The 282,243-nt window shown below is 53.0% G+C and overlaps 8 protein-coding genes, 1 long non-coding RNA gene and 1 pseudogene across 9 annotated transcripts; 6 read left to right on the top strand and 4 right to left on the bottom strand.

The window, feature by feature from the left end:
• The first annotated feature begins 5,198 nt into the window (after nt 1-5,198).
• On the top strand, nt 5,199-160,950 carry LOC129131840 (serine/threonine-protein kinase pim-1-like; annotated as a pseudogene).
• LOC129131852 (olfactory receptor 14A16-like) lies at nt 24,016-25,450 on the bottom strand. The gene is made up of 2 exons (XM_054650842.2): nt 25,374-25,450; nt 24,016-24,814 (listed from the first exon to the last, which is right to left on the bottom strand). The coding sequence occupies exons 1-2, from the start codon at nt 25,448-25,450 to the stop codon at nt 24,016-24,018; spliced, it is 876 nt and encodes a 291-aa protein (XP_054506817.2).
• LOC129131898 (olfactory receptor 14A16-like) lies at nt 52,642-53,607 on the top strand. The gene has a single exon (XM_054650884.2). It carries the CDS (start codon nt 52,642-52,644, stop codon nt 53,605-53,607), a length of 966 nt encoding a protein of 321 aa, XP_054506859.2.
• Nucleotides 108,338-109,255, top strand: LOC129131981 (olfactory receptor 14J1-like). The gene has a single exon (XM_054650962.2). It carries the CDS (start codon nt 108,338-108,340, stop codon nt 109,253-109,255), a length of 918 nt encoding a protein of 305 aa, XP_054506937.2.
• On the bottom strand, nt 120,572-121,504 carry LOC129131963 (olfactory receptor 14J1-like). Its single transcript, XM_054650945.2, has one exon. The coding sequence runs from the start codon at nt 121,502-121,504 to the stop codon at nt 120,572-120,574; it is 933 nt and encodes a 310-aa protein (XP_054506920.2).
• LOC129131900 (serine/threonine-protein kinase pim-1-like) lies at nt 138,130-140,283 on the bottom strand. The gene is made up of 5 exons (XM_054650886.2): nt 139,744-140,283; nt 139,607-139,657; nt 139,007-139,376; nt 138,585-138,761; nt 138,130-138,318 (listed from the first exon to the last, which is right to left on the bottom strand). The coding sequence occupies exons 1-5, from the start codon at nt 140,281-140,283 to the stop codon at nt 138,188-138,190; spliced, it is 1,269 nt and encodes a 422-aa protein (XP_054506861.2). The 3' UTR covers nt 138,130-138,187.
• A 21,583-nt stretch (nt 160,951-182,533) lies between the features above and the next one.
• LOC143696320 (serine/threonine-protein kinase pim-1-like) lies at nt 182,534-184,685 on the top strand. The gene is made up of 6 exons (XM_077192442.1): nt 182,534-182,760; nt 182,857-183,073; nt 183,160-183,210; nt 183,454-183,823; nt 184,051-184,227; nt 184,494-184,685. The coding sequence occupies exons 1-6, from the start codon at nt 182,534-182,536 to the stop codon at nt 184,622-184,624; spliced, it is 1,173 nt and encodes a 390-aa protein (XP_077048557.1). The 3' UTR covers nt 184,625-184,685.
• Nucleotides 184,686-185,308: 623 nt separating this feature from the next.
• Nucleotides 185,309-186,133, top strand: LOC143696304 (uncharacterized). Its single transcript, XR_013185739.1, has 2 exons — nt 185,309-185,733; nt 186,019-186,133. It is a non-coding gene; the product is annotated as an uncharacterized LOC143696304 (long non-coding RNA).
• A 23,105-nt stretch (nt 186,134-209,238) lies between these two features.
• Nucleotides 209,239-217,702, bottom strand: LOC129131920 (olfactory receptor 14J1-like). The gene is made up of 3 exons (XM_054650903.2): nt 217,694-217,702; nt 217,482-217,591; nt 209,239-210,037 (listed from the first exon to the last, which is right to left on the bottom strand). The coding sequence occupies exons 1-3, from the start codon at nt 217,700-217,702 to the stop codon at nt 209,239-209,241; spliced, it is 918 nt and encodes a 305-aa protein (XP_054506878.2).
• Nucleotides 217,703-242,893: 25,191 nt separating this feature from the next.
• On the top strand, nt 242,894-268,571 carry LOC129131973 (serine/threonine-protein kinase pim-1-like). Its single transcript, XM_077192443.1, has 6 exons — nt 242,894-242,959; nt 265,580-266,143; nt 266,261-266,311; nt 266,516-266,882; nt 268,029-268,208; nt 268,465-268,571. The coding sequence occupies exons 1-6, from the start codon at nt 242,894-242,896 to the stop codon at nt 268,569-268,571; spliced, it is 1,335 nt and encodes a 444-aa protein (XP_077048558.1).
• The last annotated feature ends 13,672 nt before the right edge of the window (nt 268,572-282,243 follow it).

A 282,243-nucleotide genomic window follows, 5' to 3' on the forward strand; every position in this document is an offset into this window, starting at 1 on the left:
TCTCCTTGTGTCTAGTCTGGGCCTCACCAGCTGCCCTTGGCATCGATTTTTTGGTTCTCTCTGGCTGTTCTCTACTACATTAAACGCATCCACCATCTCTGAAACCACCCTTCAGTCCCTCCCAGGGCTCTCCTCTGCTGTCCTCAGTCTCCACCCCACTGAGCACAGAGCTCCTCTGTCCCTGTAGAGTGCTGATGTGCTTGAGGCCATGGCTGCCTGGACAGGAAGGACGGTTCTTTTCTGTAGGGACGAATACACAGAGCCCCAGGGTTTTGAAGGCAGATCAGAGGCAGTCACCAGAGGCCAAGGCAAGCCAGACCTGTCTGTCCTTGCAGCTTTTGTCTGAAAGCAACCCTTGGATTATTGTGGAGTTTCGGAAGTGGACTTCCATTTCAGCCATGAGTGCTTGGACCAGAATGACAGTTCTTCTCCACAGGAAGGAAAGGGCAGAGCCCCGGTGTTGCAAAGGCTGATTAGAGGCAGCCCCAAGGAGGCCAAGGCCAGCCAGACCTGTTGGTCTTGGCAGTGTTTGTCTGGGAGCTGTCCTTGGATATAAGGAATTTTGGAGGCAGATTCCCAATTTTGGTTATGGACACCTGCATTGAAAGATGTTCTTTTCCATGAAAAGAAAATCAGACCCACCCTCCCCCCCCTCAGTGTTTTGAAGACAGATGAGAGGTGGCCCCCAACATGCCAAGGCCATCCAGAGCTTTCTGTTCTGGCAGGTATCATATGGGATAATCTGTGGATTTAATCAAATATGGAGGTAGAATCCCAGTTTCAGCCATGAACCCCCGGAGGAAAAAAGAGAGTTCTTACCCACAGGAAGAAAAGCACACAACTCCAGGGCTAGATGAGAAGCAACCCTCAACATGCCAAGGTCAGTTGGACCAGCCAGGCCAAGCCAACCAGAACTGTTCGATGTTTTTGGATCCCTGGAGCCCTGCAGCATCACAATGTTCTCTTGGTGTCATGAGGCTCCGTAGTATCACAAGAGATCTTTGTTTCCATAAGGCCCAGCAATACCACAATGGTCTCCTTGGCTCTGCAGTGGCACAATGGCCCCTTGCTTCCATGAGGTCTTGCAGTGTCAAAATGGTTCCCTTGGTTCCATGGAAATGCACAATGGCACAATGGAGCCTTGGTTCTATTGGGCTCCCCAGGATCACAATGGAGCCTTGGTTCCACAAAGCCTGGCTGTGTCACACTGGCCCCTTGCTTTCATGAGGACCTATAGTGTCACACTGGCCCCTTGGTACCATGGGGACTCAGGGTGCCAGAATGTTCTCATTGCTTTCACAAGTCCCTGCAGTGTCACAAAGAGCTCCTTGGTTCCACAAGGCCCTGCAGAGCCCCTTGATTCAACAAGGCTCAAAGTGCCATAATGGTCTCCAGGATTCCATGAGACCCCGCAGTGTCACAAGGGCTCCTTGGTTCCATGAGGCCCTCAAGTACGGAAGGCCTCATGATTCCATTGGGCCCCTCACTGTCACATCAGTTCACAGTTCCATGCAGCCCTGTAGTGTCACAATGGTCTCCTTGGTTCCACAGAGTTAAAATGTCCCTGTGGTCTCATGGAGTCCCACTACGATCCCCTTAATTCCATGAGGCCCTGCCGTGCTACAATGAGCCCTTGGTTAAACGAGGCCTTGCAGTGTCACAATGGCCCCTTGGTTCCAGTGGGTCCAGAAGTGTCCTAATGGTCTCCATGGTTCCATGAGGCCCCAGAATGTCACAATGGACTTTTGGTTCCGTAGAGTTCCATATGCAAACAACAGTCTCCTTGTCTCCAGAGTGTCATAATGAATCCTTTTTTCCATAAGGTGCCTGGCCTTCCACAGCCTCTCAGAGACCGTTTACCCCTCAGGGTCCCCAACAGCCCCTCACTGCCCCTCACAGCCCCTCTCAGCCTCTCATGGCCCCTCTCAGCCCTTCACAGCCCCTCATGGCCACTCACAGCCCCAGGCCTGGGGCTCCTCCAAAAGGAGTAGGGGTCAGGCCCTGCTTGTTCTCCTTTTATTTCGGTCCCTTCACAGCCACGAGTGCAGAAAGGCTGAAATGGAGCCTTTCCCCAGCGTTTCCCTCGGGGTTAACTGCGGGCTGAAGCTCTGTGCTGGCGCTGGCTCCAGCGCCACCATCCCTGCAGCCGCCAGGCCTTTGCTGTCCCCCCGTGTCCGTTCCCTGTCCCCGAGTCCCGCCCGGCTCTGGCAGCAGCAGCAGCCACAGCGCAGGGGGCGCCGGCCCGGCCCAGCCGGGGCTCCCGGCCAGGAGCAGCAGCAGCGCCGGCCCCTTCCCACCTGCTCCTGCCTCGGCTCCCAAGGGCTTTTTCCAGCTCAATTCTGGACTAGAGCAGCAATCACCCACACACAGCCCTGACTCCTCAGGGCCCGCCTGTGCTGCCCTGAGCCAGCCCTCAGAGAAAGAAAGGATCGGGTTCCAGCGCTGTTTTCAGCACTGTTTTACTCACCCTGAGGTGACAGCAGGTGGCTGCTGCTGCCTTTGCCTTGGGAATTGGAGAACCTGGCTGCTCTTGCCTCTCTTCTGCTTGCCACTTGAAATTTATCTGTAAAACTGCAATTGCCTTTTTTGATCAGCGCTACCCAGAGTGCTTTTGTGACAGTGAATTTAGGAATCCTTAAAATCAGAGGGGTTTGAGAAAGCTGCAAAAGGCAGACTTTAGAGACAGCAGAACTGTGATTAGAGCTAAGTGGTAGCCATACGATTTGTCAGCAGAAAAGTTATAATAGAAGTAGAAAGTAAGGACAAATAGAACAATGTTTTTTGTATTAATGCTTGGTAGACTAACTCCCTAAGCTACAGAGAAGTATATCTAGTGAGATATTAGGAAGTTGTAAGCTTGAGCTCTGTGCATTGTGTTTTAAGGCTTGCAAGCATGTATTGTACTCAAAATAAGCAAGCATTGTTTTAACCAAAGGTACCTGTGCTTATAGTGGTTGGATGGAACTACCATCAATATGCTTTTGCTTTGTGGGATTGGTCAAAAAACTTAAAGTAAGTTGTAACATTGAGTTCTTTGTCTGCTGCTGAGGACACGAGCTGCAGGCATCTTCCCATTGTCATAACCATGTAATGAGACTGATGCTGGAAAATAAACAGCTCGAGACACATTCCTCAGCAGTCCTGTCCTGTTGGTGATTTGTACATAGCCCCTGACAGGGAATTGGTGAACTCAGGCTTTTGGTCACAGGCATCATGATTAGCAGATCTTGAAATGCTCTCAAGTCCCTGAGCACAAAGTCAAAGAGAATTAAAGCAGCCACACAGGCCACATTTGCAGTGCTCAAACACAGCCCTGATGCTGCTGCTGCTGAAATAGAATCAACCGACAGAGGCCATCACAGAAATTGCCTCAGGAATGTCAAATCAAATGAAAGAATCCACCAGGAGAAAGAGAAACCAGAACTTCTTGACTCCCTCCATTGTTTCTTTTGAGCAGCAGCAGCAAATGGAGATGCCCAGAGGTATTTCCAGCTGCTGCTGGTCCCAGCTGGAGCCCAGCCTGCTGCCCAGGCCCAGCGGGAAGCTGAGCCCAGCCCGGGGAGCTCCCGCAGTGTCGGGAGCTCAGCGCACGCGGGGCCAGGCCCAGAGCCCCGGGCACGGCCGCCCATTGCGGGGCAGCGGCGCAGACGGAATGTCCTGCGGCCCAAACCTCCTGCTCCTGCCACACAGCGCCAGCGCTCTCCCCCTCCTCCTCCTCTCCCAGCACGGCACAAATTCCAGCTCCGAGGAGGCTGCCCCAGAGAGGGCTCAGGCTCCTGCTTCAGCCTCAGTGTCCCTGCAGAGGAACAGGGCATCTTTCAGACACTTCCATAAGCTCAGGTCTCTCATTTCATGGGGAATCTGGGATGAAAATGGCCTTGTTAGGAAGGACAAAAGCGGAGGGAATGGATTGGAAAGTATTTAGGAAAAATGATCCTTTGTACAGCCAAAGCTCACTAAGTCATTCCCTGCATTTTTCTTTTTCACATTCTTTCATCATGTCCTGAGAGGTCCAGCTTGTTCTGGTGCCTTTCATGAACGGATTGTGCTCTTGATTTATATCAATGCATGAGATGTAGAAGCATCTCAACTGAACACTGAAACAAACTCTCTCTGTTAGCCCATTTTCATCTTCTACATCACTTTCAAGATGTCCCAGGGGATGTTGGAATGATTATCACACAGCTCTCCCTTTCTGGCTGCAGGCTCTGGAGATTCTTTTTCTGCATTCAGTCAGGCTTACATTCCCTAACAATTCCTGATAGCCCATTATGTTTTCTTAGGGTAGAACAGTAATAATGAAAACCTCACCAATGGCACAAGTGCCCAGCCCACAAGGAAAAGAAAGAACAAGCTGTAAAGTTCTTCAAACATTTGCCCTGCTTTGATGCAAGAGTCGTGCTGCACGCACGGTGTGGAAAGCCAAGAGAAGCCGCAGCTGGTGGCACATCTTGTGACAGAAGCTGCACCTGGTTCTCCAGGAAAGGTTCTTGGAAAGAGCAAACAGGACTGTGGACAAGATTCTGGAAGAACTGAAAGAACTTTTAAGAAATGAAATGAAAACAGAAAGAAACAAACCAAGATGTTTTACTGTATTTATTTTTATGCTCCCAATTTCCATGTTGCACTGTTTCTCCATCCCATTCATTCCAAATGCATCTCACCTTGAAGATCCATGACTTGGCATGTTTAAGACACTGTCAAATGCCATGAGCTGCATCCAGTTTGCCTTCCCATTTGTTTTTTTTTTTTTTGAAAGCAATGCTGGAGAGGTGAGTTCAGTGCTTGGGTCAGGTACAAATTCTGCATTCAGGGAACACTCTCTGATAGTGTTTGACCCTCAGCAGGGACAATGCACAGCAGTGACTGAGGGGATTCCTGTGCCACTGTGCAGGAGTCCAGACTCTGGGTCTTGGCTGAACAGGGCAAAGTTCCCGTGTTTGGACAGGCTCAGGGGCTGCCCCAGGGGAGCGTGGGGCTCGGTGCGGGGGCGAGCGGGCAGCGGACAAACGGATACGGGGACAAACGGCCCCAGAGCTTCAGTTGCAGTGGCAGCAGCGGCAGCAGCAGCAGCGAAAGCAGCGAAAGAAGCGACTTTGTTGACTCCCTCTCGCTGCTCCTCTCCCTCTCCCGCAGTCCCGTACCCTGTCCCGCTCTCCCTTTCCCAGTGACCCTCCTCTCCCAGTCTCTCTCTCCCCATGCCCCCGGCCCACCCCCAGCCCCGGGCGGGGCTGCCCCGTGCCCGGCCCCGGGCATCCCGCCGCGGTCTCGCCTCCGGCCGGCTCTGGCCGTGCTGGCGCTGGCGCTCCTGGGCGGGCATCAGGGGCTGGGGCGGCATCACCTCCCTTTGCCTCCACCTGGCCCGAGCCCGGCCCCGGCCCCGGCTCCTCCCGGGCCCCACAGAGGGCACAGGCGGCCACTGCAGCTTGCCCAGCCTGAGCTCTGCTGCTCGGCAGCGTGGCCGCCGGCCCCGAGCCGCCGCTGTCCCGTTCCCGGGAGCGAACGCCTGGGCATGGCTGGCCCGGGGCGCTTGAGGGGTGCTCGGGGGCCCTTGCTGGCCCCGGGCCGAGCGCTGACAGCTGCGTCCCGCCGACAGGGAAGGCGCAGCAGGGCCTGAAAGAGCAGGACAGGCTGGGCTCGCTGCTGGGGCGCGGCGGCTTCGGCAGCATCTTCGCGGCCACGCGGCTCTAGGACAGCGCCCCGGTGAGCGGCGGGGCCGGCGGCGGCCGCAGGAGGAGGGGGCGGACGAGGAGGAGGAGGAGGCCAGAGGATGGGTCTGGGCAGGGCGGGCGGTGAGCTGAGCCCGCTGCTGCCCTTGGCTTGCAGGTGGCCATCAAAAGGGTGCCACGGAAGCGCGTCCGGCACTGGGGCGAGCTGGTGAGTGAGCGGGGCCAGCGGCAGCAGCTGGGCCATGCCGGGCGGGGATGAGCCGAGCCCCGGCAGGGTGGAAGCCGCCAAGACGCCCCAAGGGAGAGCGGGCGTGGGGCCAGCGCAGGGCGCAGAGCATCCCGGGCTGGCTGAGGGCTCCCCGAGCCCCGGCACGGCATCGGCCCCACTGAGGGCATCGTGCTCCTCCCGCAGCCCGACGGCACCAGCGCACCCCTGGAGATCGTGCTGCTGGCCAAGGTGTCCACTGGCTTCCCTGGTGTGGTCCAGCTGCTGGAGTACCTTGAGCTCGCCAACGACATCTTGATGGTGCTGGAGCACCCGGAGCGGTGTCAGGACCTGCAGCGTTTCATTGGGGCACGGGGGTTCCTGCCCGAGGAGGTGGCGCCGGAGCTGTTCTGCCAGGTGCTGGAGGCCGTGCGGCACTGCACCAGCTGCGGGGTCCTGCACAGGGACATCAAACCAGAGAACATCCTGCTTGACCTGCACACTGGGCAGGCCAAATTGATCGACTTTGGCTGTGGCACCTGCCTGCAAGACACAGCCTACACTCACTTTGCAGGTGAGCCCATGCAGGGGTGTGCTCCTGGTCCCGGTGTCTCAAGGCCCAACATTTCACAGCCCAAGCTGGGTGTGGCAGCAGGGATTCTCTCTTTTGCTGCCCTTCATGGTACTGAGATTTCAGCGGAGTTGCTTTTGAGCAGGGCTGAGTGGGGAGCCAGCTTCCAGCCCTGCTGGCAGCTTTTGCCCACCACTCTGCCCACGACTGGGGCTGGGGCAGCCAGCCCAACAAAAACACCCATGGGTGGGGGTAGCAGAGAGGGGGAACAGGAGCCTGAGCCCCAGCCGGTTTGGTGTGCAGGTGAGAAAGGCCTTGGACTGCTCCACTCACCTGGTCTGTTTTGGGTTGATAATGTTTTTTGGGGCAATTCAGGTGGGGATAATGATGGCATGGTTTTTCGCAGCACTGAGTGGGTTCTTCCTTATTATGGTCAGGCCTTGCCAGGGCTTTCGCTGCCCTCTTCCAACCCCAGTGGCTTCTTTCCTAACCCCAAGTCTGTACACAAGTCCCAGGTGCTGGTGAGAGGGCAGTGGTCACCCCATGTGCCACTGGGGCAGCCCCCGCATGCCCAGGGATGCTGGGGCCAGGCTCTGGGAGCAGCAGCATCCCCCTGCTGAACTCCATCTGTATTCCATACGAACACGGTCATACAGCCCCCCGGAATGGAGCCACTTTGGCTGGTACTATGGCAAGCCAGCTACCATCTGGTCCCTGGGCATCCTGCTGCACCAGATGGTCTGCGGGGAGCACCCTTTCAGGAGGGGCCAGAACATCAGCTGGGACCATCAGCTCTCGCTGCCACAAGGGCTCTCTCAAGGTGGATTCTCATCTCTGGCCACGGGGGGAATCCCAGTGCTGGGAGACAGCAGCGGGCTCGTGGGCATCCCGCTCTGGCAGCTGCTGAGGAGGTGGCACATGTCCTGCTCTCCTGCTCTCCTCCAAAACAGGGAATTGATGGGAAATTAGGCCCAGTTCTGACCACATACAGCAGGGCCTGGCCTGAAGCTGAAGCTCTTCTGTCTCATGTGGCACACCAGCCCAGTGCCCTGTGCGGGGAGCCCCAGCCCCAGAGCACAGCACACAACAGTGCAGCCCGGGCTGCAGCAGCTGCCCTGCAGCCCTGGCTTGGCTGTTTGTGGCAAGGGAATGCTCCCTGTTTCCAGCTGTCCCTGCAGGATGGCCCCAGGGCAGAGCCCAGCCGGGCTCCCACTGCAGCCCCTGGAGCCTGGGGCAGACAGTGCTCCCAGAGCTGAGGTTCCTGGGGAGCACCCGGAGCTGTGCCTTGCACTCTGTTGCCGTGTGTCACAGTGCAGGCTGGCTCGTGCTGGATGAATGTACCAGCCCTGGTTTGACTGCCAGGGGCCTCACCCAGTCACATCTCTCCCAAGGCTGCAGCATTTCACTGGCCAGAATCTGACAAGGCATAGAGATCAGAGCAATGAAAATATCCAGACAAGGTTTCTCAAAGGCCCTTTAGAAGGAAGGGCTTGACAATAAACGCTCTCTGTTTGCCACATGAACATCGGGGTGAGTGCTCTCTCTGTCTCCAACCCACTCCCCCTCCAGCCAACGTGACAGCCACCCACTCCCTCACACATCCCCTTCGTCCCTTCCCACTGCCGTGTCCTGTCAGGGCTTCCCAGCCCCTCATCCCTTCATGGCCCCGTCCCCTCAGGGGCTGCCCCAGCCCGGCCAAGCTGCCCGGCAGCAGCGCCGCAGCCCCACAGCAGCTCCAGAGGAGACCCATCCAGAGGCAGCCGGGAGCCCTCAGCAATCCAGCCAGCAGCACACGGGCAGGAGGACACAGAGGGCGCTTCCTGCCTGGCACAGGGCTTGTGGCCATCTCCAGGCACCGCTCTCACAGGGATCCCCACAGCTCCGGGCCCTGCCCAGCCGCTCTGTCACCAGCACAAAGGCTTCCACAGAACCATCAAAGGCCAAGGGGCTTCTGGCCATTTTCCCTGCAACACTGCACGCCTGGGCAGCTGGCCGAGCCCAGGCACCCTTGTCCCCCTCTTCCCCTAAGCCCTGCATAGCCTGGGTAGCAAAAGAAAGCTCCTGGGAGTCTGTGTATTCTAACAAACACTATATTCATATACTAAAGAAAAACCAAAAAGAAGAAAAGAACAATCTGAAAGCAATGGAAAATTCCCGCTGCCTCAGGTGGTCCCAGCAGACAGAGCCTCTGGCATCAGCTCTCTGCAGAGCTGCAGCAGCGCAGCCAGCCGAGCGCCAAGAGACGAGGCCGAGTCCTCCATGCCCGGCGGAGCTGATCTTGCAGCCTCTGGAAGACGAAATATGGCTCACTCTGCAGTGCCTGGAGGACATCCAATGTTGCAAGTGCCATGTCTGACACGGCACTGCTGGTGTCCTCTGTCAGGTGTTGAAGGGCTGAAAGAGAGAGGGACAGAGCCATGGTCAGATGCCGCATCTGCGGGGAGCCGAGGAGAGCGCCCTGGCAGAGCCATGGCAGCCGGCTCTAGCCATGGCCAGGAGGGAGCAGGGACCAAGGGGACCAGCCCGAAGCTGCTGGCCACGAATGCCCCGGGTGGCCCTGAAATCTCTGTGTGTGCTCTGCCCACGCCGGCCCTGGTGCACACAGGGAGCAGAGCCCTCGGCAGCCGGGGCAGGGCTTGCAGCTCCCCCGGCAGCCCCCGCTGGCCTCACTCACCGTTGCAGATGAGCTGGAGCTCTTCCTTCTTCCGCCTCAGGTGCTGCGCGGCCATCCCTGTGAACACAGAGCCTGTGAGGGCGCCAGCGGCACAGCTCCCTGCCAGCGGCGCTGCCGGCGCTGTGGCCACACGGGCTGCTGGCCCGGCAGGGCTCAGCCTGGCCCTTGGCGCACGCTGCCGCCCCAGGGCACGGCTGCCTGAGGGCGGCAGCAGCAATGCCCAGGCCAGCCGGGGCTCCACGGCGCCGGGCCCGGCTGACGCTGCCGGGGCAGCAGGCGGGGCTGGGGCCGAGCTGCGGCGGGCCGGGCCGGGGAGGGAGCCCGGGCTCGTGGCTCACCCATGAACCTGATGGCCGCCGCTCTCAAGGACTCCTGTGGGCTCTGCAGGTAGGGCAGGGCCCGGTGCAGGTGCTCGGCCGCTCTGCTGCTGTCCTCTGCCAGCTGGAGAGAGCGGCAGGAGGGAAGGCTTGGCGCGGGCTCAGCCCCTGGGCCGGGCGCTGCCTGCACCGCCCTCAGGGGGCTTCTCTGGGCTGAGCCTGGGCCTTCCAGGCCCTCCTTACCAGGCACTCGCTGAACTTCCACAGATTCTGGCTCTTCACCAGTCTTTCAAGATCCTTCCTCTTCAGGAACTTGGCCACACAAAGCAGCGTTTTCCCAGAAGCCTGGAGAGCAGCAGAGACGCGGAGTTGGCCCCACAGCCCAGGGCGCAGGACACGCGTCCCTGTGCCAAGGCCTGCAGGAGGCTGCAGCCCGGCAGGCGCCAGGCCAGGAGGCAGCCGAGCCCCCTGCCAGGGGGACAGCAGCAGCCCACGAGTCCTCACCTGTGCCACAAGCCGATTGCCGTCATGGCAGTGGAAGAAGAGGGGCAGCAGGCTCTGGCGCAGGGGTGTCTTCAGGGCCTTTTTTTCCCTTTCCTGTGGAAGAGTCACCAACGTTCGGAAGAGCAGGATGGAGATCAGCTGAACCTGCCAATTGTTCTGTATGGAAGCAAGAAGACAAGACCTCAGCATTGCGGCTGCACGGGGCTCAGCTTGGCGCAGGCCTGCAAATGCACAGGACACAGTGTGCGGGCAGCAGCCAGTGGCTGTGCCTGGGGGCAGTGAGCCTTACGTGGTCAAAGAGTGGCAGGAGCGCCTCAAGCAGCTGCAGTGTGATGGGGCCGGGCATCAGCGTGTCGTTGTCCAAGATGATAAAGCTGAGTAGCATGACTGTCATGAAAACTATCTCTCCATCCGCATCCCACAGGAACTGCACAAGACTTTCAGTCAGGCTCCACATTTTTTTGGTCTGTGCGGAACACAAGTTTGTGAAATGCCATCCTGCTGCCGCAGGGCCCAGAGGCCAAAGGCCTGTCCCCAAGCACTGGGGCAGCTGAACTGGGAGGCGGGAGAGCTGGGAACAGCTGCCCCGAGCGCCCAAAGCCCTGCCAAGCCCAAGCGACTGCATTCCCCAGCTCAGCCTCAGCCGCTGCCCCTTTCTCACCATGAAGGGCTCCTCAATGAGCTTGAGAAGGGCCCTGAGCGCCAGGCGACGCCTCTCTCTGCACTCGCTCTGCAGCTGCCTCGACAAGATTGGCAGGACTCTGTTAGCACCACGTTGATTCAAGTCCAGGAACTGGAGGACCTGAAAGGCACAGGCCAGTGACCGGGAAGCCGGCCAGCAGCAGCCCGGAGCCGCACAGGCCTGGGCCCGGGCAGCAGCACAGGGCACGGGCACCGTCCCAGGCAGCTGTGGCTCCCAGAGGGCAGAGAGCTGGGAGGCAGCTGAGCCAGGCAGCGCTGGCCATCAGGCTCACCTCCACAAGGAAGGCCAGGCCGGGCAGCTCCCAGCGTGGCTCCTGTGTGCTGAGCAGCCGCAGCAGGTAGCGAGCGATGCGGGAGCACAAGGGGATGGAGACACAGCACATCTCCCTGGCAGGAGAAAAAGGAGCCAAGCCTGTGGGCCAGGGGGACAAAGCTCTGCCAGGACTGACACCCAGAGCTCTGCTATTTCTCCAGCATCCTGCAAGGGGCCCTGGGTTATTTGGGAGGCAGCTGCTGCTGGGCACCCTCCTCTGCCAGCCTTTTCCAGTCTGCTTGGCCATCCCTCAATGACAAGGCCCTCTGACCCACAACCACAGGGACTGTGTGGAGCTCCCTGGGCCCGGAGCACAAATGTGAGAGGCTGTGGGGAGAAGGGGCTCTCACCTGGCCAGCAGAGCCACGGCATAGTGGTGGGTGTCAGCACACAGCAGCGTGTCCCAGCCACAGTTGCCTTCCATTGCCACCACCACATCCTGGTGCTGCATGCGGCAGAGCAGGGACTTCAGGGTCTGCACTGCAAACCTGTGTGCACAGCAAAGGCCAGGTCACGCTGGGAGCACTGGCTCCGGGCCAGGGACATGGCAGGGACAGGAGGAGTGGGATGGAGCACCTGTTGGGGCTGGTGGCAAGGCCGTATTCCTCCTGGCATCCCTTCCAGAAGGCATGGACCTCCGCTGGCATATCCAGAGTGCTGAAGAACACTTGGGAGAGCAGATGCACAAAGAGGCGGGGGAAATAGGCCGTCACCATATGTGGGACACAGGGCACCTGGAGGATCTTCCACATCACCACGGTTGCCTGCAAAGGACAAAGCCCCCCGAGAGAGCGCTCAGTGCCCAGGTGTCCGTGTGGCAGGGCCCGAGCTTGGCAGGGAGAGGCCCGGAGAGACCTTGGCAAGGGGAGCACGGGGCCTGCTGGGCCTGGAGCTGCCCCTGGGCCAGGTTTCAGCCCAGCGCCTGCGGCAGGGAGATGCAGTGGGGGAAGGAGGATGGAGAGCTGCTGGAGAGGCGGCCTTGGGGCCAGCAAAGACCAGTTAGAGAAACTCACAGCCAGGACAAAGACACCCGTTTTGTCCCCGTCGGAGGTGCACGTGCTGTGCTTGGGCCAGCTGCCCAGCACATGCAGGAGGATCAGCAGCGCCGGCTCTGCAGTCCTGGGCGAGCACATGATGCTCTTCCACATGGTGAAAGCAGCTCTGTGGGGTTAGAGCTCTCTCTCAGGGGGGTCTCAGACACAGAACGGGGGCCTGGGCAGCAGCGGGGACCTGAGCTGGCTGCCAGCTCTGCCTCTGCCCACTGCCACTGGCCAGCAGCAGCCAGGCAGCCCAGGCCTGTGGGGACAGGCCCCTGAGGGGCAGCGAGGGAGCATGGCAGCAGGCTCGAGGCCTGACGTGCCAGGGCTGGCAAAGGGAGCAGCCAGAGGGCCCTGGAACTCTCTGTTGCTCGGACACCTGGGCCAGGCTGTACAGGCTGATGGGCTGGGGAGCCCTGAGCCCTCTGGGCAGGTGGGCCCCATACCTGTCACAGGACGGGGCCACACGCAGGAGCGTCACGACTACGTCAGCGGGCTGTGCTTCCGTCAGATCCAGCAGGCTCCTGTTCAGCCTGTGCTCGGCAAACTGATTGGCCAGGAGCCACTGGTGGATGTACCTGACCAGGGCAGGCACCTGGAGAAGGCACGGGGACACTTGGAAAGTGGCCAGAGGGAGGAATGTGCCCAGCTTCTCCAGACAAATGCTTCCCTTGCCACCACGCTGCCATGGCCTCCAAGAGTTCCAGTGACCAGCAGGCATGGCTTGGGAGAGCAAGCAATTCCTGGCAGGATCAAAGCCTGGCCACAGGCTGCTTACTTGCTTTGGGTTGGAAAAGCCCTCCTCTACCAGCATATCCAGCAGAGCAGCACTGGTCTTGGTTTTGAAGATGTGCGAATAAGCTCTGAGCCCAGTGGCCATGGTGCGGGTCTCTTCTGCCCGGATTTTCTTGATGAATTTGCAAACCAGCTGTAGGAGAAGGGCAAGAAGCCAGGGATGTTGCAGGGAATGCTGCAAGCGCGGTGCCAGCAGGCCCAGCCCAGGTGGGGATGGCTGCAGGTACCTGCGCTGTTCTGCGGAAGAGGCCGCGGGCGGGCTCCTGCTCTTGTGTGCGCTCCAGGGCTGCACCTGGCAAAGAGCGAGCGCAGCCAGAGCTGAGGGGCTGCGGGAGAGGCCGGAGAACACGGCCCAGCCCTGTGCTCCCCAGGCAGGGAGAGCCCCGGGATGCCCCAGTGGATGGAGCACGGCCCCTGCGGGGTGTCTGCCCAGCCCCTCTTCCGTCCTGTCCATGGGCATGGCCCAGGGGATGGGATGGGATGGGATGGGATGGGATGGGATGGGATGGGATGGGATGGGATGGGATGGGATGGGATGCAAAGGTGCCAAGCTGGCTGCAGGCACCAAGCCTGTGGCCCAGCTCTGCCACTCACCCTCCTGTGGCAGCTCAAATGGCACCACCTCTTTGGTTTCCTGTGCTGGGGCAGCTGCAGGGCCTTCTTCCTCCTGTTCCCCCCAGGCCACCTTGGGCGCTCTCAGGGGTCTCTGCTCCATGTTAGTGACTGGATTTGTGGCTACTTGCAGGAGAGATGCCTTGGAAAAGCTCCGAGTCAGCAAGTCCTGCAGTTGTGCCTGGAAGGCACCTTCAAGACAGAAGCCTGGGGAAGGCTACAGGACAGCAAGTCCTGCACTCTGGTCTCCAGGGCTCCTGCCACAAGGACAGGAGACTCCTGTCAAGGATTGTGGTGGGGCCTCGAGGGCACTGGTGGCAGGGATGGGAGATGCCTCTGGGGCACCAAGTGCCACGCTCTGCCCTCGAGAGCACCTGCAGAAGAGAAGCCTCGGCAAGGCCACGGGTCACCAAGTCCTGTGGCCTGGCCTCGAGCTCAGCTGCAGGAATAACGCCTGGGAAAGGCTGCGGGTCAGACAGGAACGAGTGTGCTGTGTGGGGGCTCCTGACGGCACCGCTCTGTCCCGTTCTGCCCCGTGGCCTGTTCCCAGCAGCCGGGCAAGCTTCTATTTCCCACGTGTCACAGAGGTGCCTTGGTCACCGGGTTCCATTCCATGGCACGGTGACCGTGCTGCAGCGTGCCAGCCAGGGCCCTTGCACACACTGCCTTCTGCCCTGGGGCCGCCCCCAGCCCAGCCAAAGTAGCCCAGCTTGGAAGGAATCTCTTGCCCCAGGTGTCTAAGACAGCCCGCACAGGATCTTTAGCAAGGGCTCAGAGCATCAGCAAACGCTGCCCGGCTCTCCAGGCTCAGGGCAGCAGAAGGAGCCCCAGGTCTGCCGATGCAGCCGCGCTGGGAGGGGCACAGGACCTTCCACAGAAGCTGGCACGGCCTCCTTGGGACACGTCCCAGCTGGTGGCCATCCTAAACCCACGGCTGTGACATGGACTGGGAACGTGTGAACCAGGGCACGAATGCTGCTCTGACCCCTGGGGCCCGGGCAGCGCTGACATCAGCAGCTGTGGCAGAGTCCCTGCCCAAGCAGAGCTGCCACCCCCCGAGCCCTGGCAGTGCTGGTGCCCATCTCCTGCCCCAGAGACCTGTGCCCCCGGGGGGCTTCTGTGCCACAGGGAGCCAAAGCCCACGTGCATTGGGGGCTGTGCTCCTTCCTGCAGGGGCTGTTGGCAGCAGCACCTGGAGCAACTGCTGGCAACACTTGGTCTCTTACTCCATGCTGAAATTATTTTCTCATTGAAGTCATTTCCTTCAGCACAAAAACACCTTAGTGGCGAAGACACAGAAGAACCTGGCATTTAAGACTCCTCAGTTCAGGAAATCTTTACTTCCCATTGCTCAACTCAAGTAGTTCCAAAAAGTTGCAAACTTCCCAAATGCATTGGGATGGCCTGAGAAGGTGAAGAGTTGGAATTTTGCTTCCCATCTCAAAGCAGCAACTCATTTGCCTTAACATCATCCACTGAGAGTCACTTGACAGAACATAACACTACACAGAGGCAAACAAAAGGCCATTCTTTGGTTTGCAAACAGTTTCCTATGAAGGGATGATAATATCCTAGTTCTCTTAAGGAATAAAAGCTCTCAAGAAATTCAAGTCCACTCAGTGTTACAAAAGTAGCCCAAGCAAATGAGTAGATGGCAAAGGGGCTAATCCTCCCCCTGGTACAGATATCTAAGTGGCCAGTAAAGTACAGCTCTCCCCTCTTGTTCCCTGCAGGAGAATCAGGACCATGAACAGGAAGAGTCACAGATATTCTTTCTGCCCTCTGGAATCAAAGCTGTTCCAAAGCACAGATGCTGCCTTCAAACTGACTCAAATTCCAGTCTAGACTTCTCACCCTCCAGACAACGCCTTCCCCAACACCCAGCAACACCAACCCCCCAAACTCCCACACAGAAGCCCTCAACACCCCACCAGGACCCCCAGCTGTCCCTGTCCCTCCGCAGAGCTTTCCCAGCCTCCAGCAGACGCCCTGGCTCCCTGCACGTGCCGTGGGCTGGCACTCAGGAGGATCTGCTCCAAGGCCTTCCCCAGTGGCAGCTCAGGCTGCCAGGCCTGTGGTTCCTGGATCACCCTTCCTACCGAGCCTTCCTGGGCACGGCTGTTCCATGGGCACCTCTGCGCTCAGCTCGGGCTGCTCCACTCAGCCAGGGCTGCTGGGAAAGGATCCAGAGCAGCCTGGCCAGCTCTTTCTCCAGCTCCCTCTTTACTCTCCGGGGAGGCAGAACATCCCACAGCAAAGCAACTGGTGCCACAAGGAGCAGGGGGCCTCAGGCACCTTTGGCAATGGAACAAGGCCTTGGTTTGACATAAGGAAACACAAGCAATTCACATTAGTAAACAAGTGCTTAGCACAGACAGACATAATTCCTTAGCACCAGCTAGCATAAGAAAAACCTGGCTGGCCTAACTTGACAAGAGAGTGACTTGACAAAAGCTTTAGACATAGTTGCCAGAAGAACTAAAGGCAAGTAGGGAATCAGCCCAGTGCAGGGAAGAGGAAGGCTGTGCTGCTTTAGGGCATTGAGAGCGCTCCTGGCCAGCACCCAGACATCATCTTCAAATCTTGGAATCTGACACAATGTATTTCTAATCCCCTGCCTTTTGAATCACCTCAGCAGTGTAAAAATGGATGGTATTTTTGATACAATTCCTACATCAACCCACTGAAATTTATCTATATGGTGGAGAAAGATTTTAGTGGGGTGCAGACACCTGTCCTCCTGCCAAGTCAAGAAAAGGGCTTTTGGTAGACAATGTATTTGTCTGACAATTTCTTTGAATGAGGGAGAGCCCTCAGGACTGCTATATCCTGGGGGAACACCCTTGGCCTTGACCTGTAGGCACCTGCATAAGCTTAAAATCAGCTGCCTCAGCTACCAGGACCTCTTGGCCAGCATCCTGACGTGGGTGCAGGGCTGCTGTGAGGCACTGCTGGGACCCAGTGGGACAGGACCGGCTGTCTCATGTCCACGTAGCACCCCTGTCTTGGTTCGGAAAGACTGGAGTCTGCTAAGGAAGGCAGGAGCCTCCCCTGAAATGGAGAATGTAAACCCTCCCCACCCCTCTGAACTGCTATAAATTTTAAATTAAGGAGATCTAAGCAGAAAAATATGGGAGCAGGAAATAACAGTTCTTTAATTGGGAAGAAAAAATAAAAGGATAAAATAAACAATGCAGTGCACTAAAACAACACTGACAGAGTCAGAACTCAACCTGACACCCTGTGGGTCAGGATGTATGTAGCAGTCCAATTGGAATTGTGGCTGCAGCCCTCCTGGAGTGTCAGGCGTGGTTCTGTTGGAGCAGGGGGTCCTGTAGAAAAGAGTGAATTCTTCCTCTGTAGATCCAATGGAAGAGGCAGCTGTTCCTCTGGGAAATCCAGTGGAGAAGCTGTGCTGGTGTTTCCGAATCTCCGGATTATATCCGGGTAGGAATGCTTGGCTCCTCCCTCTGGGCGGAGCATCTCACAATGGGATGTTATAGTTCTTATCAGTCATGCAGTGACATTCAATAGCCCAGTATCAACAGATGTCCCCTCTCAAGGGAGGAGTGACTGTGGTCACTCAGAGAGAGGAATAAGGAAAACTGCCCACTTGACAAAGGTAATCTGCCCTACAGATGGTAATGGAATACATCTCGCCTTGCAATCTGGAACAGACACTTCAGGACCCACTGGAACCAAGGGGCCATTGTGACACTGCAGGGCCTCGTTTAACCAAGGGCTCATTGTAGCACGGCAGGGCCTCATGGAATCAAGGGGATCATAGTGGGGCTCCATGAGACCACGGGGACATTCTGACTCTGTGGAACCAAGGAGACCATTGTGACACTACAGGGCTTGGTGGAACTAAGAACTGATGTGACAGTGAGGAGCCCAGTGGGATCAAGAGCCAACTCCGTACTTCAGGGCTTCATGAAGCCAAGGTGCCCTTGTGACACTGCAGGGCCTCATGGAATCCTGGAGACCATTATGGCACTTTGAGCCTTGTTGAGTCAAGGGGCTCTGCAGGGCCGTGTGGAACCAAGGAGCTCTTTGTGACACTACAGGGACTTGAGAAAGCAATGAGAACATTCTGGCACCCTGAGTCCCCATGGCACCAAGGGGCCAGTGTGACACTATAGGTCCTCATGAAAGCAAGGGGCCAGTGTGACACAGCCAGGCTTTGTGGAACCAAGGCTCCATCGTGATCCTGGGGAGCCCAATAGAACCAAGGGGCCATTGTGCCATTGTGCATTTCCATGGAACCAAGGAAACCACTTTGACACTGCAAGACCTCATGGAAGCAAGGCGCCATTGTGCCGCTGCAGAGCCAAGGAGACCATTGTGGTATTGCTGGGCCTTATGGAAACAAAGATCTCTTGTGATACTAAGGAGCCTCATGACACCAAGAGAACATTGTGATGCTGCAGGGCTCCAGGGATCCAAGAACATGGAACAGTTCTGGTTGGCTTGGCCTGACTGGTCCAGCTGACCTGGGCATGTTGAGGGTTGCTTCTCATCTAGCCCTGCAGTTGTGTGCTTTTCTTCCTGTGGGTAAGAACTCTCTTTTTTCCTCCAGGGGTTCATGGCTGAAACTGGGATTCTACCTCCATATTTGATTAAATCTACAGATTATCCCATATGATACCTGCCAGAACAGAAAGCTCTGGATGGCCTTGGCATGTTGGGGGCCACCTCTCATCTGTCTTCAAAACAATGGGGGGGAGGGTGGGTGTGCTTTTCTTTTCATGGAAAAGAACATCTTTCAATGCAGGTGTCAATAACCAAAACTGGGAATCCGCCTCCAAAATTCCGTATATCCAAGGACAGCTCCCAGACAAACGCTGCCAAGACAAACAGGTCTGGCTGGCCTTGGCCTCCTTGGGGCTGCCTCTAATCAGCCTTTGAAACACTGGGGCTCTGCCCTTTCCTTCCTGTGGAGAAGAACTGTCATTCTGGTCCAAGCACTCATGGCTGAAATGGAATTCCACTTCCGAAACTCACCAAATATCCAAGGGTTGCTTTCAGACAAAAGCAGCAAGGACAGACAGGTCTGGCTTGCCTTGGCCTCGGATGACTGCCTCTGATCTGCCTTCAAAACCCTGTGGCTCTGTGGTTTCCTCCCTACAGAAAAGAACCATCCTTCTTGTCCAGGCAGCCATGGCCTCAAGCACATGAGCACTGTACAGGGACAGAGGAGATCTGTGCTCAGTGGGGTGGAGACTGAGGACAGCAGAGGAGAGGCCTGGGAAGTCTGAAGGGTGCTTTCAGAGATGGAGGATCCTTTTGACATAATAGTAATCAGGGAGAAAAAAAAGAAAAAAATTAATGTAAATTGCCGCTGGGGAGATCCGGACTGGACACAAGGAGAAAGGAATTTCCCTTCCAGGGCAGAGCTGTAATGCCCCACATTCCCCAGAAGGAGTCTGGGTCAGTCCAAGGCTTTGTGTGGGCAGGCAGAGGCAGGCAGGAGGCAGAGCTGTCAGCAAAGGAAGGGCCCAGCCAGGTGGGGCAGCCGGGGGATGCCCACAGCCTGCAGGGACAGAGGCGCAGGGCAGGGACACCTGTAGGACAGCCTGGGCTGCACAGGGCACAGGCATGGGCAGCAGCTGCAAGACAGCCCTGCCAGAGCCAACTTGGGCAGCACTTTGGCCATGGCTGCTGGGCCTGGGCCTGAGGCAGGAGCAGGAGACAAGTGACCCTTGCAGGCCTGGGGCCTCATGGCCTCCTTGTCCCTGCTCAGCAGCCTGGCAGGGGCCGCCCCATGCTCCTGCCCTTGGCATTGCACATCCCCACATGCCAGTGCCCATCCCGGCAAGAGCCCTGAGCAAGGAGAGAGGGACAGCATCTGCCTGGCCAGGCCCTGGGGCTCAGGCCTTGGCCCTTGGCATTCCTCAAACACATCCAGCTTTGCTCAGCACCAGAGACACCTTGGCCTTGTTTGTGCCCAGCTGTCATCACTGACTCCAGTGTTCTGCTCTACCTGGAACCTGGGGACTCTTTCTCAGTCGTGTTCCTCAGTGGGACCCATTAAAACTTCAAGGAACTTTGGAGTCTAAATTTATCTTTGAGTTCTTGAGATGTTTCTTAAACAGTATCTCAGGGACTGAGTCTGATGTAAACAACACCTAAGCCCTGAGAGGGTCATTAAAGTTTTCCTAGTCCAGTGATGGAGAAAGATTTCAAAGAACTTGTCAGAAATAGACATTCCTATTTTAAATGATGTATTTTTATTTTATTTCTCTTTAGACCAGAGGTAGTTTCAGCATTCTGTGATTGATATTGACCCAGGGTCTCTCCTCAGCAGCTCTGGCCTGCTCACAGAAGCTGTGCCTGGAGCTCTGACCCAGTGTGGACAACCTTGCTCCACATTGCCCAGCCCCATCCTGTCTGTCCTCACTCCCCTGGGACCTGCTGTGCTTGGAGAGCTGGCTGCACCCAGCCTAAGAGGGGTTTTCACTTTTTGTATTTTTTGAAGCAATCTGAAACTCTTGAGTTTCCCCACTGAAAACAGACACACTGCTCAGGTGTGTGCCAGCCCCAGGTGCCACCAAAGCCACTGCAGAGCTGCCCTGGGCCAGCTGTGAGGGTGGATCATCAGCCCAAGCTGCACTGGGCCACTGCAAGGGGCTGTGGCCATGGGCACTGCACTGACCCCACTGCTGGGTTTGGCTGCCACGGCCACGGTGAGAAATTAAACTGTCCTTGGAAACACTGGGGAGGACTGGGACATACTGGGGAATACTGGGAACGCTGTGGGAGACACTGGGACATACTGGGAGTGACACTGGGGAGGACTGGGACAACCTGGGGACATGAGGAATGCTAAAGGGAGAATCTGGGTGGGCTGGGAAGGACTGTGGGGGTGCACTGAGACAGACTGGGACATACTGGGAGTGATACTGGGACAAACAGGGGACACTGGTGCATCCTGTGGATGACATTGGGGGGAACTGGAAGGGACCGGGAATGAACTCAGTTGTATTGGCAGGGACTGGGCTGTACTGGGAGGGACTGGAGGGGCACTGGGGTTGTACTGATTTCAACTTGGGATGAAGTGGGCTTTACTGGGGTTATACTGGTCTGTACTGGGAGGGACTGAAGGAGGGTGAATGGGCTTTTCCCACCTCCACCGCATCCCATTTGCTGAGGCTCCTGCCCATCACCAGCAGCAGTCAATCAGCGCCAGGGATCCGGGCCTGAGGGCGGTGCCCAGGTGGACGCCATCTTTTCTTTTTGCCTACAACTCCCGTCATGCCCCGCGGTCGAAAACAGCCCATATGCAGCCGGGACTACAACTCCCGTCATGCCCCGCGCTGCACTGAACCCCGGGATCTCCCCCCATCTGTCCCATAAGTGTCCCCCAGACCCTCCAGGATCCCTCAGTGCCCCCTCAGCGCCCTTTCGGGCCCCTCAGAAGCGTCCCCGGACCCCCTGAGTGCTCCCAAGCCCACAGATGCCCGGTACAGCCACTTCTGGGAATTCATCTCCTCTCATCCCCCGCGGCACCAGAGCCCTTCAGAACACAGTCCCGCGTCTAAAACTCCTACCGTACCCCGCGCCCTAAAGAGCCTGGTTAGAGCTCCCCGAGCTCCCCCCAGGGGCTCCTGAACCGTTTACGTTCCCGCCGAGGACCTCAAGTCCCGGGTCGGACGCAAAAGTGTCCCCCAAGAGCCTTCCCGGACCCCCAAACATCGCGTTTCTACCACTTCCGGGACTACAGCTCCCATCATGCTCCGCGGCGCACGTCCGGCACTATCTCAGCCAGGACTTCATCTCCCGTCATGCCCCGCGCCCCTCCGAGAGCCATTGCAGCTGCGCTTCGAACTCCCGTGATGCTCTGCGGCCCCGTTAAAGCGTATGAGACCCGCGCCTACAACTCCCATCAACCCCCGCGCCCCAGAGAGCCCCGTTCAAGCCCCCCAGGGACCCGCCCGGACCCCCAAGTGCTGCCCCAAATTCCCTCCCTGACGTCCAAGGGCCCCCCTGGACCCCCAAGTTCTGCCCCGGACCCCGAACTGTCCCTCCGAATCCCTGAGTGCCCCTCCAAGTTCCCACCCGGCTCTCCCAAGTGTCCTCTAGACCCTCAAGTTCTCTCTGAATTCCCTCCCCAGACCCAAAACTGCCCCAAATATGCCCCAGAAATGTCTCCAGGGACCCCAAAGTGCCTCCTCTTGACCATATGCGAAAAAAAAGATGATAAAAATGATGGCAAAAGGTCTACAAAGAATATTAGTTACCATAAAGAGGAAGAAATAAATACCCAATAGAGCTTAATGAATTAATGAAGGGAATGTGTTACTTAGAAGAATGACCAATAATTTTCTTGGTTGCTAAAAGTGTATCGATTTTTTAATATAAATATACAAATTAGGTAATTAAAATTGAATAATATTATCAGAATAATATAATTATCATTTTATTAATAATTACATTTTATTTATAAGGAAAAATGAATAATTTTTTTTTATGTTTAGGGATGTCCGTCCCAGGTGGGCGATGTCAGACATGGTGAGGCTGGGGGTGCGGAGCAGCTTGTCCAAACAGGCTCAGCCGGCAAGGGGCTCATTCTTTTCTGAGTGCCCAGACCTCCTAAGGAGACATTCACCACCAAGATCACCTGGGGAATGCTTTCATCCCCTCTTCTCTGAAATTAAAAGTAAAAAAATATTCCCTTGACTAAAACCAAAAATCATGATGTGCACTTTGAAATCTCCCTCCTGAACAGAACTCCAAACTGACTCCAATCACTGCTCAATCCCTGGAGACTCAAAGGCAATGGAAGGGAGACAAAGAACTCCTGAGGGCTTTCTGTATTTTAATCAGCCCTACGGTGGATTTGGGTCTGGGTCCAGGAGCCTCAGGCACAGAGAGAAGGATGAAGAAGCTGCTCAAGGAATCAGCAGCAAAACTCCAAGTGCCTTGGAGCATGGCTGGGCCCCAGTGAGGGCAGGGAGGGCCAAAGGCTGCCCAGGGCCTGGTGAGAGCAGATCCTTGAGGCCAGGATTGCAGGGAGCCCAAGGCTCTGAGCAGGGAACTGCAATGCTGAGCAAGGCCTGGCTTGGCTGCAGGAAGCAGAAAGGCCAAGGCCTGAGCCCAGCCTGGGCCAGCAGGGCCTGTCCCTCACGGCTGCCTCGGGGCTCTTGGTGGGCCAGGGGGATGTGAGGGGCAGCAAGGACAAATGGCATCAACCTGCAGCCCCTGCCAGCCTCCCCAGGGAGGCCGAGGGAGAAGCAAAGTGCAGCCCCTGCCAGGAAAGTTCCTCCTGTGGGGCCTCCAGAGGCGCTGCCCGAGCCCAGGGCACAAAGGCCTGGCTGCCTGTGGCCCTGCCAGCCCTGCCCAGCCCTTGGCCATCTGTCCTGCAGGCTGTGGTCCCTGGGCGTGCTGCTCCTCTGCCCTGGCCGGCTGCACTCGCCCATCTCGCTGTCCCCCAGCATTTCTCACCCAGCGTTTCTGTGCCCTCCCTGGGCTCCCTGCACCCAGCGCTGCCGGCTCCTGGCACACAGAGCCCGGCCATGGCCCAGCCTCACGCTGCCACACCTCCAGCACCAACATTCTGCCCTGCGAGGGACTTTGCTTTCTCCTCGGCTCCAGCCTGAACCTTCCAAGCTGCACCTTGGGGAGGTTTCCTGCAATTCCCACTGCCAAGGAAAGCTCTGTCTCCTGCTGGTCACAGAGAAGGGCTGGAGGGAGATGTGGTGGTCAGAGGCTGCCTGGGGCAGGGGGACCATTAAATTATTGAGTGTTTAAATATTCCATGAAAGAAGGAGAGGTATTAACAAAACACCTACAAGTAGCTGGATGGCTGAGCCCAGAGAGTGGTGGTGAATACTGCTGTATCAAGCTTGCAGCCAGTCACCAGTGGTGTCCCTATGTGCTCTGTGCTGGGGCCAGTCCTGTTCAGTATTTTTATTGACAACATGGATGAAGGTGTAGTGTCTTTCAATAGTAAATCTACAGATGACATTAAGCTGAGAGTGTGTGTCCATCTGATGGAAGGTAGGATGGCTCTGCAGATAGACCTGGAACAGTTGGATGGATGGGCAGAGTCCAGTAAGATGAAGTTTAACAAGACCAAGTGCTGAGTCCTGCACTTTGGCCACAACAACCCCTGCAGTGCTACAGGCTGGGGACAGAGTGGCTGGAGAGCAGCCAGGCAGAAAGGGACCTGGGGCACTGATGGACAGCAGGCTGGACATGAGGCAGCAGTGTGCCCAGGTGGGCAAGAAGGCCAATGGCTCCTGGCCTGGATCAGGAATGGTGTGGCCAGCAGGAGCAGGGCTTCTGTGCCACCCTAACCTGCCCCCAGCTCTGCACACAGACATTGCTGCTGCAGCTCCAGAGAAGGGAACAAAAGGGGCATCTATGGTGAGAACTTTGCTGGAAGATACTTTAGTTTGTTTAAAGCCAACAAGGGCACAGGTCCTCATTGACACAGTCTGTGGGTCACAGTGAAGGTGTGGAGAAACAAAACGAGGTATGGCAGAATCAATGGGTTTTGTTTTGGGACAATATTATAAAAGTAAAACAATGACAAAAAACCTCCAAAATGAAACCAACAAGAAGTATCAAATATGAGTTTTATTATAAGTGACTTGCAAAAACTGGCCATCAGTTTAATGTTTCTGAAACCATCCAGCCATCAGTCTCCACACTGCAGCCTTGAGCTCCTGGTTCCTCAGGCTGTAGATGAGGGGGTTCAGGGCTGGAGGCACCACTGAGTACAGAACTGACAGGGCCAGATCCAGGGATGGGGAGGAGATGGAGGGGGGCTTCAGGTAGGCAAAAAACCCAGTGCTTAGGAAGAGGGAGACCACGGCCAGGTGAGGGAGGCAGGTGGAAAAGGCTTTGTGCCGTCCCTGCTGAGAGGGGATCCTCAGCACAGCCCTGAAGATCTGCACATAGGACAAAACAATGAACACAAAACAACCAAAACCTAAACAGACACCAAGCAATGAAATCCAAATTTTTCTGAAGGTGGAGTGTGAGCAGGAGAGCTTGAGGATCTGGGGCTCCTCACAGAAGAACTGGCCCAGGGCATTGCCATGGCACAGAGGGAGGGAAAATGTATTGGCTGTGTGCAGCAGAGCATAGAGAAAGGCACTGGCCCAGGCAGCTGCTGCCATGTGGGCACAAGCTCTGCTGCCCAGGAGGGTCCCGTAGTGCAGGGGGTTGCAGATGGACACGTAGCGGTCGTAGCACATGATGGTCAGGAGGGAAAACTCTGCTGAAATGAAAAAGGCAAACAGAAACACCTGTGCAGCACATCCTGAGTAGGAGATGGTGCTGGTGTCCCAGAGGGAATTGTGCATGGCTTTGGGGACAGTGGTGCAGATGGAGCCCAGGTCGCTGAGGGCCAGGTTGAGCAGGAAGAAGAACATGGGCGTGTGCAGGTGGTGGCCGCAGGCTACGGCGCTGATGATGAGGCCGTTGCCCAGGAGGGCAGCCAGGGAGATGCCCAGCAAGAGGCAGAAGTGCAGGAGCTGCAGCTGCCGCGTGTCTGCCAATGCCAGCAGGAGGAAGTGCCTGATGGAGCTGCTGTTGGACATTTGTTCATTCTGGACATTGTGGACTGCTGAAAGAGGACATTGACAAAGTTCAATCAAATTCATTGAATTAATTCTATGTATTTTTTTTGGAATCTCTGCAAAATCATTTCTCTTCCGGGGAGGAAATTTGGCTAAACTATTTCTCATTTTGAGTTTGTGCTGCTGAGTACCTGCCTCATCTTTAGCACTGCTCTCAGGCTGAACACTGGGGAGCCCAGGGGGAAAACAGGGCTCCCTGTGCCCCAGTACAGTCAGTGCTAGTCCTCACCCAGGAGTACTTTGATCATTACAACTCGTCTGTTTCAGGGTGCCTGCACTTAAAAATTTCTTGAAAAATGAAGTGGAATTTTTGAACACTCCAGTTTAGAACTAATTTTCTCCAAACCCTTCTCTCTTTCCCTGTGCAGCTGGACAGGACGGGATACCAAGGGTTGCTCTGGCTCTCTGCTGCCTGGAGTTGTGCCTGCTGGGAGCTGTTTCTCTCTATCCAAGCCTTGTCCATGCCAGTGCTGCCAGAGCCCAGCCCAGCCCTGGGGGCTCAGCTCTGCCCTGCAGACCCCTCCCAGCACAGGGCACTGCCCAGGGGCATCTCCCTGGCAGCAGGGCCTTAAGGGCAGGCCAGACAAACAGAGATGCTGCAAGCCAAGGTGCTGCTGCTGCTGTCTGTAGGGAGAGGAGGCTGAGGAGGCACTTTCTGAGGGAGATCTGAGGCCCATCTGCTGATGCCCAGGCTGACAGTGCAGGAGGCTCAGGGACACAGCCAAAGCTGACAGCCCCTTTCCCTTCCCTTTAGGAGAAAGCTGAGAGCAGCCCTGGCCATGCAGCACCATCTCCAGAGCAGGAGGAATCTGCCCTGATGGGGGTGGCTCCTTGCACCTGGAACTTCTCCCCTGCAGCGTCCATGGGGAGCTGCCAGGCAGGCTGAGAGCTGCCCCTGGCAGGTGGCACATGCCCTGGGCTGGCCAAGAGCCCTGAGGGCTGCAGGAGCTTCTCTGCAGGACAGCCCTGGGCAGCCATGGCTGCAGCCCCAGCTTCAGCCCCTGCAGCCGTCCCTGGCAGCAGGAGCCGTCCTGCCCTGTCCCTCTGACGGTGCCCAGGGCAGCCCCGCTCTGCAGCACATCCTCCTCCTCCTCCTCCTCCTCCCCCTGCTCCTCCTGTGCCACAGAGAAACTGGGAGAGTCCTCCTGACACATCCCCCAGGCTCTGGGGTGTGCTGGCTTCAGGAGATCCCTCCAGGAGCACAGGGGACATTGCCCTGCACCCACACACTCACCATGCACAGGGCTGTGAAGATCTTTCCCCAGGTGGAGTCTCAGCTCAATGTCTTCCCAATCCTGATTGCCTTCAGCCTGTCTCTGCCTGGCTCCTGTGCCCTCAGTGCCTGCAGGCAGAGCCCTCAGCCCTGCTGGGCTGGGAGAGGAGCTGGCCCTGGAAGCTCCTTTAAAGCTCCTTTAAAGCTCAGCAGCACAGACACAGCACAAGGACTTTAATGAGCCTCTTGGGGATTTGGTGTTGTTTACATCAGACTCAGTCCCTGAGAGAGTCTTCAGAAAACTTCTCAAGAACTCAAAATTAAATTGAAACTCTGAAGTTTCTTGAAGTTTTAACAGGTCCCACTGAAGGACACAACTAAGAAAGAGTCCCCAGGTTCCAGGTAGAGCAGAACACTGGAGGCAGTGATGACAGCTGGGTACAAACAAGGCCAAGGTGTCTCTGGTGCTGAGCAAAGCTGGATGTGTTTGAGGAATGCCAAGGGCCAAGGCCTGAGCCCCAGGGCCTGGCCAGGCAGATGCTGTCCCTCCCTCCTTGCTCAGGGCTCTTGCTGGGATGGGCACTGGCATGTGGGGATGTGCAATGCCAAGGGCAGGAGCATGGGGCGGCCCCTGCCAGGCTGCTGAGCAGGGACAAGGAGGCCATGAGGCCCCAGGCCTGCAAGGGTCACTTGTCTCCTGCTCCTGCCTCAGTGCTTTCCTTTTTATGGAAAAGAACCATCCCTCCTTCCCAGGCACCCTTGGTGGGAAAACAGGACTCCCATACCACTAATCAATATGATTAAGCTGAAGCCATTGATTGTTTACATTATGCACTTATTTATGCATTCTAACTCTACTGCACACACTGATCACGCAGCTCTTCATTGGTGCCTCTCTCTTGTCCTTGTGTTCTGCACTCACTTCTCAGGGTATGTGATTGGTTACAGTCCAGGTGGTTCACAGCCCTCTGTTATCTAGTTCTTGTCGTCTTGGTATTCTGTTTCTCAGCATTTTCTTTCTTCATTTAGAACAGTTTATGTCTTAGTAACCTTGGTGAATTCCAGAGGGCTCTGATAAGAAGAACTACAAGCAATATGGCTGGTGCACAGTGTGGCCTAAGTTGTTCAGATACATTGCTACAACTCCCCCTTCTTCTTCTTGCACCAGCCAAACCCTTTTCACTGTATTTTCTACCAGGTGGGTCACCAATTTCACTATGCATGGAATAGCTCAAAGCAATATAATAATAACTACTAGTAATAACAAAGCTCCCTTTAAGGTATCCTTCAATCATCCCGTTATTCCCCATCCCTCAAACCATTCATCCAAGCCCCAATCATTCAGAGTCAATTTCTTCATGTTGTCTTGTAGTTGTTTGAGTTTCCTGTGGATGGATGTAGACTGGCCAGAGAGATTCATACAACACATTCCTTCAAAATCCTCATACCCGTGTCCATGTGCTAACAGCAAAAAATCTATAGCAGATCTATTTTGCAGTGTGCCATGTTTAGTACTATCTACATCAGTGAGCATTTGATTTAAAATAGCTGAACTTGTGTTCAGTGTGGGAATCCACAAAATCAGAGGGTTTTTGGGAAAGCTGCAAAAGGCAGGCCTCAGAGACAGTAGGACTCTGATTAGAGCTAAGCAGTAGCCATGAGATTGGTCAGCAGAAAAATTATTGAAAAAGTAGAAAAGCAAGGACAAATAGAACAATGGTCTGTGAATTAACGCTTGTCTAGAAAAACTCTCTAAGCTACAGAAAAGTTTTTCTAGCAAGATATTAGGAAGTTTGAAGCTTAATAATGGAGCTCTGTGCATTGTGTTTTAAGGCTTACAAGCAGGTATTGTATTCAAAATAAGCAACCATTGTTTTAACCAAAGCTACATGTGCTTATCGTGGTTGGATAGAACTACTGTCAATATGCTTTTGTTTTGTGGGATTGGTCAAAAAACTTATAAAGTAAGTTGTAACACTGTGTTCTTTGTCTGCTGCCAAGGACACGAGCTGCTGGCATCTTCCCATTGTCATAACCATGTAATGAGACTGATGCTGGAAAATAAAACAGCTCAAGGCACGTTCCACAGCAGCCCCGTCCCATTTGTGATTTGTACACAGCCCCCGGCTCTCTCTATACAAGACAGACTGTGCAAAGTACTTTATGCTATGAATTTCATGAATTCCTCTCAAAAAGAACCAAACCCCCCTGTTTTAAGGCACTTTCATAACAACATGTACACACACCTCAAAGAAAGACCTCCAGTACTTGACCAGAATCATGAATCTAAAATTATTGAAGGGCCACACCCTCTCATTATGTGGGGGAGAGGATATGCTTGTGTTTCTACAGGTACAGGACCCCCGTGGATTGCCAGAAGATTTATCAGTAGACCACAGATCTGAAGACGACCCCTCAAATGAACACAAAGTCAGCTCCCTCTCCCACCATGCCACAGAAGCAGCTTTCTCTTGGAGATGAAGAAAAAAGAAATTCATATATCCAAACATTGTGGCAAGGACACTCTTTGCACGTAGATACATCCCACTGATAACATCCATGTCAATCTCAAACGCAGACACACCCCTGCCTTTTCCACCATCCCTCTACCAGTGACCCTTTATCCCTACCCCCTCCCTCTTTCCCCTCTTGAAACTGCTCCTTTTTCCCTCCCTCAAACTTCCCTTAAAAAAGAGAAGGGCGTGATTGGGAGGAGTTGGTAAGAACTATAGGAGGAACTTAAAAATATTTCAGAATGTCTTAAAATAAGTCAACTAATGAGTGTTTTTACCATACATGAGTGAAAACTACCCAGTGGGAAAGAAGTATGATTCTTTCTGTGACACCCTCCAGGGCACCCCACAGCAGTACCAGTGCCATCGTTGTCATCGTCTTTATCAGCGCCCTCATCTGTATCCAAGTGACCACCGGCTGGATCGTCCCTCAGCCAAAACAAAACATCTGGGTCACTTTGGCAAAGCCATTAAAGCAAGACAATCTTTGCATGGCCATTGGAAGCGTAGACGGTCCGCTCTTAACATGCCTGGTGGGAGTCCCCCTGTCACCAAACGACCGCCCGTATGTAGGTAAGAAACCCAACCCCATGGACACCTGGGACGAATGGATGAAGATCCTCCCACACCATGTCTCCACAGGACTTGCTTTTCCAGGCCCAGGATGGTGTTCTGGGCAGTGGTGTGAGGCACAGGGTCGGTCTCCAGCCATCCCGTGGTGGCTTCCACCATGGTCAGCACGTAGCGCTTGCCCTGGCGTGTCTGGGGCAGTGGGATGGAGTCAATCTGCCAGGCCTCCCCATACTTGTACTTGGACCCCCGCCCACCGTACCACAGGGGCTTCACCTGCTGGGCCTGCTTGATGGCAGCACACGTCTCACAGTCATGGATAACCTGAGAAATACTGTCCATGGTTAGATCCACCCCTCGGGCTTGTGCCCACTTACAGGTGGCATCTCTGCCCCGATGACCTGAGGCATCATGGGCCCATTGAGCTGGGAACAACTCCCCCTTATGTTGCCAATCTAAGTCTATCTTTGGCACCTCTATCTTTGCAGCCTGACCTACCTGCTCGTTGTTTTGGTGTTCCTCACTAGCCTGACTCTTGGGGACATGGGCATCTCCGTGGCAGACTTTCACAGGTAGCTTCTCCTACCAAGGAGCAATGTCTTTCCATTCATCAGCAGCCCAGATTGATTTTCCTCTATGCTGCCAGTTGGACTTTTTCCACCTTTCCAGCCAACCTCACAGATCATTGGCTACCATCCATGAATCGATATAAAAGGTATCGTTTTGGCCCCTTCTCTCTTTCAGCAATGTCCAGGGCCATCTGAATGGCTTTGAGTTCAGTAAATTGACTTGATCCACCTTCTCCTTTGGTAGCTTGTGCAATCTGTCGTGTGGGGCTCCATACAGCTGCTTTCCATTTCCAGTTCATCCCTACAATGTGACAGGAACCGTCAGTGAAAAGAGCGTAGCGTGTTTCCTCTGCTGGTAGTTGGTTGTACGGTGGAGCTTCCTCAGCCTGTGTCACTTGTACCTGCTCCTCTTTGTCAGTGAGACCAAAGTTTTCACCTTCCAGCCAGTTTGTATTCATCTCCAAAATCCCAAGGCGATTCAGGTTTCCAATACAGGCACGCTGTGTGATCAGAGCAATCCATTTGCCCCATGTGGTGTCAGTGGTGTGGTGGGTACAGAGAACCTTTCTTTTAAACATCCGCCCCAGCACCGGTAGTCGGGGTGCCAGGAGGAGTTGTGCTTCTGTGCCAATCACCTCCGAGGTCCCTTGACCTCCTTCATAGGCAGCCAAGATTTCCTTCTCAGTGGGAGTGTAGTTGGCTTTGGATCCTCTGTAACTTGGGCTCCAGAATCCCAGTGATCGGCCTTGAGTCTCCGCAGGCACCTTCTGCCAAAGGCTCCAGGACAAGCCATGGTTCCTGGCTGCAGAGTAGAGCACGTTCTTCACCTCTGTTCCTGTCCTGACTGGGCCAAGGGCTACTGCATGAGCGATCTTCTGCTTGATCTGAGCAAAGGCTGGTTGCTGTTCAGGGCCCCAGTGGAACTCGTTCTTCTTGCAGGTGACCAGGTGGAGAGGGCTCACAATCTGGCTGTCTCTGCCCATTGTGTTAAACCTTATTTGGAGCACACAGGAAAGGACAGGATGGGTGGTTCTACAGTGGAAGCAAAATGAGTAGGCAATTGCATTGGTTATTAGGTGGATGGAAGCATAGACCCTCAAGGAATGTGTGGTAAAGATGGTAATTTGAGACAGAGTAAAGGCAGTTATAGGCTTACCCTGAAAATACAAAATTTAAGTTAGTGGGCGTTACTTTTTCTTCTTTTCCTTGAATTGTCTTACAGAGAGGTTGGTAGTACTGAGAAATGTGTCTTGTACCATTTCCTTTTGCAGGGCACCAACAATGCCAAAAATAGGGGAATTTGATGTACCTAAGGGAGAAGTGTTGCCTTTGCAGAGGGGTTGAATTAGTAGCTGAACTCCAAACTTGGAGCAACTAGGTTGGTTGCCCATTATGACAGCAGCAACCAGTTGTAAAGTTGAGTGGATGCTACTTGGTCCTAAGTGGTGACTAGGCAGATGACTTGGTCTCTGACTCTGTGTGGGTGAAAGTTATTTGACTAGAGGTGAAGGTGTCATTCTGCTACAAATGTGTCATCTGGAAATTGCGAGGTCTGTAATGGTATTTGAAGATCTCTTTTTTATGTGCCTTGTTTGTACATGAATGTTAAGACTGTGAGGGTGTGTGTTGTGGATTGGGTAGAAGTTGGTTAGTTGTAAGTGAATGAAGAATGGATCCTCTGTCTGCTTGGATTTTTGCAAGGGCCCTGCAGAAGTTCCTTAGCAGTTGTTTGTGTGGGTCAACTACTAAAAGGGTGACTTGTAGGAAAGACACTTTTGTGCTGTTGCTGTAAGCCAGGGAAGGCTTCCTGAAGATAAGGAAAGCCCCATATCTCTCTGGAGGAAGGTACCAAGGCTATCAGCATGGCAACGTGAAGAAAGAGAGAAAGTTACAAGATAAGGACTTTAGTTGGCTCACAGAGTGACGCGGCTCCTTTTCACCTATTGAGAACTTTGTTTATTTTTCATGACCAATGGGCAGTGTATGTATTTGTTAAGTAAATTTAATAATCTTGTAAAGCTATAAAGGCAACCTGTTGCTTTAATAAATCTCTCTTATACAGCCTTCTGATCTGAGTCCTGGTGCTTGTGCCATGTCGTGCTCTACAGCGACACCTCATCTCCTCTTTAGGGCCTTGATCACAGCAGAGACAGGAGCCTGCATGGGGCCATTGATCACACTCTCACAATTTCTAAGCTTGTTGGTGACAGAGCCCACCGTCTCTCGGTTGTTATCGGCATTAATCATTGCAGTGAAGGTGGTGTATTGAGATGGACCCAGATTTGCCAGACTCCACAGCATTTGCCCTGTGCACTGACCTTGTCAGGGTCATTATCATGCTGTCCATGCCTCCCAAAGAGTACCTCCAACACTGCCACTTCTCTCAGCTGTTGGATCCCTTCCTCGAGGATCCTCCAGCACATTCTATGGTGCTGCTCCTGCATTCTCTCCCTGGGGACAAACCTCTCTCTGACACTCAATAAAAGCTGCTCCCAGAGAAAAAGGGACCTTAGCTCTCTTACAAAAATTTGATTCATACCTGAGTCCTGGGTCAAGGGTCCCAAATTCCTTGCCTCACCACCATCCAGTTGCAGGCCTGTACCCATAAGGTCCCAGACCCGGAGTAACCAGGTTGTATAAGCCTCACGTCCCAGTCGTACAATGTCTTTGTGCAGATTACGGAGACTTTTGTACATCAGGGACTCAGTGATGATCTCAACCATTGGCTCCCCTGTGGGTTGTGAGGGGCCTCCATTTTTACCCTTATCTAGGGTGCTCTGATTTCATCTTAGACCTCCTTGTTTCCACAGGGGTGACTGCTGCTGGCTGTGACTGCCCTTGCAGTTCAGCTGGAACCTGGACGGTTGTAACATCTGTGGGTTCACTGCTGCACCATCAGACTCTCCCTCTTTGGGGCAGGGGGAGGGTTTCTCACCAGCTGGGGAAATGTGCTCCTTCAGCATCTGGCCCATCTCCTTCACCAGAGCCCCCACCCAGTCTGGGTGGTTCATTTCTGAGCTGGGCTGTGGGGCAGGGTCAGGCTCTGGGGCAGCAGCATCCCTTGTCTCTGGGGTTGGTGTCAGGGTGGTTATCCAGGTGAATCTTCCCTTATCTCTGAATGCTAAATAGAACAGGCCTATCAGCAACACCAACCACTGTATGATATCATTAGCATTTAGAGTGGATCTGAACCTTTGAAAACTGGTGGGGCAGACCCAAAGAGCTGGGTGAAGGGTTGGGAGAAAATTTCCTCTGGTGTAATCTCCTTACAGTGGGTACCATTATTAAAGTAACCCCAAAACCATACAGTTAGTGTGTGATAGCTCTGAATCCATGTGTCTGCCTTCCAGCAGAAGTTAAAGATCCATGAATTCCTCACCTCATTTAAGCCATAAAGCAAACTGGATAACAGCCTCAGCAGCCTTAGTTATGGTTAGCCTGTGTTCCAGGGATGGCCGGGGTGCTCCTGATGGGGCAGAAGGAAGAGCCCCAGGCCCTCTGTGAGGGTGATGAGGGCAGTGGGCTGTCAGCGGGGGCTGGCCGGGCGAGCTGCAGTGCCTGGGCAGGAGCTGCAATCCCTGCCCCGGCTGCGGTGGCTTCGCTCCTTGTGTGGACCAGGGGTGGCGTGGGCAGAGCACACAGAGATTCCAGGGACATGGGTGAGGGGATTCATGGCCAGCACCTTGCAGCTGATCCCCTTGGCCCCTCCTCTCTTGTGGCCATGGCAAGGGCTGGGTGGGATGGCCCTGGCAGAAAGGTCTCCATGGATTCCTGCACATCCAGGTTGTGACCGTGGCTCTGTTCCTCTCTCTTCCAGCCCTTCAAGCCCTGAGTGAAGACAACAGCCCCTCCCACATAAGCACATTTGTTCAGGTGATGTTCGAGGGAAGAGCTGCAGAACAACTTCCATCTGCTGGCTCAGAAGAACCTGTGTCTCTTGAGGACCTCCAGGTCCCTTGGAAGGTGAGACCACCTGGAGACCAGAGGAGACCAGCTGGAGCTGCAGGCACAGCTGATGATTGGCACAGCTGAGCCTGGGGAAGCTCCCATAGCTCCTGCCTTCTCCCTCCCTGTTGACAGCTCCCTCTCTCCAGCCCTCAGACCCTGCCTGTGGTAGTTGGTGTTTTACAGTTGTTTTAACATAAAAGTTAGACTTCCTATGTTAATCAGTTATAATGGGATGTTCTACCTCTCTGGAGAGTAAAGAGGGAGCTGGAGAAAGAGCTGGCCAGGCTGCTCTGGATCCTTTCCCAGCAGCCCTGGCTGAGTGGAGCAGCCCGAGCTGAGCGCAGAGGTGCCCATGGAACAGCCGTGCCCAGGAAAGCTTGGTAGGAAGGGTGATCCAGGAACCACAGGCCTGGCAGCCTGAGCTGCCACCGGGGAAGGCCTTGGAGCAGATCCTCCTGAGTGCCAGCCCACGGCACGTGCAGGGAGCCAGGGCGTCTGCTGGAGGCTGGGAAAGCTCTGCAGAGGGACAGGGACAGCTGGGGGTCCTGGTGGGGTGTTGAGGGCTTCTGTGTGGGAGTTTGGGGGGTTGGTGTTGGTGGGTGTTGGAGAAGGCATTGTCTGGAAGGTGAGAGGTCTAGGCTGGAATTTGAGTCAGTTTGAAGGCAGCATCTGTGCTTTGGTACAGCTTTGGTTACAGAGGGCAGAAAGAATATCTGTGACTTTTACTCTTCATGGTCCTGATTCTCCTGCAGGGAACAAGAGGGGAGAGCTGTACTTTACTGGCCACTTAGATATCTGTACCAGGGGGAGGATTAGCCCCTTTGCCATCTACTCATTTGCTTGGGCTACTTTTGTAACACTGAGTGGACTTGAATTTCTTTAGAGCTTTTATTCCTTAAGAGAATTAAGATATTATCATCCGTTCATAGGAAACTGTTTTCAAACCAAAGAATGGCCTTTTGTTTGCCTCTGTGTAGTGTTATGTTCTGTAAAGTGACTCTCAGTGGATGATGTTAAGGCAAATGGTTGCTGCTTTGAGAAGAGAAGCAAAATTCCAATTTTCACCATCTCAGGCCATCCCAATGAATTTGGGAAGTTTGCAACTTTTTAGAACTACTTGAGTTGAGCAATGGGAAGTAAAACTTTCCTGAACTGAGGATTCTTAAATGCCAGATTCTTCTGTGCCTTTGCACTAAGGTGTTTTTGTGCTGAAGGAAATGACTTCAATGAGAAAATAATTTCAGCATGGAGTAAGAGACCAAGTGTTGCCAGGAGTTGCTCCAGGTGCTGCTGCCAACAGCCCCTGCAGGAAGGAGCACAGCCCCCAATGCACGTGGGCTTTGGCTCCCTGTGGCACAGAAGCCCCCCGGGGGCACAGGTCTCTGGGGCAGGAGATGGGCACCAGCGCTGCCAGGGCTCGGGGGGTGGCAGCTCTGCTTGGGCAGGGACTCTGCCACAGCTGCTGATGTCAGCGCTGCCCAGGCCCCAGGGGTCAGAGCAGCATTCGTGCCCTGGCCCACACGTTCCCTGTCCATGTCACAGCTGTGGGTTTAGGATGGCCACCAGCTGGGACATGTCCCAAGGAGGCCGTGCCAGCTTCTGTGGAAGGTCCTGTGCCCCTCCCAGCGCGGCTGCATCGGCAGCCCTGGGGCACCTTCTGCTGCCCTGAGCCTGCAGAGCAGGGCAGAGTTTGCTGACAGTTTGAGCCGTTCTTAAAGAGCCTGCTGGGCTGTCTTAGACATTTGGGGTGAGGGATTTCTTCACACCTGAGCCACTTTGGCTGGGCTGGGGGCGGCCCCAGGGCAGGGGGCAGTGTGTGCAGGGGCCCTTTGTGACACGGTGCAGAACGTTCACCATGCCATGGAATGGGTGTCCAAGGGCCCTTTGTGATATGTGGTGACACAGGAAGTGGCGGTGACAAGACCACGCCACAGTGCTCGGAGCACGCAATGGGACAGGACCGGACAGAGCGGTGCCGTCAGGAGCCCCCACACAGCACACTCGTTCCTGTCTGACCCGCAGCCTTTCCCAGGCGTTATTCCTGCAGCTGAGCTCGAGGCCAGGCCACGGGACTTGGTGACCCGTGGCCTTGCCAAAGCTTCTCTTCTGCAGGTGCTCTCGAGGGCAGAGCGTGGCACTTGGTGCCCCAGAGGCATCTCCCATCCCTGCCACCAGTGCCCTCGAGGCCCCACCACAATCCTTGACAGGAATCTCCTGTCCTTGTGGCAGGAGCCCTGGAGACCAGAGTGCAGGACTTGCTGTCCTGTAGCCTTCCCCAGGCTTCTGTCTTGAAGGTGCCTTCCAGGCATAACTGCAGGACTTGCTGACTTGGAGCTTTTCCCAGGCATCTCTCCTGCAAGTAGCCACAAATCCAGTCACTAACATGGAGCAGAGACCCCTGAGAGCGCCCAAGGTGGCCTGGGGGGTAGAAGAGGAGGAAGAAGGCCCTTCAGCTGTCCCAGCACAGGAAACCAAAGAGGTGGTGCCGTTTGAGCTGCCGCAGGAGGGTGAGTGGCAGAGCTGGGCCACAGGCTTGGTGCCTGCAGCCAGCTTGGCACCTTTGCATCCCATCCCATCCCATCCCATCCCATCCCATCCCATCCCATCCCATCCCATCCCATCCCATCCCATCCCATCCCCTGGGCCATGCCCATGGACAGGACGGAAGAGGGGCTGGGCAGACACCCCGCAAGGGCCGTGCTCCATCCCCTGGGGCATCCCGGGGCTCTCCCTGCCTGGGGAGCGCAGGGCTGGGCCGTGTTCTCCGGCCTCTCCCGCAGCCCCTCAGCTCTGGCTGCGCTCGCTCTTTGCCAGGTGCAGCCCTGAAGCGCACACAAGAGCAGGAGCCTGCCCGTGGCCTCTTCCGCAGAACAGCGCAGGTACCTGCAGCCATCCCCACCTGGGCTGGGCCTGCTGGCACCGCGCTTGCAGCATTCCCTGCAACATCCCTGGCTTCTTGCCCTTCTCCTACAGCTGGTTTGCAAATTCATCAAGAAAATCCGGGCGGAAGAGACCTGCACCATGGGCACTGGGCTCAGAGCCTATTCGCACATCTTCAAAACCAAGACCAGTGCTTCTCTACTGGATATGCTGGTAGAGGAGGGCTTTTCCAACCCAAAGCAAGTAAGCAGCCTGTGGCCAGGGTTTGATCCTCCCAGGAATTGCTTGCTCTCCCAAGCTGTCGTGGTTTAGGGCAAATTTGGTGGAGAATTTCCAAATTAGGGCTCCTCCAGTAAGCAAACCCACACAGCCCCTCCCCCCAACTGGTTCTGGAAGGATTCCTCGGAGAGGAGTGGAAAGAACCTGTTTATTTAACAGGTACAGCACCCCCCAGCACGTAAAGTGAACAATACCGGATGACACCGCTCTGAAAAAAGATGACCAATTCAGAAAGTCTCTCTTGGGGGGTGGTCACTCTCTTCTCAGTCCCTCCGGCGCTGGGGCAGCTGCTGCAGGCCACAAGGTGCAGAATCTTGGTGTTTCCCAGGTCCCAGTCCAGAGCAGGTTCGAAATGGTCAGAAAAAGGAAAGGAGAAACAGTTCAGGAAGAAATTGGACAGTTTAGCTAAACTAGCTAATGAGCAAAGCAAGCAGAAGCGAAGCAAGCAAGAGCGAGAGAGAGCAAAGCGAAAAGCAAAAGCAGAAAAAGCAAAAGCTGCAGTCTCTGTGTCCCGCCAGGCTGATAAGAAAACCAAAACAAAACTTTCCCTCTTCAGAGCCGGTCTTAAAGGTACAGAACATAATATCCAACATTAACAGAACACATGAATGGGGATACAAGCATCATAACGTCACCCTAGGACATTCCACCCCTTATCCCCATATCATCAACATACTACCACACATCATTCATTTTTTCACACAAAATTTCCATCTGCTCCCCCAAAATTTACAAGCAATACCCATCATGCCCTCATCACATCCCCACACTGGACCACTGAATCCATGCCCTATACTACAGAGCTGCAGGATTTCACCCCTTTCACTTTACTCACTCAAAGCTCCATCTATCACTTGCTCAGACCTTCGACACTTGCCCATCTCCTTCTCCATCTCCCACATGCCCAGACCTTCAACACTTACACATTTCCTTCTATCTCATGTCTGTATGGTTTAATGTACAGACAATGGCAGTAACATCCAAGAACAGTGATATTGCATGTCATTCTCACCCCACAATCAGATCTCCCTGTGGTACACATCGTGTTGTTCCATCTCTTTGCATTATCCACCATGTGCAACCTGGTCCCTGAGCAAAAACAACCCCACGACTGGGTTTGTCTGACTCGAGGCAGAATTGACCCACACAGTCTTCCCTAACAAACCTCTGACACGTACCACTGGGACTTTATCTCCATCTATTACATTCAGGGACTCAGACTGGGCAGGACCTGCTCGGTTGGTGGAACCTCGGGTGTTAACTAACCAGGTGGCCTTTGCTAAATGCTGCTCCCAATTTTTGAAAGATCCCCCACCCAAAGCTTTTAGCTGGGTTTTTAGTAGTCCATTGTACCTCTCCACTTTGCCTGCAGCTGGTGCATGGTAGGGGATATGGTACACCCACTCAATGCCATGTTCGCTAGCCCAGGTGCTGATAAGGCTGTTCTTGAAATGAGTCCCATTGTCTGACTCAATCCTCTCAGGGGTACCATGTCTCCACAGGATTTGGTTTTCCAGGCCCAGGATGGTGTTCCGGGCAGTAGCATGAGACACAGGGTAGGTTTCCAACCATCCAGTGGTGGCTTCCACCATGGTCAGCATGTAGGGCTTGCCCTGGCGTGTCTGGGGCAGTGGGATGGAGTCAATCTGCCAGGCCTCCCCATACTTGTACTTGGACCCCCGCCCACCGTACCACAGGGGCTTCACTCGCTTGGCCTGCTTGATGGCAGCACACGTCTCACAGTCATGGACAACCTGTGAAATACTGTCCATGGTTAAATCCACCCCTTGGTCTCTTGCCCACTTATAGGTGGCATCTCTGCCCTGATGGCCTGAGGTATAATGGGCCCATCGAGCTAGGAATAACTCTCCCTTGTGTTCCCGATCTAGGTCTATCTTTGACACCCCTATCTTTGCTGCATGGTCTACCTGCTCATTGTTTTGGTGCTCCTCATTGGCTCTACTCTTGGAGACGTGGGCATCTACATGGCGGACTTTCACAGGTAGCCTCCCTACCCTGGTAGCAATATCTTTCCATTCATCAGCAGCCCAGATTGATTTTCCTCTACGCTGCCAGTTGGCCTTTTTCCACCTCTCCAGCCATCCCCACAGAGCATTGGCTACCATCCATGAATCAGTGTAGAGGTAGAGCTTTGGCCATTTCTCTCTTTCTGCAATGTCCAGGGCCAGTTGAACGGCTTTGAGTTCTGCAAGTTGACTTGATCCACCTTCTCCTTCGGTGGCTTGTGCAACCTGTCGTGTGGGGCTCCATACGGCTGCTTTCCACTTCCGGTTCATCCCTAAGATGTGACAGGAACCGTCAGTGAAAAGAGCATAGCGTATTTCCTCTGGGGGCAGTTGGTTATATAGAGGAGCCTCTTCAGCCCGTGTCACTGGTTCTTGTTCTTCATCTGTGACACCAAAATTCTCACCTTCGGGCCAATTTGTAATTACCTCCAAAATCCCAGGGCGATTCAGTTTACCTGTATGGGCGTACTCAGTGATAAGAGCAATCCACTTGCTCCATGTGGCACTGGTGGCATGGTGAGTGGAAGGAACCTTGCCTTTGAACATCCACCCCAGCACCGGTAGTCGGGGTGCCAGGAGGAGTTGCGCTTCTGTACCAATCACCTCTGAGGCGGCTTGGACTCCTTCATAGGCAGCCGAGATTTCCTTCTCTGTGGGAGTGTAGTTGGCCTCAGAGCCTCTGCAGCCTCAACTCCAAAATCCCAGTGGTCGACCCCGAGTCTCCCCAGGCACCTTCTGCCAAAGGCTCCAGGACAAGCCATGGTTCCCGGCTGCAGAATAGAGCATGTTCTTCACCTCTGGTCCTGTCCTAACTGGGCCAAGAGCTACTGCATGAGCGATCTCCTGCTTGATCTGGACAAAGGCCTGTTGCTGCTCAGGGCCCCAGTGGAAAGTGTTCTTCTTGCGGGTGACCAGGTGGAGAGGGCTCACGATCTGACTGTACTCAGGAATGTGCATCCTCCAAAAGCCTATGGCACCTAGGAAAGCCTGTGTCTCTTTCTTATTGGTGGGTGGAGACATTGCTGTGATCTTGTTGATGACGTCTGTAGGAATCTGACGCCGTCCATCTTGCCACTTCACTCCCAGGAACTGAATCTCACGAGCTGGTCCCTTTACTTTGCTCTTTTTAATGGCAAAACCAGCTCCCAGGAGGATTTGGATGATTTCCTTTCCTTTCTCAAACACTTCCGCAGCTGTGTTCCCCCACACAATGATGTCATCAATATATTGCAGATGTTCTGGAGCCTCACCCCTTTCTAGTGCAGTCTGGATCAGTCCATGGCAGATGGTAGGACTATGCTTCCACCCCTGGGGCAGTCGGTTCCAGGTATACTGCACTCCCCTCCAGGTGAAAGCAAACTGAGGCCTGCATTCTGCTGCCAGAGGAATGGAGAAAAATGCATTGGCAATGTCTATAGTGGCATACCACCTCGCTGCCTTGGACTCAAGCTCGTACTGGAGCTCTAATATGTCTGGCACGGCAGCACTCAGTGGTGGAGTCACCTCATTCAATGCACGGTAGTCCACAGTCAATCTCCATTCTCCTTCAGATTTTCGCACAGGCCAAATGGGGCTGTTGAAGGGTGAGTGGGTCTTGCTGACCACCCCTTGGCTTTCCAGCTCACGGATCATCTTATGGATGGGGATCACAGCATCTCGAGTAGTTCTATACTGTCGTCGATGCACAATGGAGGTGGCAATTGGCACTCGTTGATCTTCTCCCATCAGACATCCTACTGCAGATGGATTCTCAGACAGCCCAGGCAAGGTGTTCAATTGCTGGATGCCCTCTGTCTCTACAGCAGCTATCCCAAATGCCCACTTGAGTCCTTTTGGGTCTTTGAAATACCCACTTCGAAGGTAGTCTATGCCCAAACTACATGGGGCCTCTGGGCCAGTCACAATAGGATGTTTCTTCCACTCATTCCCAGTGAGGCTCACATCAGCTTCCACCAAAGTGAAATCCTGGGATCCCCCTGTCACACCAGCAATAGAAACAGACTCTGTCCCCACATGTCTCGACGGAATTAATGTACATTGCGCGCCAGTATCAACCAAAGCTTTATACTCTTGTGGTTCCGATGTGCCAGGCCAACAAATCCACACAGACCAGAAAACACGATTTTCCCTGGCCTCTACCTGGCTAGAGGCAGGGCCCCTCTAAGCCTGGTTATCCTTCTTTCCCTGGGCATATGTCTTGGATGTTCCTTCAAGGGGATCAGACGTGGCATCATCAGCATCATACCTGGTGGTTCGGCTACGGGCAACTGGAGCTGCTTTCTTTCTGGTGGCTTCCTTCAATTCACGCACCCGTCGTGCCAGAACAGCAGTAGGTTTTCCATCCCACCTCCTCATATTTTCTCCACAGTCACGCAGGTAGAACCACAGCTCTGTTCGTGGGGTGTACCTTCTCTGGCCATCTGGGGAACGTCTGCCTTGGATACCAGAACCTCTGATCTGTACTGCTGAGATTTGGAGAAGGTCTTCTTTAATCTCCTCTCTGAGCTTCTTATGATTCTCCTCTATCTTATCCTCTAAGTTCTGCAGACGTGTTTCTACCGCTGCAATTCTGGCATGTGTTGGGCCATGCACAGCATCTGCATATGCTCGGAGCTTCCTTGCCATATCCAGCACAGTCTCGTCCCTCTCATCCCGCTTCATTATGGCTAGGGCAGAAGCATATTCGTGTGGCCCAAGTCGCACAAGTTTCCGCCACATCACAGACGTGCATGGCACCAAGTCTGGGTTCCTAGTTGTCACATCATCTGAGAAGATAATCTCTGCCACTGCCATCTCTCTCAGGCGTTGGATCCCTTGCTCTATGGTCTTCCACTGTGTCTGTTGCATATAAAGATCATCTGCACACAGGTATCTTTGTGCAACACTTTCCAAGACCCGTGCTCTGAGGGTTTGCCCCCCTCATCATTCCTTGGTCAATGACAGGATCATGTGACAGGGATCCCAAATGCCTCGCTTCTGTGCCATCCAGAATTGTAGCCTCGCCTGCAGCATCCCAGAGACGGACTAACCAACTAATTATAGATTCATCAGGTCGTCTGGTGTAATCCTTCCGTAAGCCACGAAGGTCCTTCAGGGAAAAGGACTCAATATTTGCATCTGGTCTTGCACCTGCTGCTTTGACTCCTGATTTTATGTCAGGAGGCATTGAGGTTCCTTCTGCTGCATCATCATCCACTGGTCGATTGGTCTTGTCCATGCATTTCCCACTTCTAGTACTGGTAGCAAATCCATTGATTTAGCTGCTGGCTTAGGCTCACTATCTGGTTTGGCTGCTGGCTTCGAGCCTGGGGTGTTTGCTGCAGCCTGAATGACTGGGATAGCTGCTGATTTATCTCCCTGCCCCCCTGCCTCTGTCTGCTGTCCTACAGTCTCCAACAGAGTGCGATAAGCATATGCCAGGGCCCAGCTCACTGCAATGACCTTTCTCTCCTTAGGCTCATCCTGGTATTTCTCTTTCAGATATTTCCCCACCTCAGCTGGGTTCTGAATTTGTTTATGGGGAAAATCCCAGACTATAGGGTCGGAGAATTCCTTCAGGATGTGGCCCATTTCCTCCCATTTCCCACACCACTCAGGATGTTTCACACCTGGGTCTACTCCTGAGTCAGGGGTCTCATCAGCCCGTCTAGAAATCTCAGCCCTCATTCTGGAGAAGCAGCAGACTGTATAGAAGAATGTTACCAGATTGAATACAAGAAAGATGGTTTCTTTAACATTCAGGGGAAACTGAACATCCTTCACTACTGATGCAACGGATTCATAAGAGAAGAAGGAAAGCAAAGGCTGAAAAGCCTCATTCCCTGCTGCTCCTCCTCTAAAAAACTGGAGAAATAACCATAGCCAAGAACCATTCATACCTGGAGCAGACCCCAACATGTTTATAAACTTCTTGCACATCATTGCCATCAAGCCCAGCAGGATAGCTATTCTGGTCACTGCCCCTCTGCTGTAAAAACTACGTATTAGGGAAAATACTAGAACTATTTCAGGATAAGAAAATAAACCTTGGGACCACAGAGGTATTAAGATCTCGAAAAACCCTAGGAACCAGAAACACATGCAAGCCTTCACCCCAACACTCATCATGAATTCAAAAAGCATGGCTATTAACTGCTTCAAACAAACAGAGAGTAATGGCAACCAAAATACACTCAAAACAGGGTTTTTCTACTCTCTCTCTCTCACCCCACGTTGGGCACCAAGATTTTGTCGTGGTTTAGGGCAAATTTGGAGGAGAATTTCCAAATTAGGGCCCCTCCAGTAAGCAAACCCACACAGCCCCTCCCCCCAAGCAGTTCGGGAAGGATTCCTCGGAGAGGAGTGGAAAGAACCTGTTTATTTAACAAGCACAGCACCCCCCAGCACACAAAATGAACAATACCGGATGACACCGCTCTGAAAAAAGATGACAAATTCAGAAAGTCTCTCTTGGGGGGTGGTCACTCTGTTCTCAGTCCCTCCGGCGCTGGGGCAGCTGCTGCAGGCCACAAGGTGCAGAATCTTGGTGTTTCTCAGGTCCCAGTCCGGAGCAGGTTTGAAATGGTCAGAAAAAGGAAAGGAGAAACAGTCCAGGAAGAAATTGGACAGTTTAGCTAAACTAGCTACTGAGCAAAGCAAGCAGAAGCGAAGCAAGCAAGAGCAAGGGAGAGCAAAGCGAAAAGCAAAAGCAGAAAAAGCAAAAGCTGCAGTCTCTGTGTCCCGCCAGGCTGATAAGAAAACCAAAACAAAACTTTCCCTCTTTGGAGCCAGTCTTAAAGGTACAGAACATAATATCCAACATTAACAGAACACATGAATGGGGATACAAGCATCATAACGTCACCCTGGGACAGGCACCAAGTGCCACGCTCTGCCCTCGAGAGCACCTGCAGAAGAGAAGCCTCGGCAAGGCCACGGGTCACCAAGTCCTGTGGCCTGGCCTCGAGCTCAGCTGCAGGAATAACGCCTGGGAAAGGCTGCGGGTCAGACAGGAACGAGTGCACTGTGTGGGGGCTCCTGACGGCACCGCTCTGTCCTGTTCTGCCCCGTGGCCTGTTCCCAGCAGCCGGGCAAGCTTCTATTTCCCACGTGTCACAAAGGGCCCTTGGACACCCATTCCATGGCATGGTGGCCTTGCTTCACCGTGTCACAAAGGCCCCCTGCACACACTGCCCCCTGCCCTGGGGCTGCACCCAGCCCAGCCCAAGTGGCCCAGCTTGGAAGGAATCTCTCACCCCAAGTGTCTAAGACAGCCCAACAGGGTCTTTAGGAACAGCTCAAACCATCAGCAAACGCTGCCCGGCTCTGCAGGCTCAGGGCAGCAGAAGGAGCCCCAGGGCTGCCGATGCAGCAATGCTGGGAAGTGCACAGGACCTTCCACAGAAGCTGGCACGGCCTCCTTGGGACACGTCCCAGCTGGTGGCCATCCAAAACCCACAGCTGCGACATGGACAGGGAACGTGTGGGCCAGGGCATGAATGCGGCTCTGACCCCTGGGGCCTGGGCAGCGCTGACATCAGCAGCTGTGGCAGAGTCCCTGCTCAAGCAGAGCTGCCACCCCCCAAGCCCTGGCAGCGCTGGTGCCCATCTCCTGCCCCAGAGACCTGTGCCCCTGGGGGGCTTCTGTGCCACAGGGAGCCAAAGCCCACGTGCATTGGGGGCTGTGCTCCTTCCTGCAGGGGCTGTTGGCAGCAGCACCTGGAGCAACTGCTGGCAACACTTTGTCTCTGTCAGAACTTCTCAATCCATGCTGAAATTATTTTCTCATTGAAGTCATTTCCTTCAGCACAAAAACACCTTAGTGAAGGCACAAAAGAATCGGGGGTTTAAGACTCCTCAATTCAGAAAAGTTTTACTTCTCATTGCTCAACTCAAGTAGTTCCAAACAGTTGCAAATATCCCAAATTCATTAGGATGGCCGGAGAAGGTGAAGAGTTGGAATTTTGCTTCCCATTGTTATAAATGATCAAACTGTGGGCCAAAATTATCAAAAATTTTGCAAATATTTATTAATTTGTCTGCGAGACCGAATTCCGGTGTTTGAAACCACCACAGCCAAAGAGACAGCGTCGAGCCCAAGTTTGGCGCTGGGTGAACCTGGACCTGACCCCTCGAGTGGCAGAGTCTCCCCCATTCACACACGCTGCTTCTTGCAGCGAGGTTTTATACTTTTTTATTGTGCCCAAGGTAAAGATGACCAAATTTCCTTTGTAACTCTTCACACACATCGCTGTTCCTTTCCAGGTGCAGAGCTGGACAAAAGCTGGGTCCAGGTGTGCCATTGGTGTCAATCGGCTCCGGGGAAGCCGTGTATGCAGATGTATCAGTTTGGCCCTGCTGACTATCCTGATAGATGCAATTGGCAAGGCGATAATCGCTCTTGGGTGGCTCCCGAGGACTCGGGAAACCAGTGATCATCGCCCTGGATGCTTCTATTCTTACATTAAGGCTCGATCGTTATCTTAACTTGTGTCCGGGGACTTGTTGAATCTAAATAGACAGCTGCTCCTGGCCGGGATGGTCAGACACATAGATTTGGGATTTTACCATATTTTATACCATACATTAATAGCATGAATTATCCCTACCATATATTACAACGGTATTTACATCTTCAGCACTGCTTTCTAAAAAGAAAAAAAAGGAAGGGGAAGCAAACTGTACAGCTCATGGTATTTTACAGTGTCTAAAACCTGCCAAGGATCTTAGAGGTGAGATCCTTTTGGAATTAATGGGATGGAGAAGTAGTACAAAGGGGAGCATAAAAATAAATAGAGTAAAACATCTTGGTTTGTTTCTTTCTATTTTCATTTCATTTCCTAAAAACTGTTTCTGTTCTTCCAGAATCTTGTCCACAGTCCTGTTTGCTCTTTCCAAGAAGCTTTCCTGGAGAACCAGGTGCAGCTTCTGTCACAAGATGTGCCACCAACTGTGGCTTCTCTTGGCTTTCCACACCGTGCGTGCAGCAGGACTCTTGCTGCAAAGCAGGACAAATGTTTGAAGAACTTTACAGCTTGTTCTTTCTTTTCCTTGTGGGCTGGGCACTTGTGCCATTGGTGAGGTTTTCATTGTTACTGTTCTACACTAAGAAACCATGATGGGCTCCCAGGAATTGTTAGGGAATGCAAGCCTGACTGAATGCAGAGAAAGAATCTCCAGAGCCTGCAGCCAGAAAGGGAGAGCTGTGTGATAATCATTCCAACATCCCGTGGGACATCTTGAAAGTGATGTAGAAGCTGAAAATGGGCAGACAGAGGGAATTTGTTTCAGTGTTCAGTTCAGGTGCTTCTACATCTCCTGCATTGATATAAATCAAGAGCACAATCAGTTCATGAAAGGCACCAGAACAAGCTGGACCTCTGAGGAGATGACTGAAAGAATGTGAAAAGGAGAAATTCAGGGAATGACTTAGTGAGCTTTGGCTATACAAAGGATCATTTTTCCTAATAATTTCCAATCCGTTCCCTCTGCTTTTGTCCTTCCTAGCAAGGCCATTTTCATCCCAGCTTCCCCATGAAATGGGAACCCTGAGCTTGTGGAAGTGCCTGAAAGATGCCCTGTTCCTGTGCAGGGACACTGAGGCTGAGGCAGGAGCCTGAGCCCTCTCTGGGGCAGCCTCCTCGGAGCTGGAATTTGTGCCGTGCTGGGAGAGGAGGAGGAGGGGGAGAGCGCTGGCGCTGTGTGGCAGGAGCAGGAGTTTGGGCCGCAGGACATTCCGTCTGCGCCGCTGCCCCGCAATGGGCGGCCGTGCCCGGGGCTCTGGGCCTGGCCCCGCGTGCGCTGAGCTCCCGACACTGCGGGAGCTCCCCGGGCTGGGCTCAGCTTCCCGCTGGGCCTGGGCAGCAGGCTGGGCTCCAGCTGGGACCAGCAGCAGCTGGAAATACCTCTGGGCATCTCCATTTGCTGCTGCTGCTCGGAAGAGACAATGAAGTGAGCCGAGAAGTTCTGTTTTCTCTTTCTCCTGGTGGATTTTTTCATTTGATTTGACACTTGAGAGGCAATTTCTGTGATGGCCTCTGTCAGTTGATTCTATTTCAGCAGCAGCAGCAGCAGCAGGGCTGTGTTTGAGCACTGCAAATGTGGCCTGTGTGGCTGCTTTATTCTCCTTGACTTTGTGCTCAGGGACTTGAGAGCATTTCAAGATCTGCTAATCATGATGCCTGTGACCAAAAGCCTGAGTTCACCTATTGCCGGCCGGGGGCTATGTACAAATCACCAACAGGATGGGACTGCTGAGGAACGTGTCTCAAGCTGTTTATTTTCCAGCATCAGTCTCATTCCATGATTATGACAATGGGAAGATGCCAGCAGCTCGTGTCCTCAGCAGCAGACAAAGAACTCAATGTTACAACTTACTTTAAAAGTTTTTTTATTAATCCCACAAAGCAAAAGGATATTGACGGTAGTTCCATCCAACCACGATAAGCACATGTACCTTTGGTTAAAACAATGCTTGCTTATTTTGAGTACAATACCTGCTTGTAAGCCTTAAAACACAATGCACAGAGCTCAAGCTTAGAACTTCCTAATATCTCACTAGATATACTTCTCTGTAGCTTAGGGAGTTAGTCTACCAAGCGTTAATACAAAAACCATTTTTCTATTTGTCCTTACTTTCTACTTCTATTATAACTTTTCTGCTGACAAATCTTATGGCTACCACTTAGCTCTAATCACAGTTCTGCTGTCTCTGAGGTCTGCCTTTTGCAGCTTTCTCAAACCCCTCTGATTTTAAGGATTCCAAAATTCACTGTCACAAAAGCACTCTGGGTAGCACTGATCGAAAAAGGCAATTGCAGTTTTACAGATAAATTTCAATTGGCAAGGAGAAGAGGGGCAAGAGCAGCCATGATCTCCAATTCCCAAAGGCAAAGGCAACAGCAGCCTCCTGCTGTCACCTCAGGGTGAGTAAAACAGTGCTGAAAACAGCGCTGGAACCCGATCCTTTCTTTCTCTGAGGGGTGGCTCAGGGCAGCACAGGCGGGCCCTGAGGAATCAGGGCTGTGTGTGGGTGATTGCTGCTCTAGTCCAGAATTGAGCTGGAAAAAGCCCTTGGGAGCCGAGGCAGGAGCAGGTGGGAAGGGGCCGGCGCTGCTGCTGCTCCTGGCCGGGAGCCCCGGCTGGGCCGGGCCGGCGCCCCCTGCGCTGCGGCTGCTGCTGCTGCCAGAGCCGGGCGGGACTCGGGGACAGGGAACGGACACGGGGGGACAGCAAAGGCCTGGCGGCTGCAGGGATGGTGGCGCTGGGGCCAGCGCCAGCACAGAGCTTCAGCCCGCAGTTAACCCCGAGGGAAACACTGGGGAAAGGCTCCATTTCAGCCTTTCTGCACTCGTGGCTGTGAAGGGACCGAAATAAAAGGAGAACAAGCAGGGCCCGACCCCTTCTCCTTTGGGAGGAGCCCCAGGCCAGTGGCTATGAGGGGCCATGAGGAGCCATTAGGGGCTGTGAGGGGCCGTGAGAGGCTGGCAGGGGCTGTGAGGGGCTGTGAGGAGCCATCAAGGGCTCTTGGGGACCTTGAGGGGGAGAAGACTCTCTGAGAGGCTGTGGGAGGCCAGGCACCTCATAGAACAAAGGGTCCATTGTGACACTGTGGAGACAAGGAGGCTGTTGTTTGCACTATGGAACCTGATGGAACTAAAAGTCCATCATTACATTCTGGGGCCTCATGGAGCCATGGAGACCATTAAGACACTTTAGGACCCACTGGAACCAAGGGGCCATTGTGACACTGCAGGGCCTCGTTTAACCAAGGGCTCATTGTAGCACGGCAGGGCCTCATGGAATCAAGGGGATCGTAGTGGGGCTCCATGAGACCACAGGGACATTCTGACTCTGGGGAACCAAGGAGACCATTGTGACACTACAGGGTTTGGTGGAACCAGGAACTCATGTAACAGTGAGGGGCCCAATGGAATCAAGAGGCCATTCCATACTTCATGGCTTCATGGACCCAAGGTGCCCTTGAGACACTGCAGGTCTCATGGAATTCTGGAGACCATTATGGCACTTTGAGGCCTTGTTGAATCAAGAGGCTCTGCAGGGCCTTGTGGAACCAAGGAGCTCTTTGTGACACTGCAGGGACTTGTGGAAGCAATGAGACCATTCTAGCACTCTGAGTCCCTATGGAAGCAAGGGGCCAGTGTGATCCTGGGGAGCCCAATAGAACCAAGGGTTCATTGTGGTACTCTGCACAGTTCCATGGAACCAATGAAACCATTTTGACACTGCAAGACTGCATGGAAGCAAGGGGCCACTGTGCTAATTGGGACCCAAGGAGACCACTGTGATATCACTGGACTTAGGGAAACAAAGATCTCCTGTTAAACTATGGGGCCCCATGGAACCAAGTGGACATTGTGATGCTGCAGGGCCCCAAGGATCCAAGGACATGGAAAAGTTCTGGTTGGCTTGGCCTGACTGGTCCAGCTGACCATGGCATGTTGAGGGCTGCTTCTCATCTGCCCCTAAAACCCTGGACTTCTGTGCTTTCCTTCCTGTGGGAAAGAACTCTTCTTTTCCTCCAGGATTCATGGCTGAAACTGGAATTCTACATCCAAATTCAATTATATCGAAGGATGATTCCTGTATGAAACCTGCAAGAACAGACAGCTCTCGGTGGCCTTGGCATCTTGGAGGCCACCTCTCATCTGCCTTCAAAACACTGGGGGCCCAAGCTTTTCTTTCCATGGAAAAATCATCTTTCAAGTGCAGGTGTCCATAGCCAAAATTGGGAATCTGCCTCCAAAATTTCTTATATCCAAGGATAGCTCCCAGACAAAAGCTGCCAGGACTGTCTAGGTTCCCTTGGCTTCCGGAGGGCCAGCTCTCATCTGCCTGTGAAACACTGGGGCTCTGTACTTTCCTTCCTATGGAAAAGAACTGTCCTTCTTATCCAGACGCCCATGAACAAAACTGGGATTTGGCCTCCAAACTCCATCTATCCAAGGATTGCTCCCAGACAAACGCTGCCAAGACAAACAGGTCTGGCTGGCCTTGGCCTCCTTGGGGCTGCCTCTAATCAGCCTTTGAAACACTGGGGCTCTGCCCTTTCCTTCCTGTGGAGAAGAACTGTCATTCTGGTCCAGGCACTCATGGCTGAAATGGAATTCCACCTCCAAAACTCCCCAAATATCCAAGGGTTGCTTTCAGACAAAAGCTGCAAGGACAGACAGGTCTGGCTTGCCTTGGCCTCTGGTGACTGCCTCTGATCTGCCTTCAAATCCCTGGGGCTCTGTGGTTTCCTTCCTGTAGAAAAGAACCGTCCTTCTTGTCCAGGCAGCCATGGCCTCAAGCACATGAGCACTGTACAGGGACAGAGGAGCTCTGTGCTCAGTGGGGTGGAGACTGAGGACAGCAGAGGAGAGGCCTGGGAGGGACTGAAGGGTGGATCATTTTACCATGGTAGAGAACAGCCAGAGAAAGAAAAAAAATCAAGCTATGGAAAGCTGGGGAAGAGAAGATTAGGAAAAAAGAGAGAGGGATTTCCCTCCCAGGGCAGTGCTGTGGAGCAACACATCCCCCAGAAGGAGTCTGGGTCAGCCCCAGGCTTTGTGTGGGCAGGCAGAGGCAGGCAGGAGGCAGAGCTGTCAGCAAAGGAAGGGCCCAGCCAGGTGGGGCAGCCGGGGGATGCCGACAGCCTGCAGGGACAGAGGCGCAGGGCAGGGACACCGTAGGACAGCCTGGGCTGCACAGGGCACAGGCATGGGCAGCAGCTGCAAGACAGCCCTGCCAGAGCCAACTTGGGCAGCACTTTGGCCATGGCTGCTGGGCCTGGGCCTGAGGCAGGAGCAGGAGACAAGTGACCCTTGCAGGCCTGGGGCCTCATGGCCTCCTTGTCCCTGCTATCCCGCACGCTGCCCAGCGTCGCAATAAACATAGACTTTCTAACTTTAAACTCTTAGAGAGACTTTGTCTGTCACAGTTGGATATCGGTACTAGATCAATATCCATATATTTTTATTAAATCACATCACTGCCTCCAGTGTTCTGCTCTAACTGGAACCTGGGGACACTTTCCCAGTCGTGTCCCTCAGTGGAACCCATTAAAACTTCAAGAAACTTTTGGAGTTTCAATTTAAGTTTGAGTTGCTGAGAAGTTTTCTGAAGACTCTCTCAGGGACTGAGTCTGATGTAAACAATACCAAATCCCCAAGAGGCTCATTAAAGTCCTTGTGCTGTGTCTGTGCTGCTGAGCTTTAAAGGAACAGCTCTTCCCAGGGCCAGCTCCTCTCCCAGCCCAGCAGGGCTGAGGGCTCTGCCTGCAGGCACTGAGGGCACAGGAGCCAGGCAGGGACAGGCTGAAGGCAATCAGGATTGGGAAGACATTGAGCTGAGACTTCACGTGGGGAAAGATCTTCACAGCCCTGTGCATGGTGAGTGTGTGGGTGCAGGGCAATGTCCCCTGTGCTCCTGGAGGGATCTCCTGAAGCCAGCACACCCCAGAGCCTGGGGGATGTGTCAGGAGGACTCTCCCAGTTTCTCTGTGGCACAGGAGGAGCAGGAGGAGCAGGAGGAGGAGGAGGAGGAGGAGGGGGAGGATGTGCTGCAGAGCGGGGCTGCCCTGGGCACCGTCAGAGGGACAGGGCAGGACGGCTCCTGCTGCCAGGGACGGCTGCAGGGGCTGAAGCTGGGGCTGCAGCCAGGGCTGCCCAGGGCTGTCCTGCAGAGCAGCTCCTGCAGCCCTCAGGGCTCTTGGCCAGCCCAGGGCATGTGCCACCTGCCAGGGGCAGCTCTCAGCCTGCCTGGCAGCTCCCCATGGACGCTGCAGGGGAGAAGTTCCAGGTGCAAGGAGCCACCCCCATCAGGGCAGATTCCTCCTGCTCTGGAGATGGTGCTGCATGGCCAGGGCTGCTCTCAGCTTTCTCCTAAAGGGAAGGGAAAGGGGCTGTCAGCTTTGGCTGTGTCCCTGAGCCTCCTGCACTGTCAGCCTGGGCATCAGCAGATGGGCCTCAGATCTCCCTCAGAAAGTGCCTCCTCAGCCTCCTCTCCCTACAGACAGCAGCAGCAGCACCTTGGCTTGCAGCATCTCTGTTTGTCTGGCCTGCCCTTAAGGCCCTGCTGCCAGGGAGATGCCCCTGGGCAGTGCCCTGTGCTGGGAGGGGTCTGCAGGGCAGATCTGAGCCCCCAGGGCTGGGCTGGGCTCTGGCAGCACTGGCAGGGACAAGGCTTGGATAGACAGAAACAGTTCCCAGTAGGCACAACTCCAGGCAGCAAAGAGCAAGAGCAACACTTTGCATCCCTCCATGTTCAGCTGCACAGGGAGAGAGCAAAGAGTTTCGAAAAAATTTTTTTAAAACAGCATTTCAAAAGTCCACTTTGTTTTCAAGCACATTTTAAGTGTGATCACCCTGAACTCGAGGGAGGGGAAATGATCAAAGGGCACCTGTGTGGGGACCAGCAGGTCCGACTGCACTGGGGCTCAAGGAGCCCTGTTTTCCCTCTGGGCTCCCCAGTGTTCAGCCTGAGAGCCATGATGACGATGAATCAGTAAGTCAGCAGCAAAAACACCCAATCAAAGAATTCTAGCAAAGTCCCCCCTCCAGGAAGAGAATTAATTTTGAGTGGATTCCATGCAAAATTCATAGGACTGACTCAAAAAGTTGGACCCAGCTTGTCAATGTCTTGTTTCAACAGTCCACCATGCCCAGAGTGAAGCAATGTCCAACAGCAGCTCCATCAGGCACTTCCTCCTGCTGGCATTGGCAGACACGCGGCAGCTGCAGCTCCTGCACTTCTGCCTCTTGCTGGGCATCTCCCTGGCTGCCCTCCTGGGCAACGGCCTCATCATCAGCACCGTAGCCTGCGGCCACCACCTGCACATGCCCATGTTCTTCTTCCTGCTCAACCTGGCTCTCAGCGACCTGGGCTCCATCTGCACCACTGTCCCCAAAGCCATGCACAATTCCCTCTGGGACACCAGCACCATCTCCTACTCAGCATGTGCTGCACAGGTTTTCTTCTTTGCCTTTTTCATGACAGCAGAATTTGCACTTCTCACAGTCATGTGCTACGACCGCTACGTGTCCATCTGCAACCCCCTGCACTACGGGACCCTCCTGGGCAGCAGAGCTTGTGCCCACATGGCAGCAGCTGCCTGGGCCAGTGCCTTTCTCAATGCTCTGCTGCACACAGCCAATACATTTTCCCTGCCCCTGTGCCAGGGCAATGCCCTGGGCCAGTTCTTCTGTGAAATCCCACAGATCCTCAAGCTCTCCTGCTCACACTCCAAACTCAGGCAAGTTTGGCTCATTGTGCTAAGTGCTCTCCTATATTTTAGTTGTTTTGTGTTCATGGTTTTCTCCTATGTGCAGATTTTCAGGGCCGTGCTGAGGATCCCCTCTGAGCAGGGATGGCACAAAGCCTTTTCCACCTGCCTCCCTCACCTGGCCGTGGTCTCTCTGTTTCTCAGCACTGGCTTTTTTGCCTACCTGAAGCCCCCCTCCATCTCCTCCCCATCCCTGGATATGTCACTGTCTGCTCTGTACTCAGTGGTGCCTCCAGCCCTGAACCCCCTCATCTACAGCCTGAGGAACCAGGAGCTCAAGGATGCCTTGGGAAAACGGGTGACTGCATCTTCAGAAGCAATAAATTCTCTTTTCTGCTACAGAGCCTTCAGAATATAACTCTTTACAATCTCAGCCTTTTTCCCCCTATTTGTCTATTTTTTACTATGGTAACTTTTCCTATTGTTCTAGTGTTTCCTACATAATACTGTAGGATTTCTCTTAGCATTTCTACATGAATATCTACCTTTCTTTTGAAACACAAAGACTTGCAAGAGGCTTGTTTTCTTGGCATTTAAATAAAAAGAAGTGCCTGCCCTGACTTGTCTGTCCAAGGCGATACCTCAGCCCTTCTCTGTCCCCGCAGGGGCAGTGCCTGTGAGCAGAGGTGGAGGGAAGAGACTCCCAGCACAGCAGCACAGCCAGGGACAATGGCCCTGGCTCTTCCCCCATCTGCTCTGCCCAGCTCCACCCTGTCCTTGCCAGCCCTGCTGTGGCTGTAAGGCCGGAGTGCTCTGGCAGCTTGGTCCCTGTCCTGCTGCGTGTCCCTGCTGTGGCCACAGGCAGGGCCAGGCCATGGGCACTGCTGGGACACAGCTGGGCTCCAGCACAGCAGCTCCATCAGCAAAGGGCATCTCCTGAGGGCAGGGCAGGGAGGCTTTGCTCTCCTCCAGAGCTGCTGTCAGCAATGTGCTCCAGGAATGCCCTGGCCCAGCAAAGCCCAGGGCCTGGGGCAGGGGGGAGTGTGCAGGGGGGGCTCACAGCAGTGTCCTGGCCCAGCCAGAGCTCCTGGCATGGACCTGAGGCAGCAGCAGAGCAGGGCCTGGGCTGTGTCTTTGTTCTGGGACAGCCTGGGAAGGTGGCCCAGGGCAATTGTCCCACAGCAGCCCCTGCAGCCACCATTGCCAGCACTGGCCTCTCCCCACCTGCAGGAGGTTGTTTGTCCCTGCACGGAGGGACACCAAGGGACCAGGCCAGCAGGCCATGTTTACTCTGTGCTGAGGAGATCTCAGCAGCGCATGGTGTGTGTGTGGGGAGATGAACCCCAGTGAGCACAAACACCATCAGCAGCACCCGGGGGTGGCACAATTCCAGTGGCAGAAACAGTGCCTTGAGGCCACTTCACTCTGAGAGTAACATCCTCTGGGAAAACACCTGAATTCTTTGCTGGGTTGTGGTTAGGACGGCATGGAGAGAAATATCCCAGGCAGGGAGGCTCCAGGAAAAAATGCTCAGGGCAGCCATGGACTGCACAGAGAGACATTGGATAGAGTGAGGGTCTGTGGGGAGAAATCACAGCTGCCTCCCTTCTGAACCACCCCGAGGACCTGACAGGGCTGTGCTGTGTTCTGGGCACTGACCTGGAAGTGAGGGATGTGGAAAAGGCCTTTGGTGTCAGGGCTGTTGAGAAGGCTGGGCAGTGTCACTGTGGGACCTCTCTCAAACCCATTGGAAAGGCCAGAGCCAACCCAGAGGGTCCTGGGCACTTGGGAAGGGCAGACATGGAACCAGTCTGCAAACAGGGCAGGGAGGGAGACTGGGAGAGTCACAGCCTGGTCAAGCTCAGCAGGGAAGGGGATGTGGCAAATCCTCCTGCAGCTGTTCCAGGCACTGGCAGGACAGGGCAGGGACTGCAGAACTCACGTGGGAGGGAAAAGAAGGGGATGTTGTGTGCCCAGACTTCAGCCAGGCCTGGGACAGGGTCTGCTGGGATCTCCTCAGAGCCAGACTGGAGAGAGCTGGGCTGAAGGAGTGGAACATGGGCTGGGTGGGAATTTGGCTGAACAGTGAGGGTCAAATGTCATCCATGGTACAGAGTCCTCTTGGCAGCCACACCCTGGTGACATCCCTCAGTGACCAGCCCTTGGCCACCACTGTGGAATATTTCTATTGTGTCTACAATGGCATGAAATGAACTTTCAATTCCTTTGTGGATGCTGCCAAATTGCAGGGAGTCTGTGACTGAACTCATGTAGTTAATGATGCCTGCAAAACGTAACTGGGCAAGATGATAGAGTTGGTTAAATTTGTCTGTCCATCAGGTGCCAAAAAAGCCACAAGAAATGTCAGAAAAAAACTTATGCATCAGAAGAAAGTCAGTTCAATAGGGAAAACCCTAACATGACAAAAAAAATCCCAAACCCAATCAAAAAAAATAAAGCAAGACCCACACACAACAACACAAAAACCTCACAAACAAACCGACCACAAAAAGAAAAAGCCACAGAAGAAAAGCAAATCCACAGAAAATCTCCTATCAGCAGAAAATGTTTTACTACCCTGTGGCAGGAGAGGATTCTGTATGTGTAGGTGCTGGTTTGAAAGAAAAATGTCTTTAAAAAAATTAATCCCCTACCCTCCTTGCCGCCCGCTTCTCTCAGGTGATTGCTGATCATGGTGTGACATGGAGTGGAACATCCCTTGGGTCAGTCCAGCCCAGCTGTCCCATCCCTGTTCCCCAGGAACACTTGCCCACCCCAGGCCCATCGGTTGGGGGGGTTGCAGACGCCTCATGCGGGGCGAGCACTGAGACAAGGACAGGAGAACAGAACAACATTTACTCTTGTCAAGGACAGTAGAACAGAACAGCACAGCCTTGGAGAAACTGGCAAACAGAAACCACACAAAATGCAAGCAGGATGCCAGCTCAGCTCTGCAAGCCTGACAAAACACAAGTTATGCAGAACAATAATATTGCCCTTACTCTAAAGGGGGGATCAAGGAACAGCCACCTAAAAAGGACCCTGGATGTTGAAGACAGACCGCAAAGAAGCATAAAAGGACATGTGATAAGGGGTGCAACTATGTCAAATAAACTTAAAGGAAGTGGGGATAGCTAATGGATACATAATGAGTGTGTGTGATAAAAACTCTGTTCATTTAATGCTCAGTGCACTCGAATGGAGGAAGGATGGCCCAAATTACCACCATGCTGAAATAAAGAAGACCTGCTTTCAAATACTCCAAACTCTGTTCAGAAGTTTCTATCCAGTGGATTTCAGTATCAGGGGTGTCCTTGGCTCCATTATGCCCCACAGTTTCACAATGGCCCCTTGGTTCCATGAGGCTCTGCTGTAGAACAATGCACCCTTGGTTCCATTGGGTTCCGTACTGTCAAAATGGCCTCCTTGGTTCTGCACTGCCACAATGCTCTCCTTGGCTCCACGAGGCCTTGGTGTGTCACAACAGCCCCTTGGTTCCATCAACTACCACAGTGTCACCCAGGTCTCTTGGATCTGCAGTGTCACAATGGACAATTGGTCCCAAGCAGCCCCGCTGTGTCACCATGAATATTTGGTTCCATGGGGCCCCAGAGTGTCACATCAGTCCTTTGATTTCATGACGCCTTGCTGTATAACAATGGCCCCTCATTTCCATGAGGTTTTGTACTGTCACAATGGTGTCCTTTGTTCTTGACCGTAACAATGGACCCTTGGTTCCACGAGGTTCCATGATGTCACAATGGTCTCCTGGGTTCTGTGGTGTAAAAATGGCTGCTTGGTTCCATAAGCCTCCTCGATGTCACAAGGGTCTCCTTGGTTCCATGAGGCTCTGCAGTGTCACAATGTCCCATAGTTTCCACGAGCTTCTGTCCTATCAACCGTGTCCTTTGTTCCAATGAGGCCCCACAGTGTCACAATGGCCCCTTGGTTCCATGAGGTTCCACAGCATCACCATGGTCTCCTTGGATCTGCAGTATCTCCAAGGACCATTGGTTCCATGTGGCCCTGCCATGTCACAGTGGTTCCTTGGTTCCATGAAGCCCCAGTGCATAACAATGGAATCTTGGTCCTGTGAGGTTCTGTACTGTCACCATGGTCTCCTTGGTTCTGGACTGTAACAATGGACCCTTGGTTCCACGAGGTTCCATGATGTCACAATGGTCTCCTGGGCTCCATGAGGTTCCATGATGTCACAATGGTCTCCTTGGTTCCACGAGGCCTTGTTTTGTCACAATGGACCCATGGTTCCATGAGCTTCCATGGTGGCACCATGGTCTCCTCAGATCCTCATTGTCACAATGGACAATTGGCTCCATGGGCCCTGCTGTGTCACAATAAACCCTCAGTGCCATGAGGTTCTGTGGTGTCACAATGGTCTGCCTGGTTCAACGAGGCCCTGGAGTGTCACAATGCCTGCTTGGTTCCGTGAGCTCCCATAGCATCAACAATGGTCTCCTTCTTTCTGCAGTGCCATAATGGACCCTGGTTCCATGAGGTCCCTAAATGTCACTGGTCTCCTGGGTTCCATGTGGCCCTGCTGTGTCATCACGGCCCCTTGGTTCCATGAGTTTCTGTACTGTCAGCAATGGTTCCTTTGTTCCAATGAGGCCCTGCTGTGTCCCAATGGACCCTGGGTTCCATGAAGTTCTTCAGTGTCACAATGGCCCCTTGGATCCATGAGGTCCCACAGTGTCACCATGGTGTCCATGGATCCACACTGCCATGATGGACCATTGTTGCAGCTGGAATAGCTGCTAATAAAGCCCAGGGTAGGGAAGCACAAAGGGCCTTTGCATGGTACCCACAGATGTTTGATTCAGCCGTGCAGTGAGATGTTCAGGGTCACAAGGCAGGACTCCTGGGCAGGACTCCTTCTGTATCTCCAGAGGCAGGGGCTGGCCAGTGCCATGGGGCAGTACAAAGATGGGGCCAATGGGGGAATAGGGAGGGAGTGGCTGAGGGACATGGGACAAGGGGAAGGAGCTAATGGGGTTGAAAAGCTTTTGAGGGAAGCTTCTTGTGTCTCACTAACCCACGGAAGCCTCTCAGGATCTCCACAGCTGCAGAGTGTCACAATGGCCCCGTGGTTCTTTTGGGGTCCTCAGGATCCCAGTGGCCCCTTGGCTGCATGAGGCCCAGCTGTGTCACACTGGCCCCTTGCTTCCACTGGGCCCCACATGATCACAATTGTCCCCCCTTTGTTCTATGAGGCCCCACAATATCACAATGGACCTTTGGTTCCATGAGTTCCACACTGTTCCATAAATCCTTGGTTTCCCAGGGCCCTGTAGTGTCACAATGGTCCCTTGGTTCCGTGGTGCCACACAGGGCCACAATTGCCCTTTGGCCCAACAGGGCCTCATAGTGTCACAATGGACTCCTTGGTTCCATGGAGACACAAAGTGCCACAATGGCCCTTTGGTTTCACCAGGCCTCAAAGTGTGAAAATGGCCTCCATGGTTCCATGTGGCCATGCTGTGTCACAATGGACCTGTGGTTCCATGATGCCCCATAGTGTCACAGTGATCTCCTTGATTCTACACTTTAAGAATCCCCCCTTGGTCCCATGGAGCCCCACAGTGTCACTATTGTGCCCTTGGTTCCATGAGGCCTTGCTGTGTCACAATGGCCTCCTTGGTTCCATGATGTCCCATAGCAGAGCAATGGTCTCCTTGGTTCCACAGTGTCAGAATGGCCCCTTTGTCCCATGGAGCCCCACAGTGTCACTTTGGACCCCTTGATTCCACGAGGCCCTGCAGTGTCACAATGGCCCCTTGGTTCCAGTGGGTTCTGAAGGGCCATAATGTTCTCCATGGTTCCATGAGGCCCTGCAATCTCCCAATGGACCCTTGGTTCCAAGGGCCCCGCAGTGTCACAAGGCTGCCTTAGTTCCACAAGGCCCTGCAGTGTCATGGTGGCCCCTTGGCTCCATGAGGCAAAGCAGAATCAGAATGGCCCCTTGGTTCCATGGAGCACCACGGTGTCACCATGGACCCACTGGTTCCACAGGGCCCCTCAGTGTAACAATGGACCTTTGGTTCCATGAGGTTCCTCAGGGTCTCAGTGGCCCCTTGGCTCCATGTGGCCCTGCTGTGTCACAGTGCCAGGTGGTTCCATGAGGCCCCACAGTGTCCAAATGGTCTCCTTGGTTCTGGGAAGCCCCACAGAGCCACAAGGGACCCTTGGTTCCAGGAGGCCTTGCTGTGTCACAATGGACTTTTGGTTCCAGGAGCTTTCACACTGTCAACAATGGTCTGAGCACTGCAGTGTCACCATGGATCCTTTGTTCCTTGAGGTTCCAGAGCATAACATGATCCCCTTGATTCCAGAAGGTTCTGCAGTGTCCCAATGGACCATTGGTTCCATGCAGCCCCACACTGTCACAATGACCCCATGGCTCCAGGAGCTTCCACACTGTCAGCAATGGTCTCCTTGGTTCCCTGAGGCCTTGCTCTGATACAATGGACTTTTGGTTCCATGGGGTTCCACTGCATCACAATGGACCCTTTGTTCCATGGGGTTCCCCAGCGTCACAGCTGACTCCTTGGTTCTGTCAGCCTCTGCTGTCACCAAAATCCCAAAATATCAGAATAAGGCTCCATAACACTAATTTGCTGTTAAATAGGGCATCATTTATTGAGGCCTAATGTGTAACATGAAATAACTCCTAACCTTATGAGGACATGTAATTCTACCAGTGTGTTGCTTAGACACACTGGATAAATTCGAATTACAATTTACCCATTTCCATAAAACCCACCCCAAGTTCCCAGATTCAGACCTTGTTTTCTCTATCCCTGCACCCTTGAGCCAGATGTCTTCTTCTTCTCTTCCAACCACCCTTGCTGGGAAAGCAGCCCCTGCATGCCTTGTTCCTGTGCTGAAAGTTCCCAGGCAGGGTAAAAATGGAATGAACCCTTTTGGTATCAGCGGCAGGCTTTGTGTGGGCAGGCAGAGGCAGGCAGGAGGCAGAGCTGTCAGCAAAGGAAGGGCCCAGCCAGGTGGGGCAGCCGGGGGATGCCGACAGCCTGCAGGGACAGAGGCGCAGGGCAGGGACACCGTAGGACAGCCTGGGCTGCACAGGGCACAGGCATGGGCAGCAGCTGCAAGACAGCCCTGCCAGAGCCAACTTGGGCAGCACTTTGGCCATGGCTGCTGGGCCTGGGCCTGAGGCAGGAGCAGGAGACAAGTGACCCTTGCAGGCCTGGGGCCTCATGGCCTCCTTGTCCCTGCTCAGCAGCCTGGCAGGGGCCGCCCCATGCTCCTGCCCTTGGCATTGCACATCCCCACATGCCAGTGCCCATCCCGGCAAGAGCCCTGAGCAAGGAGGGAGGGACAGGATCTGCCTGGCCAGGCCCTGGGGCTCAAGCCTTGGCCCTTGGCATTCCTCAAACACATCCAGCTTTGCTCAGCACCAGAGACACCTTGGCCTTGTTTGTCCCCAGCTGTCATCACTGCCTCCAGTGTTCTGCTCTAACTGGAGCCTGGGGACATTTTCCCAGTCGTGTCCCTCAGTAGGATCCATTAAACCTTCAACAAACTTTGGAGTTTCAATTTAAGTTTGAGTTCTTGAGATGTTTTTTGAAGACACTCTCAGGGATTGAGTCTGATGTAAACAACATCAAAGCCCTGACAGGCTCATTAAATTATCCTAGTCCAGTGATGGAGAAAGATTTCAAAGAACTTGTCAGAAACAGACATTCCTAGTTTAAACGATGTATTTTATTTTATTTCTCTTTAGTGCAGAGAGGATTGCAGCATTCTGTGATTGATATTGACCCAGGGTCTCTCCTCAGCAGCTCTGGCCGGCTCACAGAAGCTGTGCCTGGAGCTCTGACCCAGTGTGGACAACCTTGCTCCACAGTGCCCAGCCCCATCCTGTCTGTCCTCACTCCCCTGGGACCTGCTGTGCTTGGAGAGCTGGCTGCACCCAGCCTAAGAGGAGTTTTCCCTTTTTGGGGTTTTTTGAAGCAATCTGAAACTCCTGAGTTTCCCCACTGAAAACAGACACACTGCTCAGGTGTGCGCCAGTCCAAGGTGCCACCAAAGCCACTGCAGAGCTGCCCTGGGCCAGCTGTGAGGGTGGATCATCAGCCCAAGCTGCACTGGGCCACTGCAAGGGGCTGTGGCCATGGGCACTGCACTGACCCCACTGCTGGGTTTGGCTGCCATGGCCACCGTGAGAAATTAAACTGCCCTTGGAAATACTGGGGAGGACTGGGACATACTGGGGAAAACTGGGAAGGACTGGGACAACCTGGGAACACGGAGGAATGCGGAGGGGCAATCTGGGTGGAGTGGGATGGACTGTGGGGGTGCACCGAGACATACTGGAACATACTGGGACATACTGGGAGTGATACTGGGGGATACTGTGGCAAAGTGGGGACATTGCGGGGAAGACTGGGGCCACTGGGGCATCCTGTGGATGACCCTTGGGGAGGAACTGGAAGGGACTGGGAATAAATTCAGGTGTATTGAGAGGGACTGGGCTGTTCTGGGATTGTACTGGTCTGTACTGGGGATGAACTGGGCTGTACTGGGAGGGACTGGAGGAGGGTGAATTGGCTGTTCCCCCCTCCTCCACATCCCATTTGCCGAGGCTCCCGCCCATCACCGCTCATAGCGAATCAGCGCCAGGGATCAGGGCTTTGGAGGTGGTGCCGAGGGTGCGCGCCATCTTTTCTTTTTGCCTACAACTCCCGTCATGCCCCGCGGCCCGGTTGAGCCCCACTGCATCCGGGACTGCAACGCCCGTCATGCCCCGCGCTACAGAGAACCCCGGGATCCCCCCCTATCTGTTTCATAAGTGTCCCCCAGAGTCTCCAGGATCCCTCAGTGCCCCCTCACCGCCCATTCGGGACCTCCAAAAGCGTCCCCGGACCCCCTGAGTGCTCCCAACCCCACAGATGCCCGGTACAGCCACTTCTGGGAATTTATCTCCTCTCAAACCCTGCGGCCCCAGAGCCCCTCAGAGCACAGTCCCGTGCCTAAAACTCCTGCCGTGCCCCGCGCCCTAAAGAGCCAGGTTAGAGCTCCCTTAGCTTCCCACAAGAGCTCCTGAACCTGACCTCAAGTCGCGGCTCGGACGCAAAAGTGTCCCTCAAGAGCCTTCCCAGACCCCCAAACGCCGCGTTCCAATCACTTCCGGGACTATAGCTCCCATCATTCTCCGTGGCGCCCGTAGAGCGCTATTCCAGCCGGGACTTCATCTCCCGTCATGCCCCGCGCCCCTCCGAGAGCCATTGCAGCTGCACATCGAATTCCCGTGATGCTCCGCAGCCCCGTTAAACTGTATGATACCCGCGCCTACAACTCCCATCACTCCCCGCGCCCCAGTGAGCCCCGTTCGAGCCCCCCAAGGGCCCGCCCGGACCCCCAAGTGCTGCCCCGGACCCCGAACTGTCCCTCAGAATCCCTGAGTGCCCCTCCAAGTGCCCACCGGTTCCCCAGACTCTCAAGTTCTCTCTGAATTCCCTCCCCAGACCCAAAACTGCCCCAAATGTGTCCCAGAAATGTCTCCATGGACAGAGTGGACCCTTTTAGCCTGTGTGTTAAAAATATTATTAAAAAAGATTACTAAAGGTCTGCAAATATTACTAATTACTATAAAGAGGAAGAAATAAATAGCCAATAGAGCTTAATTAATTCATGAAGGGAATTGTGGTACTTGGAAGCAATGACCAATAACTTTTTCATTGCTAAAAATGTATAGGTTTTTTAAGAACGGCATAAAAATTAGGTAATAAAACTGCAAAATAAGATTTTTATAAATAACAATAATATAATTATAATTTTACTAATTAATAAATTTTATTTTTAGAGAAAGTTGAATATTTTTTTAAAAAAAGTTTTTAGATGTCTGTCTCAGGTGGGCGATGTCAGAAATGGTGAGGCTGTGGGTGAGGAGCAGCTTGTCCAAACCCTTGCTAAACCTGCAAGGGGCTCATTTTTCTCTGTGCCCAGACCTCCTAAGGAGACATTCAGCATCAAGATCACCTGGCGAATGCTTCTGTTACCTCTTCTCTGAGCTGATAAATAAAAACACCTTTAAAATTATGTGCACTTTGGAATCTCCTTTCTGAGGAGAACTCCAAAATGACTCCAATCACTGCTCAATCCCTGGAGACTGGAAGAAATGGCAGGAGGACAAAGAGCTCCTGAGGGCTTTCTGTATTTTAATCAGCCCCACGGTGGATTTGGGGCTGGCTCCAGGAGCCTCAGGCACGGAGAGAAGGATGAAGAAGCTGCTCAAGGAGTCAGCAGCAAAACTCCAAGTGCCTTGGAGCATGGCTGGGCCCCAGTGAGGGCAGGGAGTGCCAAAGGCTGCCCAGGGCCTGGTGAGAGCAGATCCTTGAAGCCAGGATTGCAGGGAGCCCAAGGCTCTGAGCAGGGAACTGCAATGCTGAGCAAGGCCTGGCTTGGCTGTGTGATAAATGAATTCACTGGATTTAAGGATCATACAATTATAATTTTTTTATTATTATTATTATGCAAGCAAGAATAAGCAAAGTTCAGCGCTGGGCGGCCGCGAGTCTCCGCTCCTCTAGGCTCGCACCGTTCCTATCCCCAAGGTTCGCCTTTTATTGCCTTCTTCTCCCGGGTCCAGGGATGACGTGGTCTGTCTTTTGCGCTTGCTCGTTCAGTTGCTAGGGGGTCTTTTTCTGCCTTCTGGTGGTCGTGGGATGAAGGCTCCAAGTCTTCGTCTTTAACCGCTGAGTGAACTTTTCCTTATAAGGCATACCTATACAGTGGAATTTTCAGAACACTATACGATTCCTGCAAGCCTAAGCAATTCTTGTGAGTTTAGGGATTGTTGTTACAGCCTTCCTCTGTGACCTCTTAGGTGAACTTTTCTTTACCATGGAATTCCCAAAGCACTCTACGATTCCTACAAGCCAAGCAACCATATGTGAACCATATCTGGCTATACAATTAAAATCAAGCAGTTTTAGCTATTTAGTTATTGCTTTGATATTGTATAATTATTTAGCTGTGGATTAAATTAATGAACAAACGTATTGCTACTTATTACAATCCCCCATTTTTTTATTTACCAATTTTGTTCATTAAATCTTTTTAGTTCCTTCCTAGCAAGCGTTAACTGAGTTTCCTCATCAGTTAAGCTATGTGCACTAATTATAGCTGCCAATTTCCTTAGCTTTTTCATCATATTCCAATTTATAATGAACAGAACTGCTGACAAAATAAAACCAAGCACAATCAGAATCAAAAGAACAACAATGAGATGGCATATACTGTTTAGGACACCTGTAGTAGTAGGAGCCCACCCGAACAGGGCATCCCACCACCTGTGCTTGCCATCTTGCTTTACCCTCTCTATAATCCGGTGTATTTTTCCTACGTCATCATGAACAGTCACCAGGGTTTTCTGTCCACTTTCCTTGATTCTCTCGAGGATTTGGATCAAGTCTTGATGGAGCATCAGTTGTCTCACTAGAGTGAAGTTCATCCCAATCGGGGTGGGCATTAGCTTGTGAAGCAGTGTGTAGTTGGATTGTAATAGGTGGTGAGAGGTGACTTTAGCTTCATAAGCGATATCACACCCTGTAATCTTAGTGAAGTTACAAGCACAGAAGTTTGAGTGATTCTTTGTATCCACCACAATATCATCTACAAGCACAGAATCACAAATAGTTCTAAAACACGCACATCCATTGCCTATGGATGTAAGAACTGTTTTAGAAGTCTCGTTAGGACAAATCTCAAAATGACAAATGTTTTGCTCCGTGTCTAAACAGATATCTTGAGCTATAATTTCATTGCCTTCACAGATGAACCCCAGTTGTTCTCGGATAATACAAGATTCCAAATCATCAGTTTGCCCGGAGCCATCAAACTGACGGGCCCATCCCCTATGTTCTATAGGATAGAGAACAGCTCTGTCATGGTTTATTCCTAATGCAATAACAGGAAAAACCAGATGTACAGAGGCATTGTGTATGGTCAAGACAAAAGCAGTAGCTGTATTTGAAATAGCATTATAGGTAAAATTCACCAGTTTCCACCAGGATTGGAATTCTCTTTCAAAATCGTTGGCATTGTCCCAGATTATTTTCCAAATTTCTGTGAGGAAAGTGCCTTCCTCACCTTCTCTTATAATCGAGGCAGAAACTGACTGCATCCACAATTGTGCTTGGATACAGCTGAGGGCTGAGGAAACATTATTTTGTGCAGCACTGAGTGCATCAATCACCAATTTGTGATCGTTCACATTTACTCTTTCCCAATTTGGCAAAATGTTTGACAGCATCCACTGGTGTGTCCCCAAGGTTAACAGAGATGCCTTCAGTGGTTGCTGTAATTTGGACAGATCTCTAGTCGTAGCAGCCAATTTGTTCATTAGTACTTGCGAATCAATGCTATTCAGAATTCCCAATCCTGTGCCTAGAACACCGGTCACATCTCTAGGTTTCCTTGTTTTAAAAGAGCTGCGTTTCCAGAGCCAAATGGTCCAGCCTTCAAAGGATGTTTGCAAAAACGGAGAACAAGTTGGCTCTGAATGTCTGAATGTCTGAATGTCTGAATGGCTCTGGATGTCTGAAACATTGGTCTGCATCAGCAGTTCGACCTGTTTGAGACACCATGCTGGATTGAAGAATATTTGGTTTTGACCAGTTTTCCTGATTATATAAGGTCCAATTTTGAAAATTTTTGGGGTGAGTATAACTGGTGGTGCAGGTGGAGTGGTGATATTTTGAGGTTCAGCAGTGGTAGAGTGGTTTTAGTATCTATTATAAATTTAAAAGAAAGGCCCTGTGTATCTTTCGACCAGAGACAGGCTACCTCTGCAGTGTGAGTTCATGTGAAGTTTTGCCAGCAGTCTCGTGTTATTGGGTATGCACAATCTGCTATTTGTTTATCCTCCTGACCCATGGAAACACTGATTGCAATTGCATTAGTATAGTCAGACCCATTAACCATTTGACATCCAATATTAATTTGTTCTCCCACTACTCCTTGAAGCTGCCAGGTTTTCTGCTTCTTCCATTCGTGTCTAGCGTACGGCAGCCTGTCATGCAGTACTAATGTTAGTAAACTTAAACCTGTGGTATTCCCCATAGATCCAGTAGATTGCAAAAAGGCCTGAGACCAGTCAGGGATCAGGTCCATTTATTTAGGGGGATCATGTTCTCTTTGTAAGGCTGATGAGGGTTTCCCCAGGCAGCCGGGAGGCTCAGGGTTATAATAATTAAGGTAGCTCGCCAAGCAGGGCAGGGTCCTAGCAACAAATTTCTTTCTCCTTTCGTACTCATATCTCTTTTACCTGGGGCTTTCCTGTGCTCCGTTCCTGTTCCTGTGCTCTGTTGCTCTCCCCCACTACTCCTCACCTCTCTGCCTCGCCTGCCAGCCCGGGTGCGTCGCTCTGCAGGGATCATTATCTTCTCGGCAGCAGGGGTAGTCTTCAGGGGTGCATTATTTGGGCTTTCTCCTTAACTCCTGCCCCCACTCCTAAGGGCAGGCTGTCAGGCCTCCAGGAAAAGGGTCTCCTGCAAAGGATTTCTTTGATTTTACGATGGACTCTCTGCCGTCCCTAGCGAGCTTTACAGGGCCTGAGTCCCACACCTACTTAGGGTCCACCCTCTGCCTTTTATTCCCTTTCTCCTGTCTTCCTAGAGTTGCGTCGTTCTTCCCTACACTCTCTAGGTTTTTTTTGTTTATAGACTCGGGAATAGCGGCGAATCGTGCTATTCCACTCGTCAGGCCTCACTTCCCGCCCCAGAGGAACGTGGATTCCCTTCTTACACAAGGTAGTTAATATGACTGTCTGGTTTTGGCGTGTGATCCTATGCAATTGGTGTTGGAATTCCCATGCCAGGGCCCAATCTCTTCTCTGTTCTAGATTTTCAACTAGTGACGCTGCTTCTCTGTCAGGGATCTCCCGCTCTCCAGGGATCCTTATAAATTCTCTTAAGGCTCTTAATGGATTTGCTCTTCTCCAATCCCAATCACAAGGAAGACACCATGCACTCCCCACCAAATGTGACTGCAGAATCCACCATTTGTCTTTACAGCCCCTGCAAAAATTTTTACCCACGCCTGACAAGAAGATTCCCGACATTTAAGACACTCGATGTACTTGAATAATTCTCGCCTCACTTCAGCCCCTACTGAAAGAGCAAGCATCAGTTCATTCCAGGTTTTCCACGGCAGAGGGCACTTGAACTCCTGTTCCAGTTCCTGTAGGGGTTTTCTTACCAAGAGTCTCAATCGGTGTAGCTCTCTGTCCCCTAATTCAGTCATTCACGTTCCCAGCTGGCGCAGGTCCCTGTGCCTTCCGAAGGGTTGGCCGTAGATCTCCAGGGCGACTGGTCACCTCCCAGGGGTGTCTGCAGTGATGGGTCCTTTCACTCGACTGGCATGTGTCCAGCCTTTTCCAGCAGTTGGGATGGCTGTTTCTGTGGTAAACAGGACAACATAGGGACCTTCCCATTGGGGTGTTAGGGATGTCTCTTTCCAAGTCTTAATTAGGAGCCTATCTCCGGGTTTAAGCTTATGCATTATTATATCCAAAGGGGGTCTTTGTACCAATAGCCCTTTTCCTTTTAATTCCTCCCTCCATTTCATTAACTGTTGTATGTAACCCTGAATTTGACTATCTTGCATTCAAGGATGGTTCCCTGGGAGTTCTAAGTCCTAAGGCATTCCATAAAGCATTTCAAAGGGAGAGATTCCCACATCCGTCCTAGGTTGGGTTCTCATGTTTAGCAATACCATGGGTAAACATCTGACCCAAGACATTTTAGTTTCTACCATGAGCTTGGTGAGTTGCTTCTTGATTTCTCCATTTGCCCTTTCCACCCTCCCTGAGCTTTGAGGGTGCCAAGGGGTGTGATATTGCCATTTAGTGCCTAAGGCCCTGGTTACCTCTCTCAGTACTTTGTTTGCAAAATGGGGACCTCTATCAGAGTCTAATATTTCTACTAGTCCATACCTAGGGATTATTTCTTCCAGCAGGGTTTTAATCACCACATTTGCAGTAGCCCACAATGTAGGATATGCTTCTACAAAGTGGATTAGATGATCTACCAGTACCAAGAAGTACTTGTATCTCCCTACTTTCGGTAGCTCGGTGAAATCTATTTGTACATGTGAAAAAGGTCGTTGTGCTAATTCCCTTCCTCCTGGAATCCTTTCTCAAGCCTGATGTCTGTTAACTCTTTGGCATGTTATACATCCCCTAACTACTTGTTTTGCTATATCGTAAATTCCTATACACATGTACTTAATAGTAAACTGATCTACTAGGGCTTGGGTTCTCCAATGAGTCTGGTCATGCAGCTGCTGCACTATTCTTGGGCCATAGATTTTGGCAGTACCTCCCTACCATCTGGCAATTTTCAAATACCCCCATTCTCTTTTATTCCCATTTTGTCTAATTTCTCCTTTTCCTGGGCTGTGAAGTTCAGGACTCGAACTTTCTCATCCTCTCACGTTCTCCTTATCCCCTGATCCTGGAATTTTCTGAGAGCAGCTTTCTTTGCCTCTCTGTCTGCTGTGTTGTTTCCTCTGATCAAATGGGAGAGACCCTTTTGATGTCCTTTAACATGTACGATTGCTATTTTCTTTGGGCCTCTTAAACCTTATAGTACCTGAGTAATTAGTTCCTGATGCATTAATTCTCTTCCTTGGGAGTTTATTAACCCTCTTTCTTCCCAAATTTTCCCAAAAGTATGTGCCACTCCAAAGGCGTATTTTGAGTCCGTGTAGATGGTCCCAACCTCAGCTTCCAAGAATTTTAGAGCCTGCAATACTGCATACAGCTCACAGGCCTGGGCTGACCAACTAGGACTCAAAGGTCCAGATTCTATTATTTCCAAATTTTCACCTCCCACAATCGCATATCCAGAGATTCACTTTCCCTCAGCAACTCTAGAGGACCCATCCTCAAATAACCTTTCTCCCCCTTCCAGTTCTTCCTCTTTGAGGTCCGGCCTAATTTTTGTTTGTTTTTCTATGCTATGTAAGCAGTCATGAGTTAAATTCTCCTGTGGATCTCCAAACAAGAATTCAGCGGGGTTTTGCAGAGAGGTGGTTTCAAGTATCAACCGAGGGGATGACAGTAAAATGCCCTCGTATTTCAAAAGTCTTGAGTCTGTTATCCATTTTTCTGCCTTTTGTTGCAATGCTGCCCGTATGTTATGGGGGGTAAAGACTTTCAGTTCTCCTCCATAGGTAATTTTGAGAGCTTCTTCCAGTAAGAGGGCTGTTGCCACTGTAATCTGCAAACATGTTGGCCATCCTCTACTTACGGGGTCTAGTATTTTAGAAATAAATGCTACTGGTTTTCGACTGCCAGCCCAGTCCTGAGCCAGTACCCCAAGTGCTACTCCTGCCTCAGTGTTAACAAACAAATAAAAGGGTCTCCTAACATCCAGGAGGCTTAGCACCGGGGCATTAGCCAATTCCTCTTTTAATTGCTTTAATGATTCATCATCCTTCTCAGTCCATTTCATCAAACCTTCAGCAGTTAGTTTTTCATACAACAATTTTACTTTACCACTAACATTTTCAATCCATTGTCTGCAGTATCCTACAAGACCCAATAGCTGCCTGATTTGTCTCTTATTTCTTGGGGCAGGAAGGGAGAGGATTCCCTTAACACTCCCTGGGTCTGGTGTTTTAGTTCCTTTACTAAGCCGGTGCCCTAGGCACTTAACTTCTTCTACGAATTGCAATTTACTTTTGGACACCTTCAGCCCCTGGATGCTTAAAAAGTTCAGAAGCTTAATGCTTTCTTCTCTAACTGATTCCTCACTTTTTCCAGCAATTAAAAGGTCATCTACATATTGAACAATGGTTATTCCTTGGTTTGGGGTATAGGATTTCATTATTTGCTCTAGTGCCTGCCCAAACAAATTCGGGGATTCTGTGAATCCCTGTGGGAGCACTGTCCCCCTTAGTTGTTGCTTTCGGTGGGTATCGGGATCTTCCCATTCAAATGCAAAATAATCTCTACATTCTTCTTTCAAGGGGCACGCCCAAAAGGCGTTTTTCACATCTATAACACTGTACCAGTGATCATCTGGTTTCAATTGACTGAGCAATGTATGGGGGTTTGCTACTACAGGGAACCGGGCAATGGTTCTCTTCTTTATTTCCCTTAGATCATGTACTAATCGGTATTTTCCATCTGGTTTCTTTACAGGTAAGATGGGGGTGTTGAAGGGAGGCATGCAAGGTTCCAAGAGCCCTTGTTGTATTAACCGTTCTACCTCTGGTTTTAGTCCCCTTCGCCCCTCATCTGACATGGGATATTGTTTTATCCTTACTGGGATTTCTGGGTTTTGAATGTTGACTGTGAAGGGCTCTATATTCAATCTTCCTGCTGTATCAGGGGTATACCAGACTTCTGGGTTGATTTTCTCTTCGTCAGTGACCATAAGGGGCACAACCTAACTTTTAGCTGTTTTTCTTAAATATTTATATTTTTCCCTAATTCCACCATTAAATCTCTTCCTAATAACTTGTAATCAGCTTCAGGGACCAGTAGCAGTGATCCTACCGCTATTTTCTTCTCTGATTCTATTTAGACATCTTTAATTACAGGAACATTGAAGGGTTCTCCTTTTGCCCCAATAACCTGTACTGTGGAAGGTGAAATCTTACATCCCGGGGACAAACATTGAACTGTTGATCTCTCGGCCCCTGTATCCACAAGGAAGGTTATGGGGGTTTGCTGGGGACCCACCTTAAGTTTTACCAAGGGCTCTGATAACATTTGGGTCCCCAATAGATAGAGCCCTTGATCCCCTTAATCCTCTTTGAACATTTTCTCACCCTAAGCCTCTTTCGACATTCCCTCTTCACGTGTCCTTTTCCACCACAATAGTAGCACACTGTTCCTTCTCTCCCTCCAGTTGGAGGTCCTCCTAAATCCCGGGGACCTCTCCTCATGCCATTTCTTTCTCGTGGTGGAGGGTTGTTCCGCTGTCCCTCCCTGACTGCCGCCACCATCATCCGAACTTCTCTTTTGTGTGCCTCATCCTCCCGTCTAACATATACCTTCTGAGCCTCCCTGAGCAATTCATCAAGTCCTCTGTCCTGCCAATCCTCTAACTTTTCTAATTTCTTTTGAACATCCTCCCATGATTTGGCTACAAACTGTGTTTTAAGGAGCGCTTGCCCCATTGGCGTCTCTGGGTCCACCCCTGAGTATAACTGAAAACTCTTCCTTAATCTTTCCAATCATTCAGTGGGGGTCTCATCTTTTCCTTGGCACTCTTTGAACACCTTGCTTATATTTTGTCCCCGGGGCACAGCCTCTTGTATGCCCTGGATTATGATGGTTCTTAAGTCCTGCATATGACCACGATGGTTGGGGTCCTGATTGTTCCAGTTGGGATTTTGCAAGGGCCATTTCACATCAGCCGCAGGACCTTGAACATGTTGGGTGTCCCAAATCCTCATTCCTGCCCTTCTAATCATCCCTCTCTCCTCTGTTGTAAATAGGATGCCTAGAATGGATTGCATCTCTACCCAAGTATATATGTTTGGCCCTAGGAACTGATCCACTCTTTCTGCTACTCCTATAGGGTCTTCTAATAATTTTCCCATCTCTTTCTTAAACTCACGGACATCTCCCGAGTTCAAGGGGACAATGACAAACCCCATCCCAGCTTGAGGTCCTCCTAATGCTCTTTCCCTGAGAGGGAACAACCCACTGCTCTCTCCTTCCTCAATTACTGTCCTTATCTGACTCCGAGTACGCCTCCTGCAATCCGGGGAGTCCGTGACCTGCTGTCTATTAGGGGCCGATGCCGGGGGTGCGTTTGGGGGGGTTCAGGGGGAGCTGGTGGTATATACGGGGGAGGATAAATAGGAACATATTTCTCCAGTCGAGACTTTTTGTCTTTCTCCCCTTGACTTCCCTTAAGGGGGAACAACCTAGCCGTTTGCTCATTACTTCCTACCAACCATAATTTAGCATGTGCAATCTCCTCCGGGTTCATCGGCTCCTTAGAATTCACATAAATGTTCAGGGCTTGACAGACCCAATCCTCGAAGGATCCGAAAACGGGCCAGTATATACTTCCTGAATCCAGATTCTTACCTCCCCACACTACCATGCACTAATTTATCATTTTTGCCTTATCCTTCCCCTTTCTGGAAGGAAAGTCATCCCAATACTTGAGCATTAATCCTAAGGGACTGTCCTTAGGTATTGGGGGTAACTGGGGACCCTCCCCCATGGGATCAGAAGGCTTGCTCTTCTTCTGCCCCATCTTCCAAGGCACCTCCACACACACACACACACACACAAAACCCCTCGGTCGTGGCTCGCTCCCTCGTGGGCTACGAGAACCGCACTACTCAAGGGTCCCTCTCATGTTGTCTGCAGGTGGACGTCTCATTCACCGTGCCCTGGGATCCCAACCCCAACCGAGCGGTTCACCTCATATCCTCACGCGTCCTGCGTTGTCGCTCGGATCTTCGTGCACAAAGTTTACAGGGTTACCGGTGTTTTCCTTGCTTATTCCCGAATTTAGGTTCGTCAGTCCAGATGAGGGGTTGGGTGAGAAGGCCAGGGCCACCAGGTGGTGGGGCGCCCGCCCAGGATTCTTGAACCAACCCCCTTTTCTGGATCCGAGTCACGGCAACAAATTGTGATAAATGAATTCACTGGATTTAAGGATGATATAATTATTTTTATTATTATGCAAGCAACAATAAGCAAAGTTCAGTGCTGGGCAGCCGGGAGTCTCCGCTCCTCTAGGCTCGCGCCATTCCTATCCCCAAGGTTCGCCTTTTATTGCCTTCTTCTCCCAGGTCCAGGGATGACGTGGTCTGTCTTTTGTGCTTGCTCGTTCAGTTGCTAGGGGGTCTTTTTCTGCCTTCTGGTGGTCGTGGGATGAAGGCTCCAAGTCTTCCTCTTTAAGTGCTGAGTGAGCTTTCCCTTATAAGGCATACCTATACAGTGGAATTTTCAGAACACTGTACAATTCCTGCAAGCCTAAGCAATTCTTGCGAGTTTAAGGATTGTTGTTACAGCCTCCCTCTGTGACTGCTGGGTGAACTTCTCCTTATAAGGTATATCTTTGCCATGGAATTCTCAAAGCACTATACGATTCCTGCAAGCGAAGCAACCATATGTGGCTGCACATTTAAGAATCAAGCGGTTTTAGCTATTTAGTTATTGCTTTTATATTGTATAATTATTTAGCTATTGATTTCATTAATGAACAAATGTATTGCTACTTATTACATTCAACTTGTGTTGCATTGGGGCTGGGTTGGGAATTGTTGTTTTGGGGAGAGTTGATGGGTGTTTGTTGTGGGTCCTCGGGAGGGGAGGTCCAGGGTTTGGTGGGGGCGATAATCAAAGGGGGGCGGGAGGTGATTGGACAGGGGACTTGACCAATCATTCGATGCCCTGAGAATTGATTGGTCCAGAATGAATATCGATAAGGACCAATGAGGACACCAGAAAATGACCAATCAATGTGCGGATCCAAACCCCACCAATCCTGGACCCGAGAGGGGTTATAAAATGAGGGTTTGGTTGGGTTGGGGTTCTTCTCCTTCTATAGTACATCCCTACATAGAGGGATGTACTATATGGGGGGAACCCAGCGTGTTTGGGACATGTTGTTATCTTTGGGTTGTTGGGTGGGAGTTTGGGCTTATCTCAAACTCCCTGTCCTCTGTAGTTTGTTTTGATAAATGAGAGCCTATTTCCTTCTCAAAATCTGGCCTCGTTCGAATTCATAACAGCATGGTTTTTCACCAGCACTGAGTGGGTTCTTCCTTGTCATGGTTGGGCCTTGCCAGGGTTTCCACAGCCCTCTTCCAACACCACTGGCTTCTTTCCCAACCCCAAGTCTGTACACAAGTCCCAGGTGCTGGTGAGAGGGCAGTGGTCACCCCGTGTGCCACTGGGGCAGCCCCCGCACACCCAGGGATGCTGGGGCCAGGCTCTGGGAGCAGCAGCATCCCCCTGCTGAACTCCATCTGTATTCCATAGGAACACGGTCATACAGCCCCCCGGAATGGAGCCACTTTGGCTGGGACTATGGCAAGCCAGCTACCATCTGGTCCCTGGGCATCCTGCTGCACCAGATTGTCTGCAGGGAGCACCCTTTCAGGAGGGGCCAGAACATCAGCTGGGACCATCAGCTCTCGCTGCCACAAGGGCTCTCTCAAGGTGGATCCTCATCTCTGGCCACGGGGGGAATCCCAGTGCTGGGAGACAGCAGCGGGCTCGTGGGCATCCCGCTCTGGCAGCTGCTGAGGAGGTGGCACATGTCCTGCTCTCCTGCTCTCCTCCAAAACAGGGAAGTGATGGGAAAGCTTGGACCCAGCTCTGAGCACATCCAGCAAGGCCTGGGCACGGGAATAGTGGGGCAAAGCCAACAGGAGTCTTCTCCAACTGCCTGGTGGTTTCTGGTTTCTGTGCCCAGAGTGCCAAGATCTGATCAGGCGGTGTTTATCCATGCTGGACGTGGAAAGGCCCTCATTGGAAGAGCTGCTTTGTCATCCTGGGATGTAGGATATTCATCTGCCCTAGAAGAAGGGAGAGAGCCACAGTCACACTTTGATGCAGGGCCCTGGTAAGTTACAGCCCCACACATGCCTTAGCAATGAGTAGCAAAGGAACCCAGACTTTTTTGTGCTGCCCGTGTCACTGCCCAGGGCTCATCAGATGGGAACACACAGCCCTTGTGCTGGAGCTGAGCTGCTCTGCCCAGCACTAGTGGTTGCCATCTGAGCTGGTTTTGCTTGTCCTGGTTCCCTGACAGCTGGGGCCCTGGGCAGAACCCTGAGAGCCTGGTCTCAGCCCAGGGAAGGAGAAGGAGCCCCTGGAGAAGCTGTGCCAGGTGGGGCTGCTGCTGCTGGAGACAGCGAGGATGACATCAAGGATGACAACCTCTTCCTGGACCTGCCCACTGGCCAGCTGAAGATGCTGGACTTTGATTGAGGCACCTTCTTCAAAGCCAGGCTCCACAGGGAATTTGCAGATGAGTCCACACGCAGGGGGATGCTCCCAGATTTGGGCATTGCACAGCCTGGCCAGGAACCAAAGGTTCCCCCTTTGCTGGGGCGGGTGTAGCTGATCCTTCATCCGCTGCCCAGCTGCTTTTGGCAGGGCTGGGGCATGGGCTGGGGTGGGGACAAATGGGAGTGGGCTCCTGGCCCTGCCAACAGCCCCCAGCAGCCACCGTGCCCCGGGCTGGGGCTGGGGCTGGGGCAGCCAGCCCGACACAAACAAAGCCCCATGGTGGGAACAGAGGTGGGACTCCAGAAGCTGTGCAGGGGCTGCTTTGCTGTGCAGGCAAGGAAGGGCTGGGCTGCTCCACTGCCCTTGTTTGCTTTGGGGTCACCGTTATTGTGGGGGGCAGTGCAGGGGGGAAGGGAGAAAGCCTGGGCTTCCCTCACCCGTGGGTGGGTTTTTCCCAGGCATGCAGGGGTTGGGCCTTCCTCAAGCCCCTGGCAGAGATAAGATTTTTGACCTTGTTTCTTGTTTCCCCTTTTTGTCTGTAATCTATTTTCAATAATTTGTTGTATGTTTTCCTAGAGGAAGTGTTCCAGGTGGGCTCCAGTCTGGATTGGGAAGTGCTTGGGAGCAGCTGCGGCGTGGATGGGCCGTGCCCTTGGAGAAGGCTGAGGACATCCTTTGGGAGCAGCTTTTCTTCCAGCGGGGGAGGGCGTGAGGTGGGTCCCCGTCTGCTTGGCAGGGTGGGATCAGAGCTTTTGGGAGATGGCAGCGAGCACAGGAGCATCCTGCTCTGGGCAGCTGCTGAGGGCTGGATGTGCCCTGGCTGGCTGCAGGCTGGGCACATGTCCTGCCCTCCTGCTCTGTGCCAAAGGCCGCAGGGATGGGCAGCTCTGGGCACCGCTCTGAGCACGGCCAGCATGGCCTGGGCACCGCGGGCGGCTGGGACAAGGGCACAGGAGCCTTCAGCTGACGGGCGGTTTCTGCTTTCTCTCCTTGCAGCCGGGCTCTGCGGCTGCTGAGGCTGCTCTGGGCTCTGCCAGGGCTCTGCTGGAGCTCATCACCGGGCCAGAATCAGCCAAAGAAGAAATGGTGTGACCTGCAGCACAGACTTGCTTGAGCATTTTGGCAGCACAGCCCAAGTTTGCAGAGTGTACACCTCCAAGGGAAAACATGACACCCCCCAGAAAATAAACTTGTTCAGTAACTTCTGAAATGAAATCAATCTGGGATGACCCCAAATGACATTTTTCATCTTGCTCAAGTTGTAGCTCAGCCCTTCTCTGAACAGTTCTCTCCTCCACCTGCCTTTTACTTCCCAACTGCTCCCTCTTTTCCCCCAGTGAGTTCCCAGCCCATTGCAGTCTCCATCACACTGTTGCCTTCCTTGGTGCCCCTCACCATGAGGAAGGCAGAGCCCCAGGTTTAGGGACTCATCCTGTCACTGGCTGAGGAGCAGCAATGTCTCAGAGGTCCAGTGGGATTTTAGTGTCATTCAGAGCTGCTCTCCAGCCCTCAGCTCTTCTCACTGCTGAGCTCCCTCTCCCTTTTCCTCGTCCTTCCAGCAGGATGAGCTCTGTGCATCCCCTTGAGCCTCCCCACTCTTCCCAGCCCACACACCCACCTCAGTTAGGCTGAAGCTGAAGCTCCTCTGTCTCATGTGGCACACCAGCCCAGTGCCCTGTGCGGGGAGCCCCAGCCCCAGAGCACAGCACACAACAGTGCAGTCTGGGCTGCAGCAGCTGCCCTGCAGCCCTGGCTTGGCTGTTTGTGGCAAGGGAATGCTCCCTGTGTCCAGCTGTCCCTGCAGGATGGCCCCAGGGCAGAGCCCAGCCGGGCTCCCACTGCAGCCCCTGGAGCTTGGGGCAGACAGTGCTCCCAGAGCTGAGGTTCCTGGGGAGCACCTGGAGCTGTGCCTGGAACTCTGTTGCCGTGTGTCACAGTGAAGGCTGGCTCGTGCTGTGTGAATGTACCAGCCCTGGTTTGACTGCCAGGGGCCTCACCCAGTCACATCTCTCCCAGGGCTGCAGCATTTCACTGGCCAGAATCTGACAAGGCATAGAGATCAGAGCAATGAAATTACCCAGACTGGGTATTTCAAAGGCCCTTTAGAAGGAAGGGCTTGAGAATAAACGCTCTCTGTTTGCCACATGAACATCAGGGTGAGCGCTCTCTCTGTCTCCAACCCACTCCCCCTCGAGCCAACGTGACAGCCACCCACTCCCTCACACATCCCCCTCGTGCCTTCCCACTGCCGTGTCCTGTCAGGGCTTCCCAGCCCCTCATCCCTTCATGGCCCCAGCACCTCAGGGGCTGCCCCAGCCCGGCCAAGCTGCCCGGCAGCAGCGCCGCAGCCCCACAGCAGCTCCAGAGGAGCCCCATCCAGAGGCACCCGGGAGCCCTCAGCAATCCAGCCAGCAGCACGCGGGCAGGAGGACACAGAGGGCGCTTCCTGCCTGGCACAGGGCTTGTGGCCATCTCCAGGCACCGCTCTCACAGGAATCCCCGCAGCTCCGGCCCCTGCCCAGCCGCTCTGTCACCAGCACAAAAGCTTCCACAGAACCATCAAAGGCCAAGGGGCTTCTGGCCATTTTCCCTGCAACACTGCACGCCTGGGAAGCTGGCCGAGCCCAGGCACCCTTCTCCCCCTCCTCCCCTAAGCCCTGCAGAGCCTGGGTAGCAAAAGAAAGCTCCTGGGAGTCTCTGTATTATAACACACTCTATATTCATGTACTAAAGAAAAACCAAAAAGAAGAAAAGAACAATCTGAAAGAAATTGGAAAATTCCCCCTGGCTCAGGTGGTCCCAGCAGACAGAGCCTCTGGCATCAGCTCTCTGCAGAGCTGCAGCAGCGCAGCCAGCCGAGCGCTGAGAGACGAGGCCGAGTCGTCCATGCCCTGCGGAGCTGATCTTGCAGCCTCTGGAAGACAGAATATGGCTCACTCTGCAGTGCCTGGAGGACATACAATGTTTCAAATGCCACGTCTGACACAGCACTGCTGGTGTCCTCTGTCAGGTGTTGAAGGGCTGAAAGAGAGAGGGACAGAGCCATGGTCAGATGCCGCACCTGCGGGGAGCCGAGGAGAGCGCCCTGGCAGGGCCATGGCAGCCGGCTCTAGCCATGGCCAGGAGGGAGCAGGCACCAACGGGACCAGCCCGAAGCTGCTGGCCACGAATGCCCCGGGTAGCCCTGAAATCTCTGTGTGCTCTGCCCACGCCGGCCCTGGTGCGCACAGGGAGCAGAGCCCTCGGCAGCCGGGGCAGGGCTTGCAGCTCCCCCGGCAGCCCCCGATGGCCTCACTCACCGTTGCAGATCAGCCGGAGCTCTTCCTTCTTCCCCCTCAGGTGCCGCACGGCCATCCCTGTGAACACAGAGCCTGTGAGGGCGCCAGCGGCACAGCTCCCTGCCAGGGGCGCTGCCGGCGCTGTGGCCACAGGGGCTGCTGGCCCGGCAGGGCTCAGCCCGGCCCTTGGCGCACGCTGCCGCCCCAGGGCACGGCTGCCAGAGGGCGGCAGCAGCAATGCCCAGGCCAGGCGGGGCTCCAGAGCGCTGGGCCCGGCTGGCGCTGCCGGGGCAGCAGGCGGGGCTGGGGCCGAGCTGCGGCGGGCCGGGCCGGGGAGGGAGCCTGGGCTCGTGGCTCACCCATGAACCTGATGGCCGCCGCTCGCAGGGACTCCTGTGGGCTCTGCAGGTAGGGCAGGGCCCGGCGAAGGTGCTCGGCCGCTCTGCTGCTGTCCTCTGCCAGCTGGAGAGAGCGGCAGGAGGGAAGGCTTGGCGCGGGCTCAGCCCCTGGGCCGGGCGCTGCCTACGCCCAGCCCCGGCCTCCCCTGGCCGCACAGCCCTGAGGCGCGGCCAGCAGCCGCCGGCACCGGGCTCCCGAGGGGAGGGGGCTAGAAAGGGCCGGCTGCTGCCCGGGGAGCCGCGGTGCCGGCCCGCCCCGCAGCCCTGCCGGGCCGGGGCTCCATCGGCCTCGGCTCGGGCCCTTGGGAGCCTGGAGAAGAGCCTGCGAGGCCTCTGGCTGCAGCAGTGGGCAGGGGCACAGCTGACGGCCCCGCACTCTGAGCACCTCCCTCAGGGGGCTTCTCTGGGCTGAGGCTGGGGCTTGCAGGCGCTCCTTACCAGGCACTCGCTGAACTTCCACAGATTCTGGCTCTTCACCAGTCTTTCAAGATCCCTCCTCGTCAGGAACTTGGCCACACAAAGCAGCGATTCCTGAGAAGCCTGGAGAGCAGCAGAGACGCGGAGATGGCCCCACAGCCCACAGTGCAGGAGCCGCGTCCCTGTGCCAAGGCCTGCAGGAGGCTGCAGCCCGGCAGGCGCCAGGCCAGGAGGCAGCCGAGCCCCCTGCCAGGGGGACAGCAGCAGCCCACAAGTCCTCACCTGTGCCACAAGCTGATTGCCATCATGGCAGTGGAAGAAGAGGGGCAGCAGGCTCTGGTGCAGGGGTGTCTTCAGGGCCTTTTTTTCATTTTCCCTTTCTGGAAGAGTCACCAGTGTTCGGAAGAGCAGTATGGAGAGCAGCTGCACCTGGCTATTGTTCTGTATGGAAGGAAGAAAAAAAGACCTCAGCATTGCGGCTGCACGGGGCTCAGCTTGGCGCAGGCCTGCAAATGCACAGGACACAGTGTGCGGGCAGCAGCCAGTGGCCGTGGCTGGGGGCAGTGAGCCTTACGTGGTCAAAGAGGGGCAGGAGCGCCTCAAGCAGCTGCAGTGTGATGGGGCCAGGCATCAGCGTGTCCTTGTCCAAGATGATAAAGCTGAGTAGCATGACTGTCATGAAAACTATCTCTCCATCTGCGTCCCACAGGAGCTCCACAAGACTTTCAGTCAGGCTCCACATTTTTTTGGTCTGTGCGGAACACAAGTTTGTGAAATGCCATCCTGCTGCCGCAGGGCCCAGAGGCCAAAGGCCTGTCCCCAAGCACTCGGGCAGCTGAACTGGGAGGCAGGAGAGCTGGGAGCAGCTGCCCCAGCGCCCAAAGCCCTGCCAAGCCCAAGCGACTGCATTCCCCAGCTCAGCCTCAGCCGCTGCCCCTTTCTCACCATGAAGGGCTCCTCAATGAGCTCGAGAAGGGCCCTGAGCGCCAGGCGACGCCTCTCTCTGCACTCGCTCTGCAGCTGCCTCGACAAGATTTGCAGGACTCTGTTAGCACCACGTTGACTCAAGTCCAGGAACTCGAGGACCTGAAAGGCACAAGGCAGTGACAGGGGAGCTGGCCAGCAGCAGCCCAGAGCCGCACAGGCCGGGGCCTGGGCAGCAGCACAGGGCGCGGGCACCGTCCCAGGCAGCTGCGGCTCCCAGAGGGCAGAGAGCTGGGAGGCAGCTGAGCCAGGCAGCGCTGGCCATCAGGCTCACCTCCACAAGGAAGGCCAGGGCGGGCAGCTCCCAGTGTGGTTCCTGTGTGCTGAGCAGCCGCAGCAGGTAGCGAGCGATGCGGGAGCACAAGGGGATGGAGACACAGCACATCTCCCTGGCAGGAGAAAAAGGAGCCAAGCCTGAGGGCCAGGGGGACAAACCTCTGCCAGTACTGACGCACAGAGCTCTGCTCTTTCCCCAGCATCCTGCAAGGGGCCCTGGGCTATTTGGGAGGCAGCTCCTGCTGGGCACCCTCCTCTGCCAGCCTTTTCCAGTCTGCTTGGCCATCCCTCGGTGACAAGGCCCTCTGGCCCAAAACCACAGGGACTGTGTGGAGCTCCCTCGCCCGGAGCACAAATGTCAGAGGCTGTGGGGAGAAGGGGCTCTCACCTGGCCAGCAGAGCCACGGCATAGTGGTGGGTGTCAGCACAGAGCAGCGTGTCCCAGCCACAGTTGCCTTCCATTGCCACCACCACATCCTGGTGCTGCATGCGGCAGAGCAGGGACTTCAGGGTCCGCACCGCAAACCTGCGTGCACAGCAAAGCCCAGGTGACGCTGGGAGCACTGGCTCCTGCCCAGGGACATGGCAGGGACAGGAGGAGTGGGATGGAGCACCTGTTGGGGCTGGTGGCAAGGCCGTATTCCTCCTGGCATCCCTTCCAGAAGGCATCGACCTCCTCTGGCATATCCAGAGTGCTGAAGAATACTTGGGAGAGCAGATGCACAAAGAGGCGGGGGAAATAGACCGTCACCATATGTGGGACACAGGGCACCTGGAGGATCTTCCACATCACCACGGTTGCCTGCAAAGGACAAAGCCCCCCGAGAGAGCGCTCAGTGCCCAGGTGTCCGTGTGGCAGGGCCCGAGCTTGGCAGGGAGAGGCCCGGAGAGACCTTGGCAGGGGGAGCACGGGGCCTGCTGGGCCTGGAGCTGCCCCTGGGCCAGGTTTCAGCCCAGCGCCTGCGGCAGGGAGATGCAGTGGATGAAGGAGGAAGGAGAGCTGCTGTACAGGCGGCCTTGGGGCCAGCAAAGACCAGTTAGAGAAACTCACAGCCAGGACAAAGACACCCGTTTTGTCCCCGTCGGAGGTGCACGTGCTGTGCTTGGGCCAGCTGCCCAGCACATGCAGGAGGATCAGCAGCGCCGGCTCTGCAGTCCTGGGCGAGCACATGATGCTCTTCCACGTGGTGAAAGCAGCTCTGTGGGGTTAGAGCTCTGTCTCAGGGTGGTCTCAGACACAGCACCGGGGCCTGGGCAGCAGTGGGGACCTGAGCTGGCTGCCAGCTGTGCCTCTGCCCACTGCCACTGGCCAGCAGCAGCCAGGCAGCCCAGGCCTGTGGGGACAGGCCCCTGAGGGGCAGCGAGGGAGCATGGCAGCAGGCTCGAGGCCTGACATGCCAGGGCTGGCAAAGGGAGCAGCCGGAGGGCCCTGGAACTCTCTGTTGCTCAGACACCTGGGCCCAGCTGTACAGGCTGATGGGCTGGGGAGCCCTGAGCCCTCTGGGCAGGTGGGCCCCATACCTGTCACAGGACGGCGCCACACGCAGGAGCGTCACGACTACGTCAGCGGGCTGTGCTTCCGTCAGATCCAGCAGGCTCCTGTTCAGCCTGTGCTCAGCAAACTGATTGGCCAGGAGCCACTGGTGGATGTACCTGACCAGGGCAGGCACCTGGAGGAGGCACGGGGACACTTGGAAAGCGGCCGGAGGGAGGAATGTGCCCAGCTTCTCCAGACAAGTGCTTCCCTTGCCACCACGCTGCCATGGACTCCAAGAGTTCCAGGGACCAGCAGGCATGGCTTGGGAGAGCAAACAATTCCTGGCAGGATCAAAGCCTGGCCACAGGCTGCTTACTTGCTTTGGGTTGGAAAAGCCCTCCTCTACCAGCATATCCAGCAGAGCAGCACTGGTCTTGGTTTTAAGATGTGCGAATAGGCTCTGAGCCCAGTGCCCATGGTGCCGGTCTCTTCCGCCCGGATTTTCTTGATGAATTTGCAAACCAGCTGTAGGAGAAGGGCAAGAAGCCAGGGATGTGTCAGGGAATGCTGCAAGCGCGGTGCCAGCAGGCCCAGCCCAGGTGGGGATGGCTGCAGGTACCTGCGCTGTTCTGCGGAAGAGGCCACGGGCGGGCTCCTGCTCTTGTGTGCGCTCCAGGGCTGCACCTGGCAAAGAGCGAGCGCAGCCAGAGCTGAGGGGCTGCGGGAGAGGCCGGAGAACACGGCCCAGCCCTGCGCTCCCCAGGCAGGGAGAGCCCCGGGATGCCCCAGGGGATGGAGCACGGCCCTTGCGGGGTGTCTGCCCAGCCCCTCTTCCGTCCTGTCCATGGGCATGGCCCAGGGGATGGGATGGGATGGGATGGGATGGGATGGGATGGGATGGGATGGGGTGGGATGGGATGGGATGGGATGGGATGGGATAGGATGGGATGGGGTGGGATGGGATGGGATGGGATAGGATGGGATGTGATGGGATGGGATAGGATGGGATGTGATGGGATGGGGTGGGATGGGATGGGATGGGATGGGATGGGATGGGATGGGATGGGGTGGGATGGGATGGGATGGGATGGGATGGGATGGGATGGGATGGGATGGGATGGGATGGGATGGGATGGGATGGGATGCAAAGGTGCCAAGCTGGCTGCAGGCACCAAGCCTGTGGCCCAGCTCTGGCACTCACCCTCCTGCGGCAGCTCAAATGGCACCACCTCTTTGGTTTCCCATGCTGGGGCAGCTGCAGGGCCTTCTTCCTCCTCTTCTACCCCCCAGGCCACCTTGGTCGCTCTCAGGGGTCTCTGCTCCATGTTAGTGACTGGATTTGTGGCTACTTGCAGGAGAGATGCCTGGAAAAAGCTCCGAGTCAGCAAGTCCTGCAGTTGTGCCTGGAAGGCACCTTCAAGACAGAAGCCTCAGGAAGGCTACAGGACAGCAAGTCCTGCACTCTGGTCTCCAGGGCTCCTGCCACAAGGACAGGAGACTCCTGTCAAGGATTGTGGTCGGGCCTCGAGGGCACTGGTGGCAGGGATGGGAGATGCCTCTGGGGCACCAAGTGCCACGCTCTGCCCTCCAGAGCACCTGCAGAAGAGAAGCCTCGGCAAGGCCACGGGTCACCAAGTCCTGTGGCCTGGCCTCGAGCTCAGCTGCAGGAATAACGCCTGGGAAAGGCTGCAGGTCAGACAGGAACGAGTGCACTGTGCGGGGGCTCCTGACGGCACCGCTCTGTCCCATTCTGCCCCGTGGCCTGTTCCCAGCAGCCGGGCAAGCTTCTATTTCCCATGTGTCACAAAGGGGCCTTGGTCACCGGGTTCCGTTCCATGGCACGGTGACTGTGCTGCAGCGTGCCAGCCAGGGCCCTTGCACACACTGCCTTCTGCCCTGGGGCCGCCCCCAGCCCAGCCCAAGTGGCCCAGCTTGGAAGGAATCCCTGGCCCCAGGTGTCTAAGGCAGCCCGCACAGGATCTTTAGCAAGGGCTCAGAGCATCAGCAAACTCTGCGCTGCTCTGCGGGCTCAGGGCAGCAGAAGGAGCCCCAGGGCTCCCGATGCAGCCATGCTGGGAAGGGCACAGGACCTTCCACAGAAGCTGGCACGGCCTCCTTGGGACACGTCCCAGCTGGTGGCCATCCTAAACCCACGGGTGTGACACAGACAGGGAACGTGTGGGCCAGGGCACGAATGCTGCTCTGACCCCTGGGGCCCGGGCAGTGCTGACATCAGCAGCTGTGGCAGAGTCCCTGCCCAAGCAGAGCTGCCACCCCCGAGCCCTGGCAGCGCTGGTGCCCATCTCCTGCCCCAGAGACCTGTGCCCCCGGGGGGCTTCTGTGCCACAGGGAGCCAAAGCCCACGTGCATTGGGGGCTGTGCTCCTTCCTGCAGGGGCTGTTGGCAGCAGCACCTGGAGCAACTGCTGGCAACACTTGGTCTCTTACTCCATGCTGAAATTATTTTCTCATCGAAGACATTTCCTTCAGCACAAAAACACCTTAGTGGCGAAGGCACAGAAGAACCTGGCATTTAAGACTCCTCAGTTCAGGAAATCTTTACTTCCCATTGCTCAACTCAAGTAGTTCCAAAAAGTTGCAAACTTCCCAAATTCATTGGGATGGCCTGAGAAGGTGAAGAGTTGGAATTTTGCTTCCCATCTCAAAGCAGCAACTCATTTGCCTTAAAATCATCCACTGAGAGTCACTTGACAGAACATAACACTACACAGAGGCAAACAAAAGGCCATTCTTTGGTTTGCAAACAGTTTCCTATGAAGGGATGATAATATCCTAGTTCTCTTAAGGAATAAAAGCTCTCAAGAAATTCAAGTCCACTCAGTGTTACAAAAGTAGCCCAAGCAAATGAGTAGATGGCAAAGGGGCTAATCCTCCCCCTGGTACAGATATCTAAGTGGCCAGTAAAGTACAGCTCTCCCCTCTTGTTCCCTGCAGGAGAATCAGGACCATGAAGAGTAAAAGTCACAGATATTATTTCTGTCCTCTGTAACCAAAGCTGTGCCAAAGCACAGATGCTGCCTTCAAACTGACTCAAATTCCAGCCTAGACCTCTCACCTTCCAGACAACGCCTTCTCCAACACCCCACCAACACCAACCCCCCAAACTCCCACACAGAAGCCCTCAACACCCCACCAGGACCCCCAGCTGTCCCTGTCCCTCCGCAGAGCTTTCCCAGCCTCCAGCAGACGCCCTGGCTCCCTGCACGTGCCGTGGGCTGGCACTCAGGAGGATCTGCTCCAAGGCCTTCCCCGGTGGCAGCTCAGGCTGCCAGGCCTGTGGTTCCTGGATCACCCTTCCCAGCGAGCCTTCCTGGGCACGGCTGTTCCATGGGCACCTCTGCGCTCAGCTCGGGCTGCTCCACTCAGCCAGGGCTGCTGGGAAAGGATCCAGAGCAGCCTGGCCAGCTCTTTCTGCAGCTCCCTCTTTACTCTCCGGGGAGGCAGAACATCCCACAGCAAAGCAACTGGTGCCACAAGGAGCAGGGGGCCTCAGGCACCTTTGGCAATGGAACAAGGCCTTGGTTTGACATAAGTAAGCACAAGCAATTCACATTAGTAAACAAGTGCTTAGCACAGACAGACATAAGTCCTTAGCACCAGCTAGCATAAGAGAAACCTGGCTGGCCTAACTTGACGTGAGAGTGACTTGACAAAAAGCTTTAGACATAGTCTGCCAGAAGAACTAAGGGCAAGTAGGGAATCAGCCCAGTGCAGGGAAGAGGAAGGCTTTGTGCTGCTTTAGGGAATTGAGAGCGCTCCTGGGCAGTGCCTGGACATCAACTTCAAGTCTAGGAATCTGACACAATGTACTTCTAACTCCTTGCCTATCGAATCATCTCAGCAGTTTAAAAATGGATGGTATTTTTGATACAATTCCTACATCAACCCATTGAAATTTATACCTGGCAGAGACACATTTTAGTGGGGTGCAGACTCCTGCCCTCCTGCCAAGTCAATAAAAGGGCTTTTGGCAGACAATGCATTTGTCTGCTGATTTTTTTGAATGAGGGGACCCCTTGGGACTGCTATATCCCGAGGGAACACCATTGGCCTTGACAGGTAGGCACCTGCACAAGCTTAAAATCAGCTGCCTCAGCTTCCAGGACCTCTCTTGGCCAGCATCCTGACGTGGATGCAGGGCTGCTGCAAGGCACTGCTGGGACCCAGCAGGACAGGACCGGCTGTCTCGTGTCCACGTAGCACCCCTGACACAGCCAGGGCCATCCCAAAACCAGACAAACGCTCACGTGTCAGCAGAGGGGAGCAAGGAGCACTGGGCTCCTCTCAGGTATCTCAGCTGGGCTCACTCCACAACACGCCCCCATTTGAAGGCCTGCTGATGCTGCCAGAAATGCCCACCTTGCTCTCTCCAAGATGCACAGGGAGAGCCAATGAGCAGGATGCCTGGGAAGGCAAAACTTCCAAGGCTTTTGTGAGGCCAGGGACACACCAAGATCAGCCAAGGCTCTCCACGCTGCCTGGCCCACACAGCCCAGCTCTGTGCCAGTCCTGGGCCACAGTAGCTTCCACCAGGCAAGAGGCAAATGCACATTGCCAAGAGTTGAAACACAGCAGACAGGGAAGATGAGAAAAGTGTGTGCGTAAAGGCCTTTTAATTCACAGCTCTCAAAGAGAGCTTTGGGGCTCCTGGCTGGACAGAGATGCTCCTGTTCACACCTCTGTCCAAAGGGGGGAACACATCCTGCTGCAGGTGCTTGGGTTGGTCTCTGCAGGTCCAGGCAGATGCCAAACCTGCTCTTCACAGCCTTCTCCCTTGCCCTGCCCCTCTGCCAAGTGCAACGGGCCTCAAGGACTGAAAGGAGCACAGAGAGCCAAAGGGGGACACTTGCACCTACCTCACTGGGAGCTCCCTGGGAAGCACTTTCCTTGAGAAGCAAGCCCCTTTCCTCTAAAGGGATTTCCCCAAATGTGTAGCTTTCCTGGGGAACACCAACACACTCTTTAGAAAAGCTGGCAGGGCTGAATGACTCCAGGTCCTTTCAGGACAGGCACTCCAGCTCTAGCTCGTATTCCCCCAAGTGTGTGTCCAGGGGGAGGTTCAGAGGTGCAGCCCCAGGCCCTCTACAAACACAAGCTGCCCGCTGCCTCTTCCCCTGCCTCAGCTCCTGCCTGTGCTCACAGCAGCAAAACCAGGCTGTTCCCAGCCAGAGCCCAGAGCCCTGCCCCTGCAGGATGCTCTTGCCAGCACCTTCCAGGAGTCTCTGCTGTGCACACAGCGCTTTTCATGCCCGCTCCCAAAAGGCTTTGGAATGCAGAGCACAACCTGGCTGGCTCTGCCACCAGCACACCCCAAACACAGGCGGAGGAAGAAGCAGCAGGGGCTGTTTTGGGGCCATGCCCAAGAGAAACTGGAAGGGTGCCCTCCCTCTGGTCTCACTTGGTTGGCTTTCTGACTGGGTCTGAGCCTGGGGCTGCCATTCCTCAGTTGTGGGGACCAGAACCACACCTGGGATCCCGGCACTGCCTGACAGCGCTCCAGGCACTGGCACGGTCGCACGTCCGAGTCTCGGGCACCGTGCTGCTGCTTCATTTGCCCTTAGGCACACCCAAAGCTCTCTGTTAAGCCCAGATGGTCTCTGGTTCTGCCCTCTTCCTGATCCAGGGCAGGGATGGAGCACTGCTGTGGTTTCAGGAAGCTGTTCCTGAAACCTTCCAGCATTCCAAGCTCCTTTGCCCTCCATGGATGCTTGCCATGGAATCCCTCACAGCTGGGTTCAGAGCATCCTCAGGTTGGCTCTTCCAATGTCCAGGGCCTCCAGGGTGCTCAGCAACATCTCTACCTCCACAGTGTTGTGGAACTGGACCTTCAGCACAGGGACCTTTCCAGCCTCATCTGCCCTCGTTCCTCTGCGTCTGTGCACAAAACATGGCATGGAGGAGAACGGCAGGAGGGGCCTGAGTGTCCCGGGGCCCTTGATCTGCATCGCTCCAGCTCCACAGAGATGCAGGTAAAGTGAAAAGCCAAACTGTTTATTAATGCAAGGCGAAGCAAAGGGATGAGCTGGAAGGGAAGAAAGGGGACAGGCAGGTGTGGAAGGGCTCTGCAGGCACGGGATGGAGGTTCTCTGGCTGGCACACCCTTGGTGGCCGAAGGCACACTCGAGAGTGGCCGCCCCCTGATCTCTGCCGAGACCGTCCAGGGTGGCGGTAATCGCTACGGCGTGGGTGACACAGCAGGAGCACGGCACGAGAAATCAGAGGCAAAGGAAACAAGGAAGGATCACTTGTCTGAGTTTCCGAGGAAGGCTTACTCCCAAAAGGAGTCAGATGCAAGTCACAAAGAAAATGGGTCTGACTAGCATTTTTAAAGAGGGGATCATGCAAGGGGTGGATACAACTCTCACCCAATGAGGGGATCTTAGGGGAGGAACAGATCAACCAGCAACTCCAATAAGGATCATTCAGAGGAGGGAAGAAGCCTCACAAAGCAATCAACCATCGAGACATAGCTGACTGACACAGAACATTTGAGAATACAAGGGGAGTGACTACAGAGACTGACAAGAGTAAGGGGTAGTACAACTGAGATTGACAAGGGCTTCTAAGGGAATGAGGGGAGGAGCAGGGAGACTGACACACTGATGGGCAGACAAATGGCAGAAAACTTTGTGGTGAACAACTTAGGACTGAACCATTAGGGGGAACAAAATGGGGTACATGGGAGAAACCATTATAACTGACTAACATAGGAAGTCTAACTTTTATGTTAAAACAACTGTAAAACACCAACTACCACAGGCAGGGTCTGAGGGCTGGAGAGAGGGAGCTGTCAACAGGGAGGGAGAAGGCAGGAGCTATGGGAGCTTCCCCAGGCTCAGCTGTGCCAATCATCAGCTGTGCCTGCAGCTCCAGCTGGTCTCTTCTGGTCTCCAGGTGCTCTCACCTTCCAAGGGACCTGGAGGTCCTCAAGAGACACTAGTTCTTCTGAGCCAGCAGATGGAAGTTGTTCTGCAGCTCTTCCCTCGAACATCACCTGAACAAATGTGCTTATGTGGGAGGGGCTGTTGTCTTCACTCAGGGCTTGAAGGGCTGAGGAGAGGAACAGAGCCATGGTCAGAACCTGGATCTGCAGGAATCCATGGAGACCTTTCTGCCAGGGCCATCCCACCCAGCTCTTGCCATGGCCACAAGAGAGGAGGGGCCAGGGGGATCAGCTGCAAGGTGCTGGCCATGAATCCCCTCACCCATGCCCCTGGAATCTCTGTGTGCTCTGCCCACGCCACCCCTGGTCCACACAAGGAGCGAAGCCACCGCAGCCGGGGCAGGGATTGCAGCTCCTGCCCAGGCACTGCAGCTCGCCCGGCCAGCCCCCGCTGACAGCCCACTGCCCTCATCACCCTCACAGAGGGCCTGGAGCTCTTCCTTCTGCCCCATCAGGAGCACCCCGGCCATCCCTGGAACACAGGCTAACCATAACTAAGGCTGCTGAGGCTGTTATGCAGTTTGCTTTATGGCTTAAAGGAGGTGAGGAATTCATGGATCTTTAACTTCCACTGGAATGCAGGCACACGGATTCAGAGCTATCACACACTAACTGTATGGTTTTGGGGTTACTTTAATAATGGTACCCACTGTAGGGAGATTACAGCGGAGGAAATTTTCTCCCAACCCTTCACCCAGCTCTTTGGGTCTGCCCCACCAGTTTTCAAAGGGTTCAGATCCACTCTAAATGCTAATGATATCATACAGTGGTTGGTGTTGCTGATAGGCCTGTTCTGTTTAGCATTCAGAGATAAGGGAAGATTAACCTGGATAACCACCCTGGCACCTACCCCAGAGACAAGGGATGCTGCTGCCCCAGAGCCTGACCCTGCCCCACAGCCCAGCTCAGAAATGAACCACCCAGACTGGGTGGGGGCTCTGGTGAAGGAGATGGGCCAGATGCTGAAGGAGCACATTTCCCCAGCTGGTGAGAAACCCTCCCCCTGCCCCAAAGAGGGAGAGTCTGATGGTGCAGCAGTGAACCCACAGATGTTACAACTGTCCAGGTTCCAGCTGAACTGCAAGGGCAGTCACAGCCAGCAGCAGTCACCCCTGTGGAAACAAGGAGGTCTAAGATGAAATCAGATCACCCTAGATAAGGGTAAAAATGGAGGCCCCTCACAACCCGCAGGGGAGCCAACGGTTGAGATCATCACTGAGTCCCTGATGTACAAAAGTCTCTGTAATCTGAACAAAGACATTGTACGACGGGGACCTGAGGCTTATACAACCTGGTTACTCCGGGTCTGGGCCCTTATGGGTACAACTGGATGGTGGTGAGGCAAGGAATTTGGGACCCTTGACCCAGGACTCAGGTATGAATCAGAATTTTGTAAGGGAGCTAGGGTCCCTTTCCCTCTGGGAGCAGCTTTTATTGAGTGTCAGAGAGAGGTTTGTCCCCAGGGAGAGAATGCAGGAGCAGCACCATAGAATGTGCTGGAAGATCCTCGAGGAAGGGATCCAACAGCTGAGAGAAGTGGCAGTATTGGAGGTACTCTTTGGGAGGGATGGACAGCATGATAATGACCCTGACAAGGTCAGTGCACAGGGCAAATGCTGTGGAGTCTGGCAAATCTGGGGCCATCTCAATACACCACCTTCACTGCAATGATTAATGCCGATAACAACCGAGAGACGGTGGGCTCTGTCACCAACAAGCTTAGAAATTGTGAGAGTGTGATCAATGGCCCCATGCAGGCTCCTGTCTCTGCTGTGATCAAGGCCCTAAAGAGGAGATGAGGTGTCGCTATAGAGCACGACATGGCACAAGCACCAGGACTCAGATCAGAAGGCTGTATAAGAGAGATTTATTAAAGCAACAGGTTGCCTTTATAGCTTTACAAGATTATTATATTTACTTAACAAACACATACACTGCCCATTGGTCATGAAAAAGAAACAAAGTTCTCAATAGGTGAAAAGGAGCCGCGTCACTCTGTGAGCCAACTAAAGTCCATATCTTGTAACTTCTCTCTTTCTTCACGTTGCCATGCTGATAGCCTTAGTACCTTCCTCGAGAGAGATATGGGGCTTTCCTTATCTTCAGGAAGCCTTCGCTGGCTTACAGCAACAGCACAAAAATGTCTTTCCTACAAGACCTCCTTTTTGTATTTGACCCACAAAAACAACTGCTAAGGACTTCTGCAGGGCCCTTGCAAAAATCCAAGCAGACAGAGGAGCCATTCTTCATTCACTTACAACTAACCAACTTCTACCCAATCCACAACACACACCCTCACAATCTTAACACTCATATACAAACAAGGCACATAAAAAATAGATCTTCAAATACCATTACAGACCTTGCAATTTCCAGATGACACATTTGTAGCAGAATGACACCTTCACCTCTAGTCAAATAACTTTCACCCACACAGAGTCAGAGACCAAGTCATCTGCCTAGTCACCACTTAGGACCAAGTAGCATCCACTCAACTTTACAACTGGTTGCTGCTATCATAATGGGCAACCAAGCTAGTTGCTCCAAGTTTGGAGTTCAGCTACTAATTCAAGCCCTCTGCAAAGGCAACACTTCTCCCTTAGGTACATCAAATTGCGCTATTTTTGGCATTGTTGGTGCCCTGCAAAAGGAAATGGTACAAGACACATTTCTCAGTACTACCAACCTCTCTGTAAGACAATTCAAGGAAAAGAAGCAAAAGTAACACCCACTAACTTAAATTTTGGATTTTCAGGGTAAGCCTATAACTGCCTTTACTCTGTCTCGAATTACCATCTTTACCACACATTCCTTGAGGGTCCATGCTTCCATCCACCTAATAACCAATGCAATTGCCTACTCATTTTGCTTCCCCAGTAGAACCACCCATCCTGTCCTTTCCTGTGTGCTCCAAATAAGGTTTAACACAATGGGCAGAGACCCAACGAGAGCCATTTCCTGTTAAAACTCATGCATATCCTCTTCTCCATGTTACTAATTCCACTGGGTCAGTCCACTTTCCCGTGATTAAGTCTTTTACCCATACATTAATACCTTTCTGAAAGTTTGGCTGTTTTGAATTCAAAGACAAAAAATGATAGAATATAGGAGACAATTCTAAGTCAGGTAAAGGACGTGGAAAGTTTAAGACATAAACGGTTTTATCTAATCTCACTTGAGGCGACTCTCTCTGCATTCCCCCTTTTATTTTGAACCTGTCGTTTCAACACACCATGAGCACGTTTAATAATTGCTTGGCCTGTCGAATACCAGTGGAATGATCAACACCCCAGGCATGAAAAAACACTTGCAATTTCTTTGAAACATACACTGGGCCGTTATCTGTCTTTACATGTGATGGAACGCCTAAGATGGAAAAGGCGTGGCAAAAATGACGAATAACACCCCGAGCTGTTTCACCTGCCAATGCTGAAGCAACCATGGCATGAGAAACAGCGTCAATTTTAACATGAACATACTTTAGACTGCCAAATTCAGGCATTTTTGTAACATCTGTTTGCCATTCTTGCAAAGGGAGTAAGCCTCTAGGATTAGTGCCGTAATATTGTGAAACATGAGCCATATGACAATCAGGGCAAGAAGAAATAATTGACTTTGCTTCGCTGTGTGATAACTTAAATTGCTGCCGTAGTGCCTGAGCACCCTGATGAAAAAATGGGTGAGATAGAACAGCTTGCTGTAACACATTAGGCACCGTTTTTACTGCTGAGGCAGCCACAAGGGAATCCACATAGGCGCTACCTTCAACAAAGAATCCAGGTAGCAATGTATGGCTATGGATATGCATAATAAAATAAGAATGCTTTTGATTACGAATAACAGTCCACAGTTTTAACAACATAACAAATAATGGTTTCTCCTTTACATTATACAACACAGCTTGATCCAACTGTTTCACTCAATTAGCAACATAAACAGAATCAGCAACTATATTGATGGAATTAGGAAATAAGGTAAAGGCCAAAAGTACGGCACAAAGTTCAACTAATTAAAAGACCCTTGTTGAACCATTGCTTCATATTCCCAGCAGTCATTCTTCTTCCAGGCTACAGCAGTTTTTCCACTTTTCCCTGATCTATCTGTAAAAACTGTGGCACCTTCCATTGGCACAGAAGAGCAAAATTGTTTCCCCTGAAAGGGAATCTTTTTAGTGAAATCCAAAATAGGATGAGAAGGTAAATGATATGCTATTTGACCTGTAAAGGAAGATAAGGCAGATTGCAACTCATGATTGTTCTGAAAACACCACTCAAAATACCATTGTTGTGCCAGTATGACAATAGTTACAGGAGCGCGGCCTAAGATCTCATGGCAGCGTCGGAGCCCTTTGATAATGATGTCTGCAAAAAGCTCATACAGGCCTGGAGCTGTTTTTTGGGACCTGAAAGATAGAAATATCCACTCCAAAATATGCAATTACTCTTTCCATTTATCATTCCATTGAGACAACAATCTGCATGGTATTTCATCATCTCTCAAAATAAATAATTGCACACCAAGAGAAACTCTATCCTGGTAACAAATTTAGATGTCAAGGACAATTCAACACCTTCTACAGCCTTTTTTGCTGCAGCAGTCAAATGTCTCTCATCGGTAGAGGAAGTTATCCCGGATAGTAAGTCATACAAAGGTTGCAGTTGATGATTGGTTATCCCCAAGTATGGCCTAAGCCAACCTATTGCACCAACCAATTTCTGTACGCCAACAGCAGTTTTAATATCAATGTCCAATTTTACAGGTTGAGGCACAATTTGTGTATTGGTGATTATCAACCCCAAATATTTCCAAGGCATCTGCCTTTGAACTTTCTCCGGGGCGATAACCAAACCAACTGGAGTGTACACATCGCCCAGCAGTTTGAGGGCATTGTGTCTTCACATGCCCCGATTCTTCACAAGCAGAACATCTGGGTGAAGACTTCATGACTTCAGCCAAAGCAGCCATTTTATGCTCAACCGAACCAACCTTTGAGCAAGCAACTACAAGATCAGACAGTGGGGGATCTCCCGCTAAAGAATCAATAATTCACCTGCAGTCTTTGTTTGCGTTGTCCCAGGCTGTCTGCAATAACATTTGCCTCAACTTATCATCTTCTACTTGCTTCTCAAGGGCTGCAGCAACTCTCTCCACAAACTGCAGCAAAGGTTCCTTCACCCCTTGCTGGATGGTAATAAACCTTGGTTTAGGAGCTGCCATTTCCATTGTTTGGAGTAAAGCACTCATGTGTGGTGTTTGTGAGGTCCCCAGGACGAGGTGAGAGATGAGAATTTGACTCCATGTTCTCAGAGGGCTGATTTATTATTTTATGACATTATATTTTATGAAAAGAAATTATATACTAAAACTATACTAAACTATAGAGAAAGGATACATTAGAAGTCTAGAAAAGAATGATGATAAAACCCCATGACTCCTCAGAGCCTTGACACAGCTGGACCATGATTGGTCATTAAATTAAAACAATTCACATGGAACCAATCAAACATTCGCCTGTTGGTAAACAATGTTCAAGCCACATTCCAAAGCAGCAAACACAGGAGCATCAATCAGATACTTATTGTTTTCATTCCTCTCTGAGGCTTCTCAGCTTCCCAGGAGAAAATCCTGGGCAAAGAGGATTTTTCAGAAAATATCATGGGGACACTCATACCCAGCTGCTGGGCCTATGCCAGAACCAGGGGGTCCCATCTTGCCTGCAAATCCGGGTTAGAGAATGGTCCATTGCCCAGCAAGGCATCAGCTCCCACAGCGTGACGTGGATCCTGCTGAGGTAACTGCACATTGTCCAATGCTGCTCTTTCAACCATTTGTTTCCAGGTAGCTTGAAACACACCATACTGCACTGGCTGAAACAGAATCGTAGCAAGGTGAACAATATCGTAAGGTGCAAGTACATCAGCATTTAGAACACGAATCACTTGCATCACCTGCGAAGAGTTAACACCATACTGATCTACTTTTGACTGGAGATCCCTCCGTGCAAAAACCTGATGGCTATCTTCTTGTCCCGAATTAGGAACAGCTTTGAAAACAGGAAAAGCCACAGGCCCACCAGAGGCAGCAGAAGCCATCTCCATCCTTTTAGGTGGACCTATTTTCTCTAACAAATTCCAATCTCCCACTTCAGCTGCTTTCATTCTCACATGCTCCCAGAATTGCAAAGGGTGTCAAGGAGTCACGGCCACCTGGCAGGGAGGCAGAGTCCAAGAAACAGCAGGCCTGGATCTGCTCCGAGGGCTAACAGAAACAGATTCCTGCGTCTTTTTAGGTGTACTTAAAACCGGCAGTTCACCAACAGAACTATCACTAGAGAAAAAAGGACACAATGTTAAAAATTGCTTTTGTTCAACCAGTTCAGGAGGGAGGGGCAGGCCAGATGGCTCAGCTGGGGCTGGAGTGGAGGCAGAGGACTCGAAGGAGGGCAGAGGAGGGGCGGAGGGCTCAAGGGAAAGCTGGGGGTGGTGGGGAGCAACTGATCCACGGGAGGGTGAGAGGGGAGCAGGGGAGCAAACGGCCCAGGGAGAGACAGAAGGGCCAAGGACCCAGCCTGTTTTTCACTTGGCTTCTTCTGGAACTTCATTTTGGCTAATTGCTGTGCAGGCGCAAGATACTTTGGTTTGGTACTCAGTTCAACCAACTGCTGAGCAGTTTAACACAGGTTTAACATACACTCAACAGTCTGTTGGAGATGAGTACCAAGGAGCAGTCTCAGCCTGCCGTTTGATTCTCACGATAGCAAACCCTGGGGGAACCTCCCCAGCAACTGCAGCAGGCTCTTCAGGGGGAGATACATGGACAGGCTCAGCCTCAACCTCCTCCCGTTCCTCTACTTCAGTTTCTTGCTCTAATTCCTCTTCTTCCAATTCCTCCCCTCTATCTTGTTCTGCTTTCTGTTCCTTTGTTATAAATGATCAATCAAAAAGCCAAATTTATCAAAATGCGAAAAAGATTTTTTTTTTTTCCATGACCAAAATACGGTCCTCAAAAACCCCAGAGCCAAAGAGAAAGTGTCGAGCCCGGGGTCGGTGCTGGGTGAACCTGGATCTGACCTCTATCGCATCAGACCTTCCCCTTTTCACGAGCACCACTTCTTGCGGGGCTGTTTTATACAGTTTGTTATGCCTGAGGCAGAGGAGTCCCGATTTCTTTTGTAACTGCATATTCCAGACAGTTTCTTTCACTGTGCAGAGCTGGACAATCGCTGTTTCCTGGTCAATAGCCAGCGTTAATTGCGTCTGGGGAAGTCGTCTATTCAGATGTATTTTTCTGGCAACTTCTGCTATCACGATCGATTGTATCAGTTGGGCAATGATCGTCCTCGGGCGTCTTCCGATCACTCGGGATAGCAGCAATCATCGCGTTGGACACGTCTATTCATAAGTTAACTGGGTATTGTTCTCCTGCTGCCTTCAGGAACCTTGAGATTCCAAGTAGACGTCTGCCTCTGGGCTGCTGGTGGTCAGAGACTCGTTTGGATTTCACAGTCTTATAAAATACGTTCTCTCTATAAGCATGAATTATTTCATAACATATATTACACCTTCAACGCCTCATACAACAGTCTCCAGGTAGCAGCCAAATCAACAACTGTCTTATACCCCTTAGATATCTCTTCCCATAGTCTCTTCCCAACCTTTTTCCATGCCCGGACACTGAAGGCAGTGCCGGCATCAGCTTCAAAGTCCTGTGGTTTACACCATGTCAGTAAACTACCAAGAGCATAATCAGAAGCTTGAACATTTTTCCTTTTCAATGAAGCCTTCCATGTGGACAAAACAGCCTTTTCCTCATTTAATAAATTATTTCCCATTATTTTTCCCAATCACTTACCTCGAATCAGGCGTCTGAATTAGGTCCGGACCTGTGCAGCGTCCTTGCTGCCTTCACTCATTTTTAGGGTACCTTTCAACTTTTTCTCTTTTTTGTCTTTCCTTTTTTACAGTCCTGTTGCAATCATGGCAGGGCCACCAGATGTCGATATAGAGCACGACACAGCACAAAGTACCACGACTCCATCAGAAGGGTGCAAGAGAGATTTATTATAGCAACATGTTGCTGTTATACTCTCTCAAGATATTTACATTTACTTAACAGACACATTCACTGCCCATTGGTCATAAGAAAGAAACAAAGTTCTCAGTAGGTGACCAAGGAGCCATGTCACTCTGAGAGCCAACTAAAGTCCCTATCTTCTAACTCTCTCTCTTTCTCCATGGTGTCATGGTGATAGCCTTGGTACCTTCCTCCAGAGAGATACGGGGCTTTCCTGATCTTCAGGAAGCCTTCGCTGGCTCACAAGAACAGCACAAACATATGTTTCCTACAATGAGAAAGATGAAGGAGGAGGTGAGTGTGGAGAGCTTTTTGGATAATTGGCTAGCTGAGAAAGGCGACTTCGATGTGATACCGTTGGATAAGGATAGGGGAAACAAGCTGGGGATTAAGTAACCAGTGTCCAATCACTGACAGAGGTCATGGTGACCTTTGCTGCAACATGAAGATGGGGGAGAAAATCTTTTGCCAGAAAATGATGATAGCCTAGGTAGAATAGCTATAAGAATGTAAACATAGAAACAAAATAATCATTAGAGCATAGAAGTAGGTGTGGTTGATTCATGTGTGTTTTAACCAATAACGAGCTCAGGTTTGCAATATGTATAAGCTTCATTAACACCAATATAAATATGTGTGAGCTATCAATAAACTTTGAGATTTGTTGTTCACGCATATTGTGTGCTGCAATTCTTCCACCGTTCACGACAAATGGTGAACCCGAGACGTGTTCGCCGGTAGCCACGGTCGATTGGTGTAAGGAGTTCGGGTCCTACCGCAGCCGAGGACGGCGAAAGCACTGCTGAGAAAGGGAAAGTGCCGCACCCCTGCATGAACTCATCGGAGAGCCCGGCCGATACGTGCTGCCGAGACCTTGAAGGGCTGCAAGAAGCGCGCTGTTATCTTTAACATGGATAAAGAAAGGCAAGCAGCATATGATTTATTTACTGACTTTTTACAAAAGCGTCAGGTTAAGGGTATAGATTTGCAGAAAGAGCTTCTTGGGTTGTTAGCTTATGGGTATGAACAGGGACTTTTTCAAAATCCTCACACAGTACATGAGTTAACAGAGTGGCATAAATTTGGGGATAAGTTGTGGCAGGCAGTCATAGATGATGATAAAACTGCAAAAAAGTTGGGAAAGTTGTGGTGAGTCGTGCATGATGAATTGTTGAAATATCAGGCAGAGGAAAAGGCTGCTCAACAAGCCAGTGCAGCCCATGAAAAGAACAAGAGTTATGGGGACTGGTTTAGTTCCCCGTTTCCCCCTGTTACGTCCACAGTCAATCTGCCGCCGGCATCGGCTTCTGCTTTAAACAGCAGCTCCCCGCCAGCATCGGCGCCTGCTTCAAGCAGCAGCTTCCCCCCCGCGTGTACTCCAACAATGCCATCCACACCGCCTGCCCGTGTCAAACCCTACACCTCCTCCTCCTAGTAATGTGCCAATCCCTGGGTCAGAAAATGACCTAGCGGGGGCCATTGCACAGCAGTGAAGGAAGGCATGGGCGGCGGTAGCAAAAGATATCATGGATACAGGGGATGACGAAGCTATAGCAGCTGCTATGGAAATTGCCTGTCCAGTGGTTTATTCTCCCCTGGTGGGGGGAGGATTTCAGGCTACAATAACTGCTTTGGATTGGAAATTGTTGTCACAGTTACGATCCACGGTTAGTCAATTTGGGGTAACCGGTGAGCCCACAAAACAAATGCTTGATTATATCTGGGGGACTCAGGTTTTGCTGCTGGCTGATTGCAGGGGATTAGTGAAGCTTATCTTCACTCAGCATCAGCAGCTTTTGTTCAACCCCATTGGCAGGCGATCTGACAGGAATGCGTGGCAATAGTACGGCAACCAGGTGACCCGTTACATGGGGTAACCCTGGAGGAATTAATGGGGCTCGGGCCTTTTCTTCGGACGGAAGCACAAGCATTAATTGGTCCTAAAAAATGTAGGGAGGCAATGCGTTTGGTATGTTTAGCTATCGATAGAATTAAGGATCCAGGAGGAATTCCTTCTTACATGGGGATGAAGCAAGGTAAAGATGAGTCATTTGGAGCTTTTATAGATAGGGTAGCCAACGCTATTGAACGGGCAGGAGTCCCTGAATTCATGAAAGGGACCTTGCTAAAGCAGTGCGCCCTCCAAAACAGCAATCAGCCTACCAAGAATGTGTTAAATACCCTGGGAGCTAATTGGTCTATAGAGGAAGCTTTAGAACGATTAGCGAATGTTCCCATGGGATCACAAGCAATGTTAGTAAATGCTATTAAAGAGATAGGAGTCGGGTTACAGAAACAGGCAGAATCATCACAGAACCAGATGTTAGCCGCCCTCGCCCCACTGCAGGCAGCAGCAATAAATACTCCACGAGCTCCATCTACTGGCCGATTCAAATGCTACCGGTGTGGAGGTATGGGGCACACGCGACGGGCTTGTCCCGCAATCAGTGTTTGGTGTCATAATTGCCACCTGGATACCCACAACACCGGAGCCTGCAGACGCCACTCGGGAAATGGGAGAGCCAGCGCGCCCACCAGCCGCCGCGCCTAGACACAAGTAGCTGCTGTCAACACCTCAGCCCAGCTTCCCTTCAACCAGCCACCGCCGGGAGCCTCGGATTGGATGTGGCAGCCTCAGCAACAATAACTTTGATGACCACTCACCCAGAAAAGGTTCCAACTGGAATAAAGGGACCACTCATTATTGATGGATTACCTATGGGAGCCTTGCTTTTAGGTCGTTCCTCGGCTACCATGATGGGATTATTTGTTTTATCTGGAATAATAGATGCTGACTATACAGGGGAGATTTCTGTTATGGTGCATACTCTTTTTCCACCTATGCGAATCGAAAAAGGACAAAGAATAGCTCAATTGATTCCTTTGGAACAGTTGGCTAAAACTTTACCCCCTCGTCAAGCACAGTCGAGAGGAGAGCATGGATTTGGTTCCACTGGAGGGTTTACTCTTTTAACAATGAATCTGAATGAACGACCAAAGCGCACTTTAATATTGGATTATCAGGGTGAAAAGCAAACCTTGGTAGGATTATTAGATACTGGCGCAGACTCCAGCATTGTGAGTCCGGATTTTTGGCCCCACAACTGGCCATTGCAGTCAACCACAGTGCCAGTACCCGGAGTTGGAGGCCTGACACTTGCAAGAAACACACCCATGCTATCTGTGACTATTGATGGCAAAACTGTGCGGAGTGTTTTATCAGTTGTACCTTTGCCTCCTACTGTGCAGTGCCTTATTGGTCGGGACATTTTGGCTCAGTTGGGAGTAGTACTGACAAATGAACACGCTTTGGGCTAAGGGCCATTGCATGGACTTTCCCAATCCCATTAACCTGGACCACGGACGTTCTCGTATGGGTTAGGCAGTGGCCTTTAAAAAGGGAGAGTCTCGAACAGGCTCACATACTGGTATATGAACAATATAAACAAGGACATTTACAGTTGTCAACAAGCCCATAGAATACCCCTATCTTTGTTATTAAAAAGAAGTCGGGAAGGTATCTCTTAATACATGATTTGCGGGCTGTAAATGAACAAATGGAGCCCATGGGAGCCTTACAACCAGGATTACCTAATCCGGCTATGCTGCCAAGGGACTGGCCACTTTTGATTATTGATCTAAAGGACTGCTTTTTCACTATTGCTTTACACCCTCAAGACACTAGGAGATTTGCATTTACTCTGCCGGGCCTAAACAGGAAAGAGCCGGACAAAAGAGTCGAATGGGTTTCTCTTCCCCAGGGCATGCGCAACAGCGCCACCTTGTGTCAGCTGTATGTTGACAATGCTTTACAACCTTTGCGGCAGGCCTGGCCTGAAACAATCATCTATCATTATATGGATGATATTTTATTTGCGCAGCCAAAACCTTTTACAGGTCAACAAATTCAAACAATATATAATGCTTTGAAGCTTTATGGACTGACTGTAGCTTCTGAGAAAATTCAATTATCTGCACCTTGGAAATATCTGGGATGGATACTTACTGATCAAATTGTTACCCCTCAGAAATTGCAATTAAACATTAAATTACATACATTGCATGATGTTCAGAAATTGCTTGGTGACCTACACTGGCTGCACCCCATTGTCGGTATCCCTAATGAACTGTTGGATGAACTTCGACCTTTGCTAAAGGGAACTGATCCGGCACAGCCTGTTTGTATAACCCCTGAACAGGTTGAGACACTGCAACACATATAGGACTGTGTCACACAAGGCAGTGTTTGGAGATGTGATCTTGACCTTCCCATACAGCTGACAGTTTGGTGTGGAACTAAATTTTTACTGAGTGCACTTACTCAGCATAACAGAAAAACAGGGGAGATATGGGCCTTGGAATGGATATCTCCTCCACTTCAACAACATAAAACCCTTCTTCAAAAAACTGAAATTTTAGCTGATTTGCTCAAAAAAGGTCGTGAACGGGCGTTACAGATTACGGGAAAGGAACCTGATCAGATACAGATACCAATGAAGAAGGATACATTAACCTGGTACCTAACAAACAGCATGAAATTACAATTTCATGGGGAGCTGGTAGTGTGACTGCCACTGATGATATTCCCAATATACCGTTAAATTGGATAGGACAGTGGGGTTGGATTCAATGCCCAAAAAGATCACAGAAGCCCCTGTTGGATGCTATAACAGTTTATATGGATGCAGGAAGGAAATCCAAAACTGCTGCAGTAACCTGGCAGGAAGAGGGACAATGTCACCATCAAATACTCCAGGCTTCCGAGTTGGATACCTTACAAACGATGGAGCTATTGGCTGTTGTATGGGCCATGATGCATTTCTTTGGGCTTCTCAACATTGTGACAGATTCTTTGTATGTTGCAGGAGTGTGTGAGCGAATAGAGGATGCCTCTATAAAAGAGGTTCAAAACAGGAGGTTGCATGAGCTGTTCATACAGTTGCAGAGAGCAATTAAGCTAAGAAAGCATTCTTTTTCTGTTATCCATATCAGAAGTCACAAGTTGGGATGTTGGCTTGCTAAACAAACAAATGCAACTTCTTTGGCAATTTCTAGTCTTTTGCTTGATGTTGATTCTATTCGTCATGCTACACTTCAGAATAGAGCTGCAATTGATTTTCTCTTACTTGCACAAGGCCATGGTTGTGAAGAATTTGAGGGCATGTGTTGCATGAATCTTTCTGATCATGCACAGTCTGTTCACTCACAGCTCTCTGAGTTGAGGAGGTTAACTGGGAACTTACAGGTAGAATCAGGCCTTGGTATTGATGGATGGCTCAAATCCTTAAGCTTAGGATCATGGTTATGCTCTATTGTTAAGGTTGGCATTACAGTAGCCATTGTAGCTTTGTTGTTAGTATTAATTTTGTATATGCTTACAGAACATGGTGCAAAAGATGATATCTGCCACATTCAATCAGACCATCAGCTTGTTCAACAGAAAAACAGGGGAAATGTGGAGAGATTTGTGGATAATTGGCTAGCTGAGAAAGGCCACTTTGATATGATACCATTGGATAAGTTTCAAGGAGACAAGCTGGGGATTAAGTAGTCAGTGTCCAATCACTGACAAGGGTCATGGTGACCTTGCTGCAACATAAAGATGGGGGAGAGAATCTTTTGCCAGAAAAATGAAGATCGCCTTGGTAGAATTGCCACAGGAATGTAGATGTAGAAACAAAATAATTATTAAGGTATAGAAGTAGGTGTGGTTGATTCATGTGTGTTTAACCAATAATGAGCTCAGCTTTGTAATATGTATAAGCTTCATTAACACCAATATAAAATATAAATATGTGTGAGCTATCAATAAACTTTGGGATTTGCTGTTCACTCATATTGAGTGCTGCTCTTCCTCCACTGACCCGACAGCCAGCAGCTCATGTCCTCAGCAGCAGACAAAGAACTCAATGCTACAAGTTACTTTAAAAGTTTTTTTACCAATCCCACAAAGCAAAAGCATATTGACGGTAGTTCTATCCAACCACTATAAGCACAGGTACCTTTGGTTAAAATAATGCTTGCTTATTTTGAATACAATACCTGCTTGTAAGCCTTAAAACACAATGCACAGAGCTCATGCTTAGAACTTCTTAACATCTTGCTAGATATACTTTTCTGTAGCTTAGGAGTTATTCTACCAGGCGTTAATACAAAAACCAATGTTCTATTTGTCCTTAATTTCTACTTCTAATATAACTTTTCTGCTGACAAATATTATGGCTACCGCTTAGCTCTAATCACAGTTCTGCTGTCTCTGAGGTCTGCCTTTTGCAGCTTTCTCAAAACCCTCTGATTTTAAGGATTCCAAAATTCACTGTCACAAAAGCACTCTGGGTAGCGCTGATCGAAAAAGGCAATTGCAGTTTTATAGATAAATTTCAATTGGCAAGCAGAAGAGGGGCAAGAGCATCCATGATCTCCAATTCCCAAAGGCAAAGGCAACAGCAGCCTCCTGCTGTCAGCTCAGGGTGAGTAAAACAGTGCTGAAAACAGCGCTGGAACCCGATCCTTTCTTTCTCTGAGGGCTGGCTCAGGGCAGCACAGGCGGGCCCTGAGGAGTCAGGGCTGTGTGTGGGTGATTGCTGCTCTAGTCCAGAACTGAGCTGAAAAAGCCCTTGGGAGCCGAGGCAGGAGCAGGTGGGAAGGGGCCGGCGCTGCTGCTGCTCCTGGCCGGGAGCCCCGGCTGGGCCGGGCCGGCGCCCCCTGCGCTGCGGCTGCTGCTGCTGCCAGAGCCGGGCGGGACTCAGGGACAAGGAACGGACACGGGGGGACAGCAAAGGCCTGGCGGCTGCAGGGATGGTGGCGCTGGGGCCAGCGCCAGCACAGAGCTTCAACCCGCAGTTAACCCCGAGGGAAACGCTGGGGAAAGGCTCCATGTCAGCCTTTCTGCACTCGTGGCTGTGAAGGGACCGAAATAAAAGGAGAACAAGCAGGGCCTGACCCCTTCTCCTCTGGGAGGAGCCCCAGGCCTGGGGCTGTGAGTGGCCATGAGGGGCTGTGAAGGGCTGAGAGGGGCCTTGAGAGGCTGAGAGGGGCTGTGAGGGGCAGTGAGGGGCCATGAGGGGCTGTGAACTGTGATGTATTGTGAGGGGTCATGAGAGGCCATGAGGGGCTCTGAGGGGCCATGAAGGGCTGTTGGGGACCTTGAGGGGTCACAAGAGACCATGAGGGGCTGTTGGGGACCTTGAGGGGTAAACGGTCTCTGAGAGGCTGTGGAAGGCCAGGCGTCTTATGGAACAAAGGATTCATTATGACACACTGGAGACAAGGAGACTGTTGTTTGCATATGGAACCCTATGGAACCAAAAGTCCATTGTGACATTCTGGGACCTCATGGAACCATGGAGACCATTAGGACACTTCAGGACCCACTGGAACCAAGGGGCCATTGTGACACTGCAAGGCCTCGTTTAACCAAGGGCTCATTGTAGCACAGCAGGGCCTCATGGAATCAAGGGGATCGTAGTGGGGCTCCATGAGACCACGGGGACATTTTAACTCTGTGGAACCAAGGAGACCATTGTGACACTACAGGGCTGCATGGAACTAAGAACTGATGTGACAGTGAGGGGCCCAGTGGGATCAAGAGGCCATTCCGTACTTCAGGGCCTCATGGAACCAAGGAGCCCTTGTGACACTGCAGGGCCTCATGGAATCCTGGAGACCATTATGGCACTTTGAGGCCTTGTTGAATCAAGGGGCTCTGCAGGGCCTTGTGGAACCAAGGAGCTCTTTGTGACACTACAGGGACTTGAGAAAGCAATGAGAACATTCTGGCACCCTGAGTCCCCATGGCACCAAGGGGCCAGTGTGAAACTATAGGTCCTCATGAAAGCAAGGGGCCAGTGTGACACAGCCAGGCCTTGTGGAACCAAGGCTCCATTGTGATCCTGGGGAGCCCAATAGAACCAAGGGGCCATTGTGCCATTGTGCATTTCCATGGAACCAAGGAAACCACTTTGACACTGCAAGACATCATGGAAGCAAGGGGCCATTGTGCCGCTGCAGAGCCAAGGAGACCATTGTGGTATTGCTGGGCCTTATGGAAACAAAGATCTCTTGTCATACTACGGGTCCTCATGGAACCAAGAGAACATTGTGATGCTGCAGGGCCCCAGGGATCCAAGAACATGGAACAGTTCTGGTTGGCTTGGCCTGACTGGTCCAGCTGACCTTGGCATGTTGAGGGTTGCTTCTCATCTAGCCCTGGAGTTGTGTGCTTTTCTTCCTGTGGGTAAGAACTCTCTTTTTTCCTCCAGGGGTTCATGGCTGAAACTGGGATTCTACCTCCATATTTGATTAAATCTACAGATTATCCCATATGATACCTGCCAGAACAGAAAGCTCTGGATGGCCTTGGCATGTTAGGGGCCACCTCTCATCTGTCTTCAAAACAATGTGGGAGGGAGGGTGGGTGTGCTTTTCTTTTCATGGAAAAGAACATCTTTCAATGCAGGTGTCAATAACCAAAACTGGGAATCCGCCTCCAAAATTCCTTATATCCAAGGACAGCTCCCAGACAAACACTGCCAAGACCAACAGGTCTGGCTGGCCTTGGCCTCCTTGGGGCTGCCTCTAATCAGCCTTTGCAATACTGGGGCTCTGCCCTTTCCTTCCTGTGGAGAAGAACTGTCATTCTGGTCCAAGCACTCATGGCTGAAATGGAATTCCACTTCCGAAACTCCACAAATATCCAAGGGTTGCTTTCAGACAAAAGCTGCAAGGACAGACAGGTCTGGCTTGCCTTGGCCTCTGGTGACTGCCTCTGCTCTGCCTTCAAAACCCTGGGGCTCTGTGGTTTCCTTCCTGCAGAAAAGAACCGTCCTTCTGGTCCAGGCACCCATGGCCTCAAGCACATGAGCATGGTACAGGGACAGAAGAGCTCAGTGCTCAGTGGGGTGGAAACTGAGGACAGCAGAGGAGAGGCCTGGGAGGGACTGAAGGGTGCTTTCAGAGATGGTGGATGTGTTTAATGTAGTAGAGAACAGCCAGAGAGAACCAAAAAAATCGATGCCAAGGGCAGCTGGGGAGGTCCAGACTGGACACAAGGGGACAGGAATTTCTCTCCCAGGGCAGCGCTGTGGTGCAACACATCCCCCAGAAGGAGTCTGGGCCAGCCCCAGGCTCTGTGTGGGCAGGCAGAGGCAATCAGGAGGCAGAGCTGCCAGCAAAGGAAGGGCCCAGCCAGGTGGGGCAGCCGGGGGATGCCAACAGCCTGCAGGCACAGAGGCGCAGGGCAGGGACAGCGTAGGACAGCCTGGGCTGCACAGGGCACAGGCATGGGCAGCAGCTGCAAGACAGCCCTGCCAGAGCCAACTGGGGCAGCACTTTGGCCATGGCTGCAGGGCCTGGGCCTGAGGCAGGAGCAGGAGACAAGTGACCCTTGCAGGCCTGGGGCCTCATGGCCTCCTTTTCCCTGCTATCCCGCACACTGCCCAGCGTCACAATAAACATAGACTTTCTAACTTTAAACTGTTAGAGAGTCTTTGTCTGACACAGTTGGTTATCAGTACTAGATCAATATCCATATATTTTTATTAAATCACATCACTGCCTCCAGTGTTCTGCTCTAACTGGAACCTGGGGACACTTTCTCAGTCCTGTCCCTCAGTGGGAACCATTAAAACTTCAGAAAATTTGGAGTCTAAATTTAACTTTGAGTTCTTGAGAAGTTTTTGAAGATACTCTCAGGGACTGAGTCTGATGTAAACAACACCAAATCCCCGAGAGGCTCATTAAAGTCCTTGTGCTGTGTCTGTGCTGCTGAGCTTTAAAGGAACAGCTCTTCCCAGGGCCAGCTCCTCTCCCAGCCCAGCAGGGCTGAGGGCTCTGCCTGCAGGCACTGAGGGGACAGGAGCCAGGCAGAGACAGGCTGAAGGCAATCAGGATTGGGAAGACATTGAGCTGAGACTTCACTTGGGGAAAGATCTTCACAGCCCTGTGCATGGTGAGTGTGTGGGTGCAGGGCAATGTCCCCTGTGCTCCTGGAGGGATCTCCTGAAGCCAGCACACCCCAGAGCCTGGGGGATGTGTCAGGAGGACTCTTCCAGTTTCTCTGTGGCACAGGAGGAGCAGGAGGAGGAGCAGGAGGAGGAGCAGGAGGAGGAGGAGGATGTGGTGCAGAGCGGGGCTGCCCTGGGCACCGTCAGAGGGACAGGGCAGGACGGCTCCTGCTGCCAGGGATGGCTGCAGGGGCTGAAGCTGGGGCTGCAGCCAGGGCTGCCCAGGGCTGTCCTGCAGAGCAGCTCCTGCAGCCCTCAGGGCTCTTGGCCAGCCCAGGGCATGTGCCACCTGCCAGGGGCAGCTCTCAGCCTGCCTGGCAGCTCCCCATGGACGCTGCAGGGGAGAAGTTCCAGGTGCAAGGAGCCACCCCCATCAGGGCAGATTCCTCCTGCTCTGGAGATGGTGCTGCATGGCCAGGGCTGCTCTCAGCTTTCTCCTAAAGGGAAGGGAAAGGGGCTGTCAGCTTTGGCTGTGTCCCTGAGCCTCCTTCACTGTCACCCTGGGCATCAGCAGATGGGCCACAGATCTCCCTCAGAAAGTGCCTCCTCAGCCTCCTCTCCCTACACACAGCAGCAGCAGCACCTTGGCTTGCAGCATCTCTGCTTGTCTGGCCTACCCTTAAGGCCCTGCTGCCAGGGAGATGCCCCTGGGCAGTGCCCTGTGCTGGGAGGGGTCTGCAGGGCAGAGCTGAGCCCCCAGGGCTGGGCTGGGCTCTGGCAGCACTGGCAGGGACCAAGGCTTGGATAGAGGGAAAGAGCTCCCAGTAGGCACAACTCCAGGCAGCAGAGAGCCAGAGCAACACTTTGCATCCCTCCGTATTCAGCTGCAAAGGGAAAGAGAGAAGGGTTTGGAGAATATTTGTTTTAAACTGGAGAATTCACAAAGTCCTCTTTATTTTTCAAGAAAGTTTTAAGGGAGATCATGCTTAAATAGAGAGAGGGAAAATGAACAAAGGGAATCTATGTGGTTCCAGCAAGTCTGACTGCACTGGGGCACTGGGAGCTCCGTTTTCCCTCTGAGCTCCGCAGTGTTCAGCCTGAGAGCAATGCTGAAGATGAGGCAGAAACTCAGCTGCCCAAAGCCAAACTCAAATAAAGTTAAGGAAAATTCTCTCCCAGGAAGAGAAGTAATTTTGAGGGGATTCCAAATAAAACACATAGGATTGACTCAAAAAATTGGTGCAGTTATTCAAGTCTTCATTCCACAGTCCATGATTCCCAGAGTGAATCTGGCACTGCCATTTCCTTCCTTGACAGGTGTTAATCCTCTATAAGTAACCATACATGAGGCTGCAAATGTCCAACAGCAGCTCCATCAGGCACTTCCTCCTGCTGGCATTGGCAGACACGCGGCAGCTGCAGCTCCTGCACTTCTGCCTCTTGCTGGGCATCTCCCTGGCTGCCCTCCTGGGCAACGGCCTCATCATCAGCGCCGTAGCCTGCGGCCACCACCTGCACACGCCCATGTTCTTCTTCCTGCTCAACCTGGCCCTCAGCGACCTGGGCTCCATCTGCACCACTGTCCCCAAAGCCATGCACAATTCCCTCTGGGACACCAGCACCATCTCCTACTCAGCATGTGCTGCACAGGTGTTTTTCTTTATGTTCTTCATCTCAGCAGAGGTTTCCCTCCTGACCATCATGTGCTACGACCGCTACGTGTCCATCTGCAAACCCCTGCACTACGGGACCCTCCTGGGCAGCAGAGCTTGTGCCCACATGGCAGCAGCTGCCTGGGCCAGTGCCTTTCTCAATGCTCTGCTGCACACGGCCAATACATTTTCCCTGCCCCTTTGCCATGGCAATGTCCTGGGCCAGTTCTTCTGTGAAATCCCACAGATCCTCAAGCTCTCCTGCTCACACTCCAAACACAGGGAACTTGGGCTCATTGTGGTTGGTGCATCCTTAGGTTTAGGTTGTTTTGTGTTCATGGTTTTCTCCTATGTGCAGATCTTCAGGGCTGTGCTGAGGATCCCCTCTGAGCAGGGACAGCACAAAGCCTTTTCCACCTGCCTCCCTCACCTGGCCGTGGTCTCTTTGTTTATCAGCACTGCAGCATTTGCCTACCTGAAGCCCTTGTCCATCTCCTTCCCATCCCTAGATCTGGGAGTGTCAATTCTGTACACGGTGGTGCCTCCAGCCCTGAACCCCCTCATCTACAGCCTGAGGAACCAGGAGCTCAAGGCTGCCCTGAGGAGAATGATGACTGGATGACTTCTGAAGCAACCAATTGCCTGTTTCCTTCTGCATAGTTTTCGGAATGGAACTCATGACAGGCCCAACAGGTCTGCCCAGGTCTTTGGTCGTGTTCAATGGGGTTTTCTGTTATAAAATTATCCTCAATAAATTTTTTTAATCACCCCTATCAAATTCACTGTCTGCCTCTTGAATTTCGCCCAGAAGCTCTGTAAACCAGGGATTTTGCTATCGCTGCATTTGAAAAAAATAAACTACCTTGCAGTGCCTGTTTTATCTGGGATCCCAATTCTGAGCCCAGCATGAAGTTAGAGGGGAGAAGGGGAAAGAGTCCCAGCAGAGCAGCACGGCCAGGGAGCAGCAGGGATTGGTCCTTTCAGAGCTGCTCTGCCCAGCTCCACCCTGTCCTTGCCAGCCCTGCTGTGGCTGTAAGGCCGGAGTGCTCTGGCAGCTTGGTCCCTGTCCTGCTGCGTGTCCCTGCTGTGGCCACAGGCAGGGCCAGGCCATGGGCACTGCTGGGACACAGCTGGGCTCCAGCACAGCAGCTCCATCAGCAAAGGGCATCTCCTGAGGGCAGGGCAGGGAGGCTTTGCTCTCCTCCAGAGCTGCTGTCAGCAATGTGCTCCAGGAATGCCCTGGCCCAGCAAAGCCCAGTGCCTGGGGCAGGGGGGAGTGTGCAGGGGGGGCTCACAGCAGTGTCCTGACCCAGCCAGAGCTCCTGGCATGGACCTGAGGCAGCAGCAGAGCAGGACCTGGGCTGTGTCTTTGTTCTGAGACAGCCTGGGAAGGTGGCCCAGGGCAATTGTCCCACAGCAGCCCCTGCAGCCACCATTGCCAGCACTGGCCTCTCCCCACCTGCAGGAGGGTGTTTGTCCCTGCACAGAGGGACACCAAGGGAGCAGGCCAGCAGGCCATGTTTGCTCTGTGCTGAGGAGATCTCAGCAGTGCATGGTGTGTGTGTGGGGAAATGAACCCCAGTGAGCACAAACACCATCAGCAGCACCCGGGGGTGGCACAATTCCAGCGGCACAAACAGTGCCTTGAGGCCACTTCACTCTGAGAGTAACATCCTCTGGGAAAACACCTGAATTCTTTGCTGGGTTGTGGTTAGGACTGCAGGGAGAGAAATATCCCAGGCAAGGAGGCTCCAGGAAAAATGCTCAGGGCAGCCATGGACTGCACAGAGAGACATTGGATAGAGTGAGGGTCTGTGGGGAGAAATCACAGCTGCCTCCCTTCTGAACCACCCCGAGGACCTGACAGGGCTGTGCTGTGTTCTGGGCACTGACCTGGAAGTGAGGGATGTGGAAAAGGCCTTTGGTGTGAGGGCTGTTGAGAAGGCTGGGCAGTGTCACTGTGGGACCTCTCTCAAACCCCTTGGAAAGGCCAGAGCCATCCCAGAGGGTCCTGGGCACTTGGGAAGGGCAGACAGGGAACCAGTCTGCAAACAGGGCAGGGAGGGGGACTGGGAGAGTCACAGCCTGGTCAGGCTCAGCAGGGAAGGGGATGTGGCAAATCCTCCTGCAGCCATTCCAGGCACTGGCAGGACAGGGCAGGCACTGCAGAACCCAAGTGGGAGGGAAAAGAAGGGGATGTTGTGTGCCCAGACTTCAGCCAGGCCTGGGACAGCGTCTGCTGTGGTCTCCTCAGAGCCAGACTGGAGAGAGCTGGGCTGAAGGAGTGGAACATGGGCTGGGTGGGAATTTGGCTGAACAGTGAGGGTCAAATGTTATCCATGGTACAGAGTCCTCTTGGCAGCCATGCCCTGGTGACATCCCTCAGTGACCAGCCCTTGACCACCACTGTGGAATATTTCTATTGTCTCTAAAACAGCATGAAATGTTCTTTCAATTCCTTTGTGGATGCTGCCAAATTGCAGGGAGTCTGTGACCAAACTCACCTAGTCAGTGGTGACTGCAATACATAATTGGGCAAGATGACAGAGTTGGGTAAATTTGTCTTGCTGTCAGGTGCCAAGCAAGCCACAAGAAAGGCCAGAAAAAACTCATGCATCAGAAGAAAGGCAGTTCAATAGGGAAAAACCCAAATCCAATGAAAAAAAACTCCAAACTCCACCAAAAAAAAGGCACAGCAAGACCCACTAACAGAAGAAAAGCAAATCCTTAGGAAATCTCCTATCAGCAGAAAATGTTTGACCACCTTTTGGCAGGAGAATATTCTGTATGTTTTGGTGCTGTTTTGAAAGAAAAATGTCTTAAAAATAAATTATTCCCTACCCCCCTTGTCCCTCTGCTTCTCTCAGGTGATTGCTGATCATGGTGTGACATGGAATGGAACATCCCTTGGGTCAGTCCAGCCCAGCTGTCCCATCCCTGTTCCCCAGGAACACTTGCCCACCCCAGGCCCATAGGTTGGGGGGGTTGCAGACGCCTCATGTGGGGCGAGCACTGAGACAAGGACAGGAGAACAGAACAACATTTACTCTTGTCAAGGACAGTAGAACAGAACAGCACAGCCTTGGAGAAACTGATTGAGGATGTGCCTCTGGCAAACAGAAGCCACACAAAATGCAAGCAGGATGCCAGCTCAGCTCTGCAAGGCTGACAAAACAGAAGTTATGCAGAACAATAATATTGCCCTTACTCAAAAGGAGGGGTCAAAGAACAGCCACCTAAAAAGGACACTGGATGTTGAAGACAGACCCCAAAGAACCATAAAAGGATTTGTGATAAGGGGTGCAACTATTTCAAATAAATTCAAAGACATGGGGATAGCTCATGGATACGTAATCAGTGTGTGTTATAAAAATTCTGTCCATTCAATGCTCAGTGCAGTCGAATGGAGGAAGGATGGCCCAAGTGATCACCATGCTGTAATAAAGTATACCTGCTTTCAAATACTCAAAACTGTTCAGAATTTTCAATCCAGCAGATTTCAGTATCAGTGGTGTCCTTGGCTCCATTATGCCCCACAGTTTCACAATGGCCCCTTGGTTCCATGAGGCCCTGCTGTAGAACAATGGACCCTTGGTTCCATTGGGTTCCGTACTGTCAAAATGGCCTCCTTGGTTCTGCGCTGCCTCAATGCTCTCCTTGGCTCCACGAGGCCTTGGTGTGTCACAACAGCCCCTTGGTTCCATCAACTGCCACAGTGTCACCCTGGTCTCGTGGATCTGCAGTGTCACAATGGACAATTGCTCACAAGCAGCCCCGCTGTGTCACCATGAATATTTGGTTCCATGGGGCCCCAGACTGTCATAACGGCCCCTTGGTTCCATGAGGTTCCACAGCATCACCATGGTCTCCTTGGATCTGCAGTATCTCCATGGACCCTTGGTTCCATGTGGCCCTGCTGTGTCACAATGGGTCCTTGGTTCCATGAAGCCCCACTGCATATCAACGGAATCTTGGTCCCATGAGGTTCTGTACTGTCACAATGGTCTCCTTGGTTCTGGACTGTAACAATGGACCCATGGTTCCAGAGGTTCCATGATGTCACAATGGTCTCCTTGGTTCCCCAAGGTTCCATGATGTCACAATGGTCTCCTTGGTTCCACAAGGCCTTGCTTTGTCACAATGGATCCATGGCTCCATGAGCTTCCATGGTGTCACCATGGTCTCCTCAGATCCACATTGTCACAATGGACAATTGGCTCCATGGGCCCTGCTGTGTCACAATAAACCCTCAGTGCCATGAGGTTCTGTGGTGTCACAATGGTCTGCCTGGTTCAACGAGGCCCTGGAGTGTCACAATGGCTGCTTGGTTCCGTGAGCTTCCATAGCATCAGCAATGGTCTCCTTGTTTCTGCAGTGCCATAATGGACTCTGGTTCCATGAGGTTCCTAAATGTCACTGGTCTCCTGGGTTCCATGTGGCCCTGCTGTGTCACCACGGCCCCTTGGTTCCATGAGTTTCTGTACTGTCAGCAAAGGTTCCTTTGTTCCAATGAGGCCCTGCTGTGTCCCAATGGACCCTGGGTTCCATGAAGTTCTTCAGTGTCACATTGGCCCCTTGGATCCATGAGGTCCCACAGTGTCACCATGGTGTCCATGGATCCACACTGCCATAATGGACCATTGCTGCAGCTGGAATAGCTGCTAATAAAGCCCAGGGTAGGGAAGCACAAAGGGCCTTTGCATGGTACCCACAGATGTTTGATTCAGCCGTGGAGGGAGATGTTCAGGATCACAAGGCAGGACTCCTGGGGGGAGTCCAGGTTCCTGTATCTCCAGAGGAAGGGGCTGATCAGTGCCATGGGGCAGTACCAAGATGGGGCCAATGGGGGAATAGGGAGGGAGTGGCTGAGGGACACAGAAAAAGGGGAAGGAGCCAATGGGGTCGAAAAGCTTTTGAGGGAAGCTTCTGGTGTCTCACTAACCCACGGAAGCCTCTCAGGATCTCCACAGCTGCAGAGTGTCACAATGGCCCCTTGGTTCTTTTGGGGTCCTCAGGATCCCAGTGGCCCCTTGGCTGCATGAGGCCCAGCTTTGTCACACTGGCCCCTTGCTTCCACTGGGCCCCACACGATCACAATTCTCCCCCCTTTGTTCTATGAGGCCCCACAATATCACAATGGACCTTTGGTTCCATGAGTTCCACACTGTTCCATGAATCCTTGGTTCCATGGGGCCCTGTAGTGTCACAATGGTCCCTTGGATCCATGGTGCCACACAGGGCCACAATGGCCCTTTGGCCCAACAGGGCCTCATAGTGTCACAATGGACTCCTTGGTTCCACAGAGACACAAAGTGCCACAGGGGCCCTTTGGTTTCACCAGGCCTCAAAGTGTAAAAATGACCTCCATGGTTCTATGAGGACCTCCTGTGTCACAATGGACTTTTGGTTCCATGATGCCCCATAGTGTCACAGTGATCTCCTTGGTTCTGCACTTTAAGAATGCCCCCTTGGTCCCATGGAGCCCCACAGTGTCACTACTGTGTCCTTGGTTCCATGAGGCCTTGCTGTGTCACAATGGCCTCCTTGGTTCCATGATGTACTGTAGCAGTGCAATGGTCTCCTTGGTTCCACAGTGTCAGAATGGCCCCTTTGTCCCATGGAGCCCCACAGTGTCACTGTGGTCCCCTTGATTCCACGAGGCCCTGCAGTGTCACAATGGCCCCTCGGTTCCAATGGGTTCTGAAGGGCCATAATGGTCTCCATGGTTCCATGAGGCCCTGCAATCTCCCAATGGACCCTTGGTTCCAAGGGCCCCGCAGTGTCACAAGGCTGCCTTAGTTCCATGAGGCTCTGCAGTGTCATGGTGGCCCTTTGGCTCCATGAGGCAAAGCAGAATCAGAATGGCCCCTTGGTTCCATGGAGCACCACGGTGTCACCATGGTCCCATTGGTTCCACAGGGCCCCTCAGTGTAACAATGGACCTTTGGTTCCATGAGGTTCCTCAGTGTCTCAGTGGCCCCTTGGCTCCGTGTGGCCCCGCTGTGTCACAGTGCCAGGTGGTTCCATGAGGCCCCACAGTGTCCAAATGGTCTCCTTGGTTCTGGGAAGCCCCACAGAGCCACAAGGGACCCTTGGTTCCAGGAGGCCTTGCTGTGTCACAATGGACTTTTTGGTTCCAGGAGCTTTCACACTGTCAACAATGGTCTGAGCACTGCAGTGGCACCATGGATCCTTTGTTCCTTGAGGTTCCAGAGCAGAACATGATCCCCTTGATTCCAGAAGGTTCTGCAGTGTCCCAATGGACCATTGGTTCCATGCAGCCCCACACTGTCACAATGACTCCATGGCTCCAGGAGCTTCCACACGGTCAGCACTACTCTCCTTGGTTCCATGAGGCCTTGCTCTGATACAATGGACTTTTGGTTCCATGGGGTTCCACTGCATCACCAGGGACCCTTTGTTCCATGGGGTTCCACAGCGTCACAGCTGACTCCTTGGTTCTGTCAGCCTCTGCTGTCACCAAATGTTTGAAATATCAGAATAAGGCTCCATAACACTAATTTGGTGTTTGAGAACGTATCATTTATTCAGACCTGAGGTCCAACATGGAATAATTCCTAACCTTATGTGGACATGTAATTCTACCTGTGTGTTGCTTATACACAGTCACTAAATGCGTATTACAATTTACCCACTTCCAGAAAACCCACCCGAGGTTCCCAGGTTCACTCCTTGTTTTCTCTACCCCTGCACCCTTGAGCCAGATGTCTCCTTCTCTTCCAACCATCCTCGCTGGGAAAGCAGCCCCTGCATGCCTTGTTCCTGTGCTGAAAGTTCCCAGGCAGGGTAAAAATGGAATGAACCCTTTTGGTATCAGCCCCAGGCTTTGTGTGGGCAGGCAGAGGCAGGCAGGAGGCAGAGCTGCCAGCAAAGGAAGGGCTCAGCCAGATGGGGCAGCCGGGGGATGCCGACAGCCTGCAGGGACAGAGGCGCAGGGCAGGGACAGCGTAGGACAGCCTGGGCTGCACAGGGCACAGACATGGGCAGCAGCTGCAAGACAGCCCTGCCAGAGCCAACTGGGGCAGCACTTTGGCCATGGCTGCAGGGCCTGGGCCTGAGGCAGGAGCAGGAGACAAGTGACCCTTGCAGGCCTGGGGCCTCATGGCCTCCTTGTCCCTGCTCAGCAGCCTGGCAGGGGCCGCCCCATGCTCCTGCCCTTGGCATTGCACATCCCCACAGGCCAGTGCCCATCCCGGCAAGAGCCCTGAGCAAGGAGGGAGGGACAGCATCTGCCTGGCCAGGCCCTGGGGCTCAGGCCTTGGCCCTTGGCATTCCTCAAACACATCCAGCTTTGCTCAGCACCAGAGACACCTTGGCCTTGTTTGTCCCCAGCTGTCAGCACTGCCTCCAGTGTTCCGCTCTAACTGGAACCTGGGGACACTTTCTCAGTCCTGTCCCTCAGTGGAACCCATTAAAACTTCAAGAAACTTCAGAGCTTCAATTTAATTTTGAGTTCTTGAGAAGTTTTTTGAATCCTCTCTCAGGGACTGAGTCTGATGTAAACAACATCAAAGCCCTGAGAGGCTCATTAAAGTTTTCGTAGCCCCGCAATGGAGAAAGATTTCAAAGAATTTGTCAGAAACAGACATTCCTATTTTAAATGATGTATTTTATTTTATTTCTCTGTAGAGCAGAGGTGATTGCAGCATTCTGTGATTGAGATTGACCCAGGGTCTCTCCTCAGCAGCTCTGGCCTGCTCACAGAAGCTGTGCCTGGAGCTCTGACCCAGTGTGGACAACCTTGCTCCACATTGCCCAGCCCCATCCTGTCTGTCCTCACTCCCCTGGGACCTGCTGTGCTTGGAGAGCTGGCTGCACTCAGCCTAAGAGGGGTTTTCCCTTTTTGGGGTTTTTTGAAGCAATCTGAAACTCCTGAGTTTCCCCACTGAAAACAGACACACTGCTCAGGTGTGTGCCAGCCCCAGGTGCCACCAAAGCCACTGCAGAGCTGCCCTGGGCCAGCTGTGAGGGTGGATCATCAGCCCAAGCTGCACTGGGCCACTGCAAGGGGCTGTGGCCATGGGCACTGCACTGACCCCACTGCTGGGTTTGTCTGCCACAGCCACCGTGAGAAATTAAAGTGTCCTTGAAAACACTGGGGAGGACTGGGACATACTGGGGAACACTGGGAACGCTGTGGGAGACACTGGGACATACTGGGAGTGATACTGGGCACTACTGGTGCAAACTGGGAACACTGGGGACATTGTGGGGAAGACTTGGAGACACTGGGGCATCCTGTGGATGACATTGCGGGGGAACTGGGAGGGACTGGGAATGGACTCAGGTGTATTGGGAGGGACTGGGCTGTACTAGGAGGGACTGGAGGGGCACTGGGGTTGTACTGGGTTCCACTTGGGACGAACTGGGCTGAACTGGGAGGGACTGGAGAAGTTGAATGGGCTCTTCCCGCATCCATTTTTGAGACTCCCGCCCATCACTGCCCTCAGCCAATCAGCACCGGGATCGCTGTTTCGGGGGCGGTGCCTGGCGGCGCCGCCAATTTTCTTTTTGCCTACGACTCCCGTCATGCCTCGCGGCCCCGTTGAGCCCCATTGCAGCCGGGACTACAACGGCCATCATACCCCGCGCTCCACAGAACCCCCGGGATCCGCCCCCATCTGTCCCATAATGTCCCCCAGACCCTCCAGGATCTCTCAGTTCCCTCTCAGCGCACATTCGGGACCCCCCAAAAGCGTCCCCAGACCCCCAGAGTGCTCCCAACCCCACAGATGCCTGGTACAGCCACTTCTGGGAATTCATCTCCTCTCATCCCCCGCGGCACCAGAGCCCCTCAGAACACAGTCCCGCGCCTAAAACTCCTGCCCTGCCCCGCGCCCTAAAGAACCTGGTTATAGCTCCCCGAGCTCCCCCCAGGGGCTCCCGAACCGTTTACGCTCCCGCCGAGGACCTCAAGTCGCGGCTCGAACGTACAAGTGTCCCCCAAGAACCTTCCCGGACCCCCAAACATCGTGTTCAAACCACTTCCGGGACTACAGCTCCCATCATGCTCCGCGGCGCAGGAAAGCGCTATTCCGGCCGGGACTTCATCTCCCGTCATGCCCCGCGCCCCTCCGAGAGCCATTGCAGCTGCGCCCAGAACTCCCGTGATGCTCCGCGGCCCTGTTTAACCGTATTAGACCCGCGCCTACAACTCCCATCACCCCCCGTCCCCCAGAGAGCCCTGTCAGAGCCCTGTCAGAGCCCGCTAAGGGCCTGCCCGGACCCCGAAGGGCCCCAAATTCCCCTCCCTGACCTCCAAGGGCTCCCCTGGACCCCCAAGTGCTGCCCCGGACTCCGAACTGTTCCTCAGAATCCCTGCGTGCCCCTCCAAGTTCCCACCCGGCTCCCCAAAGTGTCCTCCAGACCCTCAAGTTCTCTCTGAATTCCCTCCCCAGACCCAAACTGCCCCAAAACTGCCCCAGAAATGGCTCCAGGGACCCCAAAGTGGCCCCCCTTTGACCCTATCGGTGAAAAAGATAATAAAAATTATGCCAAAAGGACTACCGATATTACGATTTACTATAAAGCGGAAGAAATAAATAGCCTATAGAGATTAATTATTGATGAAGGGAATTGTGTTCCTTAGAACCAATGACCAATAATTTTCTTGGTTGCTAAAAATGTATCAATTTTTTAATATAAATATAAAAATTAGGTAACAAAAAATATTGTCTAATACTATCATATATTAGAATAATATTATTTTAATTTATTATTAATAAAATTTTATATATAAGGAAAAATGCTTAAAATGCTTAAATTTGTTTTTTCTATGTTTGGGTGCCAGTCCCAGGTGGGTGTTGTCAGACATGGTGACGTGTGGGGTAAGGAGCAGGTTGTCCAAACAGGCTCAGCCTGCAAGGGGCTCATTCTTCTCCATGGCCAGACCTCCTGAGGAGACATTCACCATCAAGATCACCTGGGGAATGGTTCTGTCACCTCTTCTCTGGAAATAAAAGTAAAATAATATTTCCTTGACTAATACCAAAAACCATGATGTGCACTTTGGAATCTCCCTCCTGAAGAGAACTCCAAACTGACTCCAATCACTGCACAAGCGCTGGAGACTGGAAAACAATGGAAGGGAGACATAGAAGTCCTGAGGTCTTTCTGTATTTTAATCAGCCCCACGATGGATTTGGGTCTGGGTCCAGGAGCCTCAGGCACGGAGAGAAGGATGAAGAAGCTGCTCAAGGAGTCAGCAGCAAAACTCCAAGTGCCTTGGAGCATGGCTGGGCCCCAGTGAGGGCAGGGAAGGCCAAAGGCTGCCCAGGGCCTGGTGAGATCCTTGAGGCCAGGATTGCGGGGAGCCCAAGGCTCTGAGCAGGGAACTGCAGTGCTGAGCAAGGCCTGGCTTGGCTGCAGGAAGCAGAAAGGCCAAGGCCTGAGCCCAGCCTGGGCCAGCAGGGCCTGTCCCTCACGGCTACCTCGGGGCTCTTGGTGGGCCAGGGGGATGTGAGGGGCAGCAAGGACAAATGGCATCAACCTGCAGCCCCTGCCAGCCTCCCCAGGGAGGCCGAGGGAGAAGCAAAGTGCAGCCCCTGCCAGGAAAGTTCCTCCTGTGGGGCCTCCAGAGGCACTGCCCGAGCCCAGGGCACAAAGGCCTGAGTGCCTGTGGCCCTGCCAGCCCTGCCCAGCCCTTGGCCATCTGTCCTGCAGGCTGTGGCCCCTGGGCGTGCTGCTCCTCTGCCCTGGCCGGCTGCACTCGCCCATCTCGCTGTCCCCCAGCATTTCTCACCCAGCGTTTCTGTGCCCTCCCTGGGCTCCCTGCACCCAGCGCTGCCGGCTCCTGGCACACAGAGCCCGGCCATGGCCCAGCCTCATGCTGCCACACCTCCAGCACCAACATTCTGCCCTGCGAGGGACTTTGCTTTCTCCTCAGCTCCAGCCTGAACCTTCCAAGCTGTAGTTTGGAGAGGTTTCCTGCAATTCCCACTGCCAAGGAAAGCTCTGTCTCCTGCTGGTCACAAGCAAAGAAGGGCTGGTGGGAGATGTGGTGGTCAGAGGCTGCCTGGGGCATGGGGACCATTAAATTATTGAGTGTTTAAATATTCCATGAAAGACGGAGAGGTATTAACAAAACACCTACAAGAAGCTGGATGCCTGAGCCCAGAGAGTGGTGGTGAATACTGCTGCATCCAGCTGGCAGCCAGTCACCAGTGGTGTCTCTATGTGCTCTGTGCTGGTGCCAGTCCTGTTCAATATTTTTATTGACAACATGGATGAAGGTGTAGTGTCTTTCAATAGTAAATCTGCAGATGACACTAAGCTGAGAGCGTGTGTCCATCTGATGGAAGGTAGGATGGCTCTGCAGATAGACCTGGAACAGTTGGATGGATGGGCAGAGTCCAGTAAGATGAAGTTTAACAAGACCAAGTGCTGGCTCCTGCACTTTGGCCACAACAACCCCTGCAGGGCTACAGGCTGGGGACAGAGTGGCTGGAGAGCAGCCAGGCAGAAAGGGACCTGGGGCACTGATGGACAGCAGGCTGGACATGAGCCAGCAGTGTGCCCAGGTGGGCAAGAAGGCCAATGGCTCCTGGCCTGGATCAGGAATGGTGTGGCCAGCAGGAGCAGGGCTTCTGTGCCACCCTAACCTGCCCCCAGCTCTGCACACAGACATTGCTGCTGCAGCTGCAGAGAAGGCGACAAAAGGGGGATCTATGGTGAGAACTTTTCTGGGAGATCCTTTAGTTTGTTTAAATCCACCAAGGGCACAGGTCCTCATTGACACAGTCTGTGGGTCACAGTGAAGGTGTGGAGAAACAAAACGAGATATGGCAGAATCAATGGGTTTTGTTTTGGGACAATGTTATAAAAGTAAAACAATGACAAAAAACCTCCAAAATGAAACCAACAAGAAGTATAAAAGATGACTTTTATTATGAGTGACTTGCAGAAACAGGCCAGAACTTTAATGTTTCTGAAACCATCCAGTCATCAGGCTCCACACTGCAGCCTTGAGCTCCTGGTTCCTCAGGCTGTAGATGAGTGGGTTCAGGGCTGGAGGCACCACCGAGTACAGAACTGACAGGGCCAGATCCAGGGATGGGGAGGAGATGGAGGGGGGCTTCAGGTAGGCAAAAAACCCAGTGCTGAGGAACAGTGAGGCCACGGCCAGGTGAGGGAGGCAGGTGGAAAAGGCTTTGTGCCGTCCCTGCTCAGAGGGGATCCTCAGCACAGCCCTGAAGATCTGCACATAGGAGAAAACAATGAACACAAAACAGCCAAAAGCTAAACAGACACCAACCAATGAAATCCAAATTTTTCTGAAGGTAGAGTGTGAGCAGGAGAGCTTGAGGATCTGGGGCTCCTCACAGAAGAACTGGCCCAGGGCATTGCCATGGCACAGGGGCAGGGAAAATGCATTGGCTGTGTGCAGCAGAGCATAGAGAAAGGCACTGGCCCAGGCAGCTGCTGCCATGTGGGCACAAGCTCTGCTGCCCAGGAGGGTCCCGTAGTGCAGGGGTTTGCAGATGGACACGTAGCGGTCGTAGCACATGACGGTCAGGAGGGAAAACTCTGTGCAAATAAAGAAGATAAAGAAAAAGACCTGAGCAGCACATGCTGAGTAGGAGATGGTGCTGGTGTCCCAGAGGGAATTGTGCATGGCTTTGGGGACAGTGGTGCAGATGGAGCCCAGGTCGCTGAGGGCCAGGTTGAGCAGGAAGAAGAACATGGGCGTGTGCAGGTGGTGGCCACAGGCTACGGCGCTGATGATGAGGCCGTTGCCCAGGAGGGCAGCCAGGGAGATGCCCAGCAAGAGGCAGAAGTGCAGGAGCTGCAGCTGCCGCGTGTCTGCCAATGCCAGCAGGAGGAAGTGCCTGATGGAGCTGCTGTTGGACATTCCTTCAATCTGGCCATGGTGGACTGTTGAAGATATTGACAAGCTCTTTGAGTCAATCCTATGGGGTTATTTTAGGAATTCCCTCAAAAGTACTTCTCTACCTGTCGGAGAACTTCACTCAACATTTTTATTTTTGAGCTTGGGTTTCTGCTCCTGAGTTACTGATTCATCTTCAGCATTGCTCTCAGCCTGAAACCCGGAGAAGCCCAGAAGGAAAACAGGGCTCCCTGTGTCCCAGGGCAGTCAGACCTCGTGGTCCCAAGCCAGATGCCCTTTGCCCATTACACCTCCCTCTAGCTCTGAGTGATCAAAATTTAAACATGCTTGAAAAAAAAAGTGGAGTTTCTATAGACTCCTGTTTCACAGTTAGTGTCTCTAAGCCCTTCTCTCTTCCCAGTGCAGCTGAACAGGAATGGATACCAAGGCTTGGTCTGGCTCTCTGCTGCCTGGAGTTGTGCCTGCTGGGAGCTGTTTCTCTCTATCCAAGCCCTGTCCCTGCCAGTGCTGCCAGAGCCCAGCCCAGCCCTGGGGGCTCAGCTCTGCCCTGCAGACCCCTCCCAGCACAGGGCACTGCCCAGGGGCATCTCCCTGGCAGCAGGGCCTTAAGGGCAGGCCAGACAAACAGAGATGCTGCAAGCCAAGGTGCTGCTGCTGCTGTGTGTAGGGAGAGGAGGCTGAGGAGGCACTTTCTGAGGGAGATCTGAGGCCCATCTGCTGATGGCCAGGCTGACAGTGCAGGAGGCTCAGGGACACAGCCAAAGCTGACAGCCCCTTTCCCTTCCCTTTAGGAGAAAGCTGAGAGCAGCCCTGGCCATGCAGCACCATCTCCAGAGCAGGAGGAATCTGCCCTGATGGGGGTGGCTCCTTGCACCTGGAACTTCTCCCCTGCAGCGTCCATGGGGAGCTGCCAGGCAGGCTGAGAGCTGCCCCTGGCAGGTGGCACATGCCCTGGGCTGGCCAAGAGCCCTGAGGGCTGCAGGAGCTGCTCTGCAGGACAGCCCTGGGCAGCCCTGGCTGCAGCCCCAGCTTCAGCCCCTGCAGCCGTCCCTGGCAGCAGGAGCCGTCCTGCCCTGTCCCTCTGACGGTGCCCAGGGCAGCCCCGCTCTGCAGCACATCCTCCTCCTCCTCCTCCTCCTCCTCCTCCTGCTCCTCCTGTGCCACAGAGAAACTGGGAGAGTCCTCCTGACACATGCCCCAGGCTCTGGGGTGTGCTGGCTTCAGGAGATCCCTCCAGGAGCACAGGGGACATTGCCCTGCACCCACACACTCACCATGCACAGGGCTGTGAAGATCTTTCCCCAGGCGAAGTCTCAGCTCAATGTCTTCCCAATCCTGATTGCCTTCAGCCTGTCTCTGCCTGGCTCCTGTCCCCTCAGTGCCTGCAGGCAGAGCCCTCAGCCCTGCTGGGCTGGGAGAGGAGCTGGCCCTGGGAAGAGCTGTTCCTTTAAAGCTCAGCAGCACAGACACAGCACAAGGACTTTAATGAGCCTCTGGGGATTTGGTGTTGTTTACATCAGACTCAGTCCCTGAGAGAGTGTTCAGAAAACTTCTCAAGAACTCAAAGTTAAATTTAGACTCCAAATTTTCTGAAGTTTTAATGGGTCCCACTGAGGGACAGGACTGAGCAAGTGTCCCCAGGTTCCAGTTAGAGCAGAACACTGGAGGCAGTGATGACAGCTGGGGACAAACAAGGCCAAGGTGTCTCTGGTGCTGAGCAAAGCTGAATGTGTTTGAGGAATGCCAATGGCCAAGGCCTGAGCCCCAGGGCCTGGCCAGGCAGATGCTGTCCCTCCCTCCTTGCTCAGGGCTCTTGCCGGGATGGGCTCTGGCATGTGGGGATGTGCAATGCCAAGGGCAGGAGCGTGGGGCGGCCCCTGCCAGGCTGCTGAGCAGGGACAAGGAGGCCATGAGGCCCCAGGCCTGCAAGGGTCACTTGTCTCCTGCTCCTGCCTCAGGCCCAGGCCCAGCAGCCATGGCCAAAGTGCTGCCCAAGTTGGCTCTGGCAGGGCTGTCTTGCAGCTGCTGCCCATGCCTGTGCCCTGTGCAGCCCAGGCTGTCCTACGGTGTCCCTGCCCTGTGCCTCTGTCCCTGCAGGCTGTGGGCATCCCCCGGCTGCCCCACCTGGCTGGGCCCTTCCTTTGCTGGCAGCTCTGCCTCCTGCCTGCCTCTGCCTGCCTACACAAAGCCTGGGGCTGACCCAGACTCCTTCTGGGGGATGTGTTGCACCACAGCCTTGCCCTGGGCGGGAAATTCATTTCTCTTTGGGTCCCGTCTGGCCCTCCCTATCTGCCCTTTGCATTAAATCTTTCTTTCTCTGTCTGCTCTCTACTATGTCAAAAGGATCCACCATCTCTGAAACCACCCTTCAATCCCTCCCAGGCCTCTCCTCTGCTGTCCTCAGTCTCCACCTCACTGAGTACAGAGCTGCTTTGTCCCCATATTTTGCTCATGTGCTTGAGGCCTCCAAACCCCACATTGGAAATCTCTGGGTCCTCTCCAAGGTTTTGGCAAATGAAAACATTCTGCTCATAGTCTAAGAAAATCACCTCAGGACAAGACCAGTCAGACCTGTGTGTCCTAGCTGCTTTTGCCTTGGAGCAATCCTTGGATAGAAAGATGTTTTTAGGCCAAATTCCAGATTTGCCAATGGGCACTTTGATGTGAACAACGATTCTTTTCCATTGGAAGGAAAGCAGAGGCCCAGTGTTTTAGGGGCAGATGAGCAGCAGCCACCAAGGGCCAAGGCATGCCAGACCTTTATGGAATTGCAGCTTGTTCCTGAGAGAATTCCTTGGATACACAGAATTTGGGAGGTAGAATACAAGTTTTGGCCACTGGTCCCTTGATGAAAAGTCTGTTTCTTTTCCATCTGAAGGAAAGCAGAGAGCCCCAGGGTTTGATGGTAGATGAGAAGCAGCCCTTGGGAGGCCAAGCCAGCCAAACTCGTCTCTCCTGGCAGCTTTTGGATGGGAGCTATCCTTGGATATATGGAATTTAGGGGCCAAATCTCAAATTTGGCCACAGCCCTGGGACAAGAAGACTGTTCCATTTCCATCGGAAGGAAGGCAGAGAGCCCCAGTGTTTCAGGGGTAGATGACAGGTGGCCATCAGAGCCCAAAACACCAGCCAGAGCTGGCAGGTTTTGTCTGGGAGAAACCTTTCATATAGTGAACATTTTAGGAAGAGTAGCAATTTTGGCTGTGGAGGAATAAGAAGATTCTTTTCCATAGGAAGGAAAGCACAGAGCCCCAGTGCTTCAGGGGCTGATGAGCTGCAGGCACCAGAGACCAAGGCCAGCCAGACCTGTCTGTAATGGCAGATTTTGTGTAGGAGCCATCATTGGATATAGGACTTTTGGAAGAGGAATCCCAATTTCAGCCATGAGTACCTGGAGAAGAAGGATGGTTCTTTTCCCTTAGGATGGAAAGGGCAGAGCCCCAGTGTTTCAGGGCAAAATAGAGGCAACCACCAGAAGCCAAGGCCAGGCAGACCTGTCTGTACTGGGAGATCTTGTCTAGGAGAAAAAACCCTTGTATGTAGGAATTTTGGAGGACAAGTACCAGTTTTGGCCATGGGTGCCTGTGCAGGAGGGATTGTTCTTTTCCATAGGAAGGAAAGCACAGAGCCTCAGTGTTTGAAGGCAGGTGAGACCCAGCTCTCAGGAAGACAAGGTCAGCCAGACTTGTTGGCAATGGCAGCTTTTGTCCGGGAGCAATCCCTGGATATTGGGAATTTTGGAGAGGGAATCACATTTTGGCCATGGATGCATGAATGAGAAGGGCAGTTCTTTTCCATTTGAAGGAAAGCTCAGAGCCCCAGGGTTTCAGGGGTAAATGAGAAGAGACCCTCGACATGCCAAGGGCAGTTGGACCAGTCAGGCCAAGCCACCCAGACCTGTTCCCTGTTCCGTTGGATCCATGGGGCCCTGCAGTGTCACAGTGGTGGTGTCATATTGGATCCTTGGTTCCATCAGGCCCAGATGTGTCACACTGGCCCCTTGTTTCCATGGGGCTCCAGAGTGTCACACTGGTCCCTTGCTTCCATGAGGCCTTGCAGTGTCACAGGGGTCTCCTTGGTGCCACAGTGTCACAATGGACCCTTGGTTCTATGGGGACTCACAATGTCAGAAGGGTCTCCTTGGTTCCATGAGGCCCTGCAGAGCCCCTGGATTCAATGAGGCCTCCAAGCATCATCATGGACTCTAGGATCCCATGAGGCCCCAAAATGTCCCAATGGACCTTTGGTTCCATGGGGTCCTGCACTGTTCCATGGATCCTTAGTTCCATGGGGCCCTGGAGTGTCACAATGGACTCCTTGGTGCCACACAGTGTGACAGCTGCCCCTTGGCCTGCCAAGACTCCATAGTGTCACAATGGTTCCTTGCTTCCATGAGGCCTTGCAGTGTCACAATGGTCTCCATGATCCCATAAGGCCTTGCAGTGTCACAACAGAGCATTGGTTTCATGGAGCCCCACAGTGTCACTATGGTCCCCATGGCTCCACAAGGCTCTGAAGTGCCACAATGGCCCTCTGGTTCCACAAGGCCTCCAAGTGTAAAAATGGCCTCCATGGTTCCATGAGGCCCTGCCGTGTCACAATGGACCTTTGGTTCCATGATGCCCAGAGTGTCACAATGGTATCCTTGGTTCCACGGTGTCAGAATGGACCCATCATCCCATGGACACCCACAGTGTTCTCTGCAGTCCCCTTGATTCCACCAAGCCCCACATTGCTTTAATGGCCCCTTGGTTTCAGTGGGTCCCAAAGTGTCAGAACAGTCTCCATTGCTCCATGAGGCCCCGCAATGTCACTGTGTTCCCCTTGGTTCCACAGGGTCCCACAGTGGAACAATGGACTCCTGGTTCCATGGGGTTCCTCAGTCCCAATGGTCTCCTTGGATCCGCAGTGAAGAGGGGAGAGAAGTGCACAGTTTTTTTTCCAGACACTGCTCTCACTCCTCCACATTCCTGCTCCTAGACTGTGTTGGCTGCAGATGGACAGACAGCGAGACAGAGCTCTTTTTTATCTTTAGTTAGTTTAGCTAGCTGAAGCAAAGAAGTTCCCTGGACTGTAGTTTTTTCCCTTTTCTTTAGACCTCTTGAAACCTGCTCTAAACTGAACACCCAGCAGAGCACCAGCAGCTGCACCTGTAGCTCACCAGGCCGGGCCTGGGCCGTGGCATTTCCAGCACTGGAGGGACTGATCAGAGACTAAATGAGCTGAGCTGCGACCCAGGGAAGGGACTTTCTCAGTTTGTCATCTCTTTTAGAGCAGCAAAAAGTTTTATTAATCAATATTGTTTAAGTTTTATTGTTTAGTAAACAGTTTTCTTCCACTCTTCTCCAAAAAGTATTTTCTCCTGGACCGGTTGGAGGGAAGAGCCGATTAAATTTACTTTCCTACCGGAGCCCCTTTAGAGATTCGCTCCCAAATTTGCTCTAAACCAAAACAATGGGGTTCTGCTGCATCACAATGGACCCTTTGTTCCATGAGATAGCACAGTGCCACAGCTGACTCCATGGTTCTGTGAGGCCCTGCTGTCACCAAATCTCTGAAATATCAGAATAAGGCTCCATAAAACTCATTTGCTATTAAAGAGGGCATCATTTATTCAGGCCTAAGGTCTGGTGTGGGATAATTCCAAAACTTACATGGAGATGTAATTCTACCAGTGTGTTGCTTATATACAGTCACTAAATGTGAATTACAACTTACCCATTTCCATAAAACCCACCCCATGTTCCCAGATTCACTCCTTGTTTTCTCTACCCCTGCACCCTTGAGCCAGATGTCTTCTTCTTCTCTTCCAAGCGTCCTTGCTGGGAAAGCAGCCCCTGCATGCCTTGTTCCTGTGCTGAAAGTTCCCAGGCAGGGTAAAAATGGAATGAACCCTTTTGGTATCAGCCCCAGGCTTTGTGTGGGCAGGCAGAGGCAGGCAGGAGGCAGAGCTGTCAGCAAAGGAAGGGCCCAGCCAGGTGGGGCAGCCAGGGGATGCCCACAGCCTGCAGGGACAGAGGCGCAGGGCAGGGACACCGTAGGACAGCCTGGGCTGCACAGGGCACAGGCATGGGCAGCAGCTGCAAGACAGCCCTGCCAGAGCCAACTTGGGCAGCACTTTGGCCATGGCTGCTGGGCCTGGGCCTGAGGCAGGAGCAGGAGACAAGTGACCCTTGCAGGCCTGGGGCCTCATGGCCTCCTTGTCCCTGCTCAGCAGCCTGGCAGGGGCCGCCCCATGCTCCTGCCCTTGGCATTGCACATCCCCACATGCCAGTGCCCATCCTGGCAAGAGCCCTGAGCAAGGAGGGAGGGACAGGATCTGCCTGGCCAGGCCCTGGGGCTCAGGCCTTGGCCCTTGGCATTCCTCAAACACATCCAGCTTTGCTCAGCACCAGAGACACCTTGGCCTTGTTTGTCCCCAGCTGTCATCACTGCCTCCAGTGTTCTGCTCTACCTGGAACCTGGGGACACTTCCCCAGTCGTGTCCCTCAGTGGGAGCCATTAAAACTTCAAGAAACTTTTGGAGTTTCAATTTAATTTTGAGTTCTTGATAAGTTTTTTGAAGACACTCTCAGGGACTGAGTCTGATGTAAACAACACCAAAGCCCTGAGAGGGTCATTAAAGTTTTCTTAGTCCAGTGACGGAGAAAGATTTCAAATAACTTTTCAGAAACAGACATTCCTATTTTAAATGATGTATTTTATTTTGTTTCTCTTTAGAGCAGAGGTGATTGCTGCATTCTGTGATTGATACTGACCCAGGGTCTCTCCTCAGCAGCTCTGGGCTGCTCACAGAAGCTGTGCCTGGAGCTCTGGCCCAGTATGGACAACCTTGCTCCACATTGCCCAGCCCCATCCTGTCTGTCCTCACTCCCCTGGGACCTGCTTTGCTTGGAGAGCTGGCTGCACCCAGCCTAGGAGGGGTTTTCCCTTTTTTTATTTTTTGAAGCAATCTGAAACTCCTGAGTTTCCCCACTGCAAACAGACACATGCTCAGGTTTATGCCAGCCCAAGGGGCCACCAAAGCCACTGCGGAGCTGCCCTGGGCCAGCTGTGAGGGTGGATCATCAGCCCAAGCTGCACTGGGCCACTGCAAGGGGCTGTGGCCATGGGCACTGCACTGACCCCACTGCTGGGTTTGGCTGCCACGGCCACCGTGAGAAATTAAACTGTCCTTGGAAATACTGGGGAGGACTGGGACATACTGGGGAACACCGGGAACGCTGTGGGAGACCCTGGACATATTTGGAGTGACACTGGGGGATACTGGGACAAACTGGGGACACTGGGGCAATTGCAGAGAAGACAGGGGACACTGGGACATACCACGGATGACATTGGGAGGAACTGGAGGGACAGGGAATGAACTCGGGTGTATTGGGAGGGACTGGGCTGTACTGGGAGGGGTTGGAGGAGGAGCACTGGGTTTGAACTGGATTCTACTTGGGATGAACTGGGCTTTACTGGGCTTATGCGGGTCTGTACTGGGAATGAAATGGGCTGTACTAGGAGAGACTGGAGGAGGGTGATTTGGCTGTTCCCACCTCCACCGCATCCCATTTGCCGAGGCTCCCGCCCATCACCGACCACAGCTAATCAGCGCCAGAGATCTGGGTATGGGGGCGGTGCCTAGATGGGCGCCATCTTCTCTTTTTGCCTACAACTCCCGTCATGCCCCGCGGCCGGATACAGCCCCATTGCAGCCGGGACTACAATGCCCCGCGCTCCACAGAACCCCGGGATCTCCCCCCCCCCCCCGCCCCCATCTGTCCCATAAATGTTCCCCAGACCCTCCAGGATCCCTCAGTGCCCCCTCAGCGCCCATTGGGGACACCTCAAAAGCGTCCCCGGACCCCCTGAGTGCTCCCAACCCCACAGATGCCCGGTATACCCCCTTCTTGGAATTCGTCTCCTCTCATCCCCCATGGCCCCCGAGCCCCTCAGAACACAGTCCCGCGCCTAAAACTCCTGCCGTTCCCGCGCCCTAAAGAGCGCGGTTAGAGCTCCCCGAGCTCTCCCCAAGGATTCCTGAGCCGTTTACGTTCCCCCGAGGACCTCAAGTCGCGGCTCGGACGCCAAAGTGTCCCCCAAGAGCCTTCCCGGACCCCCAAAGGCCGCGTTCCAACCACTTCCGGGACTACAGCTCCCATCATGCTCCGCGGCGCGCGTCCAGAGCTAATACAGCCGGGACTTCATCTCCTGTCATGCCCCGCGCCCCTCCGAGAGCCATTGCAGCTGCGCCTCGAACTCCCGTGATGCTCCTCGGCCCGGTTAGAGCGTATTAGACCCGCGCCTACAACTCCCATCACCCCCTGCGCCCCCGGGAGCCCCGTTCGGGCCCCCCAAGGGCCCGCCCGGAACCCTAAGGGCGCCGAATTCCTCTCCCTGACCTCCAAGGGCCCCCCTGGACCCCCAAGAGGTGCCCTGGACCTCGAACTGTCCTTCAGAATCCCTGAGTGCCTCTCCAAGTGCCCACCCGGCTCCCCCAAGTGTCCTTCAGACCCTCAAGTTCTCTCTGAATTCCCTCCCTAGACCCAAAACTGCCCCAAATGTGCCCCAGAAATGTCTCCACCGCCCCCAGAGTGCCCGCCCCCTTGACACTATCGGAGAAAAATATTATAAAAATGGCACAAAAAGTACAACAAATATTATTAGTTACTGTTATGAATAAGAAGCTTGACAAGGCCAATATTCAAGCAGCAATCAATTTATTCTTTTAATATGGTCAAGTATGAGCAATACAGCGCTGCGTACAGTGGGGGAAGTTTTCCCTCCAACTGCACACCGATAGTTGAGGGTTACAGGTATTTTTAGGGGTACTCATCAGCTTTTTCAGCAGTTTCTATTTCCAATTTTTTACTCATCAGCAATTTGTATTCCAAATTATTCCATCACAATTCTACACAATTGTGATCTTAGTTTCTCAGGATGTATCTCAAAAGGAGTATGTCAGATGGTAGCGGTCCAGTTTCCGAAAGAAGAGAGACGAATCCCATCTGGTGGAGTCCAGCTCCCCAGATGTGGGTCCACCTTTTAATTGCAGAGAATATGAATCTAACAACAGTGATGTCCAGCTTCCCTTTGGTTGAAACCATAAATCCTTGAGGTGATGTTCATCTTCCTTTCTCAAGCTGTTTTTCTCTGCTTCAATAAGGTGTGAGATAAGCATATTTCCTATATATATTCCAAAGCTATAGTTTCAAGGATACAAGTAATATTCTAAAATTATACTTCAAAAGGTTATTATTGCAGAGCTCTTTGTGGATTAATTGCAAGCAAAAAGCAACATCCTTAACACCTTAATTCCAATGCTTCTATATCAACCAGGGTTAATTGCAAACAAAAGATAGGTTCAAAGGCCTTTTTCCATGCTTTATTTTCCTCAGTTATTATTAGAATTCACAGCTCTCCCATTGTTGGGGTCCACACATTTTGCATTCACAAATACACACGTCACCTGTCTGTACCTGACACGAAACACAGCTTTGTATTTCACACCACCTCTCTGGTCAACCTATCCCCAGGCCCGAACACCTGAACAGTGAATTTTTTTTCTAAAATCTAACCTGAATTTCCTCTCAAGGTGAGGCCACTTCCTCTGGTTCTCAGTGCAGACCCAGCAGAAGAGAACAGCCCCCCCTCAGTGCACTCTTCTGACAGGGAGTTGGAGAGAGCGGTGAGGTCCCTCCTGAGCCTCTTCTCCAGACTGAACAAACCCAGCTCCCTCAGCTACTCCTCATGGGCCATGTTTTCTAGAGCCTTTGTGAGCCTTGCTGCCCTTCTCTGGCCACACTCAGCCCCTCAATGTCCTTTTTCCCCAGGGGCCCAGAGCTGGACACAGCACTCGAGGTGTGGCCTCAGCAGTGCCCAGCACAGAGGGGCAGGCGCTGCCTGCTCCTGCTGCCCACACTGCTGCTGATCCAGGCCAGGTGCCATTGGCCTCTTGCCCCCTTGGGCACACTTTGGCTCACCCTGAGGCGGCTGGTGACCTGCAGGATGTGCCACTTGGCCTTGTGGAACCTCACGCCCCTGTCCTTGGCCCATTGATCGAGTCTGTCCAAGTCTCACTGCAGAGCCTTCCCGTCCTCCAGCAGATCCACACTCCCACCCAACTGGGCATCTGCAAATTTACTGAGGGTGCTCTCAATGCCCTCCTCCAGATCATCAATAAAGATGTTAACCAGGACCAGCCCCAAAACGGAGCCCTGGAGAACACATTTCAATGCAGCTCAGGTTGCATAGGCTGCAGTTGGAGGCTGCAATGCCCCCACAACAGAAAGAGCTGCCATCCCTTGGCATTGGCCACACACACAGGTGCAGGAAAAAAACCTTTTACTAGGTGAATATGGCTGACAGAACTGAGCTCTCAGGCACACCCTCCCTTTCCCTAATGACCCTGAACTCAAGAAAAGGGATTTCACCTTCCAGCTCTTTGCACCATTGGATCCTCACACCATCAGAGCTGCACCAGCCTCTCTCATCCTTTTGCGCCTTCTCCCCACTCAAGCTGATGAGCAGCTTTGATAAGAAAAAATGCAGTTCTGCTGCGAACAGGGTGAGCCAATTTGCAAATGCAAATTACCCTGCCAAAAACAGCTACTGCCTTTTCCTTTCAGAGGTGAGTCATCAGAAGGAATGAAAATGTGTTGCATTTTAAACCAAAGAGGAAAAGAAAGGAAAGCACTCAGAGAGCATTTGGCAAAGCCAAGAGATGCCAGTGTGGCTTATCCTGTTGGCTGCTCAGTCATGGCAGCCCTTTGCTACTTTACCATTTGTCTTGTTTGGAGATTGTGCTCAGATCATTCAGTTATGGGTGCAGGAGAAATTTAAAAAATCATAGCTGATTGCAAAAGAATACAACTTAGGAAAATTTAAATAGATTGTGAAGTATTTACATCAGGGTGATGGCAGTTACCACATAGAGACCAAAATAAGCCCTTTTAACAAAACTTCATTTCCATCCTTGTTCCTCAAGCTCTACTATCCATTTCTTTGGCTGATGTAGTATAATGTCAAAATACTGTTCAATATCTTGTATTGTTTATACTTTGCAACACTTCTGTTGTGTTTTCTAAAAGTTCTGAGTATTTTTTAGTTTGAAAAAAAGATGTATTATTTTGGTAGCAACATTGCAGTTCTGTGTTTCCTTTTGGTACTCAGCTGAAGAAATAAAGAAAAAAAAAAGAGCAGAAAAAATTGCAGAGGTGGATAGTAGATCACAAGGAGCAAAGTTACAGGAGATGAGTACATTACTGCTGCCACTGCTTAAGAGCATCTCTCACAAAAAGCAGACTGGCTACACTGTCCCAACTCCATCATTTCAACTCTCCATGACTTGTTTCTTGCTTTGCAAAGCTGAGCTGATTCATTTTTACCTGATATGAATAACAACTAGTAATACACACTTACAGTTCTCTTGTATTACTGCAACCGCACTAGGTGCCCTTCGAATTTTTTAGGGCAATTGTAATGCCACCCCTGAATTTAAACAGGTTCAAGATATTATTTGTAGCTTACTCTTGAAGGTAATTTGTAGCAAAAGTCAAAAAATTATTGCAGATGGTCAGTAACTGGACTGTTATGTGTATGGGATGCACACGATGATTTAAGTACTGCTTCATTCTGTGTGACTCCAGGCTTTGAGAAAGAGTAATCCCACTTGGCATTTGGGCTCCCTTTGGTCTCAGGAATTATGGATCCAGAGTAACTTGTTAGAAGCTTGTGAAAAAATGTCTCTGAAGTTTACAGCAGAGCTGAAGTGTACAGAAGGATGAGAATTCAATGAAGAATTCAATGAATACTAAGTTTGAAAAGCATATCCAGTTATCCTACTGGCTATGTCCACTTACTATCCACTGTTACAGTACAGTGCACAATATCACCAGGAAAATTGTGAATGTCATCTTCAGACCAATCTATTAACACATTTTGATTTTGATCAAAGTTACTTTCTACAAATTACCAAGCAGTTTTGCCTTTTTGAGGCTCTTGCTTTTTTTGTGTTTACATGTATAACACAGGTGGCTCCTCTGTCTTGGTTTGGAAAGACAGGTGTTTGCTAAGGAAGGCAGGAGCCTTTCTTGAAATGGAAAAATGTAAATCCCTTCCTTCTGAATTGTTATGAATTTTAAATTAAGAGGGGCTCTCAGGTAAAAATATGGGAGCAGGAATAACAGTTCTTTATTAGGGAAGAAAATAAAAAGATAAAATAAAGAATGCAGTAAACCAAAACAGCACTGATGGAGTCAGAATACAACCTGACACCCTGTGGGTCAGGGTGTTGGTAGCAGTCCAATTGGAATTGTGGCTGCAGCCCTCCTGGAGTGTCAGGTGTGGTTCTCTTGGAGCAGGGATCCTGTAGAAAGGTGTAGTCTTCCTCTGAAGATCCAGTGGAAGAGGCAGCTCCTGTTCCTCTGGGAAATCCAGTGGAGAAGCTGTGCTGGTGTTCCAGATTTTCAAGATTATATCCGGGTAGGAATGCTTGGCTCCTCCCTCTGGGCGGAGCATCTCCCAATGGGATGCTGTAGTTCTTATCAGCCATGCAGTGACATTCAATAGCCCATTATCAGCAGATGTCTCCCCTGGAGGGAGGATTGGCTGTGGAAGAGATAAGGAAAACTGCCCAATTAACAGAAGACAACTGGCATACAGGTGGCAAATAGAATCCATACTGCTTGGCAATCTAGTATATCCTGAATCTGATCAAGGAACCGAAAAGGAGCTTTTAGATTTTCTAAGCTGAGGTCTGTTTTGCCTGTTTCTGAAGCTGCAGTCCAAGAGCAGTGACAGAAAGGTTGCTGCTCTGGGAGCATGCTTCTAGCTTGAATTTAGCAATGAAGGCATTGTACCAATTTACAGCTCTTACAAGAGCTCTGTCACTGCACAGAATTTCCATAGGCATTACAACACAAAGAACTCCCTTTCCCCCCACAAGCTCTGGATGCAGCTTTCTGTCCCACCCTGGTTATGTCCTCGGTGAGGGGCCTTTCTGCAAAAGGAGAAGGATACTCTTTAGCATAATTGTGTTTTCTGTGGAGTGTTTTATCATAGTCTATTAATATTCCCTTTTCCTCAGTTCCATAGCTGCTTACTACTTTCTAACTCATTGATTTTAATAAACCAACTAAGCATGCTGCTGTATTCTATTCTACTCTCCCTGTATTCTTTTCTACTCCCCCTATGGAGGAAAACAAAATTGCCCATAAAACCTGTATGCAACAACTGCCTCAATCCAATGAAATGCAAGAGGAAACAAATGCCCAAAGAGCAGAAATCCCCAAACATGTCACATCCAGTCACGGAGAAGCTGATGGGACAGAGCCATGTGGCTGGAGTATGTGTATTGAACTCTGTATTGTTCATTGACTGATGCTGAGTATTTCAGCAGGTAACTTCCAGGGCTTCCAGGACTGTCCTGGTGACTGTGATCCCAAATTACTCATCAGTAGCAAGTGAACAAGAACAGCCTCTAGGAACAAGGGCATTGCTGAGGCTCTTGCTTGCTGTGGCGGCAGGGTGGCCATGGTAAGGGTGCCACAACCTTCCTGAAGATCCTCCTAAGAAGGACAGCTCAGGGGCACAGGCACATCCTCCTCCCAGAGCAGCGTGTGATGTTCAGCTTCCTTCTGCAGGTGACACGGAGAAAAAAGGCTGGAGCTCTGCATGGCGTTCCACAGAGAAGAAGCCTTTATTAAGAGCAGGGCACTCTGCATAGGGAGACAGGAACAAAAACTCTCAGAACCAGGGAAAAACGGGATTCTATAGGGAAGGCAAGGAGCGGGACAAAACTGGTAACCAATGGGATAAGGGCTCAGGGGCAGAACACAAAGGGAAGGACCAATGAGTACTGGGGGATCAACATAAAGTTGCAAAGGCAGCTGGGGGTCATATTTGCTCGCCCTGACTACAAAGTCAGTGGGTCAGGAGTTGGCCCTCCAGGGGAGCACAGCAAGCTCTTCTCTGGCTGGATCTCTGGCCCCCACAACTCCCCCTTCTTTATTTAATAAAAAATCTTCTCCTAGAGACCTTGCAAGTAACTTCTTAGAACAGCTGAACATGTATAAGAAAATAACAACATTTAAAAGAACCCAAAAAATATTTCTTAGGAGATCTCGGGATCTCTAGCTGGTCAGAGTGACCCTGATATACGTTAGAAAGTCTCTTTTCCCAGCCCGGCGCTCGAAGAAGGAGTCAGAGCTCTTCCGTTCTTGGTCTCAAGGTTGTTTATTGTATCTTATCTATAAAATTCTTTCTCCTGTCCTGACGAGGTCCGCTCAGCAAGACAGTCAGAGGCATTCTGCCTGCCCCAAGGCGGTGTTATCTTTTTATACTAAAAACTACATGTATGATATTTACAATTATTTTCCAATACCTATCCCCTATGTTAGACAGTGAGCTTCTACTCTAGACCAATCTAAAAGTGCCAACATCACAGCAGAAGATGGAGGCCAAGAAGAAGAAGGAGAAAGGCTGGACACGGCCTGATTGCTCCATCTTGCCCCCTGAATCCCCATTCTAGAAACCCCAAAAATCTATTTTTCACCCTGTGATAAATTAATTTTCATTCTACTTAAAACTTTCATGGCTCACAATTCTTCATATAAGGTTGGTAATTGTTTTTTCCAAGGGCTAAATCAAAGGCACAGGGGTCTTGGGCTCTGTGCCAAGGTCTCTGAGCACCCTGGGCAGGGGCTCGAGTCCTCCAGGGCAGCCAGAGGAATTTCCTGGGTTCTGACAAGTAGCCCTGTTGCAGTCCCTGCATGCAAGAGTTTACTTGATCACTTTGATGCCAGGGAGCACCAAGAACTTGAACCTTCCTGGAGTCCAGCCCTGCCTGCCTATCACGGAACAGAGGGAAAAGCTGAAGAACCTGGGTGGTGGTTGAGCCAAATTGGCATTTTGCCATTTCTGAGTTCCTCCCAGCTTTTGCAGCAGGGCGACAACCCCATGGCTGCAAAGCACTTCCTTTGCAAGGCACATGCAGACCTCACTGGAAGGGGCTCTTGAAGGAGCTGCTGCAGTTGGCAACAGGAGCTGTTGTTGAATTTTTCACATTGCTTAATCCCCCCCTAGCAAATGCCATCAAGAGGCTGAGGAAGGACACAAAAAGATTACCCTGGAGAAAGGGAGGCCAAAAGCTTGGAAAAGGAGGAAAGAAACGCTCCGATGATGACAATGACAAAAAAAACCCAAACAAATTTATTTTGACAGCAAATGAACACCGGCCGCCCTCCAGCCCTCCCAGCCTGGCAGGCTGAGCGGTGCCGTTCCCATGGCATGAGGTGCTGGCAGCCTGCGGAGAGAAACCAGAGAGCCACGGTCAGTGGCAGCAGGCTCCTGTCCCCCTGTCCCGCCATGGCCTGTGCCCGGGCCAGGCTGCTGGCTCTGCTCAGAGCCCAAACCTCCCGACCCATTCTCTGTTTTTAGAGAAGGGCAGCGTGGCAGGCCACGTTCCACCTCCTCTGCTTAATCATGGCACAGCAACCTCCTCAGCAGCTGCAAGAGCGGGATGCCCATGTGCCCGCTGCCGTCTGCCCGGAGCCCTTCTGCCAGCCGAGCTGTGGAGCCGGGTGCCCACCTCTGGAGAGCTGCTGCCAGGAGAGGAGCCGATCCCAAACCAGGTCCTCGTCCTTCTGGAAGGGGCTGTCCCTGCAGACCGTGGCCCCTGGGGCAGCGCTGGCACTGGATGCGCTCCACGGACGCTGCAGGCGCTTCCCCGTCCCGTCTGGGCACCAGGTGTAATCCTCCTGGGAAAACAAAAGAACAATTGCATGAAAGTCAATTCAAAACAAGACCTGGAAACAAGAAAAAGCACAAAGCCTGTCACCGTTTCACAGGCCTGAGGAGGGTCTGACCACTCCATGTGTGAATTAAACCTGTCCAGGGGTGGGGAAAATCCCCACCTTTCCTGCCCATAAACGCACCCCTTCCTCAAGGGCCTGCAGAGCAGACCAGCTGGGGCACGGCTCCAGAACCCGTCCCCCCATCTGCCACCCCCCATCCACATGGATGGATGCTTTTGTCAGGCTGGCTGCCCCCGCCTCAGCCCGTGCCAGGCTGGCTGGCAGAAGCTGTCAGCAAGGCCAGGAGCCGGCTCCCCTTCCCCAACATCCATCCCCTGTCCCGCCAAAAAGCAGCTCGGCAGCCGGCAGAAAAATTAATATTCCCCAGCGCTGCCGAGCGGGGAACCTCCGGCACGTGGCCAGGCCGAGCCCTGCCGTGCCTGGAAGCACCAGCATCCCCCCGCCCCTGCGCCGGCTGGGGACTCATCTTGATTTCATCGGAGTGCAGAGCGTGTCCTTCAGGCAGGGGCCGCAGCCAAAACCAATTGGCTCTGCCCCGCCAGCGGCCAGCTCCTGGATGGTGTTCCCAGCTCCACGTCGTGCTCCAGAAGAACACGCCAGCTGTGCCTCGGCTTGCGGGGACATCACGATGCCATTGAGCTGCAGGGGGATGTTTCCTCTGTCCCAATCCGTGTCACCTTCACTGCACTGCCACCACTTCTCCAATGGGACGGGCAGCACGGAGCCGCTCCCTCCACAGCTCATGGGGACCAGTGGAAGCAGCATCTCCTCGGCTGCGCTCTCTCCTCCGCGCCGTGGCCGCAAGGAAATGCTCCGGGGTTTTCTTCCAGTGCGACGAGACGTGTGCCGCTGCTACTTTCTGGGCTCCTGGATCCTACTGTGCTCAGGGATGCATCTCTGCTGTCTCCTGGGCCAGGCAGGGCTCCTGCAGCCAAGAATGCTCAAAAAGGTCCTCCAAGCATGGCCTGTGTGTGGGGTCCATGGATAAACACCACCTGATGAGGTGCTGGCATTCTGCAGAGAGAAACCAGAAGGCTCCTGTCCATGCTCTCCCACATTCCACTATGCCCAGACAACACCAGCAGTGCTGAGAGCTGCACCCAAAAGCTTCCTATTGATCCTCTCATGCGGAGGACACCAGCACAGAGCCACTGGTGCCACCTCCTCCAGCTAAGCCCAGGAGATCCACCTCCTCACCAGCTGCAAGAGCAGGATGCTTATGTGCCAGCTGCCCCTCCCAACCCCGTTCTTCCCCTCGTGCCTTGAAGGCACATCCCCACCTTGAGACACCCGAGGCGGGAAGACGAGCTGGCCCCGGACGATGTCCTCGTTGGTGTGGAAAGGAAGGTGCCCGCAGACCAGCTCATAGAGCAGGATGCCCAGGGACCAGATAGTGGCTGGCTGGCCATGGTAGCAGCCAACGAGGATCCACTCCGGTGGGCTGTACTCCGGCGTTCCTATATGGGACACGGGCACAGCTCATCAGGCCCGTGCTGCTCCCTCCTGCCCTCCTTCCCTCCCTCCCTCCCTCCCTCCCTCCCAGGCAGCTCCCGTTCCACAGCAGCCAGCCTCTGCCCTGCCAAAAAGCAACTTGGCTGCAGCTGGCTGAAGAAGGATTCCCCCTCCTTCCTTCCCCCCTCTTCCCCCTCTGCCAGCAAAGCGGGGAACTCAGCTGCCCGGCTGGGCCCCGGCTTGGGCTCACCTGACATCCGGGTGTAGATCGTGTCCTGGAGGATCGTGCCGCAGCCGAAGTCGATGAGCTTGGCCTCGCCCGTGGCCAGGTCGACGAGGACGTTCTCGGCCTTGATGTCGCGGTGCAGGACGCCGCGGCTGCTGCAGTGCCGCACGGCCTCCAGCACCTGGCGGAACAGCCCCCGCGCCACGGGCTCCGTCAGGAACCGCCGCTGGTGCAGGAAGTACCAGAGGTCCTGACAGCGCTGCGGACGCTCCATGACCAGCGCGAAGCCCTCAGGCACCTCGAACCAGTCCAGGAGCCGCACGACGCCGCGGAAGCCAGGCCGCGACACCATCCACAGCAGCGCCAGCTCCAGGGGCACAAGGGCGCCGTTGCGCTGCGGGGGGACCGCGATGCCTTCAGCGGGGCCGATGCTGCGCCGCGCCTCGGGCAGCCCCTGCCCGGCCCCGCCGCGGCTCGCCATGGCCCGGCCCGGGGCGCTGCGCGGCCTCCGCTCACTTCCACGCTCGCTCCCCTCGCAGCGTTCCGGCTGCTGCCCTGCCGGGCCTCGCCTCAGCCCCGCCCGGCCCGCCCCGCCGGCTCCTCCCGCTGGCCCCGCTCACTCACCAGCCGTACCCACTCCGAGATGCGCTCCCGGGACACTCGCTTGATGGCCACCTGCGAGCCAAGGCCAGCGGCGGGCTGAGCTCGTCGCCCGCCGCCCGCCGCCCGCTGCCGCCCTCCGAGCCGGCCCCGTCTCTTACCGGGGCGCCGTCGGCGAGCCGGGTCCCGGAGTAAACGCTGCCGCAGCCGCCGCTGCCCAGCAGCGGGCCCTGCCGGTAGAGCTGCTCCAGGGGAGGCTTCTCCGCCCGTGCGGGCGGCACCGCGCTGCCGCTCTTCTGCCCGGGGCACCCGCCCGCCCGGCGCGCTGCTGCTTGCCGAGCCGCCCCGGGCTGCGGCGGCTCGGGGCCGGCGGCCGAGCTGGCGAGCGGCGGAGCTCGGAGCGGGGAAGCTGCCGGCCACGCTCTCGGCCACGGGGCGGGAGCCGGGCGGCAGCGGAGCGGCTGCGGGCGGAACCGTGGCAGGGGCTTCGTTCGGGGCCGGGGCCTCGGCCGGGGCTGGGCCAGAGCCCGCGCCAGGCCGAGCCAAAAGACCGCGATGCTCCGCCAGCACCAGAGCAAGCGGCTCTTCCAGAGGCGCCACAGCCGGTACGGAGCAAGCCCGGCCGAGGCGGAACCACGGCGGGCTGGGCAGGGGCGGGCACGGGGCGGCCCCGCCAAGGGGCGCCTTGCGGGACGCGGCATCAGCCGGGCTGGGAGAGGCGGAACACGGACGGCACGGCCCGGGACGGAAAGGGACGGGAATACAGTGAGTGGGAGGGAGAAGGGGATGCGGAGCGAGGGAAAAGTCGAGCGGAAAACCGATCAAGAGAAGCGCTGCTGCTGCTGCTGCTGCTGCTGCTGCTGCTGCTGCTGCTGCTGCGGAGCCGCCGGAGCTCGCGGCCGTTCCTCCGTTGCCCCGCGAACCCAACGGAGGAGCCGCCGCGCGCCCCAAGGAACGAAAGAGAGAAACAAACAAATCACACCCCAAAGTCATTCCTATTAGAGAAGTAACCAAAGAAAACAGTGTAGCAATAAAGAAGGGTGTTGGCTTGCGGCTTCTTTCTTCTTTGCGTGAGACGAAACATTTCATGGGTGTGATGAGTTCACTGAATTTAAGGATCATACAATTAATTTTGTTAATTATTATTATTGTGCAAGCAAGAATAAGCAAAGTTCAGCGCTGGGCGGCCGGGAGTCTCCGCTCCTCTAGGCTCGCACTGTTCCTATCCCCAAGGTTTGCCTTTTATTGCCTTCTTCTCCCAGGTCCAGGGATGACGTTGTCTGTCTTTTGCGCTTGCTCGTTCAGTTGCTAGGGGGTCTTTTTCTGCCTTCTGGTGGTCGTAGGATGAAGGCTCCAAGTCTTCCTCTTTAAGCTCTGAGTGAACTTTTCCTTATAAGGCATACCTATACAGTGGAATTTTCAGAACACTATACGATTCCTGCAAGCCTAAGCAATTCTTGTGAGTTTAAGGATTGTTGTTACAGCCTTCCTCTGTGACCGCTGGGTGAACTTTCCCTTATAAGGTATAGCTTTACCATGGAATTCCCAAAGCACTATACGATTCCTGCAAGCCAAGCAACCATATGTGGCTGCGCATTTAAGAATCAAGCAGTTTTAGCTATTTAGTTATTGCTTTTATATTGTATAATTATTTAGCTATTGATTTCATTAATGAACAAGCATATTGCTACTTATTACAGTCCCCCATTTTTTTTTACCAATTTTGATCATTAAATCCTTTTAGTTCCTTCCTAGCAAGCATTAACTGAGTTTCCTCATCAGTTAAGCTATGTGCTCTAATTATAGATGCCAATTTCCTTAGCTTTTTCATCATATTCCAATTCATAACGAATAGAACTGCTGACAAAATAAAACCAAGCACAATCAGAATCAAAAGAACAACAATGGGATGGCATATACTGTTTAGGACACCTGTGGTAGTAGGAGCCCACCCGAACAGGGTATCCCACCACCCGTGCTCGCCATCTTGCTTTACCCTCTCTATAACCCGGTGTATTTTTCCTGCGTCATGATGAACAGTCACCAGGGTTTTCTGTCCGCTTTCCTTGATTTTCTCAAGGATTTGGATCAGGTCTTGATGGAGCATCAGTTGTCTCATTAGAGTGAAGTTCATCCCAATCAGGGTGGGCATTAGCTTGTGAAGCAGTGTGTAGTTGGATTGTAATAGGTGGTGAGAGGTGACTTGAGCTTCATGAGTGATATCACACCCTGTAATCTTAGTGAAGTTACAAGCACAGAAGTTGGAGTGATTCTTTGTATCCACCACAATATCATCTACAAGCACAGAATCAAAAATAGTTCTAAAACACGCACATCCATTGCCTATGGATGTAAGCACTGTTTTAGAAGTCTCGTTAGGCCGAATCTCAAAATGACAGATGTTTTGCTCCGTGTCTAAACAGATATCTTGAGCTATAATTACATTGCCTTCACAGATGAACCCCAGTTGTTCTCGGATAATACAAGATTCCAAATCAACATTTGCCATGTGTCATCAAACTGACGGGCCCATCCCCTATGTTCTATAGGATAGAGAACAGCTCTGTCATGGTTTATTCCTAATTCAAGAACAGGAAAAACTAGATGTACAGAGGCATTGTGTATGGTCAAGACAAAAGCAGTAGCTCTATTTGAAATAGCATTATAGGTAAAATTCACCAGTTTCCACCAGGACTGGAATTCTCTTTCAAAATCGTTGGCATTGTCCCAGATTATTTTCCGAATTTCTGTGGGGAAAGTGCCTTCCTCGCCTTCTCTTATAATTGAGGCAGAAACTGACTGCATCCACAATTGTGCTTGGATACAGCTGAGGGCTGTATTTTGTGCAGCACTGAGTGCATCAATCACCAATTTGTGATTGTTCACATTTACTCTTTCCCAATTTGGCAAAATGTTTGACAGCATCCACTGGTGTGTCCCCAAGGCTAACAGAGATGACTTCAGTGGTTGCTGTAATTTGGACAGATCTCTAGTCGTAGCAGCCAATTTGTTCATTAGTACTTCCGAATCAATGCTATTCAGAATTCCCAATCCTGTGCCTAGAACACCGGTCTCATCTCTAGGTTTCCTTGTTTTAAAAGAGCTGCGTTTCCAGAGCCAAATGGTCCAGCCTTCAGAGGATGTTTGTAAAAACGGAGAACAAGCTGGCTGGATGTCTGAAACATTGGTCTGCCTCAGCAGTTCGACCAGTTTGAGAGACCATGCTGGATTGAATAATATTTGTTGTTGACCAGTTTTCCTGATTATATAAGGTCCAATTTTGAAAACTTTTGGGGGGAGTATAACTGGTGGTGCAGGTGGAGTGGTGATATTGTGAGGTTCAGCAGTGGTAGAGTGCGTTTTAGTATCTATTATAAATTTAAAAGAAAGGCCCTGTGTATCTTTTGACCAGAGACAGACTACCTCTGCAGTGTGAGTTAATGTGACGTTTTGCCAGCAGTCTCGTGTTATTGGGTATGCACAATCTGCTATTTGTTTATCCTCCTGACCCATGGAAACACTGATTGCAATTGCGTTAGTATAGTCAGACCCATTAACCATTCAACATCCAATATTAATTTGTTCTCCCACTACTCCTTGAAGCTGCCAGGTTTTCTGCTTCTTCCATTCGTGTCTAGCATACGGCAGCCTGTCATGCAGTACTAATGTTAGTAAACTTAAACCTGTGGTATTCCCCATAGATCCGGTAGATTGCAAAAAGGCCTGAGACCAGTCAGGGGTCATGGTCCATTTATTTAGGGGGATCATGTTCTCTTTGTAAGGCTGATGAGGGTTTCCCCAGGCAACCCGGAGGCTCAGGGTTATAATAATTAAGGTAGCTCGCCAAGCAGTGCAGGGTCCTAGCAACAAATTTCTTTCTCCTTTTGTACTCATATCTCTTTTACCTGGGGCTTTCCTGTGCTCCGTTCCTGTTCCTGTGCTCCGTTGCTCTCCCCCACTACTCCTCACCTCTCTGCCTCGCCTGCCAGCCCGGGTGCGTTGCTCTGCAGGGATCATTATCTTCTCAGCAGCAGGGGTGGTCTTCAGGGGGTGCATTATTTGGGCTTTCTCCTTAACTCCTGCCCCCACTCCTAAGGGCAGGCTGTCAGGCCTCCAGGCAAAGGGTCTCCTGCAAAGCATTTCTTTGATTTTACGACGGACTCTCTGCCGTCCCTAGCGAGCTTTACAGGGCCTGAGTCCCACACCTACTTAGGGTTCACCCTCTGCCTTTTATTCCCTTTCTCCTGCCTTCCTAGAGTTGTGTCGTTCTTCCCTACGTTCTCTACGTTTTTGTTGTTGATAGACTCGGGAATAGCGGCGAATCGTGCTGTTCCACTTATCAGGCCTCACTTGCCACCCCAGAGGAACGTGCATTCCCATCTTACACAAGGTAGTCAATATGACTGTCTGGTTTTGGCGTGTGATCCTATGCAATTGGTGTTGGAATTCCCATGCCAGGGCCCAATCTCTTCTCTGTTCTACATTTTCAACTAGTGACGCTGCTTCTCTGTCAGGGATCTCCCGCTCTCCAGGGATCCTTATAAATTCTCTTAAGGCTCTTAATGGATTTGCTCTTCTCCAATCCCAATCACAAGTAAGACACCATGCACTCCCCACCAAATGTGACTGGAGAATCTGTTGCCTTCTTGTGAAGGCCGCGATGACCTGGTTTCAGGGGTCCAGCACTTCGATCTCCTTTTGTGGGATCCCTTGTGGCCAATAACGGACGCTGACACCAATGTGGTGGACGGTTAAAGGCGTTTATTGAGAGATCTTAAGGGTATTTATGGACTAAGGGGTCTCTCTACGTCAGACAGGGGTTTGGCTATACTTTCTAGGGTTAGTGTGGAGTGGAAAGTTACTGGCATGCATAGGTTAGGGGGGCTACACGTCTGGCTACATTCCAAGGGTGATCCTTATCTATGGGGAGGGGGTAGAAGGATTCCTGTAACTTTCCGTTACAGCCCGAAATCTTCCGAGCGCCTGTCCCTGGCCTACCACACTTCCCCCCCCTCTTTCACAAATGAACGAGGTAGTCTTATACATAGGCACTAAAATGAGGTAGGAAGTTGAGATCTGATTAGGGAAAAGGGTCTTGGGAAACCTGAGTAAGTTTCTGCCAGGCAAGTCTCTCGTGACTGGCAGTGTCTCCTGTTGAATTCACAGGAATTGTGGCTGTCCCAGGAACAGGATGTTAGCCCGTTCTATGCGGGCCTGAACGAATGAGACTAGCTTGTTCAGCAGACATGGCCCGAAGGTAACAGCTAAAAGCAGTATTGCCAATGGACCTATTAGGGTAGAAATCAGGGTGGTTAGCCATGGTGATTGGTTGAACCAGGATTCGAACCAGTTCTGTTGGGCTTCCCTGTCTTTCTGTCTCTGAGCCAGTCTGTTTCGGAGTTCTGCCATGGAGTCTCTAACGACTCCTGTGTGGTCAGCGTAGAAACAGCATTCTTCTTTCAAGGCGGCACACAGGCCCCCTTGCTGCATGAACAGGAGATCCAGTCCTCGCCTGTTCTGCAGGACCACTTCTGAGAGTGAAGAGACTGACTTTTCTAAGAAGGAAATGGATTTCTCGATCCTCTGCAGGTCCTCATCGATGGTCATCTGCAGCTGGGACAGTCCTTGGTGTTGAGTTGCTAGGGCTGAGACACCTGTTGCCGTTCCAGCCGCTCCTAAGCCGAGCAGCATTGCGATAGTTATACCTGTTAATATTTCTCTCTTGTGGAGCCGGTTGTTATTTTCGGAAAGGTGGTACACCTCTTCGTCTGAGTGGTACAGGATCCTAGGGACGATCAGAACTTGAACACAAAAGTCGTTAGAGTTATCGAATTTGGCAAGAGACACGCAGGGACTTACTCCAGATCTCTGGCAAACCCACATCCCAGATGTGGATGGGACTACCCACTTATTATTCTTCCTGTCGGGCTCAACTACTTCGGTGCAGACGTCGCCTTTCCGCTTAGCTAGGGTTGCATTGCCAAAGCATCTGCCCTGACCTGTGACTTGACTCAGGGTAATTCCTTTGCGGGGTGTGTCCCATCTGCACTGGCGGGGGGCATCGGCTGTGGAATAGCTGAACGGGGTATCTAAAGCGACTCCTTCGTAAAAGGGGGGTTTAACATCGTAACAAAGCCAGCAGGACTCGGTTAGGTTCGGGTTAGATTCATTTAGGGATAAAAAGGTAGCTTCTAACATGCGAAGGATTGGGTTCGAGTCTGAGCTGGCTGATTGGCCTATCTGGAAGGCTTCCTCATCGCCAGTCAGGACGTCGGTGACCCTTGTGGGTAAGGGTTTGGGGTAGGTCATATTTTTCCCTTTCTGTGTGCTTTTGATCACTTTGTTGGGCCCGACTGCTCTGGGTGCTGACGGTGGGAATCTGGTAATTCGCACATTCACCCACTTTTCTGACCCTTGAAGGACTACTGTCCATGCCTTGCCCACGGCCCAGCTAGGGTGATTCGGCTGTAAAACTGTCATGTTATAGTGAGTGCATTTCCGAAATTTGGGGACTTTATGTTGGTTTCGATAGAAACTTCCCTGGAGGAAGACGGGTGTTTTGCAACCTGCGGGCGCCCAGGTGAACTGTAGGAATCTGTCAGGCTCTTGTGGGTCCCACCCAGGTCCTGACGGCCTGGCGTCTGTAACTATTGTTTCGCAGCCCCAGTGTCCACAGTATCCCCACCCAGGGCGATTGCAATAACTTTTTCCTGGGTTTGAGGCTGGGCACCAGTAAGATAGGTACATGTGCGTGGCGTGTGAAGAATGGGGGTCTACCTTTGGTTGTTCCGGAAACAGGTCGGTGATGTGAAGCGTGAAGGACGGGGCATTCGGCGTGGTGATGACTCTGAGCACCTTGTCACCAGCAACATGTTGCATGACCCACCTGAAGGGCTGATGAGGGTAGTAGTCTGGGCTGGCTTGTCCTCCGGCGACAAGCCCCAATAGCATAATCACGCAGAAACACCGCGCTTGCTTGGGTCTCGCCCGTGTGGGTCTCTCAGGTGCTGTCCGGTGGCTCGGTGGGCTGTCATTTTCCTCTGGGAGGGGAACGTACGCATCCCGGGGACGGCCGATAAGCATGTCCTGTAAATAGAAACTCACAGTTCTCATCAGTCTTGTCCCGCCCACTATGAAGGTCAGGCTTGATTGACCTAAGTGGACACCACCTAATTTCGCCGTCCTTTTTGACAGCTGCGTACCCTCGTCCCGTGAGCATCAACCTCCAGCCCTGTTCCCATTCACCTAGCTCATTTCTAATTGCAACCTGTGGGCCTTCCTCTAGAGCTCTGGTGGCCCAGTGTCTTTGGACAGGGCTGTTTGTCTCATCCCCCCTAGGAAATTGATTCAGTGCTAGCAAAGCGGTTGCTAGTATGCGTGCCTGATCTCCCGGGGGAATAGAATTGGCAAAACCCTCTGCTTTTGCCAACACCTCCAGCCTGGTTTTCAGGGTCTGATTTGCCCGCTCTACTATGGCCTGCCCAGTACTGTTATATGGGATACCCTGTACTAGTGTGATGCCCCATTTCGAGGCGAATTCTTGCACTGGTTTGGAGGTGAAATTGGAACCGTTGTCAGTTTTTATCTGCTTGGGGATGCCAAGCCACGCCATGGCTGTCAGCCAGTGCTGAATTGTGGCTTTAGAGTTAGTTTTGGGGTGCTGTGTGGCCACGATCATCCCGCTGAAAGTGTCCACTGTCACGGCAAGCCACGCTCGGGGCTTCAGCAGTTGACACAAGGTGAAGTCCGACTGCCAGATTTGTGAAGGCTTGAGACCTCTCGGGTTGATCCCACTGGTCCACAGGGGTGACTTCTGGCAGTGGGGACAGGTAGCCACCACATGCCTTGCGTCTGCTGTTGAAATCCCACACCTCTTCGCCAGGGCCTTGGCCCCGATGTGGAGTGATTCATGCAGCTGACGAGCTTCCTGCAACGTCCATACGCCTTTTGCTGCGGCGTCCGCCTTGTCGTTGCCCGTTTGGAAGTAACCTTTGATTGGGTCGTGGCTGTTGGCGTGAATGATGGATACGGTGCCCTGTCGTGAAGAGAGCGCTTCTTCCAGCATTAGGGCTGCTGTAGATGTTGACACACCTGGTCCTGCCATGGCTAGGCAAAGCCTTGCCACGAATATAGAGTCTGTTACTATATTGAGGTGTTCATCTTTGAAAAGTCCGCACGCCAAGACTACTGCTGTTGCTTCCAGTTGCTGCACTGACAGTGTGGGGTCACATGCTTTGATGCAATGCCATTGCTCTCCTGCCTGCCACACTGCCGTTGCCGTAGAAGTCGTGGAGGAAGCGTCTGTGAAGACTGTCGGTCCTGGTTGCGGTCGGTCCTTGACCTTTGGCGGTATGTCTATGTCGACGATGGTCAGCAGCCGAGTCCAGGGCGGTTTTGCTGAGTAGGAGATTTCTCCTCCGAAGCCGGTGAGAGCAAGGGCTAGGTGCTCTGAAATTGTGGGTGACTCTGCAGACGGTTGCTTGCGAAAGGGAAGATGTATTCTTGTCGGCTCAGTTCCTAGGTGTCTCAGGGCGAGTTTCCTGCCTTTCCTGATGAGGTTAGCGACGCATTCGACTCCTGGGGAGAATGCACGGGCAGGTCTCCCGAGGACCACCCATTGAATCGGCCGGGCCTTTTCAGAAGGCCCTTGTGCCAGTGCCCCCACTCCGCCCTTTGGCGTGAAGTGTATGTATAAGTCCAGGGGCATGGCCGGGTTCCACCTGGCTAGCGTGCCAGTGGACATTTGCTGATCAATGAAATCGAGGGAGCTCGCCGCTTGTGGTGTCAGCTCCTTGGGTTCCCAGGGGTGTTGTCCCTTCAGGAGGTCATATAAGGGATCCATGACCTCGGGGGGGATCAGGACGACATTGCGGACCCACTGCAGCGATCTCACCAGGCATTGCACATCGTGAAGTGTCCTGATATCCCGGTTGATCCTTACCTTGGGAGGAGTCACGTAGGAGCTTGTGATTCCCACTCCCAGGAAGGTCACGCAGGGTCCTCTCTTGACCTTTGCGCTTGCGATCTCGAAGCCGTTGGCCCGGAGGGTTTCTGTGATCACAGACACCAGGTGGTCCACCTGGCTCGTCGATGGTGCAGCGACCAGGATGTCGTCCATGTATTGGATGATGGTTGCGGCAGGGTAGGAATGTCGGACTGGCATCAGTGCTCTGTCCACGGTGATCTGGCAGATAACCGGACTGTCCACTAGGCCCTGGGGAAGTACCCTCCATTGGAAACGGAGGTTAGGCCGATTACCGTTTGGAAACGCGACGGAAAAGGCAAAGCGTTCTCTGTCGTCTGGATGCAGGGGTATCGAGAAGAAACAGTCTTTGATGTCCAGTACTGCGCATGGCTGTCCTTCAGGGATGGCTGAATTCATGGGTAGCAGTGTCTGGACCGGACCCATGGGTCGAATCGTCTTGTTCACTTCTCTCAGGTCGTGGACGAGACGATAACCCTCTCCAGACCTTTTGGGGATTACAAACACAGGGGTGTTCCATGGACTGGTGGAGGGTTCTATGTGACCCTTTTGCAGTTCACGGTTGACCAGTTCCAGCAAAGCTGCCACTCGAGGCTCTGACAAAGGCCACTGCTCCCTCCAAACAGGATCTGATGATTTCCAAGTCAATTTGATCGGCAGCTGAGGGTGTACAGCAGTGGCCCCTATGATAAATTTGTAATCTTGACTCCTAGCATAGCAAGGACATCCCTTCCTATTAGTGGCGGAGAGTTTTGCAAAATGTAGGGGTAAATTGCTACTGTCTGTTCTGGTCCCTTGTTTGTGTGAAGTGTGATAGCCACCAGCTGGGTGCTTTTCCACGCCCGGGTTTGTCCCCCCACCCCGTTCACTGGGGGGACTTCCTTAAACTGCCAATGTCTGGGCCAATGTCGCTGAGGGAGAATTGTGCAGTCTGATCCCGTGTCTACCCAAAACTGAAGCCCTACGATGTGGGGGTCCTGACTGCCATAGAGGCGGCATGTCCCCCACACCCTCGGGGGTTCTTTCCCTATTCTCATGGCCAGGGCCACCCAGGGGTCCCGGTTTGGGGTGTCCCCTGCTGGTCCTGTAGCGCTTGCGTGGCTTGTGATGATGGGGGGTGTGAGGGTACGGTTGGTGGTACTGCATAGCTCTGCCATTGTATCGCTGGCGAGGGTGCGATACTGACTGCCTCCTGTGGGAGCATAGGGTATGAGGATCCCCTGCCCCACTGTGGGTTGGCATAGATGGGCCGTCTCGCATCCATAGTGGGAGGGGGCTGAATATGGCCCGCACGCCCCCCCCCTCTCCCGTTTCCCCGGGGCTGGGATCTACAGTCCCTAGCCAGGTGACCTCTCTTCCCACAGCTCCAGCAGGTCCCTCTGGGGCGCTGTTGGGGCGAGGGTGTTGCCTGGGGACGCTGTGCCGGCTGGGGGCAGTTAGCCGCAACATGACCTGACTGACCACATTTGAAGCAGGCCATCACACTGGTTAGGGTGTGCACGGTTGCCTGAAGTGGGGTCAGCTGCTCTTCCCTCACAACATGCTTAATCATGTCAGCCAGGCTGGCCCCGGCTGGTAGGGAACGCAATATATCTTTGGTTACGGTGTTACATTGTTGCCGAAGGCAGTCAGTTACCACCGGGCCTTTTGCGACAGCGGGTAGATTAGAAGAGTCCACGGCAGCCTGAAGGCGGTCAACAAATTGTGTAAAGCTTTCACTCTCCCCCTGTTTGATGGTCGACCATGGTGTCGGTCTGGCCACCAGCCTGGATGCGGCGCGTATAGCTTCTCTGGCCGCCCGGGAAGTCGCCCTGACTTCCTCGATCCGAAGCTGTGCAGCTTGTTGCTGGGGTGTGGCCACTTCGTCGTGCTTCCCCAACAACCTAGATAAACTCGACCCGTGGAGTGGCTGCCCTTCCCCCGCCGTCTGAGCGAGCATGGTTGCACATTGGTCCGTCCATTCCTGCTTAAATATTATCAAACCCGCCCCATCAAAAAGCATACGGCTTATTTGCACTATATCGAAAGGGAGTAAATCATCATTGCTAAAAAGACCATCCACGAGAGTGGAAACTACCCCTGAGTTAATTCCTTTTTCTGAAATGGCTTTTACGATTGTTTGAACGTCTTTGGAATTAACGGGAGTATACGTTCTTTGCTGGTTCCCCTGGGGTCCTGTAATTCTCACCGGGAAGGCATGCACCGATGCTGCGGATGCCCATTCCGCGCATTCGATTTTGATTTTACCCCAGTCGGTGAGTTCGTATTGGGGCTGGTTCCCGGTTGTGTTAAAAGTTTTAATTGGTTTCGTCCGAAACCGCATTGATTCTGTTTTCTCTGCTTCCGAGTCGCTGCTGGACTCGGTGGGCTCCGCAGAGCGATCTGGGGAGCTGTGGCTCCCTTCAGAGTCGGAAGTCGACTGCCAATATACTTCTGGTCTCTGCTGCCGTTTTGTCCGGCTACGGCCCCGCTCCTCCCCTCGGGGGCGGTGCTGATGTTGCTGGCGGTGCCGCCCCCTGGGCTCGCCCTGCCTCCCGCAGGGAGGGATCTCTCCCATATATGGTGGCATCAGTGGGCGCGGCTCCCGAGCGAGTGCCTGCCCTCTGTTGCACCCCCACGCATGCGCGTCTGCTGGGACCCACGGCTCTCGGCCGGGCATGGGCTCAGCGCTGGTTTCCCGCGCATGCGTGTTCGCGGCTGGCCGCGGTTCTGGGTTCTTCCCGCCGTGAGGCGGCGGGCTCCACCCCTCTCCCCGGCCACCCGCGCCATATTCAAACGGGTAGGGCGGCGGATCCCCTCCGCCGCTCGCCCGCGCGCTTGCCCTCTCGATATTTTGGGCTTCTGCCGCCAGCCCCTCCCAAAAGGACCGTGCGAGTCCCTCCGCTTCTTGCGCTAAGTCGGCTAGCGGCGGGGAAGGGTTGGGCGAGGGGTCCGCGGGCACCCCGGGGGGCTCCGGAGGTGGTGTGGGCCCCGGCGGGTCCCCTGAAGGGGTCAGGGGGTCCCCCGGGGGCTCTGAGAGCTCCGGGGGCTTTGGGCTGGAGGAGGGATGGGTCGCGCCCGGCCCCCCCGTCTCCCCGCTCTCAATCGAGTCACCACCAGGGGGGTTTCGCGTTCCCGCCCCCTCCCCCTGCTGTGGCGCGATTAACAAACAGGAGCGCGCAACGTTCCACGTCTCCTGTTCTTCTAATGCTTTGCGTAGGGCGGCTTCTGCCTTCCCCCACGCTTTCAGGCTTTTGCTGCTGCCTGTGGCTTTTGTGTCCTCTGCTAGCGCGACAGTACATTTCTGCCACACCCCAGGGTGTAATATATCTATGGGTCGAGAAATGACCCCAATTTCTAGGAGTCTCGTCAATGCGAGATTAAAATTCCTGAGCTCACATTTGATTCCCGATTGCATATGTATCAAACTTACGACCTTCGCTATCGCTTCCATACGAATCGCGGGTCTCTGGGGCGTCCCCCTTCTTCGTTACGGCCGTTCCGGCGTTGAGTGCTGTCCCCTGGCCAGGAGTACTCCCGTCGCCCGGACTCGTCCCTCTGTCCCGATCCCGGGGTTTCGGCACCACTATGTTGCCTTCTTGTGAAGGCCGCGATGACCTGGTTTCAGGGGTCCAGCACTTCGATCTCCTTTTGTGGGATCCCTTGTGGCCAATAACGGACGCTGACACCAATGTGGTGGACGGTTAAAGGCGTTTATTGAGAGATCTTAAGGGTATTTATGGACTAAGGGGTCTCTCTACGTCAGACAGGGGTTTGGCTATACTTTCTAGGGTTAGTGTGGAGTGGAAAGTTACTGGCATGCATAGGTTAGGGGGGCTACACGTCTGGCTACATTCCAAGGGTGATCCTTATCTATGGGGAGGGGGTAGAAGGATTCCTGTAACTTTCCGTTACAGCCCGAAATCTTCCGAGCGCCTGTCCCTGGCCTACCACAAGAATCCACCATTTGTCTTTACAGTCCCCACAAAAGATTTTTACCCATGCCCGACAAGAAGATTCCCGACTTTTAAGACACTCGGTGTAATTGAATAATTCTCGCCTCACTTCAGCAACTACTAAAAGAGCAAGTGTCAGTTCATTCCAGGTTTTCCACAGCAGAGGGCACTTGAACTCCTGTTCCAGTTCCTGTAGGGGTTTTCTTACCAAGAGTCTCAGTCGGTGTAGTTCTCTGTCCCCTAATTCAGTCATTCACGTTCCCAGCTGGCGCAGGTCCCTGTGCCTTCCGAAGGGTTGGCCGTAGATCTCCAGGGCGACTGGTCACCTCCCAAGGGGTGTCTGCAGTGATGGGCCCTTTCACTCGACTGGCATGTGTCCAGCCTTTTTCAGCAGTTGGGATGGCTGTTTCTGTGGTAAACAGGACAACATAGGGACCTTCCCATTGGAGTGTTAGGGATGTCTCTTTCCAAGTCTTAATTAGGAGCCTATCTCCGGGTTTAAGCCTATGCATTATTATATCCAAAGGGGGTCTTTGTACCAATAACCCTTTTTGTTTTAATTCCTCCCTCCGTTTCATTAACTGTTGTATGTAACCCTGAATTTGACTGTCTTGCATGCAAGGATGGTTCCCCGGGAGTTCTAAGTCCTAAGGCATTCCATAGAGCATTTCAAAGGGAGAGATTCCCACATCCGTCCTAGGTTGGGTTCTCATGTTTAGCAATGCCATGGGTAAACATCTGACCCAAGACATTTTAGTTTCTACCATGAGCTTGCTGAGTTGCTTCTTGATTTCTCCATTTGCCCTTTCCACCCTCCCTGAGCTTTGAGGGTGCCAAGGGGTGTGATATTGCCATTTAGTGCCTAAGGCCATGGTTACCTCTCTCAGTACTTTGTTTGCAAAATGGGGACCTCTATCAGAGTCTAATATTTCTACTAGTCCATACCTAGGGATTATTTCTTCCAGCACGGTTTTAATCACCACATTTGCAGTAGCCCACAATGTAGGATATGCTTCTACAAAGTGGGTTAGATGATCTACCAGTACCAAGAAGTACTTGTATCTCCCTGCTTTCGGTAGCTCGGTGAAATCTATTTGTACATGTGAAAAAGGTCAGTGTGCTAATTCCCTTCCTCCTGGAATCCTTTCTCGAGCCTGATGTCTGTTGACTCTTTGGCATGTTATACATCCCCTAACTACTTGTTTTGCTATATCGTAAATTCCTATACACATGTACTTAATAGTAAACTGATCTACTAAGGCTTGGGTTCCCCAATGAGTCTGGTCATGCAGCTGCTGCACTATTCTTCGGGCCATAGATTTTGGCAGTACCTCCCTATCATCTGGCAATTTTCAAATACCCCCATTCTCTTTTATTCCCATTTTGTCTAATTTCTCCTTTTCCTGGGCTGTGAAGCTCAGGACTCGAACTTTCTCATCATCTCACATTCTCCTTATCCCCTGATCCTGGAATTTTCTGAGAGCAGCTTCCTTTGCCTCTCTGTCTGCTGTGTTGTTTCCTCTGATCAAATGGGAGAGACCCTTTTGATGTCCTTTAACATGTACGATTGCTATTTTCTTTGGGCCTCTTAAAGCTTGTAGTACCTGAGTAATTAGTTCCTGATGTATTAATTCTCTTCCTCGGGAGTTTATTAACCCTCTTTCTTCCCAAATTTTCCCAAAAGTATGTACCACTCCAAAGGCGTATTTTGAGTCCGTGTAGATGGCCCCAACCTTAGCTTCCAAGAATTTTAGAGCCCGCAATACTGCATACAGCTCACAGGCCTGGGCTGACCAACTAGGACTCAAAGGTCCAGATTCTATTATTTCCAAATTTTCACCTCCCACAATCGCATATCCAGAGATTCACTTTCCCTCAACAACTCTAGAGGACCCATCCACAAATAACCTTTCTCCCCCTTCCAGTTCTTCCTCTTTGAGGTCCGGCCTAATTTTTGTTTGTTTTTCTATGCTATGTAAGCAGTCATGAGTTAAATTCTCCTGTGGATCTCCAAACAAGAATTCAGCGGGGTTTTGCAGAGAGGTGGTTTCAAGTATCAACCGAGGGGATGACAGTAAAATGCCCTGCTATTTCAAAAGTCTTGAGTCTGTTATCCATTTTTCTGCCTTTTGTTGCAATACTGCCCGTATGTTATGGGGGGTAAAGACTTTCAGTTCTCCTCCATAGGTAATTTTGAGAGCTTCTTCCACTAAGAGGGCTGTTGCCACTATAATCTGCAAACATGTTGGCCATCCTCTACTTACGGGGTCTAGTATTTTAGAAATAAATGCTACTGGTTTTCGACTTCCAGCCCAGTCCTGAGCCAGTACCCCAAATGCTACTCCTGCCTCAGTGTTAACAAACAAATAAAAGGGTCTGCTAACATCCGGGAGGCTTAGCACCGGGGCATTAGCCAATTCCTCTTTCAATTGTTCTAATGATTCATCATCCTCAGTCCATTTCATCAAACCTTCAGCAGTTAGTTTTTCATACAAAAATTTTACTTTACCACTAAAGTTTTCAATCCATTGTCTGCAGTATCCTACAAGACCCAGTAGCTGCCTGATTTGTCTCTTATTTCTTGGGGGAGGAAGGGAGAGGATTCCCTTAACCCTCCCTGGGTCTGGTGTTTTAGTTCCTTTACTAAGTCGGTGTCCTAGGTACTTCACTTCTTCTTCTACGAATTGCAATTTACTTTTGGACACCTTCAGCCCCTGGATACTTAAAAAGTTCAGAAGCTTAATGCTTTCTTCTCTAACTGATTCCTCGCTTTTTCCGGCAATTAAAAGGTCATCTACATATTGAACAATGGTTATTCCTTGGTCCGGGGTATAGGATTTCATTATTTGCTCTAGTGCCTGCCCAAACAAATTCGGGGATTCTGTGAATCCCTGTGGGAGCACTGTCCCCCTTAGTTGTTGCTTTCGGTGGGTATCAGGATCTTCCCATTCAAATGCAAAATAATCTCTACATTCTTCTTTCAAGGGGCACGCCCAAAAGGCGTCTTTCAAATCTATAACACTATACCAGTGATCATCTGGTTTCAATTGACTGAGCAATGTATGGGGGTTTGCTACTACAGGGAACCGGGCAATGGTTCTCTTATTTATTTCCCTTAGATCATGTACTAATCGGTATTTTCTGTCTGGTTTCTTTACAGGTAAGATGGGGGTGTTGAAGGAAGACATGCAAGGTTCCAAGAGCCCTTGTTGTATTAACCGTTCTACCTCTGGTTTTAGTCCCCTTTGCCCCTCATCTGACATGGGATATTGTTTTATCCTTACTGGGATTTCTGGGTTTTGAATATTGACTGTGAAGGGCTCTATATTCAATCTTCCTGCTGTATCAGGGGTATACCAGACTTCTGGGTTGATTTTCTCTTCATCAGTGACCCGTAAGGGGCACAACCTGACTTTCAGCTGTTTTTCTTCAATATTTATATTTATCCCTAATCCCACCATTAAATCTCTTCCTAATAAATTGTAATCAGCTTCAGGGACCAGTAGCAGTGATCCTACCCCTATTTTTTTCCCTGATTCTATTTAGACATCTTTAATTACAGGAACCTTGAAGGGTTCTCCTTTTGCCCCAATAACCTGTACTGTGGAAGTTGAAATCTTACATCCCAGGGACAAAGACTGAACTGTTGATCTCTCAGCCCCTGTATCTACAAGGAAGGTTATGGGGGTTTGCTGGGGACCCACCTTAAGTTTTACCAAAGGCTCCGATAACATTTGGGTCCCCAATAGATAGAGCCCTTGACCCCCCTAATCCTCTTTGAACATTTTCTAATCCCTAAGCCTTTTTCGGCATTCCCTCTTCACGTGTCCTTTTCCACCACAATAGTAGCACACTGTTCCTTCTCTCCCTCCAGTTGGAGGTCCTCCTAAATCCCGGGGACCTCTCCTCATGCCATTTCTTTCTTGTGGTGGAGGGTTGTTTTGCTGTCCCTCCCTGACTGCCACCACCATCATCCGAACTTGTCTTTTGTGTGCCTCATCCTCCCGTCTAACATATACCTTCTGAGCCTCCCTGAGCAATTCATCAAGTCCTCTGTCCTGCCAATCCTCTAACTTTTCTAATTTCTTTCAAACATCCTCCCATGATTTGGCTATAAACTGTGTTTTAAGGAGCGCTCGCCCCATTGGTGTCTCTGGGTCCACCCCTGAGTATAACTGAAAACTCTTCCTTAATCTTTCCAACCATTCAGTGGGGGTCTCATCTTTTCCTTGGCACTCTTTGAACGCCTTGCTTATATTTTGTCCCCGGGGCACAGCCTCTCGTATGCCCTGGATTATGATGGTTCTTAAGTCCTGCATATGACCACAAGTGTTGGGGTCCTGATTGTTCCAGCTGGGATTTTGCAAGGGCCATTTCACATCAGCTGCGGGACCTTGAACGTGTTGGGTGTCCCAAATCCTCATTCCTGCCCTTCTAATCATCCCTCTCTCCTCTGTTGTAAATAGGATGCCTAGAATGGATTGCATCTCCACCCAAGTATATATGTTTGGCCCTAGGAACTGATCCACTCTTTCTGCTACTCCTATAGGGTCTTCTAATAATATTCCCATCTCTTTCTTAAACTCGCGGGCATCTCCCGAGTTCAAGGGGAGAGTGAGAAACCCCATCCCAGCTTGAGGTCCTCCTAATGCTATTTCCCTGAGAGGGAACAACCCACTGCTCTCTCCTTCCTCAATTACTGTCCTCATCTGACTCCGAGTACGCCTCCTGCAATCCGGGGAGTCCGTGACCTGCTGTCTATTAGGGGCCGATGCCGGGGGTGTGTTTGGGGGGGTTCAGGGAGAGCTGGTGGTATATACGGGGGAGGATAAATAGGAACATATTCCTCCGGTCAAGACTTTTTCTTTTTGTCTTCCTCCCCTTGACTTCCCTTAAGGGGGAACAGCCTAGCTGTTTGCTCATTACTTCCTACCAACCATAATTTAGCATGTGCACTCTCCTCCGGGTTCACCGGCTCTTTAGAATTCACATAAATGTTCAGGGCTTGACAGACCCAATCCTCGAAGGATCCGAAAACAGGCCAGTATATACTTCCTGAATCCAGATTCTTACCTCCCCATACTACCATGCAATAATTTATCATTTTTGCCTTATCCTTCCCCTTTCTGGAAGGAAAGTCACCCCAATACTTGATCATTAATCCTAACGGACTGTCCTTAGGTATTGGGGGTAACTGGGGACCCTCCCCCATGGGATCAGAAGGCTTGCTCTTCTTCTGCCCCATCTTCCAAGGCACCTCCACACACATACACACACACACAAAACCCCTCGGTCGTGGCTCGCTCCCTCATGGGCTACGAGAACCGCACTACTTGAGGGTCCCTCTCACGTCGTCCGCAGGTGGACGTCTCATTCACCGTGCCCTGGGATCCCAACCCCAACCGAGCCAGCACCTCGTATACTCACGCGTCCTGCGTTGTCGCTTGGATCTTCGTGCACAAAGTTTACAGGGTTACCAGTGTTTTCCTTGCTTATTCCCGAATTTAGGTTTGTCAGCCCAGATGAGGGCCGGGTGAGAAGGCCAGGGCCACCAGGTCGTGGAGCACCCCCCCAGGATTCTTGAACCAACCCCGTTTTCTGGATCCGAGTCACGGCACCAGATTGTGATAAATGAGTCCACTGGATTTAAGGATCATATAATTATATTTATTATTATGCAATCGAGAATAAGCAAAGTTCAGCGCTGGGCGGCCGGGAGTCTCCGCTCCTCTAGGCTCGCACCGTTCCTATCCCCAAGGTTCACCTTTTATTGCCTTCCTCTCCCGGGTTCAGGGATGACGTGGTCTGTCTTTTGCGCTTGCTCGTTCAGTTGCTAGGGGGTCTTTTTCTGCCTTCTGGTGGTCATGGGATGAAGGCTCCAAGTCTTCCTCTTTTAACTGCTGAGTGAACTTTTCCTTATAAGGCATATCTATACAGTGGAATTTTCAGAACACTATACGATTGCTGCAAGCCTAAGCAATTCTTGTGAGTTTAAGGATTGTTGTTACAGCCTTCCTCTGTGACCTCTGGGTGAACTTTTCCTTATAAGGTATATCTTTACCATGGAATTCCCAAAGCACTATACGATTCCTGCAAGCCAAGCAACCATGTGTGGCTGCACATTTAAGAATCAAGCGGTATTAGCTATTTAGTTATTGCTTTTACATTTTGTAATTATTGAGCTATTGATTTAATTAATGAACAAATGTATTGCTACTTATTACATTCAATTTGTGTTGCATTGGGGCTGGGTTGGGAATTGTTGTTTTGGGGAGAGTTGATGGGTGTTTGTTGTGGGTCCTGGGGAGGGGAGGTCCAGGGTTTGGTGGGGGTGATAGTTGAAGGGGGGCGGGAGGTGATTGGACAGGGAACTTGACCAATCATTCGATGCCCTGAGAATTGATTGGTCCAGAATGAATATTGATAAGGAGCAATGAGAACACTGGAAACGATGAATCAAGGGGTGGATCCAAAACCCACCAATCCTGGATCCGAGAGGTCATCTTGATGCTGCTGAAGCGCCTGGAGCGGTGTCAGGACCAGCAGCGTTTCATTGGGGCACGGGGGTTCCTGCCCGAGGAGGTGGCGCGGGAGCTGTTCCGCCAGGTGCTGGAGGCCGTGCAGCACTGCACCAGCTGCGGGGTTCTGCACAGGGACATCAAACCAGAGAACATCCTGCTTGACCTGCACACCGGGCAGGCCAAATTGATTGATTTTGGCTGTGGCACCTGCCTGCAAGACACAGCCTACACTCACTTTGCAGGTGAGCCCACGCAGGGGTGTGCTCCTGGTCCCGGAATCTCATGGCCCAAGATCTCACAGCCCAAGCTGGGTGTGGTAGCAGGGATTCTCTCTTTTGCTGCCCTTCATGGCACTGAGATTTCAGCTGAGTTGCTTTTGAGCAGGGCTGAGTGGGGAGCCATCTTCCAGCCCTGCTGGCAGCTTTTGCCAGCCACTCTGCCCAGGACTGGGCCTGGGGCTGGGGCAGCCCAACAAAAACACCTGTGGGTGGGGTAGCAGAGACAGGGGGTAGAACCTGAGCCCCAGCCGGTTTGGTGTGCAGGTGAGAAAGGCCTTGGACTGCTCCACTCACCTGGTTTGCTTTGGGTTCATAATGTTTTTGGGGCAATGAAGGCAGTGAGGATGAGGGCATTGTTATAAATGGTGTTCAATTTGTGTTGAATTGGGGCTGGGTTGGGAATTGTTGTTTTGGGGTGAGTTGATGGGTGTTTGTTGTGGGTCCTGGGGATGGGAGGTCCAGGGTTTGGTGGGGGCGATAGTCGAAGGGGGGTGGGAGGTGATTGGACAGGGGACTTGACCAATCATTCGACGCCCTGAGAAAATGATTGTTCCAGAATGAATATCAATAAGGATCAATGAGAACACCGGAAAATGACCAATCAACGTGCGGATCCAAACCCCACCAATCCTGGACCCGAGAGGGGTTATAAAATGAGGGTTTGGTTGGGTTGGGGTTCTTCTCCTTCTGAGGGATGTACTATATGGGGGGAAACCCAGCGTGTTTGGGACATGTTATTATCTTTGGGTTGTTGCGTGGGAATTTGGGCTTATCTCAAACTCCCTGTCCTCTGTAGTTTGTTTTGATAAATGAGAGCCTATTTCCTTCTCAAAATCTGGCCTCATTCGAATTCATAACAGCATGGTTTTTCACCAGCACTGAGTGGGTTCTTCCTTGTTATGGTTGGGCCTTGCCAGGGTTTCCACAGCCCTCTTCCAACACCAGTGGCTTCTCTTCCAACCCTAAGTCAACACAAGTCCCAGGTGCTGGCGAGAGGGCAGTGGTCACCCCGTGTGCCACTGGGGCAGCCCCCGCACGCCCCGGGATGCTGGGGCCAGGCTCTGGGAGCAGCAGCATCCCCCTGCTGAACTCCATCTGTATTCCATAGGAACACGGTCATACAGCCCCCTGGAATGGACCCACTTTGGCTGGTACTATGGCAAGCCAGCTACCATCTGGTCCCTGGGCATCCTGCTGCACCAGATGGTCTGCGGGGAGCACCCTTTCAGCAGGGGCCAGAACATCAGCTGGGACCATCAGCTCTCGCTGCCACAAGGGCTCTCTCAAGGTGGATCCTCATCTCTGGCCACGGGGGGAATCCCAGTGCTGGGAGACAGCAGCGGGCTCGTGGGCATCCCGCTCTGGCAGCTGCTGAGGAGGTGGCACATGTCCTGCTCTCCTGCTCTCCTCCAAAACAGGGAATTGATGGGAAAGCTTAGGCCCAGCTCTGAGCACATCCAGCAAGGCCTGGGCACGGGAATAGTGGGGCAAAGCCAACAGGAGCCTTCTCCAACTGCCCAGCGGTTTCTGGTTTCTGTGCCCAGAGTGCCAAGATCTGATCAGGCGGTGTTTATCCATGCTGGACTTGGAAAGGCCCTCATTGGAAGAGCTGTTCTGTCATCCTGGGATGCAGGATATTCATCTGCCCTAGAAGAATGGAGAGAGCCACAGGCACACTTTGATGCAGGCCCTAGTAAGTTACAGCCCCACACATGCCTTGGCAATGAGTAGCAAAGGAACCCAGACTTTTTGTCTGTCCTGTGTCACTGCCCAGGGCTCATCAGATGGGCACACACAGCCCTTGTGCTGGAGCTGAGCTGCTCTGCCCAGCACTGGTGGCTGCCATCCGAGCTGGTTTTGCTTGTCCTGGTTCCCTGACAGCTGGGGCCCTGGGCAGAACCCTGAGAGCCTGGTCTCAGCCCAGGGAAGGAGAAGGAGCCCCTGGAGAAGCTGTACCAGGTGGGGCTGCTGCTGCTGGAGACAGCGAGGACGACACCAAGGATGATAACCTCTTCCTGGACCTGGTCACTGGCCAGCTGAAGATGCTGGACTTTGATTGGGGCACCTTCTTCAAAGCCAGGCTCCACAGGGAATTTGCAGATGAGTCCACACACAGGGGAATGCTCCCAGATTTGGGCATTGCACAGCCTGGCCAGGAACCAAAGGTTCCCCGTTTTCTGGGGCGGGTGCAGCTGATCCTTCAGTCACTGCCCAGCTGCTTTTGGCAGGGCTGGGGCATGGGCTGGGGTGGGTACAAATGGGAGTGGGCTCCTGGCCCTGCCAACAGCCCCCAGCACCCACCGTGCCCCGGGCTGGGGCTGGGGCTGGGGCAGCCAGCCCGACACAAACAAAGCCCCATGGTGGGAGCAGAGGTGGGACTCCAGAAGCTGTGCAGGGGCTGCTTTGCTGTGCAGGCAAGGAAGGGCTTGGGCTGCTCCACTGCCCTTGTTTGCTTTGGGGTCACCGTTATTGTGGGGGGCAGTGCAGGGGGAAGGGAGAAAGCCTGGGCTTCCCTCACCCGTGGGTGGGTTTTTCCCTGGCATGCAGGGGTTGGGCCTTCCTCAAGCCCTTGGCAGAGATAAGATTTTTGACCTTGTTTCTTGTTTGCCCCTTTGTCTGTAATCTATTTCCAATAATTTGTTGTATATTTTCCTAGAGGAAGCGTTCCAGGTGGGCTCCAGTCTGGATTGGGAAGTGCTTGGGAGCAGCTGCGGCGTGGATGGGCTGTGCCCTTGGAGAAGGCTGAGGACATGGTTTGGGAGCAGCTTTTCTTCCAGCGGGGGAGGGCGTGAGGTGGGTCCCCGTCTGCTTGGCAGGGTGGGATCAGAGCTTTTGGGAGATGGCAGCGAGCACAGGAGCATCCTGCTCTGGGCAGCTGCTGAAGGCTGGATGTGCCCTGGCTGGCTGCAGGCTGGGCACATGTCCTGCCCTCCTGCTCTTGCTCCAATTGTAGCTCAGCCCTTCTCTGAACAGTTCTCTCCTCCACCTGCCTTTTACTTCCCAACTGCTCCCTCTTTTCCCCCAGTGAGTTCCCAGCCTATTGCAGTCTCCATCACACTGTTGCCTTCCTTGGTGCCCCTCACCATGAGGAAGGCAGGGCCCCAGGTTTAGGGACTCATCCTGTCACTGGCTGAGGAGCAGCAATGTCTCAGAGGTCCAGTGGGATTTTAGTGTCATTCAGAGCCACTCTCCAGCCCTCAGCTCTCCTCACTGCTGAGCTCCCTCTCCCTTTTCCTCGTCCTTGAAGCATGATGAGCTCTGTGAATCACCTTGAGCCTCCTCACTCTTCCCAGCCCACGCACCCACCTCAATTAGGCTGAAGCTGAAGCTTCTCTGTCTCCTGTGGCACTCCAGCCCAGTGCCCTGTGCGGGGAGCCCCAGCCCCAGAGCACAGCACACAACAGTGCAGTCCATGCTGCAGCAGCTGCCCTGCAGCCCTGGCTTGGCTGTTTGTGGCAAGGGAATGCTCCCTGTGTCCAGCTGTCCCTGCAGGATGGCCCCGGGGCAGAGCCCAGCCGGGCTCCCACTGCAGCCCCTGGAGCTTGGGGCAGACAGTGCTCCCAGAGCTGAGGTTCCTGCGGAGCACCCGGAGCTGTGCCTTGCACTCTGTTGCCGTGTGTCACAGGGCAGGCTGGCTCGTGCTGTGTGAATGTACCAGCCCTGGTTTGACTGCCAGGGGCCTCACCCAGTCACATCTCTCCCAGGGCTGCAGCATTTCACTGTCCAGAATCTAACAAGGCATAGAGATCAGAGCAATGAAATTATCCAGGCGGGGTTTTTCAAAGGCCCTTTAGAAGGAAGGGCTTGAGAATAAATGCTCTCTGTTTGCCACATGAACATTGGGGTGAGTGCTCTCTCTGTCTCCAACTCACTCCCTCCCCAGCCAACGTTACAGCCACCCACTCCCTCACACATCCCCCTCGTGCCTTCCCACTGCCGTGTCCTGTCAGGGCTTCCCAACCCCTCATCCCTTCATGGCCCCAGCCCCTCAGGGGCTGCCCCAGCCCGGCCAAGCTGCCCGGCAGCAGCGCCGCAGCCCCACAGCAGCTCCAGAGGAGCCCCATCCAGAGGCACCCGGGAGCCCTCAGCAATCCAGCCAGCAGCACACGGGCAGGAGGACACAGAGGGCGCTTCCTGCCTGGCACAGGGCTTGTGGCCATCTCCAGGCACCGCTCTCACAGGGATCCCCGCAGCTCCGGGCCCTGCCCAGCCGCTCTGTCACCAGCACAAAAGCTTCCGCAGAACCACCAAAGGCCACGGGGCTTCTGGCCATTTTCCCTGCAACACTGCACACCTGGGCAGCTGGCCGAGCACAGGCACCCTTGACCCCCTCTTCCCCTAAGCCCTGCACAGCCTGGGTAGCAAAAGAAAGCTCCTGGGAGTCTGGGTATTATAACAAACTCTATATTCATATACTAGAGAAAAAACAAAAAGAAGGAAAGAACAATCTGAAAGCAATGGAAAATTCCCGCTGCCTCAGGTGGTCCCAGCAGACAGAGCCTCTGGCATCAGCTCTCTGCAGAGCTGCAGCAGCACAGCCAGCCGAGCGCCGAGAGACCAGGCCGAGTCCTCCATGCCCTGCGGAGCAGATCCTGCAGCTTCTGGAAGAGGGAATATGGCTCACTCTGCAGTGCCTGGAGGACATGCAATGTTGCAAGTGCCACGTCTGACACGGCACTGCTGGTGTCCTCTGTCAGGTGTTGAAGGGCTGAAAGAGAGAGGGACAGAGCCATGGTCAGATGCCGCATCTGCGGGGAGCCGAGGAGAGCGCCCTGGCAGGGCCATGGCAGCCGGCTCTAGCCATGGCCAGGAGGGAGCAGGCACCAATGGGACCAGCCCGAAGCTGCTGGCCATGAATGCCCCGGCTGGCCCTGAAATCTCTGTGTGCTCTGCCCACGCTGGCCCTGGTGCGCACAGGGAGCAGAGCCCTCGGCAGCCGGGGCAGGGCTTGCAGCTCCCCCGGCAGCCCCCGCTGGCCTCACTCACCGTTGCAGATGAGCCAGAGCTCTTCCTTCTTCCCCCTCAGGTGCCGCGCGGCCATCCCTGTGAACACAGAGCCTGTGAGGGCGCCAGCGGCACAGCTCCCTGCCAGCGGCGCTGCCGGCACTGTGGCCACACGGGCTGCTGGCCCGGCAGGGCTCAGCCCGGCCCTTGGCGCACGCTGCCGCCCCAGGGCACGGCTGCCAGAGGGCAGCAGCAGCAATGCCCAGGCCAGGCGGGGCTCCACGGCGCCGGGCCCGGCTGGCGCTGCCGGGGCAGCAGGCGGGGCTTGGGCCGAGCTGCGGCGGGCCGGGCCGGGGAGGGAGCCCGGGCTCGTGGCTCACCCATGAACCTGATGGCCGCCGCTCGCAGGGACTCCTGTGGGCTCTGCAGGTAGGGCAGGGCCCGGCGCAGGTGCTCGGACGCTCTGCTGCTGTCTTCTGCCAGCTGGAGAGAGCGGCAGGAGGGAAGGCTGGGCCCGGGCTCAGCCCCTGGGCCGGGCGCTGCCTGCACCGCCCTCAGGGGGCTTCTCTGGGCTGAGCCTGGGGCTTCCAGGCCCTCCTTACCAGGCACTTGCTGAACTTCCACAGATTCTGGCTCTTCACCAGTCTTTCAAGATCCTTCCTCTTCAGGAACTTGGCCACACAAAGCAGCGTTTTCCCAGAAGCCTGGAGAGCAGCAGAGACGCGGAGTTGGCCCCACAGCCCAGGGCTCAGGACCCGCGTCCCTGTGCCAAGGCCTGCAGGAGGCTGCAGCCCGGCAGGCGCCAGGCCAGGAGGCAGCCGAGCCCCCTGCCAGGGGGACAGCAGCAGCCCACGAGTCCTCACCTGTGCCACAAGCCCATTGCCATCATGGCAGTGGAAGAAGAGCAGCAGGCTCTGGTGCAGGGGTGTCTTCAAGGCCTTTTTTTCCCTTTCCTGTGGAAGAGTCACCAATGTTCGGAAGAGCAGGATGGAGATCAGCTGAACCTGCCAATTGTTCTGTATGGAAGCAAGAAGACAAGACCTCAGCATTGCGGCTGCACGGGGCTCAGCTTGGCGCAGGCCTGCAAATGCACAGGACACAGTGTGCGGGCAGCAGCCAGTGGCCGTGGCTGGGGGCAGTGAGCTTTACGTGGTCAAAGAGTGGCAGGAGCGCCTCAAGCAGCTGCAGTGTGATGGGGCCGGGCATCAGCGTGTCGCTGTCCAAGATGATAAAGCTGAGTAGCATGACTGTCATGAAAACTATCTCTCCATCTGCATCCCACAGGAACTGCACAAGACTTTCAGTCAGGCTCCACATTGTTTTGGTCTGTGCGGAACACAAGTTTGTGAAATGCCATCCTGCTGCCGCAGGGCCCAGAGGCCAAAGGCCTGCCCCCAAGCACTCGGGCAGCTGAACGGGGAGGCGGGAGAGCTGGGAGCAGCTGCCCCAGCGCCCAAGGCCCTGCCAAGCCCAAGCGACTGCATTCCCCAGCTCAGCCTCAGCTGCTGCCCCTTTCTCACCATGAAGGGCTCCTCAATGAGCTCAAGAAGGGCCCTGAGCGCCAGGCGATGCCTCTCTCTGCACTCGCTCTGCAGCTGCCTTGACAAGATTGGCAGGACTGTTAGCACCACGTTGACTCAAGTCCAGGAACTGGAGGACCTGAAAGGCACAGGCCAGTGACAGGGGAGCCGGCCGGCAGCAGCCCGGAGCCGCACAGTCCTGGGCTGGGCAGCAGCACAGGGCGCGGGCACCGTCCCAGGCAGCTGCGGCTCCCAGAGTGCAAAGAGCTGGCAGGCAGCTCAGCCAGGCAGCGCTGACCATCAGGCTCACCTCCACAAGGAAGGCCAGGGCGGGCAGCTCCCAGCGTGGCTCCTGTGTGCTGAGCAGCCGCAGCAGGTAGCGAGCGATGTGGGAGCACAAGGGGATGGAGACACAGCACATCTCCCTGGCAGGAGAAAAAGGAGCCAAGCCTGTGGGCCAGGGGGACAAAGCTCTGCCAGGACTGATGCACAGAGCTCTGCTCTTTCGCCAGCATCCTGCAAGGGGCCCTGGGCTATTTGGGAGGCAGCTCCTGCTGGGCACCCTCCTCTGCCAGCCTTTTCCAGTCTCCTTGGCCATCCCTCGGTGACAAGGCCCTCTGACCCACAACCACAGGGACTGTGTGGAGCTCCCTGGGCCCGGAGCACAAATGTCAGAGGCTGTGGGGAGAAGGGGCTCTCACCTGGCCAGCAGAGCCACGGCATAGTGGTGGGTGTCAGCACACAGCAGCGTGTCCCAGCCACAGTTGCCTTCCATTGCCACCACCACATCCTGGTGCTGCATGCGGCAGAGCAGGGACTTCAGGGTCCGCACTGCAAACCTTCGTGCGCAGCAAAGGCCAGGTGACGCTGGGAGCACTGGCTCCTGGCCAGGGACATGGCAGGGACAGGAGGAGTGGGATGGAGCACCTGTTGGGGCTGGTGGCAAGGCCGTATTGCTCCTGGCATCCCTTCCAGAAGGCATCGACCTCCTCTGGCATATCCAGAGTGCTGAAGAACACTTGGGAGAGCAGATGCACAAAGAGGCGGGGGAAATAGACTGTCACCATATGTGGGACACAGGGCACCTGGAGGATCTTCCACATCACCACGGTTGCCTGCAAAGGACAAAGCCCCCGAGAGAGCTCTCAGTGCCCAGGTGTCCGTGTGGCAGGGCCCGAGCTTGGCAGGGAGAGGCCCGGAGAGACCTTGGCAGGGGAGCACGGGGCCTGCTGGGCCTGGAGCTGCCCCTGGGCCAGGTTTCAGGCCAGTGCCTGCAGCAGGGAGATGCAGTGGGGGAAGGAGGATGGAGAGCTATTGGAGAGGCGGCCTTGGGGCCAGCAAAGGCCAGTTAGAGAAACTCACAGCCAGGACAAAGACACCCGTTTTGTCCCCGTCGGAGGTGCACGTGCTGTGCTTGGGCCAGCTGCCCAGCACATGCAGGAGGATCAGCAGCGCCGGCTCTGCAGTCCTGGGCGAGCACATGATGCTCTTCCACATGGTGAAAGCAGCTCTGTGGGGTTAGAGCTCTGTCTCAGGGGGGTCTCAGACACAGCACCGGGGCCTGGGCAGCAGTGGGGACCTGAGCTGGCTGCCAGCTCTGCCTCTGCCCACTGCCACTGGCCAGCAGCACCCAGGCAGCCCAGGCCTGTGGGGACAGGCCCCTGAGGGGCAGCGAGGGAGCATGGCAGCAGGCTCGAGGCCTGATGTGCAGGGGCTGGCAAAGGGAGCAGCCAGAGGGCCCTGGAACTCTCTGTTGCTCGGACACCTGGGCCAGGCTGTACAGGCTGATGGGCTGGGGAGCTCTGAGCCCTCTGGGCAGGTGGGCCCCATACCTGTCACAGGACGGGGCCACACGCAGGAGCGTCACGACTACGTCAGCGGGCTGTGCTTCCGTCAGATCCAGCAGGCTCTTGTTCAGCCTGTGCTCAGCAAACTGATTGGCCAGGAGCCACTGGTGGATGTACCTGACCAGGGTGGGCACCTGGAGAAGGCACGGGGACACTTGGAAAGCGGCCAGAGGGAGGAATGTGCCCAGCTTCTCCAGAGAAGTGCTTCCCTTGCCACCATGCTGCCATGGCCTCCAAGAGTTCCAGTGAGCAGCAGGCATGGCTTGGGAGAGCAAGCAATTCCTGGCAGGATCAAAGCCTGGCCACAGGCTGCTTACTTGCTTTGGGTTGGAAAAGCCCTCCTCTACCAGCATATCCAGCAGAGCAGCACTGGTCTTAGTTTTGAAGATGTGCGAATAGGCTCTGAGCCCAGTGCCCATGGGGCTGGTCTCTTCCGCCCGGATTTTCTTGATGAATTTGCAAACCAGCTGTAGGAGAAGGGCAAGAAGCCAGGGATGTTGCAGGGAACGCTGCAAGTGCGGTGCCAGCAGGCCCAGCCCAGGTGGAGATGGCTGCAGGTACCTGCGCTGTTCTGCGGAAGAGGCCACAGGCGGGCTCCTGCTCTTGTGTGCGCTCCAGGGCTGCACCTGGCAAAGAGCGAGCGCAGCCAGAGCTGAGGGGCTGCGGGAGAGGCCGGAGAACACGGCCCAGCCCTGCGCTCCCCAGGCAGGGAGAGCCCCGGGATGCCCCAGGGGATGGAGCACGGCCCCTGCGGGGTGTCTGCCCAGCCCCTCTTCCGTCCTGTCCATGGGCATGGCCCAGGGGATGGGATGGGATGGGATGGGATGGGATGGGATGGGATGGGATGGGATGGGATGGGATGGGATGCAAAGGTGCCAAGCTGGCTGCAGGCACCAAGCCTACGGCCCAGCGCTGGCACTCACCCTCCTGTGGCGGCCCGAGTGTCACCACCTCTTTGGTTTCCTGTGTATGAGCAGGTCCACGGCCTTCTTCCTCCTCCTCCACCCAGGGCAGCTTGGGCACTCTTGGGTCTCTCTGCTCCATGTCTTCTTCATCCTTATTCCATTCTGTCCATGGGAACATCCCCAGGAGATGGGATGGGTTGGGATGCAATGCGATGGGATGTGATGGGATGGGATGCAGTGGGATGCAATGGGATGGGATGGGATGCAAAAGTGCCAAGCTGGCTGCAGGCACCAAGCCTGTGGCCCAGCTCTGGCACTCACCCTCCTGCGGCAGCTCAAACGGCACCACCTCTTTGGTTTCCCATGCTGGGGCAGCTGCAGGGCCTTCTTCCTCCTCTTCCCCCCAGGCCACCTTGGGTGCTCTCAGGGGTCTCTGCTCCATGTTAGTGACTGGATTTGTGGCTACTTGCAGGAGAGATGCCTTGGAAAAGCTCTGAGTCAGCAGGTCCTGCAATTGTGCCTGGAAGGCACCTTCAAGACAGAAGCCTCAGGAAGGCTACAGGACAGCAAGTCCTGCACTCTGGTCTCCAGGGCTCCTGCCACAAGGACAGGAGGCTCCTGTCAAGGATTGTGGTGGGGCCTCGAGGACACTGGTGGCAGGGATGGGAGATGCCTCTGGGGCACCAAGTGCCACGCTCTGCCCTCGAGAGCACCTGCAGAAGAGAAGCCTCGGCAAGGCCACGGGTCACCAAGTCCTGTGGCCTGGCCTCGAGCTCAGCTGCAGGAATAATGCCTGGGAAAGGCTGCGGGTCAGACAGGAACGAGTGCGCTGTGCGGGGGCTCCTGACGGCACCACTCTGTCCCGTTGTGCCCCGTGGCCTGTTCCCAGCAGCCGGGCAAGCTTCTATTTCCCACGTGTCACAAAGGGCCCTTGGTCACCGGGTTCCGTTCCATGGCACGGTGACCGTGCTGCAGCGTGCCAGCCAGGGCCCTTGCACACACTGCCTTCTGCCCTGGGGCCGCCCCCAGCCCAGCCCAAGTGGCCCAGCTTGGAAGGAGTCCCTGGCCCCAGGTGTCTAAGACAGCCCGCACAGGATCTTTAGCAAGGGCTCAGAGCATCAGCAAACGCTGCCCGGCTCTGCGGGCTCACTCCTATCCCCATATCTTTCCCTGAGAGCATTTGAATTTCTAAATTAGAATCATTTGAAGGGAGGGCATGTTCATTTTCCATTTCAGAGAAGCCTTCTGCCTTCATTAGCAGATGCCTCTCTCTTCAGAGCAAGGCAATTGTTTATCATCTTGCAGATCCGCAGTTGCTGGGGAGCCCCGTTTTACACCAGGGACCTGGAGAACCATTGCCAGCAATTGGGAAAATCCTAGCTGCTCCATCCAGCCGTAGATGAGCTCTCCAAATTTGCCCCAAAATTGGGTCCAGCTCTTAGAGGCCACAAAGAGCAAGTCCAAGTGACTTGATGATATTTTTAGCCCAGAAAGCCCTGCAGCTGATGGCACACTTGACAATCAGCAGGGGACACAGCTAGGCCAAAGGCCAGACCTCTGCTGGGAGCCTTTCTCCTCAAACACCCTTCAAACAAACCTCCATGCAAGTCACTTGGGAAAGTTTCTTCAAATGATCCATTGCTGGCACACAACTACACAGCCGTATGGGAAAGATCCTAAAGCAGCTGCTCTGGAGTCCAAGAGCCAGCACTAAGAGGAATCCTTGTCATCTATTTGGAGCTGAATGCCACTTTGGGGGATTTGAAGGAGTTTGGAAGGAGCTAGAGAGTGGACCTCTGAGTTTTTTAAAGGATGCCATTGCTTTTACTTCTCTTCTACATAGCCAAGAAGGGTGACTTTGGCTCACATCTCCACTGCATGACTCACAAGGCCGCAAGACTTGTAGTTCCAAGAGCTTTGAAGGATTTCTTGGCCAAGAAGACACTGCCAACAAGGATATTTCTGTTTTGGAGCCAATGCTTCGATATTTCCTCTTCTGGCCTCACGCTACAGTAGAAGCTTCCTTAGCCAATCATGTTAGGACACACAAACCTACAGCACTGCATCCTAAGCTTCTTGTTTACCATTGGAACCACTTTGATTTTTTCTAGATCTTCAGCCCTAAAATTCTCAACTTTCCTCCACTTCAACTTTCCTCCCCGTGTCTCTGCTCTAATCAACTAGAAATCCGCATGCTGGCTTCTAGCACCTAAGTTTGCAAGCCCTTTCCAAGGTGTCCGATGAAATGCTGTGTTTGATTCTAAGCTTTGCTGACAAGTCCAAAGGCCTGAGATTTCCCTGCGTTTGGCTTTCCAACAGCACCGATGCTGTTAGTTGCAGAGTGCCCAGGATCCCTCTTGCAAGTCAACTGTGGCAGGAAGAAGGCGGCTGCCAGGGGGCTGCTTGTGGCCTCTGACAGCCCCATTGCTCAGGGCTTGCCAGCGCCCCAGCCCCTCAGGGGCTGCCCCAGCCTGGCCAAGCTGCCCGGCAGCAGCGCCGCAGCCCCACAGCAGCTCCAGAGGAGCCCCATCCAGAGGCAGCCGGGAGCCCTCAGCAATCCAGCCAGCAGCACACGGGCAGGGGGACACAGAGGGCGCTTCCTGCCTGGCACAGGGCTTGTGGCCATCTCCAGGCACCGCTCTCACAGGGATCCCCGCAGCTCCGGGCCCTGCCCAGCTGCTCTGTCACCAGCACAAAGGCTTCCACAGAACCATCAAAGGCCAAGGGGCTTCTGGCCATTTTCCCTGCAACACTGCACGCCTGGGCAGCTGGCCCAGCCCAGGCACCCTTGTCCCCCTCTTCCCCTAAGCCCTGCAGAGCCTGGGTAGCAAAAGAAAGCTCCTGGGAGACTGTGTATTGTAACAAACTCTATATTCATATACTAAAGAAAAACCAAAAGGAAGAAAAGAACAATCTGTAAGAAATGGAAAATTCCCGCTGCCTCAGGTGGTCCCAGCAGACAGAGCCTCTGGCATCAGCTCTCTGCAGAGCTGCAGCAGCGCAGCCAGCCGAGCGCTGAGAGACCAGGCCGAGTCCTCCATGCCCTGTGGAGCTGATCCTGATCCTGCAGCCTCTGGAAGATGGAATATGGCTCACTCTGCAGTGCCTGGAGGACATGCAATGTTGCAAGTGCCACGTCTGACACGGCACTGCTGGTGTCCTCTGTCAGGTGTTGAAGGGCTGAAAGAGACAGGGAATGAACTGTAATAAGTAGCAATACGTTCGTTTATTAATTAAATCAATAGCTAATTAATTATACAATATCAAAGCAATAACTACATAGCTAATACCGCTTGATTCTTAAATGTGCAGCCACATATGGTTGCTTGGCTTGCAGGAATCGTATAGTGCTTTGGGAATTCCATGGTAAAGATATACCTTATAAGGAAAAGTTCACCCAGCAGTCTCAGAGGAGAGCTGTAACAACAATCCCTAACCTCACAAGAATTGCTTAGGCTTGCAGGAATCGTACAGTGTTCTGAAAATTCCACTGTATAGATATGCCTTATGAAGAAAAGTTCACTCAGCGGTTAAAAGAGGAAGACTTGGAGCCTTCATCCTACGACCACCAGAAGGCAGAAAAAGCCCCCCTAGCAACTGAACAAGCAAGAGCAAAAGACAGACCACGTCATCCCTGAACCCAGGAGAAGAAGGCAATAAAAGCTGAACTTTGGGGATAGGAACGGCGCAAGACTAGAGGAGCAGAGACTCCAGGCCACCCCACGCTGAACTTTGCTTATTCTTGTATGCATAATAAAAAAAAAAAATTAAAATTGTATGATCCTTAAATCCAGTGAATTCATTTATCACAATTTGGTGCCGTGACTCGGATCCAGAAAACGGGGTTGGTTCGAGAATCCTGGGGGAGCGCCCCACGACCTGGTGGCCCTGGCCTTCTCACCCGACCCCTCATCTGGACTGACAAACCTAAATTCGGGAATAAGCAAGGAAAACACCGGTAACCCTGTAAACTTTGTGCACGAAGATCCGAGCGACGACGCAGGACGCGTGAGTATACGAGGTGAAGCGCTCGGTTGGGGTTGGGATCCCAGGGCACGGTGAATGAGACGTCCACCTGCGGACGACGTGAGAGGGACCCTCTCGTAGTGCAGTTCTCGTAGCCCGCGAGGGAGTGAGCCACGACCGAGGGGTTTTGTGTGTGTGTGTGTGTGGAGGTGCCTTGGAAGATGGGGCAGAAGAAGAGCAAGCCTTCTGATCCCATGGGGGAGGGTCCCCAGTTACCCCCAATACCTAAGGACAGTCCGTTAGGATTAATGCTCAAGTATTGGGATGACTTTCCCTCCAGAAAGGGGAAGGATAAGGCAAAAATGATAAATTATTGCATGGTAGTGTGGGGAGGTAAGAATCTGGATTCAGGAAGTATATACTGGCCCGTTTTCAGATCCGTCGAGGATTGGGCCTGTCAAGCCCTGAACATTTATGTGAATTCTAAAGAGCCGGTGAACCTGGAGGAGAGTGCACATGCTAAATTATGGTTGGTAGGAAGTAATGAGCAAACAGCTAGGTTGTTCCCCCTTAAGGGAAGTCAAGGGGAGGAAGACAAAAAGTCTCGACCGGAGGAATATGTTCCTATTTATCCTCCCCCGTATATACCACCAGCTCCCCCTGAACCCCCCCAAACGCACCCCCGGCATCGGCCCCTAATAGACAGCAGGTCACGGACTCCCCGGATTGCAGGAGGCGTACTCGGAGTCAGATGAGGACAGTAATTGAGGAAGGAGAGAGCAGTGGGTTGTTCCCTCTCAGGGAAATAGCATTAGGAGGACCTCAAGCTGGGATGGGGTTTGTCACTCTCCCCTTGAACTCAGGAGATGTCCACGAGTTTAAGAAAGAGATGGGAAAATTATTAGAAGACCCTATAGGAGTAGCAGAAAGAGTGGATCAGTTCCTAGGGCCAAACATATATACTTGGGTGGAGATGCAATCCATTCTAGGCATCCTATTTACAACAGAGGAGAGAGGGATGATTAGAAGGGCAGGAATGAGGATTTGGGACACCCAACATGTTCAAGGTCCCGCGGCTGATGTGAAATGGCCCTTGCAAAATCCCAGCTGGAACAATCAGGACCCCAACACTCGTGGTCATATGCAGGACTTAAGAACCATCATAATCCAGGGCATACGAGAGGCTGTGCCCCGGGGACAAAATATAAGCAAGGCGTTCAAAGAGTGCCAAGGAAAAGATGAGACCCCCACTGAATGGTTGGAAAGATTAAGGAAGAGTTTTCAGTTATACTCAGGGGTGGACCCAGAGATGCCAATAGGGCAAGCGCTCCTTAAAACACAGTTTGTAGCCAAATCATGGGAGGATGTTCAAAAGAAATTAGAAAAGTTAGAGGATTGGCAGGACAGAGGACTTGATGAATTGCTCAGGGAGGCTCAGAAGGTATATGTTAGACGGGAGGATGAGGCACACAAAAGACAAGTTCGGATGATGGTGGCGGCAGTCAGGGAGGGACAGCAAAACAACCCTCCACCACAAGAAAGAAATGGCATGAGGAGAGGTCCCCGGGATTTAGGAGGACCTCCAACTGGAGGGAGAGAAGGAACAGTGTGCTACTATTGTGGTGGAAAAGGACACGTGAAGAGGGAATGCCGAAAAAGGCTTAGGGATTAGAAAATGTTCAAAGAGGATTAGGGGGGTCAAGGGCTCTATCTATTGGGGACCCAAATGTTATCAGAGCCCTTGGTAAAACTTAAGGTGGGTCCCCAGCAAACCCCCATAACCTTCCTTGTAGATACAGGGGCTGAGAGATCAACAGTTCAGTCTTTGCCCCCGGGATGTAAGATTTCACCTTCCACAGTACAGGTTATTGGGGCAAAAGGAGAACCCTTCAAGGTTCCTGTAATTAAAGATGTTTTATAGAATCAGAGAAGAAAATAGGGGTAGGATCACTGCTATTGGTCCCTGAAGCTGATTACAATTTATTAGGAAGAGATTTAATGGTGGGATTAGGGATAAATATAAACATTGAAGAAAAACAGCTGAAAGGCAGGTTGTGCCCCTTACGGGTCACTGATGAAGAGAAAATCAACCCAGAAGTCTGGTATACCCCTGATACAGCAGGAAGATTGAATATAGAGCCCTTCACAGTCAACATTCAAAACCCAGAAATCCCAGTAAGGATAAAACAATATCCCATGTCAGATGAGGGGCAAAGGGGACTAAAACCAGAGGCTGGACAGTTAATAGAACAAGGGCTCTTGGAACCTTGCATGTCTCCCTTCGACGCCCCCATCTTACCTGTACAGAAACCAGACGGAAAATACCGATTAGTACATGATCTAAGGGAAATAAATAAGAGAACCATTGCCCGGTTCCCTGTAGTAGCAAACCCCCATACATTGCTCAGTCAATTGAAACCAGATGATCACTGGTATAGTGTTATAGATTTGAAAGATGCCTTTTGGGCATGCCCCTTGAAAGAAGTATGTAGAGATTATTTTGCATTTGAATGGGAAGATCCCGATACCCACCGAAAGCAACAACTAAGGTGGACAGTGCTCCCACAGGGATTCACAGAATCCCCAAATTTGTTTGGGCAGGCACTAGAGCAAATAATGAAATCCTATACCCCAAACCAAGGAATAACCATTGTTCAATATGTAGATGACCTTTTAATTGCTGGAAAAAGCGAGGAATCAGTTAGAGAAGAAAGCATTAAGCTTCTGAACTTTTTAAGCATCCAGGGGCTGAAGGTGTCCAAAAGTAAATTGCAATTCGTAGAAGAAGAAGTGAAGTACCTAGGACACCAATTTAGTAAAGGAACTAAAACACTAGACCCAGGGAGGGTTAAGGGAATCCTCTCCCTTCCTCCCCCAAGAAATAAGAGGCAAATCAGGCAGCTATTGGGTCTTGTAGGATACTGCAGACAATGGATTGAAAACTTTAGTGGTAAAGTAAAATTTTTGTATGAAAAACTAACTGCTGAAGGTTTGATGAAATGGACTGAGAAGGATGATGAATTATTTGAACAATTAAAAGAGGAATTGGCTAATGCCCCGGTGCTAAGCCTCCCGGATGTTAGGAGACCCTTTTATTTGTTTGTTAACACTGAGGCAGGAGTAGCATTTAGGGTACTGGCTCAGGACTGGGCTGGAAGTCGAAAACCAGCAGCATTTATTTCTAAAATACTAGACCCCGTAAGTAGAGGATGGCCAACATGTTTGCAGATTATAGTGGCAACAGCCCTCTTAGTGGAAGAAGCTCTCAAAATTACCTATGGAGGAGAACTGAAAGTCTTTACCCCCCATAACATACGGGCAGTATTGCAACAAAAGGCAGAAAAATGGATAACAGACTCAAGACTTTTGAAATACCAGAGCATTTTACTGTCATCCCTTCGGCTGATACTTGAAACCACCTCTCTGCAAAACCCCGCTGAATTCTTGTTTTGGGATCCACAGGAGAATTTAACTCATGACTGCTTACATAGCATAGAAAAACAAACAAAAATTAGGCTGGACCTCGAAGAGGAAGAACTAGAAGGGGGAGAAAGGTTATTTGTGGATCGGTCCTCTAGAGTTCTTGAGGAAAGCGAATCTCTGGATATGCGATTGTGGGAGGTGAAAATTTGGAAATAATAGAATCTGGACCTTTGAGTCCTAGTTGGTCAGCCCAGGCCTGTGAGCTGTATGCAGTATTGCGGGCTCTAAAATTCTTGGAAGCTAAGGTTGGGGCCATCTACACGGACTCAAAATACGCCTTTGGAGTGGTACACACTTTTGGGAAAATTTGGGAAGAAAGAGGGTTAATAAACTCCCGAGGAAGAGAATTAATACATCAGGAACTAATTACTCAGGTACTACAAGCTTTAAGCGGCCCAAAGAAAATAGCAATAGTACATGTTAAAGGACATCAAAAGGGTCTGTCCCATTTGATCAGAGGAAACAACACAGCAGACAGAGAGGCAAAGGAAGCTGCTCTCAGAAAATTCCAGGATCAGGGGATAAGGAGAACGCGAGATGATGAAAAAGTTCGAGTCCTGAGCTTTACAGCCCAGGAAAAGGAGAAATTAGACAAAATGGGAATAAAAGAGAATGGGGGTATTTGAAAATTGCCAGATGATAGGGAGGTACTGCCAAAATCTATGGCCCGAAGAATAGTGCAGCAGCTGCATGACCAGACTCATTGGGGAACCCAAGCCTTAGTAGATCAGTTTACTATTAAGTACATGTGTATAGGAATTTACGATAGAGCAAAACAAGTAGTTAGGGGATGTATAACATGCCAAAGAGTTAACAGACATCAGGCTCGAGAAAGGATTCCAGGAGGAAGGGAATTAGCACACAGACCTTTTTCATGTGTACAAATAGATTTCACCGAGCTACCGAAAGTAGGGAGATACAAGTACTTCTTGGTACTGGTAGATCATCTAACCCACTTTGTAGAAGCATATCCTACATCGCGGGCTACTGCAAATGTGGTGATTAAAACCGTGCTGGAAGAAATAATCCCTAGGTATGGACTAGTAGAAATATTAGACTCTGATAGAGGTCCCCATTTTGCAAACAAAGATCTGAGAGAGGTAAGCATGGCCTTAGGCACTAAATGGCAATATCACACCCCTTGGCACCCTCAAAGCTCAGGGAGTGTGGAAAGGGCAAATGGAGAAATCGAGAAGCAACTCAGCAAGCTCATGGTAGAAACTAAAATGTCTTGGGTCAGATGTTTACCCATGGCATTGCTAAACATTAGAACCCAACCTAGGACGGATGTGGGAATCTCTCCCTTTGAAATGCTTTCTGGAATGCCTTACGACTTAGAACTCCCAGGGAACCATCCTTGCATGCAAGACAGTCAAATTCAGGGTTACATACAACAGTTAATGAAACGGAGGGAGGAATTAAAACAAAAAGGGTTATTGGGACAAAGACCCCCTTTGGATATAATAATGCATAAGCTTAAACCCGGAGATAGGCTCCTAATTAAGACTTGGAAAGAGACATCCCTAACACCCCAATGGGAAGGTCCCTATGTTGTCCTGTTTACCACAGAAACAGCCATCCCAACTGCTGGAAAAGGCTGGACACATGCCAGTCGAGTGAAAGGACCCATCACTGCAGACACCCCTTGGGAGGTGACCAGTCGCCCTGGAGATCTACGGCCAGCCCTTCGGAAGGCACAGGAACCTGCGCCAGCTGGGAACGTGAATGACTGAATTAGGGGACAGAGAGCTATACCGACTGAGACTCTTGGTAAGAAAACCCCTACAGGAACTGGAACAGGAGTTCAAGTGCCCTCTGCCGTGGAAAACCTGGAATGAACTGACACTTGCTCTTTCAGTAGTGGCTGAAGTGAGGCGAGAATTATTCAATTACACCGAGTGTCTTAAAAGTCGGGAATCTTCTTGTCAGGCGTGGGTAAAAATCTTTTGTGGGGGCTGTAAACGCAAATGGTGGATTCTGCAGTCACATTTGGTGGGGAGTGCATGGTGTCTTCCTTGTGATTGGGATTGGAGAAGAGCAAATCCATTAAGGGCCTTAAGAGAATTTATAAGGATCCCTGGAGAGCGGGAGATCCCTGACAGAGAAGCAGCGTCCCTAGTTGAAAATGTAGAACAGAGAAGAGATTGGGCCCTGGCATGGGAATTCCAACACCAATTGCATAGGATCACACGCCAAAACCAGACAGTCATATTAACTACCTTGTGTAAGAAGGGAATCCACGTTCCTCTGGGGCGGCAAGTGAGGCCTGACGAGTGGAATAGCACGATTCGCTGCTATTCCCGAGTCTATAAACAACAAAAACGTAGAGAGCGTAGGGAAGAACGACGCAACTCTAGGAAGACAGGAGAAAGGGAATAAAAGGCAAAGAGTAGACCCCAAGTAGGTGTTGGACTCAGGCCCTGTAAAGCTCGCTAGGGACAGCAGAGAGTCCGTCATAAAATCAAAGAAATCCTTTGCAAGAGACCCTTTGCCTGGAGGCCTGACAGCCTGCCATTAGGAGTGGGGGCAGGAGTTAAGGAGAAAGCCCAAATAATGCACCCCCTGAAGCCTACCCCTGCTGCCGAGAAGATAATGATCCCTGCAGAGCGACGCACCCGGGCTGGCAGGCGAGGCAGAGAGGTGAGGAGTAGTGGGGGAGAGCAACGGAGCACAGGAACAGGAACGGAGCACAGGAAAGCCCCAGGTAAAAGAGATATGAGTACGAAAGGAGACAGAAATTTGTTGCTAGGACCCTGCCCTGCTTGGCGAGCTCCCGTAATTATTATAACCCTGAGCATCCGGGCTGCCTGGGGAAACCCTCATCAGCCTTACAAAGAGAACATGATCCCCCTAAATAAATGGACCCTGACCCCTGACTGGTCTCAGGCCTTTTTGCAATCTACCGGATCTATGGGGAATACCACAGGTTTAAGTTTACTAACATTGTACTGCATGACAGGCTGCCCTACGCTAGACACGAACGGAAGAAGCAGAAAACCTGGCAGCTTCAAGGAGTAGTGGGAGAACAAATTAATATTGGATGTCGAATGGTTAATGGGTCTGACTATACTAACACAATTGCAATCAGTGTTTCCATGGGTCAGGAGGATAAACAAATAGCAGATTGTGCATACCCAATAACACGAGACTGCTGGCAAAACTTCACATGAACTCACACTGCAGAGGTAGTCTGTCTCTGGTCGAAAGATACACAGGGCCTTTCTTTTAAATTTATAATAGATACTAAAACACACTCTACCACTGCTGAACCTCACAATATCACCACTCCACCTGCACCACCAGTTATACTCACCCCAAACATTTTCAAATCTGGACCTTATATAATCAGGAAAACTGGTCAACAACAAATATTATTCAATCTGGCACGGTGTCTCAAACAGGTCGAACTGCTGATGCAGACCAATGTTTCAGACATCCAGCCAGCTTGTTCTCCGTTTTTGCAAGCATCCTTTGAAGGCTGGACCTTTTGGCTCCGGAAACGCAGCTCTTTTAAAACAAGGAAACCTAGAGATGAGACCGGTGTTCTAGGCACAGGATTGGGAATTCTGAATAGCATTGATTCGGAAGCACTAATGAACGAATTGGCTGCTACGACTAGAGATCTGTCCAAATTACAGCAACCACTGAAGTCATCTCTGTTAGCCTTGGGGACACACCAGTGGATGCTGTCAAACATTTTGCCAAATTGGGAAAGAGTAAATGTGAACGATCACAAATTGGTGGTTGATGTGCTGCACAAAATAATGTTTCCTCAGCCCTCAGCTGTAACCAGGCACAATTGTGGATGCAGTCAGTTTCTGCCTCGATTATAAGAGAAGGCAAGGAAGGCACTTTCCCCACAGAAATTTGGAAAATAATCTGGGACAATGCCAATGATTTTGAAAGAGAATTCCAGTCCTGGTGGAAACTGGTGAATTTTACCTATCATGCTATTTCAAATACAGCTACTGCTTTTGTCTTGACCATACACAATGCCTCTGTACATCTAGATTTTCCTGTTACTGCATTAGGAATAAACCATGACGGAGCTGTTCTCTATCCTATAGAACATAGGGGATGGGCCCTATGTCAGTTTGATGGCACATGGCAAACTGTTGATTTGGAATCTTGTATTATCCGAGAACAACTGGGGTTCACCTGTGAAGGCAATGTAATTATAGCTCAAGATATCTGTTTAGACACGGAGCAAAACATCTATCATTTTGAGATTCCTCCTAACGAGACTTCTAAAACAGTTCTTACATCCATAGGCAATGGATGTGCGTGTTTTAGAACTATTTGTGATTCTGTGCTTGTAGATGATATTGTGGTGGATACAAAGAATCACTCAAACTTCTGTGCTTGTAACTTCACTAAGATTACAGGGTGTGATATCGCTTATGAAGCTAAAGTCACCTCTCACCACCTATTACAATCCAACTACACACTGCTTCACAAGCTAATGCCCACCCCGATTGGGATGAACTTCACTCTAGTGAGACAACTGATGCTCCATCAAGACCTGATCCAAATCCTCGAGAAAATCAAGGAAAGCGGACAGAAAACCCTGGTGACTGTTCATCATGATGTAGGAAAAATACACCGGGTTCTAGAGAGGGTAAAGCAAGATGGCGAGCACAGGTGGTGGGATACCCTGTTCGGGTGGGCTCCTACTACCACAGGTGTCCTAAACAGTATATGCCGTCCCATTGTTGTTCTTTTGATTCTGATTGTGCTTGGTTTTATTTTGTCAGCAGTTCTATTCGTTATGAATTGGAATATGATGAAAAAGCTAAGGAAATTGGCATCTGTAATTAGTGCACATAGCTTAACTGATGAGGAAACTCAGTTAACGCTTGCTAGTGTTAAAGACGTGAATCACTTGTTTCCAAAATTTTAAAAGTTTAATAGTAATAAAATATTTATAAAAATAGTAATGCAATTAGAGTAATAATAATTTGGACAAACTGAATTAGGACAATATGAGACAATAAAGACAAAGAGTTACGGATGTCCGGGTACCTTTTTCTGGGCAGCACGAGCCCGAAAAAGGACCCCTGTTAACAAAGGATTAACCCTTAAAAACTATAGCCTGTTGCATATTCATACACTTCATACATGATGCATCAATTCCAATAAAATACAGGATTCTGTCTGGTCATCGTCAACTTCTTCCTCCAAATCCTAACAGTGCCTTCGAGGCGGGAAGAAGTTGGTTTCTTCTGATAAGAGGGCCATAAATTCTTCTTCTCTGAAAGATTTAGGTGTCCAGTGGCTGCTATCTCGCTGCGAGTCCTTTCTTTTTAAAAAAGTATCCTACATTGCATCGTTTCTATTTTAACAATTTTTATAACCTAAAACTATATTTAACACAGTACTTAAGAAAACTAATACAGCATTACTTTCTAACACAACACATAGAATATTCATTTTAATATTTGCGAAAAGGCAATCATAAAATACATGCATTTTTCACACTAGGAAGGAACTAAAAAGATTTAATGATCAAAATTGGTAAAAAAAAAGAAATGGGGGATTGTAATAAGTAGCAATACGTTTGTTCATTAATTAAATCAATAGCTAAATAATTATACAATATCAAAGCAATAACTAAATAGCTAAATCCGCTTGATTCTTAAATGCGCAGCCACATATGGTTGCTTGCCTTGCAGGAATCGTATAGTGCTTTGGGAATTCCATGGTAAAGATATACCTTATAAGGGAAAGTTCACCCAGAGGTCACAGAGGAAGGCTGTAACAACAATACCTAAACTCACAAGAATTGCTTAGGCTTGCAGGAATCGTATAGTGTTCTGAAAATTCCACTGTATAGATATGCCTTATAAGGGAAAGTTCACTCAGCGGTTAAAAGAGGAAGACTTGGAGCCTTCATCCCACGACCACCAGAAGGCAGAAAAAGAGCCCCTAGCAACTGAACGAGCAAGAGCAAAAGACAGACCACATCATCCCTGGACCCGGGAGAAGAAGGCAATAAAAGGTGAACCTTGGGGATAGGAACGGTGCGAGCCTAGAGGAGCGGAGACTCCCGGCCACCCCGCGCTGAACTTTGCTTATTCTTGCTTGCATAATAATAATAATAAAAATAAAAATTGTATGATCCTTAAATCCAGTGAACTCGTTTATCACACCCATGAAATGTTGCGTCTCACGCAAAGAAGAAAGAAGCCACAAGCCAACACTCTTCTTTATTGCTACACTGTTTTCTTTGGTTACTTCTCTAATAGGAATGACTTTGGGGTGTGATTTGTTTGTTTCTCTCTTTCGTTCCTTGGGGCGTGCGGCGGCTCCTCCGTTGGGTTCACGGGGCAACGGAGGAACGGCCGCGAGCTCCGGCGGCTCCGCAGCAGCAGCAGCAGCAGCAGCAGCAGCAGCAGCAGCAGCAGCAGCAGCAGCAGCAGCAGCAGCAGCAGGAGCAGCGCTTTTCTCAATCGATTTTCCGATCGACTTTTCCCTCGCTCCGCATCCCCTTCTCCCTCCCACTCACTGTATTCCCGTCCCTTTCCGTCCCGGGCCGTGCCGTCCGTGTTCCGCCTCTCCCAGCCCGGCTGATGCCGCGTCCCGCAAGGCGCCCCTCGGCGGGGCCGCCCCGTGCCCGCCCCTGCCCGGCCCGCCGTGGTTCCGCCTCGGCCGTGCTCTCTCCGTACCGGCTGTGGCGCCGCTGGAAGAGCCGCTTGCTCTGGTGCTGGCGGAGCATCGCGGTCTTTTGGCTCGGCCTGGCGCGGGCTCTGGCCCAGCCCCGGCCGAGGCCCCGGCCCCGAACGAAGCCCCTGCCGCGGTTCCGCCCGCAGCCGCTCCGCTGCCGCCCGGCTCCCGCCGCGTGGCCGAGAGCGTGGCCGGCAGCTTCCCCGCTCCGAGCTCCGCCGCTCGCCAGCTCGGCCGCCGGCCCCGAGCCGCCGCAGCCCGGGGCGGCTCGGCAAGCAGCAGCGCGCCGGGCGGGCAGGTGCCCCGGGCAGAAGAGCGGCAGCGCGGTGCCGCCCGCACGGGTGGAGAAGCCTCCCCTGGAGCAGCTCTACCGGCAGGGCCCGCTGCTGGGCAGCGGCGGCTGCGGCAGCGTTTACTCCGGGACCCGGCTCGCCGACGGCGCCCCGGTAAGAGACGGGGCCGGCTCGGAGGGCGGCAGCGGGCGGCGGGCGGCGGGCGACAAGCTCAGCCCGCCGTTCGCCTTGGCTCGCAGGTGGCCATCAAGCGAGTGTCCCGGGAGCGCATCTCGGAGTGGGCGCGGCTGGTGAGTGAGCGGGGCCAGCGGGAGGAGCTGGCGGGGAGGAGCTGGCGGGGCGGGCTGGGCGGGGCTGAGGCGAGGCCCGGCAGGGCGGCAGCCGGAACGCTGCGAGGGCAGCGAGCGTGGAGTGAGCGGGGGCCGCGCAGCGCCCCGGGCCGGGCCATGGCGAGCCGCGGCGGGGCCGGGCAGGGGCTGCCCGAGGCGCGGCGCAGCATCGGCCCCGCTGACGGCATCGCGGTCCCCCCGCAGCGCAACGGCGCCCTTGTGCCCCTGGAGCTGGCGCTGCTGTGGATGGTGTCGCGGCCTGGCTTCCGCGGCGTCGTGCGGCTCCTGGACTGGTTCGAGGTGCCCGAGGGCTTCGCGCTGGTCATGGAGCGTCCGCAGCGCTGTCAGGACCTCTGGTACTTCCTGCACCAGCGGCGCTTCCTGACGGAGCCCGTGGCGCGGGGGCTGTTCCGCCAGGTGCTGGAGGCCGTGCGGCACTGCAGCAGCCGCGGCGTCCTGCACCGCGACATCAAGGCCCAGAACGTCCTCGTCGACCTGGCCACGGGCGAGGCGAAGCTCATCGACTTCGGCTGCGGCGCGATCCTCCAGGACACGATCTACACCCGGATGTCAGGTGAGCCCAAGCCGGGGCCCAGCCGGGCAGCTGAGTTCCCCGCTTTGCTGGCAGAGGGGGAAGAGGGGGGAAGGAAGGAGGGGGAATCCTTCTTCAACCAGCTGCAGCCAAGTTGCTTTTTGGCAGGGCAGGGGCTGGCTGCTGTGGAACGGGAGCTGGCTGGGAGGGAGGGAAGGAGGACGGGAGGGAGCAGCATGGGCCTGATGAGCTGTGCCCGTGTCCCATAGGAACGCCGGAGTACAGCCCACCGGAGTGGATCCTCTTTGGCTGCTACCATGGCCAGCCAGCCACTATCTGGTCCCTGGGCATCCTGCTCTATGAGCTGGTCTGCGGGCACCTTCCTTTCCACACCAAGGAGGACATCGTCCGGGGCCAGCTCGTCTTCCCACCCCGGGTGTCTCAAGGTGGGGATGCACCTTCAAGGCACGAGGGGAAGAACGGGGTTGGGAGGGGCACCTGGCACATAAGCATCCTGCTCTTGCAGCTGGTGAGGAGGTGGATCTCCTGGGCTTAGCTGGAGGAGGTGGCACCAGTGCCTCTGTGCTGGTGTCCTCCGCAAGAGAGGATCAATAGGAAGCTTTTGGGTGCAGCTCTGAGCACTCCTGGTGTTGCCTGGGCACTGTGGAATGTGGGAGAACATGGACAGGAGCCTTCTGGTTTCTCTCCGCAGAGTGCCAGCACCTCATCAGGTGGTGTTTATCCATGGACCCCACACACAGGCCATGCTTGGAGGACCTTTTTGAGCATTCTTGGCTGCAGGAGCCCTGCCTAGCCCAGGAGACAGCAGAGATGCATCCCTGAGCCCAGTAGGATCCAGGAGCCCAGCAAGCAGCAGCGGCACGCGTCTCGTGGCACTGGAAGAAAACCCCGGAGCGTTTCCCTGCGGCTGCGGTGCAGAGGAGAGAGCGCAGCCGAGGAGATGCTGCTTCCACTGGTCCCCACGAGCTGTGGAGGGAGCGGCTCCGTGCTGCCCGTCCTATTGGAGAAGTGGTGGCAGTGCAGTGAAGGTGACACGGATTGGGACAGAGGAAACATCCCCCTGCAGCTCAATGGCATCGTGATGTCCCCGCAAGCCAAGGCACAGCTGGTGTGTTCTTCTGGAGCACAACGTGGAGCTGGGAACACCATCCTGGAGCTGGCCGCTGGTGGGGCAGAGCCAATTGGTTTTGGCTGCGGCCCCTGCCTTAAGGACACGCTCTGCACTCCGATGGAATCAAGATGAGTCCCCAGCCAGCGCAGGGGCGGGGGGATGCTGGTGCTTCCAGGCACGGCAGGGCTCGGCCTGGCCATGTGCCGGAGGTTCCCTGCTCGGCAGCGCTGGGGAATATTAATTTTTCTGCCAGCCGCCAAGCTGCTTTTTGGCGGGACAGGGGATGGATATTCTGGAAGGGGAGCCGGCTCCTGGCCTTGCTGACAGCTTCTGCCAGCCAGCCTGGCACGGGCTGAGGCGGGGGCAGCCAGCCTGACAAAAGCATCCATCCATGTGGATGGGTGGTGGCAGAGGGGGGGACGGGTTCTGGAGCCGTGCCCCAGCTGGTCTGCTCTGTAGGCCCTTGAGGAAGGGGTGCGTTTACGGGCAGGAAAGGTGGGGATTTTCCCCACCCCTGGACAGGTTTAATTCTCACATGGAGTGGTCAGACCCTCCTCAGGCCTGTGAAACGGTGACAGGCTTTGTGCTTTTTCTTGTTTCCAGGTCTTGTTTTGAATTGGCTTTCATGCAATTGTTCTTTTGTTTTCCCAGGAGGATTACACCTGGTGCCCAGACCAGACAGGGAAGCGCCTGCAGCGTCCGTGGAGCGCGTCCAGTGCCAGCGCTGCCCCAGGGGCCACGGTCTGCAGGGACAGCCCCTTCCAGAAGGACGAGGACCTGGTTTGGGATCGGCTCCTCTCCTGGCAGCAGCTCTCCAGAGGTGGGCACCCGGCTCCACAGCTTGGCTGGCAGAAGGGCTCCGGGCAGACGGCAGCGGGCACACGGGCATCCCGCTCTTGCAGCTGCTGAGGAGGTTGCTGTGCCATGATTAAGCAGAGGAGGTGGAACGTGGCCTGCCACGCTGCCCTTCTCTAAAAACAGAGAATGGGTCGGGAGGTTTGGGCTCTGAGCAGAGCCAGCAGCCTGGCCTGGGCACAGGCCATGGCGGGACAGGGGGACAGGAGCCTGCTGCCACTGACCGTGGCTCTCTGGTTTCTCTCCGCAGGCTGCCAGCACCTCATGCCATGGGAGCGGCACCGCTCGGCCTGCCAGCCTGGGAGGGCTGGAGGGCGGCCGGTGTTCATTTGCTTTCAAAATAAATTTGTTTGGGTTTTTTTTGTCATCGTCATCATTGGAGCGTTTCTTTTGTCATGAAATTTTTAAGTAGAATGAATATTAATTTATCACGGGGTGAAAAACAGATTTTTGGGGTTTCTAGAATGGGGATTCAGGGGGCAAGATGGAGCAATCGGGGCGTGTCCAGCCTTTCTCCGTCTTCTTCTTCTTGGCCTCCATCTTCTGCTGTGATGTTGGCACTTTTAGATTGGTCTAGAGTAGAAGCTCACTGTCTACCATAGGTGATAGGTATTGGAAAATAATTGTAAATATCATACATGTAGGTTTTTAGTATAAAATGATAACACCGCCTTGGGGCAGGCAGAATGCCTCTGACTGTCTTGCTGAGCAGACCTCGTCAGGACAGGAGAAAGAATTTTATAGATAAGATACAATAAACAACCTTGAGACCAAGAACGGAAGAGCTCCGACTCCTTCTTTGAGCGCCGGGCTAGGAAAAGAGACTTTCTAACGTATATCAGGGTCACTCTGACCAGCTAGAGATCCCTAGATATCCTAAGAAATATTTTTTGGGTCCTTTAAATGTTGTTATTTTCTTATAGATGTTCAGGTGTTCTAAGAAGTTATTTGCAAGGTCTCTAGGAGAAGATTTTTTATTAAATAAAGAAGGGGGAGTTGTGGGGGCCAGAGATCCAGCCAGAGAAGAGCTTGCTGTGCTCCCCTGGAGGGCCAACTCCTGACCCACTGACTTTGTAGTTGGGGCAAGCAAATATGACCCCCAGCTGCCTTTGCAACTTCATGTTGATCCCCCAGTACTCATTGGTCCTTCCCTTTGTGTTCTGCCCCTGAGCCCTTATCCCATTGGTTACCAGTTTTGTCCCGCCCCTTGCCTTCCCTATATAATCCCATTTTTCCCTGGTTCTGAGAGTTTCTGTTCCTGGCTCCCTATGCAGAGTGCCCTGCTCTTAAGAAAGGCTTCTTCTCTGTGGAATGCCATGCAGAGCTCCAGCCTTTTTTCTCCGTGTCACCTGAAGAAGGAAGCTGAACATCACACGCTGGTCTGGGAGGAGGATATGCCTGTGCCCCTGAGCTGTCCTCCTTAGGAGGCTCTTCAGGAAGGTTGTGGCACCCTTACCACGGCCACCCTGCCGCCACAGCAAGCAAGAGCCTCAGCAATGCCCTTGTTCCTAGAGGCTGCTCTTGTTCACTTGCTACTGATGAGTAATTTGGGATCACAGCCACCAGGACAGTCCTGGAAGCCCTGGAAGTTTCCTGCTGAAATACTCAGCATCAGTCAATTAACAATACAGAGTGCAATACACATACTCCAGCCACATGGCTCTGTCCCATCAGCTTCTCCGTGACTGGATGTGACACGTTTGGGGATTTCTGCTCTTTGGGCATTTGTTTCCTCTTGCATTTCATTGGATTGAGGCAGTTGTTGCATATAGGTTTTATGGGCAATTTTTTTTCCTCCATAGGGAGAGTAGAAAAGAATACAGGGAGAGTAGAATAGAATACAGCAGCATGCTTAGTTGGTTTATTAAAATCAATGAGTTAGAAAGGAGTAAGCAGCTATGGAACTGAGGAAAAGGGAATATTAATAGACTATGATAAAACACTCCACAGAAAACACAATTATGCTAAAGAGTGTCCTTCTCCTTTTGCAGAAAGGCCCCTCACCGAGGACATAACCAGGGTGGGACAGAAAGCTGCATCAAGAGCTTGTGGGGGGAAAGGGAGTTCTTTGTGTTGTAATGCCTATGGAAATTCTGTGCAGTGACAGAGCTCTTGTAAGAGCTGTAAATTGGTACAATGCCTTCAGGCCTAAATTCAAGCTAGACGCATGCTCCCAGAGCAGCAACCTTTCTGTCACTGCTCTTGGACTGCAGCTTCAGAAACAGGCAAAACAGACCTCAGCTTAGAAAATCTAAAAGCTCCTTTTTGGTTCCTTGATCAGATTCAGGATATACTAGATTGCCAAGCAGTATGGATTCTATTTGCCACCTGTATGCCAGTTGTCTTCTGTTAATTGGGCAGTTTTCCTTATCTCTTCCACAGCCAATCCTCCCTCCAGGGGAGACATCTGCTGATAATGGGCTATTGAATGTCACTGCATGGCTGATAAGAACTACAGCATCCCATTGGGAGATGCTCTGCCCAGAGGGAGGAGCCAAGCATTCCTACCCGGATATAATCTTGAAATTCTGGAACACCAGCACAGCTTCTCCTCTGGATTTCCCAGAGAAACAGCAGCTGCCTCTTCCACTGGATCTTCAGAGGAAGACTACACCTTTCTACAGGATCCCTGCTCCAAGAGAACCACACCTGACACTCCAGGAGGGCTGCAGCCACAATTCCAATTGGACTGCTACCAACACCCTGACCCACAGGGTGTCAGGTTGTATTCTGACTCTGTCAGTGCTGTTTTGGTTTACTGCATTGTTTATTTTATCTTTTTATTTTCTTCCCTAATAAAGAACTGTTATTCCTGCTCCCATATTTTTACCTGAGAGCCCCCCTTAATTTAAAATTTATAACAATTCAGAAGGAAGGGATTTACATTTTTCCATTTCAAGAAAGGCTCCTGCCTTCCTTAGCAAACACCTGTCTTTCCAAACCAAGACAGAGGAGCCACCTGTGTTATACATGTAAATACTTAACACGAAAAAAGCAAGAGCCTCAAAAAGGCAAAACAGCTTGGTAATTTGTAGAAAGTAACTTTGATCAAAACCAAAATGTGTTAATAGATCGGTCTGAAGATGACATTCACAATTTTCCTGGTGATATTGTGCACTGTACTGTAACAGTGGATAGTAACTGAACATAGCCAGTAGGATAACTGGATATGCTTTTCAAACTTAGTATTCATTGAATTATTCATTGAATTCTCATCCTTCTGTACACTTCAGCTCTGCTGTAAACTTCAGGACATTTTTTCACAAGCTTCTAACAAGTTACTCTGGATCCATAATTCCTGAGACCAAAGGGAGTCCAAATGCCAAGTGGGATTACTCTTTCTCAAAGCCTGGAGTCACACAGAATGAAGCAGTACTTAAATCATTGTGTGCATCCCATACACATAACAGTCCAGTTACTGACCATATGCAATAATTTAAAAAAAAAAAACCTTCAAGAATAATCTACAAATAATATCTTGAACCTGTTTAAATTCAGGGGTGGCATTACAATTGCCCTAAAAAACTCGAAGGGGACCTAGTGCTCTTGCAGTAATACAAGAGAACTGTAAGTGTGTATTACTAGTTGTTATTCATATTAGGTAAAAATGGATCAGCTCAGCTTTGCAAAGCAAGAAACAAGTCATGGAGAATTGAAATGATGGAGTTGGGACAGTGTAGCCAGTCTGCTTTTTGTGAGAGATGCTCTTAAGCAGTGGCAGTAGTAATGTACTCATCTCCTGTAACTTTGCTTCTTGTGATCTACTATCCACCTCTGCAATTTTTTCTGCTCTTTCTTGTCTTTATTTCTTCAGCGGAGTACCAAAAGGAAACACAGAACTGCAATGTTGCTACCAAAATAATAGATCTTTTTTTCAAACTAAAAAATACCCAGAGCTTTTAGAAAACACAACAGAAGTGTTGCAAAGTATAAACAATACAAGATATTGAAGAGTATTTTGACATTATACTACATCAGCCAAAGAAATGGATAGTAGGGCTTGAGGAACAAGGATGGAAATGAAGTTTTGTTAAAAGGGCTTATTTTGGTCTCTATGTGGTAACTGCCATCACCCTGATGTAAATACTTAACAATCTATTTAAATTTTCCTAAGTTGTATTCTTTTGCAATCAGCTATGACTTTTTAAATTTCTCCTGCACCCATAACTGAATGATCTGAGCACAATCTCCAAACAAGACAAATGGTAAAGTAGCAAAGGGCTGCAATAACTGAGCAGCCAACAGGATAAGCCACACTGGCATCTCTTTTGTTTCTTTTCCTCTTTGGTTTAAAATGCAACACATTTTCATTCCTTCTGATGACTCACCTCTGAAAGAAAAAGGCAGTAGCTGTTTTTGGCAGGGTAAGTTGCATTTGCAAATTGGCTCACCTTGTTGGCAGCAGAACTGCATTTTTCTTATCAAAGCTGCTCATCAGCTTGAGTGGGGAGAAGGCGCAAAAGGATGAGAGAGGCTGGTGCAGCTCTGATGGTGTGAGGATCCAATGGTGCAAAGAGCTGGAAGGTGAAATCCCTTTTCTTGAGTTCAGGGTCAGTAGGCAAAGGGAGGGTGTGCCTGAGAGCTCAGTTCTGTCAGCCATATTCACCTAGTAAAAGGTTTTTTTCCTGCACCTGTGTGTGTGGCCAATGCCAAGGGATGGCAGCTCTTTCTGTTGTGGGGGCATTGCAGCCTCCAGCTGCAGACTATGCAACCTGAGCTGCATTGAAATGTGTTCTCCAGGGCTCCGTTTTGGGGCTGGTCCTGGTTAACATCTTTATTGATGATCTGGAGGAGGGCATTGAGAGCACCCTCAGTAAATTTGCAGATGTCCAGTTGGGTGGGAGTGTGGATCTGCTGGAGGACGGGAAGGCTCTGCAGTGAGACTTGGACAGACTCGATCAATGGGCCAAGGACAGGGGCGTGAGGTTCCACAAGGCCAAGTGGCACATCCTGCAGGTCACCAGCCGCCTCAGGGTGAGCCAAAGTGTGCCCAAGGGGCAAGAGGCCAATGGCACCTGGCCTGGATCAGCAGCAGTGTGGGCAGCAGGAGCAGGCAGCGCCTGCCCCTCTGTGCTGGGCACTGCTGAGGCCACACCTCGAGTGCTGTGTCCAGCTCTGGGCCCCTCGGGAAAAAGGACATTGAGGGGCTGAGTGTGGCCAGAGAAGTGCAGCAAGGCTCACAAAGGCTCTAGAAAACATGGCCCATGAGGAGGAGCTGAGGGAGCTGGGTTTGTTCAGTCTGGAGAAGAGGCTCAGGAGTGTTTATAACCAAAAAATCTGCCAATTTTCTTTGTTAGGAAAAAGTTACAAAAACTAGTCAGACCAGTGTTGCTGCTAAAGTGCTACCTGTTTGTTATGATAATTATGAGTCTTTGTCATTAATGGTTCTTTTTTCTGTATCAGTAAAGGCCCTGGCTAGGGCTAAGGTAATGGCTCTTCTCCCGAGACAGTGAAGGGAGGGGACCTCCCCAGACAGTGAGGAGAAGGGACGAGAGGTAGGAGGGGGAGCATGCAAAATAGCCTCAGGACCAGCATGCCATGAGAAGCTACTACTCCAAACTTACTGAAAAAAACCCCAAAACAACGAGCCAATATAAAGTTGGGAAATTGGAGTGATGTCTGGACGTGAAGAACAGAGTGCTGAGCCTGCAGAGATGCTGAAAACCTTCGTTGCCCCTCACCCTGAGCAGAAAATCCTCTCAAACCGGGACCGAGAGAGAGAGAGAAGCTGTAGAGATCAACATCTGGGTCATGCCCAAAAGGCTCCCACAGGGACTGGACCCCCAGCTCTGCCCCTAATGGACAAAGCTGCGCAGATCCTCCTCCTCTGAGTCACCCTGGGAGAGACGATGGAGACTGCAGACCTGTTGAGCTTCCCAATCTTGAGCTGATCACTTTTAATAAAGGCATTAAAAGCAGAAAAAGTCTCCTGCCCTGTTTATTTCAGCTGGGGTTTGTCCGGGATAGCCACACCAGGAGAGGACACCGGGAGTGGCCATCTTGGACCTCGAGGACAGCTGGCCATCAGGACCAGAGAGATGGGCTTGGGACCAGTGATGCTGAGGAGCTCCGGACTGGTGAGAAATCTGGTGGCGGGAGTAGGAGAGGAGCGAGTGTGTGTGTGAGTGAGACGAGGGCCGGACCCTCGGAGCCAGAGTGGACCCCTCAGTGCCGCGTTTCCGGACTCCTGCGAAGGGCCCGGCCGGGAACAGGGGAAGCGCATGGAATCAGCGTGAGTGAGTCGTCTCCTAAGGGGGAGAGAGGGCCCCCCCTCCGGGCGTGCAGAGGAAATAGTTGTATGAGTGCCATGCACCCCCAAAAGTCCTGACAGAGGGAAGTCAGGCAGATTGCAAGTCCCGAGGAGGGTTCGGGCAAGCTCACAAGCCCTGCAGGCAAATTCAGTCCTGACAAAGGGGTCAGGCACAAATCCCAGTGAAGGAAGCTGGGGTTTGTTTTTAAGTCCTGATACGGTGAGGCCTGACATTTGGAAGGTTAGGCAAACTAGAAATCAGGGAGTTGTTTTTCCTGACAGAGGGGAGTCAGGCACAAACCGGCTTCTTATGCCAGGGTTTCGTGTTTTCAAGTCCTGATAGATATAAGACCTGACATTAGTAAAGTTAGGCAATCAAGAGATCAGGCAGTTGTTTCAGTGTAAAGTCCTGAGCATCAGGCAAATAAATTTTTCTGGAGATTACCTGTCAGTAGAGGCACCTTTGGGATTTTTTTCTGTTGAGACCTGAAAAATGGGAGGGTGTAATAGTAAAAAGACAGGCAAGAGACTGAGGAATATACCTCCCAATAGCCCCTTGGGGGAACTGTTAGAGAAATGGCATTCTATAGAGGCCACAGAGGGATAAGGTGAAGATGATCCACTATTGTGTAGAAGTCTGGCCAGAATTAGAGGTGCAAGGAGGATGGCCTTGGTGTGGGACAAGGGACAAGTGGATGTGCCAACAACTGAGTCGTTGTCTGACAGCTCGAGGAGATACCGATCCTGAGCAATTATTGTATGTATCTTGCTGGTTAAAGAACGCTATTGGGGATGAAAGGGTGCGAATTTGTAAGGTACAGAAGAAGAAAGAGGGGAATGAAGGAGAGGATGCTGGAATTGGTAAAAGATGGGACCCCCTGGATTATTTGCCTCCTTCTGCCCCTCCACCTTATAATCCTCTTCCTCGGGCACCTCAAATGGCAGGTCCGGTTCTTCCCCCGGCTGCCATCTCATTACTGCCTGCTCAAATTCCTCCTTCTACCTCTTAGGCTTCCCCTATGGTAGACCCAGTATCTCCCCTAGTAACCACTCCCTCACCACCCCCTTTGGCTCCTCCAGTTCCTTCTGCACCACCACAAGTGCCTGCCTACTCCACCTGCTGCATTCTCCACCCCTTCTCCAGCTCCACTTAAAATGTACCCAAGCTCTTCTCCCCCTCCTATTGCTGTCCCTTTACCTCCTCCTAGCTGGGACACAAATGTCTCCTTGCCCAGTAAACAGCTATCACCAAATACACCTGCTGATCTGCAGAAAGTTCAGGGTAACCCTGATATCCCTCAAACTGGTAGCATGGTGCCTGAAGATGGGCTGTACTGTAGTACCAGATCCAAGACCTCCAAGGCAGAGAGACTTTTTCCCCTCAGAGAAGTTCCTATGGGAGGAGTAGTGGGAGGTGTTGGCTTTGTCAATGCTCCTCTAACAGCTTCTGAGGTGAGAAGATTCAAGAAAGAGTTAGGGCATTTAGTTGAGGACCCAGTGGGCATAGCCAACCAAGTGGATCAATTCTTAGGTCCAAATATCTACACTTGGGGGGAGATGACTTCCATTCTAAATATATTCTTTTCCCCAGAAGAGGTCCAGATGATTAGGGCAGCTGGCATAAGAATTTGGGAGAAAGAGAACTGTCCAGGACCCCAAGTGCCATCAGGTGAACAGAAATTGCCACTGACAGATCCCAGCTGGAACCCTAACCAGGAGGAAAGGAGAAAGGCCATGATGGAATATAGGTCTTTGATAATACGAGGATCAAAGAGTCAGTTCCCAAAGGAACTAATACCAAATTGGCATTTGAGGGGGCACAAGAGAAGGATGAAGCTCCTGCTGCTTGGCTTAATCGCCCAAAGCAGAACTTCCAATTGTACTCTAGAATAGACCCAGACACCACAGAAGGTCAAGTGCTACTAAAAGTCCAATTTGTTACCAAATCTTGGCCAGATATATGGAGAAAACTAGAAAAAATTAAAGATTGGCAGGAGAAGGACAGAAATGAGTTATTAAGAGAAGCATTGAAAGTGTATTTAAGGAGAGATGAAGAAAAAGCAAAGGCCAAGGCCAAGATCATGGTTGCCGTAGCTAAAGAAAGTCTGGGGTGGGTGGGTCCACCACCAGGAGGAGGCAAAGATAGGCCAGGATTGTCAGGTACAAGAGAGATAGAGAGACCTCAAGTCCCTTTGAGTGAATGACACTGCTATTATTGTGGAGAGGCAGGAGACGTCAGGAAGTTTTGTAGAAAGCTCAGTCTCGATGAGGCAATAGCCAGGGAACAAGAAGCCTTGGAGAGGGTTCTTAGAGGTGATGATTAAAGGTGTCAGGGGCTTTACACTTTAGGGGACCCGATGCAACATCTAGAAAAGCCCTTGGTAAACACTGAGATGGGACCCCTAAAGGATTTGGATTTTTGGTTGGATACAGGAGCAGATAAATCCTGTTCTCAACAAAGTACCAAAAAGTATAGTAAAATACCCAAAAACATCTGAGGTTAGACAAAAACAGCTAGGTAGAAGGATATCCAATAGCACTAGGACTGGACAGTAGCACTAAGCTTGTAATAAGTGATGTGAAAGTAAAAGGTACCTTATTGTTGTCTTGTTGTGTGTGTGAGAGTGAGTCACAAACAAAGTCAGCCTCAACTTCCCGGGCAGGTAGGAAGGGGGCAGTAGAAAGAGTGTGTGTGACCTGCAAACCAGAGCAGTGTTCCCCGGTGTGTGAGGGGGCCGTAGCTGTAAGAGCGTGAGTGACACGCAGGCAGCCTCACAGGTGAACAGGCACCGGAGGCAGCCAGAGCCAGGGCCCTTCCAGAAGGCCCGGAGATACTGAGAGCTGGAGGCCAACCCCAAGGCGAGGGGGGGCCACAGGGACCCGTGATTTTCTGGCAATAAAGATCCACTTTGTGTCTTGAGGGTGTGAAGGAATGTGTGAAGGTGAATGGAAACAAAAGTGAGTGAATGTAGATGAATTAAAGTATAGGTAATGTGGATTGTGCATTGTAAATTTTACCACATCTCCTTGGAGGGAGGTGTATTGTGTTGAAAAGTAGTGTGGGGAAAAAGTTTGTTTTAGATGCAAGGGATTGAAAGAAAAGTGGTATTTAAGCTGTTAGTGAAAGTGAGAAACAGAGGCAGGGGATGAATAGATAAGATCTTGAAAATTGAACAGAAAACCAGTAAGTTAGATGCTGAGAAAAATGGGAGAATAAAAGCATCCTAGAAAAGATACCCCCAAGATAGCCCTTTGGGAGTTAAGTTAGCTAACAGAAATACAACTCCTTGCAAAATACAGAGTAGGCAGAAATTGAAGAGAGAAACATGCAAGCTATGGAAAAAGGGAAATTAACAAATTATACATAACATTAACCCAAGAAATTGGGTTTTGATAAAATCATAGTAGACCATTAATGCCTATATTTGAAAGCCCCTTTCAGGTACTCCTCATTGCTAATTCGACTGTGCGGACCAGAGGAAAATGTTGGACCCACATCATCAGATTCCACACCACTCTCACCCCCTGGCATTGGACCAAGATTCAACATCAGTTTCACGCCCTGGCATTGGACCAGACTCCACACCACTCTCCCTCTGGGATTGGACCAGACTCCACACCACTCTCCCTCTGGGATTGGACCAGACTCCACACCACTCTCCCTCTGGCACTGGGCCGGATTCAATGTCAGTTTCACCCCCTAGCATTGGACTGGATTCCACATGACTCACCCCCTAACTCAGGACAGGAGTCAAGCACATCACGAGTTAATTCACCTGAGTATACCATTATAAAAGGACCAAAAGACTTAAAGCTGACTCTCAAAAGGAAGAGCCCAAAAGACTGATGAACTGAATAAGAAAAGAGTTTGGTATCAGAACCATACCTTATCTTAAAGTGTTATAAGACAGTTCTGTGTTTAAAATAAGTTTGTAAAAAGTTAAAGACTGTTAATAAGTAATTCTGGTTAAGTTCCCCCAATTCAGTTCCAAAGACACCAGGTTAATCCTCTACAGACCACTCCCCTAAGAGAAACCAAAATGAGTAAGGAACGGACCAAGAGAAGTTTAACCAGAGAAGCGGGTAGAAGGGACTCTAAAGAGCTTGGAAGCTTCTTCTTGGTAAAGTTCCCCAAGAGGCAAGGCCGGGTGGGCAGGTCGTGCCAGATGACCCACACCAGATTCTTGGGAAGAGCAGTAATGATGGCTCTAATTGCTGGTGGTGCTCTGGGGAGCCCAAGAGAGCCGTGCAGTGAGTGCTACCAACCCCTCTATGAGGAGGAAGAAGTGAGCTCCTTGTCTAGAGTCCACACCAATTCTAACCCGAATTGTGTTAACCTCCCCCAATGTTTTGGATAGTCCAGAATACCACCACTTTTAGGCAGCAACTCCTGGGAGAGTGCCCTGTAGGAGAAACCTGGTTGTGCTGGAATGTGATGCTACTGAAGCAAGCCTGGTACATCAGGTCAAAGAGAAAGAGACAGTAAAAGCAATAAGAGAACAAGACCATTTAGAGATACCCCGAGGTAAGAACCTATTCATAGATTCAGTGAAAAAAGTTAGCCACAAACTAAATTTAACTGATTGTCGAGTTTGTACCCAGATGACCAAAATTTGGCCATGGGAGAAGATTAATCTAAGGCTATTAGAAATCTGTAACTGGATACAGAATAACTCAGAATTTAGTATTAATTTAGTATTAAGGGGTACAGTACACCAGTAAAAAGAATGGTCTGTAAAAGGCATTTAGCAGTAAAGAACTCTGCTACCCGGTGGATCCCAAGAGATCCAAATAGATTTTGGTCTGTTGAAAGAAAATAAAAGAACAAGTGTATCTACCATGAAGCATATGAATTTTATGCGTATACTGAAGAAGGGATAAAGCCCTTTAGGGGAATGAAAGCCATTTCTAAATATTGGAAATGTCCAACAGAACCTAAGCATACATTTTGGGGGGGCCCCTAAACACCTGTTTTGGATCTGTGGTACTACAGCATACACTAAATTGCCAGGAGACTGGTCTGGCAGTTGCACCATTGGAATGATAAAAACAGCTTTCTTTTTATTACCCAAAGAATCTGGATCAAGTTTAGGAGTTCCTATATACGATGATTTAAGAAAAACCAAAAGGAGGAGGCAAAGTGCAATTGAAATTGGGGAAATCCAAAATTGTAAGAGCCAGGTTCGGACCCCAAGAAAAATTATCAAGACTTATGGCCCAGCCACCTGGGCTCAAGATGAGTCCTGGGCTTATTGGACCCTGATATCTATGTTAAACAGAATCATCAGGCTCCAGGCAGTATTAGAGATGAAGAGTGCAATCATTAGAAACATCTCAAATGAAATAAAAAAACTAGCATATGTAAGTAACCAAGAACAGACTCCTGCACTTGATTCCACTTGGTGGGATAACCTATGGACTTTCAAAGGAGATTGGTGGAAAAAGGTAGCTTTCTTCACTGTGTGTACACTTGCTGGTTTGCTCTTTTTATCATGCTTACTTCCCTGCTTAATTAAAAATGGTAATATCTGCCATGCAGACCAACCTAGGGATCTCTGAAGAAATTAACCTGAAGAAACCAGAAAAGGTAATAAAGTTAACAAAAGATTAACCCTTAAGAACAATAGCCCATTGCATATTCATACACTTCATACATGATGCATAAATTCCATTCAAATACAGGATTCTGTCTGGTCATTGTCAACTTCTTCCTTCTAATCCCAACAGCGCCTTCAAGGCGGGAAGAAGTTCATTTCTTCTGATAAGAAGGCAATAAATTCTTTTCCTTGAAAGATTTAGGTGTCCTGTGGCTGCTGTCTGATGTGAGTGCCTCATTCCTTTCTTAAAAAAAACCACTAACATAGTTCTTATTTTAACTGCCAAAAATACCTTCTAATTGCGAAACTACATTTATTATTAAAATGCCAATACAGCACTACTAATCAATACATCAAAATATATATTCATCACTACTAATCAATACATCAAAATACAGATGGTAAATATCTGTGTAGAGCCATATAATAGGCACTTTTCACAATTCCCTTCATTAATTAATTAATATCGATAGGCTATTTATTTCTTCCTCTTTATGCTAACTAGTTATATTTGTAGTCTTTTTGTCATCTTTTTTATCATATTTTACTTCGATATAGTCAAGAGGGGGAACTTTGGGGTCCATGGAGACATTTCTGGGGCTCATTTGGGGCAGTTTTGGGTCTGGGGAGGGAATTCAGAGAGAACTTGAGGGTCTAGAGGACACTTGGGGGAGCCGGGTGGGCACTTGGACGGGGCACTCAGGGATTGTGAGGGACAGTTTGGGGTCCAGGGGGGCCCTTGGAGGTCAGGGAGGGGAATTTCGGGCCCTTCGGGGTCCAGGCGGGCCCTTGGGGGGCTCGAACGGGGCTCTCCGGGCCGCGGGGGCTGATGGGAGTTGTAGGCGCGGGTATCATACGGTTTAACAGTGCCGCGGAGCATCACGGGAGTTCGAAGCGCAGCTGTAATGGCTCTCGGAGGGGCGCGGGGCATGACGGGAGATGAAGTCCCGGCTGGAATGGCGCTGGACGTGCGCCGCGGAGCATGATGGGAGCTGTAGTCCCGGAAGTGGTTGGAACGCGGCGTTTGGGGGTCCGGGAAGGCTCTTGGGGGACACTTTTGCGTCCGAGCCGCGACTTGAGGTCCTCGGGGGAACGTAAACGGTTCGGGAGCCCTTGGGGGGAGTTCGGAGAGTTCTAACCGGGCTCTTTAGGGCACGGGGCAGGGCAGGAGTTTTAGGCGCGGGATTGTGTTCTGAGGGGCTCTGGGGCCGCGGGGAATAAGAGGAGATGAATTTCCAGAAGTGGCTGTACCGGGCATCTGTGGGGTTGGGAGCACTCAGGGGGTACGGGGACGCTTTTGGTTCGTCCCGAATGGGCGCTGAGGGGGCACTGAGGGATCCTTCAGGGTCTGGGGGACACTTATGGGAGAGATGGGGGCGGATCCCGGGGTTCTGTGGAGCGCGGGGCATGATGGGAGTTGTAGGCAAAAAGAAAAATGGCGGCCCCACCAGGCACCGCCCCCGAGACACCGATCCCGGTGCTGATTGGCTGCGGGCAGTGACAGGCGGGAGACTCAAAAATGGATACGGGAAGAGCCCATTCAACCTCTCCAGTCCCTCCCAGTACAGACCAGTTCATCCCCAGTACAACCCCGTTCATCCCAAGTAGAACCCAGTACAACCTCAGTGTCCCTCCAATCCCTCCCAGTACAGCCCAGTCCCTCCCAATACACCTGAGTCCATTCCCAGTCCCTCCCAGTTCCTCCCCAATGTCATCCACAGGATGCCTCAGTGTCTCCAAGTCTTCCCCACAATGTCCCCAGTGTCCCCAGTTTGCACCAGTAGTGCCCAGTATCACTCCCAGTATGTCCCAGTGTCTCCCACAGCGTTCCCAGTGTTCCCCAGTATGTCCCAGTCCTCCCCAGTGTTTCCAAGGACAGTTTAATTTCTCACGGTGGCCGTGGCAGCCAAACCCAGCAGTGGGATCAGTGCAGTGCCCATGGCCACAGCCCCTTGCAGTGGCGCAGTGCAGCTTGGGCTGATGATCCACCCTCACAGCTGGCCCAGGGCAGCTCTGCAGTGGCTTTGGTGGCACCTGGGGCTGGCACACACCTGAGCAGTGTGTCTGTTTGCAGTGCAGAAACTCAGGAGTTTCAGATTGCTTCAAAAAATACAAAAAGGGAAAACCCCTCTTAGGCTGGGTGCAGCCAGGTCTCCAAGCACAGCAGGTCCCAAGGGAGTGAGGACAGACAGGATGAGGCTGGGCAATGTGGAGCAAGGTTGTCCACACTGGGTCAGAGCTCCAGGCACAGCTTCTGTGAGCAGGCCAGAGCTGCTGAGGAGAGACCCTGGGTCAATATCAATCACAGAATGCTGAAACTACCTCTGGTCTAAAGAGAAATAAAATAAAAATACATCATTTAAAATAGGAATGTCTGTTTCTGACAAGTTCTTTGAAATCTTTCTCCATCACTGGACTAGGAAAACTCTAATGACCCTCTCAGGGCTTAGGTGTTGTTTACATCAGACTCAGTCCCTGAGATACTGTTTAAAAAACATCTCAAGAACTCAAAGATAAATTTAGACTCCAAAGTTCCTTGAAGTTTTAATGGGTCCCACTGAGGGACATGACTGAGAAAGAGTCCCCAGGTTCCAGGTAGAGCAGAACACTGGAGGCAGTGATGACAGCTGGGGGCAAACAAGGCCAAGGTGTCTCTGGTGCTGAGCAAAGCTGGATGTGTTTGAGGAATGCCAAGGGCCAAGGCCTGAGCCCCAGGGCCTGGCCAGGCAGATCCTGTCCCTCCCTGCTTGCTCAGGGCTCTTGCCGGGATGGGCACTGGCATGTGGGGATGTGCAATGCCAAGGGCAGGAGCATGGGGCGGCCCCTGCCAGGCTGCTGAGCAGGGACAAGGAGGCCATGAGGCCCCAGGCCTGCAAGGGTCACTTGTCTCCTGCTCCTGCCTCAGGCCCAGGCCCAGCAGCCATGGCCAAAGTGCTGCCCAAGTTGGCTCTGGCAGGGCTGTCTTGCAGCTGCTGCCCATGCCTGTGCCCTGTGCAGCCCAGGCTGTCCTACGGTGTCCCTGCCCTGCGCCTCTGTCCCTGCAGGCTGTCGGCATCCCCCGGCTGCCCCAGCTGGCTGGGCCCTTCCTTTGCTGACAGCTCTGCCTCCTGCCCACACAAAGCCTGGGGCTGATACCAAAAGGGTTCATTCCATTTTTACCCTGCCTGGGAACTTTCAGCAGAGGAACAAGGCATGCAGGGGCTGCTTTCCCAGCAAGGTTGGTTGGAACAGAAGAAGAAGACATCTGGCTCAAGGGTGCAGGGATAGAGAAAACAAGGAGTGAATCTGGGAACTTGGCGTGGGTTTTATGGAAACGGATAAATTGTAATTTGCATTTAGTGACTGTGTATTAGCAACACACTGGTAGAATTACATTTCCACATAAGGTTAGGAGTTATCCCATGTTGGAACTCACGTCTTAATAAATGATACCTTCTCAAACACCAAATAAGTGTTATGGAGCCTTATTCTGATATTTTGGACATTTGCTGACAGCAGAGGCTGACAGAACCAAGGAGTCAGCTGTGACACTGTGGAACCCCATGGAACAAAGGGTCCATTGTGATGCAGTGGAACCCCATGGAACCAAAAGTCCATTGTATCAGAGCAAGGCCTCATGGAACCAAGGAGAGCATTGCTGACAGTGTGGAAGCTCCTGGAGCCATGGGGTCATTGTTACTGTGTGGGGCTGCATGGAACCAATGGTCCATTGTGACACTGAACCTTCTGGAATCAAGGGGATCATGTTATGCTCTGGAACCTCATGGAACAAAGGATCCATGGTGACACTGCAGTGCTCAGAGCATTGTTGACAGTGTGAAAGCTCCTGGAACCAAAAGTCCATTGTGACACAGCAAGGCCTCCTGGAACCAAGGGTCCATTGTGGCTCTCTGGGGCTTCCCAGAACCATTTGGACACTGTGGGGCCTCATGGAACCACCTGGCACTGTGACACAGCAGGGCCACATGGAGCCAAGGGGCCACTGAGACCCTGAGGAACCTCATGGAACCAAAGGTCCATTGTTACACTGAGGGGCCCTGCGGAACCAATGGGACCATGGTGACACCGTGGTGCTCCATGGAACCAAGGGGCCATTCTGATTCTGCTTTGCCTCATGGAGCCAAGGGGCCACCATGACACTGCAGGGCCTTGTGGAACTAAGGCAGCCTTGTGACACTGCAGGGCCCTTGGAACCAAGGGTCCATTGGGAGATTGCAGGGCCTCATGGAACCATGGAGAACATTCTGACCTTCAGAACCCATTGGAACCGAGGAACCATTGTGACTCTAGAGGGTGTCATGAAATCAAGGAGACCACAGTGACACTGTGGGGCTCCATGGGACAAAGGGGCCATTCTGACACTGCGGAACCAAGGAGACCATTGCTCTGCTATGGGACATCATGGAACCAAGGGGGCCATTGTGACACAGCAAGGCCTCATTGAACCAAGGGCACAATAGTGACACTGTGGGGCTCCATGGGACCAAGGGGGCATTCTTAAAGTGCAGAACCAAGGAGGCCATTGTGACACTATGGGGCATCATGGAACCACAGGTCCATTTTGACACAGCATGACTGCATGAAACCATGGAGGCCATTTTCACACTTTGAGGCCTGGTGAAACCAAAGGGCCACTGTGGCACTTTGTGTCTCCATGGAATCAAGGAGTCCATTGTGACACTATGAGGCCCTGTTGAGACAAAGGGCAGTTTTGGCACTGTGTGGCACCATGGAACCAAGGGACCATTGTGACCCTACAGGGCCACATGGAACTAAGGATTCATGGAACAATGTGGGACTCATGGAACCAAAGGTCCATTGTGAGGTTGTGACACCCCATGAAATACAGGACACCATTTTGACATGGCAGGGCTTCATTGAACAAGGGTCCATTGTGATACAGCGGTACCAAGGGGAGCACTGTGACACTGCTGGGCCTCATGGAACTAAGGGGGGACAATTGTGATGCTACAGGGCCCAATGGAAGCAAGAGGCCAGTGTGACACAGCTGGGCCTCATGCAGTCAAGGGGCCACTGGGATCCTGAGGAACCCAAAAGAACCAAGAGGCCATTGTGACACTCTGCAGCCTCATGAAACCAAGGAGGCCATTGTGCCATTGTGCAGCTCCATGGAACCAAGGAAACCATTTTGACACTTCACGGCCCCATGGGAAGCGAGGGGCCAGTGTGACACAGCAGAGCCCAATGGAAGCAAGAGGCCAGTGTGACACAGCAGAGCCTCGTGTAGCCAAGGATCTAATGTGACACCAGCATTTTGGAACTGTGGGGCCCTGTGGATCCAAGGGAACAGGGAACAGGTCTGGTTGGCTTGGCCTGACTGGCTGAACTGCCCTTGGCATGTTGAGGGTCTGTTCCCATGTGCCCCTGAAACACTGGGGCTCTGGGCTTTCCTTCCTGTGGGAATGAACTGGCCTTCTCCTCCAGATGCTCATGTCTAAAATCAGGATTCTGTCCCCAAAATTCTGTAAATCTGAGATACATAATCCAAGTTATTTATTCGGTTGCTCCTAGATGAAATCTGCCAGAACAGACAGCTCAGGCTGGCCTTGGCCTCTGGTGGCTGCTGTTCATCAGCCCCTGAAACACTGGGGCTCTGTGCTTTCCTTCATGTGGAGATCATGGTAACAAATCAGGGCATCAAGGAACCAAGGGGCCATTGTGACACTGTGGGGACCCCATGGAATCAAGGCAATCGTTGTGGCACTGTTGGGCTGCATGGTTCCAAGGGGCCAGTGTGAAGCAGCACTATGGAAAAGAACCATCCACCTTTCCAGGTTCCCACAGCCAAAATTGATACTCCCCCTGAAAAATTCCCTATATGCAAGATTCTCCCAGACAAAAGCTGCCAGGACAGAGAGCTCTGGCTGGCCTTGGCCTCTGGTGGTCACCTCTCATCTCAAGGAAGCCCTGAGGAAAGTATTTGAACAGCTTTGACTACTGGAACATCTGTGAGTCTCTCCTCCTCTGAAAAATTCAGATGCTCTCCTGATCATTTGAGTCTTTTTTTCCTCATTGTGTATTATGCATGAAATAATATTTTCAGTTACATAATATTATTCTTCTCCCTCTATCAGTGTTATCTGACACAAATCATCTCCTCTACATATGGATCCAGGTCACCTGTAAAGGCAAACACAAGAAAGAATGCAGCAGGAATGATTTGTCTCTGCTCCCATCTGTCCCATCTCCTCTGGAGCTGGAGGTGCAGCCCCAGCACTGGGCAGGGCTCAGGGGCTCACAAGCTCAGCTCCCACCCAGAGAACTTGCAGAGCCTGGGCTGCTCTTCTTGGCCCCTGCACGCTCAGCCAGGCTGAGATGGACACTGATGGTTTCTGGGCCAGGCTCTCTGAGCCCAGCCCAGCTCCCTGCAAGCTCTGCCAGCTGCCCTGAGCTCTGGGCAGCACCAAGGGCCTCTCTGAGCCCAGCCCAGCCCAGCCGGCTCTGGCCCCACAGCTCTGCTCAGGCCAGGCTGCTCTGGGCACTGCCCCACACCCTCAGCCCCTGGCAAGGGCACAGCAGCAGCTGCAGCTGCCACAGGACTCAGCCCCACCATGGGGGAAGGTGCCTGGCCAAGGGAAAGGAGGCTCCCTGGGTGCCCTGCTCTCCTCTGCAGGAGATGCTGAGAGCTCTGCAGCCCCTGCTGCCATCCCATCTGCCCAGGGCAGCACAAGAGCCCCGGCCTTGGGGCCCTCAAGAGCTGCTCCTGCTCCAGGCCCAGGGCCCATCCCAAAGCTGGGCCAGCCACAAAGCTGTGCCCATTTCTGTTCATTCCTGCTCTGATCAGGATGGATCCTCAGCACCTTGGAGGTTGGTGATGAACTTTACTTTTCCAGAGGCCTCTTCTTTCTTGAGCTCTTCAGTTCAGGAATTCAGTGACCAAGGCTCATAAACATTTGTTCAAAACACCCAAACAAGACAAGCCCATGGGAGTAATTCAAGTCTTGAATTCTTTTGTGGTTAAGTAGAGATATTTCAGAAGTGTATTCAAATTGAATCTTCTAAATTGAAAAGAATGAAGAGAGAATTGCTTTGTCCTATTTAGTTTTCTTTCCGTGTTTATAGATTGCTATCAGCAATCCTCAGTTGATATTGATCCCCAGCCCCTCCTAATTCAGTTTGAACAGATATGGAAATCAAGACCCTCCATGGCTGACAATCAATCCCACTTTGTCCCTACCCCCTCCCCACCATTTCCCTCATCCAACCCCTGGCACTCAGAGCAGCTGAGGAATGGAGTCACATCCAGGGGTGTCCTCAGGGCTCAGGACTGGGGCCAGGTCAGTGAAATCTCTTTATTGCTGATCTGGACGAGGCCATGGAGGGCACCCTCAGTCAGTTCCCAGGTGAGCCCAAGCTGGGTGGCAGTGTGGCTGTGCTGGAGGGCAGGAAGCTCTGCAGAGGGATCTGGCCAGGCTGGAGCCATGGGCCCAGGACAATGGGATGAGGTTCACCAGGGCCAAGGGCCACGTCCTGCCCTGGGCTCACAACCACCCCAAATCCCTGGCTGTGCCCTGCCCCTGATCCCCACAGCCTGTCCTGTTTCCTTCATCCCTGCATTGCCAGGGACTCTCTGGGACAAGGGAGCTCTGCTCTGGCTATGGAGGGAGGTGCAGGTGCCACCCCTGGAGTGGGAACCAGAACTCACCAGGTTTGTGTCCTGTGGGGGTCAGGAACTGGTGGGACTCAGAGGCACAGGAAGTTTCTCTTCATGGCCAACAGACCATGGTTGAACACGATACAATTTCATGACAATCTCACTCTTCCTTGAGCTATGTCCAGTGTCTGCAGTGTCTGATGATTCCACCATCCACAAGTGATTTCCATACTAAAATTAATTTTAGAAAAATATGGTTCTGTGATAGATATAAACACACTTAAACTCTTGTATCAGGATGCCCATCCTGGAATGGAGGCAATACAGTCTGAACAATTTCTGATTTGCAAAGCTGTCAGTGGTGGATGGGGAACGGGGTCAGGCTGCTTTTGGTGTTGAGGAAATGCTGAAACCAGCCTGACTCATTTCATCTCCTCCTGTCCTGGCTGATCTCCCCTCTTTTTCCCTTTCCACCCATTGTCTTCTGTCTCCCCCCAGGCCTCCCAGTGAAGAGCCTGGCTCTGAGTTCTCCATCCCCTCCTCGCTGGCACTGCCAGGCTGGGATGAGGAGCCCCTCAGCCTTCCCTGCTCTGGGCCGGACAAGCCCAGCTCCCTCAGCCTCTGCTCACAGCCCAAGGGCTCCAGCCCCACCTTGGAGGCCCTTCCCAGACCCTGCTCCAGCTGCCAGACATCTTTCCTGCCCTGGGCAACCCAACCCAGGCCACAGTGGCCTGGATAATCCCCGTCCTTGCTGTCCTGGTCACACAGCCCAGCCCCTTGTCCCTGAGTCAGGTTTTGGGGTGGGTCCTGTGGAACATCCTTGGGGGAGGCTGCAGCTCCAGGTGGACCAGGGGGATACCAGGGGACAGGGACCCTGCTGGGCATGAACAGCTTTGGACTTCTCGGGGGAAATCTGTGAGGGGGGTCAGGGGCAGAGTGACCAACCCAGTGACCTCACACAGCCCTCCTGTGATGTCACTGACTGCTCTGTGATGTCATAGCTTATTCTCTGATATCCCTATGCTGGTCTTTGATGCCACAACCCACTCTGTGAAGTCACACAGCCCTCCTGTGATGTCACACAGCCACCCCCCCCGTGATGTCACAGCCTGCTCTGTGATGTCACAACCCATTATCTAATGTCACACAGCTGGTCTCTGATGTCACAGCCTGCTCTGTGATGTCATAGTCTGCTCTGTGATGTCAGTCCTCTGCCCTGTGATGTCACACCTGGCTCTGTGATGTCACAGAGACAGCCTATGATGCCATAGCTGCTCAGTGACCTCACATAACCCACTCTGTGGTGTCATAGCCCACTCTGTGACCTGACGTTACCAGATGATAAATTGCCTACACCAGGTGAGCTGACACCTGAAGCTTGTTCTCCAAAACCCCAGGCCTATGGAAACCACACAATGCCCATTGTGTGAGAATGGGAACTGAAATTCACCAGCCTCAGTGTCCTGCCAGCTCAGCCAGGCCCACTGGAACATTGGGGTCCACGAGCACCAGGGACCACCAGAGACCCCCAGGACAGAAGAACACATGGGTAAAGGGGAGGGGAAATGAGTTAATGATTCTGGGGAAATGATTATCATATGCATCACAGTGAGTGCAGCTATGACAAACCTCTCTGGTTCCCTGACTTCAGGGCAAGGGTGGCGAAAATGAAAAGGAGTGGATTCGGTGGAGTTGTCTAAAAAGAACTTTAATAACAGGGTGAAAAACAACAAATGTGGAGAAGACGACCACAGTACGAGGGACAGGATCCAAAGACCTGAGACAAAGGGGAAACAACAATATATACACTTGGGGGTGGAACACTCTAGAACAACAACCATCTAGGGCAAACAGGTAACCAATAGGGGAGCAGAACTGGGACAACTTAGCATAACAACACCAAAGGCTTCTGGGGGAACTCTCAAGCTCACCCCAAGTTAAACAAATGATTCTCAGGGCTTGAAGCTCACGCTCAGTGCTTTTGGGGTAAAATCCAGTTGAGTCTGAGTCACAGCTGGGCCAACTCCACACATATGTATGTTTAGTCTGGGACAATCAATGAAGATGTGTGCAAAATACAGAATGTAAACAGAAACTTTCCTGTACTCAGCATGCACAGCTTTGGGAGGAGCTATCCCCCAGTGCATCTGGCCAAATAAAGAATGCTGCCTCTTAATGCTACATTGGTGTTAAGGAGTTTTTATTTTACTGAATTTTTGGTAACAATCCCACTCCCAAGGAAAGCTCTGTCTGCTGCTGTTCACAAACAGAGAAGGGTTGGTGGGAGATGTGGTGGTTGGAGGCTGCCTGGGGCACAGCCACCATGAAATAATCGAGTTTTCAATATCCTGTGAATGAAGGAAGGGCATCAACAAAACGTCTACCCTGGAATCAGGAAGGGCAGACCTTAGCCTGTTCAGGATGCAGATTTGGAGAGTACTGAATCAGGTACTGATTTTTTAAAGGGAAGCAGCCGTTAAAAACAAAGGTGTCCAGGAAGGATGGACACACCTCAAGAAAGGAATCTTAAGGGGGAAGGAGCAGACTGTGCCTCTGTGCCAAAGTTGAACCAGAGAGGAAAATGACTGTCCTGTCTGGGCATGAGCTTTTTGTGGGAACTCAGAAAAAATAGGTCAGGCAACTCAGGAAGTGTTTAAGGATGTTGTTGGGTCATGCAGAAAGAAAAGTAGAGAGATGAAAGCTCAATTAGAGCTTCACCTGGCCACTTCTGTAAAAAGTAATAAAGAAAAGTTTTTATAAATAAACTAATAGCCAAAGGAGGAATAAGGAGAACCTCTACTCGATAGTGGACGCAGTGGGGAACAGAGTAACTAAAGATAAGGAAAAGGCTGAGCTGCTTAACAGCTTGTGTATCTCAATTTTCAACAATAAAACAGGTTATTCTCAGGACAAGTGTTCTCCTGAGCTGTAGATGGGCACAGGGAGCAGAACAGCCCCCCTGTGATCCAGGAGGAAGCAGCTGGGGACCTGCTGAGCCACTCAGATGCTCACAGGTGTCTCTGGGAGCAGATGGGATCCATCCCAGGGGGAGGAGGGAGCTGTGGATGAGCTCCCCAAGCTGCTCTCCATCATTTACCATCAGTGCTGGCTCAGCAGGGAGGTCCCAGAGCACTGGAGGTGCCAATGTGAGCCCATCCCCAAGAAGGGCTGGAAGGAGGAGCTGGGGAACTCCAGGCCTGTCAGCCTGACCTGGGTGCCCGGCAAGGTTATGGAACAGATCACCTTGAGTGCCATCACAGGGCACCCACAGGATGGCCCAGGGATCAGAGCCAGCCAGCGTGGATTTCAATATCTGCACTGATGATCTGCATGAGGGGACTGAGTCCAGCATCAGCAAATCTGCAGATGACACCAAGCTGGGTGTGAGTGTGGATCTGCTGGAGGGTAGGAGGGCTCTGCAGAGGGACCTGGACAGGCTGGATCCAGGGCCCAAATCCAACAAGATGAGGTTGAACAAGACCAAGTGCTGGGTCCTGCACTTTGGCCACAACAACCCCTGCAGCGCTACAGGCTGGGGACAGAGGGGCTGGAGAGCGGCCAGGCAGAAAGGGACCTGGGGCACTGATGGACAGCAGGCTGGACATGAGGCAGCAGTGTGCCCAGGTGGGCAAGAAGGCCAATGGCTCCTGGCCTGGATCAGGAATGGTGTGGCCAGCAGGAGCAGGACTGCTGTGCTGCCCCCAGCTCTGCACACAGACATTGCTGCTGCAGCTCCAGAGAAGGCAACAAAAGGGGCTCTCAGGTAAAAACTTTACTTGGAGATCCTTAGGTGTATTTAAAGCCACTGAGAGCACAGCTCCTCATTGACACAGTCTGGGCCCTTAGAATAATGTGGAGATAAACAAAATGAGAAATGGCAAAACCAGTAGCATTTTCTTTGGACAATATTAAAAAAAAACCAAAGGAATGAAAAGAACAAACCTCCAGACCCAAGTACTATCAAAGATGACTTTTATTATGAGTGACTTGCAGAAATTTGCAAGCGGCTTAATGTTTCTGAAAGCATCCAGTCATCAGTGTCCACACTGCAGCCTTGAGCTCCTGGTTCCTCAGGCTGTAAATGAGGGGGTTCAGAGCTGGAGGCACCACTGAGTACAGAACTGACACTGCCAGATCCAGGGATGGGGAGGAGACAGATGGGGGCTTCAGGTGAGCAAACACAATAGTGCTGAGAAACAGGGAGACCACGGCCAGGTGAGGGAGGCAGGTGGAAAAGGCTTTGTGCCGTCCCTGCTCAGAGGGGATCCTCAGCACAGCCCTGAAGATCTGCACATAGGAGAAAACGATGAACACAAAACAACCAAAAGCTATAGAGACAGTGAAAACAGAAACCTTAAGTTCCCTGAGGTAGGATTTATAGCAGGAGAGCTTGAGGATCTGTGGGATATCACAGAAGAACTGGCCCAGGGCATTGCCATGGCACAGGGGCAGGGAAAATGTATTGGCTGTGTGCAGCAGAGCATTGAGAAAGGCACTGGCCCAGGCAGCTGCTGCCATGTGGGCACAAGCTCTGCTGCCCAGGAGGGTCCCGTAGTGCAGGGGTTTGCGGATGGACACGTAGCGGTCGTAGCACATGATGGTCAGGAGGGAAAACTCTGCTGAAATGAAAAAGGCAAACAGGAACACCTGTGCAGCACATGCTGAGTAGGAGATGGTGCTGGTGTCCCAGAGGGAATTGTGCATGGCTTTGGGGACAGTGGTGCAGATGGAGCCCAGGTCAGCGAGGGCCAGGCTGAGCAGGAAGAAGAACATGGGCGTGTGCAGGTGGTGGCCGCAGGCTACGGCGCTGATGATGAGGCCGTTGCCCAGGAGGGCAGCCAGGGAGATGCCCAGCAAGAGGCAGAAGTGCAGGAGCTGCAGCTGCCGCGTGTCTGCCAATGCCAGCAGGAGGAAGTGCCTGATGGAGCTGCTGTTGGACATTTTCTGGGGCTGCACATTTCAACCTAGAGAAGGAGAGAATACAGGGATATCTAGGGGACATTTCTCACAGAAAAGTCAAAGCCCTTTCTTACAGACCCTTTCCTCCCACTAAACACCTCCCCCTTGTCTATGTCTAGCAGATCTTCCTTCACCTTTCTTGCTGGAGCCCTGATTGCTGCAGGCCAATGCTGTGTCAGGAGCTGGACCTTCAGCTGCAGGACACCTGGGAGTCAGCACTGACCTCCAGTCAGTGCAGGGGAACAGTCAGAGCAGGGGCCAGTCGTTGTGTTCAACTTGGAAAAAAAATCTTCCAGTAAGGCTGCAGAGCTGCCGGGATGAAGGGATGGGGATAACAGAAGGCAGAATGAGAGATTCTGCTGCACTGTGGAAGAACAGAGAGTCCAGGGAGGCAGTAGGGTTGTCTGAGGCTTAGTGCAGACTGAGGGGAGCTGCTCTGTCCCTCTCTCCTGTTCCAGCTGCCCTGCACTTGCACCTTTCTGAAATCCACTCCCGTGTTACCCTGGACAGCCAGGAGACTCTGCTGAGAGCAGAGGGATCCCTGGCACACAAAGTGGCTCCTGCCTTTCCCAGAGTCAGGAGAGTGGGCTCATTGCCAGCCTCCCAGGCTGCCCTGCCCAGAGCTCCCCGGGCACAGGGAGCTGGGACACCCCATTGCTGTGCTCAGCCTGCACAGGAGGAGCCCAAGGGCTGGGCCTGGCCCTGCAGCTGGAACTGCCATTCCAGAGAGCCCCTCAGCAATGCCAGCAGCACCTGGGCAAGGCAAGGGGAGAGAGAGAGCTGGGCCTGAGGAAAAGCCTTTCCCTGCCCAGCCCTGCCCAGCCCCTGCCAGGCAGCAGCAGGGCAGGACAGTGCCCCTCAGGCCCTGGTCAGCAGGGAATGAATGGGCACATGGCCGGAGAGATGCCCTTCATCTCTGGGGCTGCTCTGCCGGCCCAGGAGGGACTGAGGGCCCCGAGCCCCCGGGCTGAGGGCTGTGCTGGCTGCGAGGGGACACAAGAGCTGTGCTGCTCAGGGCAGTGTCTGCCCTGCAGGGCAGGCCCGGCAGGTGCCACATCTGCCCTGCAGCAGGGCTGCCCTCAGCACTGCCTCCCTCCCTCCCTGCCCACGGCTCTGCTGCTGGAGCTGTCCCAGCCCCAGCTGCTCCTGTGGCCCCGGGCTCCTTCCCTGCCAGAGCTGCCAGAGCCCAGCCCAGCCCAGCCCCTGGGCCAGCCCTGCCCTGCAGCTGCTCGGCCCTGCAGGGATTAAAGAACAGCTCCCCCAGCCTGGGCACCATGGAAAGGTGATGCTGCATGGATCTGGAGGCTGGGCAGGTGCAGGCACTTGCTGAGGTGCCCAAGAATCCTCAGGGTGATGGTTGAAGAGTCTCAGCCCCTGCTCTCCTATGCACAGCTGAGGTTGCATTGCCACTCAGCTGAGCCAGGGAAAAGTGGGAGCACGGATTCCAGAAAGCAGAGACCCAAGCAGGAAACTCCTGCCCTGAATGAGCTCATGACAAGTCCCCTCAGAAAGGGAGCCCTGCTCTGCAGCACATCCTCCTGCTCCTGCTCCTCCTGTGCCACAGAGAAACTGGGAGAGTCCTCCTGACACATCCCCCAGGCTCTGGGGTGTGCTGGCTTCAGGAGATCCCTCCAGGAGCACAGGGGACATTGCCCTGCACCCACACACTCACCATGCACAGGGCTGTGAAGATCTTTCCCCAGATGAAGTCTCAGCTCAATGTCTTCCCAATCCTGATTGCCTTCAGCCTGTCTCTGCCTGGCTCCTGTGCCCTCAGTGCCTGTAGGCAGAGCCCTCAGCCCTGCTGGGCTGGGAGAGGAGCTGGCCCTGGGAAGAGCTGTTCCTTTAAAGCTCAGCAGCACAGACACAGCACAAGGACTTTAATGAGCCTCTCGGGGATTTGGAGTTGTTTACATCAGACTCAGTCCCTTAGATTGTCTTCAAAAATTTCTCAACAACTCAAAATTAAATTGAAACTCTGAAGTTTCTTGAAGTTTTAATGGGTCCCACTGAGGAACACAACTGAGCAAGTGTCCCCAGGTTCCAGTTAGAGCAGAACCCTGGAGGCAGTGATGACAGCTGGGAACAAACAAGGCCAAGGTGTCTCTGGTGCTGAGCAAAGCTGGATGTGTTTGAGGAATGCCAAGGGCCAAGGCCTGAGCCCCAGGGCCTGGCCAGGCAGATGCTGTCCCTCCCTCCTTGCTCAGGGCTCTTGCCAGGATGGGCACTGGCATGTGGGGATGTGCAATGCCAAGGGCAGGAGCATGGGGCGGCCCCTGCCAGGCTGCTGAGCAGGGACAAGGAGGCCATGAGGCCCCAGGCCTGCAAGGGTCACTTGTCTCCTGCTCCTGCCTCAGGCCCAGGCCCAGCAGCCATGGCCAAAGTGCTGCCCAAGTTGGCTCTGGCAGGGCTGTCTTGCAGCTGCTGCCCATGCCTGTGCCCTGTGCAGCCCAGGCTGTCCTACGGTGTCCCTGCCCTGCGCCTCTGTCCCTGCAGGCTCTGGGAACAGGTCCCCCTGTACCTTTTGGACACACACTTCGGCAGATTGGAATGTTGTCCACATGGATGGCTACAGAACACCAAAACATACATTCTTATCCCTTTTTTCTGAAAATATAGGATCATAAGTCCCTATACTATCCTTTGGTGGTTTTCATTATTATGAAACTGACCTTTCTGAATAGAAGGGTATCCTTCTTATTGTGTAATATCTAATACAAAGGTAAAAATAATTTGGAATCATTTTAGGCATTGGAAATCCTGACCATAGCACTCCAGGAAGGGGCCAAGTTAGAATCCATGAGTTTTTCAATACAACTATTGTTCTGGAAGCTTGAAACATAGCTGAAGAGGACAACTGGGAAGTGACTTTGTCCTGCAGCCTTATGTTGCTTTTTTTTTAACAAATTTGTGTGTAAAATTAATACTAACTTGATGCCACTTGTATTTTTAGAGGAAAAAAGGGGTGATTAAGGGTAACTAGGGCCTATCCGTCAGACATTCTATAAATCTTTAGATTACTGAGCCCCAAAGGATAAGTTACCATGGTATACCTTGATAAAGGGTGCCTTTGTCAACACCATATGGACCACCCCATAGCTGGCCTTTGGACACTCAACTTTTTAGCTACCTCATACAGACATGTTCATACACACAGACAAGAGAGCAAAAAGTTTTCTCATCTGACTCCACCAGATCCCACTGGCTCTGCAGAGCAGTCAGAAAATACACATTGAGTCTAATGAGGAAACAGGGTACTATGGAACAGTGCAGGCTTGGCCTTGCAAGCACACTGATCAGCATTTGTCAGCATCTGTCATCATGACTGACCCCACTTATTGTATTCTTCCTCTATTTTCCTATGTCTATTTCTCTCCAAACCACCTTGATCCCTCCCTTTTCCTTCTTTGGTTCTTCCCCTAACATTCCATATTAAGTCTAGTGAAATTCAAAAATGCTGCTTCCTTGCACCCCAATATTAACCCTGTTACACAAGGCACTAATACCAGCCATTCTGCAAAGCCATCTGGAGAGCCACTCTGCTGACTCATGGTGATAAGTTTTCTTCCCAGACCATGAGGCTGAGGTGTTCCTGGAACATCTGGGAATGTTTTTATTTATTTATTTATAATTGTGTTTTTAAATTTAATGTATTTTATTTATTTATTTAGCATCTTTTACCATGGTCCACATGTTCCATATGATATACCATGTCCCCTGCTACAGAAGACTCCAGTATCACTGCTCTTACTTTCAAAATGAAGATAATACAGAATAAACTTCTGTCCTTCAGTGGAACCAAACTAATGACAGAGGTCTGATGTGAATATCTCCTGGTCACCTTATGTTACAGTGATTGACAATGGTGTTGGCCAACTAAATATCCCCAAGGCTGCAGCCATCTTTTGGCAATGTGGAACAGGTCTTGGACCACATAAGCCATGTTGTAAAACTCATCCCCTGGCTGCCCCACCTGGCTGGGCCCTTCCTTTGCTGACGGCTCTGCCTCCTGCCTGCCTCTGCCTGCCAAAACAAAGCATTGGACTGACCCAGACCCCTTCTGGGGATGTGTTGCACTACAGCCCTGCCCTGGGAGGGAAATTCCAGTCTCCTTGTGTCCAGTCTGGACCTCCCCAGCTGCCATTTTTATTAATTCTTTCTTTTTCTGTATTTTTTCTATTATGTCAAAAGGATCCACCATCTCTGAAACCACCCTTGAAATCCCTCCCAGGGCTCTCCTCTGCTGTCCTCAGTCTCCACCCCACTGAGCACAGAGCTCCTCTGTCCCTGTACAGTGCTCATGTGCTTGAGGCCATGGCTGCCTGGACAAGAAGGACGGTTCTTTTCTACAGGAAGGAAACCACAGAGCCCCAGGGTTTTGAAGGCAGATCAGAGGCAGTCACCAGAGGCCAAGGCAAGCCAGACCTGTCTGTCCTTGCAGCTTTTGTCTGAAAGTAACCCTTGGATATTTGTGGAGTTTTGGAGGTGGAATTCCATTTCAGCCATGAGTGCCTGGACCAGAATGACAGTTCTCTCCACAGGAAGGAAAGGGCAGAGCCCCAGTGTTTCAAAGGCTGATTAGAGGCAGCTCCAAGGAGGCCAAGGCCAGCCAGACCTGTTTGTCTTGGCAGTGTTTGTCTGGGAGCTGTCCTTGGATATAAGGAATTTTGGAGGCGGATTCCCAATTTTGGTTATGGACACCTGCATTGAAAGATGTTCTTTTCCATGAAAAGAAAAGCACACCCACCCTCCCCCCCATTGTTTTGAAGACAGATGAGAGGTGGCCCCCAACATGCCAAGGCCATCCAGAGCTTTCTGTTCTGGCAGGTATCATATGAGATAATCTGTGGATTAAATCATATATGGAGGTAGAATCCCAGTTTCAGCCATGAGCCCCTGGAGGAAAAAGAGAGTTCTTAGCCACAGGAAGAAAAGCACACAACTGCAGGGCTAGATGAGAAGCAACCCTCAACATGCCAAGGTCAGCTGGACCAGTCAGGCCAAGCCAACCAGAACTGTTCCATGTTCTTGGATCCCTGGAGCCCTGCAGCATCACAATGTTCTCTTGGTGTCATGAGGCTCCTTAGTATCACAAGAGATCTTTGTTTCCATAAGGCCCAGCAATACCACAATGGTCTCCTTGGCTCTGCAGCGGCACAATGGCCCCTTGCTTCCATGAGGTCTTGCAGTGTCAAAGTGGTTCCCTTGGTTCCATGGAAATGCACAATGGCACAATGGAGCCTTGGTTCTATTGGGCTCCCCAGGATCACAATGGAGCCTTGGTTCCACAAGGCCTGCCTGTGTCACACTGGCCCCTTGCTTTCATGAGGACCTATAGTGTCACACTGGCCCCTTGGTGCCATGGGGACTCAGGGTGCCAGAATGTTCTCATTGCTTTCTCAAGTCCCTGTAGTGTCACAAAGAGCTCCTTGGTTCCACAAGGCCCTGCAGAGCCCCTTGATTCAATGAGGCCTCAAAGTGCCAGAATGGTCTCCAGGATTCCAGGAGGCCCTGCAGTGTCACAAGGGCTCCTTGGTTCCATGAGGCCCTGAAGTACGGAGTGGCCTCTTGATCCCACTGGGCCCCTCACTGTCACATCAGTTCTTAGTTCCATGCAGCCCTGTAGTGTCACAATGGTCTCCTTGGTTCCACAGAGTCAGAATGTCCCGTGGTCTCATGGAGCCCCATTACGATCCCCTTGATTCCATGAGGCCCTGCCGTGCTACAATGAGCCCTTGGTTAAACGAGGCCTTGCAGTGTCACAATGGCCCCTTGGTTCCAGTGGGTCCAGAAGTGTCCTAATGGTCTCCATGGTTCCATGAGGTCCCAGAATGTCACAATGGACTTTTGGTTCCGTAGGGTTCCATATGCAAACAACAGTCTCCTTGTCTCCAGAGTGTCATAATGAATCCTTTGTTCCATGAGGTACCTGGCCTCTCACAGCCTCTCAGAGACCGTTTACCCCTCAGGGTCCCCAACAGCCCCTCATGGCCTCTCATGACCCTCACAATATATCACAGTTCACAGCGCCTCATGGCCCCTCACTGCCCCTCACTGCCCCTCTCAGCCCCTCTCAGCCTCTCACAGCCCTTCACAGCCCCTCATGGCCCCTCACAGCCCCAGGCCTGGGGCTCCTCCCAGGGGAGAAGGGGTCGGGCCCTGCTTGTTCTCCTTTTATTTCGGTCCCTTCACAGCCACGAGTGCAGAAAGGCTGAAATGGAGCCTTTCCCCAGCGTTTCCCTCGGGGTTAACTGCGGGCTGAAGCTCTGTGCTGGCGCTGGCCCGAGCGCCACCATCCCTGCAGCCGCCAGGCCTTTGCTGTCCCCCCGTGTCCGTTCCCTGTCCCCGAGTCCCGCCCGGCTCTGGCAGCAGCAGCAGCCACAGCGCAGGGGGCGCCGGCCCGGCCCAGCCGGGGCTCCCGGCCAGGAGCAGCAGCAGCGCCGGCCCCTTCCCACCTGCTCCTGCCTCGGCTCCCAAGGGCTTTTTCAGCTCAATTCTGGACTGGAGCAGCAATCACCCACACACAGCGCTGACTCCTCAGGGCCCGCCTGTGCTGCCCTGAGCCAGCCCTCAGAGGAAGAAAGGATCGGGTTCCAGCGCTGTTTTCAGCACTGTTTTACTCACCCTGAGGTGACATCAGGAGGCTGCTGTTGCCTTTGCCTTTGGGAATTGGAGATCATGGCTGCTCTTGCCCCTCTTCTGCTTGCCACTTGAAATTTATCTGTAAAACTGCAATTGCCTTTTTCGATCAGCGCTACCCAGAGTGCTTTTGTGACAGTGAATTTTGGAATCCTTAAAATCAGAGGGTTTTGAGAAAGCTGCAAAAGGCAGACCTCAGAGACAGCAGAACTGTGATTAGAGCTAAGCGGTAGCCATAAGATTTGTCAGCAGAAAAGTTATAATAGAAGTAGAAAGTAAGGACAAATAGAACAATGGTTTTTGTATTAACGCTTGGTAGACTAACTCCCTAAGCTACCGAGAAGTATATCTAGTGAGATATTAGGAAGTTCTAAGCTTGAGCTCTGTGCATTGTGTTTTAAGGCTTGAAAGCAGGTATTGTACTCAAAATAAGCAAGCATTGTTTTAACCAAAGGTACCTGTGCTTATAGTGGTTGGATGGAACTACCGTCAATATGCTTTTGCTTTGTGGGATTGGTAAAAAAACTTTTAAAGTAACTTGTAACATTGAGTTCTTTGCTGCTGAGGACACGAGCTGCAGGCATCATCCCATTGTCATAACCATGTAATGAGACTGATGCTGGAAAATAAACAGCTCGAGACACGTTCCTCACCAGTCCCATCCTGTTGGTGATTTGTACATGGCCCCCAGCCGGCAATAGGTGAACTCAGGCTTTTGGTCATAGGCATCATGATTAGCAGATCTTGAAATGCTCTCAAGTTCCTGAGCACAAAGTCAAAGAGAATTAAAGCAGCCACACAGGACATATTTGCAGTGCTCAAACACAGCCCTGCTGCTGCTGCTGCTGAAATAGAATCAACTGACAGAGGCCATCACAGAAATTGCCTCTCAAGTGTCAAATCAAATGAAAGAATCCACCAGGAGAAAGAAAAACCAGAACTTCTCAGCTCACTTCATTGCTTCTTCCGAGCAGCAGCAGCGAATGGAGATGCCCAGAGGTATTTCCAGCTGCTGCTGGTCCCAGCTGGAGCCCAGCCTGCTGCCCAGGCCCAGCGGGAAGCTGAGCCCAGCCCGGGCAGCTCCCGCAGTGTCGGGAGCTCAGCGCACGCGGGGCCAGGCCCAGAGCCCCGGGCACGGCCGCCCATTGCGGGGCAGCGGCGCAGACGGAATGTCCTGCGGCCCAAACCTCCTGCTCCTGCCACACAGCGCCAGCGCTCTCCCCCTCCTCCTCCTCTCCCAGCACGGCACAAATTCCAGCTCGGAGGAGGCTGCCCCAGAGAGGGCTCAGGCTCCTGCTTCAGCCTCAGGGTCCCTGCAGAGGAACAGGGCATCTTTCAGACACTTCCACAAGCTCAGGGTTCCCATTTCACAGGGAATCTGGGGTGAAAATGTAAGCATTCAAAAACACATAATCACAGAAGCCATTATATGCGGTGCTTTTTATTGAAGAGCTCTGGGAATCGGGGTGATTTCCACCCAAATCTGATTCTGACCATACATTCAAGGTGAACATGTTTTATACTCTATTGTTATATAAGTTTCATGATAATTATCAAACTTCTATTGTTCTATTGTACACACAGATTTCAGCTAAACATAGCCCCCTTTAAATTTCCAACATAGTTTCTCACGATTCTTCTTATGGTTATATAATAATTACTTTTAACTACTAAACAATCATCACATCTAACAATTATATCATTTATCCTACTGCTTACGCAGGTGCAGTGATCTGAGAAAATACAAGGCCTAATATTTTCAAAGACTATTTTTAACATTTTCCAGGGCTCCACTATCAAAAATGGCCTTGTTGTGAAGGACAAAAGCAGAGGGAATTGATTGGAAATTATTAGGAAAAATGATCCTTTGTACAGCCAAAGCTCACTGAGTCATTCCCTGCATTTCTCCTTTTCACATTCTTTCAGTCATCTCCTCAGAGGTCCAGCTTGTTCTGGTGCCTTTCATGAACTGACTGTACTCTTGATTTATATCAATGCATGAGATGTAGAAGCATCTGAACTGAACACTGAAACAAACTCCCTCTGTCAGCCCATTTTCATCTTCTACATCACTTTCAAGATGTCCATGGGGATGTTGGAATGATTATCACACAGCTCTCCATTTCTGGCTGCAGGCTCTGGAGATTCTTTCTCTGCATTCAGTCAGGCTTGCATTCCCTAACAATTCCTGGGAGCCCATCATGTTTTCTTAGGGTAGAACAGTAACAATGAAAACCTCACCAATGGCACAAGTGGACAGCCCACAAGGAAAAGAAAGAACAAGCTGTAAAGTTCTTCAAACATTTGTCCTGCTTTGCTGCAAGAGTCGTGCTGCTCGCACGGTGCGGAAAGCCAAGAGAAGCTGCAGCTGGTGGCACATCTTGTGACAGAAGCTGCACCTGGTTCTCCAGGAAAGCTTCTTGGAAAGAGCAAACAGGACTGTGGACAAGATTCTGGAAGAACTGAAAGAGCTTTTAAGAAATGAAATGAAAACAGAAAGAAACAAACCAAGATGTTTTACTGTATTTATTTTTATGCTCTCCATTTCCATGTTGCACTGCTTCTCCATCCCATTCATTCCAAATGCATCTCACCTTGAAGATCCATGACTTGGCATGTTTAAGACACTGTCAAATGCCATGAGCTGCATCCAGTTTGCCTTCCCATTTGTTTTTTTTTTTTTTTTTTGAAAGCAATGCTGGAGAGGTGAGTTCAGTGCTTGGTTCAGGTACAAATTCTGCATTCAGGGAATGCACTCCGATAGTGTTTGACCCTCAGCAGGGACAATGCACAGCAGCGACCGAGGGGATTCCTGTGCCACTGTGCAGGAGTCCAGACTCTGGGTCTTAGCTGAACGTGGCAAAATTCCCGTGTTTGGACAGGCTCAGGGGCTGCCCCAGGGGAGCGCGGGGCTCGGAGCGGGGGCGAGCGGGCAGTGGACAAACGGACACAGGGACAAACGGCCCCAGAGTTTCAGTTGCAGCGGCAGCAGCGGCAGCAGCAGCAGCGAAAGCAGCGAAAGAAGCGACTTTGTTGACTCGCTCTCGCTTCTCCTCTCCCTCTCCCGCAGTCCCGTACCCTGTCCCGCTCTCCCTTTCCCAGTGACCCTCCTCTCCCAGACTCTCTCTCCCCATGCCCCCGGCCCACCCCCAGCCCCGGGCGGGGCTGCCCCGTGCCCGGCCCCGGCCGTCCCGCCTTGGTCTCGCCTCCGGCCGGCTCTGGCCGTGCTGGCGCTGGCGCTGCTGGGCGGGCATCAGAGCCTGGGGCTGGGGCGGCATCGCCTCCCTTTGGCTCCACCTGGCCCGAGCCCGGCCCTGGCCCCGGCTCCTCCCGGGCCCCACAGAGGGCACAGGCGGCCGCTGCGGCTTGCCCAGCTCGAGCTCTGCTGCTCGGCAGCGTGGCCGCCGGCCCCGAGCCGCCGCTGTCCCGTTCCCGGGAGCGAACGCCTGGGCATGGCTGGCCCGCGGCGCTTGAGGGGTGCTCGGGGGCCCTTGTTGGCCCCGGGCCGAGCGCTAACAGCCGCGTCCCGCCGGCAGGGAAGGCGCAGCAGGGCCTGAAGGAGCAGGACAGGCTGGGCTCACTGCTGGGGCGCGGCGGCTTTGGCAGCGTCTTCGCGGCCACGCGGCTCTCGGACGGCGCCCCGGTGAGCGGCGGGGCTGGCGGCGGGCACAGGAGGAGGGGGCGGACGAGGAGGAGGCCGGAGGATGGGTCTGGGCAGGGCGGGCGGTGAGCTGAGCCCGCTGCTGCCCTTGGCTTGCAGGTGGCCATCAAAAGGGTGCCACGGAAGCGCGTCCGGCACTGGGGCGAGCTGGTGAGTGAGCGGGGCCAGCAGCAGCAGCCGGGCCGTGCCAGGCAGGGATGAGCTGAGCCCCGGCACGGTGGAAGCCACCAGGACGCCCCGAGGGAGAGCGGGCGTGGGGCCAGCGCAGGGTGCAGAGCATCCCGGGCTGGCTGAGGGCTCCCCGAGCCCCGGCACGGCATCAGCCCCACTGAGGGCATCGTGCTCCTCCCACAGCCCGACGGCACCAGCGCACCCCAGGAGATCGTGCTGCTGGCCAAGGTGTCCACTGGCTTCCCTGGTGTGGTGCAGCTGCTGGAGTGGCTTGAGCGCCCCAACGACATCTTGGTAGTGCTGGAGCGCCTGGAGCAGTGTCAGGACCTGCAGCATTTCATTGGGGCTCGGGGGTTCCTGCCCGAGGAGGTGGCGCGGGAGCTGTTCCGCCAGGTGCTGGAGGCCGTGCGGCACTGCACCAGCTGCGGGGTCCTGCACAGGGACATCAAACCAGAGAACATCCTGCTTGACCTGCACACTGGGCAGGCCAAATTGATCGACTTTGGCTGTGGCACCTACCTGCAAGAGACAGCCTACACTCACTTTGCAGGTGAGCCCATGCAGGGGTGTGCTCCTGGTCCCGGAATCTCATGGCCCAACATCTCACAGCCCAAGCTGGGTGTGGCAGCAGGGATTCTCTCTTTTGCTGCCCTTCATGGTACTGAGATTTCAGCTGAGTTGCTTTTGAGCAGGGCTGAGTGGGGAGCCAGCTTCCAACCCTGCTGGCAGCTTTTGCCCACCACTCTGCCCACGACTGGGGCTGGGGCAGCCAGCCCAACAAAAACACCCATGGGTGGGGGTAGCAGAGAGGGGGGGCAGAACCTGAGCCCCAGCCACTTTGGTGTGCAGGTGAGAAAGGGCTTGGACTGCTCCACTCACCTGGTCTGTTTTGGGTTCATAATGTTTTTTGGGGCAATTCAGGTGGGGATAATGATGGCATGGTTTTTCCCAGCACTGAGTGGGTTCTTCCTTATTATGGTCGGGCCTTGCCAGGGCTTTCGCTGCCCTCTTCCAACCCCAGTGGCTTCTTTCCCAACCCCAAGTCTGTACACAAGTCCCAGGTGCTGGTGAGAGGGCAGTGGTCACCCCGTGTGCCACTGGGGCAGCCCCCGCATGCCCAGGGATGCTGGGGCCAGGCTCTGGGAGCAGCAGCATCCCCCTGCTGAACTCCATCTATATTCAATAGGAACATGGTCATACAGCCCCCCGGAATGGACCCACTTTGGCTGGTACTATGGCAAGCCAGCTACCGTCTGGTCCCTGGGCATCCTGCTGCACCAGATGGTCTGTGGGGAGCACCCTTTCAGGAGGGGCCAGAACATCAGCTGGGACCATCAGCTCTCGCTGCCACAAGGGCTCTCTCAAGGTGGATCCTCATCTCTGGCCACAGGGGGAATCCCAGTGCTGGGAGACAGCAGCGGGCTCATGGGCATCCCGCTCTGGCAGCTGCTGAGGAGGTGGCACATGTCCTGCTCTCCTGCTCTCCTCCAAAACAGGGAATTGATGGGAAAGCTTAGGCCCAGTTCTGACCACATACAGCAGGGCCTGGCCTGAAGCTGAAGCTCTTCTGTCTCCTGTGGCACACCAGCCCAGTGCCCTGTGCAGGGAGCCCCAGCCCCAGAGCACAGCACACAACAGTGCAGTCCGGGCTGCAGCAGCTGCCCTGCAGCCCTGGCTTGGCTCTTTGTGGCAAGGGAATGCTCCCTGTGTCCAGCTGTCCCTGCAGGATGGCCCCAGGGCAGAGCCCAGCCGGGCTCCCACTGCAGCCCCTGGAGCCTGGGGCAGACAGTGCTCGCAGAGCTGAGGTTCCTGGGGAGCACCCGGAGCTGTGCCTTGCACTCTGTTGCCGTGTGTCACAGTGCAGGCTGGCTCGGGCTGTGTGAATGCACCAGCCCTGGTTTGACTGCCAGGGGCCTCGCCCAGTCACATCTCTCCCAGGGCTGCAGCATTTCACTGGCCAGAATCTGACAAGACATAGAGATCAGAGCAATGAAATTATCCAGACTGGGTTTTTCAAAGGCCCTTTAGAAGGAAGGGCTTGAGAATAAACGCTCTCTGTTTGCCACATGAACATCGGGGTGAGTGCTCTCTCTGTCTCCAACCCACTCCCCCTCCAGCCAACATTACAGCCACCCACTCCCTCACACATCCCCTTCGTCCCTTCCCACTGCCGTGTCCTGTCAGGGCTTCCCAGCCCCTCATCCCTTCATGGCCCCAGCCCCTCAGGGGCTGCCCCAGCCCGGCCAAGCTGCCCGGCAGCAGCGCCGCAGCCCCACAGCAGCTCCAGAGGAGCCCCATCCAGAGGCAGCCGGGAGCCCTCAGCAATCCAGCCAGCAGCACACGGGCAGGAGGACACAGAGGGCGCTTCCTGCCTGGCACAGGGCTTGTGGCCATCTCCAGGCACCGCTCTCACAGGGATCCCCGCAGCTCCGGCCCCTGCCCAGCCGCTCTGTCACCAGCACAAAAGCTTCCACAGAACCACCAAAGGCCAAGGGGCTTCTGGCCATTTTTCCTGCAACACTGCATGCCTGGGCAGCTGGCCGAGCCCAGGCACCCTTGTCCCCCTCTTCCCCTAAGCCCTGCAGAGCCTGGGTAGCAAAAGAAAGCTCCTGGGAGTCTGTGTATTCTAACAAACTCTATATTCATATAGTAAAGAAAAACCAAAAAGAAGAAAAGAACAATCTGAAAGAAATGGAAAATTCCCCCTGGCTCAGGTGGTCCCAGCAGACAGAGCCTCTGGCATCAGCTCTCTGCAGAGCTGCAGCAGCGCTGCCAGCCGAGCGCCGAGAGACGAGGCCGAGGCCTCCATGCCCTGCGGAGCTGATCTTGCAGCCTCTGGAAGACGGAATATGGCTCACTCTGCAGTGCCTGGAGGACATGCAATGTTGCAAGTGCCATGTCTGACACGGCACTGCTGGTGTCCTCCGTCAGGTGTTGAAGGGCTGAAAGAGAGAGGGACAGAGCCATGGTCAGATGCCGCATCTGCAGGGAGCCGAGGAGAGCGCCCTGGCAGAGCCATGGCAGCCGGCTCTAGCCATGGCCAGGAGGGAACAGGCACCAACAGGACCAGCCCGAAGCTGCTGGCCACAAATGCCCCGGGTGGCCCGGAAATCTCTGTGTGCTCTGCCCACGCCGGCTCTGGTCCGCGCAGGGAGCAGAGCCCTCAGCAGCCAGGGCAGGGCTTGCAGCTCCCCCGGCAGCCCCCGTTGGCCTGACTCACCGTTGCAGATGAGCCGGAGCTCTTCCTTCTTCCCCCTCAGGTGCCGCGCGGCCATCCCTGTGAACACAGAGCCTGTGAGGGCGCCAGCGGCACAGCTCCCTGCCAGCGGCGCTGCCGGCGCTGTGGCCACACGGGCTGCTGGCCCGGCAGGGCTCAGCCCGGCCCTTGGCGCACGCTGCCGCCCCAGGGCACGGCTGCCAGAGGGCGGCAGCAGCAATGCCCAGGCCAGGCGGGGCTCCACGGCGCCGGGCCCGGCTGGCGCTGCTGGGGCAGCAGGCGGGGCTGGGGCCGAGCTGCGGCGGGCCGGGCCGGGGAGGGAGCCCAGGCTCGTGGCTCACCCATGAACCTGATGGCCGCCGCTCGCAGGGACTCCTGTGGGCTCTGCAGGTAGGGCAGGGCCCAGCGCAGGTGCTCGGCCGCTCTGCTGCTGTCCTCTGCCAGCTGGAGAGAGCGGCAGGAGGGAAGGCTTGGCGTGGGCTCAGCCCCTGGGCCGGGCGCTGCCTACGCCCAGCCCCGGCCTCCCCTGCCCGCACAGCCCTGAGGCGCGGCCAGCAGCCGCTGGCCAAGGGCTCCCGAGGGGAGGGGGCAGAGGGGGCCGGCTGCTGCCCGGGGAGCCGTGGTGCCGGCCCGCCCCGCAGCCTGGCCGGGCCGGGGCTCCATCGGCCCCCAGCTCGGGCCCTTGGGAGCCTGGAGAACAGCCTGCGAGGCCTTTGGCTGCAGCAGCGGGCAGGGGCACAGCTGCCAGCCCCGCACTCTGAGCACCTCCCTCAGGGGGCTTCTCTGGGCTGAGACTGGGGCTTCCCGGCAGTCCTTACCAGGCACTCGCTGAACTTCCACAGATTCTGGTTCTTCACCAGTCTTTCAAGATCCCTCCTCTTCAGGAACTCGGCCACACAAAGCAGCGATTCCTGAGAAGCCTGGAGAGGAGCAGAGACGCGGAGTTGGCCCCACAGCCCAGGGCACAGGACCCGGGTCCCTGTGCCAAGGCCTGCAGGAGGTTGCAGCCCCGCAGGCGCCAGGCCAGGAGGCTGCCGAGCCCCCTGCCAGGGGGACAGCAGCAGCCCACGAGTCCTCACCTGTGCCACAAGCTGATTGTCATCATGGCAGTGGAAGAAGAGGGGCAGCAGGCTCTGGTGCAGGGGTGTCTTCAGGGCCTTTTTTTCATTTTCCATTTCTGGAAGAGTCACCAATGTTCGGAAGAGCAGTATGGAGAGCAGCTGCACCTGGCTATTGTTCTGTATGGAAGGAAGAAAAAAAGACCTCAGCATTGCAGCTGCACGGGGCTCAGCTTGGCGCAGGCCTGCAAATGCACAGGACACAGTGTGCGGGCAGCAGCCAGTGGCCGTGGCTGGGGGCAGTGAGCCTTACGTGGTCAAAGAGTGGCAGGAGCGCCTCAAGCAGCTGCAGTGTGATGGGGCCAGGCAACAGTGTGTCATTGTCCAAGATAATAAAGCTGAGTAGCATGACTGTCATGCTAACTATCTCTCCATCTGCGTCCCACAGGAGCTCCACAAGACTTTCAGTCAGGCTCCACATTTTTTTGGTCTGTGCGGAACACAAGTTTGTGAAATGCCATCCTGCTGCCGCAGGGCCCAGAGGCCAAAGGCCTGTCCCCAAGCACTGGGGCAGCTGAACTGGGAGGCGGAAGAGCTGGGAGCAGCTGCCCCAATGCCCAAAGCCCTGCCAAGCCCAAGCGACTGCATTCCCCAGCTCAGCCTCAGCCGCTGCCCCTTTCTCACCATGAAGGGCTCCTCAATGAGCTCGAGAAGGGCCCTGAGTGCCAGGCGACGCCTCTCTCTGCACTGGCTCTGCAGCTGCCTCGACAAGATTGGCAGGACTCTGTTAGCACCACGTTGACTCAAGTCCAGGAACTGGAGGACCTGAAAGGCACAGGCCAGTGACAGGGGAGCCGGCCGGCAGCAGCCCGGAGCCGCACAGGCCTGGGCCCGGGCAGCAGCACAGGGCGCGGGCACCGTCCCAGGCAGCTGCGGCTCCCAGAGTGCAAAGAGCTGGGAGGCAGCTGAGCCAGGCAGCGCTGGCCATCAGGCTCACCTCCACAAGGAAGGCCAGGCCGGGCAGCTCCCAGCGTGGCTCCTGTGTGCTGAGCAGCCGCAGCAGGTAGCGAGCGACGCGGGAGCACAAGGGGATGGAGACACAGCACATCTCCCTGGCAGGAGAAAAAGGAGCCAAGCCTGTGGGCCAGGGGGACAAAGCTCTGCCAGGACTGACGCACAGAGCTCTGCTCTTTCGCCAGCATCCTGCAAGGGGCCCTGGGCTATTTGGGAGGCTGCTCCTGCTGGGCACCCTCCTCTGCCAGCCTTTTCCAGTCTGCTTGGCCATCCCTCAATGACAAGGCCCTCTGACCCACAACCACAGGGACTGTGTGGAGCTCCCTGGGCCCGGAGCACAAATGTCAGAGGCTGTGGGGAGAAGGGGCTCTCACCTGGCCAGCAGAGCCACGGCATAGTGGTGGGTGTCAGCACACAGCAGCGTGTCCCAGCCATGTTTGCGTTCAATTGCCACCACCACATCCTCGTGCTGCATTCGGCAGAGCAGGGACTTCAGGGTCCGCACTGCAAACCTGCGTGCACAGCAAAGCCCAGGTGACGCTGGGAGCACTGGCTCTTGCCCAGGGACATGGCAGGGACAGGAGGAGTGGGATGGAGCACCTGTTGGGGCTGGTGGCAAGGCCGTATTGCTCCTGGCATCCCTTCCAGAAGGCATCGACCTCCTCTGGCATATCCAGAGTGCTGAGGAACACTTGGAAGAGCAGATGTATGAAGAAGCGAGGGAAATAGACCGTCACCATATGTGGGACACAGGGCACCTGGAGGATCTTCCACATCACCACGGTTGCCTGCAAAGGACAAAGCCCCCTGAGACAGCGCTCAGTGCCCAGGTGTCCGTGTGGCAGGGCCCGAGCTTGGCAGGGAGAGGCCCGGAGAGACCTTGGCAGGGGGAGCACGGGGCCTGCTGGGCCTGGAGCTGCCCCTGGGCCAGGTTTCAGGCCAGCGCCTGCGGCAGGGAGATGCAGTGGGGGAAGGAGGATGGAGAGCTGCTGGAGAGGCAGCCTTGGGGCCAGCAAAGGCCAGTTAGAGAAACTCACAGCCAGGACAAAGACACCCGTTTTGTCCCCGTCGGAGGTGCACGTGCTGTGCTTGGGCCAGCTGCCCAGCACATGCAGGAGGATCAGCAGCGCCGGCTCTGCAGTCCTGGGCGAGCACATGATGCTCTTCCACATGGTGAAAGCAGCTCTGTGGGGTTAGAGCTCTGTCTCAGGGGGGTCTCAGACACAGCACCGGGGCCTGGGCAGCAGTGGGGACCTGAGCTGGCTGCCAGCTCTGCCTCTGCCCACTGCCACTGGCCAGCAGCAGCCAGGCAGCCCAGGCCTGTGGGGACAGGCCCCTGAGGGGCAGCGAGGGAGCATGGCAGCAGGCTCGAGGCCTGACGTGCCGGGGCTTGCAAAGGGAGCAGCCAGAGGGCCCTGGAACTCTCTGTTGCTCGGACACCTGGGCCAGGCTGTACAGGCTGATGGGCTGGGGAGCCCTGAGCCCTCTGGGCAGGTGGGCCCCATACCTGTCACAGGACGGGGCCACACGCAGGAGCGTCACGACTACGTCAGCGGGCTGTGCTTCCGTCAGATCCAGCAGGCTCCTGTTCAGCCTGTGCTCAGCAAACTGATTGGCCAGGAGCCACTGGTGGATGTACCTGACCAGGGCGGGCACCTGGAGAAGGCACGGGGACACTTGGAAAGCGGCCAGAGGGAGGAATGTGCCCAGCTTCTCCAGACAAGTGCTTCCCTTGCCACCACGCTGCCATGGCCTCCAAGAGTTCCAGTGACCAGCAGGCATGGCTTGGGAGAGCAAGCAATTCCTGGGAGGATCAAAGCCTGGCCACAGGCTGCTTACTTGCTTTGGGTTGGAAAAGCCCTCCTCTACCAGCATATCCAGCAGAGCAGCACTGGTCTTGGTTTTGAAGATGTGCGAATAGGCTCTGAGTCCAGTGCCCATGGGGCTGGTCTCTTCCTCCCTAATTCTCCTCATGAATTTGCAAACCAGCTGTAGGAGAAGGGCAAGAAGCCAGGGATGTGTCAGGGAATGCTGCAAGCGCGGTGCCAGCAGGCCCAGCCCAGGTGGGGATGGCTGCAGGTACCTGCGCTGTTCTGCGGAAGAGGCCACGGGCGGGCTCCTGCTCTTGTGTGTGCTCCAGGGCTGCACCTGGCAAAGAGCGAGCGCAGCCAGAGCTGAGGGGCTGCGGGAGAGGCCGGAGAACACGGCCCAGCCCTGTGCTCCCCAGGCAGGGAGAGCCCCGGGATGCCCCAGGGGATGGAGCACGGCCCCTGCAGGGTGTCTGCCCGGCCCCTCTTCCGTCCTGTCCATGGGCATGGCCCAGGGGATGGGATGGGATGGGATGGGATGGGATGGGATGGGATGGGATGGGATGGGATGGGATGGGATGGGATGGGATGGGATGCAAAGGTGCCAAGCTGGCTGCAGGCACCCACCCTGTGTCCCAGCTCTGGCACTCACCCTCCTGTGGCGGCCCGAGTGTCACCACCTCTTTGGTTTCCTGTGTTGGAGCAGGTCCACGGCCTTCTTCCTCTTCCTCCACCCAGAGCAGCTTGGGAACTCTTGGGTCTCTCTGCTCCATGTCTTCTTCATCCCTATTCCATTCTGTCCATGGGAACATCCCCAGGAGATGGGATGGGTTGGGATTCAATGCGATGGGATGTGATGGGATGGGATGCATTGGGATGCAATGGGATGGGATGTGATGGGATGGGATGGGATGGGATGGGATGGGATGGGATGGGATGGGATGGGATGGATGGGATGGGATGGGATGGGATGGGATGGGATGGGATGGGATGCAAAGGTGCCAAGCTGGCTGCAGGCACCAAGCCTGTGGCCCAGCTCTGGCACTCACCCTCCTGCAGCAGCTCAAACGGCACCACCTCTTTGGTTTCCTGTGCTGGGGCAACGGCAGGGCCTTCTTCCTCCTCTTCTACCCCCCAGGCCACCTTGGTCGCTCTCAGGGGTCTCTGCTCCATGTTAGTGACTGGATTTGTGGCTACTTGCAGGAGAGATGCCTAGGAAAAGCTCCGAGTCAGCAAGTCCTGCAGTTGTGCCTGGAAGGCACCTTCAAGATAGAAGCCTGGGCAAGGCTACAGGACAGCAAGTCCTGCACTCTGGTCTCCAGGGCTCCTGCCACAAGGACAGGAGATTCCTGTCAAGGATTGTGGTGGGGCCTCGAGGGCACTGGTGGCAGGGATGGGAGATGCCTCTGGGGCACCAAGTGCCATGCTCTGCCCTCCAGAGCACCTGCAGAAGAGAAGCCTCGGCAAGGCCACGGGTCACCAAGTCCTGTGGCCTGGCCTCGAGCTCAGCTGCAGGAATAACGCCTGGGAAAGGCTGCGGGTCAGACAGGAACGAGTGCGCTGGGCGGGGGCTCCTGACGGCACCGCTCTGTCCCGTTCTGCCCCGTGGCCTGTTCCCAGCAGCCGGGCAAGCTTCTATTTCCCACGTGTCACAAAGGGCCCTTGGACACCCATTCCATGGCATGGTGACTGTGCTGCACCGTGTCACAAAGGACCCCTGCACACACTGCCCCCTGCCCTGGGGCCGCCCCCAGCCCAGCCAAAGTGGCTCAGGTTGGAAGAAATCACTCACACCAAGTGTCTAAGACAGCCCAACAGGGTCTTTAGGAACAGCTCAAACCATCAGCAAACACTGCCCTGCTCTGTGGGCTCAGGGCAGCAGAAGGAGCCCCAGGGCTGCTGACGCAGCCGCGCTGGGAAGGGCACAGGGCCTTCCACAGAAGCTGGCACGGCCTCCTTGGGACACGTCCCAGCTGGTGGCCATCCTAAACCCACGGGTGTGACACGGACAGGGAACGTGTGGGCCAGGGCACGAATGCTGCTCTGAGCCCTGGGGCCCGGGCAGCGCTGACATCAGCAGCTGTGGCAGAGTCCCTGCCCAAGCAGAGCTGCCACCCCCCGAGCCCTGGCAGCGCTGGTGCCCATCTCCTGCCCCAGAGACCTGTGCCCCCGGGGGGCTTCTGTGCCACAGGGAGCCAAAGCCCATGTGCATTGGGGGCTGTGCTCCTTCCTGCAGGGGCTGTTGGCAGCAGCACCTGGAGCAACTGCTGGCAACACTTGGTCTCTTACTCCACGCTGAAATTATTTTCTCATCGAAGTCATTTCCTTCAGCACAGAAACACCTTAGTGGCAAAGGCACAGAAGAACCTGGCATTTAAGACTCCTCAGTTCAGGAAAGTTTTACTTCCCATTGCTCAACTCAAGTAGTTCCAAAAAGTTGAAAACTTCCCAAATTCATTGGGATGGCCTGAGAAGGTGAAGACTTGGAATTTTGCTTCCCTTCTCAAAGCAGCAACTCATTTGCCTTAACATCATCCACTGAGAGTCACTTTACAGAACATAACACTACACAGAGGCAAACAAAAGGCCATTCTTTCATTTGCAAACAGTTTCCTATGAAGGGATGATAATATCCTAGTTCTCTTAAGGAATAAAAGCTCTAAAGAAATTCAAGTCCACTCAGTGTTACAAAAGTAGCTCAAACAAATGAGTAGATGGCAAAAGGGTTAATCCTCCCCCTGGTACAGATATCTAAGTGGCCAGTAAAGTACAGCTCTCCCCTCTTGTTCCCTGCAGGAGAATCAGGACCATGAAGAGTAAAAGTCACAGATATTCTTTCTGCCCTCTGTAACCAAAGCTGTGCCAAAGCACAGATGCTGCCTTCAAACTGACTCAAATTCCAGCCTAGACCTCTCACCTTCCAGACAACGCCTTCCCCAACACCCACCAACACCAACCCCCCAAACTCCCACACAGAAGCCCTCAACACCCCACCAGGACCCCCAGCTGTCCCTGTCCCTCCGCAGAGCTTTCCCAGCCTCCAGCAGACGCCCTGGCTCCCTGCACGTGCCGTGGGCTGGCACTCAGGAGGATCTGCTCCAAGGCCTTCCCCGGTGGCAGCTCAGGCTGCCAGGCCTGTGGTTCCTGGATCACCCTTCCCACCGAGCCTTCCTGGGCACGGCTGTTCCATGGGCACCTCTGCGCTCAGCTCGGGCTGCTCCACTCAGCCAGGGCTGCTGGGAAAGGATCCAGAGCAGCCTGGCCAGCTCTTTCTCCAGCTCCCTCTTTACTCTCCGGGGAGGCAGAACATCCCACAGGAAAGCAACTGGTGGCACAAGGAGCAGGGGGCCTCAGGCACCTTTGGCAATGGAACAAGGCCTTGGTTTGACATAAGTAAGCACAAGCAATTCACGTTAGTAAACAAGTGCTTAGCACAGACAGACATAAGTCCTTAGCACCAGTTAGCATAAGAAAAACCTGGCTGGCCTAACTTGACAAGAGAGTGACTTGACAAAAAGCTTTAGACATAGTCTGCCAGAAGAACTAAGGGCAAGTAGGGAATCAGCCCAGTGCAGGGAAGCCATGAGGAAGACTTTGTGTTGCTTTAGGGCATCGAGAGTGCTCCTGGCCAGTGCCTGGACGTCAGCTTCAAGTACAGGAATCTGACCCAATGTCTTTCTAACCCCTTGCCTATCGAATCATCTCAGCAGTGTAAAAACGGATGGTATTTTTGATACAATTCCTACATCAACCCAATGAAATTTATACGTGGTGGAGAAACATTTTAGTGGGGTGCAGACGCCTGCCCTCCTGTCAAGTCAATAAAAGGGCTTTTGGCAGACAATGCATTTGTCTACTGATTTCTTTGAATGAGGGAGAGCCCTCAGGACTGCTATATCCCGAGGGAACACCATTGCCCTTGAGCTGTAGGCACCTGCACAAGCTTAAAATCAGCTGCCTCAGCTTCCAGGACCTCTCTTGGCCAGCATCCTGATGTGGATGCAGGGCTGCTGTGAGGCACTGCTGGGACCCAGCAGGACAGGACCGGCTGTCTCGTGTCCACGGAGCAGCCCTGACACAGCCAGGGCCATCCCAAAACCAGACAAACGCTCACGTGTCAGCAGAGGGGAGCAAGGAGCACTGGGCTCCTCTCAGGAATCTCAGCTGGGCTCGCTCCACAACACGCCCCCATTTTGAGGCCTGCTGATGCCCAGCTGCCAGAAATGCCCACCTTGCTCTCTCCAAGATGCACAGGGAGAGCCAATGAGCAGGATGCCTGGGGAGGCAAACCTTCCAAGCCTTTTCTGAGGCCAGGGACACACCAAGATCAGCCAAGGCTCTCCACGCTGCCTGGCCCACACAGCCCAGCTCTGTGCCAGCCCTGGGCCACAGCAGCTTCCACCAGGCAGGAGGCAAATGCACATTGCCAAGAGTTGAAACACAGCAGACAGGGAAGATGAGAAAAGTGTGTGTGTAAAGGCCTTTTAATTCACAGCTCTCAAAGAGAGCTTTGGGGCGCGTGGCTGGACAGAGATGCTCCTGCTCACACCTCTGTCCAAAGGGAGGGAACACACCCTGCTGCAGGTGCTTGGGTTGGTCTCTACAGGTCCAGGCAGATGCCAAACCTGCTCTTCACAGCCTTCTCCCTTGCCCTGCCCCTCTGCCAAGTGCAAGGGGCCTCAAGGACTGAAAGGAGCACAGAGAGCCAAAGGGGGACACTTGCACCTACCTCACTGGGAGCTCCCTGGCAAGCACTTTCCTTGAGAAGCAAGCCCCTTTCCTCCAAAGGCATTTCCCCAAATGTGCAGCTTTCCTGGGGAACACCAACACACTCTTTAGAAAAGCTGGCAGGGCTGAATGACTCCAGGTCCTTTCAGGACAGGCACTCCAGCTCTAGCTCGTATTCCCCCAAGTGTGTGTCCAGGGGGAGGTTCAGAGGTGCAGCCCCAGGCCCTCTACAAACACAAGCTGCCCGCTGCCTCTTCACCTGCCTCAGCTCCTGCCTGCGCTCACAGCAGCAAAACCAGGCTGTTCCCAGCCAGAGCCCAGATCCCTGTCCCTGCAGGATGCTCTTGCCAGCACCTTCCAGGACTCTCTGCTGTACACACAGCGCTTTTCATGCCCGCTCTCAACAGGTTTTGGAACGCAGAGCACAACCTGGCTGGCTCTGCCACCAGCACACCCCAAACACAGGCGGAGGAAGGAGCAGCAGGGGCTGTTTTGTGGCCATGCCCAAGAGAAACTGGAAGGGTGCCCTCCCTCTGGTCTCACTTGGTTGGCTTTCTGACTGGGTCTGAGCCTGCAGCTGCCATTCCTTGGTTGTGGGGACCAGAACCACACCTGGGATCCCGGCACTGCCTGACAGCGCTCCGGGCACTGGCACGGTCGCGCGTCCGAGTCTCGGGCACCGTGCTGCTGCTTCATTTGCCCTTAGGCACACCCAAAGCTCCCTGTTAAGCCCAGATGGTCTCTGGTTCTGCCCTCTTCCTGATCCAGGGCAGGGATGGAGCACTGCCGTGGTTTCAGGAAGCTGTTCCTGAAACCTTCCAGCATTCCAAGCTCCTTTGCCCTCCATGGATGCTTGCCATGGAATCCCTCACAGCGGGGTTCAGAGCATCCTCGGGTTGGCTCTTCCAATGTCCAGGGCCTCCAGGGTGCCCAGCAACATCTCTACCTCCACAGTGTTGTGGAACTGGACCTTCAGCACAGGGACCTTTCCAGCCTCATCTGCCCTCGTTCCTCTGTGTCTGTGCACAAAACACGGCGTGGAGGAGAACGGCAGGAGGGGCCTGAGTGTCCCAGGGCCCCGGATCTTCATCGCTCCAGCTCCACAGAGATGCAGGTGAAGCGAAGAAGCCAAACTGTTTATTAATGGAAGGCAAAGCAAAGGGATGAGCTGGAAGGGAGAAAGGGAATGGGCAGATGTGGAAGGGCTCTGCAGCCACGGGATGGAGGTTCTCTGGCTGGCACACCCTTGGTGGCCGAGGGCACACTCGAGAGTGGCCGCCCCCTGATCTCTGCCGAGACCGTCCAGGGTGGCGGTAATCGCTACGGCGTGGGTGACACAGCAGGAGCACAGCACGAGAAATCAGAGGCAAAGGAAACAAGGAAGGATCACTTGTCTGAGTTTCCAAGGAAGGTTTATTCCCAAAAGGGGTCAGGTGCAAGTCACAAAGAAAATGGGTCCGACTAGCATTTTTAAAGAGGGGATGGTACAAGGGGTGGATACAACTCTCACCCAATGAGGGGATCTTAGGGGAGGAACAGATCACTCAGCAACTCCCATAAGGATCATTCAGGGCAGGGGAGAAGCCTCACAAACCAGTCAGCCATCGAGACATAGCTAACTGACACAGAACATTTGAGAATACAAGGGGAGTGACTACAGAGACTGACAAGAGTAAGGGGTAGTACAACTGAGATTGACAAGGGCTTCTAAGGGAATGAGGGGAGGAGCAGGGAGACTGACACACTGATGGGCAGACAAGTGGCAGAAAACTTTGTGGTGAACAACTTAGGACTGAACCATTAGGGGGAACAAAATGGGGTACATGGGAGAAACCATTATAACTGACTAACACAGGAAATCTATCTTTTGTATTAAAACAACTGTAAAACACCAACTACCACAGGCAGGGTCTGAGGGCTGAAGAGAGGGAGCTGTCAAGAGGGAGAGGAAGGCAGGAGCTATGGGAGCTTCCCCAGGCTCAGCTGTGCCAATCATCAGCTGTGCCTGCAGCTCCAGCTGGTCTCCTCTGGTCTCCAGGTGCTCTCACCTTCCAAGGGACCTGGAGGTCCTCAAGAGACACTGGTTCTTCTGAGCCAGCAGATGAAAGTTGTTCTGCAGCTCTTCCCTCGAACATCAGCTGAACAAATGTGCTTATGTGGGACAGGCTGTTGTCTTCACTCAGGGCTTGAAGGGCTGCAAGAGAGAGGAACAGAGCCACGGTCAGAACCTGGATCTGCAGGAATCCATGGAGACCTTTCTGCCAGGGCCATCCCACCCAGCTCTTGCCATGGCCACAAGAGAGGAGGGGCCAAGGGGATCAGCTGCAAGGTGCTGGCCATGAATCCCCTCACCCATGTCCCTGGAATCTCTGTGTGCTCTGCCCACGCCACCCCTGGTCCACACAAGGAGCGAAGCCACCGCAGCCGGGGCAGGGATTGCAGCTCCCTGCCCAGGCACTGCAGCTCGCCCGGCCAGCCCCCGCTGACAGCCCACTGCCCTCATCACCCTCACAGAGGGCCTGGAGCTCTTCCTTCTGCCCCATCAGGAGCACCCCGGCCATCCCTGGAACACAGGCTAACCATGACTAAGGCTGCTGAGGCTGTTATCCAGTTTGCTTTATGGCTTAATGAGGTGAGGAATTCATGGATCTTTAACTTCCACTGGAAGGCAGGCACACGGATTCAGAGCTATCACACACTAACTGTATGGTTTTGGGGTTACTTTAATACTGGTACCCACTGTAAGGAGATTACACCCGAGGAAATTTTCTCCCAACCCTTCACCCAGCTCTTTGGGTCTGCCCCACCAGTTTTCAAAGGGTTCAGATCCACTCTAAATGCTAATGATATCATACAGTGGTTGGTGTTGCTGATAGGCCTGTTCTATTTAGCATTCAGAGATAAGGGAAGATTAACCTGGATAACCACCCTGGCACCTACCCCAGAGACAAGGGATGCTGCTGCCCCAGAGCCTGACCCTGCCCCACAGCCCAGCTCAGAAATGAACCACCCAGACTGGGTGGGGGCTCTGGTGAAGGAGGTGGGCCAGATGCTGAAGGAGCACATTTCCCCAGCTGGTGAGAAACCCTCCCCCTGCCTCAAAGAGGGAGAGTCTGATGGTGCAGCAGTGGAACCCACAGATGTTACAACCGTCCAGGTTCCAGCTGAACTGCAAGGGCAGTCACAGCCAGCAGCAGTCACCCCTGTGGAAACAGGGAGATTTAAGATGAAATCAGATCACCCTAGATAAGGGTAAAAATGGAGGGCCCTCACAACCTGCAGGGGAGCCCACGGTTGAGATCATCACCGAGTCCCTGATGTACAAAAGTCTCTGTAATCTGCACAAAGACATTGTACGACAGGGATGTGAGGCTTATACAACCTGGTTACTCTGGGTCTGGGACCTTATGGGTACAGTCCTGCAACTGGATGGTGGTGAGGCAACAAATTTGGGACCCTTGACCCAGGACTCGGGTATGAATCAGATTTTTGTAAGGGAGCTAGGGTCCCTTTCTCTCTGGGAGCAGCTTTTATTGAGTGTCAGAGAGAGGTTTGTCCCCAGGGAGAGAATGCAGGAGCAGCACCATAGAATGTGCTGGAAGATCCTCGAGGAAGGGATCCAACAGCTGAGAGAAGTGGCAGTATTGGAGGTACTCTTTGGGAGGGATGGACAGCATGATAATGACCCTGACAAGGTCAGTGCACAGGGCAAATGCTGTGGAGTCTGGCAAATCTGGGGCCATCTCAATACACCACCTTCACTGCAATGATTAATGCCGATAACAACCGAGAGACAGTGGGCTCTGTCACCAACAAGCTTAGAAATTGTGAGAGTGTGATCAATGGCCCCATGCAGGCTCCTGTCTCTGCTGTGCTCAAGGCCCTAAAGAGGAGATGAGGTGTCACTATAGAGCACGACATGGCACAAGCACCAGGACTCAGATCAGAAGGCTGTATAAGAGAGATTTATTAAAGCAACAGGTTGCCTTTATAGCTTTGCAAGATTATTATCTTTACTTAACAAACACATACACTGCCCATTGGTCATGAAAAAGAAACAAAGTTCTCAGTACGTGAAAAGGAGCCGCGTCACTCTGTGAGCCAACTAAAGTCCATATCTTGTAACTTTCTCTCTTTCTTCACATTGCCATGCTGATAGCCTTGGTACCTTCCTCCAGAGAGATATGGGGCTTTCCTTATCTTCAGGAAGCCTTCCCTGGCTTACAGCAACAGCACCAAAATGTCTTTCCTACAAGTCGCCCTTTTTGTATTTGACCCACAAAAACAACTGCTAAGGACTTCTGCAGGGCCCTTGCAAAAATCCAAGCAGACAGAGGATTCATTCTTCATTCACTTACAACTAACCAACTTCTACCCAACACACAACACACATCCTCACAATCTTAACAATCTTACTGTTACAGACCTCACAATTTCCAGATGACACATTTGCAGCAGAATGACACCTTCACCTCTAGTCAAATAACTTTCACCCACACAGAGTCAGAAACCAAGTCATCTGCCTAGTCACCACTTAGGACCAAGTAGCATCCACTTAACTTTACAACTGGTTGCTGCTATCATAATGGGCAACCAACCTAGTTGCTCCAAGTTTGGAGTTCAGCTACTAATTCAACCCCCTCTGCAAAGGCAACACTTCTCCCTTAGGTACATCAAATTCCCCTATTTTTGGCACTGTCAGTGCCCTGCAAAAGGAAATGGTACAAGACACATTTCTCAGTACTACCAACCTCTCTGCAAGAGAATTCAAGGAAAAGAAGCAAAAGTAACACCCACTAACTTAAATTTTGTATTTTCAGGGTAAGCCTATAACTCCCTTTACTCTGTCTTGAATTACCATCTTTACCACACATTCCTTGAGGGTCCATGCTTCCATCCACCTAATAACCAATGCAATTGCCTACTCATTTTGCTTCCGCTGTAGAACCACCCATCCTGTCCTTTCCTGTGTGCTCCAAATAAGGTTTAACACAATGGCCAGAGACCCAACGAGAGCCATTTCCTGTTAAAACACATGCATATCCTCTTCTCCATGTTACTAATTCCCCTGGGCCAGTCCACTTTCCCGTGATTAAATCTTCTACCCATACATTAATACCTTTCTGAAAGTTTGGCTGTTTTGAATTCAAAGACAAAAAATGATAGAATATAGGAGACAATTCTAAGTCAGGTAAAGGATGTAGAAAGTTTAAGACATAAATGGTTTTATCTAATCTCACTTGAGGCGACTCCCTCTGCATTCCCCCTTTTTTTTGTACCTGTCGTTTCAACACACCATGAGCACGTTCAATAATTGCTTGGCCTGTCGAATACCAGTGGAATGATCAACACCCCAGGCACTAAAAAACACTTGCAATTTCTTTGACACATACACCGGGCCATTATCTGTCTTTACATGTGATGGAACGCCTAAGATGGAAAAGGCGTGGCAAAAATGACGAATAACACCCCGAGCTGTTTCACCTGCCAATGCTGAAGCAACCATGGCATGAGAAAAAGTGTCAATTTTAACATGAACATACTTTAGACTGCCAAATTCAGGCATTTTTGTAACATCTGTTTGCCATTCTTGCAAAGGGAGTAAGCCTCTAGGATTAGTGCTGTAATATTGTGAAACATGAGCCATATGACAATCAGGGCAAGAAGAAATAATTGACTTTGCTTCGCTGTGTGATAACTTAAATTGCTGCCGTAGTGCCTGAGCACCCTGATGAAAACATTGGTGAGATAGAACAGCTTGCTGTAACACATTAGGCACCGTTTTTACTGCTGAGGCAGCCACAAGGGAATCCACATAGGCGCTACCTTCAACAAAGAATCCAGGTAGCAATGTATGGCTATGGATATGCATAATAAAACAAGAATGCTTTCGATTACGAATAACAGTCCACAGTTTTAACAACATAACAAATAATGGTTTCTCCTTTACATTATACAACACAGCTTGATCCAACTGTTTCACTCAATTAGCAACATAAACAGAATCAGCAACTATATTGATGGAATTAGGAAATAAGGTAAAGGCCAAAAGTACGGCACCAAGTTCAACTAATTAAAAGACCCTTGTTGAACCATTGCTTCATATTCCCAGCAGTCATTCTTCTTCTAGGCTACAGCAGTTTTTCCAGTTTTCCCTGATCTATCTGTAAAAACTGTGGCACCTTCCATTGGCACAGAAGAGCAAAATTGTTTCCCCTGAAAGGGAATCTTTTTAGTGAAATCCAAAATAGGATGAGAAGGTAAATGATATGCTATTTGACCTGTAAAGGAAGATAAGGCAGATTGCAACTCATGATTGTTTTGAAAACACCACTCAAAATACCATTGTTGTGCCAGTCTGACAATAGTTACAGGAGCGCGGCCTAAGATCTCAGGGCAGCGTCTGCAACCTTTGATAATGATGTCTGCAAAAAGCTCATACAGGCCTGGAGCTGTTTTTCGGGACCTGAAAGACAAAAAATATCCACTCCAAAATATGCAATTTGTCTTCCCATTTATCATTCCATTGACACAACAATCTGCATGGTATTTCATCATCTCTCAAAATAAATAATTGCACACCAAGAGAAACTCTATCCTGGTAACAAATTTAGATGTCAAGGACAATTCAACACCTTCTACAGCCTTTTTTGCTGCAGCAGTCAAATGTCTCTCATTGGTAGAGGAAGTTATCCAGGATAGTAAGTCATACAAAGGTTGCAGTTGATGATTGGTTATCCCCAAGTATGGCCTAAGCCAATCTATTGCACCAACTAATTTCTGTACGTCAACAGCAGTTTTAATATCAATGTCCAATTTTACAGGTTGAGGCACAATTTGTGTATTGGTGATTATCAACCCCAAATATTTCCAAGGCATCTGCCTTTGAACTTTCTCCGGGGCGATAACCAAACCAACTGGAGTGTACGCATCGTCCAGCAGTTTGAGGGCATTGTGTCTTCACATGCCCCGATTCTTCACAAGCAGAACATCTGGGTGAAGACTTCATGACTTCAGCCAAAGCAGCCATTTTATGCTCAACCGAACCAACCTTTGAGCAAGCAACTACAAGATCAGACAGTGGGGGATCTCCCGCTAAAGAACCAATAATTCACCTGCAGTCTTTGTTTGCGTTGTCCCAGGCTGTCTGCAATAACATTTGCCTCAACTTATCATCTTCTACTTGCTTCTCAAGGGCTGCAGCAACCCTCTCCACAAACTGCAGCAAAGGTTCCTTCACCCCTTGCTGGATGGTAATAAACCTTGGTTTAGGAGCTGCCATTTCCATTGTTTTGAGTAAAGCACTCATGTGTGGTGTTTGTGAGGTCCCCAGGACGAGGTGAGAGATGAGAATTTGACTCCATGTTCTCAGAGGGCTGATTTATTATTTTATGACATTATATTTTATGAAAAGAAATTATATACTAAAACTATACTAAACTATAGAGAAAGGATACATTAGAAGTCTAGAAAAGAATGATGATAAAACCCCATGACTCCTCAGAGCCTTGACACAGCTGGACCATGATTGGTCATTAAATTTAAAAAATTCCCATGGAACCAATCAAACATTCGCCTGTTGGTAAACAATGTTCAAGCCACATTCCAAAGCAGCAAACACAGGAGCATCAATCAGATACTTATTCTTTTCATTCCTCTCTGAGGCTTCTCAGCTTCCCAGGAGAAAATCCTGGGCAAAGAGGGTTTTTCAGAAAATATCATGGTGACACTCATACCCAGCTGCTGGGCCTCTGCCAGAACCAGGGGGTCCCATCTTGCCTGCAAATCAGGGTTAGAGAATGGTCCATTGCCCAGCAAGGCATCAGCTCCCACAGCGTGACGTGGATCCTGCTGGGGTAACTGCACATTGTCCAATGCTGCTCTTTCCACCATTTGTTTCCAGGTAGCTTGAAACACACCGTACTGCACTGGCTGAAACAGAATTGTATCAAGGTGAACAATATCGTAAGGTGCAAGTACATCAGCATTTAGAACACGAATCACTTGCATCACCTGGGAAGAGTTAACACCATACTGATCTACTTTTGACTGGAGATCCCTCCATGCAAAAACCTGATGGCTATCTTCTTGTCCCGAATTAGGAACAGCTTTGAAAACAGGAAAAGCCACAGGCCCACCAGAAGCAGCAGAAGCCATCTCCATCCTTTTAGGTGGACCTATTTTCTCTAACAAATTCCAATCTCCCACTTCAGCTGCTTTCATTCTCACATGCTCCCAGAATTGCAAAGGGTGTCAAGGAGGCACAGCCACCTGGCAGGGAGGCAGAGTCCAAGAAACAGCAGGCCTGGATCTGCTCCGAGGGCTAACAGAAACAGATTCCTGCGTCTTTTTAGGTGTACTTATAACCGGCAGTTCACCATCAGAACTATCACTAGAGAAAAAAGGACACAATGTTAAAAATTGCTTTTGTTCAACCAGTTCAGGAGGGAGGGGCAGGCCAGATGGCTCAGCTGGGGCTGGAGTGGAGGCAGAGGACTCGAAGGAGGGCAGAGGAGGGCGGAGGGCTCAAGGGAAAGCTGGGGGTGGTGGGGAGCAACTGATCCACGGGAGGGTGAGAGGGGAGCAGGGGAGCAAACGGCCCAGGGAGAGACAGAAGGGCCAAGGACCCAGCCTGTTTTTCACTTGGCTTCTTCTGCAACTTCATTTTGGCTAATTGCTGTGCAGGCGCAAGATACTTTGGTTTGGTACTCAGTTCAACCAACTGCTGAGCAGTTTAACACAGGTTTAACATACACTCAGCAGTCTGTTGGAGATGAGTACCAAGGAGCAGTCTCAGCCTGCCGTTTGATTCTCACGATAGCAAACCCTGGGGGAACCTCCCCAGCAACTGCAGCAGGCTCTTCAGGGGGAGATACATGGACAGGCTCAGCCTCAACTTCCTCCTGTTCCTCTACTTCAGTTTCTTGCTCTAATTCCTCTTCCTCCAATTCCTCCCCTCTATCTTGTTCTGCTTTCCGTTCCTTTGTTATAAATGATCAATCAAATAGCCAAATTTATCAAAATGCGAAAAAGATTTTTTTTTTTTTTCCATGACCAAAATACGGTCCTCAAAAACCCCACAGCCAAAGAGAAAGTGTCGAGCCCGGGGTCGGCGCTGGGTGAACCTGGATCTGACCTCTATCGCATCAGACCTTCCCCTGTTCACGAGCACCACTTCTTGCGGGGCTGTTTTATACAGTTTGTTATGCCTGAGGCAGAGGAGTCCCGATTTCTTTTGTAACTGCATATTCCAGACAGTTTCTTTCACTGTGCAGAGCTGGACAATCGCTGTTTCCTGGTCAATAGCCGGCGTTAATTGCGTCCGGGGAAGTCGTCTATTCAGATGTATTTTTCTGGCAACTTCTGCTATCTCGATCAATTGCATCAGTTGGGCAATGATCGTCCTCGGGCGTCTTCCGATCACTCGGGATAGCAGCAATGATCGCTTTGGACACGTCTATTCATAAGTTAACCGGGTATTGTTCTCCTGCTGCCTTCAGGAACCTTGAGATTCCAAGTAGACGTCTGCCTCTGGGCTGCTTGTGGTCAGAGACTCATTTGGATTTCACAGTCTTATAAAATACATTCTCTGTATAAGTATGAATTGTTTCATAAGATATATTACACCTTCAACGCCTCATACAACAGTCTCCAGGTAGCAGCCAAATCAACAACTGTCTTATACCCCTTAGATATCTCTTCCCATAGTCTCTTCCCAACCTTTTTCCATGCTCGGACACTGAAGGCAATGCCAGCATCAGCTTCAAAGTCCTGTGATTTACACCATGTCAGTAAACTACCAAGAGCATAATCAGAAGCTTGAACATTTTTCCTTTTCAATAAAGCCTTCCACGTGGACAAAACAGCCTTTTCCTCATTTAATAAATTACTTCCCATTTTTTTCCCAGTCACTTACCTCGAATCAGACATCTGAATTAGGTCCGGACCTCCGCAGCGTCCTTGCTGCCTTCACTCGTTTTTATTAGGGTACCTTTCAAATTTTTCTCTTTTGTCTTTCCTTTTTTACAGTCCTGTTGCAATCATGGCAGGGCCACCAGATGTCGATATGGAGCACAACACAGCACAAAGTACCACGACTCCATCAGAAAGCTGCAAGAGAGATTTATTATAGCAACATGTTGCTGTTATACTCTGTCAAGATATTTACATTTACTTAACAGACACATTCACTGCCCATTGGTCATAAGAAAGAAAGTTCTCAGTAGGTGAACAAGGAGCCATGTCACTCTGAGAGCCTACTAAAGTCCCTATCTTCTAACTCTCTCTCTTTCTCCATGGTGCCATGGTGATAGCCTTGGTACCTTCCTCCAGAGAGATACGGGGCTTTCCTGATCTTCAGGAAGCCTTCGCTGGCTCACAAGAACAGCACAAACATATGTTTCCTACAATGAGAGAGATGAAGGAGGAGGTGAGGAAGATCAATTTGGCACCAGTGCAGGTTACAGGCCCCAAAGTAAGAGCCCAACATCCCCCAGATAGCGAGAGAGGGTACACCCAATGAGCCAACCTGTAGTTCTTCCTGCATGACCATGGGGAAGACATGGGAAGGAGGGATGGGAAATCCACTTCCCTCCTGGCAGCACGGGTGCATCAGCTCAAGGAGGGAAACACTAACTGAGGGAGTTCCACTAAAGTGAAGGCAGCCTCAACCTGCCATGACCGAGCTGCCAGGTGTGATCTGTCAGATCCCCTTGAAGGAACCTCTACCATGTATGCCCAGGAAAGAAATAATAACCAGGGCTAGGGGGGGTCCTGCCTCTAGCCAGGAAGAGGCACAGCAAAACTGGATTTTCTGGATGGTGTGGATCCGATGTCCTGGCACATCAGAGCCACAAAAATACAACGCCTTAGTTGATACTGGTGTGCAGTGTACCCTAATGCCATCGGGACATGGGGGGGCAGAACCTGTTTCCATTGCTGGGGTGACGGGGGGATCACAGCAATTGACCCTGTTGGGAGCTGAGGTGAGCCTGACTGGGAAGGAGTGGCAGAATGATCCTATTGTGACTGGCCCAGAGGCCCCGTGTATTCTGGGCATAGACTTCTTCCAGAATGGCTTCACAAACACCCCAAGGGACTCGGGTGGGCTTTTGGAATAGCTGCGGTAGAGGCAGAGAACATGAAGCAGTTGAACACCTTGCCTGGACTATCAGAAAACTCATCTGCAGTAGGACTCCTGAGGGGGGAAGAGCAACGAGTACCAATTGTCACCTCGACACTGCACCACTGGCAGTGTTGAACAAATTGAGATGCCGTGATCTGTAGCAGGCTCCGAGCCTGCTAGGGCTCCGTGGAGGGAAGAGGCTTAAAGGTAGGAAAATGCCAAGTCACGGTGAAATAGCAACGAATTGAGATGCCGTGATCCCCATCCACAGAATGATCCGTGAGCTGGAGAGCCAAGGGGTGCTCAGCAAATCCCACTCACCCTTCAACAGCCCCATCTGGCCTGTGCACAATCTGACAGAGAATGGAGATTGACTGTGGACTATCGTGCCTTGAATGAAGTGACTCCACCGCTGAGCGCTGCTGTGCCGGACATGCTGGAACTCCAGTACGAGCTGGAGTCCAAGGCAGCAAAATTCTTTGCCTCTATCAATATTGCCAATGCATTTTTCTCCATTCCTCTGGCAGCAGAATGCAGGCCTCAGTTTGCTTTCACCTGGAGGGGCATGCAGTACACCTGGAACCGACTGCCCCAAGGGTGGAAGCACAGCCCCACCATCTGCCATGGACTGATCCAGGCTGCGCTGGAAAAGGGTGAGGCTCCAGAACACCTGCAGTACATCGAGGACATCATTGTGTGGGGGAACACAGCAATGGAAGTGTTTGAGAAAGGAGAGAGGATCATCCAGATTCTGCTGGAAGCTGGCTTCGCCATCAAGAAGAGCAAAGTCAAAGGACCCGCCCAAGAGATCCAGCTTCTGGGAGTGAAGTGGCAAGATGGATGGCGTCAGATTCCCACTGAGGTCATCAGTAAGATCACAACAATGTCTCCACTGACCAGCAAGAAGGAAACACAAGCTTTCTTAGCCATAGGTTTTTGGAGAATGCACATTCCTGAGTACAGCCAGATTGTGAGCCCTCTCCACCTGGTCACCTGCAAGAAGAACGAGTTCCACTGGGGCCCTGAACAGCAACCAGCCTTTGCTCAGATCAAGCAGGAGATCGCTCATGCAGTAGCCCTTGGCCCAGTCAGGACAGGAGCAGAGGTGAAGAACGTGTTCTACTCTGCAGCCAGGAACAATGGCTTGTCCTGGAGCCTTTGGCAGAAGGTGCCTGGGGAGACTCAAGGCCGATCACTGGGATTCTGGAGCCGAAGTTACAGAGGATCCAAAGCCAACTACACTCCCACTGAGAAGGAAATCTTGGCTGCCTATGGAGGAGTTCAAGGGACCTCGGAGGTGATTGGCACAGAAGCACAACTCCTCCTGGCACCCCGACTACCGGTGCTGGGGCGGATGTTTAAAGGAAAGGTTCTCTGTACCCACCACACCACTGACACCACATGGGGCAAATGGATTACTCTGATCACACAGCGTGCCTGTATTGGAAACCTGAATCGCCTTGGGATTTTGGAGATAAATACAAACTGGCTGGAAGGTGAAAACTTTGGTCTCACTGACAAAGAGGAGCAGGTACAAGTGACACGGGCTGAGGAAGCTCCACCATACAACTACCAGCAGAGCAAACACGCTATGCTCTTTTCACTGACGGTTCCTGTCGCATTGTAGGGATGAACTGGAAATGGAAAGCAGCTGTATGGAGTCCCACACGACAGATTGCACAAGCTACCAAAGGAGAAGGTGGACCAAGTCAATTTACTGAACTCAAAGCCATTCAGATGGCCTTGGACATTGCTGAAAGAGAGAAGGGGCCAACACGATACCTTTTATATCGATTCATGGATGGTAGCCAGTGATCTGTGAGGTTGGCTGGAAAGGTGGAAAAAGTCCAACTGGCAGCATAGAGGAAAATCAATCTGGGCTGCTGATGAATGGAAAGACATTGCTTCTTGGTTGGAGAAGCTGCCTGTGAAAGTCTGCCACGTAGAAGCCCATGTCCCCCAGAGTCGGGCTAGTGAGGAACACCAAAACAAGGAGCAGGTAGGTCAGGCTGCAAAGATAGAGGTGCCAAAGATAGACTTAGATTGGCAACATACGGGGGAGTTGTTCCCAGCTCAATGGGCCCATGATGCCTCAGGTCATCAGGGCAGAGATGCCACCTGTAAGTGGGCACGAAACCGAGGGGAGGATCTAACCATGGACAGTATTTCTCAGGTTATCCATGACTGTGAGACGTGTGCTGCCATCAAGCAGGCCCAGCAGGTGAAGCCCCTGTGGTACGGTGGGCGGGGGTCCAAGTACAAGTATGGGGAGGCCTGGCAGATTGACTCCATCCCACTGCCCCAGACACGCCAGGGCAAGCGCTACGTGCTGACCATGGTGGAAGCCACCACGGGATGGCTGGAGACCGACCCTGTGCCTCACACCACTGCCCAGAACACCATCCTGGGCCTGGAAAAGCAAGTCCTGTGGAGACATGGTGTGGGAGGATCTTCATCCACTCGTCCCAGGTGTCCATGGGGTTGGGTTTCTTACCTACATACGGGCGGTCATTTGGTGACAGGGGGACTCCCACCAGGCATGTTAAGAGCGGACCGTCTACGCTTCCAATGGCCATGCAAAGATTGTCTTGCTTTCATGACTTTGCCAAAGTGACCCAGATGTTTTGTTTTGGCTGAGGGACGATCCAGCTGGTGGTCACTTGGACACAGATGAGGGCGCTGATAAAGACGATGACAACGATGGCACTGGTTCTGCTGTGGGGTGCCCTGGAGGGTGTCACAGAAAGAATCATACTTCTTCTTTCCTACTGGGTAGTTTTCACTTGTGTATGGTAAAAACACACATTAGTTGACTTATTTTAAGACATTCTTAAATATTTTTAAGTTCCTCCTATAGTTCTTACCAACTCCTCCCAATCACGCCCTTCTCTTTTTTAAGGGAAGTTTGAGGGAGGGAAAAAGGAGCAGTTTCAAGAGGGGAAAGAGGGAGGGGGCAGGGATAAAGGGTCACTGGTAGAGGGATGGTGGAAAAGGCAGGGGTGTGTCTGTGTTTGAGATTGACATGGATGTTATCAGTGGGATGTATCTACGTGCGATGAGTGTCCTTGCCACAATGTTTGGATATATGAATTTCTTTTTTCTTCATCTCCAAGAGAAAGCTGCTTCTGTGGCATGGTGGGAGAGGGAGCTGACTTTGTGTTCATTTGAGGAGTCGTCTTCAGATCTGTGGTCTACTGATAAATCTTCTGGGAATCCACGGGGGTCCTGTATCTGTAGAAACACAAGCATATCCTCTCTCCCACATAATGAGAGGGTATGGCCCTTCAATAATTTTAGATTCATGATTCTGTCAAGTACTGGAGGTCTTTCATTGAGGTGTGTGTACATGTTGTTATGAAAGAGCCTTAAAACAGGGGGGTTTGGTTCTTTTTGAGAGCAATTCATGAAATTCATAGCATAAAGTACTTTGCACAGTCTGTCTTGTATAGAGAGAGCCGGGGGCTGTGTACAAATCACAAACGGGACGGGGCTGCTGTGGAACGTGCCTTGAGCTGTTTTATTTTCCAGCATCAGTCTCATTACATGGTTATGACAATGAAAAGATGCACATCCCAAGCAGCAGACCAAGAACTTAATATTACAACTTACTTTAAAAGTTTTTTGACCAATCCCACAAAGCAAAAGCATATTGACAGTAGTTCTATCCAACCACAATAAGCACAGATACCTTTGGCTAAAACAATGCTTGCTTATTTTGAATACAATACTTGCTTGTAAGACTTCAAACACAATGCACAGAGCTCCATTATTAAGCTTCAAACTTCCTAATATCTTGCTAGAAAAACTTTTCTGTAGCTTAGAGAGTTTTTCTAGACAAGCGTTAATACACATACCATTGTTCTATTTGTCCTTGCTTTTCTACTTGATAAATAATTTTTCTTCTGACCAATCTCATGGCTACTGCTTAGCTCTAATCATAGTCCTGCTGTCTCTGAGGCCTGCCTTTTGCAGCTTTCCCAAAAACCCTCTGATTTTGTGGATTCCCACACTGAACACAAGTTCAGCAATTTTAAATCAAATGCTCACTGATGTAGATAGTACTAAACATGGCACACTGCAAAATAGAGCTGCTATAGATTTTTTGCTGTTAGCACATGGGCACAGGTGTGAGGATTTTGAAGGAATGTGTTGTATGAATCTCTCTGGCCAGTCTACATCCTTTCACAGGAAACTCAAACAACTACAAGACAACATGAAGAAATTGACTCTGAATGATTGGGGCTTGGATGAATGGTTTGAGGGATGGGGAATAACTGGATGGTTGAAAGATACCTTAAAGGGAGCTTTGTTATTACTAGTAGTTATTATTATATTGCTTTGAGCTATTCCATGCATAGTGAAATTGGTGACCCACTTGGAAGAAAATACAGTGAAAAGGGTTTGGCTGGTGCAAGAAGAAGGGGGAGTTGTAGCAATGTATCTGAACAACTTAGGCCACACTGTGCTCCAGCCATATTGCTTGTAGTTCTTCTTATCAGAGCCCTCTGGAATTCACCAAGGTTACTAAGACATAAACTGTGCTAAATGAAGAAAGAAAATGCTGAGAAACAGAATACCAAGACCACAAGAACTAGATAACAGAGGGCTGTGAGCCACCTGGACTGTAACCAATCACATACCCAGAGAAGGGAGTGCAGAACACAAGGACAAGAGAGAGGCACCAATGAAGAGATGCGTGATCAGTGTGTGCAGTAGAGTTAGAATGCATAAATAAGTGCATGATGTAAACAATCAATGGCTTCAGCTTAATCATATTGGTTAGTTGTATGGGAGTCCTGTTTTCCCACCAAGGGTGCCTGGGAAGGAGGGATGGTTCTTTTCCATAAAAAGGAAAGCACTGAGGCAGGAGCAGGAGACAAGTGACCCTTGCAGGCCTGGGGCCTCATGGCCTCCTTGTCCCTGCTCAGCAGCCTGGCAGGGGCCGCCCCATGCTCCTGCCCTTGGCATTGCACATCCCCACATGCCAGTGCCCATCCCGGCAAGAGCCCTGAGCAAGGAGGGAGGGACAGGATCTGCCTGGTCAGGCCCTGGGGCTCAGGCCTTGGCCCTTGGCATTCCTCAAACACATCCAGCTTTGCTCAGCACCAGAGACACCTTGGCCTTGTTTGTTCCCAGCTGTCATCACTGCCTCCAGGATTCTGCTCTAACTGGAACCTGGGGACACTTTCTCAGTTCTGTCCCTCAGTGGAACCCATTAAAACTTCAAGAAACTTCAGAGTTTCAATTTGACTTTGAGTTCCTGAGGAGTATTTTGAAGACTCTCTCGGGGACTGAGTCTGATGTAAACAACACCAAATCCCCGAGAGGCTCATTAAAGTCCTTGTGCTGTGTCTGTGCTGCTGAGCTTTAAAGGAACAGCTCTTCCCAGGGCCAGCTCCTCTCCCAGCCCAGCAGGGCTGAGGGCTCTGCCTGCAGGCACTGAGGGGACAGGAGGCAGGCAGAGACAGGCTGAAGGCAATCAGGATTGGGAAGACATTGAGCTGAGACTTCAGCTGGGGAAAGATCTTCACAGCCCTGTGCATGGTGAGTGTGTGGGTGCAGGGCAATGTCCCCTGTGCTCCTGGAGGGATCTCCTGAAGCCAGCACACCCCAGAGCCTGGGGGATGTGTCAGGAGGACTCTCCCAGTTTCTCTGTGGCACAGGAGGAGCAGCAGGAGGAGGAGGAGGAGGAGGAGGAGGATGTGGTGCAGAGCGGGGCTGCCCTGGGCACCGTCAGAGGGACAGGGCAGGACGGCTCCTGCTGCCAGGGACGGCTGCAGGGGCTGAAGCTGGGGCTGCAGCCAGGGCTGCCCAGGGCTGTCCTGCAGAGCAGCTCCTGCAGCCCTCAGGGCTCTTGGCCAGCGCAGGGCATGTGCCACCTGCCAGGGGCAGCTCTCAGCCTGCCTGGCAGCTCCCCATGGACGCTGCAGGGGAGAAGTTCCAGGTGCAAGGAGCCACCCCCATCAGGGCAGATTCCTCCTGCTCTGGAGATGGTGCTGCATGGCCAGGGCTGCTCTCAGCTTTCTCCTAAAGGGAAGGGAAAGGGGCTGTCAGCTTTGGCTGTGTCACTAAGCCTGCTGCACTGTCAGCCTCGGCATCAGCAGATGGGCCTCAGATCTCCCTCAGAAAGTGCCTCCTCAGCCTCCTCTCCCTACACACAGCAGCAGCAGCACCTTGGCTTGCAGCATCTCTGCTTGTCTGGCCTGCCCTTAAGGCCCTGCTGCCAGGGAGATGCCCCTGGGCAGTGCCCTGTGCTGGGAGGGGTCTGCAGGGCAGAGCTGAGCCCCCAGGGCTGGGCTGGGCTCTGGCAGCACTGGGAGGGACAAGGCTTGGATAGAGAGAAACAGTTCCCAGCAGGCACAACTCCAGGCAGCAGAGAGCCAGAGCAACCCTTGGTATCCCTCCATATCCAGCTGCACAGGGAAAGAGAGAAGGGTTTGGAGAAAATTAGTTTTAAACTGGAGAATTCACAAAGTCCACTTTATTTTTCAAGAAAGTTTTAAGGGTGATCATGCTTAAATAGAGAGAGGGAAAATGAACAAAGGGAACCTATGTGGTTCCAGCAAGTCTGACTGCACTGGGGCACTGGAAGCTCCGTTTTCCCTCTGAACACCGCAGTGCTCAGGCTGAGAGCAATGCTGAAGATGAGGCCGGAACTCAGCAGCACAAAGCTAAACTCAAATTAAGTTAAGGAAAATTCTCTCCCAGGAAGAGAAGCAATTTTGAGGGGATTCCAAATAAAACACATAGGATTGACTCAAAAAATTGGTCCAGTTATTCAAGTCTTCATTCCACAGTTCATGATTCCCAGAGTGAAGAAATGTCCAATCTGGCACTGCCATTTCCTTCCTTGACAGGTGTTAATCCTCTATAAGGATTAACCATACACGAGGCTGCAAATGTCCAACAGCAGCTCCATCAGGCACTTCCTCCTGCTGGCATTGGCAGACACGCGGCAGCTGCAGCTCCTGCACTTCTGCCTCTTGCTGGGCATCTCCCTGGCTGCCCTCCTGGGCAACGGCCTCATCATCAGCGCCGGAGCCTGCGGCCACCACCTGCACACGCCCATGTTCTTCTTCCTGCTCAACCTGGCCCTCAGCGACCTGGGCTCCATCTGCACCACTGTCCCCAAAGCCATGCACAATTCCCTCTGGGACACCAGCACCATCTCCTACTCAGCATGTGCTGCACAGATGTTCCTGTTTCTCTTCTTCATTTCAGCAGAGTTTTTCCTCCTGACCATCATGTGCTACGACCGCTACGTGTCCATCTGCAAACCCCTGCACTACGGGACCCTCTTGGGCAGCAGAGCTTGTGCCCACATGGCAGCAGCTGCCTGGGCCAGTGGCTTTCTCAATGCCCTGCTGCACACAGCCAATACATTTTCCCTGCCCCTGTGCCATGGCAATGCCCTGGGTCAGTTCTTCTGTGAGGGGCCCCAGATCCTTAAGCTCTCCTGCTCACACTCCACCTTCAGAAAAATCTGTATTTCTTTGGTTGCTATCTGTTTAGCTTTTGCTTGTTTTGTGTTCATCGTTTTCTCCTATGTGCAGATTTTCAGGGCTGTGCTGAGGATCCCCTCTGAGCAGGGACGGCACAAAGCCTTTTCCACCTGCCTCCCTCACTTGGCCGTGGTCTCCCTGTTCCTCATCACTGCCATGTTTGCCTACCTAAAACCCCCCTCCATCTCATCCCCATCCCTGGATCTGGCAGTGTCGGTTCTGTACTCGGTGGTGCCTCCAGCCCTGAATCCCCTCATCTACAGCCTGAGGAACCAGGAGCTCCAGGCTGCAGTGTGGAGACTGATGACTGGACAATTTAAGAATCATTAAACTGCTGGGCAGTTTCTGAAAATAATTTGTAATAAAAGTTGTCTTTGATACTTCTTGTTGGTTTCATTTTGGAGCTTCTTTTTCATTGTTTTCCTTTTTTAATATTGTCCCTAAACTAAACCCATCAAATCTGCCATATCTTGTTTTGTTTCTCCAGACCTTCACTATGACCCACAGACTGTGTCAGTGAGGAGCTATGCTCTTGATAGCTTCAAATAAAATAAAGGATTTATTTCATTGAAGCTACAAGAGCACAGCTCCTCACTGACACAGTCCAGCAATGTTTTCCCTGGATATCCCCCTTTTGTTGCCTTCTCTGGAGCTGCAGCAGCAATGTCTGTGTGCAGAGCTGGGGCAGATCAGTGCTGGCCCAGCAGCTGTGCCCAGCAGCAGCAGCAGCAGCACTTGGTGTTGCCAGTGCTGCTGCCGCGGCCCTGCCCCGCTGCCCTGGTGGCCCTGGTGTTGCTGCAGGGCCTGAGTGCTCTCGGGGCCGGGCACAGCCCTGGGGGTGGCAGTGCCGGGGCTGCAGCAGGGACAGGCCATGGGCACTGCTGGGGCAGTGCTGACGCCTCAGCCCAGGCCCTGGGGGCTCCAGACTCCTTGCCCAGGCTCTCTCAAGAACACGGCCAGGCCAATGCTCAGCACAGAAAAGCCCCGTGAGCAGCCCCAGGCTGGCCGTGGGCAGGCTGGGGGCAAACAGCATGGCTGGGGCTCTGCAAGGGCCCTGGGGCAGATGGGAAGGAGCAGCAGAGCAGGGGCTGATCCATGCCCAGTGCGCTGCACAGCCCAGGGCAGCGTCCCAGAGCGTCCTCATGCAGCTGCCAACAACATCCCCCCTCTGCAGCCCTGGCCTCTCCCCCAGCTCACACAGGTGCCCCATCCTTGCAGGCACAGACACGGCAGCACTGCCTCAGCAGCCCCTGTTTGCATTGCACACAGCAGGGCCAGCACCCCCATGCTGTTGCTGTGGGGACATGAACCTGAGGGAGCACAAATGCCATCAGCCCCTGGGGCCAGCAAGGGCTGGGGGACACCAGGGAAACCACTCAGCTTTGTCCTGGCCTCTGCACTCAGCCAGAAAGTTTGTTCCCATCAGCTGGGAGTTTCCTTTGCCACTGCAGATGCTGTTGCTCAGAGCCAGGGCTGCCTGGCAGCCACCCCCAAACTGCCTTGAGCATTTCCTTGGCTTCACCTTTGCTTTCTTTCCTCTTTCCTGATCCAGATTTCTTCCTATTGCCCATCCCTGTCCCCTCCCCTGCAAACAGCCCATCCCTGTTTGCCCTTTCCTCTCTGGCCCCACTCCCCATTGCAGTTCCTGACTTGGCACCATGGGAACGTCCCTTGGGCAGCAGCATCATCCTACAAGTGCTGCAGGAATTGTCTGCAGGCTCCTGCAGTGCCTGGTGCTGCTCCCTTGCCAGAGCCACCCCAGGCCAGGGGGGCACATCTGGGCTGCTGTGTCTGCCTCTGGGGCTCCCTGTTCTGGGCAGTGAGGAGGGGCTGCAGAGGCTCTGCAGGACAGACAGGATGGGCTTTGGGGCTGCCAGGAGAAGCTGAGGGACCTGGGCTGCTGGAGCTTCTGAAGAGGAGGCCCAGGGCACCTCCTGCACCTGCTCCAAGGGTGGTTCCAGAGAATCACAGAATCAGCAAGGTTGGAAAAGAGCTTGGAGATCATCAAGTCCAACCTGAGCCCTGACACCACCATGTCCCCTGAGCCTCCTCTTCTCCAGGATAAACAACCCCAGCTCCCTCAGCCACTCCTCACAGGACTTGTGTTCCAGACCCCTCACCAACCTCCTTGCCCTTCTCTGGACACACTCCAGCCCCTCCATGGCCTTCCTAAATTGGGGGCCCAGAACTGGACACAGCACTCGAGGTGTGGCCTCACCAGTGCCAAGTGCAGGGGAAGAATCCCTGCCCTGCTCCTGTTGGCCACACCATTCCTGATCCAGGCCAGGAGCCATTGGCCTTCTTGCCCACCTGGGCACACTGCTGCCTCATGTCCAGCCTGCTGTCCATCAGTGCCCCAGGTCCCTTTCTGCCTGGCCGCTCTCCAGCCACTCTGTCCCCAGCCTGTAGCGCTGCAGGGGTTGTTGTGGCCAAAGTGCAGGAGCCAGCACTTGGTCTTGTTCAACCTCACCTTGCTGGATTTGGGCCCTGGATCCAGCCTGCCCAGGTCCCTCTGCAGAGCCCTCCTACCCTCCAGCAGATCCACACTCACACCCAGCTTGGTGTCATCTGCAGATTTGCTGATGCTGGACTCAGTCCCCTCATGCAGATCAGCAGTGCAGATATTGAAATCCACGCTGGCTGGCTCTGATCCCTGGGCCATCCTGTGGGTGCCCTGTGATGGCACTCAGGGTGATCTGTTCCATAACCTTGCCGGGCACCCAGGTCAGGCTGACAGGCCTGGAGTTCCCCAGCTCCTCCTTCCAGCCCTTCTTGGGGATGGGCTCACATTGGCACCTCCAGTGCTCTGGGACCTCCCTGCTGAGCCAGCACTGATGGTAAATGATGGAGAGCAGCTTGGGGAGCTCATCCACCAGCTCCCTCATCCCCCTGGGATGGATCCCATCTGCTCCCAGAGACACCTGTGAGCATCTGAGTGGCTCAGCAGGTCCTCAGCTGCTTCCTCCTGGATTACAGGGGGGCTGTTCTGCTCCCTGTGTCCGTCTACAGCTCAGGAGAACACTTGTCCTGAGGAAAACCTGTCTTATTCTTGAAAATTGAGATACATAAGGTGTTAAGCAGCTCAGCCTTTTCCTTATCTTTGGTAACCATATGTCTCCAATAAGGGATGGAGGTTCTCCTTAGCCCTCCTTTTGCCATTAATATATCTACTAAATCATTTTTATTATCCTTCACAGAAGTGGCCAGGTTCAGCCCTAAGTGAGCTTCACCTTTCTAATTTTCTTTCTCCATGACCTAGCAACATCCTTAAAAACGTTCTGAGTTTCCTGCTCCTCTATCTAGAGGTCATGCACCCGAATTTTAACCTTGAGTTCCTGGAAAATGCTGCCTGCCCGGCCAGGCCAGGCATTTTCCCTGCTAGCTCACTTTTGGGCACAGAGGGACAGGCTGTTCCTGCTCCTTCAAAATTTCTTTCTTGAAGGGTGTCCATCCTTCCTGGACACCTTTGTTTTTAATGGCTGTTTCCCTTTAAAAAATCAGTACCTAATTTGGTACTCCCCAAATCAATCCTGAACAGGACAAAGTCTGCTCTGTATAACTCAGTGTAGAAGATTTGTTGATGCCTCTCCTTTCACAGAATATTTAAAGACTCAATAATTTCATAGTCACTGTGCCCCGAACAGCCTCTGACCACCACATCTCCCTCCAGCCCTTCTCTGTTTGTGACCAGCGGGACACAGAGCTTTCCTTGGCAGTGGGAATTGCAGAAAACCTCCCCAAGGTGAAGCTTGGAAGGTTCAAACTGTTCAAACTGGAGCTGAGGAGAAAGCAAAGTCCCTCGCAGGGCAGAATGTTGGTGCTGGAGGTGTGGCAGCGTGAGGCTGGGCCATGGCCGGGCTCTGTGCGCCAGGAGCCGGCAGCGCTGGGTGCAGGGAGCCCAGGGAGGGCACAGAAACGCTGGGTGAGAAATGCTGGGGGACAGCGAGATGGGCGAGTGCAGCCGGCCAGGGCAGAGGAGCAGCACGCCCAGGGGCCACAGCCTGCAGGACAGATGGCCAAGGGCTGGGCAGGGCTGGCAGGGCCACAGGCACCCAGGCCTTTGTGCCCTGGGCTCGGGCAGCGCCTCTGGAGGCCCCACAGGAGGAACTTTCCTGGCAGGGGCTGCACTTTGCTTCTCCCTCGGCCTCCCTGGGGAGGCTGGCAGGGGCTGCAGGTTGATGCCATTTGTCCTTGCTGCCCCTCACATCCCCCTGGCCCACCAAGAGCCCCGAGGCAGCCGTGAGGGACAGGCCCTGCTGGCCCAGGCTGGGCTCAGGCCTTGGCCTTTCTGCTTCCTGCAGCCAAGCCAGGCCTTGCTCAGCATTGCAGTTCCCTGCTCAGGGCCTTGGGCTCCCTGCAATCCTGGCCTCAAGGATCTGCTCTCACCAGGCCCTGGGCAGCCTTTGGCCCTCCCTGCCCTCACTGGGGCCCAGCCATGCTCCAAGGCACTTGGAGTTTTGCTGCTGCCTCCTTGAGCAGCTTCTTCATTCTTCTCTCTGGTCCTGAGGCTTCTGCACCCAGCCCCAAATCCACCGTGGGGCTGATTAAAATACAGAAAGCCCTCAGGAGCTCTTTGTCTCCCTTCCATTGTCTTTCAGTCTCCAGGGCTTGTGCAGTGATTGGAGTCAGTTTGGAGTTCTCTTCAGGAGGGAGATTTCAAAGTGCACCTCATGATTTTTGTTTTTAGTCAAGGGAATATTTTTTTACTTTTAATTTCAGAGAAGAGGGGATGGAAGCATTCCCCAGGTGATCTTGATGCGGAATGTCTCCTTAGGAGGTCTGGGCAATGAGAAGAATGAGCCCCTTGCAGGCTGAGCCTGTTTGGACAACTTGCTCCTTACCCCCAGCCTCACCATGTCTGACATCGCCCACCTGGGACTGATATCCCTAAATATAGAAAAAAAATTAAGCCTTTTTCCTTATAAACAAAATCCAATTAATTAATAAAATAAATATATTATTCTGATAGTATTATTCAATTTCAATTACCTAATTTGTACATTTATATTAAAAAATCTATACACTTTTAGCAACCAAGAAAATTATTGGTCATTGGTTCTAAGTAACACAATTCCCTTCATTAATTCATTAAGCTCTATTGGGTATTTATTTCTTCCTCTTTATGGTAACTAATATTCTTTGTAGACCTTTTGCCATCATTTTTATCATCTTTTTTTCACATATGGTAAGAGGAGGCACTTTGGGGTCCCTGTAGCCATATCTGGGGCACATTTGGGGCAGTATTCAGTCTGGTGAGGGAATTCAGAGAGAACTTGAGGGTCTGGAGGACACTTGGGGGAGCCGGGTGGGCACTTGGAGGGGCACTCAGGGATTCTGAGGGACAGTTCGGGGTCCGGGGCAGAACTTGGGGGTCCAGGGGGGCCCTTGGACGTCAGGGAGGGGAATTTCGGGGCCTTCGGGGTCCGGGCGGGTTCTTGGGGGGCTCGAACGGGGCTCTCTGGGGTGCGGGGGGTGATGGGAATTGCAGGCGCGGGTCTAATACGGTTTAACGGGGCCGCAGAGCATCAGGGGAGTTCTTGGCGCAGCTGCAATGGCTCTCGGAGGGGCGCGGGGCATGACGGGAGATGAAGTCCCGGCTGGAATACCGCTTTCCTGCGCCGCGGAGCATGATGGGAGCTGTAGTCCCGGAAGTGGTTGGAACGCGACATTTGGGGGTCCGGGAAGGCAGTTGGGGGACACTTTTGCGTCCGAGCCGGGACTTGAGGTCCTCGGGGGAACTTAAACGGCTCTGGAATCCTTGGGGGGAGCTCGGGGAGCTCTAACCGGGCTCTTTAGGGCGCGGGAAAGGCAGGAGTTTTAGGCGCGGGACTGTGTTCTGAGGGGCTCTGAGGAGCACGGGGGATGAGAGAAGACGAATTCCCAGAAGGGCTGTACCAGGCATCTGTGGGGTTGGGAGCACTCAGGGGGTCCGGGGACGCTTTTGTGGAGTCCCGAATGGGCGCTGAGGGGACACTGAGGGATCCTTCAGGGTCTGGGGGACACTTATGGGAAAGATGTGGCGGATCCCGGGGTTCTGTGGAGCGCGGGGCATGACGGGCGTTGCAGTCCCGGATGCAATGGGGCTGTATCCGGCCGCGGGGCATGACGGGAGTTGAAGGCAAAAGGAAAATATGGCGGCCGTCTAGGCACCGCCTCCAGGCCCGGATCTCTGGCGCTGATTGGCTGTGAGTGGTGATGGGCGGAAGCCTCGGCAAATGAGAGGCGGCGGAGGCGGGAACAGCCTCTCCATTCCCTCCCAGTACAGCCCAGTTCATTTCCAGTACTACCCCAGTACAGCCCCAGTAAAACTCCAGTGCCCCTCCAATCCCTCCCAGTACAGCCCAGTCCCTGCCAATACACCTGAGACCATTCCCAGTCCCTCCAGTTCCTCCCAATTTCAAACACAGGGTGCCCCAGTGTCCCCAGTCTTCTCCACAGCGTTCCCAGTGTTCCCCAGTATGTCCCAGTCCTCCCCAGTGTTTCCAAGGACAGTTTAATTTCTCACGGTGGCCGTGGCAGCCAAACCCAGCAGTGGGGTCAGTGCAGTGCCCATGGCCACAGCCCCTTGCAGTAGCCCAGTGCAGCTTGGGCTGCTGATCCACCCTCACAGCTGGCCCAGGGCAGCTCTGCAGTGGCTTTGGTGGCACCTGGGGCTGGCACACACCTGAGCAGTGTGTCTGTTTGCAGTGGGGAAACTCAGGAGTTTCAGATTGCTTCAAAAAACCCCAAAAAGGGAAAACCCCTCTTAGGCTGGGTGCAGCCAGCTCTCCAAGCACAGCAGGTCCCAGGGGAGTGAGGACAGACAGGATGGGGCTGGGCAGTGTGGAGCAAGGTTGTCCACACTGGGTCAGAGCTCCAGGCACAGCTTCTGTGAGCAGGCCAGAGCTGCTGAGGAGAGACCCTGGGTCAATATCAATCACAGAATGCTGCAATCGTCTCTGCGCTAAAGAGAAATAAAATAAAAATACATCCTTTAAAGTAAAAATGTGTATTTCTTACAAGTTCTTTGAAATCTTTGTCCATCACTGGACTAGGAAAACTTTAATGAGCCTCTCAGGGCTTTGGTGTTGTTTACATCAGACTCAGTCCCTGAGAGAGTCTTCAAAAAACTTCTCAAGAACTCAAACTTAAACTCCAAAGCTTCTTGAAGTTTTAATGGGTCCCACAGAGGAACATGACTGAGAAAGTGTCCCCAGGTTCCAGTTAGAGCAGAACACTGGAGGCAGTGATGGCAGCTGGGGACAAACAAGGCCAAGGTGTCTCTGGTGCTGAGCAAAGCTGGATGTGTTTGAGGAATGCCAAGGGCCAAGGCCTGAGCCCCAGGGCCTGGCCAGGCAGATCCTGTCCCTCCCTCCTTGCTCAGGGCTCTTGCTGGGATGGGCACTGGCATGTGGGGATGTGCAATGCCAAGGGCAGGAGCATGGGGCGGCCCCTGCCAGGCTGCTGAGCAGGGGCAAGGAGGCCATGAGGCCCCAGGCCTGCAAGGGTCACTTGTCTCCTGCTCCTGCCTCAGGCCCAGGCCCAGCAGCCATGGCCAAAGTGCTGCCCAAGTTGGCTCTGGCAGGGCTGTCTTGCAGCTGCTGCCCATGCCTGTGCCCTGTGCAGCCCAGGCTGTCCTACGGTGTCCCTGCCCTGTGCCTCTGTCCCTGCAGTCTCTGGGAACAGGTCCCCCTGTACCTTTTGGACACATACCTTGGCAGATTGGAATGTTGTCCACATGGATGGCTACAGAAGAGCAAAACATAAATTCTCATCCCTTTTTTCTGAAAATATAGGATCATAAGTCCCTATACTATGCTTTGGTGATTTTCGTTATAATGAAACTGACCTTTCTGAATAGAAGGGTGTCCTTCTCTGTGTGTAATATCTAATTCAAAGGTTAAAATATTTAGAATTATTTTAGGCATTGGAAATCATGACCATAGCACTCCAGGAAGGGGCCAAGTTAGAATCCATGCGTTTTGCAATACAACTATTGTTCTGGAAGCTTAAAACATAACTGAAGAGGACAACTGGGAAGTGACTTTGTCCTGCAGCCTTATGGTGCATCCTTTTAAAGAAATTCTTGTGTAAAATTATAACTAACCTGATGCCACTTGTATTTTTAGAGGACAAAAGGGGTTATTAAGAGTAACTAAGGCCTATCCGTCAGACATTCTATAATTCCTTTGAGCCCCAAAGGATAAGTTATCATGGTATACCTTGATAAAGGGTACCTTTATCAACACCATATGGACCACCCCATAGCTGGCCTTTGGACACTCAACTTTTCAGCTACCTCATACAGACATGTTCATACACACAGACAAGAGTGCAAAAAGGTTTCTCATCTGACTCCACCAGATCCCACTGTCTCTGCAGAGCAGTCAGAAAATACTCATTGAGTCTAATGAGGAAACAGGGTACTATGGAACAGTGAAGGCTTGGCCTTGCAAGCACACTGATCAGCATTTGTCAGCATCTGTCAGCATGACTGACCCCACTTATTGTATTCTTCCTCTATTTTCCTATGTCTATTTCTCTCCAAACCACCTTGATCCCTCCCTTTTCCTTCTTTGGTTCTTCCCCTAACATTCCATATTAATTCCAGTGAAATTCAAAAATGCTGCTTCCTTGCACCCCAGTATTAACCCTGTAGCACTAGGCACTAATACCAGCCATTCTGCAAAGCCATCTGGAGAGCCACTCTGCTGATTGATGGTGATAAGTTTTCTTCCCAGACCATGAGGCTGACGCTCTCCTGCAACATCTGGGAATGATTTTATTTATTCATTTAGAAATGTATTTTTTAATTTATTGTATTTTAATTATTTATTTATCATCTTTTACCATGGTCCACATGTTCCATATGGTATACCATGTCCCCTGCTACAGAAGACTCCAGTATCACTGCTCTTACTTTCAAAATGAAGATAATACAGAATAAACTTCTGTCCTTCAGTGGAACCAAACTACTGACAGAGGTCTGATGTGAATATCTCCTGGTCACCTTGTTACAGTGATTGATAATGGTGTTGGCCAAAAAATATCTCCCAAGGCTGCAGCCATCTTTTGGCAATGTGGAACAGGTCTTGGACCACATAAGCCATGTTGTAAAACTCATCCCCCGGCTGCCCCACCTGGCTGGGCCCTTCCTTTGCTGACAGCTCTGCCTCCTGCCTGCCTCTGCCTGCCCACACAAAGCCTTGGGCTGACCCAGACCCCTTCTGGGGAAAGTGTTGCACCACAGCCCTGCCCTGGGTGGGAAATTCCTGTCTCCTTATGTCCAGTCTGGACCTCCTCAGCTGCCATTTTTATTAATTCTTTCTTTTTCTGTCTTTTTTCTATTATGTCAAAAGGATCCACCATCTCTGAAACCACCCTTCAATCCCTCCCAGGGCTCTCCTCTGCTGTCCTCAGTCTCCACCCCACTGAGCACAGAGCTCCTCTGTCCCTGTACAGTGCTCATGTGCTTGAGGCCATGGCTGCCTGGACAAGAAGGACGGTTCTTTTCTACAGGAAGGAAACCACAGAGCCCCAGGGTTTTGAAGGCAGATCAGAGGCAGTCACCAGAGGCCAAGGCAAGCCAGAACTGTCTGTCCTTGCAGCTTTTGTCTGAAAGCAACCCTTGGATATTTGGGGAGTTTTGGAGGTGGAATTCCATTTCAGCCTTGAGTGCCTGGACCAGAATGACAGTTCTTCTCCACAGGAAGGAAAGGGCAGAGCCCCAGTGTTTCAAAGGCTGATTAGAGGCAGCCCCAAGGAGGCCAAGGCCAGCCAGACATGTTTGTCTTGGCAGCATTTGTCTGGGAGCTGTCCTTGGATATAAGGAATTTTGGAGGCAGATTCCCAGTTTTGGTTATTGACACCTGCATTGAAAGATGTTCTTTTCCATGAAAAGCACACCCACCTTCTCCCCCATTGTTTTGAAGACAGATGAGAGGTGGCCCCCAACATGCCAAGGCCATCCAGAGCTTTCTATTCTGGCAGGATTCATGTGGGATAATTTGTGGATTTAATCAAATATGGAGGTAGAATCCCAGTTTCAGCCATGAACCCCTGGAGGAAAAAGAGAGTTCTTTCACCCAGGAAGGAAAGCACACAACTGCAGGGCTAGATGAGAAGCAACCCTCAACATGCCAAGGTCAGCTGGACCAGTCAGGCCAAGCCAACCAGAACTGTTCGATGTTCTTGGATCCCTGGGGCCCTGCAGCATCACAATGTTCTCTTGGTTCCGTGAGGACCCGTAGTATGACAAGAGATCTTTGTTTCCATAAGGCCCAGCAATACCACAATGGTCTCCTTGGCTCTGCAGCGGCACAATGGTGCCTTGTTTCCATGAGGTCTTGCAGTGTCAAAGTGGTTCCCTTGGTTCCATGGAAATGCACAATGGCACAATGGAGCCTTGGTTCTATTGGGCTCCCCAGGATCACAATGGAGCCTTGGTTCCACAAAGCCTGGCTGTGTCACCCTTGCTTTCATGAGGACCTATAGTGTCACACTGGCCCCTTGGTGCCATGGGGACTCAGGGTGCCAGAATGTTCTCATTGCTTCTGTGAGGCCCTGCAGTGTCACAAAGAGCTCCTTGGTTCCACAAGGCCCTGCAGAGCCCCTTGATTCAACAAAGCCTCAAAGTGCCATAATGGTCTCCAGGATTCCATGAGGCCCTGCAGTGTCACAAGGGCTCCTTGGTTCCATGAGGCTCTGAAGTACGGAATGGCCTCTTGATTCCACTTGGCCCCTCACTGTCACATCAGTTCTTAGTTCCATGCAGCCCTGTAGTGTCACAATGGTCTCCTTGGTTCCACAGAGTTAAAATGTCCCCGTGGTCTCATGGAGCCCCACTATGATCCCCTTGATTCCATGAGGCCCTGCCGTGCTACAATGAGCCCTTGGTTAAACGAGGCCTTGCAGTGTCACAATGGCCCCTTGGTTCCAGTGGGTCCAGAAGTGTCCTAATGGTCTCCATGGTTCCATGAGGCCCCAGAATGTCACAATGGACTTTTGGTTCCGTAGGGTTCCATATGCAAACAACAGTCTCCTTGTCTCCAGAGTGTCATAATGAATCCTTTGTTCCATAAGGCGCCTGGCCTTCCACAGCCTCTCAGAGACCGTTTACCCCTCAGGGTCCCCAACAGCCCCTCATGGCCTCTCATGACCCCTCACAATACATCACAGTTCACAGCCCCTCATGGCCCCTCACTGCCCCTCACAGCCCCTCTCAGCCTCTCAAGGCCCCTCACAGCCCTTCACAGCCCCTCATGGCCACTCACAGCCCCAGGCCTGGGGCTCCTCCAAAAGGAGTAGGGGTCAGGCCCTGCTTGTTCTCCTTTTATTTCGGTCCCTTCACAGCCACGAGTGCAGAAAGGCTGAAATGGAGCCTTTCCCCAGCGTTTCCCTCGGGGTTAACTGCGGGCTGAAGCTCTGTGCTGGCGCTGGCCCCAGCGCCACCATCCCTGCAGCCGCCAGGCCTTTGCTGTCCCCCCGTGTCCGTTCCCTGTCCCCAAGTCCCGCCCGGCTCTGGCAGCAGCAGCAGCCGCAGCGCAGGGGGCGCCGGCCCGGCCCAGCCGGGGCTCCCGGCCGGGAGCAGCAGCAGCGCCGGCCCCTTCCCACCTGCTCCTGCCTCGGCTCCCAAGGGCTTTTTCCAGCTCAATTCTGGACTAGAGCAGCAATCACCCACACACAGCCCTGACTCCTCAGGGCCCGCCTGTGCTGCCCTGAGCCAGCCCTCAGAGGAAGAAAGGATCGGGTTCCAGCGCTGTTTTCAGCACTGTTTTACTCACCCTGAGGTGACATCAGGAGGCTGCTGTTGCCTTTGCCTTTGGGAATTGGAGATCATGGCTGCTCTTGCCCCTCTTCTGCTTGCCACTTGAAATTTATCTGTAAAACTGCAATTGCCTTTTTCGATCAGCGCTACCCAGAGTGCTTTTGTGACAGTGAATTTAGGAATCCTTAAAATCAGAGGGTTTTGAGAAAGCTGCAAAAGGCAGACCTCAGAGACAGCAGAACTGTGATTAGAGCTAAGCGGTAGCCATAAGATTTGTCAGCAGAAAAGTTATAATAGAAGTAGAAAGTAAGGACAAATAGAACAATGGTTTTTGTATTAACGCTTGGTAGACTAACTCCCTAAGCTACAGAGAAGTATATCTAGTGAGATATTAGGAAGTTCTAAGCTTGAGTTCTGTGCATTGTGTTTTAAGGCTTACAAGCAGGTATTGTATTCAAAATAAGCAAGCATTGTTTTAACCAAAGGTACCTGTGCTTATAGTGGTTGGATGGAACTACCGTCAATATGCTTTTGCTTTGTGGGATTGGTAAAACAACTTTTAAAGTAAGTTGTAACATTGAGTTCTTTGCTGCTGAGGACACGAGCTGCAGGCATCTTCCCATTGTCATAACCATGTAATGAGACTGATGCTGGAAAATAAACAGCTCGAGACACGTTCCTCAGCAGTCCCATCCTGTTGGTGATTTGTACATGGCCCCCAGCTGGCAATAGGTGAACTCAGGCTTTTGGTCATAGGCATCATGATTAGCAGATCTTGAAATGCTCTCAAGTTCCTGAGCACAAAGTCAAAGAGAATTAAAGCAGCCACACAGGACATATTTGCAGTGCTCAAACACAGCCCTGCTGCTGCTGCTGCTGAAATAGAATCAACTGACAGAGGCCATCACAGAAATTGCCTCTCAAGTGTCAAATCAAATGAAAGAATCCACCAGGAGAAAGAAAAACCAGAACTTCTCAGCTCACTTCATTGTCTCTTCTGAGCAGCAGCAGCAAATGGAGATGCCCAGAGGTATTTCCAGCTGCTGCTGATCCCAGCTGGAGCCCAGCCTGCTGCCCAGGCCCAGCGGGAAGCTGAGCCCAGCCTGGGGAGCTCCCACAGTGTCGGGAGCTCAGCGCACGCGGGGCCAGGCCCAGAGCCCCGGGCACGGCCGCCCATTGCGGGGCAGCGGCGCAGACGGAATGTCCTGCGGCCCAAACCTCCTGCTCCTGCCACACAGCGCCAGTGCTCTCCCCCTCCTCCTCCTCTCCCAGCACGGCACAAATTCCAGCTCGGAGGAGGCTGCCCCAGAGAGGGCTCAGGCTCCTGCCTCAGCCTCAGTGTCCCTGCAGAGGAACAGGGCATCTTTCAGGCACTTCCACAAGCTCGGGGTTCCCATTTCATGGGGAATCTGGGATGAAAATGGCCTTGTTAGGAAGGATAAAAGCAGAGGGAATGGATTGGAAATTATTAGGAAAAATGATCCTTTGTACAGCCAAAGCTTACTAAGTCATTCCCTGCATTTCTCCTTTTCACATTCTTTCAGTCATCTCCTCAGAGGTCCAGCTTGTTCTGATGCCTTTCATGAACTGATTGTTCTCTTGTTTTATATCAGTGCAGGAGATGTAGAAGCATCTGAACTGAACACTGAAACAAACTCCCTATGTCAGCCCATTTTCATCTTCTACATCACTTTCAAGATGTCCATGGGGATGTTGGAATGATTATCACACAGCTCTCCCTTTCTGGCTGCAGGCTCTGGAAATTCTTTCTCTGCATTCAGTCAGGCTTGCATTGCCTAACAATTCCTGGGAGCCCATCATGTTTTCTTAGGGCAGAACAGTAACAATGAAAACCTCACCAATGGCACAATTGCCCAGCCCACAAGGAAAAGAAAGAACAAGCTGTACAGTTCTTCAAACATTTGTCCTGCTTTGCTGCAGGAGTCCTGCTGCATGCACGGTGTGAAAAGCCAAGAGAAGCTGCAGCTGGTGGCACATCTTGTGACAGAAGCTGCACCTGGTTCTCCAGGAAAGGTTCTTGGAAAGAGCAAACAGGACTGTGGACAAGATTCTGGAAGAACTGAAACAGTTTTTAGGAAATGAAATGAAAACAGAAAGAAACAAACCAAGATGTTTTCTCTGTTTATTTTTATGCTCCCCTTTGCATTATTTCTCCATCCCATTAATTCCAAATGGATCTAATGTCTAAGATCCATGACTTGGCATGTTTTAGACACTGTCAAATACCATGAGCTATACACAGTTTGCCTTCCTCTGCTTTTTTTTTTTTTATTTTTTTTGGAAAGCACTGCTGGCGAGATAAGTGCAGTGCTTGGGTCAAGAACAAATTCTGCATTCAGGGAATGCGCTCCTATAGTGTTTGACCCTCAGCTGGGACAATGCACAGCAGCAACTGAGGGGATTCCTGTGCCGCTGTGCAGGAGTCCAGACTCTGGGTCATGGCTGAACTCAGCAAAGTTCCCGTGTTTGGACAGGCTCAGGGGCTGCCGCTGGGGAGCGCGGGGCTCGGCGCGGGGGCGAGCGGGCAGCGGACAAACGGACACGGGGACAAACGGCCCCAGAGCTTCAGTTGCAGTGGCAGCAGCAGCGAAAGCAGTGAAAGAAGCAACTTTATCGACTCCCTCTTGCTTCTCCTCTCCCTCTCCCGCAGTCCCGCACCCTCTCTCGCTCTCCCTTTCCTGGTGTCCCCTCCTCTCCCAGACTCTCTCTCTCCATGTTCGGCCGGGCCATGGCCCCCGCCGCCACCGGCCCCGGGCGGGGCTGCCCCGTGCCCGGCCCCGGGCGTCCCGCCGCGGTCTCGCCTCCGGCCGGCTCTGGCCGTGCTGGCGGTGGCGCTGCCGGGTGGGCATCAGTGCCTGGGGCTGGGGTGGCATCGCCTCCCTTTGGCTCCGCCTGGCCCAAGCCCGGCGCCGGCCCCGGCGCCGGCTCCTCCCGAGGCCCATGGAGGACACAGGCGGCGCGGCCGCTCCCGCCGCCTCCGCTGCGGCTTGCCCGGCCCGAGCTCCGCCGCTCGGCAGCGCGGCCGCCGGCCCCGAGCCACCGCTGTCCCATTCACAGGAGCAAACGCCTGGGCATGGCTGGCCCGGGGCGCTTGAGGGGCGCTCGGGGGCCCTTGCTGGCCCCGGGCCGAGCGCTGACAGCCGCGTCCCGCCCGCAGGGAAGGCGCAGCAGGGCCTGAAGGAGCAGGACAGGCTGGGCTCGCTGCTGGGGCCCGGCGGCTTTGGCAGCGTCTTCGCGGCCACGCGGCTCTCGGATGGCACCTCAGTGAGCGGCGGGGCCGGCGGCGGGCGCAGGAGGAGGGGGCGGACGAGGAGGAGGACGGAGGATGGGTCTGGGCAGGGCGGGCGGCGAGCTGAGCCCGCTGCTGCCCTTGGCTTGCAGGTGGCCATCAAAAGGGTGCCACGGAAGCGCGTCCGGCACTGGGGAGAGCTGGTGAGTGAGCGGGGCCAGCGGCAGCAGCCGGGCCGTGCCGGGCGGGGATGAGCCGAGCCCCGGAAGGGTGGAAGCCGCCAGGACGCCCCGAGGGAGAGCGGGCGTGGGGCCAGCGCAGGGCGCAGAGCATCCCGGGCTGGCTGAGGGCTCCCCGAGCCCCGGCACGGCATCGGCCCCACTGATGGCATCGTGCTCCTCCCGCAGCCCGACGGCACCAGCGCACCCCTGGAGATCGTGCTGCTGGCCAAGGTGTCCACTGGCTTCCCTGGTGTGGTCCAGCCGCTGGAGTGGCTTGAGCTCGCCAACGACATCTTGATGGTGCTGGAGTGGCCAGAGCGCTGTCAGGACCTGCAGCGTTTCCTTGGGGCACGGGGGTTCCTGCCCGAGGAGGTGGCGCAGGAGCTGTTCCGCCAGGTGCTGGAGGCCGTGCGGCACTGCACCAGCTGCAGGGTCCTGCACAGGGACATCAAACCAGAGAACATCCTGCTTGACCTGCACACCGGGCAGGCCAAATTGATTGACTTTGGCTGTGGCACCTGCCTGCAAGACACAGCCTACACTCACTTTGCAGGTGAGCCCATGCAGGGGTGTGCTCCTGGTCCCGGAATCTCATGGCCCAAGATCTCACAGCCCAAGCTGGGTGTGGCAGCAGGGATTCTCTCTTTTGCTGCCCTTCATGGCACTGAGTCTTCAGCTGAGTTGCTTTTGAGCCCGGCTGAGTGGGGAGCCAGCTTCCAGCCCTGCTGGCAGCTTTTGCCCAGGACTTTGCCCAGGACTGGGGCTGGGGCTGGGGCAGCCCAACAAAAACACCCATGGGTGGGGTAGCAGAGACGGGGGGTAGAACCTGAGCCCCAGCCAGTTTGGTGTGCAGGTGAGAAAGGGCTTGGACTGCTCCACTCACCTGGTTTGCTTTGGGTTCATAATGTTTTTGGGGCAATGAAGGCAGGGAGGATGAGGGCATTGTTATAAATGGTGTTCAGTTTGTTTTGAATTGGGGCTGGGTTGGGAATTGTTGTTTTGGGGTGAGTTGATGGGTGTTTGTTGTGGGTCCTGGGGAGGGGAGGTCCAGGGTTTGGTGGGGGCGATAGTCAAAGGGGGGCGGGAGGTGATTGGACAGGGGACTTGATCAATCATTCGACGCCCTGAGAAAATGATTGGTCCAGAATGAATATTGATAAGGATCAATGAGAGCACCGGAAAATGACCAATCAACGTGCGGATCCAAACCCCACCAATCCTGGACCCGAGAGGGGTTATAAAATGAGGGTTTGGTTGGGTTGGGGTTCTTCTCCTTCTGAGGGATGTACTATATGGGGGGGAACCCAGCGTGTTTGGGACATGTTGTTATCTTTGGGTTGTTGCGTGGGAGTTTGGGCTTATCTCAAACTCCCTGTCCTCTGTAATTTGTTTTGATAAATGAGAGCCTATTTCCTTCTCAAAATCTGGCCTCATTCCAATTCATAACAGCATGGTTTTTCACCAGCACTGAGTGGGTTTTTCCTTGTCATGGTTGGGCCTTGCCTGGGTTTCCACAGCCCTCTTTGAGCACCAGTGGCTTCTTTCCCAACCCCAAGTCTGTACACAAGTCCCAGGTGCTGGTGAGAGGGCAGTGGTCACCCCGTGTGCCACTGGGGCAGCCCCTGCACGCCCAGGGATGCTGGGGCCAGGCTCTGGGAGCAGCAGCATCCCCCTGCTGAACTCCATCTGTATTCCATAGGAACATGGTCATACAGCCCCCCAGAATGGAGCCACTTTGGCTGGTACTATGGCAAGCCAGCTACCATCTGGTCCCTGGGCATCCTGCTGCAGCAGATGGTCTGCGGGGAGCACCCTTTCAGCAGGGGCCAGAACATCAGCTGGGACCATCAGCTCTCGCTGCCACAAGGGCTCTCTCAAGGTGGATCCTCATCTCTGGGCACGGGGGGAATCCCAGTGCTGGGAGACAGCAGCGGGCTCGTGGGCATCCCGCTCTGGCAGCTGCTGAGGAGGTGGCACATGTCCTGCTCTCCTGCTCTCCTCCAAAACAGGGAATTGATGGGAGAGTTTAGGCCCAGCTCTGAGCACATCCAGCAAGGCGTGGGGACAGGAATAGTGGGGCAAAGCCAACAGGAGCCTTCTCCAACTGCCCGGCGGTTTCTGGTTTCTGTGCCCAGAGTGCCAAGATCTGATCAGGTGGTGTTTATCCATGCTGGACTTGGAAAGGCCCTCATTGGAAGAGCTGCTCTGTCATCCTTGGATGCAGGATATTTGTCTGCCCTAGAAGAAGGGAGAGAGCCACAGGCACACTTTATGCAGGGCCCTGGTAAGTTACAGTTCCACACATGCCTGGGCAATGACAAGCAAAGGAACCCAGACTTTTTTGTCCTGCCCATGTCACTGCCCAGGGCTCATCAGATGGGCACACACAGCCCTTGTGCTGGAGCTGAGCTGCTCTGCCCAGCACTGGTTCTGCCATCTGAGCTGGTTTTGCTTGTCCTGGTTCCCTGACAGCTGGGGCCCTGGGCAGAGCCCTGAGAGCCTGGTCTCAGCCCAGGGAAGGAGAAGGAGCCCCTGGAGAAGCTGTACCAGGTGGGGCTGCTGCTGCTGGAGACAGCGAGGATGACATCAAGGATGACAACCTCTTCCTGGACCTGGCCACTGGCCAGCTGAAGATGATGGACTTTGATTGGGGCACCTTCTCCAAAGCCAGGCTCCACAGGGAATTTGCAGATGAGTCCACACGCAGGGGGATGCTCCCAGATTTGGGCATTGCACAGCCTGGCCAGGAACCAAAGGTTCCCCCTTTGCTGGGGCGGGTGCAGCTGATCCTTCAGTCGCTGCCCAGCTGCTTTTGGCAGGGCTGGGGCATGGGCTGGGCTGGGTACAAATGGGAGTGGGCTCCTGGCCCTGCCAACAGCCCCCAGCAGCCACCGTGGCCCGGGCTGGGGCTGGGGCTGGGGCAGCCAACCCGACACAAACAAAGCCCCATGGTGGGAGCAGAGGTGGGACTCCAGAAGCTGTGCAGGGGCTGCTTTGCTGTGCAGGCAAGGAAGGGCTTGGGCTGCTCCACTGCCCTTGTTTGCTTTGGGGTTACCGTTATTGTGGGGGGCAGTGCAGGGGGGAAGGGAGAAAGCCTGGGCTTCCCTCACCCGTGGGTGGGTTTTTCCCTGGCATGCAGGGTTCGGGCCTTCCTCAAGCCCCTGGCAGAGATAAGATTTTTGACCTTGTTTCTTGTTTGCCCCTTTGTCTGTAATTTATTTTCAATAATTTGTTGTATGTTTTCCTAGAGGAAGCGTTCCAGGTGGGCTCCAGTCTGGATTGGGAAGTGCTTGGGAGCAGCTGCGGCGTGGATGGGCCGTGCCCTTGGAGAAGGCTGAGGACATCGTTTGGGACCAGCTTTTCTTCCAGCGGGGGAGGGCGTGAGGTGGGTCCCTGTGTGCTTGGCAGGGTGGGATCAGAGCTTTTGGGAGATGGCAGCGAGCACAGGAGCATCCTGCTCTGGGCAGCTGCTGAGGGCTGGATGTGCCCTGGCTGGCTGCAGGCTGGGCACATGTCCTGCCCTCCTGCTCTGTGCCAAAGGCCGCAGGGATGGGCAGCTCTGGGCACAGCTCTGAGCACGGCCAGCATGGCCTGGGCACCGCGGGCGGCTGGGACAAGGGCACAGGAGCCTTCAGCTGACGGGCGGTTTCTGCTTTCTCTCCTTGCAGCTGGGCTCTGCGGGTGCTGAGGCTGCTCTGGGCTCTGCCAGGGCTCTGCTGGAGCTCAGCACCGGGCCAGAATCAGCCAAAGAAGAAATGGTGTGACCTGCAGCACAGACTTGCTTGAGCATTTTGGCAGCACAGCTCAAGTTTGCAGAGTGTACACCTCCAAGGGAAAACGTGACACCCCCCAGAAAATAAACTTGTTCAGTAACTTCGGAAATGAAATCAATCTGGGATGACCCCAAATGACATTTTTCAGCTTGCTCTAGTTGTAGCTCAGCCCTTCTCTGAACAGTTCTCTCCCACCTGCCTTTTACTTCCCAACTGCTCCCTCTTTTCCCCCAGTGAGTTCCCAGCCCATTGCAGTCTCCATCACACTGTTGCCTTCCTTGGTGCCCCTCACCATGAGGAAGGCAGAGCCCCAGGTTTAGGGACTCATCCTGTCACTGGCTGAGGAGCAGCAATGTCTCAGAGGTCCAGTGGGATTTTAGTGTCATTCAGAGCTGCTCTCCAGCCCTCAGCTCTCCTCACTGCTGAGCTCCCTCTCCCTTTTCCTTGTCCTTCCAGAAGGATGAGCTCTGTGCATCCCCTTGAGCCTCCCCACTCTTCCCAGCCCACACACCCACCTCAGTTAGGCTGAAGCTGAAGCTTCTCTGTCTCCTGTGGCACACCAGCCCAGTGCCCTGTGCGGGGAGCCCCAGCCCCAGAGCACAGCACACAACAGTGCAGTCCAGGCTGCAGCAGCTGCCCTGCAGCCCTGGCTTGGCTGTTTGTGGCAAGGGAATGCTCCCTGTGTCCAGCTGTCCCTGCAGGATGGCCCCAGGGCAGAGCCCAGCCGGGCTCGCACTGCAGCCCCTGGAGCTTGGGGCAGACAGTGCTCCCAGAGCTGAGGTTCCTGGGGAGCACCCGGAGCTGTGCCTTGCACTCTGTTGCCGTGTGTCACAGTGCAGGCTGGCTCGTGCTGTGTGAATGTACCAGCCCTGGTTTGACTGCCAGGGGCCTCGCCCAGTCACATCTCTCCCAGGGCTGCAGCATTTCACTGGCCAGAATCTGACAAGGCATAGAGATCACAGCAATGAAATTATCCAGACTGGGTTTCTCAAAGGCCCTTTAGAAGGAAGGGCTTGAGAATAAACGCTCTCTGTTTGCCACATGAACATCGGGGTGAGTGCTCTCTCTGTCTCCAACCCACTCCCCCTCGAGCCAACGTGACAGCCACCCACTCCCTCACACATCCCCCTCGTGCCTTCCCACTGCCGTGTCCTGTCAGGGCTTCCCAGCCCCTCATCCCTTCATGGCCCCAGCCCCTCAGGGGCTGCCCCAGCCCGGCCAAGCTGCCCGGCAGCAGCGCCGCAGCCCCACAGCAGCTCCAGAGGAGCCCCATCCAGAGGCACCTGGGAGCCCTCAGCAATCCAGCCAGCAGCACACGGGCAGGAGGACACAGAGGGCGCTTCCTGCCTGGCACGGGGCTTGTGGCCATCTCCAGGCACCGCTCTCACAGGGATCCCCGCAGCTCCGGCCCCTGCCCAGCCACTCTGTCACCAGCACAAAGGCTTCCACAGAACCACCAAAGGCCAAGGGGCTTCTGGCCATTTTCCCTCCAACACTGCACGCCTGGGCAGCTGGCCCAGCCCAGGCACCCTTCTCCCCCTCCTCCCCTAAGCCCTGCAGAGCCTGGGTAGCAAAAGAAAGCTCCTGGGAGTCTGTGTATTATAACACACTCTATATTCATATACTAAAGAAAAACCAAAAAGAAGAACAGAACAATCTGAAAGAAATGGAAAATTCCCCCTGGCTCAGGTGGTCCCAGCAGACAGAGCCTCTGGCATCAGCTCTCTGCAGAGCTGCAGCAGCGCAGCCAGCCGAGCGCCGAGAGACGAGGCCGAGTCCTCCATGCCCTGCGGAGCTGATCTTGCAGCCTCTGGAAGACGGAATATGGCTCACTCTGCAGTGCCTGGAGGACATACAATGTTTCAAATGCCACGTCTGACACTGCACTGCTGGTGTCCTCTGTCAGGTGTTGAAGGGCTGAAAGAGAGAGGGACAGAGCCATGGTCAGATGCCGCATCTGCGGGGAGCCGAGGAGAGCGCCCTGGCAGGGCCATGGCAGCCGGTTCTAGCCATGGCCAGTAGGGAGCAGGCACCAACGGGACCAGCTGGAAGCTGCTGGCCACAAATGCCCCGGGTGGCCCTGAAATCTCTGTGTGTGCTCTGCCCACGCCGGCCCTGGTGCGCACAGGGAGCAGAGCCCTCGGCAGCCGGGGCAGGGCTTGCAGCTCCCCCGGCAGCCCCCGCTGGCCTGACTCACCGTTGCAGATGAGCCGGAGCTCTTCCTTCTTCCCCCTCAGGTGCCGCGCGGCCATCCCTGTGAACACAGAGCCTGTGAGGGCGCCAGCGGCACAGCTCCCTGCCAGCGGCGCTGCCGGCGCTGTGGCCACACGGGCTGCTGGCCCGGCAGGGCTCAGCCCGGCCCTTGGCGCACGCTGCCGCCCCAGGGCACGGCTGCCAGAGGGCGGCAGCAGCAATGCCCAGCCCAGGCGGGGCTCCACGGCGCCGGGCCCGGCGGGCGCTGCCGGGGCAGCAGGCGGGGCTGGGGCCGAGCTGCAGCGGGCCGGGCCCGGGAGGGAGCCCGGGCTCGTGGCTCACCCGTGAACTTGATGGCCGCCGCTTGCAGTGACTCCTGTGGGCTCTGCAGGTAGGGAAGGGCCCCGCGCAGGTGCTCGGCCGCTCTGCTGCTGTCCTCTGCCAGCTGGAGAGAGCGGCATGAGGGAAGGCTTGGCGCGGGCTCAGCCCCTGGGCCGGGCGCTGCCTGCACCGCCCTCAGGGGCCTTCTCTGGGCTGAGGCTGGGGCTTCCAGGCCCTCCTTACCAGGCACTCGCTGAACTTCAACAGATTCTGGCTCTTCACCAGTCTTTCAAGATTCTTCCTCTTCAGGAACTTGGCCACACAAAGCAGCGTTTTCCCAGAAGCCTGGAGAGCAGCAGAGACGCGGAGTTGGCCCCACAGCCCACGGTGCAGGACCCGCGTCCCTGGGCCAAGGCCTGCAGGAGGCTGCAGCCAGGCAGGCGCCAGGCCAGGAGGCAGCCGAGCCCCCTGCCAGGGGGACAGCAGCAGCCCACGAGTCCTCACCTGTGCCACAAGCCGATTGCCGTCATGGCAGTGGAAGAAGAGGGGCAGCAGGCTCTGGCGCAGGGGTGTCTTCAGGGCCTTTTTTTCCCTTTCCTGTGGAAGAGTCACCAACGTTCGGAAGAGCAGGATGGAGATCAGCTGAACCTGCCAATTGTTCTGTATGGAAGGAAGAAAAAAAGACCTCAGCATTGCGGCTGCACGGGGCTCAGCTTGGCGCAGGCCTGCAAATGCACAGGACACAGTGTGCGGGCAGCAGCCAGTGGCCGTGGCTGGGGGCAGTGAGCCTTACATGGTCAAAGAGCGGCAGGAGCGCCTCAAGCAGCTGCAGTGTGATGGGGCCGGGCATCAGCGTGTCGTTGTCCAAGATGATAAAGCTGAGTAGCATGACTGTCATGAAAACTATCTCTCCATCTGCATCCCACAGGAACTGCACAAGACTTTCAGTAAGGCTCCACATTTTTTTGGTCTGTGCGGAACACAAGTTTGTGAAATGCCATCCTGCTGCCGCAGGGCCCAGAGGCCAAAGGCCTGTCCCCAAGCACTCGGGCAGCTGAACTGGGAGGCGGGAGAGCTGGGAGCAGCTGCCCCAGCGCCCAAAGCCCTGCCAAGCCCAAGCGACTGCATTCCCCAGCTCAGCCTCAGCCGCTGCCCCTTTCTCACCATGAAGGGCTCCTCAATGAGCTTGAGAAGGGCCCTGAGCGCCAGGCTCTGCAGCTGCCTTGACAAGATTGGCAGGACTCTGTTAGCACCACGTTGACTCAAGTCCAGGAACTGGAGGACCTGAAAGGCACAGGCCAGTGACAGGGGAGCCGGCCGGCAGGAGCCCGGAGCCGCACAGGCCTGGGCCCTGGCAGCAGCACAGGGCGCGGGCACCGTCCCAGGCAGCTGCGGCTGCGAGAGGGCAGAGAGCTGGGAGGCAGCTGAGCCAGGCAGCACTGGCCATCAGGCTCACCTCCACAAGGAAGGCCAGGGCGGGCAGCTCCCAGCGTGGCTCCTGTGTGCTGAGCAGCCGCAGCAGGTAGCGAGCAATGCGGGAGCACAAGGGGATGGAGACACAGCACATCTCCCTGGCAGGAGAAAAAGGAGCCAAGCCTGTGGGCCAGGGGGACAAAGCTGTGCCAGGACTGACGCACAGAGCTCTGCTCTTTCGCCAGCATCCTGCAAGGGGCCCTGGGCTATTTGGGAGGCAGCTCCTGCTGGGCACCCTCCTCTGCCAGCCTTTTCCAGTCTGCTTGGCCATCCCTCAGTGACAAGGCCCTCTGGCCCACCACTCGGGGACTGTGTGGAGCTCCCTGGGCCTGGAGCACAAATGTCAGAGCCTGTGGGGAGAAGGGGCTCTCACCTGGCCAGCAGAGCCACGGCATAGTGGTGGCTGTCAGCACATAGCAGTGTGTCCCAGCCACAGTTGCCTTCCATTGCCCCCACCACATCCTCGTGCTGCATGCGGCAGAGCAGGGACTTCAGGGTCCGCACCGCAAACCTGCATGCACAGCAAAGCCCCGGTGACGCTGGGAGCACTGGCTCCTGGCCAGGGACATAGCAGGGACAGGAGGAGTGGGATGGAGCACCTGTTGGGGCTGGTGGCAAGGCCATATTCCTCCTGGCATCCCTTCCAGAAGGCATCGACCTCCTCTGGCATATTCAGAGTGCTGAAGAACACTTGGGAGAGCAGATGCACAAAGAGGCGAGGGAAATAGACCGTCACCATATGTGGGACACAGGGCACCTGGAGGATCTTCCACATCACCACGGTTGCCTGCAAAGGACAAAGCCCCCCGAGACAGCGCTCAGTGCCCAGGTGTCCGTGTGGCAGGGCCCGAGCTTGGCAGGGAGAGGCCCACAGAGACCTTGGCAGGGGGAGCACGGGGCCTGCTGGGCCTGCAGCTGCCCCTGGGCCAGGTTTCAGGCCAGCGCCTGCGGCAGGGAGATGCAGTGGGGGATGGAGGATGGAGAGCTGCTGGAGAGGCGGCCTTGGGGCCAGCAAAGTCCAGTTAGAGAAACTCACAGCCAGGACAAAGACACCCGTTTTGTCCCCGTCAGAGGTGCACGTGCTGTGCTTGGGCCAGCTGCCCAGCACATGCAGGAGGATCAGCAGCGCCGGCTCTGCAGTCCTGGGCGAGTACATGATGCTCTTCCACATGGTGAAAGCAGCTCTGTGGGGTTCGAGCTCTGTCTCAGGGGGGTCTCAGACACAGCACCAGGGCCTGGGCAGCAGTGGGGACCTGAGCTGGCTGCCAGCTCTGCCTCTGCCCACTGCTACTGGCCAGCAGCAGCCAGGCAGCCCAGGCCTGTGGGGACAGGCCCCTGAGGGGCAGCGAGGGAGCATGGCAGCAGGCTCGAGGCCTGACATGCCAGGGCTTGCAAAGGGAGCAGCCAGAGGGCCCTGGAACTCTCTGTTGCTCGGACACCTGGGCCAGGCTGTACAGGCTGATGGGCTGGGGAGCCCTGAGCCCTCTGGGCAGGTGGGCCCCATACCTGTCACAGGACGGGGCCACACGCAGGAGCGTCACAACTACGTCAGCGGGCTGTGCTTCCGTCAGATCCAGCAGGCTCCTGTTCAGCCTGTGCTCAGCAAACTGATTGGCCAGGAGCCACTGGTGGATGTACCTGACCAGGGTGGGCACCTGGAGAAGGCACGGGGACACTTGGAAAGCGGCCAGAGGGAGGAATGTGCCCAGCTTCTCCAGACAAGTGCTTCCCTTGCCACCACGCTGCCATGGCCTCCAAGAGTTCCAGTGACCAGCAGGCATGGCTTGGGAGAGCAAGCAATTCCTGGCAGGATCAAAGCCTGGCCACAGGCTGCTTACTTGCTTTGGCTTGGAAAAGCCCTCCTCTACCAGCATATCCAGCAGAGCAGCACTGGTCTTGGTTTTGAAGATGTGCGAATATGCTCTGAGCCCAGTGCCCATGGTGCGGGTCTCTTCCGCCCGGATTTTCTTGATGAATTTGCAAACCAGCTGTAGGAGAAGGGCAAGAAGACAGGGATGTTGCAGGGAATGCTGCAAGCGCGGTGCCAGCAGGCCCAGCCCAGGTGGGGATGGCTGCAGGTACCTGCGCTGTTCTGCGGAAGAGGCCACGGGCGGGCTCCTGCTCTTGTGTGCGCTCCAGGGCTGCACCTGGCAAAGAGCGAGCGCAGCCAGAGCTGAGGGGCTGCGGGAGAGACCGGAGAACACGGCCCAGCCCTGCGCTCCCCAGGCAGGGAGAGCCCCGGGATGCCCCAGGGGATGGAGCACAGCCCTTGCGGGGTGTCTGCCCGGCCCCTCTTCCGTCCTGTCCATGGGCATGGCCCAGGGGATGGGATGGGATGGGATGGGATGGGATGGGATGGGATGGGATGGGATGCGATGGGATGCGATGGGATGCGATGGGATGCAAAGGTGCCAAGCTGGCTGCCGGCACCAACCCTGTGGCCCAGCTCTGGCACTCACCCTCCTGCGGCAGCTCAAACGGCACCACCTCTTTGGTTTCCTGTGCTGGGGCAGCTGCAGGGCCTTCTTCCTCCTCTTCTACCCCCCAGGCCACCTTGGTCGCTCTCAGGGGTCTCTGCTCCATGTTAGTGACTGGATTTGTGGCTACTTGCAGGAGAGATGCCTGGGAAAAGCTCCGAGTCAGCAAGTCCTGCAGTTGTGCCTGGAAGGCACCTTCAAGACAGAAGCCTGGGGAAGGCTACAGGACAGCAAGTCCTGCACTCTGGTCTCCAGGGCTCCTGCCACAAGGACAGGAGACTCCTGTCAAGGATTGTGGTCGGGCCTCAAGGGCACTGGTGGCAGGGATGGGAGATGCCTCTGGGGCACCAAGTGCCACGCTCTGCCCTTGAGAGCACTTGCAGAAGAGAAGCCTCGGCAAGGCCACGGGTCACCAAGTCCCGTGGCCTGGCCTCGAGCTCAGCTGCAGGAATAACGCCTGGGAAAGGCTGCGGGTCAGACAGGAACGAGTGCGCTGTGCGGGGGCTCCTGACGGCACCGCTCTGTCCCGTTCTGCCCCGTGGCTTGTTCCCAGCAGCCGGGCAAGCTTCTATTTCCCACGTGTCACAAAGGGGCCTTGGACACCGGGTTCCGTTCCATGGCACGGTGACTGTGCTGCAGCGTGCCAGCCAGGGCCCTTGCACACACTGCCTTCTGCCCTGGGGCCGCCCCCAGCCCTGCCAAAGTAGCCCAGCTTGGAAGGAATCCCTGGCCCCAGGTGTCTGAGACAGCCTGCACAGGATCTTTAGCAAGGGCTCAGAGCATCAGCAAACCCTGCCCGGCTCTGCAGGCTCACTCCTATGCCCATATCTTTCCCTGAGAGCATTTGAATTTCTAAATTAGAATCATTTGAAGGGAGGGAGGGCATGTTCATTTTCCATTTCAGAGAAGCCTTCTGCCTTCATTAGCAGACGCCTCTCTCTTCAGAGCAAGGCAATTGTTTATCATCTTGCAGATCCGCAGTTGCTGGGGAGCCCCGTTTTACACCAGGGACCTGGAGAACCATTGCCAGCAATTGGGAAAATCCTAGCTGCTCCATCCAGCCATAGATGAGCTCTCCAAATTTGCCCCAAAATTGGGTCCAGCTCTTAGAGGCCACAAAGAGCAAGTCCAAGTGACTTGATGATATTTTTAGCCCAGAAAGCCCTGCAGCTGATGGCACACTTGACAATCAGCAGGGGACACAGCTAGGCCAAAGGCCAGACCTCTGCTGGGAGCCTTTCTCCTCAAACACCCTTCAAACAAACCTCCATGCAAGTCACTTGGGAAAGTTTCTTCAAATGATCCATTGCTGGCACACAACTACACAGCCGTATGGGAAAGATCCTAAAGCAGCTGCTCTGGAGTCCAAGAGCCAGCACTAAGAGTCCTTGTCATCTATTTGGAGCTGAATGCCACTTTGGGGGATTTGAAGGAGGTTGGAAGGCGCTAGAGAGCGGACCTCGGAGTTTTTTAGATTATGCCATTGCTTTTTCTTCTCTTCTCCATAGCCAGGAAGGGTGACTTTGGCTCACATCTCCACTGCATGACTCACAAGGCCACAAGACTTGTAGTTCCAAGAGCTTTGAAGGATTTCTTGGCCAAGAAGACACTGCCAACAAGGATATTTATGTTTTGGAGCCAATGCTTCAATATTTCCTCTTCTGGACTCAGGCTACAGTAGAAGCTTCCTTAGCCAATCATGTTAGGACACACAAACCTACAGCACTGCATCCTAAGCTTCTTGTTTCCCATTGGAACTCCTTGGATTTTTTCTAGATCTTCAGCCCTAAAACTCTCAACTTTCCTTCACTTCAACTTTCGTCCCCGTGTCTCTGCTCTAATCAACTAGAAATCCGCATGCTGGCTTCTAGCACCTAAGTTTGGAAGCCCTTTCCAAGGTGTCTGATCAAATGCTGTGTTGAATTCTAAGCTTTGCTGACAAGACCAAAGGTCTGAGATTTCCCTGTGTTTGGCTTTCCAACAGCACTGATGCTGTTAGTTGCAGAGTGCCCAGGATACCTCTTGCAAGTCAACTGTGGCAGGAAGAAGGCGGCTGCCAGGGGGCTGCTTGTGGCCTCTGACAGCCCCATTGCTCAGGGCTTGCCAGCGCCCCAGCCCCTCAGGGGCTGCCCCAGCCCGGCCAAGCTGCCCGGCAGCAGCGCCGCAGCCCCACAGCAGCTCCAGAGGAGCCCCATCCAGAGGCAGCCGGGAGCCCTCAGCAATCCAGCCAGCAGCACACGGGCAGGAGGACACAGAGGGCGCTTCCTGCCTGGCACAGGGCTTGTGGCCATCTCCAGGCACCGCTCTCACAGGGATCCCCGCAGCTCTGGCCCCTGCCCAGCCGCTCTGTCACCAGCACAAAGGCTTCCACAGAACCACCAAAGGCCAAGGGGCTTCTGGCCATTTTCCCTGCAACACTGCACGCCTGGGCAGCTGGCCCAGCCCAGGCACCCTTGTCCCCCTCTTCCCCTAAGCCCTGCAGAGCCTGAGTAGCAAAAGAAAGCTCCTGGGAGTCTGTGTATTATAACACACTCTATATTCATATACTAAAGAAAAAAGAAAAGGAAGAAAAGAACAATCTGAAAGAAATGGAAAATTCCCGCCTGGCTCAGGTGGTCCCAGCAGACAGAGCCTCTGGCATCAGCTCTCTGCAGAGCTGCAGCAGCGCAGCCAGCCGAGCGCCGAGAGACGTGGCCGAGTCCTCCATGCCCTGCGGAGCTGATCTTGCAGCCTCTGGAAGAGGGAATATGGCTCACTGTGCAGTGCCTGGAGGACATGCAATGTTGCAAGTGCCACATCTGACACGGCACTGCTGGTGTCCTCTGTCAGGTGTTGAAGGGCTGAAAGAGAGAGGGACAGAGCTGTAATAAGTAGCAATACGTTCTTTTATTAATAAATCAATAGTTAATTAATTATACAATATCAAAGTAATAACTAAATAGCTAATACCGCTTGATTCTTAAATGTGTAGCCACATATGGTTGCTTGGCTTGCAGGAATCGTATAGTGCTTTGGGAATTCCATGGTAAAGAAAGGTTCACCTAGAGCTCACAGAGGAGAGCTGTAACAACAATCCCTAAACTCGCAAGGATTGCTTTGGCCTGCAGGAATTGTATAGTGTTCTGAAAATTCCACTGTATAGGTATGCCTTATAAAGAAATGTTCACTCAGCGGTTAAAAGAGGAAGACTTGGAGCCTTTATCCCACGACCACCAGAAGGCAGAAAACCTCCCTAGCAACTGAACGAGTAAGCACAAAAGACAGACCACGTCATCCCTGAACCCGGGAGAAGAAGGCAATAAAAGCTGAACCTTGGGGATTGGAGTGGTGCAAGCCTAGAGGAGCAGAGACTCCTGGCCACCCTGTGCTGAACTTTGCTTATTCTTGCTTGCATAATAATAAAAAAAAATTATATTTGTATGATCCTTACATCCAGTGAATTCATTTATCACAATTTGGTGCCATGACTCGGATCCAGAAAACGGGGTTGGTTTGAGAATCCTGGGTGGGTGCCCCACCACCTGGTGGCCCTGGCCTTCTCACCCGACCCCTCATCTGGACTGATGAACCTAAATTCGGGAATAAGCAAGGAAAACACCGGTAACCCTGTAAAATTTGTGCACGAAGATCCGAGCGACAACACAGGACGCGTGAGTATACGAGGTGAACCGCTCGGTTGGGGTTAGGATCCCAGGGCACGGTGAATGAGACGTCCACCTGCGGACGACGTGAGAGGGACCCTCTAGTAATGCGGTTCTCGTAGCCCGCGAGGGAGCGAGCCACGACCGAGGGGTTTTGTGTGTGTGTGTGTGTGTGGAGGTGCCTTGGAAGATGGGGCAGAAGAAGAGCAAGCCTTCTGACCCATGGGGGAGGGTCCCCAGTTACCCCCAATACCTAAGGACAGTCCGTTAGGATTAATGATCAAGTATTGGGATGACTTTCCCTCCAGAAAGGGGAAGGATAAGGCAAAAATGATTAATTATTGCATGGTAGTGTGGGGAGGCAAGAATCTGGATTCAGGAAGTATATACTGGCCCGTTTTCGGATCCTTCGAGGATTGGGTCTGTCAAGCCCTGAACATTTATGTGAATTCTAAACAGCTGGTGAACCCGGAGGAGAGTGCATATGCTAAATTATGGTTGGTAGGAAGTAATGAGCAAACAGCTAGGTTGTTCCCCCTTAAGGGAAGTCAAGGGGAGGAAGACAAAGAGAAAAAGTCTCAACCGGAGGAATATGTTCCTATTTATCCTCCCCCGTATATACCACCAGCTCCCCCTGAAGCCCCCCAAACGCACCCCCGGCATCGGCCCCTAATAGACAGCAGGTCACGGACTCCCCGGATTGCAGGAGGCGTAATCGGAGTCAGATAAGGACAGTAATTGAGGAAGGAGAGAGCAGTGGGTTGTTCCTTCTCAGGGAAATAGCATTAGGAGGACCTCAAGCTGGGATGGGGTTTGTCACTGTCCCCTTGAACTCGGGAGATGCCCGCGAGTTTAAGAAAGAGATGGGAAAATTATTAGAAGACCCTATAGGAGTAGCAGAAAGAGTGGATCAGTTCCTAGGGCCAAACATATTTACTTGGGTGGAGATGCAATCCATTCTAGGCATCCTATTTACAACAGAGGAGAGAGGGATGATTAGAAGGGCAGGAATGAGGATTTGGGACACCCAACATGTTCAAGGTCCTGCAGCTGATGTGAAATGGCCCTTGCAAAATCCCAGCTGGAACAATCAGGACCCCAACACTTGTGGTCATATGCAGGACTTAAGAACCATCATAATCCAGGGCATACGAGAGGCTGTGCCCCGGGGACAAAATATAAGCAAGGCATTCAAAGAGTGCCAAGGAAAAGATGAGACCCCCACTGAATGGTTGGAAAGATTAAGGAAGAGTTTTCAGTTATACTCAGGGGTGGACCCAGAGATGCCAATGGGGCACACGCTCCTTAAAACACAGTTTGTAGGCAAATCATGGGAGGATGTTCAAAAGAAATTAGAAAAGTTAGAGGATTGGCAGGACAGAGGACTTGATGAATTGCTCAGGGAGGCTCAGAAGGTATATGTTAGATGGGAGGATGAGGCACACAAAAGACAAGTTCGGATGATGGTGGTGGCAGTCAGGGAGGGACAGCGAAACAACCCTCCACCACGAGAAAGAAATGGCATGAGGAGAGGTCCCCGGGATTTAGGAGGACCCCCATCTGGAGGGAGAGAAGGAACAGTGTGTAACTATTGTGGTGGAAAAGGACACGTGAAGAGGGAATGCTGAAAGAGGCTTAGGGGTGAGAAAATGTTCAAAGAGGATTAAGGGGGTCAAGGGCTCTATCTATTGGGGACCCAAATGTCATCGGAGCCCTTGGTAAAACTTAAGGTGGGTCCCCAGCAAACGCCCATAACCTTCCTTGTAGATACAGGGGCTGAGAGATCAACAGTTCAATCTTTGTCCCCGGGATGTAAGATTTCACCTTCCACAGTGCAGGTTATTGGGGCAAAAGGAGAACCCGTCAAGGTTCCTGTAATTAAAGATGTCTAAATAGAATCAGAGAAGAAAATAGGGGTAGGATCACTGCTACTGGTCCCCGAAGCCAATTACAATTTATTAGGAAGAGATTTAATGGTGGAATTAGGGATAAATATAAATATTGAAGAAAAACAGCTGAAAGGCAGGTTGTGCCCC

Source organism: Agelaius phoeniceus, chromosome 33, assembly GCF_051311805.1.
Source record: "Agelaius phoeniceus isolate bAgePho1 chromosome 33, bAgePho1.hap1, whole genome shotgun sequence".
Taxonomy (NCBI): domain Eukaryota; kingdom Metazoa; phylum Chordata; class Aves; order Passeriformes; family Icteridae; genus Agelaius; species Agelaius phoeniceus.

Excerpts from the sequence above, each read along its gene's own strand:
- LOC129131898 (XM_054650884.2), top strand. The coding sequence starts at position 52,642 with ATGTCCAACAGCAGCTCCATCAGGCACTTCCTCCTGCTGGCATTGGCA.
- LOC129131981 (XM_054650962.2), top strand. The coding sequence starts at position 108,338 with ATGTCCAACAGCAGCTCCATCAGGCACTTCCTCCTGCTGGCATTGGCA.
- LOC129131852 (XM_054650842.2), bottom strand. The coding sequence starts at position 25,450 with ATGGACAAGGCTTGGATAGAGAGAAACAGCTCCCAGCAGGCACAACTC. Across the intron at positions 24,815-25,373 it reads GAGAGCCAGAGCAACCCTTG|CGCCGTAGCCTGCGGCCACC; the intron begins GTATCCCGTCCT and ends CCTCATCATCAG.
- LOC143696320 (XM_077192442.1), top strand. The coding sequence starts at position 182,534 with ATGCCGCGTCCCGCAAGGCGCCCCTCGGCGGGGCCGCCCCGTGCCCGC. Across the intron at positions 182,761-182,856 it reads CGAACGAAGCCCCTGCCGCG|CTCGGCCGCCGGCCCCGAGC; the intron begins GTTCCGCCCGCA and ends GCCGCTCGCCAG. Across the intron at positions 183,824-184,050 it reads GATCTACACCCGGATGTCAG|GAACGCCGGAGTACAGCCCA; the intron begins GTGAGCCCAAGC and ends CGTGTCCCATAG.
- LOC129131973 (XM_077192443.1), top strand. The coding sequence starts at position 242,894 with ATGAGAGAGATGAAGGAGGAGGTGAGGAAGATCAATTTGGCACCAGTG. Across the intron at positions 242,960-265,579 it reads TGCAGGTTACAGGCCCCAAA|ACTCTCTCTCTCCATGTTCG; the intron begins GTAAGAGCCCAA and ends CTCCTCTCCCAG. Across the intron at positions 266,144-266,260 it reads GGCTCTCGGATGGCACCTCA|GTGGCCATCAAAAGGGTGCC; the intron begins GTGAGCGGCGGG and ends CTTGGCTTGCAG.
- LOC129131963 (XM_054650945.2), bottom strand. The coding sequence starts at position 121,504 with ATGTCCAACAGCAGCTCCATCAGGCACTTCCTCCTGCTGGCATTGGCA.
- LOC129131900 (XM_054650886.2), bottom strand. The coding sequence starts at position 140,283 with ATGCCGCGTCCCGCAAGGCGCCCCTTGGCGGGGCCGCCCCGTGCCCGC. Across the intron at positions 139,377-139,606 it reads TCTCGGAGTGGGTACGGCTG|CGCAACGGCGCCCTTGTGCC; the intron begins GTGAGTGAGCGG and ends GTCCCCCCGCAG. Across the intron at positions 138,762-139,006 it reads GATCTACACCCGGATGTCAG|GAACGCCGGAGTACAGCCCA; the intron begins GTGAGCCCAAGC and ends TGTCCCATATAG.
- LOC129131920 (XM_054650903.2), bottom strand. Across the intron at positions 210,038-217,481 it reads TCACCAACAGGATGGGACTG|CGCCGTAGCCTGCGGCCACC; the intron begins GTGAGGAACGTG and ends CCTCATCATCAG.